Source organism: Pelecanus crispus, chromosome 2 (genome assembly GCF_030463565.1).
Source record: "Pelecanus crispus isolate bPelCri1 chromosome 2, bPelCri1.pri, whole genome shotgun sequence".
Classification (NCBI taxonomy): Eukaryota; Metazoa; Chordata; class Aves; order Pelecaniformes; family Pelecanidae; genus Pelecanus; species Pelecanus crispus.
This window is the reverse complement of record NC_134644.1, coordinates 82,543,823-82,832,180: the sequence shown is the minus strand read 5'-3', so window position 1 is coordinate 82,832,180 and position 288,358 is coordinate 82,543,823. Positions and strand designations below refer to the sequence as shown.

Here is a 288,358-nt window from a genome sequence, read left to right as displayed (position 1 = left end):
GCAGCAGTCCTGAAGCTCTTTGGTGCGCTACCCTCCCTAACGTTCGCCTGAAGCCATTAAAAGATCAACCAGCACCAGAGCAGGAAACGCAGCAAGAGAAACTAATTTCTAAACCTCACCACGCGGACTGCAGCTGCTGCCCTAGGGAGGTAAGCAGGGGAAAAAGGGTGAGCTTGTCACGGCCCGATCGGACCCAGAAATCCTCCGGAGGTATGGACGAGGTGGAGGGCACCAAGCTTGAAAACAGGTACGCTAAAGCACTCAGGCAGAAGACCGCCTCCACCCCAAAATTACGCACTTTTAGAACCAGAGCAGCTCTCCAAGCCGCTGAGCATACCTCCCCTTACGCAACTTCACCTGCAGCTGATGGGAGCAGAAGTCTGCTGAAGATGCCAGGACTTCGTAAGACTGGGACTTTAATTAAGAGCCCACTCCTGAACAGCAACATCTTGAAAGGTGTCTCCTTCTCAGCTTCTGACTTGGGAGAAAGCAGAAGGAGGCAAGAGAAAAGGCTGACACTTTCTCCTCTTAACTAAACCACCTATACATGTAGTTTTTCAAAATACGCCCAGTTAGGGCAAGTCATGTTTGGGTTAAGGAGACTGCAGACAGAAGTTCTTAATCCCAGAGGAAAGAAAGGCTAGGGAAAAATACTACAAAGAAAATAGTGGTTTTGTTAAAGCCTGAAGAAAAACAAAACTGGATGGAGAGCGTTTTGGTACAATCCTCGACGGAATATACTCCAGCAAAATACCTGTCCACGAGAAAACCTCATGCAGCACACAAACATCTGGGCCATATTTTCAAGATGGCACTCATTAGAAGCTAGCTATTCACAGCCTCCAGTTCACCAATATCCATTATGCCTAAAATTGTGATCATTATTTTCCTGCTGCCATAGCCTTCCCTTTTTCTTTGCAGATCACCTAACTATACTACTTCCACTTAGAGGAAAGCGTTTGACCACAGTGGCTATCAGGACTGCGCAAAGCGTGGCACAAAGACACTTTAGCCACGCAAGCCAGCCTACCAAAATTATTGAACAACTTTTGGAAAAGCCATCAAATAAAAAACGAACCGCTGTCTCACAAAGAGCCTACAAGCACACTTCACCGCATACTTGCTGCACCTTCGCCGCATACTGCAGGGTTCAAAAGCCAGACCCATGAGGCAAAGGGAGCTGTACCGGTGACGAGAGCCCAGCAACAGACCCGACCGGGGCAGAAGCAGCCCCGACGGGTGCAGGCACACGGGCAGCCCTCCACCCCTGCTCATGTCCGCACCTGATGTTCGGTGCAGACACTCCCCGGGGCCAGGAAGGTGTTCCTCCTAGCAGTGACAAGAGTAGTAATAAGAAAAATGAGAAGGCAGGGTATAAACTGAAGTGCAAGAAAGCTCCCATTGCATGGCAGGCCATCCATTTAGGAGCACTACTCACAGACTGAGCGGGGGGCTTTGTCAGCCAAAAAAGGATCTCCCCCAGGTTAGAGGAAAGATGGTGTCAATGCTAGACGGCTGGCACGCAGCGTGAAGGAAACGCAGACCCGTACTGCCAGTCACCGCAAGCCAAACGGCTCCAGCATCCTCACTCTTCTCCGCAGGGATGAAGGGCACACGGGGGAAATTACAGGTCCAGCACCTAGACACCCCTCACAAGGTTGGGCATCTCAACAGGTAAAGAGGTAAATCTGGAGCTGCTTGCGATAGACTCTTTTTTTTCCCTCTAGCTGCATTGGGACAGTATTTCAGACCTGATTTACTGTCTAGACACAGCATGCTACCACACAGTGCAGCTGAAGAAGACTGAGAGCACCGGAGTGTGTAAAACAGACTAGCCCAAGGTTTTTCTTTTTCTTTCTTTAAAAACAATACATTGTGCAGTCTACATCAACATCCTCACAAAAAATACTCATTCTGTCCTGCACCTCAAAAGCTAGCTGCTGAAAAAAATCCAGAATGCAATTAAAACATGGATACTGTTAAGTTTCACTTCCCTCTGCAATTTTATAATCGTCTCATCCATCAATTTTGAAAGAATATTAATACTGGCATCAGCTGGCTCTCCACCTCTTCTGCTGAGCCAGCTTTTTTGAAACCCTGTCCCTGCCTCTAAGCGCCCAACCACAGATGCTGCGAGGAAGAGGAGAGGGGGAGGCAGATCGGGGGTGGAGAGAGGCCAGCGGGGCACACCCAGCATGGGGGCCACCCCACCCCACAGAGGAGCCGCTTCTTTCCCAGGGGAGCTACAGCAACTTACGGTGCCTGAAGATCTGCCCAAATATGCTTACCTCAAAAGAAACACACACACACAAAAATTATAAAGAACAAGGTTGTGTCAGGGATTAACTGAAGTCTACTCGAACTCAGACCAAATCCCAGGCATGCAGGCCCACTGCCACCTTCCAGGCAGGAGATGGCTATGCCAGCGATGTGCAATCTTTTTTTGAGTCACAAAACCCTTTTTCCCCCCTCTGAAAGATGTGTAGATCTCTCCATTGATACAAGCCATTTTCCCCCAGTTACCTTACACAGACTCACTTCCTTGGCCCCCCAAGTATCTGTAGACCAGAGCTGAAAACCAGCCCCATGCTCCTTTTAGCAGTTCTCTCCTTTTCAAGTACGTGAAGTTCAGTGCTCAACTACCAGCTCTTGGACATACTCACACATAGTGGTGATGCAGGGAGAATTGGTTGGTGCAAGTCTTTAGCACCTGGCTTATTAATTATTTTGTAAAGTTGTACAAGCCGTTGAGTCATCCAGAACTTTTTAAGACACTCTGTTCTGTCATTATTTTATGAACCTAGTTTGACATGGTTTATAGCTATCGTGGCTGTGATTTGTATCACAAACTCCCAAGAACACAAGTCGGACTTCAAAATCATTCTCATCCCGACTGCTTCATTGCAGGTCAGCCTGGTCTGTTCCAAGACCAGATTTTGTTGGCAAATGTATTTTCTTTGCCGGTACCATCCACTTTTCCTCATCTAGTTTAATGAAACAAAAAAAGGCCAAAGTACGTAAAGAAAGCCAATTGTTACGCTCACTTCAGAATAATAATCAAATAATCAGAAATTTCTGCTTCCTCCTCTCTTACTGCAGCGTGAGGTTTACACTAACCACCTTCCCCTCCTCTGAACAAAGCTGTAGGAAGAAACTCACTGTAAATTGGTCAGAAGACTGACATGCAAGCCAGAAGCATCTAGTGGCTTGCCGGGACTACAGACATCACTTCTCCGGGAAGCGGCTGAGTTGTACCAACTTGCATTTCAGCTGGAAGCCGAGCCTCTAGAACCTGCACACTCTTGCTTGCACGATCATGTTTCTATTCATTCCCAGAAAAGAAAAAAGCATGAGCGGCCAGTCTTTCTCACTCTTCTACGAACCAATGTAATTTCAATCTCATATTCAACCCCATAAAAATGGCACGTCTACCTAGGCTTAATTGTAGAAGGTAGGTGGGATCAAGCGAGACAGCACACAGTGGAACACTGAGAAACAGGGCAGAACACAGCACATTCTTTAGGTGTAACCTATTTTCATAGAGTTGGCCTAAAGTAGCAGTTACCCATTGCCTGATCTCAGAGGATGCCCACAGTAATGACTCTAGACTAAAAGCAAGGAAGATAAATCCCCTAAAACGCTTCATTCAAAGGCACTGGGCCAGCCTTTATCTACAGTTTGACCATGCAAAAATTACAGATCTAAATTGGAGTCCAGATTGCACACAACCCTACCTGGGTATCTAGATCTGTGACCTCTGGAAAATTATAGGTGGCACCAGTAAGTAGTACCAAAAGACTGGCATGGGCCAGAGTGATGGTACCAGAAAGCAAGGGGAGAAGCAAGTGGCATTTGTTAGGGATGCACAGGAACAGAGGGGAAGGAGGAGGAACTGGGGAAGGTGAGCTTAAGGGGATGAGAAACTAGGCTGCCGCAGAGGGAAGAGCAGAACAGACAAAGGCAAATCAGAGGGGACTCGGGAAGCACCAGAGCTCTACCCACCCCATCCTTAAATGGGATCTGAGGGTATCCTGGCGCTGGGCTGTGAAATCCCCCAACACAGCAACAGATGACCTGCTGAGCATGTCACCCCACTCAGGCAACTACCACCATCCGTAGCCAAACAGCGCTCCTAAGCAGGCCGTTCTCTCATGGGTTAGAAATTAATGCTACAGCCCAAAGGTCTGCGCCCTCTGGATGACTCAGGGCACTGCAGATTCATGTGACAGAACTGATTTTTATTTATCTTCCCCTTTGTACAGTTATAAAATTATGTTTAAACCCAGCTATGTTAAATTTTTAATACAAAGACTGCAAACTTGAGCACTCCAAAATGAAGAGGTATCATAATGAAGACTGCCCATACAACCTCCATCCAGCTCCTGTATACGTTTGCACTGATTCTATCTCCAATTCAATGATCACAAATCATATGAGCCTTGGAAATCAACTGGTTTTGAAAAAATATAGGGTTGTGTGATAAAAGCGATGACTGTCTCTCAGACCCTGCCTCACTCAGTGGAGGTCAGGAAGATCAGTGAACGAGGCAATGCAGGAAGAAAAAAAGAGACAACCACCTGGCCTGAGGAAGTTGGACATACCCGCAGGCAGGAATTACCTCTTTCTTGGCTCCACAGCCTTCGTAAGATGCTCAGCAAGTCCCTGAAACCACTTTTTCTTCAGGTGACCCCTAACGGGGCAGTCCCCACCCTCTGCAAAGCCAAGACACCTAGGGCTAAACTGCGAGAGTGCCGAGACTTACAGCTGAGGTCAGTCGTTCTTGTACTTCCAGCAGATGAACTGCTACATCATGCCAGGTATTCTGGGGTGAGCAAAAAATAAAATCATCCCTAAGTATCCCTTTGAGGCAGCCAAAATTGAAGGCGTTTCAATCACTTGAGCTTTATTTGCTCTGTGCCTCCGTTCCTCAGCTATGCCAACAAAGGCAGAACCTGCACCTCAGATGTTGCAAGAGTAAGAACTTCCCTGCCTGCAAAGCCCCCAGTTCAAGGTTTGGGTGGGGTGTAAAATAAATAGATGTGGAGACACATGCAGAAAGTAAATGTGGGGAAGAGCAAATGAATTATGCAGTAATCCACTGACAGAGGGACTCTGTGAAAGGGAAAAAATGATGCAATTATAGAATTAAAGATTGTATCATAATACAGATGCAAAGGGGAGCTATGCAACATTAGTCCTGGCACTTCCTTGCTTTTGCCCACCTGATTTTGTAACCCCATTGTTCTCCTAATGTCATTATTTTGTAAGTAATTTAAACGCAACATAATTATGAGCTCATATGTTTATATCTTTTCATCATTAATAACGTGTGGAACAACTGGCAGACTCTGCTCCCAGCGTGATTGATGCCTCCAGCAGATGGCTATGAATGATTCTTTTTCTTCCACCTACATCCGAGGTAAAGAGCAGGGAGGAGAGAGGGAGACTTTATGCTTAAACTTCAATTCCATGCACAAACATTTGGGGATTTGGGGGTTGTTTCAGAGGAGGAAACCAAGACCAATATCATCAATTGCTCTGAAACGAATCATAACGGATCAGATTTAAAGAGCGGAGGCACTGAGCAGCTGATGTGCTTTGCCCAAGGTCAGAAGGAAAGCTCCCAAGGCCTGGATCCCAATTGACCCCACTGACAGCCTTCTGCCCAAGCCACTGAATCCCTCCTACCTCCCATATTAAAACTTGTTTAAGTATAATTATTGCTGTTAACTGCAGGTCAGGGAAGAAGCCGATCACCTCCAGGCTGTGTTTGCTGGTGAACGCAGCCAACGAGCAACTTCTGAGAGTGTGTCATAGAAAATACAACTGCAAGCAAACGCTATGGTTGTATGTGTTCATCCTGGATGATAATTGTTATATTGGGTTTTTTAAGTGAACTATCCTGCGCGCCTCGGACTTAGGCAAATTGCCAATGCGTTTCTCAGAGTCAGACGAGTCTGGCTCACCCTGCTTCATGAGGGAAAGCAGCTGCAATAGCAACAACCTAACTTGTTTTATTTGCGGATGATATTAGCTGGCAAGAGGCAGTGTGTCTGACAGCACGCTCACTATGTAGGCTTCATGCTTTTTAAAAAGTCTCATTTGTCTTTGTATGGCCCCATTTGTAAACACACACACCCTCTTTCTTTTAAGTAGTACTTTTACCTTGTCTAACTGGTGCTGGCAGCTACTGCCACAAGATTTACACACTTTTTTGTTCCTAGCAAAGCAAGCTTCACTTCCATCTTTCCCCATCCTCAGAGAGCAGAGCCTGCAAAACCCAGAGCTATCAATCCCGGAGGTGCAACCAGTCAGAGCCTGCAGCATCCCAGGCACTCGGGCCACACCGTCTCTCTCCAGTGCACAGCTTTTGGAAAAGCTCCACCGTGGAAAAGTCCGTCGTGGTGATGGAAGCATTGCAGTCCTTCCTTCTTGGCATGCAACCTGCTCAGTTTGGTTTAAAACCTAACAGAGAAAGCACTACACCATCACTAAATGCATATATAGTCGGCACGATACGGTTAACAAGAACAGGCAGAAAGGTTACAGCAGCAACGTTTTTACCCCCTAAGTGCCTGTTTCAGGATTTCTCACACCGAAGCTCAGGTGGCCGGCACCGTTAGAGGAGGGACCTGCATGGGATGTCTGGTCCCAGCCCAAGAGCCCATTCTTAGCTACCAGTCACCTACCATGCCAGGGGTGCCCAGCCCCGTCTCCAGCAGGCAGAGGTTGTGTCAGGGGAGAGGAACAGCATCCCCCTTTGCCCTGTAGGCATGGCTTGGTGCTCCACATCCTCCGTAACCCACGACGGGGAGCCAGCTACACAGTTCCTCCCTTCATCTCACCTTGACAGATGCATCTGATCTTACCTGCATCACAGGCTGTCTGAGAAGGAGTGGCATTTGGGTGTTTGAGATTCAGCTTGGCCTCTAGGGTGACAATATTTTGACATTGGAGAGTGACACTGGCAATCTCTGAAGAGCCACGCTCTAGGCCCCAGGACAACAGGCATATATTGTCTGAAGACCAGCAGCAACAGAGAGGGTAGCAAAACACACGCTGGCTGAGGAATTGCATGCGCATCCCACATATGCTCCTTGATACCCTGATGCTCCTATTTCTTATGCCGCTGCCTGAACAGATGCCTCTTCTTTTCCTTCAGTCCAGGTCTAGAAGAAACGTGCCCACCGCACCCAGCACAACTATACTGGAAAGCTGTCTAGCACAGGCACAGCCTGGGCGAGGGTAAGACTGCTCTTCCTAGTATAGTTTTGCCCAGATTTCTGAGGCAGACCACCCAAGACACCCATGCCAGACCAGCTGCGCCTACGCCGGGGCGCTTAGCAATACAGAAGCATGTCCCTGACAACTCACAGCACTGCATCAGCCCAAGCACACACCTGCCTAAAGTAACCATGGGGAGGAGGCTGCGTGGGAATCGGAGACTGCATTCGCTCACAAAAGCTATTTTGGGAGAAACGTACGGCGCCGAATGTCATCTTTTCATCACTGTCAAATTACCACTGAATTCAACAGGCTGATGCCAGTCAGCACCCAGATAATCACGCTGCCATTGCACACGTGCACTTTGAGCGCGCACACACACCTCTGCATAAGTCCTGTCTGGGCTGCACGTTCCCGTCTGCTCCGATGCTCACCTCCATTCAGCCCAAGGTGTCCTGGAGGTCAAGGAAAGCAGGCTCCAAGCTATGGCTGTCAGCCTGCCAGCCTTCCTAAATCTCAGGCGGCTTTAGCTTGACAAACAAAAGGGTAGCCACGCTGCGAGGAGGCGTAACAAACAGGCCCTGTCTGCTGGAGATAACGTGTCCTCTGCCCTCCTGCCCCTCCGTCGCAGCCACTGCAGCTCCTTCCAACACTACCCCCCCACCCACCCCTGCCCTGGAGACCACGCACGCCTCGCGAGGTGGCCAGGGCTACAGAGGCGCTGCGTGTTTGACCACCACACATGCAATGCCCGGCCGGGCAGCTGCTACCAGGCAGAATGGAGAATAGCTGAAAACAGTCTCCTTTTCTTCAGAAAGAGCACTGCTTCAAAGATTTCCCAGCCAGCCACTAATCTTAACAAAAACAAGTGGGAAATTAATGATCTTTGAGACTGCCAACCATTGGTGCAATCTGGTTGAAACTGGCCAAACGCAAAGGGCAGGACACAGACAGCACTCGTTTCCTGGGCAAAACTAAGTTAAAATGAAATAAAATAAAACCAGATTAAAACTACGGTGCGTTTGATTTAGTGGCGTTTCCACGTTCTGCTATGACCCAGGCAACGACGTCTTGCTCAATCAAGCGTGCGAGCTGCACAGCACACACTGCAGTTCAGCTCTGCAACTGCCCAGTTTTTATCGATCTGAAGCAGGAAGGGGCAAATTACAAACTCATTTACATCTGAAGGTTACTCTGAAGAGGTAATTTCTGCAGCAGGAAGACAGGGAGGGCAAAGTCATTTGCATCTGCAAAGGGTGGAATGCCTTGTCAGGGCTGAAGGACTATTACTCAGCTCCAAGTGTGGAAGCTGCTGGGGCTCCTCTCCTTCACAAGCCCCAGTCCTGGAGGTGATCTCATCCCAGAGATTTCAGCATCTCCCTCCTCGCCATCCCCAGCGTCCCACAGCCCACGCCGCTGGCGCTCGGCCACCGGCACCAAGTGGGTGCCTTTGAGGCAGGGGACGACTCTGCTGCGGTCGGACCAGCAACTGCTGAGCCCTTGCCAGCCCAGGATTTGGGGAGCTGCTGCACAATTAACTTGCGCTGATGAGGGCTGGAAGAGTTTCCTCTAATGCCGCACGGTTTGACAGACCGTGCGACAGAGCTCGGTTGGTTCCAAGGGCTCCTCTGCTCCCTTTGCAGAGCCCAGCACAGCAGCAGAAAACCTATCTGCGTAGAAAATAGCATCGGCGAAGCAAGCAGGCAACTCTGGACAGACTCAGAAACAGCTGTGGAATTTCTCTGGAAGAGCTGCTTACTGTAAAGGGGAGGAAAGACCAGCCTCCCATCTCACTTCCAGCCCACCCACCCACCCACCAGATAGAGGCAAAGGGCAAGAACAGGAGAGAATTTAAGGCATGCCAGGATCCCAGGCTCTGGGAATTAGTTTCCCACATTCTCCACAAAAAGACAGCCCTCACGCCCAAAATCTACCGCCTTGAACTCAGACTGCACACCATTTACTCGGCTGAATAACCACGCTCAAGCCAGTGGAATTACTTGCCTGAATAACTGCTACTGGATGCACGGAAAGGCTGCAGAACTGCCTGACAAATAAATACAGGTATACGGAAGGCACTGTAAGACCACCCTTTTAAAAGGCCGGCGCCCTAGGCCAGGTCCCAAAGACAACAGCCATGTGGCCAAAACCACAGATCACCCAGTCTTTGGTAGAGTCACGCCAACCGACCAGGTCGTCATCTAGGTAACACGCATCACTCTAGACCTGTATCCTCCAGGCACCATCAACTGATTGGGGTCACAGTCTGAAAAATACCTCACTGACTTAGAAAACTGAATTCTGCTCCAAAGGATGGCTTGAGCATTTAAGAGTATAAGCTTCATTAACTTCCAGCAAGACTTCAGGTCCCAAGTGCAAACTAATCCTCCATAAAACTCCAGCAGAGAAGCACCACTGCTCCTGCTCTGTAGATACTGGTTCTAAGTAAGGTCAGCTCTTCCATACTGAACCCAAACACGACACGGCATTTGTTCTCAGCGCCATGCAAGTAAAAAAGGTGTGCAGTTCACACCCTGGAAAGCTTAGAAGAGGCAGCCCTGAGCTTAAGCTTCTGTGTATCCATCTTTAATTTCAGTGGGACAACACGCATAGCTAAAGTTAAAACTGTGCAGAAGCCTCCGTCAGACTGCGGCTGATGGAGATCCTACTCCAGTTCTTCAAGGGGTCAAGGTGAGAAGCCTGAACTGGAACCAGGAACAGGCATGAAAAAAACATACCCAGAGATTTTGGCAAAGCTGGAGGCCCAAGCGAGTCACTTGGGGAAGGGTGACCAGCACCTGGAAGCATTTACCTGCCCATTCCCTGCGCGCTCCGCTAAGCCATAGAGTTATCTTTCGATAAGCGACTCATTCTGAGTTACTGCATTTGCATGTATAATTTAAACAGACAATATTAAGGTCAAAATAATATTTATCGTCCTGCTGGCGTTTCTCATCTGGATATTCCAGCGCTCCCAAAGAGACTTCATAACACACGCATAAAACTCCCACCAGGTGTGGCTCAACCAACTTTCCTCCCCCCAGACAAGCAGCAGAAAACAAACATCTTTTTCATTTGTCTTCACATACCTGGCAAGCTGTCCAAACCCTCTGACAGACCTTACAGGTTTGAACCAGAAGTCTAGGCTTTTTAACTCTACTGCCAGCAGAAGAGCGTGCGCAGCGGGAATTTTCCACAGAGCCCTGTCCCGAGAGCCACAGACACACCAGTGCCACCAGTGACAGCAGCAGCACAAGGCTGTCCCAGCTCTGTAGTCCTCGCCCAGGGCTACTTTCACGTTTCGCCTTTCATGCAATTAACAAGAAGCTGAAATCCAGTCACGCACCGTTACATAGCCAAGAACAGTGTTTCCAGCAGAAGGATTTTTTTTTCCTAAATTGCTAGTATCATCCTCCCCTGAGCTCTACGTTAGTTCAGACTCAGTGGGCGTTTCAAAAAGGTCTGTGACCCCAGCTGGATATAGAAAGGCTAAAAACAGGACCTTCATATACATCCGAAGTTGGAAGGTTACAACTATTTTCCCAACAGCCTCAGACCCAAAACCTAAGCAAATCTGTATCAAAAGAAAGTATTTCTGAAACTTACTATTAAAAAAAAAAAAAAACAACCAAAAACCAAGCAAACCATGGACCATATCGGCGAGAAGGAGGAAAAGAGTTTCAGCGAGGACACAAGAACAGAGAAATTACTATGTTTACAGTTCAATTAATGGGACCTTATCAAAAGCCTGTTTGCTTTCTTCTTTTTTTTTTTTTCTTTTTTTTAGACACCTATTACACAAGCACATACCCTTAATGCCTCCCCAGCTAGCAGCCTGCCGCACACATCTTAAGCGCATCCACAATTCCGAAGCGGCAGCGAGCTGCTTCCGAAGCAGCCCCTCCACCGGACGGCATGTCGGGACAAAGCGCTCGGGCGATGGATGTCGGCAGGGTTCGTAAATCACATTTTTTTGCAGCTCGACCTCAGCCGGGAGGCTGCATCGAACGCCGTAACAAACTCTGAATGCTGCCGCTCTACCTGGGCAGGGGGCTTCGCGCCTCTCCTCTTGTCTGGTTTTAAAAAAAAAAAAAAAAAAAAAAGAAGAAAAAAGCCGTTTTCTAAAAACCTAGCGAGGTGTCTAGCACTTAATGACAACGCCGAGTTACCGCAGATGATCTCCGCTAACTGCCAGTATAAGGGGGATAAGGGGGGGGGGGGGGGGGGGGGGGGGATAACCAAAAAAAATAAAAAAACCAAAACCCAAACCCCAACCCAAAACCCAGACCAGACCTCCACGAGAAACAAAGGACCCCCCACCAAAGCCCCGTCTGTAAGTTATCCGGATTTACTCGCTCACGGAGCCCAGGGAGAGCCCTCCTCCGCCCCGAGCCACGCCGATGCCGTGCGGTGCAGCCGCGACCCCGCCGGCTTTGAAAGCGCCCCCCGCGCCCCGCCACGCGGCCGGGAGCGCGGCAGCCCCGCGCGCGCCTCGGCCGACCCCCCGCGCCCCGCACCGCGGCGGCAGCGCCGGGAGGAGGCGGCGGCGGCGGCTCTGCCCGCAGCGAGCCCTGCGCGGCGGGGCCGGGCGGCCCCCGCGGCTCCCCCTCGCCCGGGCGGGGGGCAGGCGGGGCGCGGGCATCCGCGCCGGCCCCGCTCCCCGCCGCCGCGCCGCGAAGGGGCGGAGGGAAAGCCGCCGCCGCGCCTACCGCACAGGAGCATCGCCCGCCGCCCCCCGAGGGGCCCGGCCGGGAGGGGACCCCGGCGGCGGGGAGCGGGCGCCCACTGACCTTGCCGCCATCCGCCGCCGTGCCTGCCCGCGGGGGTGGCAGCCCCGCGCCCGCCGCCGCAGCCGGCGCCCTCGCCCCGGCAGCCGGCGCCGCCCCCCCCCCGCCCCGCCGGGGTGCGGGGCCGAGGCGGGGCCGAGGCGGCGGGGAGCGACGGAGCCGCCCCGGAGCCCGGTGCGCCCCGCCCCGCCACACCCCGCGCCGGACGCGGCTCCGTCGTGGCCGCGGCGGGCGAGTTGGGGAGCGCGGCTGCTCGCCGGGGCCCGGACCGGGACACCCCCCCACCCCCCGCCGCCGCCCCAGGGCGGGTGGAGGCGGCAGCTCGGGGCGCCCCGCTCGGCCCCACCGCAGCAGCCCCGGGCCCGGCCCCGCCGGCGGGGAGGGGGACGATGCGGCGCTGGGGGGGCCCCCTCAGCGCTCGGGAAGGGCGCTGCGGTTTTAAAAGGCAGCTCGTGCTGCCTCCCGGCACCGGGCGGGGGGAGGGGGGGGGTGCTGGGGGGGGTCGCGGCCGAGCGCGTCCCGCTTGGTGCGGCCGGCGGAGCGGCCCCCGCCCTGCGCGCCCACCGAAGCCGCCTCCGCCACGGCCGCGGGGCTGCTGAAGACCCCACGCAAGGGCAGGCTCTCAGGCCGGAGTAACCGGTGCCTTTCGCCTTGAAGAGCGTCAGCCCCAGCCGAAGGCTTGGAGCTGTGCTGCCGGGGCGCGCCGCAGCCGGCCGGAGGCCCGTGTGGCAGGTTGCCTCGCCGTGGCAGGTGACCCAGGGCTGGGCTAGGCAGCGAGGCCTGCCTTTCGTTCCCTGCACCGAGGCCTGTGGCTGCGACAGAGCGCCGGGCCACGGGCTCGTTTTCTGCGCTGCCTGCAGAGAAAACAATCCTATTTACATTAGCGGTAGAAGAAAAAACGCACACGTACCTCCTAGTGTCTCACATGGGATCGGTAATGGCAAGCAGCAAGAGCTACAAATGGCAAGGGCAGACAAAAAGTCTTTTCTGCTCCTCAGTCGCCTCCTCTTTCTGCACAGCCAGTGGTTCGGGGCAAGCAGTTGCAAGAGGTGTGAAAGCAGACCCGCAGGTTATCCCGGTGCTGGTTTCGGTTCAAGAGCCCTCTCCTCTCAAGCTCCTACAGCTCCACACTGAAGGCACTGACTCTGGAGGAGTAAAACCTCACCAATCGGCAAATGAAATCATTTTCGCAAAAGTCTGCTTGGTTTCCTCCCCTTCCTCCTACCCCCTCTCCTCTGCAACAGGGCTAATTGCAGAGCAGGGGCTCCAGCAAGCCAGGCTTACCACTGGGGAGAGTCTATAGTGCATTCACTGGTACAACTCCGGGTTCTGCCATAAATATTTAAAACTCAATTACCACTCTCAGAATGAACATTCAGAGCGGATTTTCACGTCCCAGGGTGTTTCTTGGTTCAAACCTTCCTAATCAAATAATGGAGATAAGTCAGGAGAAGTCAAATAGGCCAAATTCAGCCACCAGTTTCAGTCTGGTTCCCCCCTCATGCCTGCCTCCAGAGTATTAGACACTACCATCCTGACCTCTCTAGATGCATTTTACACCAAAAAGATCATTTCAGCACATGCAGCTGACTTTTGCTTCTCAGCTGAGAGGCTAGAAGGACCGGGTGACAGACTTTGCTGCTCTCCCCTTGCCCCCCACCGCCCGGCCGGCTCATCTGAAGAGCAAACGCCCAAGTTGCTTCTCCGCAGGCTTCCCTTAGCTGGGCAGGGGTTGGGGGCCGCCTGCCGTCCCCCGCTCCGCTCTCCGGCACAGGCCGTGACCCATGGCACCCGCCGTGACCCACGTCTTCCCACCTCGGCCACACAAGGTTCTCCAGGCTTTGTTCAGAAAAAGCCTTTGAGACGCCGGGGAGGGGGGGTGCACGGTTGTTTTTACAATTTAAGGAGATCCTCACGCCAAATTCACATCGAGTATTTGTGTAACATCCTGTTTTTGAAGGGACGCGCCAAGTTTGGGAGGCACAGCTCCTTACGTGCCTCTGTGCGCCAAGTCCCCACCATTCCCTGGATCAGTTCCCCCCTTTCCTCCTCAGAAAACAAGCGGCAGCTAATGCCCACAAGCAGTGCTACGGTACCCCATCTCCATGGACACAAGAGAGGAAAATTCATTGCAAAATGGAAACAACTGTTCCTCCGCCTAAGCGACAGCCAGCACTGCTGCAAATGATGTCCGCCAAAGAGGCCAGGGACTACACAGATGTGGAGAAAGATAAGCGGCTCGCTGAGATGGATCCCGCAAGGCGGTGTTGAAGAGCATTGGCACGATGGCTTTGTTAATTACATTGCTATTGTTGCTGCTGTGCTTTTGTCATTGCAGCAGGGTTTAGACAGCCCAGCTGAGCGTGAGACACCCCCAGACACCCCCATCCGGGTTAAGTGGGCAGCAAAGAATTAAGTGTTTCTGCTCCTGCGTGCAAATGCAAAGTCCTGGTCCTGGAGGGGCTAGTGCACACGCTTAGATTTTAGCATCTGACTCCCTCTACTGAATGGATTAAAGTTAACGTATGCGCACAGCTCCTGGCAGAAGCGCTGCCGGAGAGATGCTACAGAGAAGGGGAAGGGGACACGAAGCGTAATTACTCCCGGGAGGATTCGTGCGTTGCCGCCGCTGTCCCCCGGGCTGCACCTGTTATGAGTAGAAGAGTCTTTAAATCTCTAGGGAAGAAATCTTGAAAAGTTCCCAGCAATAGGCTCAAAATAAAGGAAAGGAAATAGATTTCAGCTGCAGATTGCTCCACACGGTTTATTTCAATAAAACTCTTTTCACCAGGACGCGGATTTGTAAAAGGCAGCAATTCTTTGGCACTGCCCTTTTCAGTGCCTACCTGATAAAAACGGCGTAAAAAGGCTCAGCCAGCGCCAGGGGCATGGAAGGGCAGACGGAAGGACAGCCCTGCGCTCTGCCCTGCAAAGGCAGCTGTGCTCTGCTGCCCTTCGCTATTTTCTCACCGGTTTGGTTGGATCAAGGGACCTTTCCTCCCCCCTCCCATCTGGATCTTTCTAACAATTTTTATAAGCACATCATACATAACAGTCAATTAGAGCAAATTGCTCTCAGACACGTTCACTCAAGCACAGCCAGTACTGGGGAGGTGGGCCCCCCATCATTCACAGGGATAATAGGAGTAATGTCTACAAGTGCTGGGATAGCACTGGGGTACCATAACAAAGGTAACTAACTCCTGGTTTCTCCATTATGATCACCTAAGGGACCTCTAATACGCAATATATTTATAAGACCTCAGTGTCAAACTTTCAGCTCCGGGAGCGAGTCGCCAAATAATCATAAAACCGAATCGGAGCTTGTGAGCGTTTTAAAAATAATCAGCACATGGGGGATCCATTCCTTCTTGGTTCCTGAGCCCACAGTGGAGACTTAAATCATATTCCCAAGGTTTATTCTGTTACTAAGAGGCCTAGGAACTTTTTTTAGCCTGGTTTCCTAGAGAAACAGAGTTTATATCATCATGCTGTCTGTGTATCTTCCTGTCTTCCTGTTTTCCTTCAGCTGCTTTTGAAACGATCGGCCAAGCTGTCAGAGGAGGAGAAATCAAGGACAGTAATGACCCTACTTTTTTTTTTTTTCTTTTTAAAATCACTAATGGGGCAGAGGAAAGAAATTTCTTTGACCCCCTCCAAGCAAGAGGCAGGGCGAGCTCAGCTCTTCTCCATTCAGTCCGGCAGCCAGCGAGCACACGTGCATGAGACAGCAGTACCTAACCAAACTTCATAATATCCCCTGCTCACGTAACATCCTTCAGTGGAAAAAAATGAAGACTTCTATGGTCTCAAATGTCTGGGACCAATGGGAAAAAGTCACATTCACCGTTAAAATTGCTACTGAGTCGGGGCCTGTCAAACTTCACGCCTTGCACAAAAGCTTCGCTGAAGGCTGTTGCCTAAAACTGTGAGGGAAAAGTAGAGCCCATAGAGATTAAAAAGGCATCTATCGGTGGAAACATGTTCAAGCCCCACTGATCACAGGTAATTGTCATTCCTCATATCGATACCCTGTGATAAAATTACCATGAACATTTTGGCTCATCGAAATCTGACAGGCTCGTACACATTCCCTTGTTCTCTTCCATAAAACACTGTTTTATTGCATGCTTTAAAATATTCAGCAGAGTGAGTATTTTTACAGATTTCTAACCTGAAAATGGGCACGTAAAAAGGCCGCATCTTTGCGGCAACTCACTTTAATAAATTGCTTCGAATCCCCAGTCTCTCTTTCTCTTGAAAAAAAAAAAAATCTGTAGTTAGGAGAAGAGCCTTCGCCCCTGTGCTAACATTAAAGGCTTCAGGCAGGAGAAGATGGTCAACGTGCTTACTGCAGAAGAGCAACAAATTCTGTATTCACCTGTATGCATTCAGCCCACCTTTTGTCCTTGGGTTGGGTACAGAAATTTGACCAATATTTTTCTCCTGCGATAGTTTGTAAATGCTCATCTATTAAGTATAACCTTAAAAACAAAGGTGCATTGGCATCTTTAGGTACAAAACGTAGGGAAGGCGCTCCTTCGGTGTCAGCCAGCTGCCTTTAAAACCCAAGGGGAGATGGCCCAGGAGGTGATTCAGAGCAGGAACAGGGCTCTGATCTCCGAGTCACCTTCTGCCTGGGCTAATCTCCCTCCACAGACAAGGTAGGGGAAAAAGCTTCCTGCCTTGAAGTTTAGGGCCCAAAGACAGGCAGCTCAAATAGCCCCCTGAGGCTCCCAACCCAGGAGACCGCTTGGGCGTGCCGATACATCCCCTTTGCCTCCTTTAAAGTGGTGGCCCAGCCTAAACCGGTCTCCGGGAGCCACCAACCCTGCGCCCCACCACCCGGGGTCCCACCTACGGCACCGCCGGTCTCTGGGCAGCCTGCGCGGAGGGGCCTGCGAGCTGGCACGGTGGGCGAGCTGCACCCCGGCCACCTCGGCCGGGCTGAGGTGGCGAGGGACCTCCGGAGATCCTCCTGTCCAACCCCCTGCTCAAAGCGGGGTCAGCAACAGCAGGATGCTCCGGGCCATCCCCTGCTGGGTTTGGAGCATTTACTGCCAGTGCAGAGCGCTGGATAAACGCACCAGGGTGCTACCGCAGCGGCTACGCTCTGCGCCGCCCTGGGTATTGTCTCTGCTGCTGCAGTTGTCAAGAAATGAGAGAGGGAAAAAAAGCGTTTACGAGCTCTGGCAATTATCTGCAGAGCTGCATGCTTGTCTCCCCTTACCCCATCGCAAGGCGATGTTTAGAAAAACACGCTGATATGAATCAAATCTTGATCCTGTGTTTTTTACCGTACATCAGGACAGAATACCTGTACCTTCTCAGTAATTAATAGTTCACTGTATATTAAACAAAAGAGCAAACATCTATGTGAAAAATATTCTCACATCAGTGAATTTCAATTACCAAAACTCGATTATTTAAAAAAAAAAAAAAAACAAACCACCCAACAAAACAACTCTTCTGTTATCCAAAGCAACATTGACTTTGTTGCTGGGCATTAACTATATTGAAAGTCCATTAGTTAGACAGCCCCCTCATTCATCCATGTTAATTCACTCTCCTCCTCTGAAGTAGCTGAGGTTTAACAGAATTACAGTCCCCATACACAAACACAACACAAATAAATGACATGCAGATATTTCATCATAATTTACTAAGTGCAACAACTACTTCATTCACTGTTCAGGACTTCCATACTAGAGCATCATGACGGCCCTTTGGCACCAGCTCACTACAGAATAACTACAGATAGGCCTATCGCTGACACAAAGCTCCATTAAAAAGAAAGTTGAGGTTGCAAATGCAAGCGTTCAAAATTAGAAAACGCCCAAATTAAGGCTGATTGTGCAAGTCCCTCCTGACATAATCGTACGTTTCAATTACATGAATGCACGCTGCTTTTCACAGCACCCTGGGCTCCCCTTCAGCTGCGTGGGATCTCGGCAGCACCACCCCATCATCCCGCTGCCAACCTCCCCTGTCACCTCCCCCTGTGCCACCACCCCAGCTCCGTGTCCCAGGCTCTCTCTGCCTTCACCCCTGGTCTTCAGCCTTGGTGGGCCACTTTCCACTCTCCAGCACAAGCTCCCCAGTTTTCCTTGCCAGGCTGTTGCCCACATTTCACCCCAGCAGTTTCCAGCCCCCGTTTCGCAGCCCAACTCCCAGACCAGGTTTCTTACAGCCGCGCCCAAGTATCTTCTACACCCCAAGTCCGCAGCCTCAATCTTTCTCTCTAGGCTGCTTTAGTCCACCTATTTATGTCACCTCCACAAATAAAGCCCAGGACCCTTCCTCCTCACCGTTTGGGGGCCAGGAGGTGAATGACGTGGAACACAAGTCTCCATGGCTGTGCCAGGAGGCACCAAGAAGAGCATTACCAGAAACCTCCCGCTCAGTCCCTGCAGCCATAGACCACAGCACGGTCTCCGCAGACAAACATCAAAGAGTTCAGCAACCAAACTTACAAGCCTCTGCCGGGTGTGTGCAAACTGCAATTTTTCCAAGGGCTTATAACTTGGCTGAATCTGGGTTTTTTTCACAGGAGACACAAAAGACGCATTGATGAACCTAGATTTTCCACATACCATTATCACTGCCTGATTGTGGTTTCCCTTTCCAAAGTGCAATGGTGCTACATCTTCCACAAGAAGCTGTTCGGGGAAAAAAATTCCTAGAAAGAGCTGAACAGCCAGAAACACCCCTCTAGAATCAGACTTAGTAGTCATCTGGCACAGAAAATGTTAGCCCAAAAGGTCAAGGTTTCAACAAGTTACAGAATATGCAAAAAAGAGGTGCAACTCAACTCGGACATTAATTCAAGCAAACTGAGTAGGAGAAAGGTTATTTTCTCTAGCCTAGCACAAGTACCACATCTATTACCCTTAGGGTAGTATGAGTCCACAGTTCACATTACAGGCCTTGAGAAGATGAAATCGCGCTGTGTAAACACTCTAAACATAGTTCATTAGGACTGAACCAGTCGGTTCAGGGTGTTTTACACCTCTTGATTGGTGTTATAAAATCTATGATTACCAGAGGCAGAACGCCCGGCCTGTGTCCAACAATGAAAGTCCACTAAGACAGGTCCCGCCATGTACTTCAGCAGAGAAAAATAAAGCGAGGTGTGGAAGTCTCTCTGTTTATGCAGACTTGTTTGCTTGACTTGTTTATACTACACATTTGCAAACCACAGGCTTATCTTGCCAGCTCTTACCTGCACGAGAAGTTACACTGAAGCATCCTCAGCTGAGTAACTTTACTCACACAGTTAAGTGTTCACAGGATTAGGACCGAGGGCTGGAATTTCAGCACCAAATCCGAAGCGCACATAGAAAAACAAGCACACGGGGATGTTTTTCTGCTCAGCGCTAGCATGGCAGTGAATGCGCCTCATCCTGACACTTCCTGAAAATGACATCATTTATAATTAACACTACAGCTGCACATTCGCCACCATTTAAAATTAATTAAGTAACGAAGCTTTTTAGGAAATCACATGCATTTCCTGGGATAGATGGTATGGCTAGTTAAGTACATGAATATGAAGTAAATGGGTTTTTACTGGGGCTTCTGAAAATACGAGCACCCTGTCTATGCCTCAGCAGAAGGGATGGCATTGCTGGTGGCTGGGAAGTACGTTAAAAACACCGCTGTCCCGGTGAGAGATGCCTGCGAGATGCCTGGTGGGACTGCCCTGGCTGAGGCAATCCTTGCACTGCAGTCTGTCATTCAGGGCCTCATCCTGCAGTCCTCGCACCTCTGGAAGAACTTTGGGGGATTTCAGCAGTCTCTAATTTAAAGACTATTCATGCAAGCAAATTTCTTCAGGACCAGACCCACCAAGGCAAGGGCATTCAAACCTATGTCAGCATGTAGAGAGTCCAGTGGACTGCAGTTGCTGCTATATCCTTACAGGCTTTCCCCCTCCTGCCTTGCTGAAAACAAGATGATGCCGAGAGCATTTTGGACCTCGCTGGCTAGAAAGCCATTGCAGCTGCAGTGGTGCAGACACCCTTGCTGGCAAGGGTCCTGCCGCTGGGGCCCCCACTAAGGCAGCAGAGCCGTATCTGCTCTACTGTGGTGGTGGGAGAGCTCTCTAAAACACTCTTTTCCCAGCCTTGCTCAGTTAGTATGTGTTTTTCCAAACAACTTGCTTATGGTCCAAGAGGGAATAAGCTTCTTATTAAGCTGATAGATCCATCTCATTAATACTCACTCTCCTAGAGCTCCAGTCAAGTGTGTTCATGTTTTCTAGCATAACGTCACTTCATTCAGTATCACGTTTGAGATTGCTGCCGGAAAATACGTATGGAGGTTCCTAGTTCAGACCTCTGGGCGCTGAGACTTGCTTGATCCATGTGTCTAATGTCAGTCCTGTGACATGTCAGCTCTTATACATGCCTCTGATTTAGAAAGAGTTGTTTAAAACCCCTTAAAGGAGCGCAGACCTTCTTAGAGATCTGGCTGAAGAGCAGGAAGATGTGGCTGAAGGGCAAAAAGTTGCCCAAGGCTCATTTCTGAAGTCAGATGGGACTTACACCCTTAAATCACTAGGAAGCTTTCAAAAAATTTACTGTGTCACTCTCTGGAGTGATGAAAATTACCTGTGAGAAAAGCTTTTCTTTTAAACACTTTTTTGGGCTTGGAAAAGGCCTCACCTTGCTCAGGGGAAGAAAGAAAAGGATTAAAGGCCTTATCTTACCTTTTTGCAACTTCCCAACTTCCCCACTGATTAAATTGCTCAGCAAATCAAATTCTCTGAAGAGGCCAAAGGGTACCGCTGGGTGTGAGTCTCACGGGTGTGAGCCTTGCAGGGCTACACCAGTTCCCATTAAAACGAGTGGAGGAGTTTCCACTGACTACAATAGGATTTGGATGGTCCCATAAAGAAGTTGCTAAATACCTCTTAGAGCTGACATCCCAGCCCATCCATCTGCAAGGAGCGTGCACGCACCGTGCGTGCCAATGGCAAGGAGAGACGTGGAGGAGGGAGTAGATTACGTCTCTCCTCTTTGCAAGGAAGGTTAGCCTGATTCTCATTTATTTCATCCCAATTTCAGCATTAATAATGGACCAACCTACAGAAGGAGCTCATGGGAGCCTACATGCATGTTGTAACAAAGCTGCCAGGTTTCCACCGGGGAGGCTGGGGGAAGCTGCCCAAGGCAGAAGGGGGCTTTGGAGAGCGCTTTGTTTAAAGTTGAAGTGCTCAAGACTGTTGTGCGTATTCATCATCCTCAAAGGGAAGTGCTTGGCTGCCCTCCATGGAGGGAGTGGAGTGCACAGCAATTGGACCCTCAGCAGCTGCCAAGGAAAAATAATCCAGAAGGAACATGAATAAATAAAATACATTTTGCTAGTCCTAATATTACACTGCTTTCTTCATGCTCTCCCTCTAACATTTTAATTCCCTTCCAACCATTTCCTGTTTCTCTGCCAGGCTCTGTCTATCATTTTCCATGTTCCTGTTATTATTTTTTCCTCTTCATATTTCTTTCCTCATTTTTTCTTTGAAGAGCAGCATCCTCTGCCCTCTCATTCTCTTCCCCATGGTGTCTTCACATGTTCTGTCCATATTCTGCATCACCTTGTCCATTTTTCAGTTTTTCTTATGGGTTGTTCTTTCCCTGTCTCTCTCCCTTTAAATCCTGTGCTGCTATTTGCACCTTATCTGCATGTCTTTCCCCTCCATTGCTTAATTTTCTACTAATTTCTCTTTCAGTTTTCTTTTAAAACCATTCTGACATAGCTCCACAATACTTTGCAGAGCTCTGAGCCTCTTTTATCTTATTCTTTTCTCTGCAAATGTTTTCTTTCATCTTCATCTTCCCAACTTTTAACAAAGAAAAACTTTTGACTCCAAACCATTGCTTACGCTCAAATGGCAGAGGTGCAGCTACCATCTTCTGCAAGTCCCTCCCCAGCTGCTTGCCGCTGACCCAAGGGCAGGAACCCAGCTAAGGAGCCATGGATCGACACAGGGAAAGGTCTTCTATGGGAGAAGTGACAGCAACATACCTCCATGCTTAGATCACATGTGCCCAAACCTTACAGCGAATAAGGATATTACTGGGTAGGTTATGACTATAGCAGTCAACACACGCTAGGAAATTTGTTGCTAAAGGACTACGAGTTTGGCTGAAAGCTGCAGACTCTGGCTCTTTCAAATTATGTGACACTGGTGCCTAAAGAAAAATGTGGCAAATGAACATGAAGAAAATATTTATAGGCAGAGCTTTCCAAAGCAGGATTCACCTATGTGCGGCAGAGCTCAGTTGCATCTTAAAGTCGGAAGGGTTTTTTGCTTTCTCTGAATGTGTTTTTACACTGATTTTTGTGTTGCTAGTGACAGGTGACAGAAGACAGATTTTCTACTCCATGTGATAGACTATAGCAGGAATGGAAAAATCCAGTGGTCTGCAGGGTCTGAACTCAGGATCAGCATCTTTTAGGCCAATGCCCAAACTTAATCACAAGAGTGAGACCAACTTCACCAAACCTTTCCTTCCCCTCCTTGGGATTTCACTTCTCCTACCCATCATAGCTGTCTTAAGCAAATTGGGCTGCTCTCAGGGTAGTCTCATTGGCCCAGGTAGTTTTGATCTTGTTCACTCTGGCTTTATCAAAGTCAGATCAAGCAGCATCATTCTCGATGCTAGGATTTTACTTTTTGCTTTTCACCTCACACCCCGTAATTCCTTCCCTGCTGCTATGAAGTATATTATTTGGCCTGAACTCTTGTAACCACCTTCCTCATCTTTGACGTGTTATAAATACAGCACCCTGCTCCAACCAGATCCATTCCCAGCTGGCTTGCTCTACCCTTTATTTTACGAGGAAGACTTCTCTGATGTGCGACAGTGGCTCCAGGAGACTGCCAGGCGGCTTCGGGGGAAACGCTCAAACAAACGAGGAGGACCAAGCTGTAAATCTAAGGTGAGAAGGGAACCTGCCTCTGGTCCCTTGCTCCTGCTGCTCTCAGCGCAGCCAGTCTTTGCCTCACATTGGATTATTTTCGAGCTGTGAAAACAGCTGCAGTTGCAAGTTGCTGCTTGCCAGAGCCTAATATTTCTCCTACCTGTCCAGACATCCCATATAACAAGAAAGTGCTGATGGCAGCATGACAAACCTCTCTCTGGAGCTGATGCTATGTAGTCACGTCTGCAGCTGAAGCACCATCGCAGCCTCACCAGCGGGTTGGTTCTTGTTGACGCTATGTTTTAAGGCATGGGGGGGTGGGGTGTGCAATGGTGTTGCCACAGCCTGAAAAATGAAAGTAAAAAGAGCGAGCATTTAAAGAGCGGGGTTATTCTGGCTGTCTGCAAGGTGTGGTCTTTTTCTGCTGAGTATATGTAGTGCACCATCTCATTTCATTCAGTCACCTGTAGCTTGTTAGGTAAGAAAAGTGTGCTATGGCATGTGGTTCTCCTTATGGACCCACCAGTATTTTCTACAGGTCTCTCACACACTGCTATCCACTTCTGGGATGTAGGGGTTTTTTTTGTTGAGTGGTCTCGGAGGGAGAGTCTCTGTTTATGGCCCTGGTGATAAGAGCCGTGGCTGCTATTTATCCACAGAGGTTTCTGTATACTTGTCAAGATCGATAAGCTGTGGCAGTCACTCCCCAGTGATGCACCCCTGCCTGCAGACATTGCTCAGGATGTGGAAGCTGACAAACCTCTGTTTATCTGCTGATGGCTTAACTACCCTTATCCTGAGTGTGCCTCTTTTGGGAAACATCCAGCAGTGTAGTCACACTGGCCAGAGATTTAATTGCTTGTAAACCTTCATCTTTAATGTTGCATCACTGTAGCGGCCGCGGATGATTTTACTTTAAAGCAAAACCAATTTCATTTGCTCTCATCACCGTTGTCTTCTGTAGGTAATGTCCCAGCAGTCTGGCCGGGTTTCTCTGTGACTACAAGGAGGACAAGTTTCATTCACGAACCAGTCCTCAGCATCTCTCTCCTAGCATCCCTCCCTCGGGGCAACCATGGGATAGCCTGGGATGTGGCTGGGGTGTTCCCTCTAGGAGCTGATAGCCATCGTGGTCTTTGTCTCCCTATCCTCACCCACCTCTGTGAGTCATTAGGATTCACCCCTGGTCCTTTGTCTCCTTATTTGGGTGTCATTTGACTGTAATCCTGTTCCTGGTCTTTCAGCTCTCAACTCCTAGGGGCCTAGGTCTTTGTTCCACCAGTTGTTCTAACTCATCCTGCGTTTGCCCAGTCCCCGAGGAGCTGTGTGCAGATGCGCTGTGATGGCGACGACCTGCTAGGCTGAGGATTTTCTCTGGCCTTAGACGCAAGTGGGGAGCAACGCAGCAAACGCTGCCATTTCCGTACGCTGCTTTACCCCATTTCTCACCTTCCCTCCCCTTAGGAGCTTCAGGACCACGGCAGCTGGTTGTGGGCCAGAATGGGTGATTTTCTCCAAAACTGAAGCCAACCCCACCTACCTTGGAGGGCAGCCGTCATAACAGAAACATCAGTAGTTAACACTCACATTTCTACCAAAATCCAAGAATATGAGTGGAAGAAAAAAAAAAGCCCCAAACAACAAAACAGTGTTGTATTCTGCACATAAACAAAGGGCATACTAAGCAATTGCCTCCCTCCAAAGCAGGTTTAAGTACCCACGTTTTTGAGGGAACAGTTTGGTACCAGCATTGGCTTGCACTAGTAGAACTGCAGGCCAGTGCACATTCATCACTCTAATTTTATACAGCTGCATTATATTCACAGTTTATGGTGGCACCATCTCATTTATGAAGTACACACAGCAGTTACACATATGGCTGTATTATTTTCAGCACTTCAAGTGCAATTAGTAATTTCACCGAGCTAACCCTGTCAAAACTACAGCAGCAGTACACAACCGTATTGCAGCTGTCCAAAATTCAGAGACCCCTATATATGTTTATGCAATAAGTACATAGCAGTTTTTGTGCTTGAGTTTGGGCCGCTGGTTCTAAAACGTAATCTAAAGATACACCAGGTGCAACTCCCTATCACCGGCTCCTTTTCAGTGACGGTGGCTCCAGCTCTTCACTTATACCTGGGATGATTATAGCATGATCATGTGTCAAAGCAGCCCTGCTTCTTCCCTGCCCAGAGCCATCATGAGACAAAACACCATTCTGAGCAAACAGGTCTCCTATTCATAGACCAGGGGATGAAACTGGCCTTTTGAGACATCTCTGTCCATAATGCTTCTTTTCAGTCATTTGCTGGTACTGTAAATGACTCTTCAAATTAAGGATCAGTTTCCTAGGGAAAGAGTAATGCTGCTAAGTGGGCAGGCTGGGCAGAAGGAGAAAAATTGTACAAATTTCATGCGTGATTGTGCTTACCAAAAAACGTGCCAGTTTGCATGTCACTGATTTATTCCTAGTCAGTAGTCATTAGGGAGGGTAAAACCACAGTGATAATGAGAGGCATTATCTAGCGCTGAGAGGACAGATTCAAAACTCTGCTGTAGTCATCTTCAGTGCTGACTTTCACCAGCATTTGTGTGCTAGCAAATTTAGCAAAGAAGCGGCTGCTGTTCAAAGTCACAAGAAAGAGCAGTTGCCCTTCGTTCCTCTCAAGCGCCCGAAGCGCTTCTGAAACCCTGACCTTTCACGCAGGTGTCGAGCAGTAGGAAACTGTGAAAATCAACTTTTCAGTGCTCCAGTTTCACAATATGCAAACCAGAGAGAACAAAAGCTACCTTCTGGTGCATTTGAAAACTTGTTTTTAGTCTTCAAACCTTTCAACCCCTGTGTGGAAGGTACCGCTGCAGCGTGAAGTGCAGTGAGGTTTCTCTCAGCTCCCATGGCTGGTTCTGGGACCATGAGAAGATGAAGTGGCCTCCAGGCCCCAACTCCAAATTAAGAGATGTTTCTAGCAGTCCTGTCTTCCTCCTTGCTCCACAAAAGAATGGATCTATCTTTATCGCCATCCCCCTACGCTTGGCCAAGCATAAATGTGGTAGAATACCAAGAGCAGGAAATGAAGGTCTGTTGGGGGGACTCTGCTGCCTTCAGGCTCGTTCCCCTTCACATCCTGACAGAGCCTGGCACGGAGTCAGCCTCTGACACATAGGGGAAAGTATACCTTTTTTGCTCTACTTTTTTGGCAGTTGTTGTTGTTTTGGCTCGCTTTCCCCTGCAATAATGTTGACAAACACATTGCTCATGGTACTCGGGCAGTAGCACTTCAGCCAGCCCATTTGGGCAATTTATGTTTCAATATTTACAGGCAGCAGGGCTGAGCAGGGATTTGTTTTCAAAACCTTCCAGGACACTCTATCCTATTTTTTATAACTTTAGGTGGAAAGTTCTAGTGCAGGGCTAAGCCCCTTCCCTGTGTTCCTCCAGCCACGTGGTCTCTGCGCAGGGTTGGCATTTCACTCTCTCAGTCCTGATTTCATCTTCCCTTCGCCTGCCTTCTCTGGCCTTTCCTAAGTGTTTTCAGGATAGTTTTCACCAGGCTTTCTTTCTGTGGTGTTTTAACATTTGTCTTACCTCACCAAGAGCAATTGCCTCATGCCAATTTGATTATTTTATAATTACTATGTTTTGACTTGAGACAGAGTAGGAACATTGCCCCTCACAGACATTGCACCTGAAAGTTCACGTCCCCAGTTTTACAGTAAAAAGAAAGGTATTAAACCCCTGCACTACACTATGGTATGTGGTTTTCTAGGCTTAAATTGGTATATTGGTCTGTTTCCTTCCTGTTCTGCTTATTGACTCATTTCCTTAAATCTAATTTGAGCTTGTTATTGAGTTTTAGCCTCAAACAATACATCAGTAGTGTCCGTAATACCCATCGATCCAGCAGGAAAAGAGGTGGCAGCAAAAGAGGAAAGATTTTCATTACTTTCACAAGAGAGAAGTACAAATTATTATTTTCTGACGGGAGACAAGTCGGAACAACAGTGGGTAGGACAGCCGTGGAGCAGACTGCGTATTTCTTCCAGAGGGAACCTTACCTGTTGGCTCCAGCCTCCGAGCACATCTCATATGAACCCCATAGAAAGAATGACCTGGATTCACAGAGTTTTCATCAATTCTCTCTTGTAGCTGAGCATGTTTAAAGATCCCTTATAAAAGAAGAACAGGAGCTGAGAGTGCTTTTTTCAGGAGTTGGGGAAATTAGAGAACAGCTACTCTTCTCCTCTAACTTAACAAACATTTGAGGAGGTTTCTGGTATTCATTCTGTCTGGATCCCACTAGACACGTTACTCAAATGGAGTGCCTTTACCCTTTTTCTTTTTTTTTTTTTTTTTTTTTTTATAAAGAGTGGATTAAACATTTCTGTTTCTAATCCACCAGAGCAGAGATTTCAAAGGCAAATGTGATCTTGCCTTTCCACACTCAGGCATTTATTTTCTCTGAGAAGCCTTTAAGTGTAAATACCAAGGATACTGCAAATGTTCTTGATTCAAAACCACTTTAAAGCCAGGAGCTTTCTGGCTCCCTTATATCTGGTCCACGATTAAAGACTTTTTTTGTTGAATGCTTGCCCCTGGCTCCCTTTTAGCAAGCTAAGAGACTTATGTCCAATGAAAAACATTGTTACAGGAGTGGCTGGCTATTGAGCATTAGCTGGGCTTTTTCCAAGCCTCCAATGACTTGAGCAGAGTTTTCTGTGCCTGCAAGTGCAAACATTCAGATACCTAACTCCATGATCTGCAAGAAGGTGCTGTGGCTCTAGTTTTATGCCCACACTTGAGCATAGATTCAATATTAAACTGCAGGCACTCTACTTGATACTCATATTTAATTGCACCTGAACTATCAAAACGCAGTCTTTGATCATGGGCAAGTTTCAAGCCCTTGCTTGCAATTAAGGAAGATGTTACAGGAAGCATCAGGCTGCATTTGGAGTGCGAGTAAAGGAAGTCAAAGAACACAGGTGCTCTAGCAGCAAAAAACATCTCAGCTCCACCCTTCCAACTTCAATAGACTGTGGATACACATTGCCATGAAATGATGCTGGTTCAGTGTAGCCTATAATCAGATGTCGCGCGTTATAGGGTACCACCTTACTCACTATCAGACCCAATCAAATGTCACTCCCCGAGATGCAATTTATTAGAAGCATTTCACAATTCAAATGTCAATTTAGCATAGAGCAAGCTTTTCCTCTCCCTAGCTCTCGCAGCCTTTCACTACAATCAAAAAAAACCCAGAAGCGGAGGTGGAGCCTGGCTGCGTGCTGCTGATGGGTCCCTTCAGAGCGATCCGGCTGGCTGGCTGGCTGGGCAGGGGGCTCCTTCCCCTCGCCCTGCCCGACCCAGTGCCACCCTCCCCAAAAGCAGAGAGAGGATAGCCTCAAAAGTCAAGCCCCCTCATCCTGCTGACAGAGGGTCTCCCATTCTCTTAGCTCCCTTGTGGGGATGGCCCTGGCCATTGTGCCTGGCATACCTGCACCTCAACCCATACAGCAGGCCATTACCAGACGATTACTAGAGCAGCCAGCCCAGGTCGCCCCAGCCTCACAGGGCTTCTCTGGGGCTTGTTTCCACACGCTGGCCCTGGTTCATCTGAGGACTTTGGGTTAGACGCAGGTGGCTCCCAGCCACTTTTGCATCGCCTGCCCCAAGGTGATGCCTGCTGCACCACAGAACCCAGGGAGTTGCCTCTGCCTGCAAATCACCCAGCTGACCCGAGCCAAAGCCCACTGGCTTCAGCAAAAGCAGTACTGGGACCTCTGTAGCAGATTTAAAAAAAGAAGTAGCAAGAAAATAAAATAAGCGTGGGGCTTCTGTGCCAGCAGAGGCCAGAAAGCTCTCCAGAGGAGCTGCCTCAAGGAGCTCTGCACAGACACATCAATCATGGTACTTGACACCTACAGCCAAATCTTCCTCCGGGTTTCCCTGGCCCAGCCTCAATTCACTTTAATAGCAGCTGGGCTGGTATAAATGAGAAGAGAATTTGGCCTTTGCCATCAATTGCATTTTTCATCTACAAGGTATTTTACGGACGTTAAGTAATGAGCTCACACTAAGGCCCGTGAGGTGTTATCATGCTATCTCTTTAGAGGAGCCAAAAAGGCTAAATGACTTGCCCAAAGCCAAAGGCTGTCGAGGCCTGAGTATTTACGAGTCCTGGGCTCCATAACATTTTGTCCCAATGGCAGGGTCTCAGCTCATTCTCCTAGTGTCTTTACCTACAACTTCTGCATGAAGAGACAGCATTTCTGCTGTTACTTGGCCCTGTTTTCTGTGCATGGTTCCTTCTGGAATGCTCTGAACGCAGGGCTCCAGCTCCGAATAACTGGTAGTAGAAAGCTTTAAAAAAAGCCAAAAACCTATTATTGTGTCTTTAAAAGCCAGAGCTTGCTGAAGAGATTGATAAAATGCCCAGCAATCATAAAACAATTTATTATTATTCTTGCCAGAACAGACAGCATTATCTCAGGGCCTTGGTAAGACGATTAGGAAAACATGCATAGCAGTTTTGTCTAGCCTAGACTGTACTACAAAAAGATACAAATTACTGTCCCTTTTGCCTGTTTAGCAAGAAAGGAATGTCCTCCTGCTTTGTTCTTTGGGCGGGGGTGGGAATCATTCTTGATACTTTTTATTATTACTGTTTGGCCCAGCTCATTTACACCTCAAGAAGTGAATGGAGACACCACTAAGGAATGTAAGCTTGCCACACACCCAACTGTGAATTTACTAGCGGGATAAAGGACTGTTTCTTCCCTCTCTCCCAACCCCACAGTCCCCATCTGCCTGGTCCTTGCCTCACGCTGCCAATAAACATGTTCCTAGACCCAATGGACACCACGGGGTTTATCAGCTCCCCCAAAACTGGCGTGATGCCCCGGATGACTGCCCTTTCCCCCAGGAGCCCCAAGGCACAAAACGCACGTACAAGCAAAGGCACGGTACATATCATACTAAAACATGTCCAGGCTCGGGCGTCTTCCCGAGTCACATGGATGCACGTGACTTTTGGGGTCCAGGGGCCCTGTCCTTGGCGCACACCTTCCAGGCCATGCAGCCACCGTTACGCAAGTCACGCAGCAAACACGGAGCAAAGTGGCGGCAGCAGCACCCAACAGCAGCATTGTTAGCTTATAAACCCTGATAAACAGAGATGAACAGCTTTTTATGGCAGGTAAACTATGTAATAGTAGCCATCTCGTGTTTTCTGGTGATAAATGTTATCTCCGATACCAACATTATGGCTTTCCAAGGGCAACCTGCGTCAATCAAGAATAAATGTGACTTTCTGCTGTGGCAGGGTCAGTCCTCCCAGGAAGGGAGCCCGCTCGGCCGTGCTCCCCAGTGCCCCCTCCCCTCCTGCCAGACCTTCGCACGATGGCAATCGGGACAATAGCAGTAATTCACCTCTAGCCCCAGATCCAGGAGCATAAAAGTCACGAGTAACATCGTCATCACCTAAGGTGCCTCGCTAACAGCAGTAGTGCCTCGGAGGAGGGGAGGGGAGCGGCGGTGGGGTCCCATCGAGAAGATCAGGGCGGGATGTCTGGAGAGAGGAGCAGTGGCAGGGTGGTGTCCGAGCCGGGCAGCGCTCAGCCACGCTCAGCGCAGCGTGCCAGCGGGCTGCCCCGGAGAACCAGCATCCCAACTACACTGCTTTCCAGGAAGCCGGCACACAGGAAAAAATCCCCCGGCTGGGGCAGCGGGACAAGGTTTCCTTTTTCTAGTGATCCTGAGACACTCTTCCCTTTGGGGGAGGCTGGGGCAAGGTGCTCTCAGGAGCCACTGTTTGCTAGCAAAGCGCCTTGGTGATGCGGGGTTTCCCATAGTGGATTTGGTTAAAGGCCCTTGCACTCTTCTGTTGCCCTAAGGGAGAAACATTACCTAAAAGTCTGGCGCTTTAACACATCAAAGGAAGTCAGGGGATTTTTCTTCTTAAATTGCTCTGAGTAAAATTAAGCTAGGCATTTTCATAAAAGAGTATCAATTTAAAATCCACTTCGGAGTTGTCGAGTGAAGAAGTTAGGATCCAAAGAGAGGCTTAAATAAAATCTCCACTAAAAAAAAAAAAAAAAAAAGAAGATATATACAGTACATTTGTTCCTCAGGGCATTTGTTTTCCCTTTTGAGATCCTTCATGAGCTACTCTGATGTCCAGCTTCCGACTCATGTGGTCGTTCTCAGGAAACTAAACACCATACCCCCAAATTTTTCTTTACACAAACAATGCATGCTTGTAAATCTGTCTTCACATTTCTTAGGGAGCATACTGCATCTCCTACAATTATCTAACTAAAGTGCGCATATCTGTAAGCTAAATTGGCTCTTACACCATTAATTCGGGTTTTATCTGCCTGTTGTTAGGGATGACCACGCATCACGGATGGAAAGCCAGGGGTTTTGAGATGTACAGCATGAGGGATTCATTAGTTTCTGAGCGTCTGATCGGACCCATCTTTAAACAAAAGGCCAGTTTTTCAAAGGGAGGATCCTCAGCTCTTCCTAAAATTGCTCAAGCCTCTTTTGCTGTGTCTTAGACTGAGCCCATCAACACAGAACTACCCATGGCCATGTGTAATCATAGCATACATGTCCAGCTGCAGGACTCTTTTTCAACTATGAGACCACACACACTTATATGACCACAAGAAGAATCCAGAAAAAAACAGGTTTGACTGAATAGGATCAAAGAGACACCAGAGGGACAAACTTGGTTGAAAATACAAATTCTATACAAACAACAAATGTCTACACAAATATACATAAAAGCAAAAATACCCCTAATGCTTGTGGTTCTTTTCTCAAACCCAAAAAACACTACAAAGGAAGATATTTTAAAATTTGCCTTTTTGTCCTAGGGCCTGAAAGTAAAACTATCTAGACAGTGGGTAGAAAATGAAGCCAAATTTCATTGAATAACCCCCAGATTAATTAAAAGCAAACATGCAAAAAGATCAGCAAATACATACACGTCACATTCAACTCTTTCACGTTTTCTTCATTCTCAATAAGCCATGCTGTTACTAAAAACACCGGAAAAAGATTTAAAAAAGAAAAAAAAAAAAGGTCTTTTCAGCCAGTGGTGCCTGCTCAAAAATAATGTGTATTGTGGTGTTTACATCGTGGCTGCACAAGGCCATTTCCCGAGAGAACAGCTCTGAGTTGCCTCCTGTCCCCAGCAGGACAGGATACAGACTGTTACTGTCAGGATGCACCAGGCTACATACGACTGGTTGAGACTGCTCCCCAATCTCTGGGTCAGCTCAGGCAGAAGAGAAAAGCTATTTTAAAGCAGCTTTAAACTAATTGCTCCCAGGTCCTACTCTGGTAGTCATCAGTCTGCTGGCTCCACCTTGATCCTATAAGCAAGAAGGTTGCCCACCTCCAATTTGTAACCACGGAGGGTCACATTGTTCCAATAGCCTGGGAGGGAAACCTGGAGAACAGAGCTTTGTAAGGTATATGGGTCTGCATACAGCAAAAGTGCCCATCAGGCTCTTTGAAAGGACATTTTGAGGTAGCAAATATTATGTATGCATGCATCATCCATGCTGAATTACTGCAAGTTTAATTTTTATCTAGATAAGGAAACTAACGTGGACTGAAGAGTGAACTGCAGAGGCATGCAATAAAGTGCATCTGCACCCATGCCATTTTTCACACTCGTTTCTGCACAGCCTTTACATTTATCTCTCTCTCCCAGAAAACCTCCTTCTAACACACCCAAAACTCCAGCAGTTTCAAGGAAGCAGGTTCAGCCCAGCAGAGAAACGTGAGGGTGAGACTCGAGATCTGAACCTGAAACTCCCTGAGCTCAGGCTGTAGCAGGGCTTTGATCCAGAAACACCTCTGGTAAATAACCGAGTAGTAATTTTTTCAATTCCCATATTGTTTGGGGGCCAAGGAAGGGACACTGCTTTCTGTCAGGAAACCAATCCATGGAGTCCTCTTTTGGCATGGGATTTCTTCTATCTCACATGGTGATAAATAGCCAGTCCTCTTGTACAGCTGCCCTACCTCTTTCTCCACCTAGGCTTTCTGAAACAGAAATTCTTGTTTTAGGGGGGGTGGTTCTATAAAAATGTCAAACCAAGGGACCAACTCCTTCCCCATGCAGGTGAGGCAAGTTTTCTGGTACTTGGATGTTACTTAATTCAGCTCACAGCTGGTGATGGGCATGTTCTTGAACACAATTCACTTCCTTCAAAGCATGGTTGAATACTGCAGCATGTATTCCTTGGGGGTCCCAGATACTTCTGGAAGTCCTCTGTAGCCTGGAATTGGCTTAAGAGAGACATTGGACTTAATTTGTAAAGCCAAATTTAGTCCAACATCCTAAATACAACTATCTTGCCCTAAGCTGTGGCTTTAGTTGACTTGAAAGGACAGCAGTGACAAACTAAACAGCCATTTTTTCCCCCTACAAAGCAGAAATCAACCTTAAGCTGAACCTTGCTAATCATGGCACACTATTAACACAGGCAATTATAGATAATCACAGCAATTACTAATAAAACATTATCAAGTGTAATGGAAGGGGTAATTGCTACCTTTCATTTAAGAAGGTCCAAGATAATGGCAAGACATGATCAAGATCACTGCAACGATTCCCAGCTCCCCTCCTTATGCGACAGTGCTCCTTAGGAGACCCCGCAACTACAGCTCAGGACGAGAAACAAGAGGTGCGTCAACCCTCTTCCCTGCAAGCAGCTTTCGGGGCGAGACTGGGAACACAGCTGCAGTAAAAAGTACCAGCAAATTTGCTGCTTCTTAAGCACTGTGAACCTGAGCGGGACCGAGGTGCCCAAGGACACCCTAAAAAAATTCCAGCTTGGTACTTCGCAAGAGAAGCCAATGCACGAAGAGGGTACTGCGTCCCCGTGCCACGGCAGACACCGAAGCTTTCTGGGGACCCGGAGCCTGCAGGGCAGAGCTGCAGCCCGGGGTTGTGACTGCGGGCTCTCAGCAAGCCTCTGGCTCAGGATGGGGACACAGCAGCTCTGCACCTGGCCTTGACCCTTAGCGCTCCCTAAGCAGGAGGCCACGCAGCCCCCAAAACTGCCAGGCTGTTTGGCCACAGGGGCTTAACGCAGAAGGCTGTGGGAATCGAGTGAATCCTCGCCTCCAACCTACGGCACGTTTGCAAAGGCGAAAGGTTAGTGCAGTGAAGTCGCCAGCCATTTGCCTTCCCAGCTGCGGGTCACCTCTTTACATGGCCACTGAGGAGCGTAGGAGAAGGGTGTTTTTCCAGTTGACCTGCTGCCTTCAGAGGTTTGCATTTTACCTCAGCCTCGACTGATTTCCCACATTCCACATTAAAATATATATAAGCAAGCGGTGGTTTGTGCACGGGGTGACATAGATCATCATCAGCAGTTTCCATGCCGAGGAACAGCTCATACGCACGCTTGCTTCTTCTGTCAGAGTGGCTATATTAAGATGGATGTTCCTCTCCTGTGCGAGGAAAACAACACTTTTGTAACCTGGCGTACAGCACTTAGTTAACTGACGTGCAGCTAAAGTGCTGGCTCCCATTGCCTTGGGTGTTACTCAGTGAGAAGCCCCTCTGAAGCCATTTACGCTAGCACAAGGGGTAGGCAAAGAGCATGCGGCATGGCCCCATTTTATGGGGACAGCATTTGCACAGGATGCAGCAGCAGAGGCTAGCATGAACAACAGAGAAACTCAGCTTGTTTGGCTCGTTTTAATAAATATATGTAAAGGGAAGGAGTCTTAGCAATGCACAGGAAAGAAGTTCAGTCTTGGTCCAAAAGTGAAGCAAATGGTAAAATTAATGCTCTTCTACATGTCTTCTAACAATTCTTACTGATCCTCAAATCTAGACTCTGGCTCAATTCCCAGCATATGCAGCTTTTTTCCCTGCCACACAGTCCCACCAAAATATTTGCGGTCACAGGTTAAAATACCTTTTATTGGTTTTACAGTCCCTTGTATATTGCTGTAGAAGAAACAGGATCCAAGTCAGTAGCAACTACGTGTTGCTGAGCACAGAGCAAATTCCCTGGGCTTTTTATTGGATTTCTCTACCTGGTACTAGGCAAATCACCCACGGGGATGAAAATTGCTGCAAAGTCCAAGAGGAACAAAAGTTTCACAATAAATAGCTGGCCCGGATCCAGCAGGCAGACTGGAGGGCTGCCAGGCTGTTGTTCCTCAAGTAAAGATGGCTGGAATCTGCAAGTCAGGTCCCAGCAGTGCGAGCAAGTTCAGGGCGATTAGCCGGCGGGTCGCTGCAGCACGCACTGGGGTGGGAAGGAACAGTCACACAGGTCTGCTGAGCGGGTGGCAGAAGGGCAGGGAGGAAGAGCACACCAAAAAGGGGTGAAGAGAGAATCTCCATCTGATCAATGCACAGAAAAAAACACCTTACTGTTACAGAAAGCGGCACAAAGGCATATGCAAGTACTCAACTACGCGGTCCTGTCTGCCACGCGTGTACGTAAGTGGTCACAATGGCATCTGGCTTAAAACAAGGGCTGGAAAACCATTAAAACAACAAGAACAAAAAAAACCCCAACTCAGATTTTTTTTCCTATGGTGGCAATTGGCTCTGTAGTTACAGAGGAAGCACAGAAAATGGATTTTGCTGGAAATTCTCAGTGGAAATTTTTTGCGACATTTCTTGTGACTTACACATTGCCCAATTGTCTTTTGAAGGATGCTTTGTGGGGAAAGTGGGGGCAACCACCCTACAGTGCCTCAGCAAGGATGAGAAAGACCATGAAACCTGAGCAGCATGCGTACTCTGAGACACACAGTCATACAGAGAGTTGAGAGCAGCCATAAATTCATTACCCTGAACAACTGAGGCATCCTGCCCCCACTGCAAAATATCACTGTTAGGAACTTCGCCGCTGTGAAGGCAACCCCATGCTGCCAGCAAGCACAGCCTACAGTGGCTGTGGTGGAAGCTGCTTCTCCAATATGCTCCTTTTTCATAATGCTGCTTTGGGGTTGACCCACAAATCCTCGCCTTCACCTGCAGGACACACTAGGAACTACTATGAAATACAAGTATATCAATTCTAGAAATATGGACGTCAAGCACGAGTATCTGGAATAAAGCAATTTGAGAGCGGACCCCTGTAATCTGTACTGTGAGATATAAACCGCTTCGATGGACAGTCCTTTTTGACAGGGCATTTCCTGAACAGGATGAAGAATCACAGTTAAATTCCGAGAGGTCGATGAGCAGTTCTGGGGAACGTGAAAGAAACATCCCAGGCCTGGGCAAGGAGGGAAGCACTATTTTTCTTCTGAGCTTTTTCTACAAACATTACTGAGCATTAGCAGCATGATAGGCGTAACTGAAAACATACTGGATGAGTAGACCAAACGTATGGAAGAGCTATTTACATTAGACTAATGGCAAGTTTATACTTTCAATCTGTATGACATTGCTGTGGATTTAAATCTCAGCAAACAGCCCTCTCCCTCTGGACAGCCTCCCAAGCTTGTCTTATCCACCTGTGGGGGAAGCACCCCCTCCCTTCACTGCAGCGGCTCTGTCTGCGGAAAGGAGCCTAATAAGACTTGGGAGATAATTTTGTGATCTCTAGAGGAAGCGTACAGTGTAACTCTGCGCTGGAAAATTGCCAGCAGATAAACACGGCTTTTCTATCCCACTCACTCCAAGCCTCAGGCCTGTGTATCAAGTTTGCATGTGCAATACAAAGGGTAGCAAAATCAGGCACACCAAGCTCAATTGCTTTTTTTTAATCCTTCAGCCCAAGGAGTGCGTGACCCAGGGTTTTATAGCTCGGGGGGTGGTGGCTGGGAAGAAGAGTACAGAGTCTGCTCTCACGCTCCACTTGGACCTGCTGGAAATCACCACTGCCTACACCAGGCAGAGCTTTAGCCTCATCTGTGGCTCACATTGCCCTCCCCAGGAGCCACCCAGAGAGATCTCCGCACAACCGGCATCACGCTGGAGACCAGCTGCCAGAAGGGACAACCGGGGCTGCGGCTCAGCAGCCTCCGCTGGGGCTCCCGCCCTCCTTCCTCACACCTCCTCTGCCTCGCTGCAGCCGGGGAAACAGAAAGCAGCAAAGGAGAGGAGGCACGACCTTCCACAAACACCGTCTGGAGGAAACTCCGTACCGGCTCTTTGGAGAGGAACAGTTTTAGCCGCCGCTGCGTGCGGAAGATGCTCAGCACAAGGAAATGGGAGCTTCTACCTACTGCCACTGCAATGTAAATTGTAATAATGAGCGGTAAATGTAAACGGTGGAGTTTCCTACCACCTACAGGAAACTTCTAGTATTAGAGAAGCGTGTGTGTGTTTCTGCGTGAGTATGTGCATGCATATGCACACACGCATATGTAGTCTAATGGTGTTCTTTAGGTATTCCTGTGTTCTTTAGGTATTCCTAGGGACATGTACAGAGACAGGCTCCATTGCCCCTGCATGACTTCTAACAAAGGAAAAAACTAATCCCTACTTAGACCTCATGCGAGAGATCGGCACTGAGTAACAAGGCAGCTCTGCCTAGCGGAGCTCCTGGAGCGAGTTCAGAAAATCCCAGCAAGTCAAAGCTTTGCTAATCAAACCAGAAGGTGGGAATTCCTTTGAAAGGTCTGAACTCTGTGCCTGCAGTGCCAAGCCGCCCACAGAGATGAGGAATTGCTTTCCATTGCTCAATTTTGTATAACCCATTCCCTGATAACAAGGGATACCAGTAGAGCACAAAAGGAACAGCGCTTTTGCTAATTTGTTAGCATCTTTGGAGAGGTTTGGGGAAGAGTGTGTTAATGATCTCATCTAAGCACAGTTCCAGCCAAGGAGACTGTGAGACTCGCAGCCTGCTGGCCTGAGGAAAACAAGGTCTAAACCTGACCTAGATGTTCATTAATTCAAGCCACATTGCCACCAGTGGTGCTGAAGTTCAAGTGTACCTTTTCCAAGTGCACTTGGATCAAGTTAGCATGACACTTTATCACGCTGTCATGTTTCCATAACATCTGCTAAGAAGCAGATGCAATGGGGTGACAGTAAGCTGTGGTCACGTGGGAGCAAAGTAAATTCTAACTCAGAGCCTTTAAAAGGCAAGAAGAGATAAAAGAGAAGCAAGACTTCCTTGAGGAAGGGATGATGTATGGATATTGCAGTGTCAGGCTACGTAAACACAGCTGCAAATCTCCATGCAGAGTCAAGCTGCTTTATGGGGTGTTTATTATACATCTAGATGGATATCTCTTTATATACTTACAGAAAACAAATATCCACATAAAACACCCTTCTGCAAGTGCTACACAGGCCTCTTCATCACAAAGAAACTGTTACAAGTGGGATAAGGGAAACGCCTAACATAATGTTATGAAGCATTCAGATCCGAGTGATGACTACAGGCCAGCCATCTCAGTGAAATCAATGGCACTTATGTTTGCATGCATGACAGTCTAACGTTAACGCAGCACCCCATGTTAGCAACATCAACGCATCTGCTACAGTCCTGCAAGCATTGCCACTGCTGGGTCTTTTATGCAGCAGCCTGAGGCCATCGATCATCTGCCAACATGTCAGTCAACGCACAGGAAAGACAATTACCAAAGCAGATAGTAGCACTACGGTTTCATTAGACATACAATAGAAATTGGCTGTAAAAGAAACGTGGAGGTAAAACTAAAGAAAATCAGATGGCTTGGCAAGGGATCCATCTGGTTTATCAAAACATTTATGGACTCAATACCTCAGCTTGCTTTTCTGCACACAGTCACCAGGGAAAGAAACATGGCCAGGGGATAGGTAACAACTGCTTTTCATGGCCAGATTGGGCATGGGGTTCTGCACCTTCTCAGCAAGCTCTGTACAGATTGCTCACAACTTGCAGCCAGCAACTTAGCAGACTGCTGGTTCTGACATTTATTTTCAGCCAGATCATCACCTGGTCTCCAGCTACATTATCTTTTGTGCCAAAACAAAGAACAGGGCAGAAATGAAGAGAGGCATATCTCCTTCACAGCGGCTTTTCACAAAACTATGGCATGAGCTTTTCAACCAAGCCTGCTGTTCACTTTCCTCCTGTACCTTGCATCACACCTATGAATTCCAGGATCAGTACCTTATTTTCTCCCTCCAACTTCCATTAGGTTTGGTTTCTTTCAGGAAAGCTAGGTACCAGCCAGCAGAAGCTAAGCTGGAACAAAAAAAAGCAACTGGGCTGTCAAGAGCTGCAGGTGGGGACCAGTCTGCTAATGAAGCTCCAGCTCAGAGAATGCTGACCACAGCCAAAAGAGCCACCAAGGGCTTCTCTGCTCTAGGACCAGCACATGCTAAGTAAAGGGGATGTTTTTAACGCATGTCTTGCTACCCCCTTGGCCCCACAGAATGGGAACAGTAGGACATGGAGGAGTGAAGATGCAATGGTGTCTGGCTCGCTGGTGGAAACCCGCAAGTAGGTGGCCAACTATTGGTGCTAACCCAGCAACACATAGCTGCTTCACTCCTGACCAGCTTCTTATTTTACTACACGCTGCAGACACCAATCTATCAAAGCACGTTTCTCTAGTATAGGCATAGCTGAAGAATTTGGAAAATAAAAGGGAAATTGGGGCAGGTAGCTGAAATAGAAAGCTGAGAAGAATATCCATAAACATCTGTTGGAGGAAACCTAAACATCAAAGTAGTTATGTAGGTATCTCGCGTCTTTTGCATAACTATCAGAGATGATGGCATCTGTGGGTAACCCTTACTCTTTCCGAATTTGCTTTCTGTATTAAAAAAAACAAACTTGCTAATCATGGGGCTCTTCCTCAGAGTTGACTTCTCACTGTGGTGACTAACCAGATGTGCCAGCCACCTTGACAGAGATTATCTTGAACTAAGTCCAGCCCACACTTAATGTTTTCAGCATAGCTGGAGCAAGCAGCTCCATTTTATGATTTAAAAACAGAAGTTGTGAGACACAGTAACATGATTTTGCAGTCATTATATAGTTTGTTCAGGGTACCTTTATAAACTGCCTCTATGTCAGGAGCACTTTACCAGCAGAGCGCTTCTGATGGAGATGCCTTGCCCTAGCAAAAGTATGCTACTCCTCCCCACCCCAACAAACATTATCAGATGGGATGGGAGTTCTCTTGCTTATTTACTTTTCCTCTAGGCAGGTTTAGTATCCAACAACCCAGAAACACCATCAAGGACAATACGAGGCAGTCTGCATCATGGAAGTCTCAGACACTCTCATGTCATCCTGCATCTCCACACACTGAAGGAAAAGTGGGGAAGGGCAACCAAATCCTCCCCCCGGAAAAATGAGTGGTGACAGGAGATGTAAACTGCTTCCTCCTGCTTTTCTCTCCCTCCATGCCTTCCCTGTACGCGTGGCTCTGGGGAGCATGGTAGAAGGTGTGAGTTGTTGTGGGAGGAGGAGAAGCAACATTTCTCGCAGCTGAATTTTTGCCAGCACAAGCTGAGGTTCATGAACTCACTCAGCCTTTGGCCCAAGGCTCAGTTCAACTGTGTCTGAGATCTGATGAAATGCTTTGCATTGCTCTAGTATGAATTTTTTTTTCAGCTGAGATTTTTTTCCAAGGCAGGAGACAATTCCTCTGCCTGACTGAAGAACAGGCTTTGAGCTGTATTTGCTAATGTATTAGAAGGGATTTGCTTTGTTAATTTCCACAAATACCAAGTCCATTCCGCAGGCATAATAAATGTACAGAAAAAAAGTGTGATCCATCTATGGAACACAGAGGTTCTCTTCTTTTCATTGTATCCAGCTGAAGTGAGCAAGATCCTGAACTTTAGGATGTTGTAATTAATAGCTAAAACTTTCACATTAAAAAGATATTTCTGATAGTAGATGACTATTCTAGCAGACAAAAGCGTAGCAACATCTAAGGGCTGGAAACTTAGCTTAGAAACAAGATACAATCTATTTCATTCATCACAAGCCACTGAGAGCAATTAGCTGCTAGACCAAACTACCAGTGAACAACAACAAAATCTTAATTTCTGGATTCGTTTTAATTAAAACTACACGCTCCTCTATAAGGTGCACCGTAGCTCAAACAGAAGTTACAGGACTGAAGCAGAAATTACTCAGCAAAATGTTATGACCCGAGTTATACAGGTCAGGCTGGATGATCTAACAGTCCCTCCTGGCCTTAAATCCTATGAATTATGAATCTAGGGTACTCTCCTCGGAGAGTTTCAAAATGCTTTACCAACACCAGGGCGTAATCCACTCTTGTACTGTGAGCCAGTCACAGCATCACCTCAGCATCCCAAAAGCCATGTTATCTGGGGTTTATGGCCATCTCTAAAGGGATGAGTTTTACCCATTAGGGAATGAAATATTTCAGAGGAGCAGCTACCAGACTTTATGTGTGGAAAATTTCCCTTTTACAAAGTGAGAGCGGGGCAGAGAGGCATTATGAGTGTCCCTGGTCCAAGGACCCAAAATCCCACAGGATCTCTGTCTTCCCTGCAGAATCACCATGCTACCTCGAGACAGATGTCTTGATGTGACCCTGGCAGAGGCAAGGTGATCTCAGCTAACAATACAGTGGTGAAACCACCTCCGATTTTTTTCCTCACTGAAAAAACAAATAACCCAACCATCGGCCCCACCATTCTGTATTACAGGCAGAAGACAGGGAGCGAGGGCCCAGACCTTCCCAGCTTAGGTACTGCTAAATGAGCAATGTGGCAAGGGAGCACATGCTCATGTGGACACACTGACATGAATATTAAAACGTGTATTGTCATAGTGGGGAATAAATTATCAAGAGACAACTTTCAGCTATGCAGGGATGGCTTATTGCAGACTAGTGCAGCCATAGGTTGAACTTGGCTCTATGAAAACTCAGCTCAAGCTTTGGGAGACTTACCTGCCCCAACACGGTAACACACCAAAGACTGGCTCCAAAGCACCTTGACTCCAGGAGGAGATTCCCTAACTTTTGTGTAGCAGGGAGCCTGAGCTAGCCAGCCAATCTGGCAGAGACAGGTGAGTTGTTCCCTCGGCACCCTCCCGTCGCCGGATGCCCCAGGTACCCAGGGCCAGCCCATGCCCAGCAGCTTGACAGGTCTGGCTGGACCCAGGGTCACACTTCAGCAGAGCCACTGGGGTGCCTGCACACCGCAGTCCCCGGCACGGCGGATCTCCAGGGCTGCAGTGTGGAGTACTGAGCCACAATCCAGAGCCCTGCCTAAAGCATCCAGCTCCCACCTGAACCATGCGATGCTACTGTGGGGCTCTGGAGCGGGGGGAAGGATTTGCCTCTGATGATCAGCCAGGCCCAGGAAGCCCAAAGACCCACAGTGAGATAGCGTTAACATGCCTGAACCCAAATGGTTTCCAGCACAGAGGCAAGAATTGCTTCAGAGGCCTTTTCTGTCTGGCATACCTTTCAGGTAAAGGAGGGCTGACTGCTCCTGTATAAACTTTAGCAGTGAAACGGGTGTGTCAACATCAGGGCTTGGAACAATTGTAACCATGCAAATTTCCAGGGGAATCTAATCACTGCAGTGTCAGAAGTGCTGAAGCAAGGTTTGAGAGCAAAGTAGGGAACAACCCCTGAGAGCATCACCCCAGGCCCCTGCTCTAACAGAGTGTGACCAGGCTGCTGCTCATGCCCAGGTGACTTGTGTAAAGCCCCTTGAGGCATCCCTCCATTGCAATCATCAAACCACAGATCTCTCATATATAAAGCAACCACAGAATGAGCCTGAACACTTTTCTGTAAAAGCCTGATCCAAACCTGCTGAAGGAGATATCACCATTAACTTCAATACTTTTCCAATCAAGCCTACAACAAGTGTTTTCTAATATGCTACTGCACTGTTCTTCATGCCCTTTCTCTCCATTAGCAGTCACATGGCTTTACTATTCAGTTTTATTTTGACCTAAGCATTTTCAGCAGACACACATCATGTGAGCAAACCAACAATTTAACAGGCCAGTGATTTGCTGCTGCTCTTGTTAAGTAGAGCAGAGAGAGCACCTTTGTTTTCATAAAGCACCTCTACAAAAACCACAGCCAACAAGAAAAAGTTAGGAAGCTTTTGGTCCGATCAAAGAATTTAGCCTTAGGTCTGCTATGAACCCTTCTGTAATCAAGTAAAAAACCAAAAAAAAGAAAAAAAAAAAAAAAGAAAAAGGTGCGATGAAGGTCTTTGCTTCCTTACTGAGCCTTTTTCTCTCCTTTTGCTGAGTCCTTGCTCCTGGAAAGGACAGGGTCCCATTTCGTATCCGAGGCAGACTGCGCTAAGGCTATGTCACAGGAGGTATGCAGGTATGAGCCAGGTGAGAGCTATGAGCACTAGAGCATCGGCTGCATCATCTGGGATAGGGTTTAATGTTTCAAAATCCTTATGCTGAGGTTTTCAAGACTTGGGTAAATAGATTAAACATGATAAAACATATACCAAAACAAATCTGCTTCTTTAAATGAGGAAGAAAACGCCTCCAAGTTCAACAAATGCATATGCTTTGTCTCAGTTCCCGTTGTGCAAAGAGGGGGGTTGTCACCAATGTTAGCTCAGAGTGATGTGCCGAATTACAGATTGTGAAAGGCACAGCTACCACAATAGTGGAAATCTATAAATATCTTAAATTAAAACACACGGACAGACCCATGTAGCTGAAGGACTTCATACTTCAGTGGGCATAACCACAAAATACTGAAATAATTAAATTCATCCCTCAGAAGTCTTGAAAACAATTGGGTCAAGTTTCCCTATTGCATCCCCTCCCATTTTATAAGATAATTATGACCAATCAATACACCCAGTTTTTGGGAGCAGAATTGTGCAACTCCTCTTTTCTTTCTGCATCCAAAAAGCGGGTGAGAGAAACAATAGCTAAGTCTGAGCACAGTTAGGTGTGCAATATGCCACTGGCTTTCCTCCATATAGCTTCCTTTAAGTCAAACCAGCTGATTAGCTCTGAGATGCCCATCTCTGTAGAATCTCTTTTCCCACAGCCAACAAAAAAGGAGAATTGCTTTTGTGGTTGCCTGAACCAGAACAGTGCTTCTGGGATTTTTTCATACGCTCTCCCTGTGTAGAAGACTCAACATAATAGCGCAACATGACAAGATGTTGAGCCACAGTGCCAAGACAACTTGCACACTTTGCATTTTTCCTATTAGAGATGCACCAGTGATTCTGGAAGGGAAGAGGGGGAGACAAGGAGGGACAAAATAGTGCAGAGCAGTCAAGTCCAGTCCCAAAAGCCTTTGTGTTTTCACATTTGTATCAAGATGGAGCTTTACAAGACACTGATGATTTGTAGCATTCAAGTGTTGTAATAAATTTGACCCTTTATTAAAACTGTTTTCCCAGAAAAAAAAAAAACAAACCAACATACCAGAAGATTACAAACTGCATAGCTTCCTCAGCTGCAGACCTCACGCTAAGATGAGCAATGGGTGAACAACTAAAAGCAAAACCTTCTTTCAGATCCCTCCTCCCAGCTTTTCTGGGAGATAGTCCCCCCAGATCACAGTACCAAAAACTCTGAGTTCCATTTCTTTTCTTAATACCAGGAATCAAGAAATGTTGAATTATGAAAGTTTTGAATGCATTTTCCAATTTCATTTTTATTCTGAACTTAGAGATGATTTTAGGCTGGTTTGTCCAGGCTTTCTGATTTTAAAAATATTTAAAAACTCAAATAGGTGGGTATCCACGGAGTTGATGTTTCTGAAAACACATGTAAGAACTACTATACTAAAACATGCTTCCCTGCCAGGTAGCCATTTGAGTTAGATTTTAAAAGACTGACCATCCATGAGGATGAAAAGGGCAACAATTTACTACTAACACTGTCATCCAGCAAGTGGATCAAGGAAGGAAACCCTTTGATCAAGAGAGAGGACAAGAAAATTCCCTCTCTGTACATCTTGCAGATGAACATTTTGACCTTCCACCAGGCTTTCAAGAGGGAATCATAGAATGCTTTGGGTTGGAAGGGACCTTGAGAGATCATCTAGCCCAACCCCCCTGCAGTGAGCAGGGAAAGGGGTTTTGTACTTTATCTCTGCACCCTTCCGAATCAGGGCTCTCTCCAGTGCCAACGCAGAGAGCGGCAGCACCCAGAAATGGGCCTCATTTGCTGCGGTCCCCCTCCCACGGCAGCCTGCCGGTTGGGTGCCCGCCATGGTGTCCCCGGTCGGGACTCCCAGCCCTGCTCTGGCTCCCCGTCTCCAACCCCAGGGTGCTGCGTAGCGGGGGGCCTTTGAGCTGACCCGAACATCTGGGGTGCCTCTTCTGGACCTGAGCCACCGAGTGGCAAAACCGTACTTGGGTTATCACCCACCTGCCCAGGCTGGCTCCCTCGCAGCAGAGCATCAGGGCCACCACTGCCCTCCGTCCCATTTGCACCCCGCAGGGGAGCAGGGACTCTAGAGGGGCTTTGCAGCCCATCCTGTGCTGTGACTCCAATCTCACAAGGACTCCAGTGCCTTCTCACAGCTCCTGAACCCTTTTAATCTGCCATGACCGAGAATTGGGTTGCCCATTGCTGAGGAAGCCCCTGCCCCGGCCGGGCCTGTCTCCATGCTCCAGCACGCACAGATCAGTTCAGTCATAAGGAGAAGAAAGTTCATTTTCAGCCTTTATCATCGTAAATGCATTGTGAGATTATGGGGAAGGAGGGTGGTATGATTTCTAATGGAAATCTTAATTGTAAATTAGAAACATTAAAATAGGATTACCCTCACAAAGGAAAGTTATTAGCATTTAACTGTTACAAAAACCACTGCTCTGCTGTTTTAACGCAGTCAACTTAAAACCTCAAGGCCAATAAAAGAGTTCGCTCTCAGTGCTCTTGTTTTCAAGGAGATAGTAACAACAAGATATTTGGATTGACTTCCCTCCCCACCCCCACCATGCTTCCAAAATGTCGCTAGTTGCATCATAGTCTTACTAACCCATGAGCTGTACTGTTGACATTTGTTCTTAAAGGTCCACAAAACCCAACCATTTGTTAGGTGACAACCGATGCCTGGGGCCCTGGCAGAGATTATTAGCTTTACCATTTAGTTGGCCTTCTGACAGAGACTTTGGATCCTGTGAATTATTTTTAGAAGGGTTACATCAAGCAAACACACACATTTTAGAGCTGCTTTATCATCTATGAATCAGGCCTTGGCTGCAAATTATGAACATCGTCCCTACTTGAGAAGGACAAACATATGTATGTATAAGGATATGACAAATGAGTCCTTCAGACCCATCTTGACAATTAATATTATGGATTTACATCCATTATAAAGATGCAGTAGAAAAATGACGGAAAGTCACAAGTTGCTTTCCAATGTAAAGAAAAAAAAAGTTGCTTTTCCTATTTTAGCCCCAGCACAGCTCTACTGTACAGAGCTGTTAGCCTGAAATTTGCCAGATGCGCTCAGCAAGTGACAGAGAGTTTTTTGCAGGAAAAAGAAAATTAATTGGAGGTTTGTTTTTTGGAATACAGCTCAGTGAAGAGTTACCCGCCGTTAAGACTCTGACTCCTGTCCTGAACCAATCTTTTCTGCACAAAAACTTTCCTGCAAAAATATTTTTTTTCTCCGATAAAAATTTAAATATAGAAACTCGGCAAAGGAGAGCTACTTTTTCAGACAGAAATAACTTTTCAGCAAAACATTTCCTCTTTAGCCTTGCCTTTCATTTAAAAGTGTTTTTCCAAACTATCCTTTTAAGGATCATAAAGTGAACTCTGAAAAGTTTGGGCTTTTGGGTAAGGGCAGGCTTTTTGTTAGAATTTTCTTTTTTATATATGTATATAAAAATATATGTATATGAAAGAACAAAGTCAATAAGATAATTTCTCAAAGACAAATTCTTTACAATTTTTACCAGCTTGACTGCCATCTCTTTCTAATTCAAAATAGATTAAAAAAATAGTCTCCACACCCTTCAAACTCCTTAAAAATATTTTTGAAAAACGAGATTCTTTAAATTAGCCCAAACTGCTACTTTTATTCAGCTGTCTGGGGCCCAGATCTGATCTCAGTAGTTTCAGTGGGATTTCTGAGACTCGTGGTTCTGCTGATGTTAAGGAGTATTTTTGTCACTTGGTTTCACTGGGAGCAGGACTGGGAATAAGAGAGATGTACTTTAGGCATTTCCCATCTAACACAAGAGGTTAACCGAAGCAACAAAGTTAGGAGCATTAACTCTCTGCAGCCTCAGTGGAGGGCAGCCAGCCATAGGGTCACATCCATAGGACCATTAGGCAAGTCCTGCGGACACCTTTGCGGATGAGCGAGACGGGGAGGTGGAGACCGTGTGTGCACACTCACACCCACCTGTATGCAAAGCCCAAGGACAAACAGGCTTGGCAAATACAGCAAGCTCCTTCCTCCTTGGCAGAGCCCGCTAGCCCATGCCCTCTCTTTCACAGCAGCAAAATGCCATCGTCTCGGCAGGGCACCACTGAGCCCTGAACACCGCAGGGCCGGAGAAGCCCCTCCTCAAGGCCCCCAGCCGGGTGCTGGAGGTCCCTCACTTCTGTGGGCTTGAATCTGCCAAAGATACTGATGTAGAAAAACTGCTGCAAAATCGCACCAACACGCTGCCAAAAGGGGCATAGCAATGGGTATGGGATTTGCCCTTCATCGGCTATGGGAATCCCAGCATCTCTTCTGTAGCTGGTTGAGGTGGAGCCCCAAAAATCTAATAAAATGGGAGCCAAGCATCACACCGTGTTGGGAACCACATCCTCAGATCACTCTTTGGTCATGTTTATGCATTTAGGCTGTATGCAAAGTTTGTGGCGAGCTATCAATTATAAATCATAAAAGGAGTTTGTACTGTTAACATTTCTCATAATATATCATTTATAGAGTCACACCACAGTGTTTTCCTAAGCAAAAGCATGCGGCCTGAAGCCAGGAATGAGGTAATTACTTGTACAATACAAATGTAAATTCAGTAACCTGAAAGTCGGGGGGCAAGACAGAAGTGATGCAAGTCCTTACAGAGCCAGGTCCCAGGGATAAGTCATAGGCATCAAGAGGCAACCAGCCAGGAAGAAAAGCAAGTTTTCCTATGAAGGAACATGGCACCCAGAATAGTTTCTCTGGCAGCCACCTTTAAAGTCAGAGGGAGAGGTAGCAGAAAACATTCCAGAATACACCAGCCCCAGGGGCAGCAGCAGCTAATGAACTACCCCAGAAAGCTAGCTGCATTGCAGAAATAGCCAAAAAAATACTTAAAGCTAAGTACAAGATTAATAATTCTTTTCTTTTATTCACTTTATTCTAGTACCACATGCACACAGTCCTAAGTAAACATCCTTTATCCTTCAATCTTGTCTAGTGAAAATGCTGACTGTCGAGTAATGTGAAACAACAAGGGTGTCCATTCCTACCGGGGTGGAATCAGAGGATTAGCATGCTTTTGCAGCAAACAACAGCTGAAAAAAAATATTCCTGGGGTATCACAAAAGCAGCAGCACAGACCTCTACTTAGCTTCTAGGGCAGAGAGGAGGAAACCTCCTTCAAGAGCAGCGGGGCACAGGAGCTCCTCTGATGTGCAGCAAGAGAGCGGGAAGAACCCTGAGCCCAAAGGGTATCCGGCACAGATACACTAGCAGCTTTGAAAGCCTTTCTGCCTCGAGATGAAAGCCACGTACCAAACCCCCCCATACAGCAAGAGCCCAGGACACGTACCTGAAGGAGCCCAGGGCAGGAAGAGAATAACCAGGAGGACCCCCAGCAATCCCACCTCTTGGGCTCAGCAGGCAAACCCTCATCCCCCAGCTGCTTCCCATTATCCTCCAACCCCTCTGTCTAAACAGGCCACCTGAAACCCATAGCCCGGGGGCACCCTATTTGGGTGGCTCATAACCCAGCAGGGGCACAACAGCTGTATTTTGGCTAGACTGGTTGAAAACCCCAGCCCTACATGCGGCAGAGCGCTGGCAGCGGGCACCGAGTGTTGCACGCGTGTTGGAGGGCTGCACTGGCAGAGCGCTGGGAGCAGGGCTGTGATCCCCGTGCCCACATGCGAGCTGCCCCAAAGCAGTGACTCCCCCTCCCAGTTAAAGCTCATCAGCCGGTGTAAATCAGCTCAGCGTGCCTGCCGTAGGTGCAGCTGTCGGAATTTACATCCAGCGAGGCTCTGGTCTGTAGAGCGAATCCTGGTTTCCTTTACAGCTCCAAAGACAAATCTTGATATTTGCTGAGGTTTGGGATGGGGGGTGGGGACATGACATCAACATCCTGAAATGTTTAAATAAATGGAGGCAGCGGCATTTTGAAGCACTGCCTGTTCCTCTAGAGGCTTTGCCAAAAAAAAAAAAAAAAGGAAATAAAAAAAAGTGTGACCTTGTGACTTTTTTATAAAACCCTGCTACATCAGAAAGTTTGAAATATAAACAGCTGCTTTCACTGACTACATCAGTGCAGCTGGGCTGGGCTGCCTAATCCTTGGGTAGCAGTGTTTCTAAATACTGTTCAGACAGGCAGGTTAGATCAGATTTTCTCATGAGCTCATCCAGGACGGTTAGCTTTCATGGGCGGGCACGCTGTTATCTCTTTCAACTGCCAGCTTTTGAAAGCCAGCCACGGTTTTCAAAGAGTCAGTCCTGGGGAGGAGGAGGAGGAGGAGGTGGCAAAGGAGAGTATCTTTCACCACAAACCTGACATGGGTGAACCTGCGACTGAACTGACGCCATGGGAGAATATATCACTCACTGCCAGGAGGAGCCGGGCCATTTCCGACAGGCAGCGACGGACCCGCTGCAGAGCCCTGGGCTCTCCCTGGCAGGCACAGGCCCCTTGGGACCCAACAGCCCCCGGGGGCACCCCGTTTTTGCCCTAGGGGAGGGAGCGTAGCAGCAAAGGATATGGAGCTGCCCTCCTCCCTCTGCACACCTGAGAGCATCCCAGCACCCTGGCAGCCAAGGGACGGGGTCTTCCCATTGCAACGCCTTACACCAGAAATGCCAGCGGGGGAGGACAGAGAGACGGGACGTACATATTTGAACACGGGTTGCTCACCTCACCATACAAGCTGGGGTTGTTAACACCAAAGGGCAGCAATGCTTCCAGCTGGACCTCCTGGCACTGCGGTTCCTGGCCCTTGGGGGTATTTATCCCAGCAGCACAGGCACCTCCATGGAGGGCTACGTACCCTCAGCTAGAGGAAAGCATCTTGCAAAGAAAGGATTTACCTGTGATAGAAACAATAAAACGAAGATGCAATATCAGTAGAGCTTAAATATAGGAGTATGACTAATTAGAGCATAGCTTTGGATGGCCTGTGCCTGGCAAGCAAGCATTTAACCCAAACCTTCTCTGACAGGACACACCGAGAATCTCTTTCAGTTTTGCTGCCTTTCAGTTCATGGTTACAGAGGTGTTCCACTGCGAAGAGATAACAGCACACACAGGGCTGCAGCCCCAGGGAGAAATTAATCCATCAGAAGCAAAGCAGGAGAAGTCCTGCCAGAAGAGCGGATTAAAGAGCGTTTTGAAGAAGATGGCGCAAGGCCCGATGCCTGACGCTGCCTCGGCGTTTGCCCCGGGCACCGTCCTCGCACCGGTCGTCATAACAGCCACGGTAGCCGCGGGCCACGAGCTGCCGCTCCTGTCAAGAGACATTTTGTGGCCATCTTGCTGTGGGCATTTGACTGATGTATCAGAAGAGCCCCGAGAAGCGGGAGCGGGGTGGCATTGCTGCTGCAGAAGAAAAGTGCAGATAATGAAAACTGCGGCTGTGTCAACAGCGCTGCTGAGGAAAGGCCTTTTCCTCCCTATGTTTCTATTCCTTTTAAAAAGAAAAGCAAACCCCAAAGCGCTGGCAAAAAAGTGTTTTTTATGGGAGCCCACTGAAACGTGCATTCAGTGGGAAGCCGTCTGAGCTCGCTGGCTCCGCTAGTGTTAAACCCAAGGCGTCCCTCAGCGAAGCACTTTGGGCAAAAGGGCCTTTTCCGGTGTTTTCTTGCGTGTCCTCCCTTAGGTGATCCCACTTCACAGGTGGTGCCAGCCCAACTGGAAAAAAAAGAAGCAGGAAAAAAAGCAATTACAGCTGCACGTGCATTCAGGAAGGGCGGATGCGTGGCAGCTCCCCGGCGAGGGGCCAAGCTCCGGCTGCCGGCCCAGCCCGGCGGGGGAACCTCTCGCACACGTCAAGCCCACAGGGGACAGACGCTCCCTTTCTTTCCCAAACTCCCTCAGTCCTGAAAAAATATCAAAGCTCAGGTCTTTGGGGCACCCTGCCAACTTCAAGGGAGTTGGTAGTGAGCAGTGGGATGGGCTTAGTTTTGGCCCATTTGGATCACGAGGCGCAGAGGGTTGCCTCCCCAGCGGCAGTATTTGCCCCGAAAAGGGTGATCTACCTAGATGATTTCTACCAGAGGGCACGAGTTGTCTTCAGTCTCCATCTGCCAAGGGCTGCGATAAGGGAGGGGAGGGGAAGGACGAGCAGAGAGAGGCCAGAGTTATTAGTCCATGTCCTCAGGAGAGGCCATCCCTCTCTGCCTCCCTCTCAAAGCCAATTTCAGCTGAATTCAAAGGAGTCTCAGAGGTGTAAGTCTCAAAAATAGCTGAATTTCTACAAGGCTGATCAGACATAGCAGCCTGGGAGAGTAAGAGATCCCAGGGAAAAGCACGTGGCCAGGACTGGGCACAACCGGCCGGTGGGTCCGCAAACGCCACTCGTCCGGCTGTCCCCTGCCTGGGCACCCGGGGGACGTGGCCAGGCAGCCAGGGGACAGGGGCACAGGCACAGCCTTGCCCAGGCTCCGCCGGCTCTTCTGCTCACAGGACGTAGCCTCAAACAATACAGGGTATTGCTGGGGAAGGGGGAACAATTTTTAAAGTTATTTTTCGTGACTGATTTCCTTGATGGGGGGTTTCTGTGCTACAGATGCAGACTCGGCATCAAATTCTGTGGCTGCAGTTTGAAGGTGCATAATCTAGGTTGAAAACAAGCTCCATATTTTCAGACGTGATGGGGATTTGTCGTGGATGCTACATGAACACAAAGTTTTCTGCTCAGGGTTGCACACATTTCTTCAGTGACTTCCAGTTAGAGCTGTAGGCTTGATGCAGTAATATCTGGTAGCTGACCACACTGGTCCTTTGAGCCTTAATAAAAAAATGAGAGTAAGCTAATCACTTTCTGTTATAATTGAATAGGTTTCACACTGTATCAGACAGAACAAATACTCATCAGTTCTCTTAGTCTACTGATGAGATTGCAAGCAAAAAGTGGGGAAGAGAAAAAAAATTCCTTCACCTTTGCTTGTGTATCAGAAAGCAAAAAAAGAAAATGAAACAAAGCAAACAAACAGACGCAAGCCCTTCTTTCGCAGCCCATTTTACAGATTTCTTCAAAAAAACCCCAACCCCACAAGGATCTCCATTAAAAGACAGATTCAGTTCCCGTCACTTCTGACAGGACTTAACAGAAGTAATGCAGGTTTGTTTTGCTTACAGTTCTCTGTGCATAGCTGGTGGTAATTCTTCTTACTGAGCACTGGGGCATTCTTCTTTGTGAAAAAAATCAGTGAATATTTAATTCATAAATGTAAGAGAGGTGATGAGCAAAATACACAACTAATAAAGATAAATGGCTTTTGTACTCATGAAGGCTTCTTATTAAAGAGTCAGTGGAAAAAGTGTCCCTGCTGGGCAACGAGAACAAAATAAATTGTGGACTTTATACTGCAAACACAGCATTTAAAAAAAAAAAAAAGAAAACAACATTAATGCATGATTAAGGTTGAGCGTTTAAATCTACAGAAGCCAGCACAAACATGAAGGAAGATTCCTGCGGCAACGTTAATTGGGACGTATTGCAGACTGCGTTATTGATGATTGCATACATTCAGTTGCATAAACAAATTGCCAAAGCTGTATACAACTGGAATGCAAATGAGGGATGTGCTGCCATGTGGCTGCTTCTGCACTGTGAGACCCACTGGGTAGCAAGTGCAGCAGGTATGGCCAACAGGTCACCTACAGATACAAACACATGCGCATATATATTACATGTATAAACATAAGGCAAAAAAACCCCCAACCTACCAAATCTTCAAGATACATCTTCTAGTTATTTGTGTTTATTTATTTGCAGGCAAGTTAACAAAGACTGTGGCTAACAATGCATTCCTTTAGTGCATGCATAATTTAGTTTACTTCATCTGTTGTATCTGCAAATGCTGAAACATGACAAGAATGTAACACTCCTGAAGTTGTAAAGTACTTCTATTTAGTCATTTCTATGGCCGGATGAAAACTTTGTGTTATTTCATGTCCCATATTGCTAATAAAAATGCAGCTGAGCTAACACGCCCCAATCCCTATGCCTGTTTTCCAAAGCACAATGTCCTGGGGCCATATTCTCTAAATTGCCTACAAAGGCTTTGGAACAACACAAAACCAGCCCACAAAAAGACCCCATCCATCCTGGCAAGCACATACTAGTGCTATGCTGGAAAGGCTAGTGTCTGTCTCGGCTCCAGCAAGTATCATTGGACCGTATTGGCACCGGGTGATCAAAACCTGGGAAATGGCATTTAGCCGATGCTGGGGTGGGGGGTGGGGGTATTAGCTGCATTACTACGGTTCGCAGAGACCCCAACTGAGATCAGATTCCCGCTGCACGCAGTACAAAGGTAGCAATATGAAATTGCCCCTCGTGTCCAGGTAGGCTATTAACCTTTCAGAGAAGGGGTAAGCGTGGGTCATCCTGTCAAATGATTCCCATTTCACGGAGGAAGTACTGATGTGGGCTGTACCTCCTACCAAATGCTGTGGATTGCAGTGAGAATTTCAGTGTCATGAAGTTTTGTTCAAAGTGAAATCAAGTGCAAACAGGTGCTCCCAGACACTTTATCAAGTTGCCCGAGGTCACACGCTGTGGCAGAGCCCAGAGACACCGATTTCCCCAATAGCGTTTCTCATAACTCTTCCCGCCTTTTTGTGCCTCTTATTTTATCACAAAAATAATGGAATTGCTCATGCAGTGTAGCATCTTCATTGCTACTTTTGCTTCCAGGTTCCCCAGCATCTGAGCATAGGGTGGAACAGATAGGGGGGACATTTGGCTTAGATGATTCAACTAATCTCATGCAAATGTACTCGGCAGTCTTGGTACCCATCGTGCTTTCACCTACATAATGGCCAAGACAGCTGAATATTGCTTTTCCCAAAGATAATAGCATTTTTATGCATTATTCCTTAAAGCTTTTTGTGCTCACACACTGAAAAACAGCTCCAGCTGAGGAATAACAGAAGTCAATATACTTAGACTCTGTCCAGGTAATTATGCATCCTCCTCCCATGTTAGCTGAAGAGAATATGATGATGATGGAACATCATTAACATGTCTGGTTTTTTCCTCCCTTTTCTTACCTTCAGCATATGAAATGGAAAACTGCAGTTAAACATTTATCATTACATCTTTTCTGGCTTGTATTAGAAATGCTGCCTGCCTGCATTATCTTGCATTGAGAAGCAGGAAGGATTTTGCAGGCAAGACAAAACATAGAACTGGTTTAAAACAGAAAACAATAAACTTGCCTCTCCTGATATGAATTTGTGTGATTTACTGATTTCTGAATTGTCTGAGTCCAGAGGAACAACCACCACCACCAAAAGACTATATATATATAGTTTCCTTCAGTAACAGAAGCGAACCCAAGCCATTCAGTAATGCTAATGGCAGAGTTGTGAGCTGCTCCTCCACATCCCTCACCCACTCTCAAGTTAAGTCGCTAGTCATAAAATCCACCCCAATGTACCTTCTCTCCAAGGAATTGGGATTGATTATGAAAAGGAATGCTAGCGATTTTTCCCTCTTCACAGCTGAACAGACATTGCTCCTGCCCATGCTCACATGAGTTGACCAATATACAAAGAGTTTTCAGTGAAGGTTGGGATTTCAAATTTGAGACCGCGGGAGCTGGAGGATTTGGCTGGAAGGAGTGGGGTGGGTTGCATACGAGAAGACAGTCAGCTCATCGCTTCAAGCAGAACCATTACTTGGAAAAGTTGCAGCAACACGGCACCTGTAATAGCATGTGCACATTGCTCACATGCACAAAGCCACAACCTCCATATAGGTCCAGTGTGTCAAACCTGGCTTTAAAAAAGGAATGATAATAGACTTACGAATTGGATTCAGCGCTTAAATTCTGTAACAACCAGCCTTTAAGTTACATTCTTGAGAGCGCATTTTGACTGTTGATCTATGATCGACCTTTCAATCCATTGGCTTCCATGGCCTTTGGGAAATTCCTGCTGATTTTGGCGGTTGTTGGCTTATATCCAAGGTCCATGCATTACTGGAACATAAAATCTATTTTGGTGCTTTAAACAGATATGAAGAAAGATCTAGGCCCTTCTCCCCTCCGACTACAAAAATATGACTACTTTCACAGTAGTTGTATGTCATGCTGTTTGATCATCACTCAGTGTCTTTCAAGCTGTTCCATTAGGAGGAGAAACTGCTGAGGAATTCAGGTATTTTTATGCAGTCCTGTTGATTTTGCAAAGAAGAAGGAGAAATACAAAAGCCTTGAAGATAGTCTAAATCAAATCACAGATAATTTCTTTATCATTTTCTAGCCTGCACTCAAACCTGTAAAGAGATTCTTCAGCCATTCTCTCTGGATCGTATTTCCAACTTTTTTCTGTCTCCAGGACTTTCGAGCTCCTTTTTTCTGTTTCCTGGCTACTCTGGAAAATACACACTCCAGTAACAGTATCCTATTGCTTAGATCTGAATTGGGGCACTAGGAAAAAATCCTTTCGCCATCCTTTTCTGTTTCTTGTTAATTACCTAGGGCCTATGTTTTGGGCACTGAATCCATTCATTTTTATTCCAAAAAGGGAGGTTATCATCTTCCTGCATGTCTCCTGAATGAAAGAAACCATCACACTGATGTACTTTAATTAAGTGTCACCCAACCACCATGGATTTCAGACATATTTTAAGAGAGATGATATCAGGAGAGGTAAAATGAAAAAAAAGAAAAATTAAAATTATGGAGTCAAAAAGCTTCCCAAGAAGCAAAAAACATGCAACAGTAGCGTGTACTGCTCTGTGCTGAAGTAAAAGCATACAGGGTTCATTGTGAAGGTTTCATGCTTGAGTGAATGCCTGATGAATACAGAGCAGCCATTGCTTTCAGGTATCTGCTGGAGATGGAAGTGGTAACCCGAGGAGCATATGCTTCTGACAGTGACATAAGCCCAAATATTCTCCTTTAGAAGGGTTACAAGGAGAAAGTAGTAGACTCCACTTGTAGTCCTACTTTGCTAAATTTCACTCAGCCACATGAAATCATTCCTGCAGAGTTTGAAGAAAGTTTGTTACAAGGAGTCCAAAACCAATTTCATCCGAATGACCCTGATTTGGACCTTCAACCTTTGCTTAACACATGTGGTTCAGAGCAGCTTTTTCCACCTTCAGCTTCAGGAACTTCCAAATACACTGCAAGAAAGGGGCTTGTGATGAAGCAAAGTTACTAACAGGATTCCTGGTGGGCAGCATGAGGCCAGTGCAGGATGAATGCTGGGGAAGCTTCTCAAGTTACTGGAAAACAAAACCACTGTTTGTTGGGAGGTTGAGGGTTTTAGCTTTTTTTGGCCTAATTCCATTTCCAATTAAGCCATTTAGTGAAAGCAATATTTGGCCAAAGCAGAATGAGATTTTCATGGAACAACAATAAAATATTTAATATGTTTATGTTCCCAAAAATTAAAACCAAAACAAACCAGAACAAAATGCACAGAACAAAACACTGTTCTGAAATGGGCAGACTAGATCAGCCTTTTGCTGGAATACCTTCATTTTTGTCCTAAGTCTGAGAAATGCAAGGCAACTGACAACTCCCACTTCATCAATAGCAGCTGGGGATGCTCCATCCATGATGAGCTCCAATCTGTTTACAGTACTACCTACTGCTGCCATCCTGATTTAAGTGTTATACGAGAAAGTTTTTCCCTTTTATAAGGTCTCTTAGCCAGACTCTGGTCCTCCAGGACACTTAAGCACATGTTTAATTGAAGCGCGTGAGCAATTCTTGAACTTAAGAGAGGACCTGACTCTGCCCCACCACAGTCAGCAGAGCCAGACTGTTTGAAGTTAAGCACATGCTTAAGTGCTCTGCTGGATTTTTGCCCAAACTGTCGATCTTTTACAGTTAATCATTTATCACCCTGCTTATGTGCTGGTAGTTATGCTTCAGTGTGCAAATATGGAAATTGCTTTCATAAAGCTCCGCGCACCGAGCACAAATAATGCTTTCTCAGCCTTCTACAGGAGTTCTCCAGTCCTGTGACGTCTCAGATAGATCAAATGGCACTTAGAACTGGCAACAAAGTTACTTCTCTGTTAATTAAACAGAATCATTACTGTGTTCCTCTTCTTAATAGTTAGGCGCATTCACAGACTTGCAAAACAAACAAATAAATAATGCCATTTAGCTCTAACCTGACAAGTATCACGCATTTTGCCTTTAGGAGCGTGTACATCGATCCATCTTACACACACCGCCACTCCTAGAGCGAGAATGGGAGCAAGCTGTCAAATGCATGATAAGCATATTTGCATAACTGTGGCACAGATTAAGTTAAATAACTGCCTACGATGAGGGTATTTGCAATGTATCACAAGGTAATTCTCCCAAACACAAGTGACCATTTTAATTTTTCTTTCCCTCCCTGAGGTTAACTGCTGTGAACTACAGGGGAATGGCACCTCCACTTACCTGAGCCCCATTGCTTCGTATTCAGAAAGCTCACAGATCCCATGATTTTTCACAAAGAATTAAAATTGCCAGGAGGAGAGAAAATATAGTTGCTGCCGTTCAGTTCCAATATATTGTATTGGAATGATAGGCGGCAACGGCACCTTGCTGAAATAGAGCCTTAAAATACAATTAGTTGCAGTTCCATAGATTGCAGAGCCAGTTATTCTGCGCTCCTGCCCATGGGGCCTTCCATGCATCCACTAATGAAAAGGCTGCTTTTCCCCAGATGTCAGGTACTTTTGCAAGGAATGAATACCGGGAAGGGAAAATGACAGAGTCTGTTCCCTTGCTCTGTAGAGCAATTTTTGTAAAAATTTATTCTCTGTCAAGCAAACTGCCTGAAAAAAAAAAAAATGCAGTCAGCCACTTTTTCTAAGAGGAATCTTGAGCACTTCTCAGATTGAGTCATATTAAAATGAATTAATGCCACCAGCTGGCCTCTTAATCATTAATTGGAAAAAAAAAAAAACCCAAACCCCAAGCTTTAAGTATCATTAAAAAAAAAATCTTAAACAAACAAACAAAAGCAACAAACCAAGAAAACAGGCTCCCCCATGATAGACCGGTTGCCATCAGGGCCTACTGAACAGGCCAAAACTCATCCCCTGAACTGTCCTGAGCTCCGGCGCTGACTCTGCAAACGCTCCCAAGCTTCTGCTGCAGATCCAGGCTGGCAGATCAGGTCCTGGGCCACCCAGGACACAGGTGGCAGAGCAAGGGTAGGAGGGACCCTCAAGGGGAATCGCAGACAGCCCCGCTCGGGGGGCGGTGGGGGAAAATCTTAGGCTGGGTTTACTGCATGACTGTTTTGGGATTAGCAGGGAAATAAAGCCCCAGGAAATGGAGGAACTTAGGACAACGCTTCAGAAGGCTTGCATGCGATTCCGGTCCCAGGCAAAGATTTGGCTGTCATCCCAAATACTAGGAGGTTTTCCTTCACTATGTAATTCTTTAAAAATGATATGCACATTTCATTTCTGCTTTTGGCTGTAAATACCAGTCAATTGCCAAGTTACATGAGAGCAAGTAAGTCAGTAGCATTTTAAAGGAAATACCATGTGTTAACGTAGGTTAGAAGAGACGCAGAAAGATAGCGCTTGTATGAAAAAATGCACGGTGGTGAAATGGGTATTTCCCTTTCACAGTAGGTCAGATATAACAAGCTTCCTCCTCAAAGGCCCTGATGGAAAATATCCACTCATTTCTGGAGATCTGGTGAGATAAAGACACAAACATTGAGCAGCTAAATATAGCTCTGGATAGCAGTGCTTTGTACAGTAAGTTCTAGCGTCTCTTAACTTAATATGGAAATTGATACAAAACCAAACTAACAGTATTTTCAGAGCCTGTCTCTGCTTGTGTGCTCACCGGGACTCACACCACCAAATTTCAGCCCCTGTTGAAATTACTCTGCAGTTTTTGTCTTGCACTGTCTCATATGCCAAGAAGATGGAAAAATGATGTCCAGCAGAGAATCATGTCTATTGAGATATATAAAGGTTACTCCACAGAAAGTCAATATGAGAACTGTGCTCAGAATGCCTTGTCCTTTAGCATTTCTGCAAGAGCGATAAGCTCCATTTAATTAGAGGAGTTAGGTCTTGGTCAGAGATTTCCCCAACCCTAAATGCCAGTGGTTCAATTTTGCAACGTTTGTTACTGGACACATGCCCTTTGGATCCGCTTGCGGTTGCTGAAGCTTGGGCTCAGGCTTGAGCCCGACTGCTGGAGCAACGCTGCAAACCCCCTGAGGAGGAAGAGGAGGCACAAGAACAGCGACAAGCCGTGCTAGTGACACATGGCTCTCTCGTACTTCTCCTCCCACCTTGCTTTGAGGCAAGAATGTTGGACCCAGGCGTGATTGCACTTGCAGCGATTTAAATTCTCCAGGCCTGACTCTGCACTACCCTGTCCCTTGCTCAGCCACTGGCCCAAGCGCAGGGCGTGCAGAACTTAGCAGCCTGTACGCTGGATCACAGGATAATTCAGGTCAGGAAGGACCTCCTTGCAGCAAAGGTGACACCCTGAGAAGCAGAGCTGCAGATGGCAAGAAATTCAGAGCAGAAGTGGGCTCCATCACAGGTCGTTTCCCATTGCAAGCACATTCAGCTGGGGATCCTGGTGCAACGCTTTCTCTCTCCCCCTCTCAGAGAATGCACTGGATGATATCCAGCCATTAACAGGTTTGTCAGTGGTACTGACGCGAGTAAAAGGCAAACCTGTATGTCAGCTTCACCTTTGTAGCATTAAAGGAAATAAAATTTAGAAAAAAAAAAAGCATTTGCTCTTACAACTCACATGGAAAATGAAATGCAAACAAAATAAGGTGTGTTTTGCTCTATTTCCACTTGATATTATCCACCTTCAAAATTAGAAGTTACGAAGCTTGCTGCCAAGCATAAGGCAATAAATAAACAAATAAAGAAAATATCAACAAGCTTGATTTCAAAGGTCACAGGAAGGGGGCGAGTGCCATGCTTTCAGCCTCCTGCTTCGCCTTTTCAGTCCTCCTGAAATGCTAAACTGCTGTGCCCTGCCCTGGGGTGAGGAGGAAGCCCTTGCAGGAAGCAGCTGAATTCAGAGTCTCTTTAAGCCAATTAACCAGACTCAACCCTGCACATCCTCATTAACGTAACCAGTCCAGGAGAGACTAGTAGATGAAAGAGGTGTAAATAATTTGGTGACCACCACTCACTGTGACAGTCAGTTCCAGCTCACCATGAGTGCTGTCTCGCTAATGACCAGGGCTGATCCAGGGCTGTCCCACACACGTGGCAGCAGTGCAAGACAGGTTCCCAAATCTTCCCCAGCCATGGCAGCTCACAAAGCAGCTGCCCAAAGACAACACACAGGAGAAGAAAGTCGATGTTTCTTGCCTTCAGGCTGGATGAAGCCATGTGATGATGGAGAAGGGGGCACCTGGAGCTGCCCCACCACTGTGACACAGAGCACACCCCAGAGCAGGTGCAAGATGGAAATGTTCTCCCTTCCCCACCACAACTGTAGCTCCCCAAAATATTCTCTCCAGCTGGCTCCTGCTCACAGCACCCCACATCTATCAGGGTGCAGCAGCAAGCCTGGCACCCTCCATGCTCTCATCCTCTGAGAGAAGTATCCTCACCAACCCAAAAGCACAGGAAAAGGGACTGCAAGATTCATGCAGACAATTTTGAAAAGCGATGAGCATCGCATCCTTACAGATTAGCTGGGGTGGCAGGAGCTGAAATGACATTTGTATCATGGCTTGGCCAAACCAGACACCACAGTTCAAGGGTGATGCTGAAGAGCAAGGTTTGGGTAAGACCAGGAATGTTCATTCATAGCTTTGTTCTCATTCTAGAATGCGAAGGCTGTAGCAGCCTTAAAACAGCCACAGCATGCATTGAAATTGCCAAAGCTTGTAAAATCTGATTTACTCTGTGAGGGGGAAGGGGAAGTCATTTAGTTTGAGTCATAAGAGGTCTTGATACAATCTAAGCTTCATCATCTCTGAAGAAACAGCTCATTCCCTGGACGGATATCAAAAGGCTGCCGTGTAGAGCCTTGATAACACAACAGCAGAGAACAATTCCTAGCACTGAAGATTACAAGATCTTTGTATCACCTGCTCTTCAGTACAGCTTCTCTCGCATTACACCACCTGATAGGCACTCCATGTTTATGGTTAGCTCTTCAGGAGTCCATGGCTCTGAAAGCAAGAGGGTAAGAGCTCTGCAGAGTTTTTTACACTATGAGTGTAGTTAAAAAAAAACCAAAAAAATTGTGCAGCCCCAGGCATAAATAACAATGTCGATCTACCTGCCTTTCCCTGCCTGAGGTTTTCACTGTCTGGAGCCTCACCTGCTCTAGGAGTCAGAGAGTCTGCAACTCTGCTACAGGTGAAAGAAGGCAGGCAGGAGGGCTCGGGGAAATTCTGCCTTCGTGCCCTTAGCAGAAAACACAGGGGCCAGGTGATACCTGCACTGGCCAGCAAGGCTCTGGCTGGCTCAGAGCCCCCCCTTTCTGTGGACCGAGTCCTGTCCAGGCCCCATGAAGAAGGATGATGCTTGAAGACCCACAAGTAGCGGAAAAGAAACCTTAAACTCAGCTGAGTATAAAATTTTATTCCCTACCTTAGCTCCTAAGGTTGGGGAGGACTTTTTATTGCTGATGACATTTGTTTCTGGAAAGGAGAGGAATATGCATCCGTGGGAGGGAAGAGTTGACTTTGTCACACACCCCATGGGGCTGTGTAAAATAGCTGAGTGGGAGAATTTTTGACACCTCCCTGTGCTGGCGTAAACCCAAAAGTGCAGGCCAAGACTCTGGCAAGAGCCTCCCCTGGGGAGACACAGGAATAGCACAGCCAATCCTACCTCTCCATGAGAGCTGCTCTCCAGCACTCCTGCGGCCTCGGCTAGAAATTAAATTCACAAATGGCACAGAGATGTAAGAGACCAGTGGGGGAAAGGGAAAGGGCAGCTAAGGTTGCTACCACTATGGCCCAACCAGAGCAAATGGCAAACAAGAACAGACCCCTGCAGAGCAGCACTGGGGAAAACCCAATGCGTGTGTTGCAAATGTTCCTCCATGCTCATCGTCCCCTTTCTGCTCTCACAAGAACGGATATAAAAATCAAAACCTACTTTGTGGAAAAAGACACTATGGAAGCCATAAGCAGAAACAGTAATTGATGTAGATGGTACTTTGGACAGCCATATCCACTTGCCTGCATACCAGAGTATATGGATTATTCCTACTACCATAGATGAGCAGCACCAGAAGCAGTGGGGTGAAATGCTGGTTTATTACCAGCCCCCCGTGGTAAGAAAAGACACCAGGCTTGAGCTCCTATGCAGTCTCCTGGGAAGCTTGCAGCACCAGACAGTATGTACCTCCAGTGCTTTCACTTGGTAGGTAGGACATCCACTTGGCCTTCTCATAGATAACAAGCAGTTTTGACATGCTTGCAGAAGATGTGCCTTCAGGGTGGCAGCCCTGTGGGTCCCACCTTTCTACTTCTTCAGTTGATACCTTCACATCATACCAACACCAGCTGTTCAGCTGCTCCCATCTGTGAATTTGCTCTACAAACAGTAGTTTTGCAAAGAAATCACTCCAGCAATGGAGGCTGGGATGCTCAATGGTACAGCTGACTATACCTGTGTGTACTGAAATGACAGTAATGTGCTGTAGACAGAGGACTCAAGACAACAGTTAGGTCACACAAAGCTGACGATACAGTACCCTGCAATGACACAGTGCACCTTGTAGACTGGCGCTGAGGTGGCTATAGCTCTCCATAGCAGAGACTCACTGGATCAAAGGAGAATAGATTGGCAGATTCCCATGCCTACATACAGAATCTTCTGTGGCAGCAACTTTCCACCTGATCATGGTTGCTCCTTGTCTTGGCTGTATGGCATGACTACCAGCAGTGGGCACATGCCCACCTTCTGGCAAGTCTGCAGGTATAGTCTGTAACAAATGCGAAATATCTTCTATGACTGAGGCCAATTGTGCTAGCAACATGCCCAGTAGGACCACCGGACCACTACCTAGTGGAAAAATTACTCCCTCTCCAGTGCTCAGACGCTCTCGAGAGGCACTCCAAAGCTGCACAGATGACTGAAGGCCCATGATACAATATTCTTCTAGTACTCAACAAGCAGATGGAGGTTTGTGACTCGTTTCTCCCAGCCAAACTTCCTGCAGAGGGATGACTAGTTTCCAGAGCGTTAAACAGACATGCGATCACAGCCAAATGCCAGATGGCTGGCAAGAGTATCGGAGCAGCCCTCATGACGAATGTCTAGCCTTGGCTGCCAGCATCACATACCATATGTATCAACTCCCAGATAGGAAGGCCTGGCTGCAAGTTGGGAGTGTGACACAGGGGTACATCAGCAGTGCTGGACAGGGGAAGAGATGGAGCTGTTGCGGAAGTTGGATAAGCAGCATGAGGGGAGTAAGAACATCAACAAGTTGATTGTGGAACATATTCCATCAAAAACAACTGAACAGATAAGTGATAAGAGGACTACATAAGAGTCCTGTGAAAAGAAGGGAAAAAGATCAAGAATGGACGGAACATCGAGAAAAATAGGGAGAACATCCTGTGGGCATTGGCTCATGTGTAGAAGTGGGGCTGAGGTCCCATTATCGAAGAGTGATTTCTGATTGGTTGACATCTGAAAAGCTGCCCATTCTTTGGGGAACTTTTGAAAAGGTGATCAAAGGGAAGGAAGATCCATCAATATTGATTGATGAGGGGGTTGAGGACTGCTATTCATGCCTGTTTATGAAGTCCACTGAGTTGAAAGCAAGCCAAGGTCAGAAGCACCAAATGGCCCACAAGGCTGCTCCTTCTAAATCACCAAAGGAGTGGATGAAGAAGCGGGCCAAGAAGCAGACACAATTCTTACGATTCCAGTGGCTGTTTTACGTGGATAGAGGGGAAACTTGCCATATCATCCTGGATGATGTGGAATCCCTGAGGTGCAGTATCCCACCAGACGAGGTACACAAGGTGTTCAAGTAGAGATGGGAATTGCCGGGAACATTCAAGGGCGTAGGTGCCCTCAGAACTATTGGCCAGGCGTACAACTCGGCGTTCTAAGCCACGATCACGACAAAAGAGATCTCTAAAAACATCAAAGAGATGAGTAAGAATGCGGTGCCAGGACCAGACGGGCTTAGTTTGAGAGATCTTATCAAGACAGATCCTCACTATACCAAATTAATGGGGCTTTTCCATCTATGGTTGGTATCTGGTATTGTACCGGGCATGGTAAGAGAATGTCAGACTGTGTTAATATCAAAATCTGCTTTACCAGAGCATGAGAATGACATCAATAATTGGAGGCCAATTACCATGGGACTGACCATTTTCAGGTCGTCCTCAAGGATTTTAACAGCAAGGTTGACTAGGGTGTATCCCATTAATCCATGATAAAGGGGGTTTATGAAGTCATCAGGATGTGCAGAAAATCTGAAATTATTATAGCTTTTAATTCATAATGCCAAGAAGGAACATTGACCCCTGGGGGTAGTTGTCTTTGATTTAGCGAAAGCCTTTTGACACTGTAAGCCATTCTCACATCATTTTGGCTCTTAAACAGAATGGTGTGGACAATCATATTATTGCCCTGATTGCAAACTTGTATCATAACATCAGTACTCATATTGACCTGAAGAATGAACAGTCGAAACCCATTGGGATTCAGATTGGTGTAAAACAGGGCAATCCAATGTCCCCCATTTTATTTAACTTACCTGTGGATCCCCTACTATGCTTGTTGGAGGAGGAAGGAATTGGATTCCAACACTGTTCAAAAAATATAACAACTATGGCTTTCGTGGATGACTTGGTACTGTTGAGTGGTTCTTGGGGAGGAATGCAGAAAAATATTGAAATTTTGGAGGTCTTTTGAGAACTAACTGGCCTCAAGACGCAAGTGGAAAAGTGCCACAGCTTCTACATCCAGCCGACAAAAGACTCTTACGCAATCAATGACTGTCCTTCATGGATGGTTAACAGCACCCCCCTCAATATCATTGAACCCAGCAGCTCTGAAAAGTACCTGGGCTTATGTATTGACCCATGGACTGGAATATCAAAACCAGAACCACTGGAGAAAGTGAAGGAATGGTTACAATAGATTGGGAAGGCTTCACTGAAGCCATTTCAGAAAGTTGAAATCTTGAAAGGATATACTATTCTGCGACTGATCTACTTGGCAGACCAAGCTAACATGAAAGCTACGTACCTAGAAACCCTTGATTTGGTAATTCGAGTGGCCATCAAGGCATGGTTACATCTTCCAGCAAGTACTTGTGATGCCATCCTCTATTCCAGCACTCAGGATGGAGGTTTAGGTATCACCAGACTCTCGGGATTGACCCCAGCACACAGGTTCAAAGACTACACAGAATTGCACAGTCTTCGGACGAGACAGTAAGAGCAGTGGTTCGGCAAGAAGGTCTTGAGAAAGAATTTGAAAGACTGTGGATTGCAGCAGGAGGAGATAAGGATAAAATTCCATCTATTTTGGACCAGAGAGTGGTTATGGTGATAGTGGAGGAATTAGGTGGAGAGGAACCAGCCTCAGAATGGAAGATACCTGCTCCAAAAGTCACCTTTCTGAGACCCTGTAACTGGCAAAAGTGGGAATTTGTGAATTGGACCAAGTTGGTATCCCAGGGCCGTAGAATTTCCGACTTCGAGAAGGATAAAATCAGTAACAACTGGCTGCAATTTTATAGACGCATTCCCCACAGAAAGCTTATCATGGTGTTACAGCTAAGAGCTAATGTCTACCCCACAAGAGAATTTTTAGCAAGGGGCAGACATGAGACTCAAATTAAATTGTGCTGACATTGTCAGGTGGAGACCTGTTCACATACTACAGGTTACTGTCCTGCAGTACAGGATGCTAGGATTAAGAGACATAAACAACTGTGAATTATTGGTGGATGAGGCCAAAAAAGAAGGAATGGGTAGTATTCCAGGAGCCGCTCCTGAAAGGTGAACAAGATGAATTATACAAGCCAGACCTGGTATTTGTTAAAGGAGACCAGGCCCTAATAGTAGACATCACAGTTATGTATGAGAGTGAATCAACATCGTTGGTGGATGCAGCAGCAGAAAGTCTGGAAAGATGAACGTCTTAAAGATCAAGTTCAAGAACTGATGAATACTAATATCATTAAATTTATAGGATTTCCTTTAGGAGCATGTGGAATGGTACCAAGGCGATTATGGGTTATTAGCAGAATTAGGACTCTCCAGTTCCTGACAGGAAAAGGCTGCTCGTCATTTATCAAATCAGGCATTATTTTCTTCAGTAGATATTGTACATATATTTGCTAGTCAAGCACAGACTGTTTTAAGATCTTAATGAATTGTAATTGTGTTACTTAATGATTTGTAAATAAACTGATTCTTTCTATCTATGTAGGGACGTTAACATGCTTGGAGTCATGGCGCATCATCTATCCTGCCAAAAGACATTAATTAGCAGTCTTTACCTAGGTGGATGGGCCACCTTTACTCAACCTGGACAAGGAACATGTATAACTTTGTATGTTTGATAAATAGCACAATTTTTAGTGATGCTATCATACAATAGCACAGAAAGAAGAAAATTTTTTTTCACTCACTCCCTCCACTATGCAATGGGATCTGCTTCAAAAGCCCTTTTATTGATGGTGTGAACGCAAAAAGCTGTTTCAAAGGCAGGACACCTAGCTCTGTGCAGGCCTCCTGCTAAGCAGGAGATACAATTTTTGCTTCAGGAGTCAAAATTTTTGTGTAATTCTCGTAATAGATGACTTCAGGGAGTGATGAAGCATTCAGGTGTAGGAGGGTACTGTAGTTTGTGCCATTTAATCAGCTGTGGGCTAATGGCAGGAACACTGATGCTTGCTGTTGAAAGGGCTATGAAATTACAAGTCTATCTTGAAGCCTCCTGCAATGTATTTACAGTTACTGGGTCCCCAGGAGCACCCACAACAGCAGAGCCTCTAAGCACCCTGGCTCTTTGCTCTCACTTGTAATCAGCGTACAACCAGGGGATTTGTGTCTGTGTTTGACTGATGGTGCAGCCATTACCTAGGCTGATGCTTGTAATCAGGAGCAGAACACAAGTGGAAAGGAAAACAAGGAAAGAAAGGAAAAAAGTTTCTGTGTGGCATCATTCTATGCAAACCACCCACTCTAGCTGCAGCTTCATGACCTCTTCATGCTGATCTAACTCTGGGCTGCCACTGATACAACCAGCCCTAACCTTCCTGCCTGCCCCACCACAGGCTGGACCAGGGAATCTGTCTGAATGCTATTTTACAATTCTTTTATCAGGTTCCTTTTCATTTGGATCAATTACCTGAGCTAGCATACTGCTCAGCTCACCCAAGCACAGGAGGCAGCAGGAGAGCATGGTCAGCGGCAGCAGTTCACACCAAGGTTAGCTAAAAGCTGCTGTCTTACAGCAACAGCCTCACAGCGCACCAGTCTTAACCTGCCTCAACGTATTCTCACATGCACATTGACACAGCTTGCAAAAAGCATAGCCAGTTTCAGAGATATTCAAATGCGTATGCCACACTGGCAACATACAAATCAGTGACCTGCCCAGACTGATTTCATTTATGCTTTAGTCTGTGAGATGCTTATGCGAGACATGACATCAAGCAGATGATGCAGACCCCTAACGAGAGTGAGCATGAAAGACAAACAGCTGGCAGACAAGTAATAACATCCAAAAAAAACCCTCAACAGATGATTGCTTATTTCTTTTAAAAACGACTTTGTTGCTGTTTTTATTTTCAAGAAATATGTACACTTGGAGAATAAAGCTGAGGCTTTTTTAGGCCCACTGATGTCTAAATGGTGATCTCCAAATGCAAATTTCAGTCACGGGACAGCATTTAACCCGTATTAGCAGAGTGCCCTGGTCCCTGGATGGGATTTTGGCACTCTAGTCCATTAACTTATATTTACATTCCAGAGGTGGAGGTTGGTTCAGAGGAAGCCTGAGGATGTGAACAAGGCAGGAAGATTTATCGCTTTATCACATGGAATGGTGCTTAGTCCTTCTGGGAAGTTCAAGTCTCTTTGTAGTTAGCAGCTGGGCCAGTCCATTCATCACCATCATAAATATAGTCAACGACATCACCAGCACATAGTGGCTAATGCTGCAAGGAGGAGACAGATAAAAGAAGTAAGAGAAAAATGCAAATTTGCAGAGTAAAAAAAATCCTGACATAAACAACCCTCTATTTTTTTTTTTTTTTTTCTTTTTAACAAGGCCTAATTATTAGCCTAGTATGTTATTTTATATATGCTGTTCCTGGAATACAACTATTATGGCAGCACTATCATGTAAAAAACAAAGTCTGTGACAAAATAAAACAGTGAGGACAACAGAAAACACAACTGAGCGTATACCAAGTGAATAAGAGGTACTGGGCGTATTTTTCATTCAGGTGGGTAATTCAACGTATGTGACTGAAAACATTGCAAAACTTCTGTTTGCTGTGAACAGATAACGAAGAATCTAGGGAGAACTTGCCATTAGGTAGACATTCCTTGGTAGTAAGACAACTCAGATATCTATTTATGTCAGCTGAAGCGCAATTTTCTAGAGAAAACACTATTCCAGTGACAAGCAGCTTTAAGAAAAAAAACACACTACTTTTTTACTCAACATTTCTAAAAATCGCAGAATTCTCTGTGTGGTAACACATGGTTTCAAAGAGATTAAACAAATGAGTTCAAGAGTGGCTAATAAACACAATATGAAGATGCAGCTTCTGGGTTAGGAAGTCCTTCAGTCACTAACGATTAAAAAGGTAACAAGCAGCGAGCTTGTTCTCCACTTGCTCAGTCTGGTACCTGATGTTCACTAGTGTTACAGATGGGCTATTTAGGGTCAGACTGAGATTTGACTGAGAATATTCAGCATCCTGTGTTCAATGTCTGAATCAAGCTGCTGTTAATGTAAACCACAAGCCATTAAGAAATTAGAATTTTTCCAAAGCCAGTGACATTTCAGGCTGGAGTTGCAGATGAAACACTGCTGCACCTGTGTCCATCATGCACCCAGTGCAGCTGTTTGGTTTTTTCCTGGGACTACTGAAGATACTGGCATTCTGACATGAGAGGTACCCATACCTCCTGATGCGCCCATCTCCACTATTTCAAAGCAGATGGCTCTTCAGGATGAGTAGGGTAACTTCAGACTCAATGAAGTCTGAGTTTAGTCACAAAAAAGGACTGCAAGGAACACTTGCCAGTTTAACGACCTGGAATTTCTGCCAGAGGACTCATTCAGTTTGAGAGTTTAGCCACGGAAGAGCAATAAAGCTCATAATGCCGATGCTATCAATCCTCACGACCCCAAGACTGTGACAACCCTGGCGCTAGCCTAGCGCAATTTAGCTCTGTGAAGTGGAGAAGCACCAGCTCTTAACAAAGCTGGGCTGCTAACCAGTGTGAGAGAATAAAAGTAATCCAAAAAGTTCACGAATGAGTGGGAGCTCTTCTACAGCCAGGAAACCAGCAACCAAAGGAGTTGGGGTCTGACCAAAGTGGATGAGGAACACTGAAAGGGACTTGACTGGTACTACAAGATTTTTCTGTTTCTGTTGAGCCTGACTAAACCTTCTTACAAATACCTTGCTCAAAATACATAGTTTTAAGAAATCAATTGCAAAAATCCCCCAGCACAAATGGGCTCAGACCTCAAAAAAACATAATCCACTCCAACAGCCTGCAGCTTGCATCTCTGTAAACTCCCACCTGTACACAGCACACCTGAAAATATTCACTAATGTGAACAGCTCCAGGTTTAAAATATCAGACAGGAGCCATCTTTCCTACATGCCCTTCCTCTAAGCATCTCCCCCCTCCAGCTTTAGCTAAACAAAACAGCACGCCTACGAGAACCATACTGCTGCTCCGTTTCTGTGGGGAATGTGTCAGATCACACAGCGAGAGCACGAAGTCGGCACAAAGCATACTTTCACCTGGTCAGTGCACTTCAGACTTCGTAGTTCACAGCACATTTACAATAACAAAGATAACACAACTCCCTCAAGAGCTGCCCTTGGAAGTTCACCTGGATGTGTTACAGGCTCAGTTTCAGTTCTCCATGGGGAAAGGACATGTTGCCAACTGAAAGTCAAACCCTCCTTGCATTTATCTTCATGGCACGACGTGCTCTTGAGGACTGTACAAGCACCACAGGTACAGAAGTTTGCGTGGCTCTTAAGGGAACCGTCACCCTGGTAAATAGCTGGATGGCTCAATGTCTCATGCATTACTAGTAACACCTCAAGTTTCCTTCTCACGTGGCAACAGAATTGTAGTTTTTCGTGTAAGTAGTAACACCATTTTCCTTCTAGCTTTCAAAGAAAGCTTGAATGAGAAATCTGAAAAATCAGAAGCCAAATGAAGACCCTGCCTTTATCCCTACAGACACGCTGAGACAGTCACCAGAGGATTGGAGACTTGCTGCCATCAGCATGGTCCTTATAAAGGCATCTGAGTTCCTGTCCGCCCCAAAAGGAGCTTTTCCAGATGCGGGTGCTAATCAATGATTTTGGTGGGCATAGAGAGGGGCTTTGTCAAAGGAAAAAATTCCCCACAAACTCTGCTTAGCTACCTGTCAGTCGAGGGACTTTTAGGTCCTCCATACATTTGTAAAAAAGAGAGTGCTGCACATGCTTCTCCCTTGCTATACTGTAGAAGGCTGAATGGTTATACTCCTTTATTAAAATATCAGATGTTCAGAGTAAAGAAATATATACATGTATTATGCCACAGAGCACAATTAAAAACAATTTCAGTCTACTTGTCACATAATTACAAACAGCCAGCATCTCTGGGGCTATCAGCAACTGGTACTGCAGTGCCTGCAGGCAGCTCTGCTTGGTAAATTAGTTCTGAGGCTGGGGTAATGCTGTAATTAAACAAAAAAAGCAAGACTCTTACAGGTATATGCCACAACAGCAGTGGCAAAGTCTTAATCCCTATTCAACCCAGAACTGCACCCTTGGCTGGATCTGTAGTTACAGTGAAGTGGGTAATTCTCAAAACAAGCTTCCTCCATCAGAAGTCAAACCTGAGCTAATAAGAGAAAGGAGCAAGATTCTAGGCTCCAGGCAAGTTAGATCCATGTGGAGGAAGAAGAGACATTAAACAGGTACAAGAGAATAGCATAGTGGGGCAATGCTTATAAAGGATGAGATGGGCAGGGACCGGTAATGGTAGAGAAAGGTAGCTGGTGTAGGGATCACGGATGATCTAAGGTAAGGCAGCACTGTTCAACAGAAAGGTGAGTACCCTTTGTATGGATCAAGGTCAAACCGCAAAGCTAGTGCTAGGAAAATTATGTATCAGGGAGGAAGACACCTATTTCAGTGGCAAGGAACCAAAAGGAGAACATATGAGGTACTACCATCTCCTGGCTTTGCGACAGTGTACATTGGTGAGAAGTACTAATCAAAGACTAGAAGAATCAAACATCAGTAAAAAAGAAGGGAGGGGGGGAGGGGGGGGGGCGCGGCGGGAGAGCAAGCACATCTTGCTCCACAATGTGGCTTTCTCCCAGGACAGGCTAACTCCTAAGATGGCATACCTGATTAGAAGCTGGGAAGACAGGAAGATGGAGTAAGTTACCATAGCAATTAAAAAACTAGAAATAAAACAAGTAAAACAAAAACAACTCGTGCAAGGACTTGGAAGAGCACTTTCCAGAAGAGTCTGAGGGCCTTATTTCTACACAACATGCTACTTTGAACTGTGGGATTGTTCCCAAGCACACACTGAGACCCCAGATTTAGATTTGGAATTTTAAGTCTACTGCATTTCCAGCCCGGATCCCACACCCTCTCTCCTCTGTTTCACACAAAACAAATCACTCGGCACATCACTCCTAGCTCCTGTTTTAGAAATTGTTGGTAAACACTGTTTTCCTCCTAGTTACAAGACCTTTGTTTTAATAGTCAGTCCTAGAAGCCCCAGCATCCCAAACCTGAAACTGATTCTGTTAGCCTAAAACCTAAAAAGCAGTTTCCTGTGCTTTATCTATGTCCCCTGACCTTTCAAACTGCAGAAAAGTTAAGATTGTATCTTTCTCTTCATCTTCCAGCAACTGCTATAAAAAGAGGGAGGGAGTAGTACAGTATGTGTCTCTATAAAATTATATAATACTGTCGTATAAAGAATCTTCAGGGTTTATCTTGACTATCTGAATATACAGCTATTTACAAATTGCACATACTGTATAGATATAGTAGGCTTTAAGGCTGTAGCTCTCTATCTGTAGAGATCTATAGATAAAGCTAGATAAACATAATTTCTCTATGTTTTAAAAGGTATTTTAGTGACAAAGAAGCCAAAAAGCTAGCTATTCCATTTGTCCATTATTCAAAAAATAAAAGAATCTGTTGGAACAAACTTCTCATGATCACGTACTACACACTGATACTAGGAAAACTGCATTATTATATTTATGAAATGTAATGGTATGTTCTTCTAGGGCATATGATGCAATTTAGGATGACCTCAAGATATATGCATAGAGCGTAAGGTTAGCAGACCTCAGAAGCTTGTGTAAGCCACTGCTATGAGTTCTGTATTCACTGCAAGATTATTATCCCATTATTTTATCAAAACAACAAAAAGCACACTCTGAAAAACAAGTTCACATTGATTTTGGCACAACCATTAAGCAAAGGGGCTTGAAAACTTTCTAAGATGCCATAAATATATATGGTAATTGATCATTTACTGAGTGGAGGGAATCAATGGTGCGTTGATAATTTCCTGAATGTGGTAATACAGGACTGTGTGTTGGATCTGTTGTTGCTCAGCATTTCATTTATGATCTGGAAGAGTGGGAAAAGTAGAAATGTCTTTACATTCAAAGACAATACTTAAGTGGCATGGTGAATTCAACCAGGATAATAAAGACATCACATTGTTAAGGCAGATATGAGGCACGGTAAAATGACATGTAATGTTGTTGAGGCATGGTAGAATGAGATGTAAAAGCCAGGAGTTAGGGGTGAAATTAAAAAAAAAAGAAAACATGTCAGTTCAGTAAACGAACCCTACTTCCAAACAATGAGAGAGATCCACTAGGAAACAAAACATCACCATAAAAAACAGTGGAAGTCATCTTTTTATCACAAGGGATTTAAAAACCAGCTTTTACACATGAAACTTCTGAGCACTGGTACTGAAAACCCCAAGTATTGCCTAATGAGGGTTTCCTACTGAACTTACACATTCTTAGTAAGGGAGAGGACATACAGAAGTTTTGAAGTGTGGTAATTAGAAAATCCATAGAAAGCTATCACCACAAAGAAGAATGACTACAGAAATACACATCAGAAGCTTTGTAAATGTAGCACATATGCCACTGGACTCTGACAAACTGTAGAGGAATGAATCTTCACTGGGCAATTAAATTGCTGTTTTTTCCACCTGTGATTTCAATGATGTGGTAACCAGTAATATAAAATTAACCCCGATAATTGCACACACACACACTTCCTATCAGTGCCACAAAAAAAAAAAGGGGGGGGGGGGGTGGTGGTGCAGGGAGTGAGAGCAGCTGTCCCTAAGCGTGCTCCTATTCTTTGTTCCATGAAATCCTACACAGGTTTTGTTAAGATACAAACAGCTGGAAAAAAAAGAATTATCATTTCCTTAATTGACTTAGCCTTCTCGGGAAAGTTTTGGCAACACCTAAAATGTCAGCTGAGATGGTATATTTTCAGACCTTGCTGCCAAAGCAACAACAGACAACACTTCAATGGAAATGCCACAGAACTGTCACTGCAGTTGTAACAGGAGGACAGGAAATAACCATGTCAGTATCTCTCTCCCACTGGTTTTGGGAATTGCCCAAAACCCCATGAAGCTCATCTTCCCTTTCAGGAATAAACAAAAAAACCCAACAAACAAACAAACAAAATCTTGTGCTGTTGCCTGCTAGTTTTGCCAAGCTTGAGGATCACACATGAGAAATCTGCTCAGAGGAGAAGGTTCAGGCGCCAAAATATTGCTCATGCTAGGTAAAAGAAGGACCACTTCAGCTCTAGGCCTATGGCTTCACCTCTTTTCTTATGCAACCTAGTAATTTTTATCTTATGTGCATATACACACATACATATAAAACAAATACAAAGAGACTACAATAAAATAACGTGGGTGGCAAAGTCAAGCACTCAAAAAGTGAAGTAATGACAAAATTAAGGCTACCTGAGCATCATGCATTACCACGTTAAAAATTAATCACAAATTACTCTTTTGAAAGGACTTGTACAGTGCTTTCTTCAGTGCTCAAAACACACACATTCAGAAGCAGAATTACGGTTGTACAGAATGAGCTCCCCTAAACTCTTCGGGATAAGGCAAACTTCCAGCTGAAATGGATCCAGCAATCTATTACTGTTGTAAATCTCTACACTATGAAGACCATATATCAGAGAGGAAGTTTTTGGGTACTTGTGACAATTTATATTTTTGCTTGCTAAGTCCCAATTAGAAAGCTTCTTGCCCAGCGGAACAGAGCTTTTCTGAGGTCTTTAATATCCTTATTAATCTGCATAGGAATTCAAACTACAGGATGAGGCCATCTGATTTACCAAAAACTGACCACAGCAAGGAAGTCTGATGTCAAAGCATTGTTTCCACTGTTTGATCTAACTGTATCTCCTCCCATTAGGAACCTTCAAAAGGTAGCTACAAGCAGGAATTTGAACCTCCAAAGAAAACAGGCAGAATACGTGTGCACGTGCATACACGCATGCATGCGCTGGAGGGAACACTGGGGTTCAGCAAAGCACAGAGTAAATGTAGACTAAACAGAATATTAACAATGGGTCACTATTCAACTTCTGTTTAAGTAACAGTGTCAAGTGACCAGATTGGCTGGATTATTAACAACACATTCCCTAGTAAGCTTATTACAGCATATTATCTATTTCCACAGCTCAGGGAAGGTAAATCTGAAATGCGTATTCCTTCTATTTGTTACTTCTGGACTATCCACAGATAAGACCGCACAGTTGAAAACCTACCCCATGATGTATGCGGTGGAGGCTAGTACGACTCATAATGCAAAACAAATTCTCTCATTTTAGCTGTGATTTCTATGTTTAAATGCTACAGATTTACTCTTTCCCAACTAGGGGGAAGATAAATGCATGGGTCTCGGTAGCCACCAACATATTTGCACGAGGTTCACTAATTCACAGGGAATTGTATATGGAGGCTTAACTAGATTGAAGACGATTAAGAATTTTGATAAATTGTTATTTTAACAGTGAATACAACTAATTAAAATGCAAAACAGTAAATAAAATATTTTTTGTGTAATTACTGTTCTTTAGAAATCAAACAAATGCTTCTAACTGTATTTCTTGCCATGCTAGATTCATTACTTACTCCATGTTGCTCTGGCACAGACTTTAAGACACAAGTTTTAGCTTAGGATATATATACATGTATACATGCCTGCACATGCATTTTAAGTACGGGGAATGTCACTGAAGCATTTGATTAAGGAGAGTAATTGGAAAAAATTACAAGAGTTCTGAGTAGATAAGCAACAGCATTAACCTATGAGCCTTTAAAAATGCAATGGAGGCAAAAAAACACTGTACCTTGTTCCAATATCCAGCCAGCTTCCATAATCTTTAACCAAAAAGAAAAAATGCTAGGAAATAAAACAACTTTGATTAGTACATCAACATTGCACAATTTGAAACACAAAATTAAAAAACATGTTTTCAGGCTGTTTACTGCAAGTTTCTAATTCTTCAAGTAGAACAAGGACAAGACCTTTCCAGGAATGCTCATTTGGACCAAAGTAAAGAATAGTCTGGGAGCCAGAAATAGATTTAACATGGTATCAAACACAAACAGCTAAAGATGGACTCAGTTCTGTCAAGCTGGGCTTGCAAGAAACAGAAGATTACCAGCAGAGAACTTTTTCAATAAGGAAAGCCAAGCCACCTTATTGCTTGAAATAATGGGATCCCAAATAACACCTAGTGCCAAAGAGAAGGCTGCATATTGTTTTCATGGAATTCCGCCACAGATTTCTTTGGGCAACTCTGGCAGTTCCTCACCTGTAAAATGCGAAGAGTGTTGGGAGAAGACAGCACTTGTCTGCTAGTGAATCCCCCAAATTCTAGCTGGTGGCCACATTGATTCAAGACCACAAACCAGTTCTCTCTCTTTTTTTTTTTTCCTGCCAACTTTCTCATTTCTTGATATATACACAGCTCCTGCATATCAAACCTCTTTGGCAATATTTTGTTTTGTACACCAAGTACGTATTTGCTAATTGTTTTAAAATAGTTAAATCAAAAAAGGAGAATATGTGAGATACGAGACCTGGATATACTGGGGCTTGCTACACACCACTACATGCCTGCACTCTTCTTTTGGTTTAGTTAGACTGGCTTTATTAGTGAAATGCTATGAGTGTAGTTTACTGGTATTTTAATCCTTTTCCTGTGGAAGTTATCAGAAATCAGATTAGTGACAATCTGTCACTAGTAGTTCCTTGAAACTACACAAAACTATACCTTCACCCTTTCTCACTCTACAGACAAATTAGTAATTATTTGGTTTTCTACTCACTGTTTTTCCTATCAGGTGAGATCCACAGATCACACTGTACATGGAAATCACGTCAGGAATGCTTACTCCAAAGGGACGAAACTAAAACAGCATGTACGAAGCCAGAACAACAGCTCTACCTACTGCTTTGAAAAGGTTTCTGCTTACCTTCTGATACCCAGTGGCACTGCTTGCTGGGTTGAAGACAGTTTGAGAGGGCAACAAAAAACGTACTTTTAATCTGTAAAAATTATGTTAGGGTATCCTTCAGCTTTGGGTTGTTTTAGTTAGCTTGGTTTGTGGACGCAAGCTTTCTGAAGATAGCATTTCCTAACAGCTTATTACAAAGGACACAAAGTGTCTTTTTGGATGTTGCTGATCTCCTGGATTCTGACAACTCTAACAGAGCTGGTGGGTAACACATTTCTCCTTTTCCTCTCTTTTTCAAGGGCAGGTGAGGTGAGTAAAAGGTTCAAAATTCCTGAAAAATTAACTAAACCCTGCACACCGCTAAAACTGATATTCTTATTTAAATTCTTCCTAAGAATTTGATTGGAAAGCACATGAAAAAACTCAGAATGATAACTTATTACTTCATTTTTGTCTCTTATTATTATGAGAATATTGTTTCTTCAGAAGCATCAATTACATGGAATTCAAAGAGCAGTGATTAGAGGAGTTTTATCTCTAAATTATGCTAGGATTTCAATCCAATTCACTGCCCTAGTTACAAAAACTTTGAAGTCTGAAACAAATTCAGATCTCTCTAGATGGAATTAGGAGAACTCTCTGCTTCTTGATCTTATTTGAGGAGAATGTGCAACAACTTACCAAAGCCATAATGTCTGAAATCACAAGAACAATGAGGAAAAGGCTGCGAAGAAGAAAAAAATAAAATAATAAAAAAAATGAACCAGACCATCAACTTTTATTTATGGCCACAGATATGACAAAGCTTATTAAAACTCCCATAAAGACATTAAAATAAGATGATTTCTTGGACTTGCCTTTCAATTACTCAGATACATTTCAATGTATTAGAGAACAGTTAAAATATATGACTAGGACATCTGGCATTTGTAATCCCACCCTGCTTGAAAAAGACATTTGACATTAATAGATTTTCAATTTTGCAACAGAAAAACCTAACACAAGTCATTTTTTGGAGAACAAGAGCATCTCACAAACAGCACCTGCCCGTTCCTGATGCAGGGAGCTCACGTGCCGGTTAGGCCAAATAAAGCTGATTTAGAAGCTTTAGCATGGACTCAAGAGTGAGCAAAGCTGTTTGGCACAGGCAGACAGATACCTAAGCCGATCGGTCCTGTCCTGACAACCACCCTGCTGGGTAGAAGGCTGCTAAAGGAGGTGCTTGCCCCCCCTTCCAGATCTCTGGGTGCCCGTAAGCAGCTCTGGGAATGCCCAGGATTTTGGTGGCATGCGCCCAAACCCATGGGCCTCTCTGTCAGGCGGCAGGTTACTTCTGGAAAGTAGGCTGCGGCCAGTAAAAGGAACCAGAAGGGAGCACACGGAGCTATTTTTTCCCCCATTAACCTAATCTTTTCATTAAACTATGTAAATCCTACATGACATGAAAGCAATTACTGTAACTGGTTAAAACTAGTTTCTAAGTTAATGACACTGAAGCAATGTTGCAAACAGCTGACCCATTAACAAAGTCTTTAACTAGAATACAGTTAATTTATCAGTACTACCATCATAAATCCACGAGGCTTTTTTTGGCAAAATGTCCTGCTGTAGCGTTGCACGATCACGTACTGGGGGGACACCCATACCGACACCTCCTGATGAGGACATTTCTAATATTGCCTCTGTCAGCTATGCTTCATGAGTAAATAAGGATGCAACAAACCAGCTGCATCTCAGACACACTGAAAGGCTTCTCTCCTCTTACCTATGGCTCAGATAGGATGTTGCAATCTTGTAGTGCCTAGGAGGCACTCAACTAGAGGGCTGTTTTCACAGGCAAGCTCCAAGAACATACTCTGACAGAACATTCCCCACAAACAAGGAAAAAAAAAAAAAATCTTTAATCTGCAAACGCGGAGTTTAGGAACAATTTGTCCAAATCACAAAAATCTACTTTTTGCCCTTCTGAACTGCAGGAACGCTTTCACAACAGAAGGACAACACTAATTTCAGGGCACGTTTATACACTACAAAGACAAGATTGTTCCCTATGATGGCTGAATTTATTGAGCAGGGGCAGCAATAGCAATAAGGAGCGCAGCACAGACTTCAGGATGCGCTGACTATCAGAGCACCACCTCTCCAGGGATCCTGGGCACATCTTGTGGTTTCTGCCTTGTTCCCAGGCTGACGCTGTGGCAGCATGACTGCTACTGTACCTGAGCACAGCTAAACGAAGCTGGCGCAAATACCAGCCAGAGTTACAACTGCAGCTTCATAAACTGTCACAGACGTACTCATGTGCCCTGGTTTAAGAAGTTGGTATTGTTTCCCCTCTCACACACTCAGATGCACATTCCATAAAAGCTTGCAATATCACTGGTGCTGCCAAGGCCAGCGTTCACAAGTTAGGAAATGCTGACCTTTACGATGCCTGAGCCCTAGAAATGTAAATCGCTAGCTTGTCTTCTGAGCAACCCTGATTCCTCAACCCAGACCTGCTTTTGTATAAGCCTTAGTAAGGAGGACAAATATCCTTCCTTAGGGGTCCAGAGACAGCCCAGTATGCTGCACGCACAGCTGAGGCAGAGAAGGCAAAAAGGATGGTGAGCCTTGGTGCTTCCTCTCCAAGAAGTAGTCAGATTTCCGGCTGCCATGTCCCTCGTCTGTACTGGGTGGCATTGTGTAAGGAGACAACAGGCAGGGCACAAGCAGGATGAAAACAAACAGAAAGGCAGAGGGCATCACATTGAGCAAGGGCAGCTTCCTCCTGCTCAGCTGAGAAAAATGCAGGACAGTGTCACTGTGGTCCCCCTGCCACTGCCCAGCAACAGCTTCAGTCAACCCCACACAACATCCCACGGTTGTGGGACTCAAACTCAAAACCACATGGATGACAGGGACCTCCTCCATCTCAGCACCATTTGTAATCCCACACAATGAGCAGAGGATTCAGTCACGTGCACTGGGTGTGCTGAAAGGGGTAGGGAGGGCTTACAGTTTTAAAAAAAAAAAAAATCTTGAGACAGTGAAAAGAGTGAGGGTAGTTCAAGTCCGGATACAGCACTCTGCAAGGCTGGGCACCTGTCCCACACTCTCTCTGAAAAGTCTTTAGAGATGGAGAAAAGACTAGCAGCCATCTAGTCCTACTGCAAAAATATGTAATACTGAACACACCTGGGAAGCATTCAACTGCAACGGCAGGGCATACAGCCTTTTTTTTTCTTTTTTCTTTTAAATGCTATTTGTGGCAAGGTCAGTGCTACAAAGCTGTAAATTGGTTACATTATAAATGGGTTATTTTAAAAATATTGTACTATAGGCAGAGATGCAATATAAAAAAAAATCTGACTTTAAATTCTCATTTTTCTACATTATGGGGAAAAAGTGCTCCTTCTGTGTATTGTCAACAAAGAATATTAAATATCTGATTGTTTCAGACAGGGCCAACACTTCCATTTATACTCATTTATCACTAAGAAAAGAACTCCTGAGCTTGCAAAACCACTGAACAAAACCCCAAACCATAATAACAAATAAAAGTAACAATGTGATCTACTGTTTTTTTTAATTTAGATTGAGATTTGACAATTCTGAATTCTTGCAAAACAGATTTGAAGCCCTTACTAATGCAGAAATACAGCACTTACTGTACCTCTTAGAAGACAGTTGTGTTGTGACTTGAACAGCTTCAAAAGCACATGACACCAGAACAAACGGGATTACAACCTGTTTAAAACACAAGCTACATTTTGGTTTATAGCCATATTTACAAAACAACCTGTCAGGTTGTGGAAACATTTTCCTGCTTTTGAAATTATGACAGAATGTGTATGTTACAAAAACAAAATATTGGCAAGAAAGGGTAGAAACTCATTTTGCAGGAAGCAGGTTTGGTAAATTAATAAAAAATGCCTTCGATGGTCATAGCTGAACTGCAGTGAAATAAGCCATGAGGCAATATGGAAAACTATAATTAAAACACATTAATGATCCTCACTTCATTTATCCATTTTAGCACTAGTGATAAATACTTCAATAAGGCTAGAAGACAAAACTATTCAGATCCAATCCCTCATGTGACAGGCTGCAGAGCTCCAAGTGTAATAGGACAGTCTCATCTCAACCACAAAAAAATCTGAATAGAGAATTTATTCAGTAAGGCAAGGATCATGCTGCCCCTCCAAAGCCAAGTCAAGCAAATGTTCAGTAAATTAAGAACAAAACAAAAAAGTTAGAAAAATGAATGTCGCCTTTTGCTCTTTCCAAAGTTGACTTGTAATCCTTATGTTAGTAGTGTAAATGCATTGCTAAAACCTGTTCTGTTGCATCGAGAAGGTTTGCATTATTGATTTATATCCTGCAGTATAACACACAGTATACCTGTAACTTAAGTCTACTTTCTCTGGGACAGAAGCAGCAGAAAGGCAGAGGCAGGAAATACTGCTTATTTTAGCAACAACCTATAAATTCCATGCCTCGCTTCCTCTTTGCCTCTTTACTCCTCTGGCAGATCCTTTACTCAAATATTAGAAAAGACCTCCCACACCTTGCCTGCAAACAAGTAGTGCAATCCAATCTTTGACAGACTATTAAAAAATATAAAAAAAATAGTATTTGTTGTAAAATGACAACCTAATTAGTAGAGCACATTCAAAGCCTGTACTTAATGTAATGTAGACAGAGCTAATAAAATATATATATCCTCAATGTTTCTGTAGATATTATACTATAGGGAAAGCTTACAGTTTTTTTAAACAGTTTAAGTCTTTTCAACATTTAAAATTTCCATTTTAATACAATAAACCAATCTAATGCAGTTAAATTATACTTCCATGCACTTTAGTTTCTCTCTTTTGGGAAACAGAAGGATCCACCTCTAGAAACACTACAAAGGCTGAAAGCTTCACACATGGTTAAGAAGGCTAATGAATCTCAAATACATATATATGTTTTTGGAAATTGCAAAGTAACAACTGTGTACATGATATGTTATTTATTAAACAGTTCTTTGAGAAAATTTCACTAAGGTGAGATTACTAACCTTTAGCACCAGCAAGCCTCCCATCATGAAGGGACTGAACACAGTCAAGAAACAATAGACAGAAGCAGGATCAAAACTAGAGAAACATGAAAAAGACATTACAACATATCCTTGAAATGGCATTTTCCATTAAAAAAACAGAACATTTAGCTACTCCTGTAACACACTGTGCGTATATACATTTTTAAACAAGGCTTCCAACTTTCTCTTCTCTTGCTCAAATATTAAATTAGCAAGGACAGCCTACCTCACTTTTCTTTCTCTGCAATTTTATTCTGCTCATGTCTTTCGAGGTGCCATGCTGTTGGGGAGCAGCTGAGCGCTCTCTGCTCACACTGCCAATAACTTCTAATGGAAATTGAGACGACCTCGTAACCAACAAGCTCAGGCTCTTAAAGAACATGTTAGAGAGCAGAAATGAAATAAATTGTTATCATTATTCCACTGACTACTGCTTTAATTCTGCTGCCCTGATTTTGCTAACCAAATTTATATTTAGTATGCCAACTGCAGGAAGAATTTTTTGTATCCTGTGTCTCAAACCAATGAATAAAATTTACCTGTTAACAGAAGCTATGTTTCCAGTGCCAAAAAAGGCTGTCACTATGAAGAAAACCTAGATGTATTTAAGGAAAATACCCCACAGAAATGGCTGCAGTAAATCAAAACCAGCATTTTTCCCCCTTCATTCCAATTTACTTTCAAAATCCTATCATGAAACTACAAGAAGCTGACCCACTATTACAGCTTTACACTGCATTAGGAAATCCAAAGTATTGTCTACCCAAGATTTCACACATGACTATGTCAATTTTAAAAGACAGGGACTGCCTGGATAAGATTTTAGAGTTTGTCTTGAGGCCCCTGCCAGAAAGCTGCAGCTTATTTTTTCTGGGCCCCTACCTAGTACAATAGGAACATCCCTGGACCACAATCCCAGCTGTGCATTCAAACACACATGGTTTTGCAGAAAGTAATGACATATGCATGTGTACTGCACACCAAAAGAGATGGCTTTATTGAGGAATTGACCATGGAAGAGGTAGTTGGCTATGAAACAAGACTAGAGGTTCCTATGCTACCCCTCCCATAGGTTTGTTGTCCAAAGGTTATGCTGAGTCTATCCATTACAACATGGGACTCCCCCTTTTTTTTTTCCTGACTCTGAGGAAGGAAGCACAACTCATGCAGTATCTGTATAGCTGGAAGGTTTTTTGTTTGGCTGCTTTTTTTTAATAAAACCTGCCCTTTTCACCTAAGTACAACACTTGCTGCTGTATGAGCCTATGAAAGATTTTCTTTTACCTCCTGAGCTCATTTGGGCCCATTATAGCTCACATCTCTTCAGCAGACAAATGTGTTTTAACTGCTTTTTTTGCATCAGGCAGAGGGTTAGTCAGTGACAATGGCTGCTGTTGCCAGAGCTCCCTCTGGTCCTTCCACTCCTGTTACAGCTCCCGCACTGGATCATTTAAGTCTCTGCATAAACAATTTACTACCAACTGTTCAGCAGAATCACTGGGATTCTGCATGCAATATTTTGGAAGGATTAGGTCAGCATAACTAAAGAAGTTATGCTTCCCAAGAGTATCACATCATTTCAAGCTTAGTAACACAGTAGTCTAACAGCATAGTGCAGTTCTGCCAGTTAAGATTTAAAAGAACAACGGCTCTGCAATAGAACAAAAAAATACCAGTAGCACATAGGTTTAATTAAAATGCTAAGTGTAAGCAATCTGAATCTTCTTCTGGAAGATCAGGCTATAAGGTCCCTCAGCACATGTTGACTTTTGGGCCTTATACGGGAACCTTGAGACAAGATATACAGCTCACAGGGTCACAGTTGCAATATGACTGCTCTAGCAGACAAGGTTTCTCTTCCAATACCACTATTTCTAAACATTAAACAGCATCTAAATTAAAAAAGCCACAACATCTTTTGAGCAGGCATGTATCATACCTGGTCTCTGCAAAGGAGACCTGCAAATTGTGTATTTTTTCAGAAGCTGAACAAAATACATTCGAACATTTTAGATTAAGATGAGATTAAAGTAGTTCTGCATTCAAGTGTTAAAGTACTGTTATGCTGGAGCTTTAAAAAGTACAATTGGAGTGTTTGATTTTTGTTTTGGCTAATTTTTAGCATCTGACAGACAGCAGCAGCTTTACTAAAAGCTTACTTTTTGTTAAAATAGAAAAATAGCAAATGAAATCAATAAATTTACTGCAACATGTCTCAGCTGCTTTTCAGGTATAGTCTAAAGCAAACACAAATGTTCAATGCCTAGCAAATTGTTTTGCCTCCTTCCTTAGTGCTGAACTGCCTTCTTAATGAGGTGTCTGAAGTATCTGTCACACTTCCTCTGCTGCAGGTTCCCATCATCCAACAGCGTTCTCTTGTCCCAAATTCCAACAGTATAGACACTGTGACTGTGACCCACCCTCTCAGATTTGGTTATTCTATGATCTACAAAGCCTGTTTTTGCAGGAACCAGTATTGAGACAACTCCCTCTCCAGCTCCAGCTATGATAACCCACCTGCACTAGAAACCCGTATGTTCTAGACTGGCTCATAATTTCTCTCCCACTTGCACACCCATCACCCTTGCTGCCAAATACCCCTCACTTAACTGCAGTCCCACAATGGGAGAGAAAAATGACAATGTTATCAAGTCTGTACAGTATTAAAAAAAAAAAAAAAATCAGCTGTAGTTTCAGTTACAGTAATGCAAAATAACTGCTATGTTAGTGAACAAACAGCTCTTCCCTCCCAAGCCCATATAATTTCTACCAGCAGAAACCACATGTGATATAAATAATTCTAGGCCAGATTCTGGGAACACATTTCACTAAGAGTCTGCAGGAACTTTCCTTCTCATCTCATCTGCCTGGCTATGGCCAATGCCTGCCCCCTAACATTTTCTTCCTAACACACTGCTATACTCTAAAAATGAGAAAATGAGAATAACTTTAAGAATAACTTTAAATAACTTTATTAATAACTTTAATAAATCACCTTTTCCAACTGATTTGTGATGGTTGAATGAGTTCCCTCCAGCCAAAATGTAATAAAACAAAACCAAATTGAAAACAGGACTCCTTAGAATAAAGTTTACCTCAACTGTAATGTTCATAACAGACCAAACTTTTCAAAGTGGCCAAGGAGCCAGATTCCAAAACAGTGCAGTTCATACTGAATTTTTTACTACTTTATCAAAAAACATAATGTACAAGACCATTGTCTTTTGAGCAACATGAGTCAAATCATGTTCACCAGCTTCTGTTTCCAGGGGCTACCAGGCTACAAATTTTGATTGTGGTGCCTTTTGAAACAAACCCATCTTTTCCCTGGAACGCAGCAACCAGCAAAAGGATACAAAGAAGAAAGACCTGCGGACGTCATCTAAGTGGAGCTGTCGAAACTGAGTTATATCAGTAGCATAGGCAAAGTTGAAAACAGCAAGCTGGAGAGACAGCAGAAGAAATCAATACCGAATATGAACTGATGTACTTTGATAGAACCACCATATTTTTACTGAAATGAATGAGAAATAAACCTACTTCTCTATCAGCTGTTATTAGAGTAGTATTATGATGAGGACTGCAAACCTTTCCCGTATTTTCATTATACTTTAATGAATCTGCCAGAAAGATTGTACAAGTGAGATGATCAAATGAACAGTGGAGCTTCCACTGTTATCTACACTAAAAATGAACTTCTATGCCTTAGACTTATCATCGTCTTTTTTCATCATAAATATTCCTCCTACACATATGCACTTCTACTGCTCACAAGCATGTGGATAAAGACCCACAGAAATAAGAGACTGCAATTATCCTCAACTGACTTATATTGTGAGTGAGAATACTAAAATATTCTTCATCTCCCTCACTCAGTTCTCAGCACAATATCACTTGACCTGAAGAGAAATTGTCTTCATGGAGTTTAAGAGGTCAATGAACTCATTTTCACTGGGGAAAAGAAAAAAAAAAAAATCAAGTAGTAGACATTCAACACTGACAACATTTTAATTAAAAATAATCTCACATCATCAGAGAACTGAGCTGGATTCTCTAATACAAGATTTACTTTCTGGCATATATTAACAGGCACTCTAGACATGATTTTTCTAACCTAAAAATGAGAAGCAGGGGTAAGCATTATTGTTCCTTTCCCTTGAAACCAAAAGTCAAGTGACATACAGGGAGTGACAACAGAAAACTTAATTACAGCTTACCTATGTTCTTTTCATTTGCATTTGATTAATAAAGTGTTCATCATTTTAATACTGCTTTAATAGAATTTTATTTTAAAACAAACAGAACATCAGACCACCATCAGACAAACAAGCATCACAGATGCCTTGTTACAAGATACAAAAGGTAGAGCGGGTTCTGAAGTGGAAGAGAAAGAACGTCCCATAGATGACTCTGCTGTGCTAGTAATATCCGGTTGCAATCATGGCCTCACACTAAGTGTACATTTTTACATTCAGATTCCTTCTCTATCACTTAAGATGTTACAAAACATGCTCACACAAGAGCTATAGCTATATGTAGCATAAATAAAAAGCAATTCCTGTTTTCATTTCTGATTTTCAGCCTTGAATTAGTAAAGCTTGTTCTCTCTCAAGTTTTAAAACTGTCTGCCTTGCAGGAGAACCACAAAACCACAGTATGTGTCAAGTCCGCTCTGGTGACTGCCTTGGCTCAGATTTCACCTCCCGGCACCTCCCCCTAATTATTATGAGCTGCAAAAGGAAGGACAGATGTGTACTGCCACTTCTCTTACAAGTGATTCTGGCCATTCCTATGCATCTGTACCCAGGTTCTCTGTGACCTGCACCAAGGACAGCACATTTGGGAGAAGCAGAGGAGAGCTGTGCTGCACACCTGCCTGGCTCCAAGCACTCAGACGACTCTGCAACTGGCACTTCGGATCTAACCGAATCAATGGCATAGCTAGTTTGTTAAACCCTTGACCTGACTAATCTAAAAGCTAAGTAGCAGTGCAAGCAGCATGGGCTTTGAAAATTGCTGACAATATACTAAACTTTAAGAGGAAAGAAGTTGCATTGATTACAAAACTCTCTCTCTAGGCAAATCCAAGAAGGTGCTAGTTCCAAGTTAGTCTTGGAAGTCCTTAGTCAGTTAGTCAGCTCCTTGTCTGTCTAATCAGAAAGAAAACTCCATCCTTGAAGAAAGAGTGGAAGGACAAAGTCAAACTAAGATTTCTGGTATTTCCTATGGATCATTTGAGAAATTGAATTTTTTCTTTTCAGCCTCTCACTCGTGACTCTGCTATCAGAATAAAAAAAGTACAGTGACATTGCCCTTACTCTAAAGAGTTACTGTACCTTATGCTGAATTAGCACTACACTTGACAAACAGAGCTTTGTAGCCTACAGAACATACCACTAAGTCAAACTGATTTCCTGCATTCCTAGAAATGGCTCTGATGTGGATTATCTTCAATAACATAAATTATAAATCTCTCTTACAAAGTCACATTCCTATTTCGTAAAACAGCTGATACCGGCTTCCCAAACTTAAAGAAATGCAAAGTGTTGCTCCATGAAAACCACTCAGAATATTTATTATATTGTCAAGGAAAAAAAAAAAGATAAAGCTGATAATTAGCCTGATATAGCTATCTGGAGCTGTTACCTTTGGTTTGAGTGAAAGACCATAGTGCTGCAGTGCCTCTTGCTCCATATTTATCCACACAAACATCACACCAGACAACACCAGTGGAAACAGAGCTTCATACCTGAAGAGTAATGTAATAATCATAGTAAGTGCAGTCACTAACAACTATTTAACATCAGGTACCGACATGTTTCTTTTCTTTTTTCTTCACGCTAACAATATACCCAAGACCTAGTGGCATTCTCCCCCTTCTCTCCCCATTTCTGAGGACTACCCACAGCTGGTTGTTGAAGTTTAAAGCCATACAGTAATTAAATGGTAAAAGTAGGAGAAACAGAGGCTGCTTCAGCTTTGTCATGTTGTGCACCCATTTTCTCATTTGATGGCTGCCACAACATTAGATGAGTGTCCTTTGTGTCATGATTAATTTTAACAAAACTGGAATAAAATTAAAAAGAAACAGGAAAAAAAGAATCACATTTGGCACCCATTTATAAAATTTTCCATTTTGCAGAAATAAGAGCTGTTTGGAACTGAGGGGTTACAGTCCAACCTAGAAAGCAACTAAAGATTGTGTCACTTTAGGACCTAATCACGCAAACTCATTCTGGTGATCTCAGTCTAGTTCAAAGGAGAAAGGCACCTGTATAATAAAAACAGCATTACATTTCACTGAAGCAAAACGTCCTTTTCTTTACTATATACCAATCCATTGCAATAGCACCATCAAGTCACGTTCTAATCAAGGCTGCTAAGCTGTTCTTGCTACACCCCCAATCTCAGAGGAGTACTTCTGGCTCCTACTCAAACATAGCAAACTATGAGTATACCTACGTGAGAGATTAAAACCTCCAGATAACCTAGGGGTGTAGATTGTAATAGATATTAGTTTCTCCTTGCCCTCTACATCTCAGCTGACTTCATGGTGCCTCTCAGGTTTTTTTTTTTTCCCTTCAGGATAAAATTATAATACTGACACTGACTGTGACACTAATACTGACAAGACTGTAAATTTTTTCCCTCTTTTTTTTTCCCCCCCCCTCCTTGGACACACACTTATTTGTCTAAAAATAAGAAAATCATTGCAGTTAAGCTTGGTATTGTTTCTGTTGTGCCTCCCCACTAGTGTAGCTACAAAGCAGCTTCAAACTGGAACAAAAAATTTTGGATAGACATTTCTGCTTTAATTATCAGAATGACAAGCAGTTAAACACGAACACAACAATGGTTGGGTTGTCAGTAACAAAAGTACCTACAATCCTCACAATGGTCTACACTTGCCTACAAATTTAATGTCTTCAGCTGAGTCAGTGACAACTGGTTCTATGCAACCATGCTCTTCAGTTGGCTTCAGTACTTCCACTTAACTGCACCTCCAGAGGTGCTGCGATTACTTGGGCCATGTACTGCGTTATCATTACATGGTATAACAGAGCACTGAGGAGAGAAACACTGGATACTTTTGGCACCAAGTGCCTTGTTTTTGCTATGATTGGTTGTTTGGGGGTTTGAGGGGTTTTTTTTTTTTGTTTGGTGTTTGGTTTTGGGGTTTGGTTTTTTGGGTTTGGTTTTGTTTTGTTTTTTAAAGAATTGTTCCAAAATTTGTTGGTCTATTTGAACACTGTAGGAAGACAGCAGAGAGTTGTCAGCATTTAAGCTGTCTGGTGCAGGGCCAAAATACAACAAGAGAGGTTACCAGCCTCAGAAATAACAGCTTTCATACTTTATCGAGTAGCCAGGACAGGCTAAGAAGGTTGAGTGCAAGAGTATGTGTGTGGACAGCAGTAAAATGAGGATCAAAATCTTAACAGGGAAGTGGGAGGAAGGGGAGGCAGGAGATTAAAAAGAGAGAGATGTTTCATCTAAAATGAGAGTATCCACAAGAGGCAGCTATTGCAAAATGTCTGCTGCAAGATATTTTATTCCACTTAATTTTCCAGTGTAATTAAATCCAGAGGATAAGTGGGAGAGGAGGTGGAAAGAATGGTTCCTATACTCCCCATTAATTATGCTCTTAAGAGCTACTGAGTCTGGAAAAAACAAGCGTTGGCTGACACAGTGTTTTCTTCATTTACAAGCTCTGCGGAGTTGTCTTTTATCCAAAAATAAGCAAGCCCTACTCTTTGTGGGGACTAGCATCCCTTTGAAAAAAATTACTTCCATGAAAATCTCTCTGAATAAAATTTTCCCCCATTTTAGGGCTACCTGTTTACTGTCGCACATCATTTAAGCCATAGCTAGACACCAGTGCTGAGCAACTGGGAGAGAAGTTATTTCCCTTTGTTTGTGAGCAGAAAAGCACATGCCAAAACAATAAAAGACAAACTAAACCAGACTTTCTTATTTTGGTGCAAGATTGTTTGAGTACATACCCTTCCAGACACCACTTGGTCTAGCTGAAAGGAATGTCAACAAAACAGTGTTTATAATACAAAGAGGAATATGGAAGTTCCCCTGAAATTTTATTTAGGAAACTAAACAAGGAGATAAATAGTGAGACTACAGCTGGAAGCACACATTACACCTTTAACAGAAATGTTCATGAGATTCAGCAGTTTCACATTTAGGCCTTGATTTTCATATGTAAGACCAATCTAAATAGAGTAAGAAAGAAGTACCCTGTGCTGAGGAGCAGGTAGGTGGACATCATGGAGAGCAATATGCTGAACAGTCGCTGAAAGAGAAACGTGGGGCTCAGTAACGGCAACACCGAGGAAGAAACTGCGATAAAAACAGATCAGTCAGTCGCTACATGCAAAACATTTCATCCTTGGTAACAAGATAACATTCTTCAAATCTTGACACTTTACGTACAGAAATTCAATACTGGACATATATACCCTTCTATTTTCAGAAGTTACTTTTGCTAAAGAAAACCTGATGTTTGGAATGCTTAATATTTATCAAAAGTAATTTTAGTTCCCTATCATTTCAATTCCCTGACTTTCTACCTCGCAGCCTTTTAATTTCTCATGAACTGATGTTTATAAGTCCTTAAGATGATGCGGAAGCACTAGTCCAAAAAAGAGTCAAACTTGACTGTTTAATACTACTATGAGAACCACTTACCATGGCCCTGAGGACCTCTGGCAGCTCAAAGACTGCACTTACAGAGCCACTGCTCCACTGGATTAGATTAGGAAGCCTGCCACATTTTGAGGTGCAACTGAAAATACTGGTAGTAAAGATACAGAAACTATCAACTTCTTGGCTTCTCTACCTGAAAGTTTTAAAACAGGAATATTTAAGGAACTATAGGGGACCTATCTGTCATGATTCATGCCTCTTGCCTTCAACTTGTAATGCATTTCCCTAATGCAGGTGTGGTATCTTAAGAGTCACATGCCGCTCGTTAGTGTGGTCCATTGCTCAACTGCCCAGTCAGCCCTGGTTAGCAGAGTCCATGCTGCCCCTAAAGAGGCTCCTCTAGCTGGGAAACCTCTGAAGGTGAGGACAGGGCCCAACAGCTTGCAGGAGGTGAGGAAAATTGGGAAGAGAGGAAATGGGCTACTGGAAGCATAAGTAAAGAGGGAAAAAGGCAGAGGAAAAGTGGCCAGTGCTTGAAGCAAGGAAAAGGAGAAGGAAAAGCATTGCTGTGATTTAATCTTTAAACCTGATTTTTTTTTAATATGAAAATTTTACGCGTTTATAAAAAAGTGTGCTGACAAATAACGTTGGTGTGATTCTTCATTGTGCTATAGTGCCCTCACATTACCGAATCATTCAACAACTGCACCAACAGTAAGTCATAATTAATAATCACTCTATTAAGGAACAGAAATAAAAGTATAATATATGGAAAGTGCTCACTTGTGCTTATTGTCATAGTATACGTTAATATTTATAGTAAATATATCAACAAAAGAGACATGAGGCTGTTTCTAAAACCTGTGGGTCAGTACATTTTATTTCCTGGCTTTCAGCCTTGGCCACTGCTACAGTTACAGAATAAGTGACTTCATTTCAAGGGTGCTCCAGCCTTTCAGCATCACTTGTAGCTTTCCATACTTAAAGAAGGCCAGACTCAAGGAGGAACTCCAGGGACCTCACCGCAAGTCAGAACGGCTGGAATGAAATTCAATGTGGCAACCGGCTGCTGTGAACGACACTCAACACATCAGATGTGTATCACACTCTGAGCGCAATCACAGATGAGAACAGATAAGTGGCTAGTAGGTGATAATTAGCCTTTCCCTTCCATCTCTGATGTGACACATCAGACATTAACCATCAAAAGACCTGCAGGTTTCTAGCTGACTTACACAACTGTCTATGTGTCCACCACACACAGTTGTGACACCAAATTCCTCAAAATTCAGCAAGTCGCTATGATAGACTTCCACTGACAAAAATTTTAAAACATAACATACATTCATTTAGAAATATCTGCTAACATAAAGATGGTTCTGAAGAACATGGGAAGCAGGTGGATTAACTTTATGCATCCTGGTTTTACATCTATGGTTGTGGTTAACATACACTGCACGAGCCATACAGTGTTAACAGCTAAAAGTCAGCTGGACACAGGGCTGCAGGAATCCACCCATCACTAATTACTTTGCCTGGTTTTCCAAAACCCAGTCTTTCTTCAAAAAAAATGATTTCAGGCCTAAATGAAAACTTTAAACAAGGTAGGCTTCATATTAATCAGAATGAATAGCTGGGGAGGGGGAAACAATTTGCTAGAAAACTTCAGCAGTCTCATCATATTGACATGATAATACTACTCATCAGTATTATTATGAATAAATACTGATAACTGTGTGTTTCTAGTTATATAAATACACAGAGAGGTGCAAAATGAGAGTTGAGTAAGTAACAGTGCCATTCTTCCACAACTAAGCAAAAAGATGAAGAGGAGTTTGACCACCTGTAATGCCACCAACCTTGGAAAAGCTACAGTAGACCTTGGTACCCTAATTCTTACAGTGCCACATTTGTGGTACACACTAGTGACAAGGCAGATGCTAGTTGTGGTTACGGTACTGACATGGCACTTCTCTCCAACAGGAGTACTGAGGATATGTTGTTGGATGCCTTAGCTTTCTACCTGCTTAGCTCTGTGTTTAATTATGTAGGGCAACTTCAGCAAGTACATAAAGTTCCTACCTTGTATATCATATTCATTTAAAATTATTACTTCCAGTCTGAAAGACTTTGCTAAAATACTGAATACTACAGTGGCAGCAAGTAGACTTTTGGGGTGTATACAGTTTACTTCAGTGTTAGCTTTATTTTTATGATAGAAACATCACCCACAGCAAAGAGAATTTCTAGACCTCTCTGACTGCCCAAGTCATCTCTTAGATGAAAAATCTTTTTCTCTCACCCTTACACAGAAGGGAAAGATAACCTTTACTCTCAACTCCTGCTCCAGTAGGCCAAGCAGGACATCACTGATTTTATGAATCGACTTTACAACTGCAAGGAATTCATCCACACAGAGATCCCCACTTAGCTTAGCAGGCTACGAAGAGTTAGGAAAGCATGATGGGAAGGAAAATGCTCCAAAGAAAACTACATTACAAAGAGAGCATTGCTCACACACACACTGATCACAATCAGTTGTATTAATCTTGAATCCATTTGCTCAGAAGCAGGATTGCTAAAACTGTCAAGATCTGCTTAAGTTAAAACAATGTCACCAGTACAGCAATGTACAAGACATCCAGCAACTAGATAACAACAGTCACAATTCTTCCATTAAGCTACGTTTAAATTCCTGATCTTGACTTTTAGCAAAGAGCTGCTATCAAACTTTGCATGGGATATGTTTAGCTCTAAAACAAATCCTGCATTCCAGATCACTCAGGGATAAACAGTGCTTAACATTTTCTAATGGAACCCTACAGAAATACAAAAAGGTATTGCTTTACTGTATTCCATAACTCCAGTGATAATTACATTTGCTCTGTTTAATCATCCTAAGATTTTAATTTTAGAGTGGTGAAAGATCCATAGACCTGTAAATTTTTTTTTTCCTTTAATAATTAGGCTCTATCATATCAAACATATATTAGCATCATTAGTTCACAGGTATTTTGCAAGGCAGCTCTGCAAAGCACTTCCATACCCCAATGGTCTCTGCCATCAGCTGCAACTTCAAATTTCTATTGAAATACAGCAACAACCTTTCCTCACTTCCCTATGCTTAACTGGATTGCTTGCAGAACATCTCAGGTCACCCTTACCTGGCTCCAAGTGAAACAAAAAGGGAATTTATACCATTATATCCCTAAAAGGGGTCTTCAAGATATTCAGAATATTCAAAACAAAAGATAAAGCTACTTGTAAATCACAGTTGCTCACATATTATTACAAACCTACAAAAGAATAATGTTTTAGAAGACTTTCTAACACATTCCTCAAAAAACCTCACTTAGGAAAGAATAGTGAACACATGGAAGAACTATCAGGAGTCAAATAAAGGAATACATGCAAAGTAAGATGTTAAAAAAATGTCACTGTCCCCCACCCAACCCCAAACCCCACAAACTATCAGCATACAAGTTTGGGATGGAAGATGTTCTTACCTAGAGTCATCCAGCTAATAATTTGATTCAATACAGGCAATCCCTGTTTGTTCTTAAGACTGTCATGGGTACTGCTCACAACATATGTTGAAAGTGCAATACTCAACATCTAGAAAGAAGAAATCAGACAATGAAACACATAATTAATGTATGGATGTCTGCCATCCCATACTAAATATGTAAATATGTTTTAGAGTTGCATAAACATCTCATCTGAATCAACATAAGAACAGGAAGTCTGATATGTAGTGTCAAGTACTTCTAGCTTTTTACAATTTATGCTTTTTAAAACTTCCTTCAGGGTTTTCTTTATTATTACTGTTATTATTTATTTGTGCTATTTTTAAACATTTTAAACAAGTGCCCTGGATCACTGATTTGACAAGATATGCTCTTTTTCAAGAGTAACTACTTAAACACTCATGTAAACCACAGAAAACATATGCCCCCAGTTTTTTGAGGAGTGCTTGTGCTCAAACAGCAACCATGAAGTACTAGCAGAATCTCTGGCTTTGCTGCAGGATCAAGTACAGGGTGAAGGGGAAGGGTAGTTAAGGCAAGAGCTTTGCATGGGCAGCACAGCTCCTGTAAGAAGAGACATCAGCAGCAGACCAGATTGGAGATAGAGTTTAAGAGATGGAAAGAAGCTGCAACCTTAGCAGACTGCTCAAATGAAATTGGCTGAACCACCTCAAGCAGAGGCCTCTGCCTTGGAGAAACTGTGAAGCTGAAGAGGTTTTTTTTTTTCCTTGACTAATTCAAGGGACACCATTCAGTCATCAAGTAGGTGCAAAAAACCTTAGGAAAATTACCACGAGTCAGTCATTTTTGAAAGATGACAATTATCCAAGAAAATGCTTGAGCCAAGTTTTCAATTACTGCTATTTATTCACAACTCTGCAGTTCCACTAAAAGGCAAATCAAGTATGTATGGTACTTTGCAAACGTGCTTTAAAATTGCATTACAAGATATAATTGCTGTTGTGGCTTTTTTAGTGCAAAGCAACTACACAGTGGTCACATCCATCACTTTTTACCATATGAATAGCTGCCATTCCCCTGCCAGACGCAGTGATACCTAGTGGTACCTCCCCAGAGGATACACTTAGCAGTCAGCATCCTTTTTTGGCCTGGTTGCTCAGTATCTGCTGCTTCTATTTAATTTCAGGCCACAAGCATATGTAACTTGTATTTCTGTGTGACATCAATAAGGTAGGTCAAAGCATTAAGCCTCAAAAAGCTCAGGGAATTGGCCCCTTTAGACCTCTGATGTTTATTTGGGATGCTTTTGCTATATTCAGGCCGGGCCTCTCCCCTTTGATATAACTTTTTTACTTCTTTTAGTGTCATGAGCTCTGCTAATCCCTCTGCTATCCCCTAGCCACTGGTGAAGTCACATTGCACTCACTTTGTGTCATCTCCCGTAATATATCTTGTGCCTTGGAAGACTTGTGATGACCTGGGCATGTTAGTAAACCCAATTTACTGCTGCTAGGTCTATGCCGGTGTCCAGGGAAGGGCTCAGCATTCTCTTTTGAGACTGTGTTCGCAGTTTAAGTAATGTTCAAACTGCTCTTGGCTTTCACCAACATCTCCAGGACTGTGGAACAGTGCAGAAGCAACTTGGAGATGCAAACTGAGGTCTCCAGCTAAGAATCTGTCTTCTTTCCCCCTTTACAACCTTCTTTGAAGTTTAGAGATTGTTCTTGAACAGGTAAAGAGCTGGCCTCTGAGAAACACTCATCTATAGGTCACAGCTAGAAAGAGGAAACCAAGGGTGACATCTGCAGTCCCAACACCTCTTCATCAGCAGCTCTGGTTGGGAGCTCTCCTAAGCATCTAACATGATAACAACCCATAGAGAGCATGGTAGGAGAACCAGCATCATCAGCTGGACACTATATGGTTGAAAACACTCCTCCTGTCCCCTAGTTCCACCAATATGACATGGATTCCTACTGTTTATTGCTCCTCCTAATTTAGAGGAGAAAACTAATAAACTGACAACCTTGGACCCACATGAAGTTCAAGCCTCCTAGGAATAACAACTTGGCCCAACATTATCAACCAATGGAAACAGCAGTGTTTTCATAGTGCAGCAAAAACTGGACTTCACCTGTGAAACTGCTGGCAAAGAGAAACTGGTGTTCTCTCCAGCAAAAAAATTAGATTGTACAGTAAGCACTGCAGCAGTCTAGCTGATGGATTATAAAGAACTCCTGCTTTCACCATTCCTGAAGCCTTAATGACTTCTCAAAGATCACAGAATAATTTAGGTTGGAAAAGACCTTTAAGATCATCAAGCCCAACTGTAAACCTAACACTGCCAAGTCCACCACTAAACCATGTCCCTAAGCACCACATCTACACATCTTTTAAATACCTCCAGGGATGGTGACTCAACCACTTCCCTGGGCAGCCTCTTTCACTCCTTGCTAACCCTTTCAGTGAAGAAATATTTCCTAATACCCAATCTAAATCTCCCTGATGCAACTTGAGGCCGTTTCCTCCTGTCCTGTCACTTGTTACTTGGGAAAAGAGACTGACACCCACCTTGCTAGAAGACAGAAGTAGCATTAACCAAAAAACAATTCTCTCCTTGCCATAGCAAACAAAATTCAGAAAAAAAAAATATTATTCCTGCTTTAATGATATCAAGAGAAAACCTGAGAAACTCTTGGCAATTTTCAGAAACTGTGAGGGTGTAAAAAGTATCTTGTGCCTCAAGCAAACAGTAACATGTATCAAAACTTCAAAATTAGGTCTAAACATAACTGAAGTTTTTGTAACAGAAATGTGAATGTAACCATATGAAGTTACTCAAGCTTGTATTTTTACTTTTTAAAATTTCTGTATTTATATGCTTTTGCTGAAGTCTTTTTGATCATGCTGTTTGGTTGTCTGGGACTTTTTTGTTTCTTTAAAGATAAAACCTGTGTTGGAAATCTACAGTGTGTAGGTACAAAAACCAGTGAATAAATGAGTAGCCTGTAAACGGCCTCTCAGATACACACAGGTATGTATTTCATACTCATTTGCTCTGGTGTACACTCTGTCCCATCCATGGAGAAACCAACACAAAAATACATAGTTCAGGACTGGATTGGAGGGAATTATCTTTTCTGTGGAGGACTGTACGCAAACTAAAAAAAAATCATTCTAATCACAACAAAAAGCCTAGCCTGTGCTGAATCCCTCTCTTTCTCAGACTGAAATAGGAAGAGAATGGAAAAGGGAAGTGTCTTTATTCAGATACAATTCCAAATAGCTTGTCAAGAACAACTCAAGCAAATAACAACTACTTGAGCCTTTGAGAAATATTACCTTATTTCTTGTATGAAAATGCATCTTATCCCAAATAAGCAGATGCAAAAATTTGAAGTGAAATGAAAGACTTAAAAGAGGGTTCTTACACACAGACACTACCAAAACAAAAAGGAAAAAGGATTGGGGGCTGGGGGTAGGGGGAGGAGTAGGGGATCCTGATCAGAGAAGTTTGGCCAGATCAGCAGACTTTTTGCTAAAAGGAGAAAAAACTAGAAACACCAGCTATTCCTTCTCCATTGTGTAATTCAAAGGCTTTTAGTCAGAGCATAACCTATAAAAGATGTTAGCAGAGTGGCTAAGGGAATCCCCAAGACAAACCATAAAGAGTATGAGGAAGGGACGCCATATTTTCCCTACCGCTTTAGTCAATGCTTGGAGGAAAGTGGCACACGAAGACCTGTAGCAAGTTAATCTATCTTCTCATTTCCCAAAATGAAGAAACATCAAATAACCAATCTTAGTTTCCTGTCTAGGAAGGAACAATGTTATCAGAGGAAAGCATAACCTTCAGTGACTGCCTCCAAACACCACATATGGGAGAGCTGTAAAAACTACTTTTAAGACACACCTTGTCAGATGCAAAGCAGGAACCTGATCGTGTGTGCTTATGTATATGAATGTCAGTGCCCTGATCACTGTCTGTCATTGCAAAATAGGTATGTTTCATCTGACTAGAGGATTCATCTCACCCTTAAAACTGCCTGGGAGTTATAAATCAAAACTCATGTTCAAAATGCTCCAAACCAGCATTTTTGAAGATTACCCCCTTCCCTGTCCCCACTGAAAACTCCAACTCAAAAGAAAAAGGAGAAGGGAATTCCATGCCTAGAAATACTAGTCTTCTGACAAATGTTTTCCTTTCATATTACTGTACATTTCAAAGCAACTAAATGCAACCTAACCTCAAAACAAGTTATCTACTTCGAAACAAGTAATGCTTCTGTAATGTCCTTTTCCCCTTCTAAGTCTGAATAATCTCCCCTCCCAATTCTTTCCTCACCCAAAGTGTGAATGGTCAATCCCATGCTTTCCATTCCCAAGTAAGCTTTTTAAATAAAAATCTAATAGAGACGAGTAATTAGATGTCACTATTGTAAAGTATCCTCTGATTAAGGACCAATTTGAGGAGTTTTATGATATTCTTAAAGGTTGGGAGAGAAACAAAGACATTACTCCCTGAACAAGTAGGCATAACATTTTCATCTAATTAAGTATCTCAGGGCTCTGTGAGTGAATTTCCTGATTCTCTAAAGTTGGCTCAAGAATAGTCTGGCATTACTTTTTGACTACAGTTCTGTTTCATCATCATCATCATCTGTAAGCTTCTCCACAAAGTCATGCTGCATGAGATGCTGCAGCAGTTGTGTGGTGAGTTGACATTTGCCATCTGCCAAATGCCTACCCAGCTGCTCTCTCAGTCCCCCATCCAGTAGAATTTGCTTTCAGGCATTCCAGTGAGAAATCCACTGCTGAGTATATACTGAAAATATCTGTCCTAAATGCTTAGGAAAGGAACTGATACCTCTTTTCCACAGTTAAGCTGGAAAAGTTAAGAGAAACCATCAGTACATTATACATGTGTGTGCACTCAGGTAAAGGCGTTTTAAGCATTCATTATTCTGTCCCCTCCTCCTTTTAACCAATTTGAGCTCCATACCTAAATCACTGATATAATGAATGCATTGCTTAGCTCATTAGCTCATTAAGAAACTCCAGCACTTAAGTCATAACCAATAAAGCTGGTCCTGAAATAAAACCATTATCTTTTAATAAAAGTTTAAAAAAAAAAAAAGAGGACAGCAGACATGCAAGGTATTATTAGAATCTTAAAGGCTCTCTAGAACTTAATTAGCACCTACTATGAAAAGATCTACCCATTTCATGAAGCTATAAAGAAAAAAAACATCATCTTTCATCTGAAAGAAGATTTAACCAGCAGAAAACCAGCTCAGTATCAGTCTCACCTTGTTATTCAACAGCCAGAAACTGGAAAGAACCCCCTGAACCAGCATGCCTGTCCTTAGTGTGCATGTGCAATTCCTGCAGAGGTCACCGGAAGTTACATACACAGACTGAAGGCAGGACAAACTCTCAAACTCTCCGAGCAGAGCATCAAAACGTGTATGCACATCTATGTATCAATACATATGCACCATATGAGCTTTTGGGAACACAGCATTATGATATTTAAAAATGCATGTTACCATGAGCACATGGTCCTCTTGAAATAGCCAAGAGGAAAGCTCCTAGGAACAATCATTTTCTTCTTGAAAATTGTGGCCTCGGTAGGAACACATTCTTAGAAAATATGTAACAATCTGCACATAAAAACCCTCTAACATTTAGAATTACTGAAAAGTAGCAACTGACCTGATAAAAATGTACTTTCAGATCTTCATTACTTCTGTACTTATTTTTCCTTTTACAAAGAGATGCCAATGAGAAGCAAGAGAACAAGACAGTCAGCCAGCCAGTTGCTATTCTGTAAAAACAAACAAAACAACAATAAAGTCCCAGGAAATATCCGAAAAAGGTTGAGGAAATTTTCATAGAAGTGTTCTTCACTAAGATGAAATAATTCATTACAGTATCAAGACTTAATACGTTAAGGAAACATCAACATCCAGCTTTAGAAAAATAAAATCCAATCCAGAATCGTGTGGTTTTGTTTGGTTTGGTGTTTTTGGTTTTGTGGGTTTTTTGGTTTTTTTTTTTTTGGTTTGGGTTTTTTTTTTTTGTAGTGGTTGGTTGTTTTGGTTTTGGGTTTTTTTTTTCTTTTTTTTTTTCGGGGGGTGTTTGTGGTTTTTGGGTTGGTGGCTTTTTTTTTGTTCGGTTTTGCTGGTTTGTTTTTTGTTTTTTTTTTTTTTAATACAAGGTTAATCCAGAAATACAGTTACGCTCTTTTCATGGCAGTGGCAAAAAAATCTCCATTTTAGCCACATGTCTGACCTGTCACCCATTATTTTTAGACACTTTCAATTACTTCCAAATAATATTTTGAACAAAACAGTAACAGTGATCGGTGATCTAAAGTTAGTGGTTTCAAGGTTTGTCAGGTTTGTCATCTAACAGGGTAATTACACCACCATTACCATCAAATGCACAGCTTTGTCTAAATGCAACAGCAAGACTAATAGGAAGATTGTCACCCATCATGTAAACACAGGGAAAAAGTACTATTTGGCATTATTGAGTGAATCTGCTAATTATGACACTGTTCCAAAGTAACAGACATGATTCACTAAAAGATCAATACTAGCATCACCTCCAATTGTCTCCCTTCAGCTGTCAAGCAAGCAGAGGAACTGTAAAGGCAGCCAAAGTTTTTGCATTATTTCTCTGTCATGCTACAACCCTGATATGGAAGTAGTCAAACCACACAATCCTCGCTTCCACTTGTCCCTTGGCATCTCCACTGAGAGACTACTGACAAAAATGTCCATTTGTCACCGCTCCACTCGTGTTTTCTCAGGCATAACACAAAAATGTACAAATACTTCATATTCAGTAAAATCAGGCTATGTAGGTGTATCTCAGTAGCAATTTTCAAGTAATGATCTAACCAATACAGAAACACAGTTGCAGGCTACTCACTCACAGAATGGAGGTTGGAAGGTAACTAACTCTGAAGACCAGTCTTCAACTCCCTACTCAAAGCAGTGCCAACTACAGCAGGCTGCTCAAGGCCATGTGTAGCTGGGTGTTGAAAACTTCCACTGATGGAGACTCCATAACTTCTCTGGGGAACCTATTCCAGTGCTTGACCTCCCTCAATGTAAAACAAACTTTTTTCTTACATTTAAATGGAGTTTCCTGTATCTGAATTTTTGCCCATTTCTTGTCTCTTCACTGAACACAGAGAAGAATCTCTCTGCTTTCTTTACTCTTCTCCCCCAGACAGGTATTTATATACATTGATAAGATCCTCCTGAGTCTTCTTGTCTCCAGAATAACCAGTTCCAGCTCTCTCAATCTATCCTCCAGGATAAGCGGTCCCAGCTCTTGCTCACTCTCCTGTGACAGATGCTCTGATCCCTTACTCATCTTAACGGTCATTCTGTGGACCTGGTCCTGTATGTCCATATCTCTCTTTCTGAACAGCCCAGAACTGGATACAGCACTTTCAGATGCATCTCATCAGGACTGAGCGGAGAGGAATAACCACCTTCCTCATCATCATCCTGGTGATGCCAAGGCTACCACTGGCCTTTCTGCAAGGGGCACAGTGCTGGCTCATGGTCAAACCAGTTGGTCCCAGCCTGTCCTGGTGCATGGAAATTATTTCTGCTCAGGTGCAGGACTTTGCACTTCCCTTTTTTGAACTTCATGGCTTCCTGTCTGCCCATTTCTCCACCTTGCTGAGGTCCCTTTGAAGGGCAGCATGTCCATCTGCTGCACCAACCACTTCTCCCAGTTTTGTATCACCTACAAATTTGTTGAGGGTGCATTCTGTCCTATCATCTAGGTCAGTAATGAATATGTTAAAACAGTATTGGCCCCAGTACCAACCCTGCTGTACACCACTAGTGACTGGCCTCCAGCTGGACTTTGTGCCACTCATTACAATCCTTTGAACTTGACAGTTAAACCTGTTTCCAGTCCACCTCACTGTCCACTGATCTAGCCTGTACATCATCAGTTTGTACCAAAATCCTTGCTGAAGTCAAAATAAACAATATTCACTGCTCTCCGCTGGCTCACTGAGGCAGCCTTCTCATCTTAGAAGGCTACCAGGTTGGTCAAGCATAATTTCTCCTTCATAAATTCATGCTGACTACTCCCAATTACCTTCTTGTCCTTCATATGTTTAGAAATGGTTTGCTTCCAGGACTGGTTGCTCAAGGACCTTTCCAGGGATTGAGGTGAGGCTGACTGGCCTGTAGTCCCCTGGATCCTCTGTCTTGCTCTTCCTGAAGACAGCAGTGACAACATCTGCTTTCTTCCAGTCCACAGGAACCTCTGCCACCAGCTGTTGCCACAACTCTTCACAGATTATCACAGTGACATTGGCCAGCTCCCTCAGCTCTCTTGGGTGTATCCCATCAGGGCCGAGACTTGTGCATGTTCAATTTGTTTAAGTGGTCCCTAACCTGACCCTCTTCCACTAAGGTTATGTCTTCCTTGCTCCAGACTTTCCCACAGGTCTCAGCAGTCTGAAGGCTCGGGTTCCTGATGGCCAGTCTTGCTAGTAAAGATGGAGACTAACGAAGGCCTTGGCCTTTTCCATGTCCTTTATCACCAGGTCTCCGTCCCAACCAGCAGCAGGGCCACATTTTCCCTAGTCTTCCTTTTGCTGCTGTATGCTGTCTTGTTGCACTTTACATCCCACACCAGACTCAACTCCAGGAGAGCTTTGGCTTTCCTAACCTATCCTGCATATTCAGACCGTGTCTGTATGTTCCTCCTGGGTCATCTGACCCTGCTTTCAACTCCTGTATGCTTCCTCCTGAGTTGAGTCAGGAGCTGCCTGTTTGTACCATACAAGTTTTATTAAGGTACTGAAGAAGCCCTGACCTGACATACAGTGGTCAAGAACAGATTTAACAAATGCACCTATTTCTCACTGGCACTCTAATTTCTCCCTCCTGTATCTTCTCTCCCAGCATCTCCTTATCTTCAATATCCTGAAGTGTTACATATATCATATATTTTTAATTGTTGCTTCAAGCCTTTTCAGATTCAAAACTCCCTTGACAAGATTCAGACAGGCGCAAAGTGTTTCAGAGACATGATGCTTCATTAGAAGAATAAATAGGAAGATGTACAGCCTGGGTAAGGTGAATGTAAAGAAGTGTCAGGGAGGAAGATCTGAAGGTAATTTAATTCCATTTTGATTTCTAAGCTGCGCTCAAATGTTTTAAAGAATAAAAAAAACCCTCAGTTTGGACTACCAGAAATACATGTGCATATACAGCTGCGAGGTTGCAATACAGACAAAGCAAATCTATCCTGAATATTTCTAATGTGCCCAAGCATCAAGACTAAGAACGGTTTTCAATAGATAGATTTAAATCACAGTGAAAAATATCAAGGCAGAATTTCAATAATTTTGGAAATATCTGGGCTCATAATTCTACCTGCAATCATATATTACTGCTCAAATCCCATATTTTACTGAGGATCAGGCACCCTCACTCTGATGGGGCACAGTATCTTCTGCCAGACAGCAGAAGGAGTGGTTGCAGTCTAGGTCAATTCAAGTCTTGCTCTTCAATAACTACCATGATACCACAAGCCTAATGCCTTCAGGCCAACCACCTGGATTGCATCCAGACATGAGAGAATGCTTGTATGATGAAAGAGTACCTCACAAGAGGAGAGGGACAGACAATAAAGATTTACTAGAAAAAAAAAATTCAAATCAACAACTGTAGAAAATCAGACAAGCAACACCAGAAAGGGAAATGCAGAACAGAGAAGCAGAAATGGAAAAAGAAGAGACAAAGGAGACACCAAGGAAGAAGAGAGCTCTGCCTATCCTATTTGTTCTATTTCCCTGAATATCTCATTAGGTATAGAGTGCTATTCAAAGACAGATTATTCAATATTAGATGGAGGAATTCAGAAAGATGCTGTCAAAGTGAATTGCTTTTGAATAAATGTTCTTATTAAATAAATGCTCTTATTAACATACGTCAGTGCTATTTACCATGTTTGCACCCCAGTGAAGCTCCTCCTTTAATGATTACCTTTATTTTCATGTAAAATTTACAAATTTCTGTATTGTGAGAAATGTTTCACTCAACAAGAAATTACAGAATAATGCAAAGAGCAAATGCTGTGGCAAAAGAATTAAAAGTCTATTCTCATTCACATTAGTGAATAACTGAGGTCTCTATAATCATGTAATTTAAATTCTGAATTTCAATACCTGTCTCAGCCAGCTTTCAGTAATACAATTCCTAATGTATATCAAAAGTCAGCCTAAATTTTGAATATCAAAGAGGGAAATAAAAAGTTTAAAGAACAACATGAGATTCTTACACCAGAGGAATGTTTGGTTCTCTTCCTACAACAGGCATTAAGGGAAATATTGCCAGGAGCACACACAGAAGAGTCCAGATCAATGCTGTTGTCTAAAAGAAGAAAAACAAATGGGATTTTTTTGAGGTCATGTGGACAGACAATTTTCTAATCAGAAAAAAATATATCAGTGAACTACTAACTGGTACTAGCCTCTCCCACAGGCAAAACACTCCTGCATCTATCAAGAGTAAAACTAACTGAAAAAAGGGCACAGGGTCATTGGTATTACAGCAATTCCATTTAATACAGAAAATAATCTCATTTACACAGATGTCAAAATCCTATCAAAAACAATGTGAGTTAAAGCTAAGCTTATACTTAAAAGCACTTTCTCAGAGTGTGGCCTTCACACACATTGCAGTTGCCAGAAAGCTGATGAGTAACCTTATGGAAGACAGGAATAAAACTAATCTCATCGGAAGTTTGCACCTATTCTCTAGCAATATGGTAACATTTTCCACTCTTTGAATCTGAATGCCACTTCATTTAACCACCATAATCGCTTAAGTAGTTCTCTAAACTCTTTGCCAGGATTAAAAAAAACCAAACCAAACAAACAAACAAAAAACAACAACAACAACAAAAACCCCAAACCCAAAACAAAACCCGAACTATCCCAGATATTTTACTCTAAATAAAGACATTAAGAGCTATATCACTTAAAGTTTTCAAGCTCAAGTCAGATTCAAGTTCCTGAAAGGAAATTTTCAGTGCTACAAAACATCTTCTGTGTATACCTAGCTTTAAGACAATTTACTTGTTTACTCAAATTCAATTAAAATAATTGTAAATAAACAAATACAAGCCTCCATCTTGACAGTTCTTGCAGAGCAAGACTTAGCAATTTGACTCCAATATTTTTGTTTTAATTAAAACATTCATGTTACCCCAAAACTCTAGGTTTTAGGTATCCTGTGAAGTAAGAGATGTCTGAATAAACTAACGGAAGAAACGTCTCTTATATTAAAGATTGTGACACTTTGCACCCATATCTACAGAAGTGAAGTTTCTTCCCAGGAAAAACAGTACAGAAAGCTGCCTCTGAGGAATGAAGGTTGCCAGCTGATTGCTGACAATAATGAATTGGCAAGCATTTTTCAGTTATCATCAAATTTTTTTTCAATAAACGATCGTATTACTTAAACAGTAGCACTTTCACCAATCATGCACATCAACACTTTTGTCACTGACAATTTGATAAATTATGTCCATTTCATATGATTTTAAGTCAAGTATTTTTTAGTTATCATCAGCAACGGAAAACTGATAGCTAACTCATAGCTACCCTGAAATTCTTAAGCAGTCTTACTACTTATCTGGTATAAGAGATCTATCCAGATCATATTAAACTGCCTTGCCTTTCTACATGCTGGTCATGACAGAGATCAGAATAAGAGCATAACTGAACAAGAATCTAAAGCAGCGTTCCAAAGAGACCAGTCTGAACATCCTAAGATGCAATCAGCTGTTAGCCATTTAAAATGCTCTTTTTAAGCAAAGCAATACAGTACCTTTGCCTGAACCCACAGCTGTGTGATCACTGGCCAGCCAGCAAAGACAAGAAGACCAACAGTAAGTGTAGAGCGGTAGAAAAAGCTGAAGACCTAATAAAAAAAAAAAAAATCCAACAGAAGACTGAAAAACAAGCACATCAGTAAAATGTACAATTCCTCAAAGAGGTAGAATGTTAACAATGAGATACCCTGCTGATACATACAGATAAAATACTTACTAGTATTTCAATTCCCAGTGTACAAACCAAGAGGAATCCTACAGACTGACCGATATGAAGTGACAAGAGATTTGCAGCAAGGTCTTGAATAACAGGAAGTCTGTTCAAAATGATGGAACAAGACAGTCATTATTTTTAAAAAACACAAATAATATAGGATTTTAACTTTGAAGGGTCAGGAGGGGGTCAGAGCACAAGAGATGTTTCAGGTATTGCTGATCCTGCCTGCTGTTTAGAAACAGAGTGGGTGGTGCCTTGAAGCTCCTTCTGCCCAGTTTTACTTGATACAGAATCTACAATAAAACCCACCAGCTTTTTTCCCCTCCCATTTCTGGCACACTAGTATTTGGACAAGCTTCAGATTATTTTTTATTCAAATTAGCCCTGAGTTTATGAATATTTTTGGTTATGCTGTGCTTAATGACCACCACAACTGATAAAACATTCATAGAATCATAGAATTGTTTAGGCTGGAAAAGACCTTTAAGATCATCGAGTCCAACCGTAAACTTAACACTGCCAAGTCCACCACTAAACCACGTCCCTAAGCACCACATCTACACATCTTTTAAATACCTCCAGGGGTGGTGACTCAACCACTCCCCTGGGCAGCCTGTTCCAATGCTTGACTACCCTTTCTGTGAAGAAATTTTTCCTCATATCCAATCTAAACTCCCCTGACACAGCTTGAGGCCATTTCTTCTCCTATCACTTGCTACTTAGGAGAAACAACAGACACCCACCTCACTACAACCTCCTTTCAGGTAGCTGTAGAGAGCGATAAGGTGTCCCCTCAGCCTCCTCTTCTCTAGGCTAAACAACCCCAGTTCCCTCAGCCGCCTCTCACAAGACCTGTGCTCCAGACCCTTCACCAGCCTTGTTGCCCTTCTTTGGACATGCTCCAGCAACTCAATGTCTTTCCTGTAGTGAGGGGCCCAAAACTGTACACAGTATTCCAGGTGTGGCCTCACCAGTGCCGAGTACAGGGGGACAATCACTTCCCTGCTCCTGCGGGCCACACTATTCCTGACACAAGCCAGGATGCTGTTGGCCGCCTTGGCCACCTGGGCACACTGCTGGCGCATGTTCAGCCGGCTGTCAACCAACACCCCCAGGTCCTTTTTGGCCCTGCAGCTTTCCAGTCACTCTTCCCCAAGCCTGTAGCGTTGCATGGGGTTCTTGTGACCGAAGTGCAGGACCCGGCACTTGGCCTTGTTAAACCTCATACAGTTGGCCTCGGCCCATCAGTCCAGCCTGTCCAGGTCCCTCTGCAGGGCCATCCTACCCTCCAGCAGATTGACGCTCCCACCCAACTTGGTGTCATCTGCAATCTTACTGAGGGTGCACTCAATCCCCTCATCCAGATCATCGATAAAGATATTAAACAGAACTGGCCCCAGTACTGAGCCCTGGGGAATACCACTTGTGACCAGCCACTTCAGAGAGAGACAAAAAAAAACCAGTTAGCTTTTCCAGCGTTTTATGACACAGCTCATTATCTAACTGCAGTTGGTCTCATTTTCTCCAAATAATACCAAGTGGGTATCTACAGAATTGCCAGTAGATTAGGTAAGTAACAGAAATCAGAAGGTAACAAGTATTTTTTGATTTGGAGTAAAAGGAGACCCAAACAAGACAAGTTTGTTTTAATATCAGAGCACAATCCTCAACGTGACTAGCACATGTTCTCCAAACGCAGCTGGAGTTCAGCATACTTGACAGTTTGTGGGATCAGACTGTTTTCAAAATGACTGAAGAAAAGGAACAACCTGTCCCATTTTACAAAAGAAGTCAGCTGCTACAGGTACTTGTCCAAGATTTTAGCACCGTTTTGCTACAGTTACAAGAGTACCAAAAACATTTTGTCTTGGGAAGACATCAATTTATTTTTACTAAAAGATATCTTCTAGAATTGGCAGCTGTATCAGTTTGGAAACTACTCTATATGTCAAGTGAAACATAAACAAGTCCTCTTGAATGTCTCAGGAAGCATTTCAGGAAGTTTAATAAAATTATATCTACCTTTCTCTCCCAAACTTACAGGAAAAAATTAATTGTCAATGGAAAGGAAGCACAGACCTGGCTTTATAAAACATTCTTCATAAAATGTATTCTTTACTTACTCTCTCACAACTGAATACCATACTGGTACTGGCAAGAGACAGTATATGTAGTATGTCCAAGGACATGTTTGAATCAACAGGAAAAAAGCTATTATCATTCCAACAAAGGCAAAACCGTAGAAGAGAACAGTAGATTCCTGAAAAACAAATGGTTGGACAAACATTCCTGAAACAGCAATAAAGTGTTTTAAACTACACACTGTTTTCCATTTGTTAGTTACACAGTAAAAGTAAATGTTATTTTAACACAGCCACTCAAGCTGCCTTGTGTCTATGAACACAACTCTGGATGCTGTTTCCAGCGAGATAAAAAAAAAAAAAAAAACCAACCCCAAACCAACATTAGGATTTGAAGATCTAATTCTAAATATGTCTCTGCATAAGGTCCTGCAGTAAAATCTGCACAGGCAAGGCATACTTGTACAATCTGGAAGCCCAATGTATGCAATGTTCTTTATGTTCAATGGATACTTGAAATCAGAAGTCAGAATGCTAATGGTCTGGGAAAAAAGAACTCTCTTAAATTTAGATTCTAAAACCAGACTTGGAGCATAACCTTTTGAGTTCAAGTTCATAGCATTATGGTCAAAATGTTTAATGAAAATTCCATTAGCACATTTCCTCCTCCTGCTTGAGACATTTGTGAGAGAACTAATTAAATTAAAATAGAAAGCATTAACTCCTACTGGAAAAAAACCCAACTCTTCAGGATCTAGGGACAACTACTGAAGGAGGCTTGCAATCAACCTTCCACAGGGAAGACAGCCTTATTCAAAAAGCCTACAATTTCAAAATACAAAAAAGGACTAGAGTTGCATGGCACTAAAACATTCCTAGTATAGCTAGAACTATTACACAATCTTAACCTACAATGCCAGCTTTGGGCTTTTCAAAAGGAAAAAAAAAAAGTTTATGAGATTAGAACATTCTCCCTACCATTTGCTCGAAAAAGCACATTCTCAGATTGAGAGAGCTGTGTGGAGGAATATCAAAGAGAGAAAGTAGAGAAATTTTTTAAATGGGTAATCTCAGACAGGTAGGACAGTCCTCAATGATTAGGTAGCAGCAATCTCCTGTTTGTCCAAAGAGAAGCATTTAAACAGTCACTCAGCATCTGCCTTTTACCTGGTCATTGAACTACTCTTCCTTATTTAGGGACATTCAGATATCAGGAGAATTACTGGTAAGGGAAGATTATGTACAAGTTTTAAATAAAAAAAAAATTCTCTTTATGTGTTGCAACTTGACATAGCAAAGGTAGCTTTAGTGACTGAGCAGTCTTCAGTCATTACCTACACAATACACTAAAGACACTGTTTTCTTCTACACTAGTGCCAGTTTCTTTGAATGAATTATGTAGACAGATACATGACTATGTTAAATATGCTGAGAAGAAAAGACATTCAATTAGCAGTTCACATAGACAAGTTAGCATTTTTTCTGGTCCCCCCCTGCCCTGTAACTGACATACAACTGCCTTGATCTGAACTGACAGCAAATGCAAGTTCTAAATTATTTTTAAGATAGAATTTCTGCTAAGATATGCCATTAAAGTAAGAAAAAATGTCATATAGAAAGCTGACCTAATGTAATTTTATTAGCTTTAAATTTCACATTTACTGACATATAGACAGAATGAATATGTATAGATATGACATGCACACAATTTATCACTGAATCAGTAAACACATACAATCAATATTTTATTCTATATAGATACATAAATATTAGAGTCATGCATTGAAAATGGAAACCAGATCTGCATTTTTTGTGGATGTTTAAGAATAGATTAAAAGGTTAGGCTTCTAGCTAAGCAAAAGAACACACTACTCTAAAAGAAAAGTTTTTTCAGTTACAGCATAAGAAGCCAAAAACTTTTAAAGATGATATAAACAGGATACGCAGTTTCATTATTCAGAGGCTCCTTTCAGATTTTATAAGGCTGTGCTTTGCAGAAGACTATTTGTCAATGGTAGATTAGTTTCTCAGCAAAATTCTTTAAGTAGTTCCAATATTAGCTATAAACCAAATAACTTCCATATATGAAGCATTAGCCTCATACTGTGATTCCCTAAGTATTTAGGAATACTAAAAAAGGGTTCTACAGAAAAGAGCCTCATACTAAAACTAGGGAGAGAACAATTCTATAGACAAAGAACCAAGAAATCTATTTTTTTTTCTACCAGTGTAACTAGCATAACATTTGTTCTCAACAAGTAAAATCAATATACCAAATATAAATCTGATGTAAACTAAAAATGTGAAGTTTTTGCTTAATGTAGTTATTAATATGCCCAATACTCAGTCTATTTATTGTAATTATTTTGTTCATATCTAACATAACATGAGTCTTGGATTATTTCTTCTCAGTCACTTGATGAAAGAAAACCTAAATCATGCAGTACAGCACTTACGAATATTTTCCATTTCAATTTTGTTTGATCATTTTCATTAAAGGCCAAGACTATCTCATTTCAGCCAGTAGTAAAAACCTCAAGACAGCATGATAAGAATTTTCTCAGAGTAATATACTGAAGGCAGTAAAGATGCTAAGTGAGTGCTCATTCTCATTTACATTACCAAATGAAACAATTCCTTTTATTCTGAAACAAATTCTTGAAGTTTGGGAGATTCCCCTCCCCCCCTCCTAGGCTTTCATTCTTCTCTAATGAAATGCTAGCCTTTTGTCTGTTCACATTTTTTTAGGTTTTTTTTTCCTGATGAATGACTGAAAGTAAATAATTTCTTAGAATTTTGTACTTTGTGAAAAATCAAACCATAATAATCTTGTCAAAAAGAGCTTCCTTCATCTTTGATGTCTTCTGCTGCACACTTACAAGTCACAAAGAGCAAGAGAGCAAGCTGATCTGTGAAACCACATTTCACCTCTCTACTAAAACAGGTTATACATTTTAAAAGCATCATGACTGGACTGCACAGCTTCTGAAAACTGATTTCACATTGCCAAAGAGGACAGGAATAAAATAATTTACATGCTATTATTTTTTTTTTTTTGACCTTACAGTAAAGAACAAAAATCAAAATGGAAGCCTGAAGTCTGTATTATTCCAGACAAGTATTATTACAAAGTGCTGACTTTATTACAATTAATGCTGAAAATTGACTTCTGGCTAAAGAGAGACCCTCTAACAATTTTAAATCACTATATTTGGTTACACTTGCATTAACATCTAGTAAAATGCACAGCTGTAGGAAAGAAGAAACTGAGAAAGCACAGTATTGCATACTCAGATTTACACGGCTTAGGAATGGACCAAACAGTAACACTATGCAGGAATACAGTAGCTAGAAAACTCCACAGCTTGCCAGTTTCCACATGTAGTCAAAAGAAGTGGAAGGTGTGCAATTTGGTGTCTCACACAGAGAGACAGAGCACACATATAATGCTGAAAACTGATAGAAAAAAGAAAAATCATTGCATGTTTCTGACCTACCTTATTATTAGTCTGGACAGTCTTGGTCAAATTGGTGTGGGTCTTGATAATCACCAAAATCACGTAAGTCGTCCAGCCCACAAAACTCATTGCAATACTTAGACCCAGGAATAATCTATCATAAGTATGGTAATAAGACAAGCCTTCCAAAGCAACGTTAATCAGGGTTTTGCACAGAGATACCTAGAGGCAGACAAAACAGATAAGCAACGGTTTAGAATAGTGTAAGCTCTATTCCCAAATTGACCTAACTGACAGCAACTGGAGCTCAAGCAGCTCCACCACTCTGGGCACGTGTGTCCTCTCTGTGCTTAGGTATAGTGTTCTGGCCAGCACCAACTGCTGGAGTACACACTGCTTTGGACTCCTGTTGGACATAAAATCAACCATCATTTGGGTCCTTTGCCATTCCTCCTGGCCATGACAGCGGTCAGATGGTGAAAGCTACACACAGAGCACACCTCAAACACCACCTACTACCAAGCATGCCACTTGTTTTTCCCATGAGCATTTGTCCATATATATATTCCACTCTAAGTGACCCCCAAGGAAAACCAGTCATGCGTTTCTGAAGGCACATTTACATAGGAGGAGGATTATGGATGTAGCTGAAACATGGTCACTCTCCACAGCCTGAAATACCCGCTCCCTGGGGTCTGATGTCCTCCGCTCCAGTAGTACCTGATACCCCCAGTGCTTTGCCTAAGCACCAGAGGCGAATTCAGAGACTGAACTGGAGCCCCGGTTTCATTCACAAAGCAGATGCTTGGGGCTCTCAGGATCCAAATCATTTGGACACAAGAAGGGTTATACCCAGCCTAATGAAAGGTCCCCTTACTCAGTACCTCCACTGGAGAGACACCATGATAAAGACAGTGGGTTTTCCCCACTGTGAGTGTCATTCCTTACACAGAGCTGTGCTGACCCCTGTGATTTACCCAAAGATAGGAAGCCCAGCTGTGTAATTTGTGGTCACAGAGCATTCTCTGGTGATTAAAAGATCTGTAATGAAGAGTATAATAACAAGTTGAGCATACATGACGATGCTTCCTTATACGTTCAGGTATCCAGTTGGGACTTAACGGCAACAATCAACAGAAAAAGGTATGTCAACTACTGAAGAGATCACAAGTCTGCCGGTGGGCAAACTCACCCCAAATCAAGTCATTCCTGAGGATACAATTAAGAACTCATATTTGCAACGCAGAGCTGCCGAGTTGAGGAGGCAAAGAATTAGCTATACCTCAGCAGTCAGTAATGCACTGACCTTTCTGCATTGCAATATAGGAAGCTGAGGATAACCAGAGCACAGGCACAGGCCCGATGTGTTAGTGATGAAGAGTGAACTTGAACACATGGGGCACTCAAATGAACACGGGGTAAAATTTATATATAACCAACAACACAAACTTGCAGGTTCTACTGCTGAAATGTATAAAATGTCTCCTACAAGTAAATGTGTGACAGCCAAGTAGTAGTATTAGGAAACCAACAAGAAAACCTGCTACCACAGCAAAATATATCTATTGATTTAAACTGAGCTATTTCCAATTTACAATGAGGTAAATAAAAAGGCACAAGGTATAAAATAGATTTAGCTGTCCTGTGCATAAAATAGCTATTTATTACCCTGAGAAACATATTGGGGAAAAAGAAGAGCTGAACCCTAACACACAGTGGAATTATTCTTCCATGCATCTGGCAGGTTAAATGTAATCTTACATATTCAACTTTTTCATGTACTTTTTAACACAAAAGTCAGTGACCAGACTAAACCTGTTAAAATGAAAGACTTCTTTGTATCATTTAGCTCTACAAATTATTTCTGTGAATGACAGAATACAAGCACTGTACCCACGAGTACCCTGTTGCACAGTGAGTGGTAGCTAACGCTTAGGAAAGTAATACCTGAATTGGGAAGCACAGAATGATTCCACATATGGCTCCCAGTCTTTGACAAACTGAAATGTGAAATTAAGAACAGCTGGTTCAGGTAAAAGAACAGAACAAAGCAGGATCTATGATGGGGCAAGACATCTTACTTTTTTCCATGCAACTAGCAGCGTAAGAAGTGTGAACATGAACTACATTCCTCAGTTTCTCTCTCAATTTACCCTTTTTTACAGTGGAAAATAAAAACACACCATGTGTTAGTATACTACAGAATGGTAACAAACAGTTTAAGAAGTATGAGATAAAAATACAGCAAGTCAGTATTACTCATTAGAACTGATGTCAAAATGCAAAATTTTGGAGATTTACAGTGGGATTTTATTTGTGTTAATAAGTGAGAGGTGCAACATAAAGAAGGAAAAAAGTTTTATTTCCCAGTTTCATTTCAAGTTAAACAAATCTAAATATTTACATAAAACAGAAGTTCCTTGTATTGGGTTTGCGTGGCAAGGTTTTGGTAGAGGGCGGGCTACAGGGGTGGCTTCTGTGAGAAGCTGCTAGAAGGTTCCCCTATGTCCAACAGAGCCAATGCCAGCCAGCTCCAAGATGGACCCACTGCTATCCAAGACCAAACCCATCAGTGACAGTGGTAGCGCCTCTGTGAAAACACATTTAAGAAGGAGGCAAAAAAAAACCAAAACCAAAAAACCACCAGGACACAACTGCAGCTGGACTGAGGAGTGAGAATATGTGAGAGGAATGGCTCTGCAGACACCAAGATCAGTGCAGAAGGAGGGGGAGGAGGTGCTCCCCCAACACCGGGGCAGAGATTCCCCTGCAGCCCGTGGTGAAGACCATGGTGAGGCAGGCTGTCCTCCTGCAGCCCATGGAGGTCCACAGTGGAGCAGATATCCACCTGCAGCCCAGGGAGGACCCCACGCTGGAGCAGGTGGATGCACCCAAAGGAGGCTGTGACCCCATGGGAAGCCCATGCTGGAGCAGGCTCCTGGCAGGGCTTGTGACCCCGTGGGGGACCCACGCTGGAGCAGTCTGCTCCTGAAGGACTGCACCCAATGGAAGGGACCCATGCTGGAGCAGTTCGTGAAGAGCTGTAGCCTGTGGGAAGGACCCATGTTGGAGAAGTTTGTGGAGGACTGTCACCCATGGGAGCGACCCCACGCTGGAGCAGCGGAAGAGTGTGAGGAGTCCTCCCCCCGTGGAGGAAGGAGCGGCAGAGACAACGTGTGATGAACTGACCACAACCCCCATTCCCCATCCCCCTGCGCTGCTCAGGGGGAGGAGGTAGAGAAAATCAGGAGTGAAGTTGAGCCCAGGAAGAAGGGAGGGTGGGGAGAAGGTATTTTAAGATTTAGTTTTTATTTCTCATTCCCTACTCAGTTTTGATTGGTAATAAATTAAACTGATTTTCCCCAAGTTGCATCTGCTCTGCCCATGACGGTAACTGCTGAGTGATCAGTGTCCTTGTCTCGACCCATGAGCTTTTTCATTATATTTTCTCTCCCCTGTCCAGTTGAGAAGGGGAGTGATAAAGCAGCTTTGGTGGGCACTTGGCATCGAGCCAGGGTCAACCCACCACATTCCTGTAAAAAGTTTCTAGAAGGCATATAGCAAAAACAGACTTACCGCTTCATCGTACTTCTGCTGCTGAATATATAGTCTTGTTTTCTTTAAAAAGTTGATCTGTTCAGAATCAGAAAGTGGTCTGTACAACAATATAAAGAGATATTAATGTTTCTTCTTTTCACAAGCAGAGGAAGAAGCAGAAAAAATTAACTTTGTAATAAAAAATTACTCTGGAATGAAACACAGCAAAATATTCTGAACTTCATTAGAGATAGTTAGGTAACTGGAACTAATCCATTCCTCTACATTCATCTTCACACTTGTGTCAACAATGCTGTTGTCTAACTTACCCCAAGATCTTTGCATGAAGAGACATTGCTTTTATGTAGGTGTTCCCATCTAATACTGCTGAAAATTATCTCCCTTGTGCATTATTATTGACCATTGCTCTGGACAAGCACTGCACATACAAGAATTAAGCAATTTAATTGATTTGATAGATGGTTGTAAGCAGTTCGTAAGCCTGTCAGTGTAGGAGGAATTCTTCAGGTTCCACACTAACAGTAGATGATGCCTAACAATCTTCTCTTTGAAAAAGAAGAGCTTGTCTCCTGTTACAGAGGGAGCTGTGAGCAGAGTCCCCAGAGCAGGGGATAATGCAGTTACCTGGCTACACAGAGATTAGTGATAAAAATCTCTTTGGTTTTAATGAATTTGATCATCAGCCGAAATAATTGCTACAATTCTTCCCTTGCAGAAAGTAGAAACATGGAGAAACAAGCCAGTCAACCAGCCTCCACCAAACAAAGAGGGAAGGAGCCATTTTTTCCTGCACCATTTTTTTTTTCCAAGATAAGGATGGCAGCAGGCAAGAGGATCCCAGGCTTATGCTGGGCAAGTTATAAGCCACAACACAGTCACTGTCACTCTAGGCACCACCATGGGTCACAACTTTCTGATAGCTGATGAACGCATACAGCAGTTTTCCTTCACGCCTTCCACAACACTGCTGTGGCACAGCATCATCTCCTCAGCATCCCCAGCATGATGGCCCAGTTGCATGCCTCCCCCTCCTCACACATGCTCCTTCACATGCCTCATACACAACCACCAACTTCATGTTTCAGGCTGTGCCAAATCAGGACCGGCCCGGGGGTCTCACTCCTACTATTTCAATCAACAGCAAATCACCTGTGTGGTCACTCAGCTGAGCCACAGGGGCAGGTCCTGATCTTATGCAACTACTGCATGAAAATGCTCATTCCTGCAGCTCCCATCGGCTACTTGGGAACCACTTCTGCCTGACACCCAGAAGCAGCTGATACATCATCATCAATATAGACATATCATATATTGAGTCCTAAAATATCTTAAAAGGATTCTGTGCCTGAACAATCTGAATTTTTATTACTAATAACATCCTGGTATATTTTGATACTGTTTCCTTGAGTTCAGAGCACTGCAGTATTGTGCAGAAGTCTTCTAAAACATATTGGATAATAGCAGCAGCAATGTTATCTTACTTTTGAGAAGAGTAAATGAAATAACTGTATTAAAAAATGCTTGACTCTCTTCAGTCTAGAAAAGAATCTAAGGATGGTATCTGTAGGAAGAGATGGCAAAGGATGGCAAAGGAAGAAAGAAGGAAAAGATGATGACAAGGTGATGGTAAGTGTTTGATCGCCTTAATTCTGGGGGGGAGAACTGAGGATTTTAGAAAACGAGAGTGAAAAAAAAGCAGAGTGACTGGTGGTTGCTCCTGCAACTTCATGACACGTCCCTATGAAAGCCAACCTCACAGCTCCACAGGGCAAGGGCTACCAGCATGCAGCCAGCAAGTGCGCACCAAGGCTGATGATGGCTCAAGTTAGAATCAGTTCTTCAAGTAGGCAAACCAGACCCAAGTCCTACTTCAAGGAAATCTGTAACCCTCAAGTTTTGCTAAATTTTTTGGCAGGGGAAAGGGAACAAAACACCAAACCAAGGTAGGAGTTTTCACCATGTGTGGCGATTAATAGGAGGAAAAAAGCTATCTTAGCTTTTAGGTAAGGATTTTTAAATATCTGGAATAAGTATTAAGCAGCTTTATTTAGGACTTAAATACATTCAAGATGTTCCTATGCTCACTGTCTCATTTTTATTGTTTTACACATACTATTTTCTGTGGATTTTATCCTTGTCATATTCAATGCAAATTCTTCATAAGCTAAAAAAAGCCTTATTTTTATCTTTCACTTTATATCTTTAGTCATTTAGCTATAAACCCCTTAATTATCTTTTTATTCTCAAGGAATCATTTTATTATTAATGAACAATAGTCTTTACCTATTCCTTCTCAGATGACAGCACCAGGAATCTCTGTACATGGATGGTGTAACAGAATAAATGGGGTTTTTAAACAGTAAAGCTTTAGTAAGTCAAATGCAGAAGGCAATTATTTTGTCAAATGGGGTTACCACTAGCAGGTACATTGTTAATTTTCAATAGCTAACATCATACCACACATTTTACCTTACTTCCATATGCACGCTTTTCAAAATGTTGAATTTACAATTGTCTACAGATTGTTTTTGTAAAGTTTATTAATTCCACCAGAAACTAAGGACTGTTCATATATAACTGTATCAAAATGCAAGTTTCACTCTGAATGCAAAGTTTGATTGTCAACTTAGATATATTTTGCCTCCATATTAAGCAAAAGCTCAAAGAAGTTATTAGAGAAATTTTGCATCTCACACCAGACTAGAAAGAAGAGTTACCAAATATGCTGACTATTTCTCAGTTAAGGAATGGATATAGCTCACCATAAGCAGTTTATTACCCACTGAGGACCCTGATTCACTTCCTAGAGCTGGCAAACTACATGTGAGATTTAAAAGAAGCCCCTTGCAAGATGTAGCAGAAAGTGCAGAGACAAAGCTTGAGCCACGAACAGAAGTGGAAAGTTGCGTATAGAAAGGCGGCAGGAACTTTAGAAATGGTGTTTCTATAAAACCTACAAGACTCAAACAACAAAACCACAAGGAAAATTTAAATCTGAGAAGTTAAAGTTTGAACTGTTCTTAGCACCACTTAATTTTAACTTAAACTATTTAAAAGGTTTTGAATATGAGACAGAGAGTGTTAGAAAAGAATAAACTGATCAGAGTTATTTCCCTGTGTTTTACTATGCAACATGCCAAAGGCACTACTAGTATGCCAATGTATTCTCAAGGTCACTTAATGCACGCATCCATGCAATTAATATTAACAGTAATGAAGTGAATTTACTGATCATTATTAGCAAGATTCTGAACTTTGCAAAGAAAACAAAGTTATGTATGTATATGCTCTTCCCAGCTATCCATCACCACAATCCAATTCTACCAAATTCAAGATGAATAGTCTTGACTAGTAAAATCAAAAGTCTTTTTCCATAACACAAAAACACCTGTCCTATTAATTAACAAGCACACACAAAGATAATTCAGTCAGTGGACTCAAACTCAACTCTGACCTCCTGTTCTTGTCTTGAAAGTACTGCAAAACACATGCACTGTAAAGTGTACTACTCTGAGGTTTAAGTTAAAAGAAAAACCAAGAACTCTATGGTCAAAATATTACAAACACACATGCATTCACAATATCTTCAGGATTCTAAAGACTTAAGATTACCTTCTTCACAGGAAACGATGGTGGTTCTAGAACACTGATTTTGTTTTTCACGATGGCTATCAAGAGATTAACTTTGTAGTTCCAGACAGAAGTCACAGCTTCATCCATGAATAAACATAATTAATTATGAAACAACAATAGGGCTAATTGTGCAAGTGCTTGTAAACTATCCCTTCTGAGATGTTAGCTACCCTTGTCATAAGTATACGTGACAGAATTAATCTTTCCAACACATCATTCACGCTTCATATAAGCTAAGTATTTGACAGCGCTAACAAGACTGTGATGAAGTATGTTCACCACAGCAATGTCAAGGGGACCTCTCTCTGGCCACTGAGTCTTGTTTATCATCACACTACAGAAATCACCATCCCCAACGGTACACATAGCATGCTGCAGTCAAATCATGAAATAAAAATCTTGGAAGAGGAGATGTCTTGCAAATACATCTGTATCCACCACTGCTAGTTTGTTAATTTTATTATGCCTGGTTATTTGGATAGTGATTTATAGTCATTTTATTGTACAGTAAATTTTCCAGAATTCCACTATAAAGAGTAACCCCTTAGGATCTGCAGTACTTTAACGCTTAAAACGCTGCAGATGTAATAATGAAAGGCAAGGAAGCATCACAGACCTGCAGATGCAACGTACCAAGAGAAAGGCTGAGATCTTTGCCTAGCTCACTGTCAGATGAAAACAAACTTATTTCAGCTGCTTCACTACAGACACACACACACACACTCTCAAATCCCTGTATGTAAAACTGAATAGACTACTCACACAAGCATGAGTACTTACTTTCTTCATGAGAACTTAATTTCTTGCAGGACTCAACAATCTCTTCAACATAAACTCCATGTACCTGACTACTGTCAGCTCATGCACATCTGCACCCTTGTATCACTGCCTTTTCACAGCCTCCACTAGAAAAAAAACCAAAACAAACAAAAAACCCCTGTGCATCCCACAACCCTCAGAGTGGCAAGATTTGCAGAAGACATAGTGATCACATTTCTATGACCCATATCCACCAGCAGCAGCAAATCAACAGCAGCTGCTCAGCAGACTTGAGTCTTCTAACTTTTCATATTGGCTGTTGGGGGATAGGGAGAAAAGGGCCAACTTCTCCTGTTCATTCAAAACTGAACAAGCTAGAGGATAAGGACATACATCCCTTGAACCTCATGGTAGCCCCAACAAGGCAGGGCAAGGCCATCTGAATAAAGCCTGCTAGGATTTTGTATGGGTCAGCTTCTCCTGAACACCACATAAGGTAGACCACCTCACTTCCTTTGCTATGATATTTCTAACTTCAAAATGGCTGGCATTGAAAGAGGCATCAGATTGCCACGGTCCAAACAATTCCAGCAACCTCTTCTGCCAAAAGGCTGAGCAGCCACAGGTTCTTGTTCTCTTCTCCAGAAAGAAGATCCCTGGCATCTTGGTAACTTCCAACTTGAAAGAAATCCCCCAGATTAACATTGATCCTCTTGCTATGAAGCTCTTCCACTGGCACCTTCCCACCAAGCAGCCCAGGACTCTGCCACCCACCCCTGTCCTCCTGACACTTGGGCACTGAGGGGGGCAGGTGCCAGTGCCTCTCTGCTCTCACCATGGGAGAAAACTGCCAGCAACAGAAGCAGCTGAATTATGTTCAAACTCCGTTTGCCACCCATCCCTCTGTGAGAGGGCCATACTAAGTAGGAAAGATTGCTTTCAGTCCAGGAATTCTGCAATCAGCTGAAATAGTACTTACAGGACCCACTATTACTGCTTTGATCCACATCACCACTGCTGGCAAAATGGCATCTTGAAAGTACAGATATAAGACTGGCCTGATGTTTTTACAGGGCTGCTATTCGGAAGTTATACAAGTAATCGAACAAGACTTTTTCAAAGCAGTAACAGGCTTCACAAAGTCAGTCTCCCATGAGAGCTGCCTTCAGACATTCCCATCATACAACAGAGACGACACCTCAGAAAGCATCAGGTGGGTAATGGGAAAGAAGACACACAGATCTGGCACTGAACACTATTAATTTAGCAGAAACATGACTGCGTGCTTATGCCTGCTCCACATCAAATTCACCCCAGTTAGCAACCCATGAGTGCAGAGACTTTATATTAATGATAGAGCAATCACAAACTAGCCTAACTTTAACGTTCTATTATTTCTTTTGAAGGCATGGTGCATAGCCTTGTAGAAGCAGAATGAAATGCACAATGCAAAACCTTCCTGCTTATCCATCAACGGCAGAGAATCATCGGAAACAAAGTGAATGGCAGGTGATGCAAAGTCATGAGTTCATTCAGCAAAGCATGGGAAAATCAACCAAATAAATATTTCAAAAATCAAAGTCTGGAACCACGATGTTTACTTTCTGTTGAACTTGCTGTGCAGTACAGAGTACATGATGCTACTAGGGGCAATGATGAGGAAAAAAATGTGTTATCGTTCTATGGATTTTACCAAATTACATATTTACATGAATTTTAATAGCCAGAAGCTGATTTTTCCCATTTTCAAAATGTGTTCAATTCCAGTTCTTTAGATATGCCTACTCAAAATAAAGAATTGTTTTACTGTATCTGCCAAAGAAAGACTGAAAGCACATACTATGAGACATAGAGACAGTCCTTTGCATATATTTCAGTTTTGATCAAAGAGTGAAGTTTCAAAGATTAAACAAGTTGCTGGGTAACTCAGTGATCCTTAATCTGTTCAGATGGCCTGAATTTTATTTTTTTACTAAAATATTTTCAGGTACGTTACTAAAACAGGCAAGTCCTATGAAACTTGATTTTCATAATTCAGAAGCAAGACGCATGTAGTTTACAGCCTAAAAAATTACAGCGATGTTTTTAGTGTGCTAAAGATGTGCTTTTTTAAAGAAAAGCTACTTCATATAAACCTAAAGGGTTTATTACAGCTTCCTAAAGCCCAGGGCCCTCAACATTCCCTCTCCTGACTTGATCTACTCTCTTTTCTCCTGCTGTTCCACAGCCAGGAGTTTCAGTCTTGGACTGTCTAAATTTCAAGTACGTTTTTGTGTTTCTGGATTTTCTGACTACTGTGTTAGATTGTAAATCAGCCAGGCTAGCTGTAGAGCTGTACTCAGTTATCTTTGCAACCTTTTTCTTTTAAGAAGCATTAAAAAGCACTGCTGCATGCATCAGGCACTCCAAAAGAAAGAAAAGGAGTAAGAAAGTCAGTAAGAGGCTCCTGGTTTTAAGTTCTGAGGTTTTTGTTCTTTAAAGCATAATGAAATGAAGGGAGGGGACACACACTTCCACAGGCCAAAGATAGCAAAAAGCACCTTTACTGACACATTGCAAAAACCTACCAAGTACAGGTATGCTTTTATATTCAGATTTACAAACACGCAAAGGAGAAAACAGCAGGACATCAGTGAAACCACAGGAAGTGGACTGACTGCTAATGGCCTAATCCTGGACTGTCAAATCCTAGGAATTAAAATAGCCTTTTAATTTCCACAAACCAGCATCCCTGATGCAGCATATTTGCATATTCAACAGCAAAGGGCCTTAGGATATTTATGTAAATCCTTTAGATAGCAGAGATGAGAGAAAAAGGAGCGGGCAAGCTAACTGCCAGCTGCCAATTCACTGAACAGAGAGAAACAATTAAGATAACTGGACTGCACACAGCAGATTTTGCATGCAAACTACTATGACAAGAGCTGCGGACAACCAGAAGCCAGGAGGGAGGAAGCCATGCTCTGAAGTGGTCCCTTCAGCCTGCTCAAAGCGGAACAGAGAAGCTGGATGCTGGGATCTATCAGGGGCAGGGATTTTGACCGAAGAGTCAGCAGGACATGATGCAGCACCCTTGAAAAGGGAAACAGCTTAATAAGGAGGATGAAGATCCTTGAAGGAAAGGAAACGCACCGTTTTTTAAAGCCTCCACTATTTTAGTACTGCAGGGGACACATGCTGACTCTAAATAACACCACCATACCTATGCAGCAAGTCAGTCCTCATCTCTGCAAAATGTATGGTGATTTATGTCATACATCAAGCTGGATCTAGATAGCTGCTGTGTTGTGGATGCGTAGTGTTGTGCCACAGGTTCTCTTCCACCCCATGATCCTACATGCAGCAACCCTCACCCTCATTGCACGAAGCCTCACAAGTTCCAAGAAAAGGGCAAAGGGATTTATACAAGGAAATAGAGAAATACACATAAATCTTGTGATATTTTATCTAATACATTAGCCTCTTAGCTCCTGCTGAAGACCTTACCTACTTCCTACTTGACAGTAAATCCAATTATGCCCAGTCCTCCTGCACAGAAGCCGCTGCCAGTAAGCTTTTCATGTACAAACTAAAAGCTCCTGAGTGTGCTGCTGAAACTTGAGACCAGCAGGATGGCTGCTTTCTAAGAGGATTGCATCGTCCCTGAGCAGCGTTTAACAGTGCTTCAGACACGGCCCATTCAGCGAAAGAGAAGTTGACAGTTTTGCCAAAGAACACGCATTTTATAGTGCAGGCATTGATTTCTCCCTAAAGAGATAATATATCTATTATTCAATCAGTTGCCTTTTTTTTTTTTTTTTAATAATACAAAGATATTATTTCCATTTGAGCGCTTTTGTCTCTACAGCACTACATTTCTATTTTTTGTTCCCATGTATATACACAGGTTCCAAAAGCCAAGGGTGGAGGGAAGAGGGCTGCCAGTCTGCCTCCCCGACACCAACAGGCTAAAGGTGCCCATACTGGCCTGCTGAAACAGGCTGATGCCTAGAATTCCCACCTGGTAACACAGTAGGGACAAACTGGAGAAAGCAAAAAGCTGGCTGCCTTTCCAGGGTTCACTAGAAGTTGACAGAAGCTGCTGTCCCTCGTTCTTGACCATAGGATAAAGGGGCTGAAATGTGTTCTCAGATAAATCAGTGCCTCTGCTAATTCAAGGTTCCTCTGGAGACACAAAGTATTCAGACAAATGGATAGGGAGAGTAATCACTGTGAGAAATACCCTTCCCCTGCTACAATAACTTCACCCTTTCCTCCTGACATCCAATCCTTAATGCATTGCAAGAGCAAACATTATCACATGTATCACAAATATCTCACGTACTACCATTTATTTAAACAAAACAAGAATAGTATGCTTCAAAGGATGTACTATGTTTACTGACACCTTACGGAACCCTGTCCCACTTACAGTGGAGGAGAAATCACTTCTTTCACCTTGCTCCAAATGTCAATTTTGTGGAAATATCTCTTATTTAAGTTTTGAAAGGCCATCAGACAGAGGAAACGATGTAGTGCTGTATCTCCAGTCATTAGAGAAAGGAAGAAGAGAGCGGTATTTGTGCATATGACATTTCTTTGAAGTTGCTGTACATCTTCAAAGACACTACGTTATGAAAGGGCTATTTTCTATCACCATGACAGATACATGATATGTAATTATGTGGAAAGACTCAGTGTATATGATTGATACTTCTTGCATCAAATCCATGCAAATGTTTAAGGAAGTTATATCTCAATTCATATTGGAGGGTAGAGGAAAGGGAAAGAGCTGCATTTTCATACGGAGACAGAGAGGCACATTTTTATTTAATAGCTGTACACTGCACAGTAAAAATGGAGCAACTTTCTATATAATTATGCAAGTTATAACTTGATTATACACACAAAAATAAGTATTCGGGATGATTAAAATGTAGTACTCAAGTTACTTAAAAAATGCAGCATCAAGATGGTATGGGATCTCTCATATATGAGAAGATACAAACTTGACTTTAAATAAGATACTTAACCTGTTTCCTGCTAAAAAAAAAAAAAAATCCTTATTAACATAAACTTCAAGACATTCAACAAAAAAAGCACAGGTAGTGGAAAGCAAGCACTGATTACAATTTAGCTGCTCATCTCTCATTTTTTTGTGTATGGTGGTTCTTAAACTACTGCTCCTGCCATCTTACTGTGAGGCACCAGGACCTGAACAGCTAGAAGCACAGTCTTTCCTGAAAGCACTGTATACACCAGGCATACACAAAAGGACTCCTGTTCTTTTGTGTAATTTAGTATCTGAAATCTCTTGTACCTGTTGGGATAATCAAATTGCATTAATTGGTTAAGAGGATTTTAGTGCAACATTCATATCCCATCTACTCACCTCACTACACTCTCCTCTTGCTACTCCTTGCAGGATTACTTTCACAGCCCAGAGATGCCAGCTTCGGGAATGCTTTTGCAACAGTAACATCTGGCCCCCTGGAACACTCCTCTTTGAACTGTGCCAGCTCGGCAGTTGCCTTAAGGTACATCAAATGGTCAGAAAGCTAGTTCTGAATAAGATAGTTCACTATCCTGGACACAGTTTTCCTCTGTCAGCAATCTTCAGATTTATCCTCACTCTTCCTTCAAAGCATCTGGCGTCTCATACCTGCTCTTCTTACACATAAAGGTCAAAGCATTGCGCCTATGTCTCAGAATCCTGACAAGAAAAGCCTCTGATTTTGCTAAGCAAATAATTTTTGAAAACATGTCTTTCATAGCTGGGAAAAAAAGGTAGGGAGTGGAAGGAAGTCAGAAGGAAACTCATTTCAGACAGTAAATCCCTTCAGGTATCCAACTGGAACTGCAGATAAGCATTCTAAACAAGTATTCACTATCAGCAAGGGACACTGTTCTGCTCTTGTGCATTCATTCCTCTGGGAGCAGGCTGTGCACCTTGCCTTGCAGAATATCAGCAGACACTTGGAGCTGAGCTCTTTCTGAAATGTATTTTCAACAGTTTCACAGGTAGCCTCAAGATATGCTTTTACACAGATTTGTTCTTTGATGAAGGCACTTTGACAAAATGAAAATGGCATTACTGGCAGCCAGACACATCCTTATTAATAGATACAGCTATTGAAATTCTAACCTGCCTCAAACCTGGTCAAGTAGACACTATTGAAGTTTCTATCACACAACACAACGATCAGCTCCATCCTCCTCACCATTATACACCTGACAGATGGATTTTGGAGACAGATGCAATTTAGATCCAAGTAGGAAAGGGCACATGTCTAATGGCCTCCTTCAGTCCCTGTCCATTGTGCCAGCCGCGCTTCTACTAGGGATGAGATTCCCTGTGGAAATCAGAAGCCTTACATCAATTCAAGGTACTTTCTCTGTTGCCAACATTGTGTAAACAAGGAGTAAAAATAGGCTTCTAATATATATATATATGAACTGGTTAATGCTTCGATGCAATATATTCAACATACAACTCAAACACTAGTTTTTAAGTCATTGTATCTGAAGGTCATGAACAGTTTTCTAGTCACTTGGTAATAAAACACTTGAAATTCAATCTCGGAAACAGGATTTTCCCCTCAGAATATTAAAACAAACTTTTTAATGCTATTGCTGGCTGAAAAATAAAGTTGATGTTTTTGTTAAGTTGTAGTTTCTACAGAACACATTATTTGTGAACATATTCTCCTCCCCCTTCCCCCCCAGCCCCTGATAAATGCATCTTCAATAGTAATTGTATCAATTTCTCTGAAACCAGAATGTCTCAATCTGAAATTTTACATCCAGAGTTCTTCTGGAACTCATATCTAGATTTCTGTTATACAGACTTTATTCAATTACATAATTTAATTTAAATAATTTAAGAAAGGCAGAGATATCTTTGTTCATTTTCAGGTTATCAAGATGCTGAAATATATATAAAATCCATAATATTTCAAAACAAAATATTTACATTTTCAATTTCTACATAACTTGATGGTCCCAAAGCACTTCAGACATGAATTACGCTTCATTAACCTCCAATAAACGAGGAAGGAATAAAACATTATGCTGGAGCACACACTTTCTGAGCTTCCAAGTTACAGATTTCAGGCACCAGAAGGATTCAAAAAGTACATAACTCCTTTGTTCAACAACTGAAGTCAATGAACAGTGCTGGAAGAAGCTATTCATGTCTGAATGAAAGGACAGCAGTGCCTAGCAGAAACACAGCACAGAACTGTGCTCCGTTGCAACAGTGGTCAAGGCCAACCATAGATTAACACAAATTAGTGAGTAAACCTGGGCTGATAAGTCCAGATAGTGTATAGCTGTGAAGAATGTAATCTTCATACCATTACCAATTACTCTGAAATGTAGCACGGCATACCAAGAGATCTCTTGCTCCAGACACAGGAGTAAGCTATCCCCAACTTTGTCTTTTTAACTTCTCCTGAAAAAGGTAGAGTAACTGTAACCTTCTATACCCTTTTATCTACCACCAAAAAACCAGTGTTGCAGTAAAGCCAGCAAAAGGGGATACATGCCTTTCCCTAAATATCTCACCGATTCAAGCAAAATTTGTTTGGAGAACTGATGAGGGTTGCCTTACACTAAAGTATCAGATCATGACTTACAGCTGAAGCTCAGGCTCGTGTTCGCTGCTCATGCACAGTCAGTCACCTCCACGTGAAGGAGAGAATAGACCTGTAGATAGGTCATGTCTAAAACTACCTCAGGTCTTCCTTCAGTTCCTGCAAGCTGGACCACTAGGAAGTTATTCATCTGCTTAAAAATAAGGTGGTGTTCCACCACTTCATCCCAGCTATTACTGACTGGTTGGACAAGGCCCCTTGGTAGCTTCCCAGACATGGGCCCCAAGTTTTGAAAGTCAAGGAGAGTGGTGAAGACTAATTAGAATCTGGCCAAACTCCACCCCCTCCCACAGCACACTGTGGTTGAGTATTTGCATTAATGTGTGACCATCTGTGGTATGAGTCTTCTTCTGTTTTCCTAGAGTGAAAATAAACAATATCATCTTGAGGAAACAGAGAAAGTCTTTACCCATACGACATGCAAGCATAGGCACCTTTTGTAAAGTAATTCATACATCCAAGGAATTATTTTGGTCTCATACAAAAACCTTTCCTGGAAGGACCATTAACCCAAATTCCGATTCAGGAAAGTTTTAAGAATACCTAAAGAAAGTAAAATAAATTTATTTTTGCAATGGACCATACCAGAGTAATAGCATGTTCATACCAAGTTTTAGTCATATTTTCAAAGTGATAAATGTCTTGAGCACTTCCATTTGAAACAATCCAACACATAAAAAAAAAAAAAAGACAGACACCAGTCCATAAGGCAATCAGTAACACTTAGTTCCTTTCAAGATAAATTTAGCATTGAGAAAAACACACCCTATTTTACAGAATCAGTCTTATTTCTTGGGGAAAGGCAAAATTTAAACAAGAGCTGTGAAATCAAACTAATAGTCTTCCTCACAGAATCAAATGTGACTGACCATCCTTTCCATATGGCATTTTTGTTCCACACAGATCAGTAAATTCTTTGATAATGCATCTGTCATTCTTAATCAGAATTTGATCTAAAACATTCATTATGCACCTAATATTGACTTGACTTGTGTCTCAGAGACTGTCTTGAACCTTTCCCTTTGAAGAAGCTAGTGGTATAAAAGAACACAGTAAATCTCTGTTCAGAAAGACAGCAATCTTATTTAGCATTTAAACGTACTTCACAGGAAGAGATTCAAGTACTTTTTACCGCTCCTATGATTTAAAGATCTTAATTAACATCAGTTTTATTTCCCAAAGCAAAACAGCTGCTCTTGGTGACAAAGCGTTGTCAGAGCACTCCACAAACTGAAAGCAGAACTGAACAGTATCACGTGCACCCAGAGCAAAGCTTTCAAAAACCTTTCAGAGGGGAAAGAAAAAGGAAAAAGCAGCTTTAATTGGATAAGACTGAAGAGTGAGCGGGTCAGTAACTGCTCCATACACTAGAACACAGAGCTTGCAGACACCCAAATCACTACAGACTCCTTCACAGCCCTGGAAACACTAACACTAGGCACAAATTCTAAAGATTTTGAGCTTCTTTTCTGGACGCAAGGCATTTTGTTTTTCATTAGAATTTAAATCATAGAAGAAACAATTCTTTAGTTCAACTTTTATATACATATAAACAAGAACAGATTGTATTTCCTGACCCTATAGGGACTTGTATCTCCCAGGGAATGATAAAAGAACATAGCAAAAAAAAAAAAAAAAAAAAAAAAAAAAAAAAAAGTCAGTGAAAATTACCATGCAGTCTATATATAGCGATACTGTCAAAAAGCTTGGGCAAATAACCCTTAACAGAAAACTAAATGTAAGGAATAGATTTTTTTTTTTTTAATCTACTTCTAGAGAGAATTTTTAAATAGAAGTTAATTGCACAGAGTTCCAGTGCAAAGTTTCATAGTCAGATAAACACTGTCATTTAAGAAAAGACTGAAGAGACTGAACTTCTGTTGTTGCATCTCACTGAAATATCAAAGTGATAAGACAAACAATCAGGTAAAATATATATAGTTTTTACAGACACTTACTTGAATGGTGTGAACAGAAATGACAGTGTAGTTTCCTTTTTCTGATTCATCTTAACCTGCATAAAAAAGCATTAAACCATTATATGGAAGTGGCAACAAGACTGAAAATTGTATCAGGAATTAAACTAAAAATCACAGAAGAGTTCTAAGACTTTGGAAAAGGAATGAAATCACACTGTTGATATATTGTCCAGGAAACCAGGTGTTATACTGCCATATGTGTAACTCAGAAGAGTTCCTGGAAACCCAGACCTACTCTAAGGTAGGTAAAATAAACCACTCCCTAGTCAGTGATTTTCACAGAAGGACTTCTACAGGTTGCAGAATAAAGGGAAGATACAGCTACTAGAGGGAAGAAGTGCTACCAGGCTTCAGAGACAACCTCCCTCGATGAAACCAGTATTATTTACGCCAGACAGCAACTAGTACACTGTAGCAACACTGCCAAAGCAATGCTGTTAGATTAACCTGCACATGGATAAAAATAGAAGGTTTTGATGCCATCAGAGCCACTTTGCCCAAAGCCCTTCAAAACATCCTTAAGGCCTCCTGCAGCAGCCTGACTGGAGCCTGACTGTTGGCATAAAGCGCAAACAGGAACTTTCTAAGCATACTGCTCCCAAAACCTGACAGCTTGAAGGAGCAACCCACACGTCTCATCCTACCCATCCAAGGCAACATCCATCCTCTCCAGGGAGTGGTCAGGTCAGTCCATCACAGGAAAAGTAAAACCACACTTGGCATGTCTAAGCTAGTGTGCTGCTTCTGCTTCAGCAGAGGAATGCAAAGGAAATTCACACACAGTCCTTCCAAAACAATGCTAGAAATAAGCCAGCTAACAAGAAAATAAATAATTTAGCACTACAAAATGACAGAATAAAATTAAACTTGAAGAAAAGAAAGACCAGAACTTTTTCTTTTTTTAAATAATCCCTGAGACACCAATTTAACTGAAAAAGATGTGAGTCACATCCTTAATTCTTAGATTAGAGGTCTTCCAACTGTAGAATTTATACCAGCATGCTTTAACTTCACAGCCAGCCAGCCACTTCCCCTGCTACATGCCAGCTTTCCACCACAGATTTAGAAGTGACTCTGCTGCTGACACTGCCAACCTGCTATCCACACAAACTACATTTGGGAACGTGGCATTCAAGGGACAGAAGGTGCTGATGGTGCTAATCTCTTGAAGGTACTCTCAGGCTAGGTTCCTTGTTCCGCTATTGTTGCACAGATTTCCCAACAGGGCAACAGTTTTCTCTCTCAGCTTCCTGTCTGTGGAAAAGATGTTTTTTCCTCAGAGCATTTGTATGTCTTGCCAAAACTGAGATTTTTGGATTTGGGGCTGTTTTATTCCACAGCTGAAAAGCATCTAGTGAAACATACCCTTTTTTTGTTTGGACCACATATGTGTTCTCATAATACGGTAATATCTGATATTAGATGAATCAAGACAGAGAAGCCAGAGATGAACACTTGCAGAGCAAAACAACAGATACGACAGCATTAGCTAAAAGTTAATTAGGACGCTAATTTAATTTCTTTAATGGACAGGTTCCTGTTACCTTTTTGATCTGTTTGCGTACTGATCCTGACTTAGAGCCTTGTCTCCCAGCCCCTGTTGTAAAGGCAGTATTTCCCTTTTCAGGTATCAGAACTCATATTCTACCTACATACTGCAAGTAGGTTTACATTAATATCAGTAAACATGAAAAGAATCAAGAAAAAAGGTTCCATTCTTCGTACAAAAAAGGTGTTTATTAAAGTCTTTCAAACTCCTTCAGATATGGCTCACAGCTAGTCAAATCAACATCACCCAGTACACATATTCAATTTTAGTCCTTTGAATTACAGCATGTTATATACAGCATACGTCCTAGTATAATTATTTTACACACAGCAACAACTATTATTCAAAGAAATATTTTTCTTTACCATATGTTTAGTTACCTTAAATTGCTCGAGAATCTGAATAGCATTGGTAAATATGCTCTCTGCTTTGAAATGAGCACTGTTGTTCAGATATTCAAGAGGCAGAGTTCCCTGGGGAAGAAAAATACTTATATACATAAAAAAAAATTAAATGAAGAAACAGGAGTTTCTCTAACTGAATGGCAGGCCAAATGAGCAGTAAGAATACTTCAAATTACTGCCAAAATAACTACTGTAACTCCTTTGAAAATACTCTTCTCACATAATTTCTAATGTTACAGGGACTGTTCATAATATCCCAGCTCCTACAGAAATGCAAAAAAGGTAAATAACAAGTTGCAATTAAAGCATATACTCTATAGTAATACAACCTCAACTTTTAATCAGAAGCCATTTTTGAAATACCTAGATGTCTTCCATCCAAAGACTCACACAGTACTCATGATGGGAAAGTGAGCAGTTCCCTATGTTGGGCAGCTTTCCTCGCATGACCAGCAGTGAGTGCAGGACAGGGGGACAGAATTTGGGGCAGAGTCTCCAGAAGAAATATTTCAAAAAATGTGCTGTAAATAGGTGTTTTAAAAATGAAACAAGCAGCATGAAAGCACACTAATGTAAGGCTGATTGTTAGTTAGATATTTATGAGACAATCTTTGGACTATGTAATAATATACAAAGGGAATTCAAAGAAGCCATCTCACAGTGAGGGCACTCACTGTTCACTCAACTAGAGGCACAAGACACCATCTGAAGAAATTACACTAATTTAAACAAGAAATAATTAAACATTAAATTGCAGGAACCAGCTTGTTTACAGGTTCAGCGTTCGTGATCAAAATCAAGTGTTACTCAAACCATATTGCATTTTTACCATCCCTAAAAAACAAAGTAACAAAAAACTTCTATGTAGCTCAAGAGTATAAAGTTGCAGATTACAAAAGGATCAGCTGCTTTTCCAATTGAAAGCACTACAAAACATACAAAAAGATTGAGTTTATACTTCAAGCTGAAGACATACATATAAAGCTAAAACTACAAGCAGTCAACCAAATTTATAACCTTTCCCCTCACATGCCTCAAGTTTTGTCCCCAACACCTCTTTGCAAGCAGATTTCTATAATATGGAAAAACATTTGTACTTCTTACCACAGAATTCAGCGGGAAAGGCACACCAATAAGGGAAGCCATCAGCGGTGCAATATCAGCCTGTGCAAACACAAGCATCCCCATTTTAAGATAGTTCCGGTTTCTAGAGCTAATAAATTCAGCTTAATTTTAACGTATCTGCATTTGCAAAAATAAATGGTGTAACACTGTGAAATTATGACACACAAAACTCCTTTATAATATTTTTTTAGTTTCCAGTAGTCATCATGGCATGATTAGATTCAAAATCTGAGGCTCTGCTACTGATAAAGCTTCAAAAAAGCATTTAGTTTAAAAAAACAAATATAAAACCCCACGGTATTTATTCACAGGAATTCAGTACCTCCCTTCACTGCACTCAAAGGCATACCACTTTTTATGACTATTTATACCGCAGAAAGAACTAATTTCATATTTACAGTTTTAAGCAGTACACTGAATATACTACTTTTCACAGCACTCCTTATACCTTGTTGCCATGGCGCCAATTACTCACCTTCTCCCCTTCAGAGAGGGATTCTGCACTTTTACTCATGTCCCAGTCAGCCCTCAGGAAGGCCCCGCAATCTACACCAAGGCTTCTCATAAAATGTTACCATTACCTTCTACTTGTGATGATAAAGACTGGCTCTCACCAGGTTTATATTTTCCTTTAATATAAAACTATGCACCAAAATTCTTTGTTTTTCCAGCATAAATCTGAAGAAACTATAGTGAAGCCACAGGCACTGCTCCATCCTCAAGATCTACTGTGCAGGAGACTCGAAACCATTATTTGTAGAGGACAATATATATGTAGTATAATAGTAAGCATAAGTCTAGTTTGCTATTTTTACCCATAGTCCCACACATACTACAGGACAAAAGCTCTGTCTTTGGGGACTCCGTTACCCAGAACAAAGCGACACTCAAGACTCCTCTATACGGTCTCAAAATAACATTCCCATAACTCCTGCCAACCTTGAGAGGAAAATTAATCTCTAATTTTGTACCAGGGCTTTGCTGAAAGCAGCTGATCCAGAACATTCCCAACTTCAACCTTCTAGCACAAATTTATTTCCCTTGTTTGAGCAGGTCCAGAGTCTGTTATTCACGTATTTCGTTTCATAGGATGATAGGAAGTAAGAAGCAAACAAGCTTCAGGTGCACACACGTATGTGTGTTATCATCATGATTTTAAAAGCTTGGCCGGTTTAGTATCAAGGGTTAAGTCATCCACCTTTTTTTCTTCCTATACAGTACAAATTGTCTAAATTGCTGAGTGGCTGGGCCATAATCACAGACCCTGTTGAAAAAAACCCCACAGTTTAACAGTATAGAAAGAACTGGGTTTGATTCAATAATGATAGTAACTTCCGGAAAAAGTGACAAAATACAGATATTGAAATACATAGCTCTGAAAAAACTACACTGAACATACACATGGATAACTTTAATGTAGCAAAAAGCACACAGCAGATGCTCACTAACTTGGGAAACATTGTCATCAGACCATGCTTTCTTTGTGTTTAGCTGGGCACCTTCAGAGAAGATACTGAGGAGGTGTAAGCTCAGCTCCAGAACAGTTTTGAAGTAGAAAGTAGAGGGAAAGCATCACGAAATACTTCTAAAGGTTTGCAAAAGCAAACCCCACTCTGAAAACATGTTAGATGCTATCCAAGTCACTTCCAGATAATGCACTGAGTTTTCAAGGAGTACCTGGCATATGGTATTGCACTCTTTCTACAATGGCATATGATCACGTAACTAAAAATGGTGTGATAATGCATGTTCAGGAAGAGAAGTTGTATGTAGCTGCCTTGTGTTAACAAGCAATTTAAACTTTTTCATATTATGTTCAGTATGGGTGCAGTTCTTGGAACTAACATTTAGGTAACACATTCCAGGGAAATGCTATGTCAATGTGATCATTCATTCAAATTCCATCAATCCATTTAAATCACACAAAACTCAATTTAAGGTGAAAATTTATGAGCTACTAGATTAGGTATGTTTGATACCTGATTGACATCCAGCCTCTTCAAGTTCTCCAGTTTCCATTCTGCAAGAAATAATAGAGCACATGAACAGCTAATCTACAGATTTGAAAGGGATAATTCAGTTGACATTTAATGTCTTGTTGCCGTTTTCTGTAATGTGTGGTTACTAAAAGAAAATTATAATTTGGCTGTAGGATGCTAGCTCAAAAGGAGTTACAGATGGAACTCAACAGGCAGAAACAATAAAATGCATTCATTTCAGTTCACATTTTCTTTTATCCATCAGGATAAAATGCTGCCTGCAATAGTGACCCAGATCAGTTGAAGAAAGTCCAAGGTTTTTATTTTTTTCAGTACACTCTATAGAAAGTGATGTATTACCTCCTGTGCCAACTAAAAGATTCAAACTCAGGTTCAGGAGAAGGGCTGTTAAAAATCTCTTCAATAGTTTTTAGAAAAGTTTAACCCAAGGTCCCCAATATACTGGTACAAAGTGGTACAAACATACTTCATGTCTGCCATAAGCAATACCGGCCAAGAGCAAGCTCAAGGGAAAAGTTCAACTATTTAGCAATCAGAACAACTACAATGAAGGCAGAAACAAAGCCAAATGTACAAGCCCCTAAAGCTGTGGTGCATCATACAAAAAGCTGGTTCAAAACTGTATTTTCCTGCTCTCCATTAGCCTCTAAGGAAATAAAGAGGAAATTGCCTGTTTTCTTTGGGGGTGGAGAGCTATTTAAAACCGGAGTTTAGCAGGGCTTGGGTGGGTTGTTTTTTTTTTCTTAATGTCTTTTCCTAATGTTTAAATTTGCTGCCCCACTACCCACAGCAATAATATGAGCAGGAAAAAAACAACAGCAAAAAACCCACCAAAACACAAAAAAAGACAACACACAGCCTTTTTTTTTTTTTCAAGGTTAAAAAAAAAAATCAGATACACAGGAAAACACGACAGGGGCTGAAATAGATTTGCTGATACAGTACTTAAAATACTGTCAATGACCTACCTAGAGCAGATCTCCAGTACAGCAGTAAAGACATTGGGGGCACCTACCCTCAACTTGGGAGCCAAACTTAGTATTAGCGCAAGGACACAGCCACCTTCCTCACTACACGCAGAAAGCTAAATGGGCCAGTCACCACCCTACTAATGCTGCTTGCCAAAAGGACACCACAGAAACAGCACAGACAGAAGCAGGACTCTGCGTAGCACCTCAGACCATTGACGGCGTAACCACATTAACCAAAATTATCCTTTTATGTTTACTGTGAAGTAGAAGTTTAAATGCACCAGAAACGGGCTTCATGAAAAACACTGGTAAACCATCGCTCAAAAGTCTGGCTCAACCCCATTTGCTTTGTCCAAACAGGCATTCAAATCCTAGACCATACCACCCTTTCTCCATCTTTTGATATACCCTGTCTGTGCCAGACCCAAACCTGTCTCAGCTGAAAACAGCCTGAGACAGGAAACATCCACATTTGCAGTATTGCATGTACCAAACTTCTTTTCAGCAATTAGTTCATACCACTGCTGGCTTTGGGGGTCTGAGTACAGGTCCACTGTAATTTGGTCTCAAGAGCACTCTGAAGAGCAGCCACGTACCTTAACAGCAGCGAGACATATAGTTACAGCGAGTTCCCATGGCAACACAGGGGAAATATTATCAGCATTAATCATGAATTGTGTTAAACTCACATCAAAATGAACAAGTTTGCTTTCTTTTGCTTCTCAGAAAAGGAAATGGGTTTATATTTCTAAAAGAGATATACACTCTCACCCATATTTCTATTATATAAATGCATTGTTTGTTTTCCTTTAAACAACATTTCCCAACAAAAAATGTTGGAAAACCGTCTATACACACACAGCGGGCTTGAGGTAGGAAGAAACTGTAGCTCTGCTAGAGAAACATCTAGCTTTGTCAGAAGCTCTTACATCTCTGCTTCCCCTACTCGGATATTCCCAAAAGGTGCAGAGCTGAAGACATCTGCCTTGGACCAGGAGCTGTAAGACAGTGAGCCCAGGAGCTCCCGAGGACTGGGACACACCTGCAGACTGGCCAGTCCGGGCTGTACTCCCGGGAGTGAGACGCCTTGGGCATACATGCTGCCCACGCTGGTTTACAATTCCAGCTCACTGTCTAGGTCTTCCGTACAGTGCTCAGCACAGTTTTCCACCCAGTTGATAGTTTTGGGGGGAGGTTTTTGGGGTTTTTTTTTTTGTTTGGGGGGGTTTTTTGGGGGTTTGCTTTTTTTTTTTTTTTTTTTTTGGTCTTTATCCTGCCCTGCTTTTACTGCAGCCCCTCAGGCAGTCAAATGCAAACAGTCCAGGGAAAACAGCAGGGAAGCACCAAGTCAAAAAGAGGCTGAGGCTACATGAACCAAAGAAATTCTGACGTAAAACCTCACAGAATCAAAACCAATTAAGAGGTACGCTGAGCTCCCCCAGCCGTGGCAAAGCACGCTGAGCCCCCTCCAAAACAGGGATACATATAGATGAAAACAACCACCCCACATCCTTCTGCTGCAGAAGGCTGTGCCTTCGCTTACAAGCTTCTCTGGACTTGCGCCCCAAGGCCACCTGGCAGGGCCTGCACTGAGGAGCCGGAGAGCAGCTCTGTATTCTCTTCCTTTCTGAAGAAGGGTCAAGCCAATGGCCAAATGGGTAGTACTATAGGTAGCCCACAAGATGCAGGGCTGCCATCACAAACCTTTCCAAGATGACTGCATGGCCAGGCCTGAGGTAAGGCAGAGCACAGGTGAAGGGACTGATGAGGAGAAGGCTGTCAGCCCCGAGCAGACACTGTGCCCTTCCGGCCATCCAAGGAGCACGTTAATCTTTCCATGACAAATTGGACAGACTAAGTCCTGGCTGTTGGCACTGCCTTTGGGGGTATTGACTCTTGATGGCAATGATGAGAAGAGAGATGATTCACTGAGCTGCCTAAAGCCTGTTTGCAATGAACAGAGCATAGTAGGTTTATCAGCATTAAAAATATTCTGCTGTTTCCATGAACTCTTAACTGAGAGAAATTAGGAAGGATTGGCAATAGACACAAGAACTCAAACATTAGTGCATGCAATTGCAAATACAAGTCAGACACCCACATATATCAGTGACACAGCAGTCCTGAAAAAGCTCTCCTCTCCTGCACGCAGTCTCAGCTGCATTTGTATGAAGCAGGAAAGGCAAATTCAAAGAACTTTTCAAGAGGCCTCTTTTAAGCATCTTTTCTTTCATATGTTAGCTTTGTGAAAGCATCTGGGATTGTAACTTAAGGGAGTAGCTGAACTGTATTGACCTGTGAAAGTGGTAAGCTCCATTTCAACAACAATTTTTTCTTTACTTTTAAGCTACATAGCTTACTAGAAGCTATAATGTACTACCACAGAGAGAATAGTCACTTTTTAAGATACTTCCTACTCAAATAGAGATTCAAACTCCCAAGATTCTCAGAGACAGTCAGATTTCCAACGGAGATTATCCCTGGCAATTAAGAACCTGTAAAGATAGTGTCTAAACAGACCAACATGCTCGACAGCTGGAAAGCTGCAGAGCAAGTCCAGAACAAAGGGAAGAGTTTCTGATGTTTGCTTTGGAGTGTTTGGGTTTTTGTCTGGTTGTTGGTTTGGGTTTTTTTAAACCATCAGAAGGAAAATATGAAGCAGGCACAGCAGGGTACAGACACATTTCCTCCTTTAAGAAAATACACATTTCCTAACAGATGACAGCCAAAAAGCTTTCCCTATTGTGTACCTGGAAGTCAGCTCAATACTCATCTTTTTTGAAATGCTCTCACACCATTTTCATCACTACTTGAAGTCAAACGCTGAGGTTTGTACTAAAGCTGATGAGAATCAAGGAAACTGACAGCTGTAAAAATCAACTATTACAGATCAACCCTCAGAGATATCAAGTGTCCTTAGAAGCCTAGTAGCAGATCAGCCATCACAGACACCAAAATAAGTTGGGTTTACTCTGTTTTCTATTTTTTATTCTACAACTCATTTTCAGTTTTATCAGACATATCATTATTCTATAGCAGCAGTTCATCACAAAGAGTGAAATGTTAGCATGGTCTATAGCTGAGAAGTCCTGTTTGTTTAACCTGTTACCAAATACCTCCTCAAGAGCAGGGCAGGGTTAAAACCTCAGGGCTGAAGTAATTTTTTTGCCTGTTTTCTCTAATGTAGTTTGACAAACAATCCAATAAAATAGAAAGTCATTACCTCATTGATCATGAGTAACAACCTGAGAGATTCAAGGCATCTTAAGAAACAGAGCAGGCTACAAGAATGGGGCACATGAAAGAGGAAGAGCTTGCACAGTTTCATCGCAAAGAGCTTGCACGGTTTCATCACACATGGTTCTAGAAATCCACTGATATTTCAGTAAGCCAGGATTTATTACATCATACATTTGAAATATTAAAAATGAATTCTTTAAAAAGTTTAATTCTCTTAAATAAATTACAAAGGGGAAAAATAACAGTAAAGAGTCACAGTTTTTCACTGAGAAAGCCTGTTTACATTTCCACAACAGCCACAAGGATGCAAATGAGACAAGACAGCCCCTAGAAAGTCCCCAGGGTTGTACTGTGAAGCTAGAAAAAAGTCTTAGGACACGTCAACTTATCGTGTTTCTGTACACATAGCTTTTAACCTCTGGGAGTCTTCCTAAGAATTAAGTCTTCTCTGGAACTAAGTTTTAGGAGCAAGAATAACCTCCTGTACCCAAAGAGAGAAAGTCTTCAATTCCATGATTAGAAAAGAAAACCAACACTGATATTATCTACCCAATTTTGCAATATCCTCCATAGGCATGCCCGGTCACCTTTTCTTTCCGCACCACACAAAGCAAGTCATATTTACTGTAATGGAACCGAAGTCAGTGAAGATCGACAGGTGTAATGGTTAGACACCTGCCTTTCCACCAAAATCTTGCACTTCAGTTTTATATTTTACCTACCTTTCAAAAAATTGTCTTCAAAGAACTGGGATGTGACTTCCTGTGGATAATTCACCCCAGCACCCCAAACAATCAGTGGTGTTAAAGTTTCTGAGGTATGACCAGCTCCATGGGATCCTAAGACACACCAAACCAAAAAAAGTGTAAACTTTAAGACACATGGTGTAAAAACAAACAAAACACACACATATATATACACACACATGCACACATGTACTAAGTTCTTGTTACAGTATACATACTAAAATCCTGTTACAGACAGAATCACAGGATGGTTGGGGTTGGAAGGGACCTCTGGATATCATCTAGTCCAACCCCCATGCTAAAGCAGGTTCACCTAGAGCAGGTTGCACAGGATCACATCCAGGTGGCTTTGAATATCTCCAGAGAAGGAGACTCTACAACCTCTCTGGGCAGCCTGTTCCCAGTGCTCTGTCATCCTCAAAGTAAAGAAGTTTTTCCTCATACTCAGATGGAACTTCCTGTGCTTCAGTTTGTGCCTGTTGCTCTTTATCCTGTCGCTGGGCACCACTGAAAAGAGTCTGGCCCCATCCTCCTGACACCCGCCCTTAAGATATTTGTACGCGCTGATAAGATCCCCTCTCACTCTCCTCTTCTCCAGGCTAAACAGACCCAGCTCACTCAGCCTTTCCTCATAAGAGAGATGTTTCAGTCCCCTATTCATCTTCATAGCCCTCCGCTGGACTCTCTCCAGTAGTTCCTTGTCTTTCTTGAACTGGGGAGCCCAGAGCTGGACACAGTACTCCAGATGTGGCCTCACCAGGGCAGAGTAGAGGGGGAGGATGACCTCCCTCGACCTGCTGGCCACACTCTTCCTAATGCACCCCAGGATACCATTGGCCTTCTTGGCCACAAGGGTACGTTGCTGGCTCATGGTTAACTTGTTGTCCACCAGGACTCCCAGGTTCTTCTCCCAGTTTTGTATCATCAGCAAACTTGCTGAGGGTACACTGTGTTCCTTCATCCAGGTCATTGATGAATAAGTTGAACAAGACTGGAACCAGTACCGGCCCCTGAGGAACACCACTAGCTACAGGCCTCCAACTAGACTCCGCGCTGCTGATCACAACCCTCTGAGCTCTGCCATTCAGCCAGTTCTCAATCCATCTCACTGTCCACTCATCTAACCCACACTTCCTGAGCTTACCTATAAGGATGCTATGGGAGACAGGGTCAAAAGCCTTGCTGAAGTCAAGGTAGACAACATCACCTGCTCTCCCCTTATCTACCCAGCCAGTCATGCCATCATAGAAGGCTATCAGATTGGTCAAGCATGATTTCCCCTTGGTGAATCCATGCTGACTACTCCTGATAACCTTCTTTTCCTCCACATGCTTAGAGATGACATCCACAATGAGCAGTTCCATCACCTTTCCAGGGATGGAGGTGAGGCTGACTGGCTGTAGTTTCCTGGTTCCTCTTTCTTGCCCTTTTTGAAGACTGGGATGACACTGGCTTTCCACCAGTCCTCAGGCACCTCTCCTGTTCTCCATGACCTTTCAAAGATGATGAAGAGTGGCTTAGCAATAACATCTGCCAGCTCCCTCAGCACTCATGGGTGCATCCCTCGGGGCCTGTGCATTTGTGGGCATCCAGTTTGCCTAAATGATCCCTAACCCAGTCCTCCTCAACCAAGAGAAAGTCTTCCTTTCTCCAGACTTTCTCTCCTACCTCCAGGGTCTAGGATTCCTGAGGGCTGGCCTTAGCAGTGAAGACTGAAGCAAAGGCGGCATTCAGTAACTCCACCTTTTCTGTGTCCTCCATCACCAGGGCACCCACCTCACTCAGCAGCAGGCCCACATTTTCCCTAGTCTTCCTTTTGCTGCTGATGTACTTGAAGAAGCCCTTCTTGTTGTCCTTGACATCCCTTGCCAGATTTCATTTCAAGTGGACCTTAGCCTTCCTCACCGCATCCCTTCATACTCATGCAATGTTCCCATATTTCTCCCAAGTGGCCTGTCCATTTTTCCACATTCTGTAAACTTCTTTCTTTCATTTGAGTTTTCCTGGAAGCTTCTTGCTCATCCATGCTGGTCTCCTGTCCCCTTTGCTTAATTTCTTACCCATAGGAATGCATTGATCTTGAGCCTGGAGGAAGTACTGATTGAATATTAACCAGCTCTCTTGGACCCCCCCTACTTTCTAGAGCCCAAACCCATGGGATTCCTCCAAGTAGGTCCTTGAAGAGGCCAAAGTTAGCTCTCTTGAATTCCAGGGTTGTAATCCTACTTATTGCCCTGCTTCCTCCACACAGGATCCTGAACTCCACCATTTCATGGCCACTGCAGCCAAGGCTGCCCCCAGCCTTCACATCCCCAATCGGTCCTTTCTTTGTTAGTACAAGGTCCAGCAGCACACCTCTCCTCGTTGGCTCCTCCACCATTTGTGTCAAAAAGTTGTCATCAGTTCTCCGCAGGAACCTCCTGGACTGTGTGTGCCTAGCTGTATTGTCTTTCCAGCAGACATCCTATTCCAACTTCATAGCTTATTTTTATGCCACTAACAATAAAGGCTAAATTCAAGTTGCAAGTTGGGAAATCAGCACCACTTTAGTCAAGTCTATAAAGATATAACTTTGTATATTAAAAACCCCAAAACTGTGAGCATACAGAAGCTAAAGCCAAAGTATTTGAAAGCCTCAAGGTGTAGAGGAGTTACCTGCTCAAAACACGTGCATGTGCCTATCCTGAGCATCCCATGGAAACCAGGGTTGGTTCATTTGAGTAAAATTAGGTACCTGGCCAAAAAATCATATAGAACCAATCTCTGGTCCCCAAATAAGGATTAGACTTCCAGTTCAAAACCAGGAGACAATATGCATTGCAACTGGCATCCTTTCCCCAGTGATACAAGTTCATTTTTAAGGTTTTAAAGCCTGGTAGCACACTCCTTAAAAATTGATAAAACATGACTTCCTTCCCCAGGGAAATTAATTCCCTCCAGATTAACGTATCAGCCGCCAAAAGGAGGAAGCTTTAAAACTATGATGTCCCAATAGCAGCTGCACTGAAGCAGAAGCCACACAAGCTTGAAAGAAACACTGGTCATTGAACTCAGTGGGTGAGGTACCACAGCAGTGAGATAACTCAGTCTCAAAGGGAACAGCACTGTTATATAAACTCTATGCCAGTCACTGCACAGTCTACAAGATTACACATTTTTCTTGTATTTGCATAGACACACACTATTCCTCCTCTGTGTGTGTGTGTGTATATATATATAGTAATAATTACGAAGGACAGAGACTAATACATTGTCTTAAGGACAGTTGTTGTTTTTTTTCTTTAAAAAAAAAACAAACCAGAACTGGGTATGAAATTGGGAATAGCACTGAGGCTGTACAACAATCACTATGGCAGAGCTGAAGAGCCAGCTTTGCTTTCTTTAAACAGCCCTAAGCTTAATAACAGCAAGTCTGGGAATAAGATTTCCAATGTTCAGAAATACCTTGGAAGGCACTCTCTGGGCTCAAAAGCAGCAACAACCGCTCTTCTTTGCAGAGCTTAAGAAAAGAGCAGATGGAGAGAGCGCTTCCTCCATCTTCCAGGCATCAGTTATTTCTTTCTATTGCAGAAGAAAAGTGAAATTTTTTGTGAGCTTTCATTTTAGCCGAGCCACTAGCTCCATCAGCATTTTACTGAGACTCTGCCTCCATCAATACGTTAAGGCAGATACAGCTAAGAGAGGCAGCTGTATCCACCCTCCCCCTGTTATAAGAACCAGGTTTCAGCCTGATCTGAATTATTGGGGGGGGGGGGGGGGGGGAATTGATTTTCAGCTGAGTCAGTTCCCTGTTCCATTCCTCAGCACCCTCCAAATACACCTTTTCAGGTGAAAGGAAGGGAAAGGGTGCTGTTTCGTCTTCTGTTCTCTGGTCCAGCATACCACACGGGTACTTGTGCCAGGATGGTGGCAGGAACAAGTGGCCAAGGTGAGGGTGGGTGTGGGACCACCTATGTTGGTGGTCAGCAGTTCCATCTGAAATCAGCTTAAAGCAAAATCATGGAGTCAGACTGAGAAAGCAATTGATTTTATTGGCCTTTGCTACAACCATAATTTCTTTGATCATGTCCTCTTCCCTAATAGCCCCCCCCCCCAGCCTTTTAATTTTTGTTTTAAAACTGGTGCACGTCCCATTCTGCAAATAACCACTGAAAGACTGCAGCAGTTGCTGATAGTACAAGCTCAAATAAAAAGCTACTGAACTAGCCTTCAGACTGCTGGTTATGGGCCTGAGCATCATCTCTGGGTTTGCTCTTGAACTCACTGAAGTCAACTTTAAAGTTGATCTTCTGACAGAAGATCAAGCTTTTTCTTCAAGACAGAAAGAGATGACAGAAAGCTATGACAGACCAGTGATTCTCAAAGCCTGAAGAGTTATTCCTATCACCTTTTATTCCCCCTTCAAAGGACCCAGTACATAATGAGAACAACCCAGCAGCACACACTGACAGCGAGGAAGGCCAACAGCACCCTGGGCTGTGTTAACAGAAGCGTGGTCCAGGGAAGGGATTATCGTCCTCTGCTCAGTACCTGTGAGACAACTCTAGACATTGGATCCAGTTTTGGGACCCTCCAGTAAAGACACCAACCATCTGGAATGAGCTCAGTGGGGGGCTCCCAAATTGGTCAGGCAAGCACTTGTCCTGTGAGGGGAGGTTGAGAGACTGGGACTTGTTTAGCCTGGAGAAGAAATGGCTTTGGGGAGGTCGTAACAGAGCATCCTGCTGTACCCCACTGCGGGGGGTGTGGGAGAGGATGGAGTCTGGGTCTCACTGCAGTGCATGGCGGGAGGATGAGAGAACAGGCGTAAGTTGAAACAAAGGAGGTTCAGATTGCAGATAAACAAAACCTTTTCCCCTCCCTGAGGGCAGGCAAGCAGCAGAGCAGGCTACCCAAAGGGGTTGCATAGGCTCCATCCTTTGAAGTTTTAAAGGCACTGCTGGATAAAGCCCAAGCAACCATGTCTGATCCAAAAGCTGATCCTGATTTGAGTAGGTGGTTGGACCCCCTGAGATCCCTATGATCATATATATATATATATATGTATACGCACCTTCCTTGTAAAAAAAATTATGAAATGATTACTTGAAACAGACAGAAAATACAGTGGCAGTCAGCTCAACAGTAAAAAACATTCAAAACAGACTATTTTGCAAATGAACAGATGGTAATTAGGCTGATTTTGAATAAATATATGAATATTTTTGTCATCTCTGATGACAGAAAAAGTCTGTATCCCTTCCATTTAAAAAGTTTAGGATGTCACACACAGAATAACATGCTGAATTTTGCCAAAACCATGCCTGAAGCATCCTTGGTTCAAAAGTATCACAGTTAGGAGTTACAAACACACACAGCATTGGAAGAGGACTTATCACTTTTATTGGCTGCACACAAGGACAGAGGTGTTCTTAAAATTCTTGAAAAAAGAAAAAAGGAAAAAAAAAACCATTTGCCTAAATTAATTCACCACCATAAATTCTTCTCATCTGCACTTAATCTAGTTATGCCAAAACTGCCTGAAGTCATTCGGCCACTGTGATCATGCCCTTCAGAAGTGCTCTCTCTGGGTACTGGCCTGGCCGGCCACCCGCCTTACTCTCCCTTCTGTCCTCTCAGCTGTTCCACCTAGTCTCCAGCACCAGCCTCCTGTAGAAAGATCACACAGCAGTCCCATCCCTTCTGCTGTGCCTAAAAGGCCAAAATAAGCAAAAAGATCTACCCCAAAGCTTTTCACCAGCTCCTGAACAGATCTGCCACCTTTTCCAGGTGGTTCAGAGCACCAAAGTGAAAACTGTATCTCCCACACAGGCTGGAACAAGACCAACTTTGCTGCTGGCAGCAAAGTAACACCATCTCCTCCTGCCTGGGCTAGCTTTCTGCATGGAGGCTCTGATAGAGGTGGTATGCAGGTCTTTTTATCCCTACTAGCAGCCATTAAGGGAGTTAAGCTTTACCTTATTTTCTTTTTTCTGTCCAGATATGCAACTCAACTGTGACAGGACTGATGAGGGCCCCCGCAGCCATTTAACCATTTCCTAACTTGCATGGGTTTTACATACAAGTAACACTTTGGATATCAAATCAAAGCAGGGGCTCCAAAGGTTCCAATGGGACAGAGCTCTAATCGCACTCTGGATACTCACCCATAAACTCAGCCGACTAAACATTTAAAAAGACTCACCCCAATCTGTCATTCCATGGTCAGAAGTTAAAATAAATGCAGTTTTTCCATCATTTCCATAGAAATTGTCAATCACTGAAACAATTTCTTTTATACCCTCATCAACTTTTCTAATATTCTCCTTGTATTCCCTAGAAAAATAAGAAAAAACATTGTTAGATTCACGGTGGCTCTCACAATTGGTATAAAGTAAGTTATCCACGGTCATAATGCCCAGTCCTTTGATTATAGACAGCTTTATCCTCTAAAGAGCCTCAAGCTAACAAAAGATGTCCCAGATGTAAAATCTCTCCTACTGTAAGTCTTATGTGAGGTACTAAATTGCTACAGCACAGTTTGAAGGTTCCTGAAACTACAGTATCAAATAGATGTTTATTTATATTTCAAATCTGATCTGTCCTTGATTGAAGACTATAATTTAATCACCCACAGCTATCAGGCAAGTTAAGGAGAATGTCACAACTAAGGAATTCTGGAAAACTCAAATGCCTTAAATTGTAAGTTTTGAAAATTACTTTAAGCCAGTAACTAAATAGCAAATAAAGATCTGACCATGCAGGGACTGTTTTGAGATGATTCACAGATCAGCACAGATCCCAGAGTATTGTGGAATAGAACATAAATGAAAGATTTGTATATTTTTAGAAAAAGTGACCATGATTAACTTTCAGCCAACTAATTTTCTATTTGTTGCTGTTGCTAAAGCCAGTTTTAAAACTCTATCTTCAAAAAATCAGAACAAAAAGAACATGAGACATACAGCAAGTATGAACTTTGGAATGATGTAGGAAATCAGAGCAAGGATTTCGCAAGTATGCGAGGATCAAGAGAAAGACATAATATCCTACATTCAAAGCATGTAAGAAAATGAAAAGTTCTCAAATAACGCACTTCAAGATGAACTGGTGATGAGTACTGTTAATCTAAACTCTTTGTTCAAATGTTCTAAGGAAAGCTAAAATATAATGCTGGAATTTGCAGCCATTATTGCTGAGCTTACTCTTGTCTATAAATTCAACCATACCATTTCAGCCATGGGAAATCAAAGAACTGCTGCCATTTTATATTTAAAACTACAATTTCCTACATATCCTCTAGATTATGTGTTGACTATAACTAAGACAATCTGCTAAAAATCAGACTTGAGTACAGGAGTATAAACAGGTACACTGTATATAGCAAAAACCTGTCACTTCTACAGAGCAGACCTTAAAACAAAAAAACCCAGAAAACTGAGAACATAAGTAATCATGATGACATGTATGACCTATTGTAGAAACCCTCAAGACTACAAGTCTTACTTCAGGCTTAATAAATAGCACTGGTAAAAAAGTTACTGTATGCATTTAAAACTAATGAGAAAGATATGCTTAATCTCTCAGTTACCTTGAGTTTGGTCGATGAGCGTGTCCATTTGTGTCTATGCCTAGCAAATGCAGGAACAGAACCACTTTCTCTTCATTCAGTGCAGAGAACAATGTTTGATTACTTCTGGAAGAATTAAAGAAGCTCTGTATGGAATAAGCCATTAAGATATTAATCCAACTACAATGGAAAAAGATGATAGGCAGTCTATTAAAACTAAAATGCAGCTGTTTTCATGTCAAAATACTAGTAGTTGTTAGAGTTATGAAAGAGAAAAACTAATTACTTCCCACTTCACTTCTTGGAGGATAACTACCATCAACATAGTCCAAATTATCAGCCTGACAGGCAACACTCCTCAAGTTGAGGGATCTTTTTGTTTGGTTTGGGTTGGTTTTTTTTTTAATGTTATTTGAGTTTCTATAGGCAGAAATACCAGGTAGCTGTGTATCATCCCTTCTTTGCCTCCTATGTAGTCACAACTATGCACCATTCCTGAGATCCACTTATGGCTTTTTATTTCCATTGATTTATCGATTTCAAGCTAAAAGCAAAGGTCTCAAATACTCTTGCTTTGGAAGCAGGTTCTGCAGGACTGAGACACCAAGCCACAACTCATTTGCAGAAACCAAATTAAAACAGAACAAAACAAGACATGCTTTGCAAATACATGAACTACAGAACATACATCTGCCTTGCACGTGTCCTACTTAAGCATCCCCGAGGCAGATGCCAGGGGGATTTTCCCCTCAGATTAAATGAGTCTTGACATGGCTATTCTGTGTTAGACCAGCCATATTACAGCAATGAAAAATACAGGCAGACAGCTATTCCAGCATGATCTCCTTAGTAACAGCACTGCCCAAGGAAACAAAGTTGGATAAGGTTTTAGTTCAAAGAGCATCCAGAGAACCTTTCAGCACACTAACGTAAAGGAAAGCGTCTTCGAATTTCACACAAGAGTCCAGAGAAAATGCTGGTAGAGCCAGTGAACCATTTCTGCCACCAAAGGACAGAGCAGTCCACCACACCTGTGACAGCAGTGGAGCTGTTAAAAACTAAAGCTCACACCCTGTGGAAATGAAAGTCACTGTACCAAGAGGAACACCAAACTGACAGCAAGAGTATGATAGTAAGCCCTTTCAGAAACCGTGGCAGTACACAATTCCACCTTTTTTTCCCCTGAATATACACAAGCTGCATGGACCAATATTTGCATGCTCTCAACCTCAGCTCTTGTCCAAACAAAATCACGACCAAAGTCTAGAGATATTTTAAATAAAGATACAAGAACAAAATCCGATCACATTCAATAACAATGTTGTTATTTTTATGGAGATTTCCATTTCCCACAGGGGTCCATCCACCTGCACATATTTGACCCCAGACTGAAGAAGCCTTCCAGCACACACCACTAATTTGCAGGATACAGTATAATTACGTTTTCTTATTTTTAATTAAATAAAAGAAAATAAGATATCAAAACAGATGAACAGGAAATCCCAAAATTAAATCCTAAAATGTAGATTCATATTAGAAGGCAGGTGTTTTTCTATCATGGACTGATTAAGCAAAAGAAACCATTGTGAGGAAGGCAAGGCCTGAGCTTCTCCTCTCCCACCATGACATACCCAAACCACCCCACTCCTCCAACCACCTCGTAACCCAGAGCAGCAGCAGCCAGAAAAGCTTGCCCAACCTCTGGCTAATTAAGAACAAGATGACAAAAGGAAGATGAATGTAACCTAAGATGTGGCATCTCTTCCCAGAGCAAATAGCAAACTTTATCCCATGGAACATTTTTTTAAATGGTTTACTGAAAAAAAAAAAAAACCAAATAGGAAGTTCACCACAAGCAGTTATCTTAGGCTGGTAAAGGTGGTGAGTTGGTAAGCAGGACACCAAACAGTAGGGGCAAAACCCACTTCACCTTGCTCTGGAGGTTGCCGAACTGTTTGCCCACCACTATCCTGGTATCTTCTTGTAGCCTGCTAAAGGTTTCTTCTCTTTGGTACTCAGTATTCACAAAACTTGAGACCTACTGGTACTCAACACTAGTTTCCAAGACACCGTTATATGTTAATTATATCTTTGCATCTTTCAACTTTTTTTGTTTCCCTTTTATTTGCTCTGTTCAGTAATATTACCTCCCTTCTATATTTAAGCCAAATGCCACCAAGAAGTTTCAGGGATGGGAGTAAACAACAAAGAGGCTGAGAGAACTCAGTTTCTCCAGGCTCAAGAAAAGGCACCTAAGGAGAGATCTCACTGCTGTCTACAACCATCTACTGGGAGGGTGAAAAGAAGACTGAGCCAGACTGCTCAGAGGGCCTTGGTGATGGGACAAGAGGAAACTCACCATTTGAAATGTGGGAAATTCCAGTAAGATAAAGAAACTTTTAAAAATTATTTTTTAAACCATCACTGTAGGCAGATATTGGAATAGGTGCTCAAGACGTTGTTGAATTTCTACCTTTGAAGATGCTCAAAACTTGACTGAGCAGCCTGCCCTACCTGGACCTCCTTCATGCATGGAGTTGGACTCCAATGACCACTACAGCTTTCTTCCAACCTTCTTTTTCTACAATTCTGGCAACTTTTCTATGATTTTCTGGTAACTAACAACAAATAATACCGTGGCCAACTGATATGCAATTTAGGAAGATCAGCAATAAGTTTCCCATTAAAACACTCACAGTAAACTGTAAAGATAATTATAATGTAACACTAATTAAAATACTACTAGAGAAGTTTGCTTACAACTATGTGAAATCTTTTAGTATCATCTCCCTCCTTGGATGGGTGAAAGCAAAGAAGGAGGACTACCTAGAAGGTCTAGCAAATACATGATTTACTGATGTCTGAACAAAATATGGACTCTATAGATGCTTAACATAAGTTGTTGGGGACTTCTTGTTCCCCCAAACAGAGCCCTCCATGGAAGCATGATCCTTTAATAGAGTTGATAAACTAACTGCATGGATGGTACCAAACAAACCTTCTCCTTTCACAAAGCTCCTTCATGCATAAATCCAGGACAACTTAATTAAATTGGTTGATTAAAGCTGTGCACACTGATTTGTGCTAATGTGAGAGTTTAAATAGTTATGCCACTTTTTAGATGTAAAACAAATGTACAAAGGCAGGGTAAACATATATATGCCAGGTTTGTATCAGTTGAGCATGCTCATGCACAATACTCCTACACATATTTAAAACAAATCATTCAGCCATTGTACTGCTAGTTAAAGCAGAGCTATCTATTGAAATCCACGGGCAGAAATCAACATCAGGTCATGGCACTGTCTGCAGAGCTTTGAAGTTTAACATCATTCAGTTGTGCACAGAAGGGACAGTCTGAAGGCTTGGTCTGGCCTTCTTCCTGCAGAAAGGGGCCAAAGGAAGAATGAAGTACTGTGTTCAAAATGAGAAGGGGGGGGGAAGAAATGTTTGCCTACGTGTCCATTTAAGTCAGAAGACATCAACTGAATACCTTGAGCATATCCCACCCTGTGGTCATAATAAATTGTGGTTAGACCATTACTGTGACTCATCGCCACGACTGTTTGAGTTCCTGGAATTTTAATCATTCTACCCTAAAAAAAAAAAGTTCAATCTTACAAAACTGTTTTTTCACAAAATACTTAAAAAAAAAGAAAAGCATTAAAAAGACCAATTTTTTTTCCTGTTAGTTAACCTAGACTCCCAGTATTTTGCTCCCTAATTTTTCTTCAGCACAGGCTCAAACTATGATCAATGTAAAGGTTATTTAACTGAGAATCATTGGGCCACATCACACTAAATTACACTCAGTCCCTTAATTATTTTGAAGGCTTCTTAAAAAAAAAAAAAAAAAAACAAAAACCAACACAAAACCACCAACAAAAAAACCCCAAAACCAGAAAAAAACCACAATCAATCAACTCCATACCCATCTGGATCTCCAAGCCACTCCCAAGCTATTACCACACATTAAAATTACTGAGTTTTAACCCAGCTGCAGATAAAAACCCCACTCAGTCTAACCTGTACTCAATTTTGTCCATCCCAAGAAAGGGCTAGGATCTCCTTGTACCACGAGCAGACATGACAGGAACTATCAAGTATCATACATTTTTTCCTTCACTCATGATTTAAGCAATCTGCTTCTGATCCGTACAAATAAAAACTAGTCAGAGTTTCACATCTCCTGACTAACTGAGTTATCATTAGTTAGTGCTTAAGAGAATAAGCAATTTCAGGGTGCCAGCACTAGTAGCCCAAACATTCTTAGCCATTCTCCATTTTATCCCCATCTTTTCTGGGGCAGAGAAAGCCACAAGTGGCCCTTGTGATGCCTGGGACCTGCTGACTACACAGTAGGGAGGGAGTACACATTAGTGTCTTTTACTTCCTAAAGAGGCAGAAATCCACAGACCACCTTGCCCAATGGAGTTAAATGGTATGTTGTTAAATATTTGAGATAAAACTCAAAGGAGAAAGAAAAAAATGTAGGCAAAGCAGAATTTAGATTTCAGCAAATTGTCGTTGTTACTTATATATAATCTCACCAGCATAGCTGAGAGTTGTTCAAGTTATCATAGCAGTGACCTCAGTTTCAGTCAGCCTCGAGTTTCACACTTCTGACACAATCACTGATGTGTAATTGAAGAGATGATTAATGGGATGAGTGTTTTACACCAGTCAATCAAGTCCTATCCATTCACAGTATGAAATTTAGATGGGCAAAATAAGTCTTTAAAATAATGGTGCTGGTTGCAAAGAAAGTCATCAGTAATGACATATATATTAAATGTATCATTATAGTTTGAAAGAAGAAATGCCATTAGGTGTGTTGAAGCAAAAGAAAGGTAGTACCGCCCTCACATACCTGTGCAGCTCCAAATGACAGCAGGGTACAACTTCAAGACAACAGCTGTTCAAGTGTAATTGACAGTCTAATTTGATTTGCATTATTCATACGCATTACAACACACAACTTGCCACAAGTGCACATTCAGGGAGAGGAATTAGAAAAAACACCTTTTCACCTGCAGACTCAGAAAATCACTTCCTTTGAAAATTAGCAAACTATAATGAACTTTTCCACCCTATGTCACTGTTTAAAGCAGACCTACCCTTGGCTTCCTAATATAGATACTGATTTGGTTTATTGATTTATTTGGTTTTATTTTTAGTTTGATTTGACTTATGCTGGTTAGCTAATGTTGATGCACACAGCCCAGAGAACTTGTGGAAAAAGTTTTATTAAGTATTAAACTCCATTAACACCATTATGAGATCCAGAAAGTAATTCACCTAATTGCTCCACTGATACAGATATTTATACACCAATACCCACTATCAACATTTCTTAATCCAGGACAAGTGAGGTAGCGTGGAATAACATGAATATAGGAATTAATGAATAATCAGAACCTACGTGCCTTGGACTATTAATATTTGCAGTGACAGCATCACAGAAAACAACAGGCATGAACCAGCACTGACCCAAGTCAGCTGAGCAGAGCACCACATGAACAAGTTACACTGCTTCAGGGCCTAGGCTGCCTCCATGACCCCTTCTCTCCCCCATCCCCAACCTAACCACGACTCCCCTGGCAGCCGCAGCACAGCACGAACCACAGTGGATAATCAGGAGCCAGCTACATGCATCAGAACAAGCCACACTGTATAATTACAGTGGGTACAAGCCTGGCAAAAATTAAGTCAATAGTATTGTCCATTTCTTTCTCATAATGAAGACTTAGCATTTCTGCCATCCCATAATACTTCTTATAAAATCCTTAACTAATCACATTCAAGATTTTAAAGGGTCTGTAGTACTCTAAGATAGGTTTCAGATTATATGCAAATTTAAGACAAAGAAAGCCAAGAATGTTTATAAAGAGAACTTTTCTTAGTGTTAGGCTTTTTATTAGCATTGAATGACAAATACTTCCTCCAAGCTTCCATTACACTAGTCATGATAATTGATTCAAGCAATTTTTTTACTTATGACCCCAAGTGATAGGTCTTTCAATAATTTCTTACTTTCTAGTTCTATGATAAAGTTAATATGTTCTATGATAAAGTTAACATCCAGCTTTTTATACACAGGTAGCATAAAAAGATTCTCTGCTCACCTTAACATGATCAAAAACCCACATGTCAAGCTTGGCTGCATCTTCTGCTCCAAAGTCTTCACTTTCTGCCGTGTAACAAAATGTATAAACGTGATCTCCAGTAGCACCTACAAAAAAACAATATAGATGGAATAGGAGACAGAGAAAAGTTTCCCTCCTTTTCTCACAGTCAAAAATACATGAATACTAATGCATAGGAGTAGAAACCTATCAAGAAGGACAATCCTGACAGAATTCGAAGAAGTTTTCTCCTTATTTTAAACTTTCCCATCATTTATGGTTTTTTTTGAAGCCTGGATACCATTTTAACTCATTAGCTTATCAGCACCTCAGAGGAATGAGAAGCAATATTATCCAGTATGCTCAGGTGAAGAAATAATGTATAGAAAGCAGGTAAGAGTAGAACAAATCCCAGTTAAAGCAAATTAAACATAATTTAGTTTTGAAACAAGGAATTTCACCGAGAAACTTCTAACAGAGGAAGCTACACATTAAGAGCTTTGTTTGAACCCATGTGTTTTGGGGCGGGGCGAGTTGTTTAAGAAAATGTACTTAACTTTTGGTTGTTAAACTGAATCATACAAGACAATGCCCTATCAATGAGGCCTTTTACACAGGAAAACATCATATATCACATACAAGAAAGGCAACAGGAGGGATGTAACTTAATTACTGTACATCAATTCTAGGAGGCAACACAGTATTGAAAGCCAAGTGGACAACTTCAGAAAGACAATATTCAAAGTCTGCATCTTTAAAACAAAAGAAAAAAGGGAGAACTAGTGGACTATATTCAGGCATAAAGTAAAACATGAGGGCTGCTGATGCAAAAACACAGCATCTGGACAAGGCAATTTCATTCTGTACTCACTGTCAAGAGAGCAAAGCAGAGAAAGGGGGGAAAAAACATGGAGACCTAGAAGAAAGTAAACGTCTCTAGGACTAGAAAGATCTGAAGTTAGGTGGGGTTTAATGAAATAATTCAGTCAACGGCTGAGTTGTTGCAGCTCAGGGATGGTATTTCTACTGTGACTACATAAACTCCCAAAGGGAAAATGTTCTTCTATCAGTTGATGGCCAGAGAGAATATAACCAATTTGCTGGATGTGACAATTATATAATGCAGTTTTGTAAGCTTCCAGGCTTGTGAATGTACTAACATCCCAGTATAAGGGAGCTGTTTAACCAAGATTATGTCCAAACCCACACAATGGATGCAGGTATTTCAGGCCAAGAAGATGAAAGCTGGCACAGATTTTCTGGTGCAGCTTCCCCCTGCCCCCCCAGGAGACACGACTACTACTTATAACCCAGAACACTCACTGCCGTTCTCACAGTCTGAAAGAAAAGGAAGAAAATACTCCCAGGCATTAAAAAGTGATTTAAGGAGTTCAAATTGGTGGATAAAGGAGTTCAAAAGAAGTAGTAATCCTTGGCCATCACTGTCAGGATGACTGATGGTCTAAGAGGGTAGAGTGCTGTACTGTTTTTCTGCAGTGTCACAGCAAACCTGTGAAGACCTGTCTTTGAGAGGTGCCACACCAAAGAGGCCAAACAAAAGCACGCAGTTTGCAGACCGTGCAAAGGAACACATCTGCTACTTACCCATTTCTAATTTCTACCGGGGGGGTGGGAGGGGGGAACCCCACCCAACCCCACATTGCTATAAAGAGAAACAGTGGCAAAATGAAGCCATACTAGGAAAGTTTTGGAGTGCCTTCATAGCTTATAAAGGAATTGTTTGGTTTTTTAAATAAGAAAACCTAGTCTGCAAAATGTTACAAAATATTATTTTATTTCTGTCATTTAAGGGGTGGCATGTATGCCCAATACTGTCTTTAAGTCTGGGGATGAAGAAGCAAAGATGGGATAGAGAAGTAGAAGGAAGCCAGGCATGAAAGCATCCTTTAGAAGCAAGCACAGAGCTCTACTGAGTTTGGTGCTGCCATTACACTAAGGGAAATAACTGGAGGTGCCAGAAGCTCCCACACCAGATACCACCTATTCCTATTGCAGACTTGTCTGGCACATCATCTCACCCTCAGCATCAATATTCAAGTATCAGGATGAGGGACCAAGTTATCACCTTCTAACAGTAAGATTTACATCCTGCAGAAAGCAAAGCGCTCACTCTGCTAGCGGGGCAGGTCCTGTATCTGACAAGTCTTTCACGGGTCAGAGCCCAAACCAGCAGGAGACTTTTGCTAGCAAATTTTCGTAGAATCGTTTAGGTTGGAAAAGACCTTTAAGATCATCCAGTCCAACCATTAACCTAACACTACCAAGTCTACCACTAAACCAATTAAGGGTAGAGTAATAATTAATTTCATGTTTCCTGGCTTAGTGGCTGGATTATTTTTTAATGAAAGTAAAACTAGGAATCATTAAGGTTGGAAAGGATCTCTAAGATCATCAGTCCAACCATCAACCCAACACCACCATGTCCTCTAAACCATGTCCCAAAGTGCCACATCTACCCGTTTTTTGAACACTTCCAGGGATGGGGACTCCACCACCTCTCTGGGCAGCCTGTTCCAATACTTGACTACCCTTGTCGTGAAGAAATTTTTCCTCATATCCAATCTAAACCTCCCCTGGCACAGTTTGAGCCCATTTCCTCTCGTCCTATTGCTAACTATGTGGGAGAAGAGACCAACACCCACCTCACTACAACCTCCTTTCAGGCAGTTGTAGAAAGCGATAAGGTCTCCCCTCAGCCTCCTCTTCTCCAGGCTAAACAACCCCAGTTCCCTCAGCCGCTCCTCATAAGGCCTGTGCTCCAGACCCTTCACCAGCTTCATTGCCCTTCTTTGGACATGCTCCAGCACCTCAATGTCCTTCTTGTACTGAGGGGCCCAAAACTGGACACAGTATTCAAGGTGCAGCCTCACCAGTGCCAAGTAAAATTTTGCAGGCACAAAAGAGGGGAAAAAAGAATGAAGGCACAAGGACAGTCAGACACTGAGCCAGAGAGTGGGCATCAGAGAACTGTCATCAAATACTGCCAGGTGAGGAATGTGATAAATTCTGCATTTTTCTTGGTGTGCTGTAGGAACAAGGAACTAGAAGAGGAGACCGAGAGGTCTGTCTGTCCAGAATAACCCTGACAAATAACCCTGACAAATAACACCTGTCCCGGGTGTCCCCATGGTCTTGATGATACCCTTTTTCATACTCAAGCTAAACAATGACGCTAGCCTTGCTGCTATTGCTGCTAGTTTCCAAGAGAGAGAAAAGGAATCTGTGGAACAAATGGCAATCTGGGTGCAAAGGACTAACATCTACTTCCCTTAACAGAAGTAACAGCCTCAGTTCCTTTTTCAGGGTGGCATTAATACTCTGGATAATACTCCAACCTAGACCCATGACAAAACAGTACAGGACTAGACTGTTCAAGTCAAACCTCAAATTCTGGCAAGTCTAAAAGAAAAACTCAAAATTTTAAAAAGCATTCTGGAAATAACATAGGCATTTTCAAAGTACATTATTTTCAGATAATTTCAAGGTCATAATCTAAAAATATCATAGAAAATAAGGCTAAAATTAGCACACTGAATTTGTGTAGCTTAAGTAAGTTTAACTATTAGAAACTAACACCTTTTAATCCTGCTTAAAATGTTAAGTAAATTGCACACCAGTGTCAAAAGTACTTCGGACATTTTCCTCAGACTAAAACACTAATCACACAGTCATTGAGACTTCGACAAATTTAGATTTCATGCAGATCTACTTTGATATTAAAAGAGGTGTGTGAGCATTTTATTTACCTTCTCTATAGAATCCTCAACCATTTCATTGAGATATTTATTTTATGACAGGAAAAGGACCTAAAGAACATAGACAATGACAGGAAACAAAGGATTTTTCTCCTCTTCCCAAAAAAAGCAGCTGGTGTTATATACTCTTTATGCATCATCCAATGAAAGTGGTGAAACAGTTAATAAAATGCTGAACATTCTGGCATGATAAAATACACAGAAGAAGAGTCCTGTGACCTCACTAATTTGCAACACGGAAAGAGGGAGAGAAATTAAGCTACGCTCCCCTATCTCATTTTTGGCTTTTTTTTGTAAAAGTAAAGTTAAAGAACAAACATTTAATTTAATTCCCTTCTGTATTATAAAACTTCTCCTCTTTGGAAACTGTGTATTATATAATCCCTTCTGTATTATAAAACTTCTCCTCTTTGGAAGAAAGGGAAATACCTTTTTCTACTAAACGTTAATCTACCTTTCTATAATGAGAAACTATGATTCATTTTCCCATACAGCATCTACTTGTCAGATACAGTGCTGCACTAAACCTTTCTCAATTTTGGGGGATTTCCCTCCCCCTGCAAAAGAAAGCTCCATTCAGAACAAGCCATATTGAGAGACACAGTAACAGTATGATATTACCCTTGCACATCCCTCCAGATAACATCAAAGCTGCTTCCAAGTCCTCTGCTTATCTTCTTACTCAAACAAAACTACTAGAAAGACAGGGCTCTGGGAAATTCTTGAATTCCCCAAATATTTTCCCAAGAACATATCTCAAAAAATGTAAATAATCTATGCAAGCGCAGTGTACCACCTTTCCCCTCTCCGCAGCCACCATCACAATATTCCCAAATACAAACTGTAATCTGAGGTCATGGGAAATTATCAGGAAATATTTTTACAGCTTACCATAAACTTATGAGGATCAACAAAGGAACAGAAAAAGAGGTGTGTGGAGCGGGAAATATCAGTAGGAGAGGGGGAAGAGACTTGAGTTCAGAAAAAGTTCAAGAATCATCATGAGAAATATGATGTACACTTTTTCTGAACCAGTATTAGATTCCACTCCTATCCCGCCTATCACATTTTTCTGATTTGTCAATGCTAATACTTAGAACAGAACAACAGCATATGCCCCTAGTTTGTCCCCTTTTCACTTCAGTCTGGTTTACTCTGAGATTACAGGAAAGGGTGTATATGTCTTCATTCTTCCAAGAACAAAACTAAATTAAACTAATTGCACTGGGCTGACAAGACTTTAACACACTGCACACCATGGGTAAAAGACCTCAGCTTCAGGAATAGTACCAGGCAGCTCCTACTTGCATATAGTTCTTCCCTTTACACATTATTGTTCTGGAACAGAAGCAGGATAACCCACACTAAGCTACTTCTCCAGCTCAGACACTCAAAAAGCATGGCTGCAGTTCTACCACCTAACTCACTGGGAGCTGCATGCAGAGGAAGAACCTCCCCTGCCTCCGCAGGCTTGCAAACAAGAGCTTTAAACCTCAAAGAAAAAAAAAAATATTAGGCCCTTTTAAACTAAGGGTGTGTTTCCTTTAGTATGCTGATAGAATTAGGGAAGGCCTTTTTAAATAGATGAGTAATAAACAGGGATATCCTCTTTAAAAGCTTGCTTCTTTTTCTCCACCCAGTCTTGAATTCACAAACAAGAAATCAGATATACACAAATATACAAACTGGAACTACTTCATTGACCTTCTTCTCTAACTCAAAAATTGTAGGTGTGTCTATTTTACTACCTGATAACTATGTGTTAAATATTCACAAAATTTAAACCTTACCTTTTGCAAACATTGGCAAAATATCTGGGCTTCCCCAGCTCCAAGTGTATTTACTTTCATTGAAAATAGAGTCAAATTCCACTGGATTCTCCTTCCATCCTGTTAAACAAACATACCTGGATTTAAATGGGGTTGCCAGAAGATCTCATTGACTGCTCAGATTGATAGACCATGCAAAACGTGGTTTGTTTTTTTTTTAAAGTTTCCCTTACATTATTTCACAATGAACTCCACGTTGTGAGTCTTGTTTTTACTTCCATTTCAACCTCTATTTGCAATTAGTCCCCCATTCAAAAAGAAGCGAGCTGAAAACCGAAGCCAATCTCATTATGCCAGGATTCAAACAGACAAAACACACAGCTGGTTTACCTTCTAAACAGCTAAAATTCTCCTGAATTCTAAATTCCCTGTTGTCTGAACTCAGCTTTTGGCATTTTAGGCAATAAATTACACACTCATGTATCACATTTCCAGCAGTCATGTTCCACCTCATCACAATAAAACCTTCAAGATCTTCTGTTTCCATGACAAGGCAGCTGACAAAAATACAGCAATTCCTGCCAATCCTGCATTTGTAGCAGATCTCAGAATGAGGAACCTTTTGATTAGCAACACGGACAAGACCAAGTAATTCATCTTACCTCCCCTGTCCAAAACCAACACACAACATTACAAGTGTTCAGGCCTGGAAGCCTGGGGGAAGGCAGAGAATGACACAAAAGACCAAGTCAGTGATGCAAAAGTTTGTTCCACATTATTAATCACCAAGCATGCAGTAACAACTAGCTCTGGACAAAACACATAGTTGGGGTTTTCACTTTATTTTGCTACTGATTCTCCAACTCAACCTAGCAGTGGTTCAGCTAAAACACTGCAGTCCACTTCTTGTTTGCAACATCTACTTAGCCATCTCCCATTACATCCCAAATGATAATTATAAACTCTGTTAGGTGAAGAGGTCACTCCATAAGATACTTCTGCTTTTAGATGCAGGGTACTAAATTTTACCATGTTACAAAATACTAACTTATGTAAGCTATCTTCATAGCTATCAATACTAAGAGTGGGAAATCCATCCAAAATTACTCTTTTCCATCTAATCTTGGTATACAAACCACTATGCAGGTATTTATCAATAATAATCTAGAAGCTCTTTTGGAGGACAGTGTTCAAAGCTTTAGGACCAGCATACCTTTAGCAACTGCACTGACATCTTCATAAAATCCAGCTATAAGCGCAACGTGCCCTGGTCTGGATTCTGTTGGGACGCGGGTGTGAGAGATTCCCCAGCTGCCATTATTCTCTAGAATACCCCTGAAAACAGGATACAAGACAGTTAATGTTTATGACTTCTTGAAAGTACAATGAATTGCAGATAAAAAGAGTGACAAGTAGATGTGAGGCAGGAAATGCAAAAAAACCCCAGACTAAACCAGATCTTCTCTACTGCCCGCTGTGCAGCAAAAGAAGCAGAACATTAACCTGCAAGTAGTTCTATATTATAACACCCCACAGAGAACATTACTATTGTGGCCCATCAGCACTGCAAACAGATGAGTGTTCTAATACACTTAGAATTAACATACTATTTTTTTCTGCTGCTTTCTGCTATAGCTTACTTTTTTTTTCCCCGTAACAGATTGTTTCTGCCTGGTGTTACTTTTCTTTGTTCTTTCCATTTAGCTTGAACGTGTCTAGCTCGGTCTTCTCTTAGTCGTTAAATATGCTCAATTATAATTAGGTCTTGTGACCATGTCTGCCTTTATCTGTGCTGAATATTGGAAGCCAGCAACAACAGAATTTAAAAACCACGTAAATCTAAGGTGCAAATCATTTCAGCAACATGGAGAAAATTCAGAGTAAACCTTGTATCTTTTACAATTACACCAAAGTGAAGGAGAATACCTTCTCACCACATAACAGAAATAGATAAATCGCCTAGGGATTTATGCACATACAATAGTTATATAAAAAGCAAAGAAAATAGAGGACAAAGCCCAAGTGTAAGAAACAGCCTCATAAACTACTCTTGTCTGCTGAAAATACAAACAGCTGGAGCCTGTCAGAGAGCAAGCAGTGAGCATTACCATATGCTGTTTTCTTGTCTCCATCTTCTGGAAGAAGAGAAAGATTCACTGCCCACTGTCAGAGCAAGGGGAGAAAGAAAGAAACCAAAACACACCAGGACATACCTTATGATAATGTTTATGAAAAAAGCAGCAAAATCTTCTGAAAAAATTCAAAGCAGTTTTTAAGATTCAAATCTACTGGGAAACTGTATTTTTTTTGTTCATAGTAAGATACAAAATTTGCTATATTTTTATTGGATGTGTTTTAGCCCAAGTACATTCTAAGTTCATGCTTTGTAACTTTATTTTTAACAGATAATTTATACAACTGTTAATTACAAGATCTGTACACTCAGCTCGAAATATATTTCTCACTAATGAAGTAAGAATCAAACCACAACCTAAAATTTCAGGCTCCACTCTGAGCTTGCAGGATTCACAGTTTGTTTGTTGGGGTTTTTGTTTGGGTTTTTGGTTTGTTTTTTTTTTTTTTAAACTTATCTTAGACCTCACATTCTCAGGCCTACTTGAAAGCTCACAGGACTATTTGGAATACCCCAAATAATACAGTGAAAAATGTAAAAGGTGATATAGAACTCTGACATTATTCCTAGCTCTCATCTCAGCTAGGTTTTAAAACAAGTTGTACTGAAAAAAGTACTAATTTGAAAAAAGGGTAAGTATTAAAGGGTTTCTATTTTATTCTCACTAGAGACTCTGATCAAAATGTATTGCACTAGCATTAGTGGAAGATTTAAGACAAAAATAAACCACATTTGGCCCTCCTCACACTTCATTATCACAACAGGTAAGAAATTGTTTTAATTAGAATTTGATTTCTACTGAGTTGGAAAGTAATCCTTTACCTTTCCTTTTGTAGGGCTGTTATCACAGGATCTGAAATCAACAATAACACATACCAGGCAGAAAAAAATGTAGCCAAATATTGTCATTTACCTGTTCAAAATTCATTTAGCTATTTTGACTTACTTCAAAGCCTTTTACTGAGAAGAACCATTTTAAAAAATTAATTTCCTTGACAGTATAAACATTAGCTACCATAATAACAATGATGAGTATGAATATGATATAGTAATAGGGCTGAAATATGACAGGCAAGGAAGAAAACATCTTCCCCAAAGTCACCACCACCACAGCAATTCAGACCATCTACTGTCCCTCACAGCTATCACAACACTGCTGAAAAACAGATTTTTCAAAGAATATTTGTAAGAGGCAAGACTTGGTATTTGCTAGAATAAAGACTGGCATATATCAGCCAGCAATCTATTCCAAGCCTAATTGATATTTATTATTCATTTTACGTACCTACTAAAACTTTGCTTCTATTTATAGCACATTGCTACAAGAACAGTTCTTGCTCATTTAAAGATAATCTTTCCTCATTAACAACGCAGTAGTTCCCAAAGTGCTCCACCTGGATGAGACAAGTAATCTGGCTGTTACATTGCCTGCTACTATAAAGCGGATAAGGGACTGAGCACTTGGCACTTAGGAATGAATGTGCAAAAAAGTGAACTTTATATTGAATTGCATATACTTTGGGTTAATATTATTGAAAAAGGAAAGCTCAGACAGCAATAACTTGGCTAAATAAAAAAGGAAACACTTCCAGCAACCAACATCTGATCTTGTTGACCTGTTTACAAGGTTAACTTATGGAAGTTGTGTAGCTGAAAGGTTCAGTGACAAAACTCTGAGCCTCTTGCTTCGAAGCTGTAGCAGTATATGCAACAGAGATGAAGATATGCCCTGGACTGCCTAGCCCTCCACCTTTCAGAAGGCACAACATGCCACATGTTTTTTCTTTTTATCATCTCTCACATATACATGCTCACACACATATGTATTTATATGTAGAATGAGAGACAGCGAGAAATACAGATGGCACTTCAAACCTCTGTTGGCATTTTATTCCACTCAGTGACCTACCAGCACCTTTGCTTATTACAAGGCAGTTCTTCCCCTCCATTCACCTATGTACTTTCAGCACAGGTGACAATGTTTTACTGCTACAGATTTTGAAATAGAAGTCTGTAACTCCACAAACAAGGTGAAGCAGAGACAGCAGAAGTGCAAACTTCCCAACACTGGACAAGCTAATACATGGCGTAACTTTCTATTTCTAGATAGGTGTGATGATGCTGAATGCCTGAAACTGAAAAGCTCAAACCACTTAATGGCAGAAATATCCATTATAACTCTTTCCCAGCCACTACCCACCACTGCTCCTAGTGATGGGGCCATTATGGCTTTCACACCTTGTTGATGGTGCAAAAGACCAACAATTTTACTGCTAAGAGAAGAAACTGCTCTGGAGAAGTGTAAAGTCCACTGCTAAAAGATGACATGGAAAACTCACACTGATGTGGCAGACACCACCTTACAAAAAACACTAACAACAGGAGAAGGAGGTACAAGTAATCCCACATAAGCTGGCAAGTGCTGTAGCAAGGGCTCCTCAGATTTCTGTAGCAGACTGCAAACACCCTAACAGCTTCAGATGATTGATTATTCAGGTTTGCTCTGATATTCCAGCCAGACCAGTGCTATTACACAAAGTAGTCTTATTTAATACTGTCTGCTTTTTTTTAGTCTAAGAAATTATTTGTCTTATGATCAAATAATTATTTTGATATAAGGAAACAGGGAAGGTTGGCGAAAATCAGTTTTAAGCACTGAAGGATATGATTTTTAACACTCTTTTTTTGGCAGGATTAGTTTTTCACAATCTTAAACCAAATCATTCCATTAAGCAATCAGACACACACTAGAAAACACAAGGGGAGGCAGCAGGGTCACATATGCAGGAAGGGTGGAACAAATAGGAAGTGGCAGCCTGCTGTTAGATCCATTCAGGCCATCTTTTTTAATCACTCCTTAAAAAGCTTCATCAGTAGCTTAGAATTAGAAGACAAGCATGTTAATGAACTACTACTCCTAAACTGAACATCCAGGAAGCAGTTTAAATTAATGACACTGTTAGGCTTCAGAATTGATACCGTGCTAATGTGAATGGAGAAAGCTCACACTCCTCTCAGTTACTGGCTAGCTGTGGTTTTCAGAGGACAATACTGACTCAATTTACTCTGCTCATAGTTTAGCAGCTTTACTGACAACAAGGGACACCAACTCAAATTCATGCATTTCTGTGGAGTGTAACTCTGCAAGGTTTGTTACTTCAAAGGCAGAGGGAAGGCAGTACTCAAGCCACCACAGTTGCCATCATTCCTCTTGTTCTCTTTTCAACATTACGTAGAGCTGCCTCCAGAAGCAAAATCTTCCACATCTGTAGCATTTTCAGATAGACTTACCGCAGATAAGGTGCTTGGGACGTATTGTTGCTGTTCAATTCATACAGCGAATCTGCCCGCAGACCATCAGCAACAAAGAGTACGAGACGTTTTGCTGGAGGTGGCAGTGGAGTCTGCTGAGGAGTCATACCGTGAACCAGCGGAGAGCTGAAGTAGATGTCAAAAATGGAGACTAAGAACACAAAATGCACAAGGAGGCCGGCAAGTATGAAGACTGGTATACCCATGGCAGCAGCAGGCTGGCAAGGCCAAGTCCAACACTGAGAGAGAGTGAGAAAAATCAAGTTAGGCAGATGAGACTTATCAGAATCAATATTTATTTCAGTTGTTATAGAATGGGAGTACCATAACCACAGTCATTACCCAGAATCCATAATCAATCTCTGCTTCCAACAAGCTTTTTCCCAGAAGTTTTGGTCAAAAGTCACTGCATGGTTAATCCAGGCTTTCAGATAGTCTTTATGTCTCAGCAACTCATCTCTGGTGTTTAGTGATGTATGAGATGGCTTCAAAAGACCATTGAATCAAGCCAGTTTGTCTGATACTCAGCAGGTTTTTTTGTTACCTACATCAGTGACGGAACACTCAGTGCAAGGTCTCCGTGAACATACTACCCTCTACCGGCTGATCGTATGACAGTGTTGAGGTCTGTTCAGGCAAACGCGAGCCAAAGACAGCTAGAAAAAGCCATCCTATAGTAAACATCCATCCAAAGTTGCTTTTTCTAAGTTTACTATCAATTCTGGACTCATTATATTCTGCCTAGAAACAGAAAACTTCTTTTAAAGGAAGAAAGATGCTCTGCTGAGTGCAGAACACTATTCCTCTTCTAGAACAGGTGACAAAAGCACAACAGCTGAAGGACTATGTTTCATGGATAATAATATTGCCTTTTCGAATGTTTTTTTTCTGCCCTGTCATCCTCTGAAGTCAGGTTAGGGATACAAATGTGCTTAATAACAGGTACACTGGAAATGTATGTGCCTTAAACTGATGAGACTAAACACCCTGCTAAACAGTTACTTCAATCAGATACTTGCTGTTGCATACTCCCAGTGCTACAATTCTACAGCTTAACATATTCTAAATTCTTCTAACTAAAGTATTAGTAATCTAATCTGTTTTCAGCACTAGCTATTTCTCTTTGCTTTACCTCTCCCCAGGCCTGAGCCCTTACTTGCAGCAAAAAGAGTGCAATCAACACAATTCAAATTTAATGCTGTCTTAAAGACTATAGTGATCTACAGAATTAATTAAAAAAAAAAAAAAGAGAGACTTTCTTTTGCAGCCACAGCTTGACTACTACTACCTAGACTATTCATCTAGGCACAACGTATCCAACTGCTCATCACCATCAGATGATTTCAAGACAGGCAGCTCCCGGAGCACCTGCTTCTGCCATGTCCCTCATAGCCGCTCCTTCTGCCTCTAGCTTAGCTTACATTGCTCCTTTAATGCATGACTTTGTGCATCATCACTGTGACATAACATTGTGAAAAGCATCCTGTCCTCAGGCTTTCCTTCTTTCCTACAGGTGTAAAGTGTTTGGAAAGCTCCTAACTGCATCTCAGCTGAATGCCAGAATGGAACCTGGTTCCCCTTCCTAACAGCAGTCTTGCTTTCAAACTACTAAGCCATTCGGCAAGGTGTTGCGAACAAGCACTTGTCTGTGGTTAGAGCAGGCTCCAACTCAAAGAGCAAAGTTTAAATACAGTCAACAGCAATTCTAGAGAGGCACCAGTGACCTTCTACACCTTTTCATTTTCATCAAGTTGCAACTAAACTTGGTCATTGCCAGCCCAAAGTGCCTAAAGTTCATTTAAGACAGCTGATTTGTGAAATACATCCTCTTCAAACATCCAAAGCATCATGGAAGAGCAAAACATTTTCAGTAATGCAAAAGAAAGTTCTTTATCACTGCCTGGGTTTCTCTGGAACTTCCAAACCAAAGTACCCATTCTACCCTATAGGACAAACACCCAAGACCCGGCGTTTTTGGACCCAACTTTCCACAGGTCCATCCCCATCCCAGGGTCAGCTCCTCTCAACACATGCTATGCCACTTGGAGCACACCCCCATCTCTTCTCAGCCCATAATACTGATACATAATTGTCTATTGAGAAGGGCAAAAGAAAAGCAAGCAGGCACATGGATGACATTTCTTGTAGAGATCCTCTTCTCTAACAGCTCAACGGGGCAGGCGGGAGAGATCTGACAGAGCAGAGCAATGAGACTGTATCAGAAAAGAGCAACTGTGCACATTAGTCATCTCAAAGGGAGATGATGCTCAGGGGAAGGGCAAGGCTTGGGTCCTTGAATGCACAGTTAAGTTTCTGTTTTCACCCATGATGCAGAAACATTAGTTTGCCTAAAAGGTATGGCAACATGAATGAAAACGGGCGAGTTAATTTCCAGAAAGCTTTTCCTAGAGACTGAAGAGAGCGAGAGGGATCCCCAGGCACGCTGCCTGTGACAGACACTGCAACCACCATAAGTATGGACCAGGTTCTGAGCCACCCTACTGCAGATGAAACAGTAACCAGGATAACACATTCAGTCATTCGTGTTAACTGAATTTCAAAATTACTTATCAGAGACCTGACAAATACTCATATCTGGAAACAAACAGATACAGATAGTAATGAATTAAAGTAAATGTCAAAGAAATGCCTTCATTAGGCCCCTCTGGACTTACAAGTACCACAGTCTAAGACAGACATGGGTAGAAGACAGTTGAACAGTAGGCTGAAATGACACCATCCTGTATAAAAAACAGTTTGCATTTTGAGAAATAGTTTGTCTAAGTGATCCATTCCTGTGCAGAAACAGGTCTTGGCTGATACTGGTTCATTTCTTGGCTGAATTGCTACCAACTGGTACTTCACACAGTTCTTTTAACTAAAAAAAGCCAGCAAGACAGGAAGTCAAAGAAATCAAAAAGAGCATCAGAGGTACTATTCAAAAGTCTTCTTCGGTTTGCACCTACACTGGTAAGAAAAATGAGGGTGCTTTATATCTTCTAGAAAGAGAGATAAAGCAGTCACCCCAGCTACAATCTAAGTTAAGGCCGACAGAGCTGACAAAGCCAGACCACCAGCATTTCACTATCAACATTTAATTGTAAACTTTTGGATTTCAAGTGTTAGAATATATGTCCTACACGTGGGAGGACAACCCTCTTCCCTAATTGGGAATACCAAAGTCACCTGAATTCACATTTGCAGGTAAAGCTTCTTAAATCTAGGATGGGCTACCACCTTTCATTCTGCTGTGGAACAAGACAATTTTGTCCATGCATTTCTAGCTACTTGATAAGAAGAGTCATTAGTTCAATGGATGCCAAAGCAACAGAGAAAAAACATCTCTTCTTGGAGCAGCCATTCATGCCCCCAGATCCTACTATTAAAAGTTGATTTACCATGGATCACTGAACCATGGAAGGTAAACCATCGAGGAAGAAAGTGAAGGTAAAAGACAGAGGGAACTCTGGGATTTGTGAATGGACCTCCATAGAAGAGGAGGATTAATGCTAAGCAATGTTTGTGCTGTGTAACTGCAGCTGCAAGTGTTTGTGGCATGAACAGAAGAAGATGAGTATCTCTCACTTCAAGTACAAATTGGATACCTGTGGTCATCTCTCCTCCATTGCACGAGGGGCCATCAATATAGAGAGGGAAACCTAAATATCTATCTTGAAAATATCCTTTTCCTTACAAGATCTGGACATGATTTTCATGAATCAGAAAAAGGAGATTTAGGAAAAATGAGATTTGTGGAAAAAACTCAGTATGGAACTCCTGGGACATCTGGGGGTTTTCTGCCTATGATATGCTCTAGCATTACACCTTTTTTCCCCCCCCATTTCCAAGAGGAATGGAGTCATCAGTTGATCAGTGTTCTGAAAGATGCAATGCAAGGTCTCAGACTGCAAGTCCAAGGAGGGATGTCACTTAGCAGCCAACACAGCCTCCACACAACCAGTGCAGGAACAGCTGGAACTAGTTGACAGCACCTCTAAATTTGAAAATGCACAAATCTTCACTCATATGAGTCCTCTGCCATGCAGAGATCTCTTCCACTCCTCTTTTCTTCTCCTTTTGTGCTTTCGCATCTCCATTTGACAGGGTGATTCAAAAGCCAGCCTGAACCTGCAGGTCCAGTGTGGGAAGCAGAGACTGAACAGGATCTCGTAGGTGTTCTGACAGGCCTGTCAGCATCAGGAGGAGCTGCAAACGGAAGCATCAGTATCAAACTCCTTGGTGCCCAGCAGCCTTCCGGCATGCTTTTCTGGCTGGGAAGAGGAGAGAGCAGCTAACTCAGTAAAATTTGAGTGCTCAGACATCCCTCAAACCTATAGTATCTACTCTCATGCCTTCTAGGAACAGGGAAAGCACAGCTTAGCACTGTGTATGCATCTCCCTTAGCAGGAAACATGCTTATCTACATACTATTTCTCTGTATCTCACATGAGATACAGAAATTAAATCCAGCTTCTATGAGATACCACATAAAGAACAGGGGGGGGAGGGAGGGGGAAGGGAAGAAAAAGAGTCCTTTAGTTTTCTCCTCCCCCCCCCATTACAGAGGTCATCATGAGCAAATTTCTCTGTAGAGCCTGGTGCTTGATGGTGCAAGGCAGAAACCTCACAACGCATGCTAAAAAGAAGAAATAACAAGGATAAAAGGAAAAAAGTGGATTAAGCACTAGCTTATAAGAAAAAGCAAAAGCCACAGCCTGTCAAGAGAAGAAAAATAGAAATGTATTAAACACACACACCCCTTTTCACTTTGGAGGACAAGGAGACAGATCTAAGTATTTATTACTAGTGCAAAAATGTCTCTGCCCTCAGGTGCCTGGCCATCCAAGAAGTGGATAAACAAACTGTCACTTGAAAATATATCTTACATCTTTCTGTCAAGAAAACTTAAGTCAAGGAAATCTCAGCATTATTGTGTCCTGATACTTTCCCAGGCAATCTCTTAGCAAGTGACTTAGTGCACTGCCTCCCACGTCCTTGTTTTCACACAGCAAAACACAAGCTTTGCCCAAATCCTGACTGCAATATTCTACTTAATTCTGTTAAACCATTGCCTATCACAGGAAGAGGAAAGAAGCTTCTAGTTGTGTAGATAATAGAGGAGCATGTTGCAACCTATTTGCCACATGCCATTTCTTACTGTCCATCCAAACATATCACTTGTTATAATATAGTTAAGACAGCCAATTCACCTCCTCTACAGACTCAGCCCAACTAGTAAACTATGTATCAGACTCAGAGTTATTCTTTTCTTTCTATATTTTTTCTCCTTCTGTTTCCACCCCTTAAACTCAATACAGAGCCAGCAATGATGCTGTCCAACCTCCAGTATGTCAGAATTTAAACTATCTCAATAAGGTATTTTTTGCTCAAACAATTTGGAGCCAAAAACACAAAGCTGGCATGGATTCTTAAATAAAGACCCTTTTCAGATCCCTACCAGAAAGGTACTAAAGATTCACCAAGCTACTCACTGCCTGTTAACTGTAAGTCGTTCATGAAACAGAGCAAGTAGAAAATTAGCACTGCCCTGGATATCCTGGGCGCTTCAGCAGACTTCAGAGCTTCTCACTTTACTGGATGTTGGACACAACCAGGGAAGAGAAGGAGCAGATGCAGGGGAGCAATCGTTCTGAGAGACAAGAAGGCAGAACCAGCAGACACCTTTCTTAAATCTAGGAGATTAAAGAAAGAAAAGCAGCAAGGACCTCCTGACTGCAATTAACTATTTTTCCAGAATAAAGTGATTCACATAGATTAGAGAAGGGCTTTTTGGTTGGTTTGGTTTTTTTTTTTTGTTTTGGGGATTTATTTTTCCCCCCACAATCCTCAGAGAGAAAGTTCAGCTCCTGGCTGGTGGGAGATGGGATGAAGAGACCACCTCTTTCTTTGTACTTTGTATCAAAACAATACAAAAAAATCCTGCTATTAGCTGCAAGTTCCTCACCAACAGTCATGTCAATGCGAAGACTAAAACACCCAGACCGTGACGGTGGCAGCGGAGCAAGACAGCTGCAATGAGCCACCTAAGCCCAACTACCAGAGACAAGAAGCCGGCAGTTCATTTCATATCAGCTTTTCCCTCTTTTCAAGTTGATCCATAACTTGCTGACAAGACTTCTCCCCCCGCTCCCCCCCTTTTTTTGACTCATGCCACAGAAACTACATCCACAGCCCCAAGCTGAATCAGGTCCCTCAGTGCTTAACAGGAAGGCTGACATAATCAAGTGCAGCCCTCATTTTCCCAAAGTAATCTACATCTAAGCTGCATTCCTCTGACGTTATAATCTCTCAGAATTATTTATAAGGCAAAGAAAACCATACTTGCACCGCAATACAATATAGTTCTTGGTGAGAAATGTAACATTTCCCTTTTATATTTTTCTTTCTTCAAATATGCAAGAAAACATACAGAAAATACTACATGGAATATGTCCCATTGGCAGGAATACTTTTTTAAGGATAATGAAGTGTCAAGACATGGAGCTCAAGATACATTAGTCATTTCTTTTAGAGGGACCATGCTTCACTAATACTGTCAAGTCTGTTGGTTAAGATGAAGAAAATCCATTGGAAATGCATTTTCAATAAGCATCAATGGCCTTGGTAAGTATCTTTTACAGAAAAAAGAATAGACAGGAATGTCTGCTATGCTTCTGGCTAATACATTTTTCAGCTAAACAAGGGTTGTGTATTTTGTAATTTAAACTGTCAAAGTGGTGACTGTACAATTTCTCCGTACATAAAAAATGATCCTTTTGCTTAGGGCAGGGGAGCAAAGTGGAAGTTGTGTGGTCTGACTGTATTTCGCATGGTATGGCAGTTATACATCATCTAAGATGGTACTAGCAGTCCCTACCCTATTCTTTTACTAATTTAGATTTTTTAAAGAGTTATACTAGTCAGGAAATGCAATCAAGTCATTCCTGCTGTCACAGCACATACACCAATTGACTGCACAAATTAATTTATACAAGAGACTTACCAGCCAGTCTCAGAGTAAAGATATGAGAGAGAGTTACACACTACTTAAACACAGAAAACCCCAAATCCTCATCTTGACTTCATCATATAATCATACTATGAATACAAGTAGGATAATAAAGTCCCTTTTCCTCCTTTCCAACATTTCACTTCTTTCTCTACTGAGGCAAGCTCTGCCAGACAATGAAACTGCAACTACAGTATTTCCACTAGCTCTTGCACTGAAGTGGCTTTTGTAATTCAAACCATCTGTTTAAAATTATTTTATGTTCAACATCTTCACTGAGCATTTTAGGGATTATAATAACAAATGACTTCTGTTTTAAATTTTAAATGTGGCTTAGTAAAGCACATCCAAACCTGAGGCAAAGAGCTCAAAGAATATTTAATTTTCTTTTTAACATCACTTGATAATCAAAATTACTCTGCCTGCCTAGAAAAGTCTCTTTTGCCAAAACTTTTCAAGGAGAAATTTGACTATGGCCTGCAAGGCACCAATAAAACATCACATGTCCTAATACTTGAACGTACTGCAAATCAGTTACCCCAACGTCAGCCTACACAATTTTCTCTGAATTACCCTGTAAACATGGGAAATCATATCCACAAGTATGTTTTTGTGCCTGGGAGACTTGAGAACAACACTGACAACAGGACACCATTGACAAAGAGAACAAGGGTACTTCTTTAAGAAATGATGACTGCTTTGAGGCATGAAACAGAAAACAAGAGCATCACCCTTTGGTAACACTTGTTAGCCAAGTGGAGAAAAAATGAAGAGTAGAAATTCAGCATTATATCTGCTCAGTATGCAGGCAGCTAGAAATGCAGAACTCAGAAAAAGCAAAACCCAACAATAAGCCCTGAGTGATTTTGCTGCAAATCAGCTATTTCACTTAGCAACAGCATTTGGAGGGCCTTTGCCTGTTTTCAGGAGGTATTTGCAAATTCTCTTGGGTATTTCTTGACTTCGAGTCACTCAGCAATACCCTTATCAGCAAGTCTTCTTCAAGCACCACTGTTCTACAGCTTGACATCATATTTTAATCTCAATATGGACTGTTTAGTTCTTTTGTGCTGCCAAGAGTGTCTTGCATTACCCAGATTTCTCTATTCTTGCAAAAAATAATGTTGGTGGTTTTTTTTCCCCTGTCGTCGTTTTTTCCTGCCCTGTTTGGAGATCGTGTATAGAGATTTTTCATATTACAAATTTCATGGCATACGTTTGGGGAAAGAAGGTCAGCCTGAGAGTGTCTAACAGAACCCAGCGCACCGACTTCCATGGCTGCTAGGGTCAAGGGACAAGTGGCACTTAAGAGAACACAAGCATGTGGAAGACAGCTTGCCACAGCAGTCTTGCTGTCTCATTGGAGCCCTCCCTGACAAACCAAGGCTGAAGGCCCCCTGAGATATTTTTAAAGAGATTTGCAATAAAGCACATGCACCTATACAAGCAGCACAGTTCTTCCCTTTAGCAATAAAAGGGACAAGGATCAAACTCTTTAAAGTCATACAACAAATATTAACATAGAGCACACAGGGAAAACGATGGAAAAAGAACGACTTTCAGCTACATTGAGCTTTGCAAAACCAGCTTGGAAATGTATTCTGTATACACACTGAGAAGAAAACACCTTTTGACAAAAAAAAAACACCACAAAAAAAACCCCAGTGCTTAAAGTATGTTCCATAGAAGCTAGAATGAATAAGGAAGGTTTAAAAAAAGCTGACAGAAGTTGTTTGTCTTTTATTAAGTCACATTTTCTTATCGATATCAACCATTACAAATAAACAAGAATCATGTCAAATAGTAACAAGCCACATGTGTTGAATCTTGCACATAAGCCTCTGAATGCTAATTTGCCAATAGCTTCAGTTTGAAGGGAAAAAAAGGACTACAAGACTACCTTCTAAGCATACAGTAATACTTTCAACAGAAGGAATACATAAGTCAAATAATCAATTTGTAGGTTCCTACCCTTTCAAAAGCGCTTTTTTTTTTAATAAAAAAAGGACTTTGGAGCATTTGAGTTCAAAAGTACTACTTAATTATGCTAGCCAGTTAAATATAATGTATAACTGAATAGCATTCAACTGGCTAGCATAATTGATATTTTATACATCTTTACTGACCACACTTCAGTTCACTGCAAAGTTGACACAGAAAGAGGTAAGTTAAGTTTCCCACCAAGAACAAAAACTCGTTTAAAGCCCGAGGTGAACGTACATAAGGAAAGCAATCGAAAACGGAGATGCTTTACAGGACCCAAGTCACCGATGCGCACAGTTCAGAAGCGCAGCGTGGGGGGAGCGCTGGGCAGTGCCCCCCGGCACCGGGACACGCAGCCCCCACCCGCGGCAGGCGGGCGCTCTCCAGGGTGCTGCACCGCTCCCGGGCCCCAAAAAAGCCCTTCCCACTCGCGGGTGCGACCCGGTACTCAGCACCATGGCAGGCTAAGTCCCTGGGAAATCCCACCCGGAAAACATGCTGGCTGGAAGTACTGCTTCGTCAAAAAGAAATAAGCACAGGCGGGGGTGGGTGGGGGGAAATCTCGAATTCCTTCAATCACCAAATGAAACAAACGACAAAAAAAAAAAAAAAATTGCAACAGCCAAGTTGTAAAGTGCAGAAAAACACTGCAAGGATGTTTATATCACCTTCAAGAGAGCATTCAAGTTCTCAAGTAGTAATGCAAGTATATACAGTAATTGTCCAAGGATACTTTGAGGTCTAGTAAGAAATGTTTATGCAAGAGTCACCTCCTCTTTAACTCTTCCACTAGCAGCCATAGTTGCAAGGTGTTCACATAGAAAGCACTTTCCTAAGCGTGCATAAGACATAAAACCCACTCAAGTTATCAAATTACTGCAGCCTGAAATACTTACATTCACTTTAGAACAAAGTTCTTTTTGCTCCTACAGCGATCTCTACTAACAAAGTAATTAACATTCATTATAATTTGTGATCTATCAACTTGTAAACACCCTCCTCCCAACAACAGTGCTAACTCAGCATGTTCAAAGCATGTCCTCAGACTCCTACTTTGTTCTCCAAAGCCTGCATCTCACACTAGTTGTATTCCTTTTATTAACACCATAGTTTATTCCATGACCTCCTCCACAGGCCATCTCAAATCTCTCTTATCATATTTCCCCCTTATATGTGAACATGACTGAAGAACAGCAGACTGTATAAGGAAAATATGAGGGCTTTCTTGCAAAACTGTGCAAATACTAAATTGCAGTAAGGTGAAGCAGGCAACCCTCAAAAGCACAGAGCAGCGGCATGGAGTCAGCATGGCAACATCTCTGCAAGCTGGCCCATGCTTTTGCAGTGCCAGGAATAAATAAGACCTTTTCAATGTCAAGCCTTAGTTGTCTTGACCTCCACAAAGCTTCAATAAAAGACACCTGAACAAATTCAGGCAAAAACAGCTTTTCATTTGAATTTAGCACGTTCAAACCTCAGAACTCAAGAATGACTTCACAATGATCGTTTTCATACTTCAGTGCGCTGTTTCCCTTCCCCACCTATACTGTCCTTCACCATGGCGAGGCATGGTAAGGCAATCCGTCTCAGAGTGGTCTGTTACCCTCTACAACAGCCCTCTCTGCAGCCTACGTTTCCAGACAACACACTCCATCTTCCAGACGAGGGTGAAGAAAGCCCAAGCGATTCAATTCTCTAGTGTTTGTGGTGTCGTAACAGGTCCCATCTTCTATTCCCAAATTATGTCTCCTCACTCAACTGTAACAGCACTTTTTCCTACCTATTCATTCTCACAAAGACCTAATACACGCATCATGAAGCTTGAACAAGTTTTCTAAAATACTCTTTAGGCTCTGAGTGTGTTTGCTCACTGTATTTTTGATGGTAGGCTTCTAAATAGCCACTGTTCACAGTAATGCTTCAAAAACAACAGTTTGAGAGGTAGAAAAACACAGCCAAACTTTGATTCAAAGGGATTTTGTGGGTTTGTATTGTTTAACTCGGGTCCTCATGTGACTTCATGAGGCATTATCACATTTTTGGTGAGGCTGAAAGTATTTCCAAGAGCACCTTCACACTGTTGTACTACTTTTACTTCAAATCCCAATTTAACAAACACTTCTAAAGTCAGTTTCTCTGGGTAAAGCTATGTCTGTACTTAACACCCAAGTAACTATTAGCTACTGATATAAGCTATTCTCATTAAAAAACATGCCCTTAAAACTGGGACAGATACAGTTTCAGAGAAAAGGCAGAGGTCCTTAAGCACAAACTACCAACATTATAAGTCTCAGCATTTGCATTATTCAGCTCCTGCAGAATATCAAAATATTTTTGAGGTTAGAGAGTTTACAAAGCACTGAAATTCAATTTTTTGAAGGTCTGAAAATAAACATAAAAATGGTAACTTCCGTAAAGTTTCTTTTGAAAGGGGGTAAAAGTTACTCTTAAATAAACATACATAGACAAAGATTGTTTCAGGTAGCTCAGTTTTAGAAGATGACTTAAGCAAGAGTTGGTGGAACTCACAGATCTGCATTATTTTAAAGCAGAAATCAGATTTGCTTCAGATTTTCCTCCATTATTTTGTTCCCTGTGCCTTGATTGGGACTCCAATCAGATGAAAAAAAGCTACTCCACTGTAGGACGCACTAGAACACATTAACTCATATATTTCAAGTATTCAGCACAGAAAAACCCAAAATGGACCTAACAATTTTTTTTTTAAAATGAAATTGACCTTGTCTGTAGAAGCTGAAACAGAAAACCCCTTATAGCTTGACTTATACTGTATGTTCACTCACTGTTGAGAGCAGCTGACACTCCACCAGAGTAGCACAGAAAGCAAGCGTACTTTACACCCACATGACCCCACCAAACAGCACAGCAGGAACCCAAAACTGGTCATACGTTTAAGTTCATTAAACTTCAAAGCATTACCTGAAGATTTAACAATCCTACCAAAATCAACACAGTAAAAGCAAAGACTGAATTTTTTCTATTTATATTCCATCTCAAGAACCATAAGTTTAAAAGTTCATGAAAAAAGCATGCATAGATTGAAAAAACTATTTACCGACCACCACCTCCAAAAAATTCTGAAGATCTTTTTCCTACAAGCCCCTTGTATTTTGGATATTTAGCTTGACAGACACATTTCTAGAAATCAAGCTTTCTGAGATGTATTTAGGTATGCTGTTCTTCAGATATAGAACTTGAATCCTTTAAAAGTTAGAAGGAAACACTAGCTCCAGTAGGAGACAAAGCAGCCTGATGAACAATCTGCCTCTCTCAGAATGACTACCGAATTAAGGAAAAAAATAATTTGCAGCTGTCTGCCTCAAGTAGACCTATATAATGCTTTATTTCCAGAACTCATGCATCTTTTCCTGCCTTGCACATACTCCAAGGTGCTACACTTTCCTTATCAGGTTTTCTTCTCAGGTCTCTCAAAACACCACTCCTTTGGTATACCGTAAGAAACTGTTTTAAGCATATTGTTAAAAGCACATTTTTCTCCCTACATTCTTCAGTTCTGGAATACACATTCCAGCTGTGTTAACTTTATCCCAGCCATCCATAAATTACTTTGGAGCAACTGAGTGACATCTGTAAATATTTCAGTTCATTTCATAAACCCAAACAAACCTCTTTCGAAGTACAGAAACAGAGGAATACTTTTACATTATTTTAGGTGAGGAAGAGTGAAAAAAGTTAGTCCTTACTGTAACAGCACACAGAAGTCGGCAGAAATTAGTCTCTTACAGGCAGAATTTAGTGTTTGAACTACCGTTAGACGTCAAGTCACATGTAAACACTGCCGATGGCCACTAGAGGCTGCTCCAGGACATCAGTAAGTTTTTCCCTCCATTTTAAAGGAAGAGGCAGAACACCAGCCTATCTTTTAAGAAGTTCATACTGAACAAGCTTTAACTGTCCAGAAAGGAGAAAGCACATGATTTCTTTAAGGGTTCCTAATTCCACAGGAGCAGCAACAGTAAAATATTTTTGTTTGTATTTTTATTGTGGTCTGAGTCGAATTTTAAAGCATTTTCAATATACCACCATTTCACTTTATGCTACAACCAGTTCACACTCCACTACTTACTCTCTTTTTGTATATCAACAACATAAAGCAGTAAGTTAGTAAAAAAATTTCAAAGTTTATTATAGGACAGAATGCAAAATTCATTACACTATTTACAAAAATGTACGCAAATTAAAAGCACCAGTCTTTTATAGCATACTATCATGGAATAGCTTGCGGTCACTGTACTGAATATTGCTTCTAGATCTCAGCATCACCGCAAAACGCTGCCACTATTTTATTCCCAAGATTTCAGCCCCAGTTTTGCTCTCAGTAAAGCAAGAACTCCTAATGAATCCGCTTTACACAAACAGAGCTCCTGCTAGTGGGAACGGGACGTTATTTTCGAAGAAACAGAACAGAAAGCGACGCTGACCCTGTTCTGCATCGTTTCCAGTGAGCTGAACTTTCTGCGGCAGCAAACACTACCTGTTGCTACGCTGCTACTTCGATTATCTTGCCAGGTAACAAACAAGGTAACAGCTTCTCATCATCTTTTTAAGAATGATACCGTCACACTTCCAGACACATAACCAGTGCTTGCACCCTGCCCGATTTCAGGCTTATCAGGCACACCTGATGCTGGACGGCAGCTCATGCATGTTGGGGCCGCGGCCCCCAGGCCCCCCAAGCACCCGCCCGCCCGGGGGGGGGCCCTCGCACCGAGCTGCCGTCCCCAGGCAGCTCCACCCCGGCCCAGCCAACACAACCCGGGCACGGGGTCGGATGACGGGTACCTGGGGGTCTGGGCCCCAGCCCGGGCGCTGAAGCCGAGCCCCGCACACCCCCCCTACCCCAGCAACGCCCTTGCGCCACCGGCCGGGCCGCCGCCACAAGGCCCCCAAAGCTCTCCGCAGACCGGAAGGCCCAGGCCCGACGCCCACCCCCGCAGCGGGAACCGGCCCGGCCCTTGGGCCCGGTTCTCTGGGGCCGGGCCGGCGGCAGCCCCCCCCCCCCTCCCCGGCCCCGGGAAGCACTCAGTGCGCACGCGTCAAGACTCACTCGTCTCCCCCTGCCGCGAGCCCCAACAGCTTCCGCTTCCGCCTGGCCGTTCCCGCTCCCGGCCACGCCCCCCGCCCCCCGGCAAGGCCCCTCCTGCTGCCTCAGGCCCCGCCCCCAGCTGCCGTCCGTCTGCCGCGCGGAGCGGGCGGGCGGGAGGCCTGCGGGGGGAGGGTCTGGGTGTGGGGGGGGTGCGCTGCTCGCGGTTGGCCGGGGGAGCTCTCGCGAGAGTTGGGATCCGGAAGCGGTAGCGGGGCCGGCGGGGGGTGGTTGAGGAGGAGGCGGCGGCAGGGAGTCCGTCTGTCAGTCAGCCTGCCTGGCTGTCTGTCAGTCGCTGTTGCCGCTGGCGGCAACGCCCGCAGCAGCGAAGGGGGCTGGCAGCGGCCCCGGCCCCGCCAGAAGCGGCTGCGGCCGTGGCGGTTCCGCGCAGGCTTTGCCGAGGTAGCGCCTCGGCAGTGGTCGCGCCGTGTCGGGCTGTAAGATGGCGGCGGCGGGCGGGGGCAGCAGCGTGAACCCCTTCCTCAGCGACTCCGAGGAGGACGAGCCCGAGGAGTCCAGGCCCGGCGGCGGCAGCAGCAGCAGCAACGAGCCGGGCGGGCCGGTGTACCCGCCGCAGCAGGCGGCGGCAGCCGCGGGGAGCCCCGAGGAGCTGCCGGGTTTGCGTGCGGCGGCGCCGGGCGATGCCGGCGGCGGTGCGGGGGCGGGCGGCGGGGCCGGCGCGGGCCCCGGCGCGGGGGAGCCGCCGCGGGTGTCGATGGACGCGATAGCGGCGCAGCTTCTGCGGGACCAGTTCTTGCTGACGGCGCTGGAGCTGCACACGGAGCTGCTGGAGAGCGGCCGGGAGCTGCCCCGGCTCCGCGATTTCTTCTCCAACCCGGGCAACTTCGAGCGGCAGAGCGGGACGCCGCCCGCCGGCGGGGCCCTGGGCGGCCTGGGCGGCAGCGTGCTCGGGGGAGCCGGCGGCAGGGAGCCCGGGTCCGGGCAGCTCAGTAAGTGACCCTGGCTCGGGGGCGGCGGGGGCCGGGCCGGGGGCGGTGCGGGAGGGGGCTCTGGGGAGCCGTGGCAGCCGCCGCTGGGCGCACGGGGGCTGGGCGGGGACGCCTCACGGTGCGGCCCTGGCCGGTGCGTGTCTCTAGGGAAGCTGGGCGGCCGGGGAAGGCGTTTGGTATCGCTTCTTGTTTTCTGTAAACCTGCCTGCGGGGCTGAGGGAGGCTGCAGGAGCGGGGCAGCCGGGGGCTGAGAAGATGGGGTGCCAGGACCGATGTTACCCTGGTCCCGCTCACGTACCTTATCGAGCCTCGGTCTTCCTGTGAAGGTCACGCGTGTGCCAAACGTGGAAGAAATGCGAGGGATGGAAATTTCAGCCTTGATTTTTAGCCATCTCGGGGCATCTTGCGCCTTCTTTAGAGTGCCTACTGTCGAGATAAGTCATATGCTGCTAGGAGGAAAAGTTGGGTGTTAAGCTATGGCTGCTACATTTAAAGTCTAAAAATTGTCAAAAATGGGGTGTCAGGAGCCAGCATGTTATTTCTGCTGATGCACTGGAATGGCTAAGTCATCCAAGGATAGGTCTGAGTTTCACAGGTCATGCACAAGTAATGCAATGTTACCAATACAATACATTAATAACTAATACAATATATTCTGTTTGTCTTGTTTATGAATACTTAGCATTTCATACTTGGCTTTGTCCAGCTGAGGGCTTTAGTGTGGTTGTTTTCATGATAAGATTGGTGAATGTTGGAAAAACTCACGCTTCAACGCTTAGAACTGATATAAATTTCTGTTTCGTTAAAAGCAGCTTCCTTGGGGATTCCAGTCAATTCATCTGATTGATTAAACATTCTCTTTTCTTTGTTAACATGATATATTGTTTCCAGGTATTGATAATATACATACTCCAGTAGAATTAGAAAAACAGCAGCCTGTCTAACTGTGGTGTTATGCATGTAAAAAAAGACCTCTTGCAATCCTAGACCAATGTACACTTATGTGAGAACATCTTAATGATTATTGTGCTGACCGGCTGAATGATAGATGCTGATGGGACATCACTTAAAAAAAGGGGAGAGGAGGCAGGGGAGAGGGAGGGAGAGGAGGGGGGACTAAAACTTGTTTTGGAGCAGTTTAGTAATATTGAGGTGTGCTAAAAATAAATACTACACTAGACCTTAGGTTAGAGGTTAAGTGTAAGTGTCTTGAAATCTGATATCTACAACAGGTTAGAGTGTGCTTTTCGAAGGATTTTTTTGCCTCAACAGCGATTCAAAAGGCATTTCACACATGGTGACAGATCCAGAACAATGAAAAAACATGTATTTTTGTATAGCTCTGGTAGATTTTTGAACTTACTGCCATCAGACTTTCTTGCTGTCTGGAGTCTAGCATTGAGCTAGCAATTGTGACCGTGCTGTTCAACCTGATTCTGATTAATGTCAACACGAGCTGATAGTCTCATGCCTCTGAATTTATGCCAGTTTCAAAATGTTAAAAAATAGATTGCGGAAGACTGATGGGCTGAAAATTATACGGTCTTTGCAAGAGTTCTTTTCACTTCCCTCTTAAGCATCTGGTATTATTGGATTTACATAGAGGACTAAGCCGCAGGTCAGATCCAACAGTAAGTCTGAATAGTTTCCTAAGTTAGTTCAAAAAGTTCAGTCTTGTTGAGAGGTCCAGTCTGTTGTGTGCATATTTGTGCATCCTCCCATGGAGACTTGCAGAGAATGTATGTGAGAGTAGTGCAGGTACCTTGTCTCGCTTTAACATGCCAAAAGAAATTTGAGAATAAACCAATAGTTTTCTTCATAGAAACTATTGATGTAGAAAGTAGTGAAGTTTGGTATGATTGCCATTTCAAGGTCACTTGAATTTTATGCCTCAGTGAAAAAAGATTCTTAATATGGACAGATTAAAAAAAAAAAGTTATTTCTGTTGATATCTAAAGTCAGAATTTCTTCTCAGCACTAGCTCTGCACCTGTTCCTCCCTGCCCCCAAGTTAGATGAATTTCTATGGTTTTACACTGAGGTGTTTGATAATTTGAGTGGATGCAGAAAAAGTGTGACTGGCAATTCTTATTGAATGTGAAGTATGTTTGGAATGCTGCCTGAGGATTTCCACGGAGCAATGGAAAGCTTTTGTACTGTGCGTTCCTATACAGAATGGGAGAATTTCAGTGCATGTGTTCATTGGCACTTCTCAGAATCCTTTTAGGCAAGCTAAACTATGAGTGCATGCTGGAATTTGTTTTGTTTTTTTCTTATCTTTATAGACTGCTATAAAGAGATTTTAATGAAGTATCATAGGATTTAAACAACCAGCATCATGTGGTCAGTTAGTGACTTAGAAGCTGTTTTGTCTTTGAACCATGCTTCAGAGCACTTGGTTACAAAAGCAAATGATAGTCAGATGACTAGGATTCCTTAGTTTTTTGCAAAAACACCCTTCCATTTTCCAGCAGCAGTAATGTCACGGCTGCAAACAGAGATTAAGATGTATTGTAATTAAAAATATGGAAATGTATATTGTGTCTACCAACTTTGCTCTTCTACTTTGAAACAAATTCACTTTGTGAAGGAATCAACTCTGTTTCTTTAGATGCATGGCACTTGTGTACAGTCATCCTTCATGTCCCGTACCTCTGCCCAATCTTCCCAAACTTCTATGACAGCTTCTTCCATTGGTTTCAATAGCAGTAGCTCCACATCAGCTAGACCATTTTGATACCACTTTTCTAAGGCTACTCATGTGAGTGGTATGGTTTGGAAGTCCCTCCTTCATATGGCATTCCAGATTTTTTACAAGGCTTTGGTTAGCACTTTGTAGAATCATAGAATGTGTCCCCTTCCCTATCATCTTTGCATAAAGAAGTACAGTACAAATTGAGACAGTTGAAATTTAGAAAGAAAACTGTGGCTCAAATGTCTCATCCCTGTTCCAAAACCTCAGATGTTTTCCTGTATATACATATGACCATAATTCAAGCTTGAGCATAGTGGGTGAAGAAACTTCTTTTTTTTTTAAATGTAATTGATATGGTGCCCTTTGATTGCTATGCTTGGCAAATGCCCTTTCCTGAAGGGATGCAGCTTACACTGTCAGAACTAGCTTTCGTCTTAAAATCTGCCATTTATTTTTTTCTTTATGGCTCCAAAAGCTCAGCATTCTCAAAATTTGAAATAGCTTTAATGAAAATCATAAAGAAGGGGTTTGAACATTTATGTTACATCTGTTTTTCAGGAGATTATTTGTTTCTAGTTATTTCCAAAATAAAGTTGTTTGTAACTTTCTGGGGACTTCATTCCAGTTATAGTAAGCTAATCTGTGAGTACAAAAATATAAAGTATTGATGCTTCTTCATATTGAGCTCCTGGCTTTGTTTACGAGTTGGGATTCTGTTTTTTTTTTGTTTCAGATATTGTGAAATATCTCTCTGGTTTTGCTTGTAGCCTTTGAAATTCAGATGGGTCCTACTGGAAAAAGCCACATGGGAAGAGCGTATTGATTATGCTTTTGTAAGAAAGGGGTGTCTTGGTAACAGCTCTCAATCCTGAGTTGCAGACATTGTGACTATGTGCAGGCCCTTGTCACGATCAGCGTTTCGCCAGATTTTTGTTTTGTATGAATATATAGCAGAACAGGGCTACCTCAAAACAGTTCATTATATCTCAGCTTAAATGGCAGTCTAAATAAGATAGGAAATTGGGAAGAAGACAAATAAGTTCTGTTGTTCTAATGACTAGTTCTTCGTTTGTTAGGTGTTTTATTGTTGGCTCAAGTCTTTCGTTTGTTACTTTATGAAAGTAAGCAAAAATACATAGTCTTGTTGGTTCCCCCTCCAGATGCTGTGAGGTGGAATGACAACTTATGGGTGAGACAGCGGTTCTACTACCTGATTTGGGAAAGGTGCTCCTCTTGGTACGGACAGGATGGAAAGGTGTGGATAAATGGGTAATCAAAGCTGCTGGTATCGGCAGATGGGAGATGCTGAATGTTGTCTCTTTAGAAGAAGTACAGAAAACAGCTGAAAGAGTTTCTGTGTTGGGGAAGGCAGAAGTCAACCTCTCTTTATAGGCACTGTAAGCTAGTTCAGTTATGCGTGAGTTCAACCATGCCTTGGTTGAACGCTTCAGCAAAGCGAGCAGGCTTTGTGCCGAAGCAGCACACGTTTCCTTCTGACAGTTTTGCTGTTAGGGAAAGGGGAGATTGTTTTGCAGGAGGAGAGAAGAAGGGAAACAGCAATAAGATTAGCTAGAACTTTGCATTTCAGAACCAACCATTGGAAGCTGCTTTAATCTCACCTGTACATAATTTCAATTCCATATATGTTATATCAAGTTTCCTGTAGCTTTTCTTCCTTTGAGAATTTATTTTTCTTGACTGAAGATGTGACTCATAAATTCTGTTCAGCTGAGAGAGCACTTGCTGGAAATTCTATACGAGCTTCATTACTTGATATAAGAAGATTTGTCTAGTATTTGCAAGCAAGTCATGATCAAGTAGGTATTGATGTCAGCTGTGTTGGAAGCTGATCTGTGTGCAGTCCATCAACTCTGTTAATTCAAAATTTGTAAATGCTTCTATGTTCAATGAACTCAGAATTAATGAAAATATGGAAAAAGAATCTTTTACAGGAAGTTCTCATACTTTCAAACTGAACTAAGATTTGTTACAAATTCTGAGTTAGGTAATTTATATATGGAACTATTTAAAATACAGCATCAGGACTCTCCTATCAGTATATAAAGATAAGTCATAAAACCTTATGCTGTTTTGTGTTCAAAGTTATAACTCTATCTTCAGTGTATTACTTGTATTTGGTTTTCTAGTGTGTTATAAAGATGCAGGTTTGAGAAACTGAGTTGAATTCTCCTCTAGCATAGGCTAAACATTGGAGTGATTCATTAAAGGTTGTAGGCCTTGTATTTTTATTTATGATGCATGTGCCTAAGACATGGCACAAAGTATATTGAGTTTGTTGGACAAAAAGTTTAAAAAAACTTGTAAAGAATTTTTGGTTTTTTTTTTTAAGACAGACCAAGCTGAAAAAGCTCTTGAGAAACACTGAACTCTTTCCCCCAGCGCACCATAGGGGAGAGGCAATTTACTTCCTCCCTTCCTGCAACATAATGCTGCATGGTAGTGGTGCAACTGATTACTTTGCTGTTGAATTGAAGGAAATACTGTTACGTAAAAACTCACAGAATAAGAATTTCTTATTTATATAACAAGTACTTTTTCATCTTGGTTTGATGTTGGAGGGGAGAGCGAGCTATCGGCTGTTTTGTCATTGGACAAAACTGTTGGACTATGAGAAATCATGGCAAAAATAATCACAGAATCACAGACTGGTTGAGGTGGGAAGGGACCTCTGGAGCTCATCTCAGCCAACATCCCCTGCTCAAGCAGGGCCACCTAAAGCCAGTTGTCCAGGACCATGTCCAGACAGCTTTTAAATCTCTCCAAGGATGGAGGCTCCACCACCCCTCTGGGCAACCCATGCCAGTGCTCTGTCATCCCCACAGTAAAAAAGTGTTTCCTGATCTTCAGAGGGAACCTCCCGTGTTTCAGTTTGTGCCCACTGCCTCTGGGCCTGTCACTGGGCACCACTGAGAAGAGCCTGGGTCTGTCCTCTTTGCACCCTCTCTTCAGGTATTTGTATACACTGATAAGATCCCCACTGAGCCTTCTCTTCTCCAGGCTGAACAGCCCCAGCTCTCACAGCCTCTCCTCATGCTTCAGTTGCTAGTTGCTAGTTTTTAATTTTTTTTTAATTTTCTATAGAATCCATGTGGACACATGGTTTTAAAACTTAACTGGAAAATTTACTACTATCCTGAGATAAATGTAGAAATCGGGGAAAGGGGAACATTACTAGAATTGAAATATGAAGAAAACTGAGAGAATACAATGCTTGAGAATTAAGATGGGTATTATCTATACACTTTAAGTAGTCCCTCAGCAAAGACAGTAATTTAAGGACTAGACTGATAGAATTTTGTTTGATGTCAGAGAGTATAACAGAAAGCTGGATTACTGCAGAGAATGGAAAAATCCTTGTAATGCAAGTTAATTGATACATGTTGTGAAATGCAGTGCTGCAACATCAAGCATATGGAGTGAAATTGATGCTGTTGATGCTTTCGGATTTCTGCTTGAAGCCAGCTGGGGTCTTGAGCTGGAAGAAGTACCTCCATGCCATGCTTCTCCCTTAGCTTTTTTTGTTTGGGAAGCTCTGGTAGCTCAACCACACTGCAGCATGTATGTAGGGAGCCAGGCTGGGTTCGGTGCTTTCCCCAAGGCCATGTGCCCCTGCACCTCACTGCAACAACATTCAAATGGCTTTGTGCAGGGCTGGCTTAATTCTTTCAAACTCAACTAATTTGGATGCTGCCTGAGACTGTCTATGCAGTAAGCCCCCCACAAAAGCAGTATGATATTGGTGTAACTCTCCTACCCCAGTTCAGTGAGTGCGAGTGTGTTATTTCTGTGCTAGGGTGCAAGATCTATCTATTTTCTACTTGTAATTTCATCTTTCTCATGAGCTTCTGCTGTGTGCCTGTCATGGGAGTAAGCGTTCTATCTTTCTACTGCAATGTATCTGCAAAGTATCTGGTTTACATATCTGGTGATTGGTTATTTTTTTTTTCTGCTGTTCTTCGCCAGCAAGCATAGGTTATGTTTCTCCAAGTGCCTTTAGGATTTTTACCCTCATATACTTTCTATGAATTTTCATAGCTTGTTAGTAATATGAAGCAGGTAAATGTATTGATCATCTGTTTTCAATCTGATTTGGATTGCCTGTCATGGACTAGTATTATCTGATCATCTTGAATGCCTCTTCCAGGTAATTTGTAAGTGGATTGCTCTGACCGCTTGAAAGTTAATTTTATTCTAGTAGCTTAACTTAGTTTCCTTTTCATTTGGATGATGATCTGAGGACTTCTTTTCAGGACTTACCAACTTTGAAAATTCAGCAGGTCTCGTTGAGTAAGAATATCTGGGAGAGAGCAAAAGAGGCACTTGCAGTTGCAAAACAAGGTTCATAGGTTAGGTGCTTACAATTTAGTGCCTGATGCAATGAATTACTTTAAGGCTCTTAGTTCCATCTCAGAGTTACCATAGTGATGTGGAATGTGTTGATCTGGTAAAATTTACTCTGCAAGTTCAAATTGGTTTAAAAAATTGATGCATAGGTATGTTTCTACCGTAAAGATTTTATGCTAGATCACATAGCTGCTGCCGTGGATCAAGTTTGCTTTGCTGGCTGATCCAGCATTAGTAAGCTTGGAACAAGTTGAAACATATCAGAATTTTTAAATGCAGCAGCTATTTAAGACTTGTCAAAGTAATATTGCTCCAGAGTTGTCTTGTGAAATTTGGTAAGGCTTAAAGAAATTTGCAGTATCATTTATGGGGAATTAAATAGTTTAATTCATTTATTCATATGTATTGCACAGCATACCTATTTCAGTTGCTACATAATGCAGCCACAAATACAAACTGTGAATTGATGATCACTTTTTAAAGTGTTAATGATGTCCGATTCTTTGATTGAATGTAGAAAGGACTCCATTAAAGCTCTTCAGATATTTTACACTGTTCCACATCTTCTGTGAATGCTATCCCTCTTGCCAGTTGGTTTATTCACATACGCATATGTGCAGTTCAGTGCTAATATGGGTCTTGAGCATGTGCAAGTAAATACAAGAGGAAGTTTATTCTTTCTCCCAGATAGTCTCTGTCCGCAGTTTCCTTGGCTTCTGCTGTTTTGTGCCTGTGATATTGTGCAGGACAGCTGAAAATGCAAGTTATCAAGGACATGTTTTTCCAGACCAGTATCTCTAGAAGAGAGCAGGCCATCTGTTGTGTGGCCATAAGGGCTGGTTTATTCTAGGTCTTGAATATTTAAGGTAGGTATAATACCTAGTTTGCTGACTTCTTTACCGCCAACAGAAACAGATCTAAAATAGATATTTATACACTTGCATTTCCTTAGAAGTGAACTTCAACAGTTCTTTTATTGTACCTGTAGCACAGAGAAAAAAAAGGAAAAAAAGTGGCAGACCTGAGTAGTTTCTAAGGAAACTTCTCAATTGGGATCTGTTATGAGAGTACTTGCTGGTTTGCCTGTATCTCTTTGAACTTAAAAATTAGATTGGAAGTCCCAAACGTAAAGATAAGCTGTACCCTATAAAATATAGTCTGTACTCTATAAAATATATTGTACTGTTGTCCTTTCCAGATGTATATGAAGTTTTTTTTCCAACCTTTGATTTGCAGACCCCTTAAAGTTTCAGCTTTGATCTCCTTATGACATAATCGTCTTTTGGATAGAAAATTTTCCATCAGAGGTTCTTCCATGCAAGAGGGGTTGTATGTGTATATTGGGAGGAGGGAGAGCTTAACTCATAACAGCACTACTCATGAGGAAAAACTTCTGTATTTATTTAAAGTTACATGGAACTAATTCCTTCATTATCTTAAAGCTTGTCTTAATAATAGTCCATGGGTTGTAGGTTGAAAAACATTGCAGTGGGGGGCTTTTTTAGCTTCTCGCTTTTCGTAGATCTGAAAGAGTATCTCAGAATTAGAAATTTTTGCTTGAATTATCTCACATACAGCTGTAATTACATGGTTTTCTAACATTTGTAATCTCTAACTACTTTCAACGTATGGTATTTCATAACATTTGGACTCTAATTTACTGCCATATATTAAGGTGTAGCATGTCTGTTGGTTGAATTATCATGGGTTTTTTTTAATTCATAAGAAAATTAAACCTTAGCAGTTCCCTATTTTAATAATTTTGTTCTGCAAAACAAATTTTTGATGATCAGTTCAAGAATGAAGTACAACTTATTTCTGCTGCTGCAGAGAATTGCATCCTGGAGTCTCCAGGTTTTTTTCTTTTCTAGAAATAGCCATCAAGATGGTGATGCTAAGGAATAATTTTCGATGGCCTCAGTCATTCACTTATGTAACTTTCAAGGTCTGTTTTTATTTAGGAGAAGCTAGAAGGCATTAACCTGAAACGGTTTGTAAGTAGAGTTGTACCTGAGACTGAATTGAGAGGCCTTGTTAAGGTTTCTCCCTGGTGAATTCCTATGTAGTAAAAATTTAATTTAGTGAAGAGAGTGTATTATTATCAACTAAAATTACTTCTGGTGGATCAAGTTGCTTGTGTGATACTTCTAACACCAACGTTAAAACATTTTAACTTTCTCTAAAGTAAAAGAGGAAAAAAGCCAGGGGGGAGCAGGAGAAGTCTGTGCTTCTAGAAGCAGAGCTTCTGGAGATCTGCTTGGATAAATATTCAGAATTCTCTATATAAATCTCTTGTATGCAGTAGCATGAACAGTGTTCCAGAACAGTTTTTTCCAAGCCTGTGGTATGTTGCATGTTCCTGTTTGGTAAGGCTACAGTAAATGACAAGTAGAACTATATTAAACAATCAGGTGTAGCGTCTTCAAAGAGTGGGTTTTGGTTTCTTTTTTTAGCGCAAAGTAGTGGGTTTTTTCTTTTTTCTCCAAAGAGTAATGTGTGAGGATGGATTCCTGAAGAGTCTAGATGATGGTTCTGTAATAGCATGATAGGCATAACTTATCCAGACTAATGGACTTTGGACTTTTACTATCACCAAAAAAGGTTGTCTCTTCCTATGACATGTGTGAGCTGTCTGCCTACAGCTGTTTCTTCCTACGTATAACCATGTAATTCATGCAAAGCCTGGCTTAAACTGGGAAAGATTTTTGTCCTAGTATATGGAATATCCAGTGGAAAGCTGCTCTGGTCTTGATTGGGGAAGATTCACTTTGCACTGTGTCTTGTTCCATATAGATACTAATCAAAACCAAATTTCCAGTAGCCAGTTATTTCTCTGATCAGTTTAAAATGTGGTTAGCCAACTATTTTACTTATTAGTTTGAAATACGGTAACAGTCTTGTTTCAGGGTTACAGATATTTTTCAGTACAGGTGAACACTGACAGAGATGCAAAGTGAATTTGTCTTGTACAATCACAGTATCATTATTACTTGTTGAATTTCAAAGAAAAAGATGGAGTTCTTGGTCTTCATATGCTCCGTTTGGTTAACTGTTAGTACATGATGATATGATTTCCTGTGATCTCAGAGAAAATATGACAACTTACTGGCTGCTTTACCACCTAGTAATTTTTTAAAATCAATTTAGATGTTTGCAAAGTAAATTCAAATAGCTTCTAAAAGTTTTGTTGTTTGGGTTTTTTTTTTCTGGAGCCTTTCTATCAAGAAGTAGTATTGCTTGGTTTGTTTTTAGCTGATTTACAACGTTATGCTCATGTAAAGATTATTAAATAATGTATTTTTGTACAAGACTGCACCTAATTTCTGCTTAATTCATGTACTGTGAAACTATGGCTAATATGATCCCTCTTGGTGTCCCTGTAGGTAAGCTGGTAAAAATAAACCATTTTTACCATCAGAGTGAATGAAACTTAACCTCTTTCATATTACATATATCAGTGGAAGGGGATGTATCACTTTGTTTTGAGATTTCTTTACATTTTCCTCCTCCTTTCAGTGAAAGAGCTGAATATGCCTAGGGAGCAGAAGCTGTCAGCAGAAATCTGCGTGTCATACAGGTTACAGTTTTGGGAATAAGGAGGAAATTAAAATTCCTTTCCTCTGGAATGAAGTAATATTTTAAAAGATTGTATAAATTAATAAAAACGTGGTGGTGAACCTGGTTTTTAACTTCACAAATGAAATTAAAAACATTACATTTTTCAACAAATGGGTTAAAAAACTTCTTAGCTTCGAGTATCAAATATGAATCTTAGCTTTTGGATTTTATTAATCCTTTTCCAGTGGTAGAGGTAAGAGACAAGAACTATACACAGGATCTCCTTTACTATCCCAATCTATCTATTTCCTGGCATTTCAGTAGTACGAGCTATGAAAAGCCTAAGCCTATTTCACTTGCTTTGTATGCACCTGTGGCACTCCGTTGTTCTATATTGCAGTGATATGCTTTCTGGAGTTGTTTATACCTGCTTGTCAAAACTGTCCTTGTTATGTTGCTTTACCATTTCTGAAACAGTAAACTGACAGCAATTATTTTTTCACTGTTCACTAAGAAAGCTTTTAGCAAAAAAGAGTTGCAGATTAAAAAGAAAAGTGTTTTAATTCAGAATACTAGAGAAGGAAATATGAAATCCATGCACAGAAGACTGTTGGTAAGAATGTGCATATCATGACAGTGAAATGGCTTCCCACTGCTGTGTCACGTTGGGTTTTTTCTAGAAAAGAAACAGAATTCAGCCAAAGTGTACTTCTCCTTTTCAGCGGTTTCCCCCTGCAAGATTCTGCTTTGATTATTCTTTGCCAAATAAGTAAAACCTAAGATTTTTATTTTCTATTAAAAAAATAAAGTGAATAAATATACGCTGTTTTCCTAAAAAAATCAGATTTTTTTTTTTTTCTTTTTTCTCTTCCCCTTTCAGTTCAGAAAGTAGTTCTCTTTTCTGAATGCTTTAGTTGAAATACTTCCACTCAGTGTACTGGAGTACAACTATTTGTACTTCAGAAAAATGGTGATGTTTCACATTCCTCAGGTGAGCTACATGGCCGATCCCTCTCCTTCAAACAGTCCTGCCCATTTTCCTGGTGAATGAGGCCATTGCGCTGCCAGCAGGGCGGTACTGTTTTCACCCTCTGGCCCTTTGCTGAGCGGGTACATCCTTTATGGAAGCGTAAAATTTGATGTTATGTTACTCTGCAGTTTTGTGGATGATGGCATTAGTCTTGGGAGATAAACCTCCACTGATGACTGCCTACGCAGCCAAAGGTGAGGAGTGAAGCAACAGGTACAGTTACCCCCACGGTGCCATTTTAGGTAGGTGAAGCGATGGGGCAGGCCTGCTGCCGTTCTGCTTTGGGCAATCTTCAGCATAGCCCTGGCCAGGCAGCGCGTGTGTGCCGTGACTCTCCTGTTGGTGATGTACCTGGCAGGCTTGCCAGCCTTCACCTTCCTGGGAGATATTCTCAGTTAACCGTCTCATTTAGCTTTCTCTTCTCGCCTTGTTATCCCATGGCTGATACCTTAGTAGGCTCTATCAGAAATCCCTTTTTGCTCTTTAAACCCGCTAAGTTTGTGTGCGGTGCTTGGCTCTGTTCCTCGAGAAGCTTCAATGTGTTGTGCAATAACGGCTCCAAAATTCATCTCGCCTAGTCTTAGCGGGGCAAGATCCAGGTCAGTAGTGCTGCCATGGCATTTGATGGAAGCAGCAGGTCCCTTTGCGGCCCGCTCTCCCCTCAGCCTTCGCTCCAGCGCGGCTGTGCCTCGGGGCAGAGACTGTGGTGTAGCCGAGGCAGGCGCTACAAGCTCCGCAGTATGCGTGCGAGGGGGTGGAGTTGCCATTTGGGCCTCACCCGGCCTGGCTGTGCTGGAAGCCCATTTTTCCGGGTGGGGAGCAGAAACAAGTAGCTGCACCAGCACTGAAGGCAGAGGGAGCAGCTCCCGCATCGCTTCCTTTCCTGCTGCCTGAAACACCTGTTTCAGCGGGAGCTGTGGCAGTGCAACACTGTCTGTGACTGGGCTTTCCCTGTAGCTGGGACTTGGCAGGATATAACCTTAGCCCTGATGATTTATTGATGCCTGTGGAGCCAGTTTGGCCAGGAGGTGGCTCAGCTGAAGTGCTTCAGCACTGGTGGCCTCTTACCTTAACAGCAGGAACCACTTCTGTAGCCACACCACATACTTTAAAGACAATAGCCTATAGCAAAGTAGTGGTAGAAGTCTTGTTACATTATTCAGGCTAACCATTTCGTTTGAGTTGCGTTATGGAAGCTATAATTTCCCAACTTGATTGAGTTCTGCAATATGTATCATCTAGTGGGACACTCGATTGAGAAAATACTGTTCAGCCTGTGTGTGTATGCAGTTGTCTCTGTTACTGTTTCATTTCCTGTAGCGTTTGTTTGGATAGCTGTACACAGTTCTCGGTGTAGATTCAGGTCCCACAAATGCGATATGTAAGGACAGTTTTCATTTTAAACCCTATCTTCAGATTGAACCGTGTGGACATAATGACTTCCAGCACCCAAATTGGCTTGTTTTAGTAATGACAGCATGCTTGGGGGTGATGATAACTGAGGCAAGTACTTTTGTTAATGGGAAGGAGGATCAGCATTACTGGGAGAGGGAAATAATGGTAGCAGGAAACAGGCCATGAGGCTAGTGTTCCTCAGCACATCTTTGTTTGGTTTAATCAATCTGAATTGAGTTTTTTGTGTCTCTTCATAATGCCAACCTGTATGTAAAGACTATGTCAGATGTTTGCCGTTATCATGAACACTGTAATGATAAGGAGAAATCTAAATTGTGAACGTACGAGTTTCAACACTACAAAATGCTGCTGTGCCTGCAGATGTGGTGCCTAAGGCAGTTTCTGGGTGTTAAAATCATAAAAAACCTTGCTTTTAGTTAGTTTCTATAAGGACTGTTAAGGTTGTAAAACTGATTGATATTCACTGGCTGGGAATTGTGAATTGTTGGATTTACAGCTGCTGGTATGATCTTAAATGACTTCCATTGTGTACCTTGTGATACAGACTTCGATTACCCCATGATTTTTTCTAGACAACTGGTTTTTTTCAAGACGTTTCTGGCTGCTTTGGCAAATAAGTTTGTGTTTTATGGCTGGATTTGTTTTAACATTTGTCGGGGGAGAGCATTTGCCTCTGAAGCGTACCACTAGTCATATGAAAAAAGGGCTTTTGCTTATGGCTTTGGATGCTTGAATAATTGTGATGTGGTTGACTTTACCTGAAAATTTGAGCATAGTTTTTCTGATTTTACCGGCTTCATAAGAGAAATAGAAAATTGATCTGTGAACGTGGCAAGACTGCAGGAGGGAACAGAGTTGTATTTCTGCTTTTGCCATAGCGATGCTATATGTGAGACTGGGTCACTTTTCTTAAACATCAGCTTTTCATTGAGATCTCTGTTTGAATGTTGTCTGTTACTCGAGTCTTGAATTTTATTTAAAAAAATGATCTTGCAGCTCCCAATGAAATAAATTGGAGCAGTACTTACTGAACAAGGTGGCAGGTGTTTTGAAAAGTCGCCTCTGGAGACTTCACGCTGTGCATTCAAAATTCATGTTTACTTTTGAACTTAACCACATTAAATGTGGTTCCCCATATATAAAATGCAGTTTGTTTTCACAACGGTCCATTTTGCAAAGATGCTGTAAAAAGAAGAGTTTGTACTATGCTGCTAAGTGCTATAGAACAGCCTAGAGAGACTTACTAAATCAGATTAATGTCTGGAAAAAAATGCGGTAGATAAGACCAGAACCTGCAAACGAACAGTGAGTTTTAAAACTAAATACTGAATAGAGACTCATTGAGGAGCAACAGTCTGTTTCATTGCCTGGATGACAAGGCATAGTCATGGGGAAAAAAAATTGTGGTTAAATATAAACTGTATGCTATCATATACTTTATGTCCATAAAACAGACAAGTTAGGGTTGCCAGGCACTTGAGTTTTGGTACTGTGTAACTTGGCTAGAGTTGACAAAACTAATGTTCTCTGTAGCTTTTCAGGTGAGTGTAGATGCTTTAATCAGTCTCAATCCAGGCGTTGTTCTTTCAGTCTGCTGCTGGCCTGTACGTAGAGAGGGTGTCACAAGACCTTAAGGGACAACTTAGGGTCAAATGTACCAAAAATAACCTCATTAATAGATTTTTTTTTTTAACGTAATGCAGAATTCGGGGGCAACTTAAATACTTTCTGTAATATTAGTAATGACAGAATTTGACTGGCGAATGATGAAATTGGTTCTGTTTCCACTGACAGTTATGAGGTTTTTTGACAGCCCCATGGAATTTGTTCTTTGTTAATGTGACAACAGCTCTGAAGTAATTAAAATTGTTTCTGAAATGCTACATAGAAATTAATTTCAAAAGGAGGGGGAGGATAATAAGTTACTTAATATAATTCCTGCATGTTCAATTGTGTTAGGAACGTGTTCTATTTATTTTGGGTTCTGTCACAGAGTAATTTCTTTGCGCATTTTTCTAATAAAAAGGTGAATGTGTGCTTCAGCAGACTGGAAATGATCAAAATGGCATTTTGTTTGATCCCCCCCTCCCCCCCCCCCCCCCCCCCCCCCCCCCTTGGTTTTGTGAAAAATGTCAAGGTCAGATCAAAAGCTTATGCTGGGTACTGAATTTCTTGATTTTTTTTTTTTTTTTTTTTTTTTGAGTAACAATTTAATTCTAGAGTGTGAATATTATACCTGCGGTAGTATGAACTGTACTTGTTTTGCTTTAATTTTGCTAGGTAATGCATTCCTTTGTAAATGTAGTATTAAGTGGGTATGTGCTGAATTTAATGGCTAGTCAGGAGATATGTAGAAAAGTATTTGGGTCACGTTAACATGCCTTAAAATACTAAAAAAGGGGAAAGGAAGTAGCATGTTTGGGGCAGTTACAGGTTTCTGCAAAATGGGAACAGAACTGCTTGAAAGTTGTTGCAGATTTCTTGTGCGTGCTCACCTGCATGTCCAAGCAAAGGTCCCTGGCCCTTGTGGAAAAGGGGAAGTGCTACACTGCACTGCTCCTCATCTGCTGAGGACAGGGTAGAAATATCACCTTTTGGGGGGGGGCAAGGGTGAATTTCTTACAGTGTCTGTTCACTGAACTTGCTGTAATGCTGTATTTTTTTTCCAAATTTACTGACATACTCTTTACTTAGAGACAGACTTTTAGAAAATGCAGTAAAATTTCAGTCTTGCAGAACACTTACTTAGCCTTTGATTTATAGTTTCTGAAAGAGAAGATGTTTTGCCTTTCTCTATCAAAGCCAGTCAACTCTTCAGGATTTTTTTCTGATATCTTTTTTTTTTTTTTTTCCCCCCCCCTTAAGATCGTGCCGGAAGCATCAGTACTCTTGATTCCTTAGATTTTGCAAGATACTCTGATGATGGCAATAGGGAAACAGACGAGAGAGTAGCAGGTAAGTTTTTTGTATGATTTAGGAATCATAGAATGCTAACTTTACCGCTTGACTTGTTGTTTCTAGCATAAGTGTATTTATATGAACATTCCTGAAGATGACAAGACTTCAGTGTGGTGGTTTAAGTAGTTACTTAATGATATGATCATGTTTCAGACACTTCTTCTATAATTACTGTAAATAGTCAGGCAGGTGTACTTCTGTATGATTCCAGGTGTTACCAGGGTAGAAGCAAGCAGTATACTTGAAAATTATGCCGTGTTTTTGACGATAGAACAGTATCTTGATATTGCCTATGGACTACTACTGTTCAGCTGAAATATATGCTAAAATATTCTATGTAGTAGTCTGTGACTACTACATGGGTGATAGCTTTCTAATGTAAAGACCTGTAGCAAGTCGTCTCTTAACTGTAGCTTATATGTAGATCAAACAAGCATTACCAAACCCAGACTAAATTTGGGATTTTCTCAGTTTCATAAATCTTCTTTAGTACAAATCTTAATTGTAGTGCTTTTCTTCTCTCCCATCAAAGTGACAGGGGTTTTTGCCTCTTGCAGTTGTTCTGAACTTAGGAGCCTGTGGCATTTTTAGTTTCAGGATTTATGATTATCTCGCCAAAGAGACTGCTTTTCTCTGAAATTATTACAATAATCTCTTTTGTGTGTGAGCTGTGTTTCTCTAATCTGGGCTTTTTTCTAAGTTCAGATATTAAGTTATTCACAGCTTCTATAGAGGAAACTCATAAAAGCTCTCTAGAAACTGCTGCAGAACTCTGTTTACTTCTTGTCAATTAATACTGTTTAATATTATGAGCACACAAAGGTTGTCCATGCTGTGATCTTTGTTCACATAATTTAGCTTTATGAAACCTGAAATGATGCAAGCTGCTATGTCTCTCTTCCACACTGTTCTCTCTGCTCTGAACCACCATGCTTCATCCTAGTAGAAACACTGTCATGTTCTTAGGCAAAGAAAAGGCTGGTGAAACATAGTTCTGTAAAGGATCTTGATTCTGAAATTTCCTCTCAGTCAGTCTGAAATGGCAAGCAATATTGACCCAGAGAGAAAAAACAAAAGTGTTGGGAAAACCTCGTTTTTCTTACCCAGCCCGTGTTTCTGAGGTAAAGGACTGGTTTAAGTTCATGAACATGAAGCAAACTCAGGTATTTTGGTGCTATGGCCTGGAACTATAGATACTTACTGTTCTTCAATTCATATGGAAACTTCCAGATTCCTGTTACTATCTAATTACTGGCTTTTTCAGTATACATAGTCAGTTTCAAGGAGGCAATAGTTGTAAATACACAGCTCATCTTCTAAACAAAGCGTATTTAAGGAACCCAAGTATTTCTGAATTGTGTCCTGGAATACAAGGAAGAAACAAGCAAATTCCAAATATTTAAATTTTTTCATCATTATGGTAGATTTTTCCTGTTTCTAGTCAATATTTCTTGGCAATGGTATTACTGAGAGAGCTAGTTTGATCTTTGCTTGGAGCTGTCTTTAGCAACTGAATTGGATTAGAGATGCTTATAGAAAGTAAAGACCAGTCAGAACTGGCATCCAGTGGAACCATTAATCTTCTGATGGAACATTAATGACAAAATATTGATTACTTCCAGTATGAAATGAATATATCCTAAAATTAAATACTAAATTTAATTAAGTACATCCTGAAATAGATAAAGATTTTTGAAGATTACAGTATGTTAATTGACCACTGTCATGTAATAGACAAGCAAACTATATGGCAGGATATTTACATTACATTTCTGTGTTCCTTTAGAGAGGTTTTTTGAAGAGTTGTTAAAACATGGTGTAAGAACTTGAACAAAGCAAGACTGGATATTATTTCTGGATGTTTGCAAAGACTTGAAGTTTTCCAAAATATCCTATACCTACTTAAAATTCTGGTTCAATTATAGTTGCTTAAAATCTTTTGGCTCAATTCTGTTTAAAACCGTGTACCTGAGCAATAAACTTCAGAAAACTGATAAATATTTAATTTGCACATAAAAAGATTATGTCAGTAGAGGTTTCAAAAACTTCTCATATCTAGTTCCTTCTGTGAACAAACTCTGACTTACAACTTCTGCTTTTGAGGTAGTTCTTAGCTGCAAATGTACTTTGAAACATAACTGGGAGTCCATTCTGCTCATTTCTTCTCATATTCTTTCTTCTCAGCAAAGAGCTTTGATGCTTAGGAGATAAATTGTAATCTGTTGTGAAAGCTTGAGGCTGTGGATCTGATAGTCATATTTTTCTTTTGATAGTCCTCAGAGTGAGGTTTGAATACTTTCTTTTTGTAAATGCCTTTCTTATGCTCTTATCTTTGGGTTTTACTGCTTGGACAGAACCCATGATTTCCATATCAATTCCCTAGTCAAATGTCAAATGAAGGATAGGAAATAAATGCACATCAGTCACTGAAAGAACCTGGTCCTGAGTCAGAAGGACTTTAAAACGGGAGTTATAACATATCCAGTTACGAATACTTTTATACCATGGCAATATTAGAAAGCACCAAATCAAGAAATGTGCCTTTATACCATCCAAAGCCATCATATTTCTGTTTTGCTGTTATGGATGGTTTAGACTTAGCTGCCTTTTTTTTTTTTTTTTTTTTTTAACCAATCTAAAAATTCCTGGAAATAACTAGAAAGACTCTTGTTTGAAATGGATTTCAGTATTTCAAATCTGTTAGCCCAGTTCATTCCATCTGGTGTTAGAATCAAAATTTGGCCTAGAAGCAAACATGTTTTGAGGAGTTAGTGTGAACTTGTCTCTTGGGAAATGTAATTAAAGGAAGCTAAGTGAGTCTCTTCTATAATCATATTATCAGCTTGACTGAAAAGATGCAAGTCACAAAAGCTGGTCAGGATGTGGATGAGCATGACAAAAACTAACTGCAATTTGAAAAACAGCAATTTTCTTCCTTATCTACCTGATCTTAACATAGAGAGCTGTATAATAAATTGGGTAATACATTTGTAAACCACAAAGAGTTAAAAAAAAAAAAAAGCATCCTTACAGCTTGCAATTTACTAGATGGAAACAACTTGTTTTATAAGACTTAATAAGTCTTAAATCTAAATTCATGTATTAAGTGCTGAAATAGTTGGCGCTAAGATAAGTCAGTACTGAAGGATTTATTAGGCTTAGTAAACATCCTCCAAATATTCATTTTCATACAATGGCCAGAGAATGGAAAACCTGTTCCATTCCTGTGGAATGGGTTCACCTAACTTGAAGTCAAATACCCATAGCATTTGGTGTAAAGAGGTCACCTGACATTCAGTCTAAGGAACTGAATCTTCTGCCACGTCTTAAATTGTCCATGTACACAAATATGTTTGTCATCTAAACCCCTTACTTTCCATAATTCAAAAATTTAGTATTGCTAATCTGCCTTTGACATCTACTGCTCTGACAGTCTCATAATTTTACACACACAGTGCTGTGTTTTCAATAATAATAAAATTGATTCTCATAATCAAACTCAGTTTCAGTCATTTGTGTTCTCAGATCTCCTTGCTTTAGCATTGATTTCTGGCTAGACTATGTATCTCTGATTAGCAGGATAAAATACTGTCCCTGTCAGGATTTGAAGGGAAGAAACAAGTTCAAAACCCACTTGATTATTTTTGAGGATTTCATTTGTCTAGACTTAGGTTCGCAGTTTCTGCTTTTTATAGAGCCTTTTTGTGTATGTTTTTTAAGACGTACTATTACTTGTGTGCAATCAAAATCAGAGGAGAATCTTAAAAAAAACCAACAAACAGACAAAAACAAAACATAAAAGGCATCTGTAATACAACAATCACTTGCTAAATTGTGTGTTCACTTTGTTCATCCTGGAAGTGGGTCTGGTTTTGTCTTCCCATTTCCCGTCTTAAGCCCTGTTAAGCAGTTGTAAGCCTCCTTAATTTCCTTCCAGGCCAATAGTCTCCAAGTGTTGAACCTGAAGACAAGTCTGCTGTAGTTCAGGTCTTCTCTGTAGCCGGTCCTGTCTCATTAACTTAAAAGCATCAATGAGGCTAATGAGTCAAGTGTTGGCTTCCCACTATGAGAATGGTAACAAGATCTCTGTTAGCTTGCCCATGAACTCTCATGATTATAATTTTTGTAGCTTGATAGTCATCTCTTGTGCTGTAATACAACTTTCTAGTTCAGGTCTGTTTGTGTTACATCCGGAAGCATTTCACACTGACTGTAAATATGGTCACTTCTTTCTTTCTTAGGACGTGTATCAGGCAAGTGGGAATTAGGAAACCTCAGGTCTTGAAGTACATAGTGATAGTGGCTTCATTGCTAATTATAGTCAGAGAATTTAAATTTAAATTTCTTCTGATTGATATATGCACAAATCCATCAAAGGTAATGGGATGTCATACAGGTTTTAGAGGGCATAATTTAGGACATCTAGAGTTCTACATTTACTTTACAAGGAGGGAGAACTCAAAGTAGCAGTTAAGAAACAAACAACAACAAAACTTGTAATGGCATGTCCAAATTTGAGGAAAGCTAGAGAAGCACAGGGGCGCATGGTACTTCAGAGGAGAACCACTTTTAAAAGAAAATGCCAGAATGCCATATAGTGGCTTCACAACATAAAACTACCTTTCTACTGCTGCCTGAAGTACTTCATACTGAAATATGCAAAAGTTTGACAAGATAATTCATATGTAGAATGTAAAATTCTGGTATAGTTGGAAAAAAATACTGCTTACACAAAAGCAAGTACTAAAAATTTTTAAAGTACTGTTTATTTCTTCAACTTTTCAGCCTTGGCCCAACAAGACTGCTGTTCATGTAGATCTCAACTTGTTCAGTACCCCAAATTGCAGGTTGTTCTTTATAGCTAACTTCTCAGCCTATGGTTCAATAACTTACCAAGTCGTTAACAAGTGTGGGTGAATAGAATAAGATCCTTGAGAGAGCTCCATTCTGGAAGCTGAGAAGACAAGCTACCCACTCCTGATATGCGCTTCTCTTCTAAGGTGTATTAGATTAGCTGCATGAAAACTGAAACATTTGAAAATCACTAATCTGAAAATCTTGGTCTAATGCTTAGTTGCTTGCTTGAAAGATTCAGCTCTTAAGTAATTTTTTTTTTCAGAATGATAGCTGTAGTGATTTGAGTCCTTTATAAAAAGGAAAAGCAAGAGAGCCACTTAAGTTTGGAACAGTTTTCTCCCCTAAGGCAGAACAGATTGTTCATAAATGCCCTTTCCTTGTAGGAAGATTAACCAACCTCAGAGCTTTAAATTTCTGTTCTCTGCTTTCCTGACATAGAGGAGGATCACTTTGGTTCTTTCCTTTCCTAGGGTGTCTGCAGCAAAACTCTTCTGTGCATCGTTCTTAAGGAGTGTCAGCTCCTTTCACCAAGTACTATAATGAGTTATACATGTTATCGGTTCAGTCAGGCATGAAGTTAAACTTTAGCTGGCTTTATCAATGCTTTTGAAGGCTTAACTTCTCTAAGGTACATAAGCTTTACAACAGAAGGTGAGGGGGGAGAGAGAGATCAGGCCATTTATTTTAAAAGTCAGTACTTAACAATGGTTACAAAGAAAGAGGTTAGAGGTTGGTTTTTTTATTTAAGAGAATGTCATATCATCAGTAAATGGGGATTTCCAGTGTTGATTTCACTAGTACACAAGTTAAGTTAAAAATCATTACATGTTTTGGCAGAAGATTGCATTTCAGTATAGCTTCTAAAATAAAGAGCTTTTAATCATAATTTAAATTTGATTGAAATTATGTTGTAGCTATTTACAAATGTTTATGCTTCTATAAAAAAACTACAAACTTCTTCAAATAAAAGCTAGATTTGTGACTGGCTTAGATGCATCAAGGTTTGTATGGTGGCATTAGTAAGACTAGGAGATGAGGTACAACTGTAACAATGCTGTGTTGTAGTAGAATTATGTGGCTGTTGTGACATGCTGTGAAGTGGCAACTTCTCAAACATACTATGTCCACAATCTTCCACTGTATACAGAGAAACATGCAGCAGAGTAGTCCACTTTTAAGGTTGAATGGGTAAAGTCCTAATGGCTTCTAAGAATTTTCAGCATCGTGACAGATCGCTAAAAGTTAATTCTTGCCGTCTGACATGGGTTTGTCTGACATGAGTTTTTTGGCTTTCTATGCCTTCAGACATGTCTTATTCCTGTTTTCCTTAATGGGATTCCTGAGTTTTTCTCGTTTGTGTTGTTTTTCTAACGTTTTTTTATTATTTATATCATTCTAGTGCAGGGCACTCCTGATCTGCAACTGTTCTGGTCTTTGAAAGTATTTTACAAGAATAAACTGTTAACACATAGTCATTTCCGTAAGAAGAATTACTTAATTTGAATTCTTTAAAATTTTAAAAAATGAACAAATTAGTAGCTTACAACTTAGAATTGTAACTGTGAATTAGTAACTCAAATGCAAGGAAGTGCTAAAATTATTAGACACTTTACTACAAGAGCATTTTCTAACTTTGTTGCACAGAAGTATTTGCAGATCAGCATTGCTGAATACTAGAGAGATTTTACATATCTTATTCATTGTATCCTCAGTTGCGCTTTTGTATCGCTGCAGTAAAATTCTGTGCATCAAACAAGTTACTTTCATGTAGCAAATGTGGTGTACTGTAGTTACTCCTTCAGTTTTTATGGATAAATGCAAACTGAGTGAATCTTTTTTTCCATGTATGCTAATTATCAAAAGATTCTTAGTAACAGATGTTCAAAAGAGGAAACCATTTTATTTGTAGTCTTCAGTAGCATTTCTTACAAGCCAGAGCCAGTGCGGTGTTTCTGCCAAGCATTGTACTCTGTGCAAATATTTCAAAATGCCATGTTAAATTCTTTCCAGGCAATGACCAAAAATCTCATTAATATTTTCCTATTAAAAGCAGCTACAACATTTTTAGTTTTGTATGGGAATAAAGTAAATGTTAGATAATCTATTCAGAATAGTTTAACATTTCAGTATGGTAGCTGTTCTGCGCTCATCTCTTCTGGTTAAGTACAAGAATCCTTCTTTCTGGTAACTGTATATTTAAGTGTGATTAGATTAATCTGAGAATTAATGAAATGCATGTAATTATCTGATAATTCCTTAAATAGGTTCCCTTAGATGTTCTAACTGTAAATGGCTATAAAAAGAACATTTACTGTATGTTTTGCAAAGGTACAGGGTTTTAAAATTTGGAGCCACAGTGTATACATATGACCTCAACATCAAAACACGTGAAATTCCAGTGCAAACAAAGCACTACTGGCCCTTTTTGGAGGAAACATTGGAACATGAGAAACACAGAACAGTGGCCACAGGGGTGGGGAGGTGGAGCAGGTGATAACGGCAGCTGAAATTCTTGTCTTTTTGAATCTCTAAAGCTGACTCTAGATCGTTGAAAGTGTTGTATAATCTAGAATCACTGGAAACTCTTAAGAATAATAGAGCCAACACATTTTTGTTTCAAGCTTTTCTGTGAGTACAGGAGAGCTCCATATTTTGCTTTTTTTTTGGTCTTGTGCATCTCTTAAATGTGTACAACTAAATTCAAAATCTTAACCAACTCCAGGGTATTCCTAGAACTCCACTATTTTTAAATAGAGATTTAAAACAAGTTTATTTGTTGTAGTAAAACAGAGTATGTTTCAAGTTCTGTCATTTAAACTACTAAAATTCCAGTGTATAATTTTATTTTAAAAAAAACAAAACTCTGTAGTCTCAATGGGATGGTACATTCACTTCATGGTTTAAGCTTTGCTGCATGGAGACAGCTTCCTCTGCTGCCAGCATGTGTTTGCTTCATTTAGAGATGTCCTGTGATTGCCCACATACTCTCCTTGCCCCAAGAAATCAAAACATTTGACAGTATCAGCTGATTGTAAGAGTGGGGAAGAAATAACAAGCGTTTCCCAGTAATATGCAAATGAAAAGCGGGGCCGGGGGGGGAGAAAAAAAGATCCCAAAACCCTACAGCGGGTCCTTGTCAGACAGCTTGAAATTTTGATTTAGCTAACTTCAGGCTAATGAAACTATGGAAAATGTTCACCAGTTTGCTTTCAGACCAACTCTGCTGCATGTGTTCATAAGTTCCATAAAGATTGCATGCTTTCTGTTTAATACAAACTGTATATTTTTTTTCACACCCATCCTTGCTTTTTATATTTTATTTTTGTTTCCCTTGCCTTGGTTGGATGCCTGTGTGTGTTTAATCCAAATCCCTGTCCAGTCCTGGAGTTTGAACTACGGAAAGCCAAGGAGACCATACAGGCCCTCCGAGCCAACCTGACTCAGGCTGCAGGTGGTGTACATAAACCTTTTCTTAAGTCTCTACTTTGAACAATGTAGAAGTAGCTGAGCTCATCCTGTGTGAAAGAGTAAAATTTAGTTACTTCTTTTTCCTCCCCAGAAAATGAAGTTCCTTTGCAGGAACGAAAAAATTATAAATCAAGTCCTGAAATTCAGGTAGGTGGCTGGTGATAACTGAGCTTTGCATGGACTTTAAGACAGATATGCTTCCATAGTTGGAAGGAGGATGAACCAAAGATGTAGTGTATTGTTCTCTTTTTTTCCAGGAGCCAATCAGACCTCTTGAAAAAAGAGCTCTAAACTTCCTAGTTAATGAATTTTTATTGAAGAATAGTTACAAGCTTACATCAATAACATTTTCAGATGAAAATCATGATCAGGTAAAGTTTTCTTGTGGTTTTTTTTTTTTTTTTTTACATGCCAGTTTTCCATATTCTGATCTTGTCATAAACTCAGGTGAACTTAAATGATATTTCCTGTGCATGTAGTTCACTTCATACGTATGAGTATTCTAGGAGTTAAATAAGTTAGTTAGCATTTTCAAGTATAAAACATGGTTTGAAAACGCAGCACTTTGAAGAGTATTTTCCCAAAATTTGCGGGAAGGAGACAGAATGCTTGCATTCTATAAAGGAAGCAAAACAAGAAGAAAAATATTGTGAGTTATAGGTACTTATACACTTCCCTGAATTCTGATGGACACCGTTGCAGTTAAACTCAAGGATCTGGATATGGTAAAATTTTGAACGTAATCTTTTCCTTAAATCATACTCAGTTAATTTGTGCACAATATACAATATACTCATTGTTTTTCATCTCCTGGGCATATATATGTGAGTATACTTAATCATGCTGTGGCGTCGAATGCAGTCTTGGAGAAGTTCTCGGTAATAAGGTGTTATCTTAGATATTTCCAAGCATAGCTGTGCTTTGATGCATTTTTCTTAAGATGATCAGTTTTATGTCTCTTACTGGCTTGCATTTCATGGGATAAAGTTCTTCAAATGTTTTGAAGGTTATAATTACATTCCGACTGTTACTGGGTGAACAAAACACCCAGTAACATCAACTCCCAGTATATATTCAGCACAAAACTGGAATATTGTCAGAAGAATTAAATACTGAATTCAATATAAATATTGAATTTCAGCCAGTTCTATCTGTAACTAGTCCTCCTATATTTTTCCTACAGTTCATATCCTAATCTGTAAAGAAATGGGTGGTTAAACAAAATTTCTGGATCATCCACTTCAGATTTGAGTTTAAGTGCTAGGTTTCATACAAATACTTATGAGGATACAGCCCCAAAAAAAGCAAAGATAAATAATTTATCCTTACTTTTTATGTGTTCTCAACTGAAAATGTTTTATGTTCTGAGTCAATTAGCAAAATAAAAAAAAAAAAGAGGCAAGTTCGTAATTCTAAAAAGGAAATACAAACATATTACAATTACCATAGAATGCACATTTTTTTTTCAAGATTATTCACATTGTTCTTTCAGAAAATAATCTTTCTTCAAATAGGTGTTATCTAACCGGACTCTGAAAAAATATAGTGAGAATTGTGAACAGTAGGAAAAAAGTTAAAAAAAGAAAATTTAGAAAATTGGAATTTAATGTCATTAAAGAGACCATCACAACTCCTATATAACAGTGCACGTGCTTGTTTCTATATACAGAGATGGATTAATCTTGTAATAATAGGATGGTAATATGTCAATGAGAAAAGGAAGGACATGTAGTGATGGTTTGAGACAGGAGGCCCTAGTATTGTTTACACCTCTACACAATTAATACAGTTATGTCCAGATTTCACTGAGAATATGCACCCCGTCTATCAGTCATCTACAGAGCTATTTGACTGACTGCTTCTGGCAAATTACACCTGTAGTTGTGAATGAGATGGGAACAAAACGATACCCCTGTCAGTAGAAAGCATTCTAGCAACTGCACTGGCTTCTGCTAGAATTTGATCAACTTTATATCTGATTCTAAAAGGTGTTCACATCCTAGAAAAAAAAAATTGTGATCTATGTGTATTTGGAAGGTCTTCTCTTTAGTACATTACCTAGAGCTTCCTTTAGGGTGAAGCTGCTTTGGGTTGTTAAATGGATCCTTTTTCTACTTTTGCTATCTGATTTAGCTTTCATCTCCTTCACTACAATGCAATCTTGATGTGATTATTTTGCTGTTGTATGACCTGCAGTCAAATGAGGAAGAGAAATGAAAATAAAAGGAAGTATATTGTATGCTCTAGTTTTTCTTATTCCTTTGAAGGATTTTGAACTTTGGGATGATGTAGGATTGAACATTCCAAAACCTCCTGACCTGTTACAACTCTATCGTGACTTTGGAAACCATCATGTTACTTCAAGAGATGTGGTGGATGTATCAGTTGGTGTAGAAGATGATGAGTTAGAGGCTGCTACTCCTATACTTGGGAGCGTCCCTGTATTTGAAACAACACCACAGTCAATAGAAGTAAGAGATTGTACAGAAGAAAGGTTTCAGCTGTTTGGGAGTCCTACTTAACTGTACTGTACTAAACTCTTTTGTTTCTATCTTGTATTTAGCAATGTTTAATAGTGCAAAAATTAGAAGATCAAGTTAGTGTGTTAAACAGTGAGAAATGGTCTTTGATGGAACAAATCCAAAGACTTGAGAGGTATGTACTTATCAATCTGCTCGACTGCCTATAAATGTTGGAATAACTCTCAATGTTTTTCTAGCACATATATGAAAACATACAACTTATGAAATTACTAGTAGTTCTTCAGAGTAGGGCAGTCTTTCCTTTTTAATACATGGTATTTGATTTAGAAAAAGGAAGAGACTTCAAGTTGACTTTTATTACCTACATAATTTAATTTTGTAATCAGTTTTGTTCTTTCAATGCAACTTCTTTATTTACTTGTTTGAAAACAGAGTCAGTTCCGGTGTGTTTTGTGTAGGTTTTCTCTTCAGTCAGCTTTATTTCACTTCTTAGCACTATAGTGTGTACAGCTTGCAAACACTGTTAGAAAGATGTTTGGTTTAATTGCTTATTTCAACACAGTTTTTCTTTCTACAGAGCAAGACTAGTAGAAGTAGCAGTGTATTTAACAAAAACAAAAAAAAAGAGACTTTAAAAGTATGGTCAAAACATATGATTCTGTAAGCTATAAGATATTCCTCTTAAGAGGTGCACCAATACAACATACGGGCAAGTGCATAATTTTTAAGTGGCTTTACTGACTTGCATAGTTACCATTTCAAAGCAAGGTGGGAGAGTATATATTAATTCACCACTACAGTGTTTTAAGTTTTGCATCCCAGATAAAGTTCTGTCTCATGACAATTTGTGTCTCAGTGCTCAGATTTCAAACAGAAGCAGGTAACACTATTGTTACTCATTTATTTCATTGATCACTCTGAGTGCAACATTTTTCCTACTGCTAATTATTGACTAAAGAACTCTTTTAAACCAGTGCTCATTTGAACAGCTGGTATGATATAAGTTATTGCTATTAAAGGAATTTTTGAACATACTGGAGTTGAAGAGGGAGCTCTTGAGTATGTTGTCCTTATTTCTGTGCTTCAGTCTTGTTCCCAGCAACCTTCTTGTGAAAGCTACGAAAGTATTTCATTCTTTGCTTTTCCTTTTTTAGTGAAATAGATTTTCTCAAGAATGAAAACTTTGCTGTGTCAACAGTGTATGGTGTAGCTCCCCATCCTCCTTTAAAACAAGTGCCTCTTACAGTCTCAGAGGACAATGGACGGTACTTGGATATCAAGAGCTCTGAGAATGACAATAAACATGAAAACACTGAGGAAACAAGCCTTTCTTTATCAGCTGAAGTGGATTCAAGGACTTCTAAAGATGATATGCTAAATTCTATGCCGTGTAAAGAAACAGAGAAACTGTCCTCTTGTGCTCCGTCAACTAAAGCTGCAGTCCACTTCGATAAACCTAATAGGTTAGTGATAAGTTTTAAACTGGAATGCTTTAATTGAAAATTCTTGTAAAGTGGGTAGATATTTTTCTAACAGTAAAATTCTGCAAAATTCATAGATCGTTTGTGTTTTGAATGCAAATAAAAGGCTTAACATACCTTTAGGGTACAGTGCTGATACTTTCATATTGTTCCTAATCTTTTTAGGAAGGGGTACATTTGACAAACCTACATTTTTAGTATTAAGTTTAAGGGTTTCTTTTCACCTCCTACTTGTTTCTAAAACCAGTCCTGTTCCTTGCAACAACAAAAAAAAGCTAAAATCAAAATGGTGAATGGGAGGACAGTATATTTCCATTCTCTTTCAAATTTTAATTTCATAATGAAATCTCTTCTGTTCTGCTTGAAGAGTGGTTGGGAAGTTTTTTACTTTTCCTATGTAGATCTGTATAACTCTCTTACAGTATCTGAGAGCTGTATGCTTGGGTTTTGTTTGGGTTTTTTTTAAAATAAACAGAAAGGGTATCCAATGACATTCCGCTTTTTGAGTTTTGAATTTGGGGCAAGTCTTCACTGGGTAACTATTATTCTTTTTAATTAAAATAGGGTATTCACATTGTGTTATTACATGGAGACTGAGTTTGTGTCTGAGTGTTCTTGAGAAAGCCTCTCCAATCTACACAGTCTTTTTAAGCATTATAGTGAAGAAGGGAAGTAACATATTTATTAAGTAATAGATAAACGACTGTGTAGCCATCAGGAATAACATGGACCACAAACTTAATGAGGGTATGTACAAATTCTAAAATTACCATTGTGGACAAGGATGCCCAAGTAGCTCACGTTGTTGTCTTACTGTTGCTATTCTTAGGGGAGCAGGTAGCTATTCTGCTTTGTATTTTGTTAGTTCCCTTAGCGTTCTTTTGCTGGTGTTGATACAGTAATATGCTTCTAGAATTATTTTCCATCTGAAAATACCAAGTAGAAATCTATGTGTGTATTCTGTGCAGATGGAAAATCAATACAAGCTGCAGGGAGGAAGAAGAAGAAGAAGGAAAAAGAGTTGCTACTCCTGCTAGTAACTAACTTTTCTTGCAAACCCTAAGTATTCTGTTTTCTCTGGATTTCCTGGACTTCTTGTGCTGAGTCCTAGGGGCAGTGGCACTTTTTCAGTGATATCTTAACTTTCGAATTTAACAGGAAGAAAGACTTCTGATTTCTGAATGCAGTACCTTAGAGTCTTACTACAAATTTCTTCTCTTCCAGTTGAATATACTAGTGTTTAACAGGAAAGTAAAACTTGGCTTAGACTTTTCTGGAAAATTTGCAGTGGTTCCATTTAAGCTTTCCAGATTTATTTATTTATTTTTAAATTTCTTTCATATCCTAGCTGAATATCTAGACTATGTAATAATCAAAACCTAGAGCTGTTGTACATTGATTGCTATAAACTCGTCTACCTACTTTCATATGTGGCTTGTTGCAGGTTTCTTTTTGCTCAGATTAATTGGGAGTGCTGGGAGGCATTAAGAGCATGAATATTAGATTGATGGTTTGGGGATAGTGATGATGGGTATCAAAATAGGATGAGATCACTGAGTGAGGAAGGAACTGTGAGTATCTCCAGTGGGATTTATAAGCCTATGACAGCAGTCTCTAGAAAAACAGAATCTGGTTTGCTGCTCACAGCTCTTAAATAAACTGCATGTGGATTTATTTGAAAAGTAGTTGAATAAAGCCTTGAATCCCCATTGAGTTAACTTCAGAAGTCCCCTCAAATGCAGTTCACTGCAGAAAAGTAATGCACGTGTAATATGTAGCTACTTCATTACTGAATTTTGGGCTTAACATGTCAGTGAACGGTCAGAGGAAACCATATTTGATACAGTGTTTTACAGATCTGTATCACTAAATTTTCTTCCTGAATAATGCACTTGGTTTGTAATAATACAGTAGATTTTTTTGTTAAGAATTATATTATTTGTTAAGTAATTTGAGATCTGTGGGAGAAGCAGCATGATAGAAGTGCTGGATATTTATTTATTTCAGTCCAGGGGTAGTTATTTGTAGAAGACAATTACTGCAATTTATTCAGAATAAACTAAGACTTTATCCTAAAAGGTGAGATTGTTACTACTGTAGCTAGGGAGTGGATTCTTGGCATAAATCTTGCCCAGATGGGAAGAGAGGATAGAAGAGCAAGTGAGCCTGCTTTGTATGACTGCACTCAGAGCAGCTGTGTGTGCAGGCATGCACACAAGGACACGGCCATCATTGGAAAAATGCCTTGTTGAACAGATTGCAGTAGAAGGCACTAGCAGCGGTTTAAATAGACTGTACCACATGTATTTATTCAACTCATTTTAGGTGTTTGGTAGTTTGCACCAAATACAAGGTGTTTTCTGTATACAGCAGTCACTCCTGACGTTTTCAGTAAATTGACTCTTTTGTCCCAGTGTTATATGGAATAGAATAGTAGTACTTGGGTTTTGTATTCATCATACTTCTTTATATTTGAACATCTTCACTGCTGGCATCTATTGGCCCTCGAAAAGACTTTCCACTGACTTGTGTGTAAGAGGCCTGGGTCTGTCATTGTTTCTGTCCAGCATAGCCATCAAGAATTTTACTAGACTTCATCAAGGAGAAGCTTTCTTGACTCTAAATATAGCCAACAATTGTAATGGGATCCATGCTGCCCAGAGCTTGCTGTTAATTAACCCACTGGGAAATTCAGTGACATACTGTCATACTTAGTTTCCAGTCTCTGCAAAATGGGGTTTGAACTTTGCCCTTATGTAGGATTTTAATTAAGGTTGCAAGTGGGAAAGGATCTGACATTCTGCAGAACAAACACGGAGGTGAAGGACAGCCTGGGCAAAGGGCTGGCCAAGGCCTTGCCACTCTCTTAATCATAGAATCGTTTAGGTTGGAAAAGACCTTTAGGATCATCCAGCCCAACCATTAATGTTAACCGTTAATGCTAAGCTGCTGCTTTGCAATGCTTGCTTCTGTTCTCCTAGCGTAAATAAACCTTAAAGCCTTGAGTAGAGCCTGTAAATCTGTCATTCAAGAATACTTTTACAGAATAAGGACTAACATTGTTAAACAGAGGTCCTTTACAACTTGCTACCATCCAAGTCGTTCAGTAACTTTTTTTAAAGTGAACACTTGCACAAAACCAAGCTGACGGGAATTAAAACAAACTTCATTAAAATTTAAAACGTGTTTTAAAAACCCATACTTGAAGAAAGAAGCTTGATTTTAAGTAATAAACATAAATTCTTACTTACCATATGTTGTAAACAGTCTGAAGAGGGAAACTACTCTGGTATATTTACCTATATCCTCCTGGATTAGTTTAAACAATTATAAGTAGGATCTTAGATTCTTAATGTGCTTTTTTTTTTGTTAGAAAAGGGTGAATGATGATGTATTTACAATAAATAGTGTGATGTTTCAATCTATTAGATAAAAAAATATACATATACACATAATTGCATGTGCATAAGATTTTGTGCGCTCACGTGCACAAAATAGCATTTTTAAGAGTGGAAAGGTGATACCACTTTCTACATAAGAAATAGGAACTACCTCCTCCCTTAAACTCATAATAGTGTCATTAGAGGATTCAAAGAGCAGATGATGATACAGGGTGAGATGCTTTCTGTGCATCTTTTGGAAGACAAATGTTCTTTTTCCTCTCTAAGCATGGTGGATGAGGCAGTCTTAGATTAGCATCCAAATACAGGCCTCAGATAAGGCATTGTCATTACTGGGAAAAATAAGATGATGATGATACTTGCCTGTTTTATGTAATGGTCAGTCCAGTAATTGTTTTCTGAGAACATTGCTGCCAAATTGTCCTCCTCGGACAAGGTTGTTTTGAGACTCTTATCAGGGTTTTATGTGTATACTTAAAGCTTTGAGTAGCTCGGCTGTGTTGGCTGGTGCTGTGCATGGTGCTGTGCATGGCCATGAGGCAGTACTTCTATGGACAGACATCTATATTAGGGATTAGGCAGCAATTTAACATTAGTTTTGTGGTTCTCACTGTACGTTTGTATCCAACATTTAGATCCCAAAGTGGCAGCTGAGCAATCTCTGTTTAATCCTGAAGCTTGTGACTGACTACTCAAATGTTTTTATGCAATGTGCAAAACCAGAGCATTAAGCAAAAATATTGTTTCTTGTGATTTCCGCCTCTCTCCCTGCCCCCCCCACACACCCGTTTGCATAATTGTATGCTTCCTCTTGTTTTGCTAAAGCTTCTTTTTCTTCATGCTCTAGTCCTATTTTTGTTTGTGCAGCAGTTTGAAAAATGTTACATTTTCCGGAACTAAAAGTAACCTCTTAATTAGGACACCCGCTTTTTTTCTTTCTACAAACTAAACACCCTAAAAGTCAAAGATAATTTTAAACAAAAGCTTCTGCAGTATGCTTCACGTAAAACATGCTTTCTGACTGTCACTTTACCTAGCTGGTTAAACCAGAATGAAAGGACTTGTTCAGTCACCTTTCTGATCTATGCTTTTTTTCCCCCCTCCCTTTTTGATGATATTTCAGGAAATTGTCACCAGCTTTCCATCAAGCACTACTGTCTTTCTGTCGGATGTCAGCAGACAGCCGTTTGGGATCAGAGGTATATTTCCCAGTTGACATAAACTAGAAGATGTTTTATTCTGCATGGCAGCAATAGTTAAACAAGCAATAATTGCTTTGAAACAAGACTTATTAACATATATGGAGAGATCAATTTATGCGCATGAAACTTAAGAAATAAGGATATGCTATCAGATTTTGGCTTAAATAAGAAACCTAGTGATAGATATGTAATTACTGGGAAAGTTTAGAGTCTCTACAAGTGGATTTGTGCTTTTGAAGTTACTGCCAGGTCAAAAGCTTAAGGCTTAATGTGTGTGAGTAAATTAAATATTTTCTGGTAAGTGATCAGCCTGCTGTAATTCTTATTATTCCTTTGAAAGGCTATTTTTCTGTTCCCGTGCTTCATTTAAAAGAAACAAACAACTTGGTTTTCTAGGTATCTCGGATTGCAGACAGTGAAAAAAGTGTCATGTTAATGTTGGGACGCTGCCTGCCTCATATTGTTCCTAATGTGCTGCTTGCAAAGCGAGAGGTGAGGAACCCTGAAATTTTACTTTTTATCAGGATGTTTTCTTGTTCATTTTGAAGATGATGTGTCTAATTTCATTAAAGTCTGTTACTTGCAATCATGTTCTTACTTTTGTGCATGCATCTCTGCTCCTAGAAAATGGTTTTACACCTCTGTCAGGTGAGTTCAGTAAACCTGCATGGTATCCTAATATTTCTTCCTTTGCTTAAGGCACCCATTAGCATTCAGCAAGACTAACTGTTACTGTAGGTCCATCTGTTTGTGGTAGCACAAATGTTTTTGGTAGAGAAGACCAGGGTTAATGTGTGTTATAAAGAGCAGAGGATATAAGTTCAAACATTAAATTTGGTTTATTTTATCTATCAGTTTTAATAAGTATTAATGTTCAGGTTCTTTTGCAGCACTATGAACTTCAACAAAAAAATTAGTTTACCATCTTTTTCTAGAAGCTCCATGTATCAGGCAAGATAAGGTTCATCAAAAACACCCCTTCATAAGAAAATTAGCAGTCTTGCTTATATGTTTTCCTTAAATTTAAAATGAAACTAAATAAAATTATGAAAATGTAATGTTTATTTTGAATGTAAATGAAGATCGTGTTTTGCATAATCATTTGCATTATATAGTATAGAAAAGGAAGACTGTGATTGAAGATGGAAAAAATTGACTGGTTTTGTATTGCTTTGTTATAAATATTGCACATTATCAAATGTGTAAAAAATAAAAATAAGAAAATATATCAAACAAAAATTCAGCGGCCTTATAGTTGACAATGAAATAAAGGGTTTGAAGTAGCATAGCTTGTTGAGCAAGTTTTAGTCCTTGTTGAGGGGACCTACAGTATGGTAGACTTAGTAGTGCGTTTTGCATAAATTCATTTTAAGGCTTTGAAAAATCCTCAAGAAATTTGTACTGATCCTATCATCTAAAATTTTATAACATTGAGTAATTATCAGCTGTTGACATGGTGAGTTTGAGATGCACCATATTTTGAAAGTCTCAAACTTTATAAAAGGGTTTTTTTCCTGAGGGCGTGAGGGTGTTAGCTGGGTACCCTGGCAATGGTTCTGTTAGTAGTCTTTCAGAATAATTCTGTGAATGTTCCTGGATCAGTGCTTAATTTCTGATTTCTTATTTATTCCTTTCCTTCCCTCTGCTTGGCAGGATGTGGTATTTTGGCTTCTTTTCACAGCTTGTAGCATAATCTGTGTAATGCATTTAGTATTTTTGTGACCTATTAGGCTATTTCCTACTTACTTTGTTTTACAGCTGAAGTTACATTTGATTACACGTATTTTTGCCTTAAACGAATCATCTGTTTCAATTTGATTGAAAAAGCCGCAAGTGAGAATTGTGTAACTGGATTGCATGGGATGCTTAATGTTCCGAGAATTGAAATTTGCTTTAAAAATAGCTTTTCTCAGTTACCACCCGTTGCTATAACTATTGTAATGTTCTTTCAGATGTAGTCGTGGAATTTGAAGGAAAACTTGGGTAGACCATCTGTTAGTATTTATTAATATCAGTATTAAGAGAAGCTAACCTAAGAACTAGGCTCTCTTCAACAAGGTACAACTTTGGGTCTTGTCCAAAACCAACCTTATCATGAGGTTGGTTTACACAGTTTTACAGAGAAGTTCTGTAAAAATAGGTCAAAAGATCACTAATTTGAGAAAGAGATGTAACAGGTTCAGGTTATAATGCAAAGTGATCGCCAGTCTGCTCTGAAAAGATACAGTGGTAGTATTTAAGATCTTACACTGTCAGTGTGTAAGGCATGAGGATTAAACATAATTTTGTGATGACTCCTTAAAGTACCTATCTTTGTTCTTTAAGCATCCATCATGTTGACATTAGTTGCAAAATCTTAAGCTGAAAATATTGTGCTATACGTTTTCAGTTTGGAGAAGCTGGGTTTGTGGAGGTTGACAGTCTTGCAGTAGGTATTGTCCTTTACCAGAGACTGAGAAGGCATTTCACCAATGCTTTTAACCCACTTAAGATCAGTAGTAGCCTGCCTGACTTGGTAACAAGCAGTCCAGTAAATATTACAGTTGACATCTGAGCGACCAGTTAGTGTCAGAATGTCTGATGCATTTCTCAAATTATTTGGGTTTTTTGTGTATTGGTGCAGCTTTAATTGTTCTCCAGTGTCTGTAGCTTAGGTTCTGATGGAAGGTAAGAAAGAAGGAAAAATACAGTATTGAGTTGGGTGGCTGAGGAGATAATTTAGTTCTTTCTAAAAGAGCAGTTCAACCGGGTAAAATTGGTAATGCATAATATAGGATAATTGCCTGAAAGCAATTCATAGTCATTAAAATTCCACATATCAAATATAAATTTAATTTTGTTTTTATCCCAAGTGTCTAGATTATCCTAACTGCTTGAAAACATGTGTGTCAGTGTTTAGATTTGTATGTGAATATACTCACAAACAAAGGAGGTATTGCAAGCCAAATAGTAATTGGACTGAACAGTAAAAAAAATGCTAGAAACCTATTCTTCAGGATTTAAAAAAAAAAAAAAAAAAAACCACCTTTGGCTCGGTATGCAGTCTGTGATAACGCTTCTTGCAGATGAGCAGCTTGAGTTCATAAAATTTCATCTGCATTGGAATCTGCTTCCTCAGTTGTGTTTTTACCGTGTAAAACTAAAACACGTTTGAGATTAAAAATAGTAAAATCAGCCACCTTCTATTTGTCAAGAGGTATACTATAAAAAGATTCCTTTGGCTAAACTAATTAGAGAAAAACAATCTTTTAAAATTTTTGCGATAACTACTCAGTGCAGTACTGATTTCTCACCCATTGCAAGATGTAAAAATCTGTCAGGTAACAGAAGTAACCTTGTTTGTATGTATAACTTCCATGCTCTGCAGTATGTAGTCCTTTAGCAGAGTTTGGGCCAGAATAAACTTTTTGGCTTAATATCAGGATCTTGTGACTCTTGTTCTTAATCAAGAAACACTTTTCCTTAATTATTTATACTTCTAATCTCACCTATTATTCCAGGGTTAGGTTATATAACTTTCATTTATGTTATGCAAACTTAGCAAAATCACAATAGCGATGGCTTAGTAAATGTGCACCACTAAATTTTTATACTGAGAAACTGTTATTTATATAGAGTTCAATATGTTAAGAATAGAGTTTTGCTTTTATTTCTCTGTAAAGTTGAAGCAAAGATAATGCTGAATCTGCAAATTCTGAATGGGTGCCATTCTTGACTCTGCTAGAAGGAAGTAATGCTGTAGATTTAAAGTTGTTCACGTTAACGTGTAGTAACTACACATAGACATCACCGAGACACTTTTATTCTCTGGCAATTTTTGTAGGTAGCTGTCTCTTAAAACACGGTAAAGCTGAATATCTTTTTACAGATTTTCATCTCATTCTTAACGCTTTAAAAGCCATAAAATTCTGGCTTTGTTAAAAAGTGTAAAAGAATGCTGTGTCGGAGCTTGGCAGTATATGTAAGTGGCTGTGTCAAGCAGATGCCATTCTGGTTGCATATGGATAAAGATATGTAAGTTTGAGTTCCTGGGCATGAAAATTTTCAGCCATCAGTGTCTTCTAAATGACTTTCTAATTTGCAGGATAAGGGAGACTAGAAAAATTTAAATGAATAATTAAAATACTTTGTGTTACTCGGTAAAACTTAGATTGCGGTAGGCTTCTATAGATCGTGTTTCTGAAAAATAGGGATAGCGTTGACCACACCCTGTTTGCTGGTTCTCTTCTGGTTTACTTGGGGTGTTGGTTTTAGTTTGGGGGCCTTTCTGCTGCCCCAGACACACATAAGAGAGTGACATAACCATTTTTTAATTTAAGTCCTTTAGTTCCATTCTCTGGCTATGCAGGACTAGTGCAGTTTTCTTAGAATGAAATAGCTCAATCTTGTAAGAGAATCCTTTTCATGTCTAGTCTGAAAGCTGATGTCTTTCAACACCATGTCTTTAAACATAATTCATGGATGCAAGGAGTTGAATTTAATGTTTATGAATTGAATTGCCAATTGTTACTAGTTTATGACAGTAGTCTTATGTGGATTTTCAAATAAACGCTAGCTATAATGAAAGAAGTATGAAGTTTTATTCACACACATTTCTGTGTTGAGTCTTATGTAAAAACATCCCTTTGGGATCTACAAGAGGCTTAATTTGGGTCCTGGAATAATAGTCTCATCCCATGAAATGTAATTAGACTTGTAATTTTAATATTAATAAGATGAGTAGCACAAAGTTCTGAGTCATGTGTTAATCCTATGATTAAATATTTTTTCATTTTAAAACTAAAAGGATGAATTCTGAACTTCAAAGACATTCTTGCACAAGAGACTCCGTATCAGTAATTTGTTAGTACCTGCAGCTATTTCAGTTGCTGCAGATAAGATTATTTTATTTTATTTACTGGTTGTCAGAGGCTAAGTTACAGAAGAATTTTAACATAGCATTGGTTCACAACGTAAACATTGACTATTAGAGAAGGTTAAAAGGGACATATTTACAGAATTGATCATAACATCATCCTGGTTTATAAATAATGTTGTTACCTGTTTGCCATATTATTAGATTAATATTTGAAATAATAAAAAAGATTACTATCCTAAGCTATGGAAGTAACTAGTCTTGACACTTAACACTAATTAAATTTGTTCTTTGAGATAATTATTTTGCTTAGGAGCACTCCAACAAAAAGGCACTAATTAGTGAGAGAAACTAAGACGTCGAAGACTTGTCAGAATGTTAAACAAAAAAAATTATTATGAAGGCACCAACACAGATAGAAAATTCCTTGCTATCTTGTAAGACAATTGTCAGCAAAATAGAGACATGCTTGCTATAGGATGTATTTAAAAAAACTCCAAACTTTAATGTTTTTTTTAATACTTTTAATATGTAGGAGGAACTGTTTTGCATATAGTTGAGGTGATAGCAGTTACCATTAAAAAGTCACCTTATTTTGACCATAATGAAGAGCTGCTCCATATGCCCATGTAAATGTTGCCTTTATTGAGAACTTGAATCAGCTGAAATAGTGAATCCTGTTCAAAGATAACAGAACATGTTGTTGTAAGTTAAGGACAAGTTGTCCAAAGGTACTATGGTGAAAAAAATGTGAGTTTTGCTTAGGAGAGACCTACATGGACAGTTACACAGAAGCAGAACAGAAAGAAGATGGGCCATTTCAGTTCTCCTGTGCAGTGCGTTAGATCAGCTTCATAGCGTTGTCTGTCATTCACCTGTATGTAGCTTATCTCACAGTAAAAACACAATAACTTTTTTCTCTCTGTTCTACATCTGGGTAGCTCAGATATCAACTGCCTCAGATACGAACTTGCCTTTTCAGTAGTGGAGGTGAGACCTCTGACACATGATGTTTTATTTCATCGAGTTGCAAGTGCTGACAATGTTATAATGGCAATCTGCTTGGCATCTCATGGGAAAACAGTATTGCAGTTCTGAAAGTCACTCCTCCTGCTATTGTTGACTAACACCAACATGAACTAGTCAGTTTTCCTAAGTCAGAGGCAAAAGGGAAAAGGGGGACTCGGGGATGAACAGGACATTTAGGAAGGATCCCAAATTAAATAGATGGAGGGTTGTTGTTGTTTTAAAAATTTATGTTCTTGCTTTATGACTGTCAGCACAAGTGGTATTCCTTCCCAAGTGTTTCAGATGGCACTGGAAGTCCTCTCCTTGATTATTAATAATTATATACAGTCCCCATAACAAAGTTATGAACTTTCCTCTTGAATTTAAACAGCCAAATGCTAATATTATTGTGTTTTATTGGAAAATTACCACTTTCTACAGCACTTCTCTGCTGGTTTTGAGAATGAAAAATCTGAGATTTATTGAACAAGTCTACATCTAAGGCATGTCTCTTAGCAACAGGAAGGAATGAGCTCAGACCTGCCTGTAGGCTGGTTTTTGTTCTTAATCATCCTAAATATCCCATGAAGACCCTGTCCCCTTTTAAGTCTTCAGAAGACTTCACTTAACCTGTTTTGTCCATCTGTGAGAGCAGTATTGTTCTTCTTGTCCCACAGAAAGTCCCTTTCGCCTCTAGTTTTACCTTCCTGTCCATTAAGTCTATAGGGAGCACATAAAACACTGTTCAAGACTTCTCACTGTTTCTCCACTCCCCTTAATAGAAGGAACTGTAGAAGCACTGATGCAGCGATGCAGAGAACACTCTCTTCTCCCATAGTATGCATGAAAGAATGTGACCAATGGACAAGAAAATACAGCTAATTCCATCAGCTATAATAACCAGCTTTCTGCAAGGTAAAGAACCAGCCTTGTATCTGCCCCATGTCAATGGTGTTAGGTTACTCATTAGCCTTTCACGCGCAAGGTAGTAGCATCTAGGTGAATATTCAGAGGTGTTTTCCTTTCATACAGACTCAGCTGGAAAAAGACAACTTTGTTCACTTCCTTAAATTTGAAAAAAGGCTTTAAAAAAAAAAAAAACCAACTCATGGCACTGTTCTGAAATCTAGCAGTAGTTCTGGGTGAGCAGTTGAGATTTTTGAGTAGGTACTCAAACATACTAGGAAAGTGAAGTCAGTGTAATTGTTTCAACAGGTAAAACAAAACCCCCAGATCATAAAAAAATATTCATGTCCCGTTTCATAAGGTATATTCTTTTTGAAAAAATTCTTTATAAGGAGTACTTAAGAATAATTTCAAGAGCAGTTGGATAATGTGAACTTAGGGTAGATTTCAGTAAGTTAGATCTCAGTAAAGTAACACAGGGTTTTTTTGATTTAAAGGTTTTTCCATGAGCTATATTCTTTATGGTGAAGTTAGTAACTATGTTGGGTATCTACAAATTGCAATCTGATTTCCTCTTTAAAAGATCTTAGCTTAATGTATAAGTAGTGATATTTAGAGTGCCAGGGTGTTTTTTTATTTTTACAATATTTTTTCAAGTCTTTTTGCACTAAACCAGTGTTTGCAGGAGAGAAAATGCTTCTGTGAAGTACAAAAAAAAAAAAAGTTAAATAGGTTAAGCCCCCTGCCTTCTCAGAACTTTAAATGGGGGAAAAATGAATGTTAAATATACAAAAAAAAAAAAAAAATCTAACATGCAAATTGTAGGAAAGGAGCTTTCAGCTGAAGAAAGTTATTTAGCCCTTTGTGCGATGTAATTTGTGAAGTTTCTTTAACATAGGTTTTCAATTCACATTATTTTGCGTTGTGCTACACTTATTTAAAAACAAGCCCAAAAACTGGCTCACTTTAAAATATTGAGAAATAGAAATGTCCAAATTAGTCACATTTATTTCTCATTTCTCCTTCTGTACTTTCAGATTTTTTCAGCAGTGGGTAGGATATTTCTGCATTCATTCCTCTGTCTCATCATAAATTCCCTAATCTGTACCATAATTGAGTTAAATATTGCTAAAATATCTTCCAGAATGTTAAAATACATTTTTAGGATGTGTCTTGGTCATCTTTTTGGGGGGGGGAGGTGGGTGGATAGCACGCTGAATAGAATTCTTGTAAAATGAAAACAGAAGCTTATCAGGAGTTGACTAGCTTAGGCAATGCTCTAAAATAGAGTATTGTTCTATGTTTATTTTAAACATAGCACTTGCTGTTTAGGAAAATATAAGTTGAGCAGTGAGGGTGTCTTTAATGTTGTTTCCACATGTCCACCTTGTTTAATAGGCTTTCTCTTAAGAACATCATGAATAGGTCACTTTGAATGTCTGCAAGAAGAAATTGGCACCTCCCTGCAAAGTTATTACAAATAACTATAGATTTTTCCAGGTTTTGTATAATCTTTCCTAGTAACTTCAGAAGTGTTTCCCACTGTCATCTGCTTGTTTGTCACAGCAAAGTGGCTCAAAAGTATGCGGCAGGGGGGAGAGGAACCCTCCAGATTACTTGCCCGTGTTTTCTCTGCAGATGCTTAGGTTTGTCTTGTTCTTTTCCCCTGACTTCCCAGTGTGATGTTTCTGTCCATAAGATATTAAATCACCTAGAAATTGTGCGGCTTCCAAATTCAGTTGGAGTAAAGGCTCATGTCAACAAGGTCAAGGAAAGGGACTTCCAGTCCGTGTTTTAGAAACATTTGTTTCTCCTGGGAATGAATACCATGAGCTTTGAAGGCATATTTAGAAAGGAGGTGGTCTTCACTGTTGTGAACAGCCTTATGTTTTCTTTCAGTTAATGTTTTACACAGTATTTTCTTGGTAGCTTGTTCCTTAAAGGAACTGAATTGCTCTGAAAAGCAAATTCAGCTTCAGATACTGCCTCTTTATTGAAAAAAAGCCCAACAAACCTTTAAAAAAATCATATAGTTCTCAGTCAACACAGAATAGAGGGTATCTGTCCGCAGTCACCTTTACCAATGTGTGTTTCTCAGTGCTTATTCAAACTTGTGCACAAAACTGTGCGCATGCTTAACTGGGAATTTTAATCTTTAACTCCATGGCATCAGAAATAGCATTTTCCATAGGAGCTTTGTTCCGTAGATGTCTGTGGAGCTTGCTTCAGTCCAGTAGGTAGTGAAGACAATTTAAACTGTGATTGTCCTCTAATTCTGGTTACAGGTGACCTGCATATGTTAATTGTAAACTTTGTAGAGCTTTTTATTTTATGTGCTGGTTCTCCGGACTGGAAAATAAGTCTAACTTTTGTAGACCTTTACTTTTTTCAGGTCACTTAATAAGAGATCAAGACTCTAAAACATCTTCTCTAACTGTTTTGATGTTATGTGGCTAGATATATCTTCTTAGTTTCTTTTGCTGTTAATGAATATATGCCCAAAGCATTTTTACTTTTTTTGGTTTTCCCCTACCCACAACTTTTTAGGAATTGATCCCACTCATACTGTGTACAGCCTGCCTGCATCCTGAACCCAAAGAGAGAGATCAGCTTCTACACATACTGTTCAATTTGATCAAACGACCAGATGATGAGCAAAGGTGTGTTTGTATTTGTGTGTTGCGGGACAAGAAGGAACTTTTTTTCTTTGTCAAAGAAGCAGAACTAATAGAAACTGGGTATTAATGGATTATTTTAACCAAGTTTCACTTAAGCTGATACTTTGCTGGTATAGTGTTGACAAATTTATGTGGACTTCGGGACTTTCCATTTCCATGACCTGTACTTTGCTAGTTACTGAAATGTAAGAATGTGCTTGGTAAGCTGCAGTGTAACATTTCAGTTCCTTTTTTGTTTAAAGATGAACTGAAATGCTTTGTTAAAATGAGCTTTAAGATCATAATTCTTAGCAGTGGTTGACATAGAAGTCAAAACAGCTTTTTTAAACCTCTGTCTTAGTGTATCTTAGTGATCTATATGTTTGTAAGTTAACTACCGTGTTTAGTTGGGGAAAATAGAGTGAGAAAATAGTACTCTCCCTACTTATGGTTCAGTACTGTGGTAGCAATAAAAAATTGAGAAGACTGAAGCAGTGATTTCATTCTGACAAGTGTTAAGAGCTTTGTTTTATTTTGGTTAAGACTTTGAAACAAAGTATACTTTTTATTTTGTTTTATAAATTTAGTTCTTCCTTAATACTCAGGAAATCTGGCTTTGTTTGTACAAATCTTGATAAGAATATCCTTAAGGTTGAAAGGTGGTACCCTAGCTGGTATGTTTCCTTCTCTAACTGTGGAAAGATTTTTCATATTTGGTCTGTAGCTTTTCAGTTATTTTCATTAGAGATGTTTTATAAAGCATCTGTATCTATTGTTGCTCTGTTCTGTCTTCAAACAAAATAGGCCTTATGAAATAGGTGGAAGGCATTTCTTTTGAAGATTCTCTGAAACTATAGTGTTCTGGTGTCTTTTTAAATTGTTCCTGTGGTAAAACTTAGAGATGAGCTACAACTGAAAGATAAGGCTTTGGAGACAAAAAAGGCATAAATAAATAAAAGCAATTTCTAGCACAGCGGCACATGCAGATTGAAATTACAAAAAGATGCAGTCCTGTTCTACTTCAGATCATCTACCATTATCTAAAATGTTTTGAATGTCCCATGCAGATTGAGAAGCTGAAATTATTTTGTGGTTGAGGGGGGAATGAAGTTACATGTTGCTTGTAGTCTTTTGTAGTTAATTTGTCACACCATTGGTGGCCTATCAAGCAGATTTTTCATATGCCTGTTTAGCTGCAGTTAGGTGTGTCTTTTCCAGCAGCTAAGAAAGAAGAAAATCCAGGCTTCTTTTTCCTTGAAGTTGTTCGTTCTTTGTTCTGAATTAGAGATTTGTATCTAAAAATAACTAATTTTCATCAGAAATTTGGGAAGAGTATTCTGCCATAACCTCCAGGACAAAATATATATATATACACATAATACATATTTACACACATAAAAATCATAATCTGTTTTAAAGGTGCTGTAACACCTGACTGAAGAATAAGTAAAATTCCATCAAATAAGAGATTCTGAATACAAATTAGATAGAAAATAGTTTTTCAGAATTTCAGCCAGTTTTTTATACTTACTTATGCATATGGAAGTGTATGCATGCTTGTTTTTATCTAAATAAGTTTAAGTAATATTTTTGCAATCTTGTGCAATATGAAATATGCAAAAACATTCAGGTTTAGTCACGAGAACAATGGTATTAGTTATTTCATATGTACTTTATTTACTTTCTGCTATACTGTGCAGGCCTACATTATACATTAAAGTATCATCAGCTGATAACAAGTTGACTTTAATTTGTTAAATGCAAGAGACTGGAATGTGACATTGCATTTCTAGTAATGAACCCATTAAAATAAGTACTTTACTTTGAATATTCACTCTTGTAAAATATGTTAACAATTATGCGGAAAGCCTGTATTATACTTCTTGTCCATGTGAGAGGCTTTTCTTGCCTGCAGATACAGCATATTGCCATGGTCTTGCACAGTAACATTATATTTAACAAGGCCACTTTTATCCTCAAGGCTCTGCTCATTACTCGCTTCTTTTTGGACAATTATGTTGGTTTTGGGAGCTAAGGAGCCATGAAGAAGTCAGATTAATGTTGGGGTCTTTTAGGACAAGTTTAAAACGTAGGTCAACTCTTGAAGATTTCCAAGTAATGTACCCAGAAGCAGCACTGTTCATGAAAAGAGGCTAAAATACATTAAGCTTAGTGTATCTAGTATGACTTTTCATCGGTCATATGATACCACCTCTTACAGAACACACATAACTTGCTGACATATTAAGGAAAACTATTAATTAAGTTTTTAATACAACCTTTAGGAGTGACAAAAGAACCTTGAACTGTGCAATATAAGACTGAACTGCTTACAGTGCATACAGTCACTTTCTAAAACCTCTAGAAAGAGTTTAGAAGTGTTAAATTATGTCTGTTCTAGTCTAATTTCTGCCTTGTTCCTCTAGTCTGATTCTTGATTTCACTTTGGTGTCTGTACTGATGAAGCAAACTACTGCTCTGCTGAATCATACTGATTTGCTTTATGTTCCTGCCTAAGTGATCAGAAGTGCATAACTTGGAGAGAGCTGTTTGAGGACAGCATTCACAGCATCTTGTTAACAAAAGAGATCATTATGAAAATAAGTAGAAAGAAGTTTTTCCCATATCCAGCCTAGACTGCAATTTTGCAACAGCTTAGTGTTAACATTTTTTGTTTCGATGACCTGTTGTTGAGGTCCTTAACAACCTTTCCTTCCCTGAAATAGTGACTGTTGTCATATACTTTTAAAATGGTTACAATAAAATATTTAAACCATTATTTTTTAATATTTTTGCAATATCTTAAATTCCCCTACTTTATAGGCAAAGCAAAAGGAAATCTGAGTTAATTTTGAGATTTCATGGAACTGTTTTGAGAAGGTTTGATTTAAAAAAAAAAAAAATTACGTGTTTTGGTTTTCCCCATTTCTAATGCAGAAGATTTCAAGTGATTACTGTATTCTGCTACTTTTAAAATATATTATAAAAGTATATTCTGTTGCTCAGTTAAGTGTGTAGAACCAAAGACAGGCATTCAAATAACTATTTTGTTTGTTGCAGAACTCAGAATTACCACAGGCTTTTGTCTCCATATTGCTGTCGCATATCAGCTGTTGATTTCTTGAGTCTTGTCTAATCATTTTTGTTTTCCCCCAACCTTTTTACCTTGATCAAAGGTCTAGTTCTCTGTATGTGGTAGAGGGGAGGGGGAAAAAAAAACAAAACAAAACAAACTCACCACACAACAAAACCACAGAGCTTGTTCTGATTGTTGGCCTAAAAAATGCTGGGGGAAAAAAATTCTTTTTAATAGACTATTTCTCCTTGAAAAGATTCCAAAAGTGAATGAGTCTTTTTCTGATGGAGTATATTGTATAACTAGTTAAGAAATAACCAGCAGAATCTCTGCCTTTCAACCTTAAGGGCATACTATTAGCTGCAGTAAATATTTAGGAGTTTAGACATGACACTGAAATGGTAACAAATTAATTTTGGCTTACTTTCCACAAAGTAATAATGAACAAATTCTCAGTGGTGTCTTAATCTTACTGTGGAGGTGATACAATGAGTCTCTCTTGTCCATGTGTTATCCTTTGAAACTGGTTAAGTGTTGTTGTAGGCAGTAAGAGTAAATAGAACTGGTGCATTGCATGCAAAGTTGGTATCATTCCAATCGTATTAACAGGAGAAATAGAAGTAAAAAATCTTAGCAAGGTAAACATTCATTAAGTAAAAGTTAAAATACCACAAATGACAGTTAAGTACAATGTTACTGAAATTTTAAATATATCTCTGTGCCTATGAAATTGATGGAACAACAGTGATTTCTTGCCAAGTTTGAGGAAAACTTAAAAATTATTGTAGATAGTAGATCCCTTTTATAATGGGCTTTATAAGATTTCTGACAAGAGTAAAGTCTAGTATTTTGGTAGAGATGACAGTAACTTGCATGTTAGAGTGTTGCAAAACCATGTCATAAAAGAATTAAGTTACTTGTTTTGAACAAAGTTCATTAAATCTCACAAATGCTTCTAAATAAAAGCAGTACGTGTACTTGACTAAAATACTGATAGTATGATAGGATTAAGTAATTTAGATCCTTTTACTGCATGATGAATGATAGTATTCAGTAATAAGAATTAAATGAGAAATTTAGTCAGAGATTCCCAGTCTTGGACATTAGGAAATCAGATTCCCAAATCAGAGATTCTCACGCTCTGGTTCATGGAGTTTGGGTTCTGCAAGTTTCTGGAAAAGGCATATTAAATATAATACAAGATAGAATCATAGAATAGTTTGGGTTGGAAGGGACCTTTAAAGGTCACGTAGTCCAACCCGACCCCTGCAATGAGCAGGGACAAGTGGCTTGCAATTTAAGATTTAGTCTTTAAGTCAGTGTGTATGGTGTGAAATTTTGACTGTGGACAATTACCTGTTGCCTGATAGCATCTGCTTTTCCTAACTTAAAGAATATATTCTGTATATTATAGAACTTTATAAAGAGGTTAAGGCTTTAAATTTATGTTTTCAGACAGATGATACTGACTGGGTGCGTGGCATTTGCCCGACACGTTGGACCAACACGTGTAGAAGCTGAGCTTTTACCACAGTGTTGGGAACAGGTAACTGATTATTTTGTGCTTTATGCTGGAATATTAGTTAAAAATTCGTAAATGTTGAGTTTTATTTGTTTGAGGGGGCGGTTGTTTTGGTTTTGTTTTTCAATGAATGGCAGTTCAGAGTATTTTTCGAAAGATACTTGCACGTTCTTTCTCTTCATTATATATACTCTTATATAACATTAAAAAGAACTTGAAAATAGAACATTTGTCAAAGACTATCTGGAGATTCTAGTTCCTTGCATATACCTGTATATGTTTGTTGTATTGAAATGTAGATAAGCACATGTTCATCGTCAGTGTTGCCTAACCTACTGCCAGGTAGGTGCCTTTATAATTTTTGCTGTAATTTCCAGACTGTTGGAAATCCATTTTCATTCAAAGATTTAATTCACTGATTTTTATATTGTCTTAAGTCCCTGGAGCAGTTTCCACACTTCAGCTAGTTTAAATTCTTAAACAGATAAATAAAGATCAAAGTAGTCAGAAGTAAGTCCCCTGTAGATTGGCACGATTTTACACCTGTAAGATCAGCCTGAAGTTTACATGTGAATTCTAGAATCACAGTGATCTTTCTCACAGATATTTTAAATTAATACAAATAACTGAACAACCAAACTGCAATGCTCTTACTGTTTCATCTGAGGCATAGAAACAGAACATGAGTTCAGGTGAAAATGCATGGTATTTTCCTACCATAATGTAGAAATCATCATTGCCTAAAAGACGGTGAATAACTAAGCCATGACAGAGCGGTAATGCTTGCTTTGATGGCACAGTCTTTGTGATTTGATAATTGTCTACTGTTTCTTGCATAATGCAGCCATCTGTGTTTCACAATAAAGTCCAAGCTTTAATGCTTTCTGACAGTAGAAGTATGTGTTATATGCAGCATTTGCACTTATATGTATGACTGGTATATGTATTGATTAAATGAAGGACTCATGGCAATAGTAGTTGAACACAAAATAAACCACATTTTGTTTTCCTAGTCCTTCTCGTGAAATTTAAAGTGTTTGCACAAAAAAAACCAGTCTCACCTCAGTAAGAGCACATCTTCATCATACCAGTTTCTTGCTAATTGCTGATGCAAAAGAGAAACCGGTCCAACTGTAACAGTACAGCATATCAGGCTGCCAAGCCGTATGTCATCATGCATTTATTTAATGCAGTTTGCCAGACTTTGCAGTACTGAAACCAGGTCATTATTTTCTCCGGCAAAATACCAGCGGAATCTCATTGTCACAAGACTGAGTTTGTAGAAGGAACTCAAAAATACACATAATTTTTTACCTTTTCTCAGTAGATGCTTTAATTGTGAAAGCATTTATGCAGTTGGTCTCTAACCAAAATCTATTTACAAATGCAAAGGACTGGGCCCTCGGAAGATTCAGCATTTTCGTCCACATGTTCTGGAGCTCAGTTATCAGGCTAGTCCTTGTGATCTTCCTACCTCCTCTTCACAGGTAGAATTTGGTAGCTGGCTCATCTGAGTTTAGATCAAGGCTCTGTGAATGCTAAAAGTTTCCTCAGAACTAGTGACCAGTTAATTGGCTTCCAAAATTGTACTACTGCTTATTAAAGACAAAAGGAAAAGAAATGGTAATAAACATTTTACAGTTATGTTTATGTTTCCAAGGGCTAATAATCTTCCCTGAACACAGACCTTGTGGAAATTTTGAGTCTTTTTTCCTCCAGTGTGTCAGTATGTCTTTGCAATATCAGGGGTGATTTTTTATATTGCCCTGCCAGTCCACCTAAACCAGTTGAAACTAGTCTTTGCTGTTTTCCTCAGGTAGGCAGAGCTCCAGACAGCAAAGTGTATCTCTGTTACCAGTAGGGAATTTGCTTTTGGAAAGATGGCACATAAGTCAAAGACACTATAGGTATTAAAGCAGCCTGTTGCATGCCCGTAATGTTTCTCATCTATGAAAACTTCATACTACCAAAAAATACTACAGGTGCCCTACTGATGAATGAATGCAAAATAATGATAGACACACTGGAAAGAACTTTCTCCCATGCTTGAGACTTCAGTTTAGTCCTGAGGCTTATGATTTATTCGAGACTCTTTCAAATGATCTTTGGCACACTTCATTCTGGAGAGAGTTCTTGGTGATTTCAGATCAGAACAGTGAGAAAGTTTGAAGACATTAATACTACATCAGTAGTCAGGTACCACTGTTCAGTGTGCTGTGGAAATAAAGTCAAGGTAAGAAGTTGTCCAAAGTTGATTTACTACAGTGTCTTCATCTGTAGTTTCTCCTAAGCCAGTAGAATTGAGAGAATCACAGAATGGCTGAGGCTGAAAGGGACCTTTGAACACCTTGTAGTCCAATCCCCCTGCTTAAAACCGTCAGCTAGAGCAGGTTGCCCAAGACCAAGTCCAGTCTGGTTTTGAATATGTCCAAGGATGGAGGCTCTGTAACACCGCTGGGCAACGTGTTCTGAGGTTTGGCCACTCTCCCAGTAAAACAGAATTTCCAGTACTTCATTTCCTCTTGTCTTTTCATTGGGCATCTCTGTGTTCTTTACCTCTCTGCAGTTAGGTACGGACATTTATACATACGGATAAGATCCCTCCTGAACGCTCTCTTCACAAGACCAAACAATCCCAGCTCTCTCAGCCTCCCCCAATATATCAGATATTCCTATGTCTTGATCATCTTCACGTCTCTCCGCTGGTCTTGCTCCAGTACGTCTTTGTCTTTGTAGCTGGGAAACCCAGAACTGTACACAGCACTCCAGATGTGGTCTCACCAGTGCTGAGTAAAGAGGGATAATTACTCTCCTTGCCTGCTGGTGATGCTTATCCCAGTGCTGCCCAGGATATCATTGGCCTTCCTTGCTGCAAGGAGTGCATTGCTGGCTCTGCTTGGTATCTGTCAGACCCTCCAGGTCCTTCTCTGCTAAGCTGCTTTCAAGCCAATTGGCCCCCAGTCTGTCCTGGTGCATGGGAATTATTTCTGCTCAGGTTCAGGACTTTGCACTTTCTTTGCACTTTCATAAGGGTCCTGTCTGTCCATTTCTCCAGCCTATTGAGGTGCCTCTGAATGGCAGTACACCCATCTGGATATATCAACCACTCCTTCCAGTTTTGTGTCATCTGCTTACCTGTTGAGGTGCCTTCTCTCTTGTCATCCAGGTCATTAATGAAGATGTTATACATCTTTGTTGTTGGCCCCAGAATCAACCCCACCTCACTGTCCTTACCTAGCCCAGACTTCATCAGTTTGAATGAGGATGTTATGGGAAAAAGTATCAAAAGTCTTGCTGAGGTCAAGAAAAACAATATTCACTGCTCTCCCCTTGTTCATTGAGCCAGTCATCTTGGAAAGCTATCAGGTTGGTCATGCATGGTTTTTCCTATATAAATACATGCTGACTATTCCCAAACACCTTCTTGTCCTTCGTATGTTTGCAAATGCTTTCCAGGATTAATTGCTCCAAAACCTTCCCAGGAACTGATGTGAGACTGACTGGCCTGTAGTCCCCTGGATCCTCTGTCTTGCCCTACCTGAAGGTAACAGTGACATTTGCTTTCTTCCAGTCCTCAAGAATCTCCCCCATTGCCACAACATTTTGTTGATTTGTCAAAAGTGGTCTTGCAGTGACATCAGCCAGCTCCCTCAGCACTCAGTGGGGTGCATCCTCATCAGGGCCCGCAGACTAGTGTATGTCCAATTTGTTTAAATGTTTCCTAACCTGATAATTCTCTACCAAAGGTAAGTCCTTCTTGCTCCAGACTTCCGCATGGTTTTTAGGTATCTCAGACTACTGAAGGCAAGTCTTCCCAGTAAAGACCAAGACAAAGAAGGCAGTGAGTACCTTGGTCTTTTCCACGGTAAGATGGTTGTCTTACCAAGGCTATACACTGCATAGCAAGAGAGAAAGAAACAGTCGCACCGCATGCGTATTCTAATTTATCTGACAGGATCAAACTGTTCACATTTCCCTCTCGCTATTTTACCCTAAAATTTTTTATTCACAAAGTATATTGGAACATATCATGTTTCATTGTACAACCATTACACTGGCCATTAAAGCTGACTCCACCAGGATGCAAACTTGGTTCCGAAGTGTCGATACTAAATTTGTAAGGCAGAATTTTCAAATAGCCTTTGAGTGGAAAGGCAAGGTAGCACAGGATCAAGAGGTTCTTGGGAATAGGAACTGTTTTCAGTCACATTTTAGAGGCGTAACATGTTTACGCTGGACTTGAGAGCAGAACTTCAATAGCATGCAAGTATTCTTTGGCTTAGTACGTGTGTCTTCTTTTGACCCCAATTGCTCAGCAGGACCTAGGCAGCTATGCTACACGGGTTGGCTTAGAGCGCTAGAGGGCACTTGTGTAGTTCTTAGAGGAACAGTGCTCCTGAAGGGCTACACAAGACAAAATATTTCATGACATGCCAGCTCAGAAGTTACTCATATTCTTTAAAGTACAGCAGCCCATATGCTGCTTTCCACCCTTCTTTTTACTGCATATACATACATGCTTCTCCAATTCTTCTCTTACTATAAGCTCTATTTTATAGGACAACTAGAGAAGGCTGTGTATCTGCCTTGCCTTTATGCCTCAGTGCAAGAATTTGAGGTTGCTTAGTACGCATATGCAACTTCTACAGGCACAGTCAATGTTTATCTAAGAGGTCCGGACGTATCCCTCCATTGCAGTTCATTCTAACCACATTTTGAATACTGGTTACTGCAAAGCAAATAGCCATTCTGTTTCTCTTTACCAGATCAACCACAAATACCCAGAGAGACGGCTACTGGTAGCAGAATCCTGTGGAGCTCTAGCACCTTACCTTCCAGTAAGTATTAATACTGAATCGAAATACTTTGCTAGTGAAAGCAAGGTGAAAATCTGTTGCATAACGTAAACATCCTTTATCACCTTACATATTCCCAAGTGTGTTATGCATAGACAGTCACATTGTCTTCTACTTTATATCACACATGTGAGATTCAATAAATCACATTAAGGAGGAGATAGCTTACTGTAAAAGGAATACAGGTCAATCTAGCTATAAAATGTCTTTAAACCCAGTATGTTCTGAAATAATCATCTTTGTTTCAGTAAGGATGAAGTAAAGATAGTTAGGACCAATTAAGGAAATAATCTCTGAAAAAATAATTGGCACCCAGTAATAGAGTTCTTCAGACACTGTGGAAGTTACATGAAGAGTGCTGCCAGTCAGAAGCAGCAGCAAAATTAAGTCAGTGGCAAACTAGAATTTGAAGCTTCGGAGAAAGAGGAAAATAACCGAAATTAAAAATGCAGTTCTCCAATTTATCAATATACTGATTAAAGACTCTGTTTTAAGTCTAGGCCTATAGTAGGGTTTTGCTGTTAGGTTTTTTTTTTCCATATGAATTAAAGGACCCGAGTTCTGTGCTTGGTAGGACAAAAGGCTCTCTGATGAGGCTACTGACATTTTATATTCATTCATCTTCTGTAGTGAAAACTGAATGTGTAATATTCATAAAGGGATCTATGGTTGGAGGCAGGGATTTTTTTTTTTTTGTGAGCAAATCATAAAAATTGATACAAACCCACATTTCTTGTTTCATTGGATTTAACAAGTATGTTTCTTGTTTACAAACAGAAAGAAATCCGTAGTTCATTAGTACTTTCCATGCTGCAGCAAATGCTAATGGAAGATAAGGCAGATCTGGTACGAGAAGCTGTGATCAAAAGCCTTGGCATCATTATGGGATATATTGATGATCCAGACAAATATCAACAGGTAAAATTTGGTTTGGGTTCTCTATGTATAAAATGTTTTCTATAGTTATTTCATGAATTGGGGGGATGCATAATTTCATGAATTTTTACCAAATCCTTCCAGATACTTTTAAATACTTTGATGGTTTATATGAATGTTGATTTTATTGTGTCAGCAAGATCAAAAAGAAAATGTGTACTCAAAAGTATCATTAGAACCTTGGGCATAAGCCTTATACAGAAGTTTCTCTAGTAACTCATAATTTGCATTCAAGAACATACCACTTCATTGCACACCTGATACTATTAGCCAATTTGATATCATCAGTTGCTAACAGAGATTTGTCTACTACAACAAAGCCTACTTGTAGTTCAGCTTAATACTGCCTAGTAATGTTTCAGATAAGTGAAAATTAAGAACTTCTAATTCTGTCTTTGAGTTTTTGAAGGCAGAGTGGTAAAATGTGTTTGTATTGATGCTGATAACTTGACTGTAGAGAAATACTAGCAGGATTATTGAACCACCTACTGTTTACCTTTGTATATGTGGTGGGAATATCTGTTGAAAGGCCTCCGTGTACTACCTTGTTTTATTTTTATTAGTGTAAAGTTTTAAAAATAGATTATAATCTTTTTCTAGTCTTCATGTTTTGTTTGGGAAACTTCAGCATAAATTTTAGGAAAATAATTACATTCTTTATTGTCTTTTGCCAGGGCTTTGAACTGCTGCTTTCAGCTTTAGGAGACCCTTCAGAACGTGTAGTTAGTGCAACACATCAGGTATTTTTACCTGCTTATGCTGCCTGGACAACAGAACTGGGAAATTTACAGTTCCATCTTATACCAACACTGCTTAGTAAAATTGAAAAATTGCTCAGGGTATGTGTTCAGCTGTTTTCCACATTGGAGAATTTTCTTTGTATCTTTATTACATATGCAGGCTTTTTTAAAAAATACAAAAATGTAAATAATTGCTACTTAATGTTCTGTGGTGGAAAATTTTTCTGGAGATCCTTGTTGTAACTCCATAACTTTCACTCGTCCTTTGGAAGAAGGATTAAAAATACCAACACCAAAACCCCAACAACCAAACATATTCTTTAACAATATTTTGCTTTATAGCCCAGTAATCAAAGTGCAGTTCAGAAAACATTTGCTAGGGACTGTGACCAGATGATATGTGTTATTCTGAGTGCATTTGCCCTGTATTTAAATTGTTTTAAGTGTCACATACTGTAGTTTTTAATAAAGTATAATATTTATTAAACAAAAAAAAAAGTAGAATTGAATGGTTTAGTTAGGTTGTTTGCAATTATGAGCCACTTTGTCTGCACGCTTGATTTGGTAGATATCTGGAAAGTTCTGGAAAATAGGGTATCTCATAATGCTCTAACACACTTAACCAACGTGCTTGTTTTCAGAGTACAGGCAACTAGTTTATTCAGTTTTTAGATGCATTGGTCTCTGAGACCAAGGATTCACATTTCCAAAATGTGCTCAGAAATGTTCTTTCAGAATATCAGTATGTTTATCGACATGAACTACTAAATGCTGAAGGCTGTATTGCTTGAATCTTTTGAGTAGAAGTGATTTAAGGGTAACAGGGGGATTTGGGTGGTAACACAAAGCTTGTTGTTAGGATAAATGGCTATATAATTAGTGTCTCTGTGTAGAAGCTCATCACAGATGTGTTGATCTCTTGCCAGAGAATACATGCCTAAGCAACAGATCATCCAAACCAAAAACTTTAAGTAAATGTCCTGTTTGTTTCAGGAAGGAGAACATGGCTTGGATGAACATAAGCTCCACATGTATCTGTCTGCTCTGCAGTCATTGATTCCTTCACTGTTTGCACTGGTGCTACAGAACGCACCTTTCACAAGCAAGGCTAAACTTCAGGGAGAAGTACCACAAATAGAAGGTAAATTATTAATTTCTGGTATGTGGAATTTTTGTAAACTTATGTATAATTCAGTGACAAATCTCAAATCACTATTAACAGCAAAGGAAGAATTTCAGGAAATAGTCCATAGTCCACATTTACTTGGGATTTGTGTGTATTTAAGGTTACTACATAAATGTAAGTTGCAGAATCTATGTGTAGACTTCAGATTTTTAGAGTACACTGATCATTTAAGTTTATGTCTACAAACCTTTTTTTCTAATCCACCTGTTCTTTATGTTGGATTTTCATATGTAACAAGTACAGTGAAAGAAATTTCAGAGAACCTCTGTCAAGTTGTGAATTTTCTTTTTTTAATGTTGCTGAGTTGACAGAATTAAAAAAAATTTCTTTTTTTTTTTTTTTTTAAAGGCAGATTCCAGCATAGGAAGATTTGTCTTGACTTGTCATGACTTTTTTCTGGTTTTGCCTTTTTGGGAAAACATATTTTGACTTCCTTTCCTCCCTCTGCTCCTACTTCATTCCTATGAAAAAAATCAGTCTGGCATGAACCCTTATCAGATATTTAGCTAATTACAGATATCAGCTTATTGATGCAAAAAAAATATGTAAGTTGTGAATATTTACCAAATGATTGCCAGTAGAATAAAGGAGAACTATAAGGTATCCTTTGGGATTTTTTTTCCTGTATGTATTTAGCAGTGTTACAGGAAAAATGGCTTTGTACCCGGTGACATAGCTTTATGTAATCCAATGAGAGTCTCGCAATGAAATACTTTGTTGTCCTAATACACAACATAAATTGGGGGGGGGGGGGGGAAGTACAGTTTAGCCTTCTGATTTGCCTCTTAAATGTTTTTTCATATTGGTCTCCCTGAGCAAATCCTTAAGTAATGCTTCCTTTTTCCACACTTGAGAGACCTGATTATCACAAAAGTTATTATTTCATCTCTCATTATTTCTTTCTACTTCTTAAAAGAAGCTTTTGAGAAAGAAAAGCAATCCTTGATTGGACTTCATAAAGGTTTCTGAAGAATTGATTTCCACTAATAGCCAATAGTAGCTCAAGAAGGCTGGCTTCAGTTTCAGTTAACTCTTACAAATAAGAGATGTTATGAATTGGGAAAAACACAGCCTAGTGCAGGAGCTTCACCATCTGTTATGTATCTATGTAATACCTTAGCAGACTGAATGGCCTCATAATGAAGTTATACTTTGATCAGCAATGCTAGCCTGTAGAATGCTTTCTTCTGTTACAAATACTTTTTAAAGGTATTATTGGTAATACCTGCCATATGCTGATAATAGTGCTCTGTGTGAAGATGCAGAGAAAGGGTAACAACTTTAAAGGAGAATTTGGAAAGCAGCTAGTGGTATGTTACTGTACAATAATAATGTGAAAATGTTAAACATGCCATGGTAAAACTAGTTCAGCTGACTTGAGTCATTTGAAGATGAGCACTTTTTCCCTGAGTGGCTGCTACTTAAATGAGGAATTAAAAAATTTCAGGCTTCAGCCTAGTCAGACAGTTTCTTCCTCCACAAAAGTGGAGGAAAAAAATCTCATGTACTTTTCACTAATCCAGTAGCATTGCAGGAACTGCAAGCTTGCTTTCTTGAATTTTGCAGTAGGAAAGATTATGTTCTTGTTGCTTAACTTAATTGCTGAATAATTTTAAGTATGCTTTACATGAATTGAGAGTAATAAAATCAATGTTGGTGTAGCAGGCTTTCAATCCCCAGATATTTTAATGGTCTAGAATTTTTTTGAGGTCTTGTTTTTTACGTGTAAACTATTCTCTTCTGATAAGTCAAATAATTAAGGAATTGGGGGAGGGAGTAGGGAGTGTCAAAAAAGACTTCATATATGAAGGATGGAGCAGTTAGGTGATTAAAGTGTAGTGGTGGAAGTCAGAAAACCTTGTGTGCAAGTCGCTCTACTGTAAATCTGCAGTGTGTTCTTTGGGATCATAGAGTAGTTTGGGTTGGAAGGGATGTTTAAAGGTCAGCTAGTCCCACCCTCCTGCAATGAGCAGGGACATCTTCAACTAGATCGGGTTGCTCAGAGCCCCATCCAATCTGACCTTGAATGTTTCCAGGGATAGGGCACCTACAACCTCTCTGGGCAGCCTATGCCACTGTTTCACCACCCTCATTGTAAAAAATTTCTTCCTTATATCTAGTCTAAATCTGCCCTCTTTTAGTTTAAAATCATTACCCCTTGTCCTATCACAACAGGTCCTGCTAAAAAGTCTGTCCCTGTCTTTCTGTAAGCCCCCATTAAGTACTGAAAGGCCGCAATAAGGTCTCCCCAGGGTTTCTCTTCTCCAGGCCGAACAACCCCAACTCTCTCAGCCTTTTCTCAACAGGAGAGGTGTTTCATCCCTCTAATCGTTTTTGTGGCCCTCCTCTGGTCCTGCTGCAACAGGTCCATGTCTTTCCTGTACTGAAGACTCCAGAGCTGGACGCAGTACTCCAGATGGGGTCTTGCCAGCACAGAGCAGAGGGGCAGAATCACATCCTTTGACCTGCTGGCCACGCTTCTTTTGATGCAGCTGTCCTGGTTTCGGCTGGGATGGAGTTAATTTTCTTCCTAGTAGCAGGCATAGTGCTGTGGTTTGGATTTAGTAGGACAAGAATGTTGATAACACGCTGATGTTTTTAGTTGTTGCTAAGTACTGCTTATGCTAGTCAAGGACTTCTCAGCTTCCCATGCTCTGCCAGGTACACAAGAAACTGGGAGGGGGCACAGCCAGAATAGTTGATCCAAACTCACCAAAGGGCTGTTCCATACCATATGACGTCAGGCTGAGTATATAAACTGGGGGAGGGGGTTGGCCGGGGAGCAGCGATCGCTGCTCAGGAACTGTCTGGGTATCGGTTGGTGGGTGGTGAGCAATTGCATTGTGCATCACTTGCTTTGTATATTATTATTGTTATTATCATTATTATTATTATTATCATTACTATTTTACTTTATTTCAATTATTAAATTGTTCTTGTCTCAACCCAGGAGTGTTTCTCACTCTTACTCCTCCGATTCTCTCCCCCATCCCATGGGGGTAGGGGGAGTGAGCAAGCAGCTGCGTGGTGCTTAGTTGCTGGCTGGGGCTAAACCACAACAGCAGCCAGGATATGATAGGCTTTCTGGGTTGCGAGTGCACATTGCTGGGTCATGTCCAGTTTTTACATCCACCAGTACCCCCAAGTCCTTCTCCGCAGGGCTGCTCTCAATCCCTTCATCCCCCAGCCTGTATTGATACCGGGGGTTGCCCCGACCCCGGTGCAGGACCTTGCACTTGACCTTCTTGAACCTCATGAGGTTCACATGGGCCAACTTCTTGAGCTTGTCCAGGTCCCTGTGAATGGAACCCCATCCCTCAGGCATGTCAACTGCACCCACTCAGGTTAGTGTCATCTGCAAACTTGCTGAGGGTGCACTCAATCCCACTGTCTATGTCATTGATGAAGGTATTAAACGGTACTGGTCCCAACACACCCCTGAGGGACGCCACCTGTTACTGATCTCCACCTGCATGTCAAGCAGTTGATCACTGCTCTCTGGATGCAACCATCCTTACCCACCGAAAAGTCAACCCATCAAATCCGTATTTCTCCAATTTAGAGAGAAGGATGTTGTGGGGGGACTGTGTCAAAGGCCTTACAGATGTCCAGATGGATGGCATCCATAGCTCTTCCCTTGTTCACTGATGTAGTCACTCCATCACAGAAGACCAGTAGGTTGGTCAGGCAAGATTTGCCCTTGGTGAAGCTATGCTGGCAATAATAATTCCATAATCTCCCTGTACCGGTGTTTCCTCTTTTTAAGTGCAGATTATGTAGTGTCTTCAGAGATGGATTTAACTCACTGATTTTTAAAAAGCAATTTGATAACCTTACACAGAAGGCACTAAAGAGTTTCAGACTTTCTTAGCTATCTTCACTGGTGTCACCTCCAAGGTATTTTCATCTTCTTTTGTTCGTAATCGCTTGTTCTCTGCTGTTACAGTCACTAGATTTCCCCGACCCGTATCGCCTCTTCAGGATGTGGCCATCATCATTGGAAGCCGTGAACAGTTAGCAGTGTTGTTGCAACTGTATGACTATCAGCTAGAACATGAGGGTACCACAGGCTGGGAGACTTTGCTATGGGTAGTCAATCAACTGTGAGTTAATTTGTGTCTTACGATTCCTAATTTTAAAATGTGTCAAAATGAATAGTTCTTAAGCATGATTATGTTTAACAGTTATTAAACATAAGAATTTTAAGTATGATTGTGTTTAAGAATTATTAAAGAGGAAAAGACTGAATTTTTGTAGGCATTTTAATTTTCATACTGAATTGACTTTGATTTTATTCAGAAAATATCAACTATCTAGCAGAACCTGTAGGTAACTACTTGTTCCAAAAAATTGTTTCTGTCATGTTTGCACTAGTATAGTTAATTCTCTGTTGAAGTGAAGATTGTTGTATTCTGAATATCTCATGAAATACGCTGTTCTGCAGTAACAGATGTTTGAAAATACAGGTCTCAGACTTTTCTGGCACTTAAACCATTGCTTTCTTCAAAGGTCAGGAATAAACAGAACACGTAGATAATTTTATTAGAACCAATAGTGCTGTGTGCATATATATATTTATTAACATAAACAGTCAATTTATACAAATACAACTGGAGAGAAACAGAAGATCAGAGCAGTGTTTAATACCCTTTTGTTTCCTGATTTTTAGGCTCCCACAGCTTATAGAAATAGTTGGCAAGATCAATGTAGCATCAACTGCCTGTGTCCATGAGTTCTCTAGATTTTTCTGGAGACTCTGTAGGACATTTGGGAAGATTTTTACAAACACTAAGGTAAGATACTACCTTAAATATTCTACAAAAAGAGTACCTTGATAATATATATTCTCCGTATTTACAGTGTGTCTGAATACCCGCACTTTATGTGACCATTTATATTTGCACGTCACACTGATGCTTTTCCATAAGTACATTTAAACATGCTATTTTTAAACCTCTGTTTGCATCCTTTTGATTTCTGTTTTTGACCATTTTGGAATGGTCTCATCTTGCCCAACAAGGAAGGATTGGGTTTTTTAAACTGTATTCTTCATATTTGCTTTGTGAATAGCATAGAGAGTGGGAGAGATCATCCTAATTCTAGCGATGTAACAATTTTCTTTCTTCAGAACAGCATACTGTTCAGTGTTTGTGGTGTGCATAAGTACTCCAGCCTGTACTTGATTGGAAATTTAAAATTAATGCTTTCCCTGCCCAAAACATTTTCTATAGATGATATCTAAAGATTTTTATCAAGGAAATACATAACTTTTTGTCTCAAAAAAATAAATTCTGGATATAATTTTAAAATATTTTAAAGGGAAATTATAAAACACGAGAGGATTACCTAACGATAAAATTACAAAAAAGGGTTAGCATTATGTGCTGCCTCCAGAGAGGAGATGAAAACCAGCCTCTGGTCTTTGAAAGCCCCTTATGTAAGTTATCTTTAGAACCCTTGCTTCTATAAAATAGTTCCAATACTGATCGTCACAGCTATATTTTGGAAGAGAGTACTTCATGGACAGCAAATATATAAAACAAAAAAAAAATTTTTTTTTTTTTTTTTTTTTTTTTTAACGTATAGCTTGGTAAAACTGTAAACCCTAAAGCCCAACTAAGCATATTGCCAAGAGACTTTAACTTCTAGTATCAGGAGCGCTAAATACTGCTACCTCAGTGTTGGGTACTCAGTAGAAATTTTTACACTTTTATGTCATACTTAAAATTTTCATAAAAGCTGGCTGTGCTTTTTAAAGGGTTTTTTCTTTCTGTACCTTCAGAATATCCTTTTTCTGTTGGGTGGAGGTTTTTTTTTAATTCTTACTTTTTTCCTAAGTTAATTGACACATCCCAGGTTTTCTTACATGGCATTCGTCATCCTTTGTATAGGTAAAACCACAGTTCCAGGAAATCTTAAGACTCTCTGAGGAAAACATAGGTAAGTAGCTTTTTACTCAAATTAATAAAAATTGATCTTAACCACACTGGAAGAAAACCTGCCAATCTCTTGTTCAAATAACGTTTTTCAGACTGCAGTTCTCAAATTTGTCATCTTTCTGAAATGCTGAAAATCTAATCTTATGGATTGCATGGAATGGAACACTGAAGTTGTAGATGGTGTGTGTAAAGTACAAATGAAATGTCAAATCCAAATACCACTTGAGTATTACTTTAGCATGTGTGTGCGTGTATGTATGTATATAAATTCTTAATGTATATATAAAAAGTGAATATATGTAATACTTAGAATACACACATAGAAGTCTAACATATATATAAAAAAATACATCGTATATATATTAAACACACATAGATATACATATGTATGTATATATAAAACCTAAATTCTTAACTGTGTTTCATTAGATTCCACAGCAGGTAACGGAGTGCTAACAAAAGCCACGGTTCCCATCTATGCAACAGGGGTCCTTACATGTTATATTCAGGTGGGTTTGTTTTTCTGTTTCTTTGTTAAATGTATAATAATATGTAAAATTTATTCTACAAAAAAAATCCTTACTGGTTTCTTTGAAGACTTACAGTGCTCTTGTGCTTTGAAGATAGGTAAATAAGTGGGCAGCTGCAAACACATTTAAAAGCAAAGTTTTCTCGTCAGGTTGTCTGCTAAATTTAGATGATTGTCATCAGCATTAAAACCTGAATTCAGTAAATCTTAAAATGACATCTGGCATCTTCACCACTGCTAACTTTCAGACAGACATTGACAGTTGCTGTGTGCCTCTATCAAAAATATTAATGTTATTCCATAAATGGTTTCTTGGCCATTTAATTGCAATCCCTGCAAACATAATTTTGCAAAATTTACTGAAACAGATAAGCAGGTAGATCACCATTTTGGGCATAGTTGGAGTCTTAAAATTTTAGTGTTACCTAGTACTAAAATAAACACTCCACAAATAATACTACCTAATCCTCCAGTAACCATCAGTTATGGACTGGCATACAGATAGCTTACAGGAAAAAAATAAATACTTCATCATCTCACAAATGTTTAGTGCACTGTGAGCAATCACAAACTGCCAGGAGCCATTAAAGTACTTAAGTACTCTTCTTAAAAGTTTCTTTAGTAAAACAATTTGGGTAATTTATGCACGAGTATGTGCTTAGTTGATGTAATGCAGAAATACAGTCTCTTGTGTTTGCTTTGAAAGGTTCTTGTTCTTAAACCACATTTTTGAAGTTCTAAAGCTAGTTCGTTCTCATTCATAGTTTGTCTCTTGCATAGCTGTAGGTCATCACAACCACAGCAATACTTGTACTAAATTCAATATTGTATGCTCTTCTTTCAGGAAGAAGACCGCAAGCTGTTAGTTGGATTCTTAGAAGATGTAATGACCATGCTTTCACTATCCCATGCTCCTCTTGATAGCCTGAAAGCTTCCTTTGTGGAACTGGGGTAAAGAATATACCTTGGAGTTGACTAGATCTAAGTACATTAAAAGTTTTTATGAAAAGCTGCTAATCTGGCTGTAATTTTAATAACTGTGATGCTTTGGGTGAATAAAGAGTATGCTTGCTTTTTTTCCTTGGTGTTTCACAAAATTTAAACTTTTAATCACTGGATTAAAAATGTAGTGGTAAAAAAAATCTGAAGTGTAAAAAAAAAACCACACCAAAAAACCCCCAAAAACCCCCACCAAACCAAACCAAAAACCACCACAAAAAAAAAAAACCCAAAACCAACAACACCAGAAAAACACCCACAAAAATCAGTCATTGAGGATAAAATAGAAATTCATTTTGTATTTTCCGTACTGTTATGATGTGTTCTAGGTATGTATTTGCATTCAGTTCAGTGTCATAATTTATTGAAAATTATATTCTTAAAGTTTAAAAAAATGCACTTCAAAATGCAACATATTTTCTAGACAGGAATGTGTTGCATGTCCTTCAAAATGACATAAATGTTATGTATCCTTCAGAAAGGATAAATTTTGGAGTTTTAGATTTGTTAAGCAACAGATTCTTGAGACTACATTTTGTAGGCAAAGAACATATTCAGGGTTCGGAAGGTTTTGGGGTTTTTTTGGTGGTTTGGTTTTTTGTTTGGGTTTTGTGTTTTTAGGGTTTGGTTTTTTTTTTTGTTTTTTTTTTTGATTGCCAAACTGTTTTCTTTTAGTGCAAACCCAGCTTATCATGAGCTGCTCTTAACTGTCTTATGGTATGGAGTTGTCCATACTTCCGCTCTTGTTCGATGTACAGCTGCTAGAATGTTTGAGGTAAGTGTTTATCCAAACTTTTTTACACCTTTTTAAAACTCGAGTTTATTTTTAAAAACAGTGATTCAGATAATGTTGCTACATTCTTAAAAATTACAAATGGCTTATTTAAGTTGTGTACTGTGTGATGGAGCAGGAAGTTGTGCAGTTGTTTCTGTATCTGTTCTCTGTTCAACAGCACATCTTTCATTAAGCAATTTGTCATTAGCCACTTGCAAGATGTTTCTGTAGTAACTGTGTATGTGTTCTTTTGATCTGCTGCTGACTTGATTGTTGCATTCTGATTATTGCATGCTGAAAAACGTTTTCCAATTACAAAAACTCATTTCATTGCTAAACTGTGTTCAAACCAGAATTCAATACATTGTCAAATGTGTTTGCTTTGGTCTGTAGATAAACATAAACAAGCATCTCTCTGATTTTTAACACTTGCTTTTGTTTTTCAACACATCATCAGTAGCCTAATTCACAAGTTATTGGTTTTCCATACTTTTTGTGTATACTCATACAATGCACTTGCATTGTAATTCAAACTAGTTTCCATTGGTGGCAAAAACATACACTTGACCAATTTTGTATTTTTTGTAAAACGTAAAATAATTTACGATTACTTTACTTGCCACATAGTGACAGCTTCATCTTTCCCTTAACATCTATAAATTTGCTCAGGATAAAGACTGTTATATTTAACTAATAAGTTTGCTTTTATTTCCACATCATGCCTTTGTTTCATCAAGTGTTAATTAAAAAAGGCATATCCAAAAACTCTGGGACATACTCCACTTGCTGAACAAAGCATGGGGGGTTTTTTTGCATGTTAGAAAGACATATTTCTAATCACACTTTTTTTTTTTTTTTTTTTTTTTTTGCATTTCTTCCACATTTGACTCATTTGGATAGCTTTCCAGGGGACCTCTAGCTGAACCTGCCACCTTGTATCCATTTGCAAAGACAAATCTCAAGTCTTTGCAAATGGAAATGGGGAAAAAAGAGCACTTAACATAACCGTTACTGTTCTTTACTGCAGCTCTGCAAGTCATTGCAGATAAAGCACTAAACAACCATCTTAAGACAGATCCTGAGACTTCAGTTGAAAACATCCAACCTTGTCTGGTTTTTTTTCCCCTCCTCTCCCTTTAAAATGGAGATGGCAATTTTTGGTCACCCTTAAAATATTTTTGAGTTGGTTGTTTGGGTTTTTTTTTCTTTTTTAATATAAGCAATGTTCTTGTTAGATTTTGTTTGTAATAATAAGTTGTTTGTTTGGTGTGGTTTGTTTTTTTTCTTAAACATGCATTAGCCAAACATGTGAAAGACCTCAGTTACAACAGGCTGTTGTCTTGGTTGCAGTTTCTTTTCAAATTCAACTGCATGTTGATTGTATTTTGGCAGTTCTGCATGCTATTTGATTGCTTATTTCCTAGTATACTTCAATTTTTATGAAGGCAACTTTGTTATAGGCACTTTTCTCACTTGAAAATAGTATTGTACTGCCACTTCCTTGATAGCCATAGCATATATATTTATACATGGCAATATGTAAATTTGGGAAGTCACCTGTGTAAAGAGGTCGTAATAGTCGGTTTCACTTTTAGAAGATTCCTTCATTCAAGGAATTTCTGACATCTCAGAGGCTGCTGAATGGCAAAGCCCAGCAATTAGATAATAAGAGTATGTCACCGGCAGGACAGCTATATGAGAACTGTAAAGATTCTGAGCAGCACAGTGGTCTGTACAGCAGCACAGAGACTGCCGTGATGTGGGCCTGCCAGACTGCGTTACCAAACCTTTGCGGTCTGTTAAGGATTGGAAGGACACAGAAGTAATTTGGAGCCATTCTACCACTTCTCTCCTTTGGGGGCAGGAAGCTTTGTGCTACCATTTTTAAGGTGTAATGTGCATAGATAATGATCACACATTGATCTAGAGGAATCAAAACAGGATAAAAATTTGCGTTGTCTGTCTCGCTGTGTAACCTTACATGCTGCTGTGTGGCTTTGCCCATCCAGCTGTTTCTGTTGCTTCTTTGTTAATGTTTTCAGTTAGTAGTTTCCCATTTGAATGTTGATGCAAACATGCTGCTGGTTTGAACATGAAGCACATAGTTGTGTTATAAGCTGTGTTGGTCTGTTTAGGTTCAAGGCTAGGAACACTTATCTTCAGAATGACACTTGAATTATAAAGCATGTTTTATTTTCTGTAAGACAGAACAATGCTGTTTACCATGCTTTACTGTAATTAGAAGCGTGGTAGCCCACATAGTCATGAAGCTGACATCATTCTCAATTGTTTGCTAATTATACAAATACCAAGCTTTTTTTTTTTTTTTTCCAAAGCACTACTTTACCTCTAGGCTTTTCTCAAAATTAAGATCAGTAAAGAAAACTCAAGTCCCTATTTGTTCAAAATTGAAAATAGTAAGCATTCTCTATTGTAATCAATGGGAAAACTGGTAAATCTGTATATGAGAGGAAGATCATCATAGTCAAACAGTGAGCTATGTCCTTAACAGCTGTTTGAAAGTATCCCATAAGCTCAACACATCGGTGCTTTAAGTTGTTGCCACTGTAAATAATCATGAAATGTGTTAATGTTAAAATGTCATAGTTGAACTAACAGAAAAAAGATCACCTGGGAACATCTAAATTCAAACAATTTCCACATATTTATGGGTAATAAATTTCACTGTGATCTGAGTTTTTAACATTTGAGATGTATTGCAACAACTATATCTCTTCCTTATTTTGCAAAAAGACTTGGTGCAATACATTTCATGGATAATCCAAGGATTCTCCATTTTCTACCTGCATGGACCAGCAAGGGAAAATGAGGAAGTTTTGCATACATGCTGCTTGGATGGCAGTTAAATCTAAAATAGTCCTGATTGACTTTGAGGAAAGCTTAGTGGCATCTGGGAAGGTGCTGTTTGTCACGTTGTAAAAGGTCTGAAAGGTATCACTCAGTGCAGAAAAACTACACGCGTTTGGCCTAGCTAAAGACATCTATTTCGCATGTGACAGCCACCTACTATAATAAATACCATTCCATTGAGTTAGGAATAGCATTTAGATTAAACTGTTAAACTCAAATTGGCATCACTTTAGTATTTAATTATACAACATTATATGTATAGCTATAATACATAATTATTTGCTAAACTTTTGAGAATTCAAGTTTTAAACCAGCTGAAAATAGAAAAAAACATCATCATATTGTTGAATTTGTCAGGTTTGTGCTGATTGCCAGACCACTTCGGCTTTCTTCATGCCTTTGCATATATGAAGCACTAGTGTAGCAGTATTTGCTTAGCTTCTAATTTTGGTTTGCTTTTTGTGTTTTTTCTTTCTCTCTCTTGGTTGTGCCGTTCTTCTTCCCATGATACTGTGCTCGCTCTTTCCGTGCATCACCTGTGATACCCCCCTGCTCCGACCATTCAGCTGTTGGTGAAGGGGGTACATGAAACTCTGGTAGCTCAGAGAGTTGTTCCTGCTCTCATTACTCTCTCCAGTGACCCTGAAATGTAAGTTTCCTGACTGTCTTATATACCTAGCATCCCCCTTAATGCTTAGGAAGAAATAACCATCAGTTCCATTTCTTATTCTAGCTGAACAAAAATTGAATTACTTTTAAACAAATGTAACTTTTAAATCACTCATTTGTAAATAAAAAGGTTTTACACCTACAACTAAACTGGATAAAACTGCTGAATAAAGTTTAAATAGAAAACTTAAACCAATGTAATTTAATGTTTATGGTTTTTTATATTTAATCATATTCTCAGTTTTGAAATTTGTTTACATCATTTCTAATAGAAAGCTGGATATTAATATGTTCTGTAATACTGTCAGTTTTACTACTGCAAAATTAAATATCATCTGCTTTACTGAAATGCAGAATAGTTTTGGCTGTATCTCATTTCTGATAGACAACCATAGCACTTAATTTCCTGGACATTCTGATGTGATATTTCTTTCAAGCTAAGGAGGGATGCTTTGCTAATCTCACTAGCAGGTTGTTGCTAATAAATGCTACAGCATGAATAGAGTCTTAATCGTTTTAATGTCTTGTGTGGGTGACTAAACCAAGAAAAACCCCAAGAGTCTGCCTGCCCATCCTCAGTCACAGCTAACCCAGTTCAAGTTTACCAAACCATTTTTTATTGCATGTTGACGGTTTACAGCTGACTCTTCGAGGCATGAGTGAAGCCTTAGTTGACAAGCGGGTTGCTCCAGCCCTTGTTACCTTGTCCAGTGATCCTGAATTGTGAGTTTCAGATTGAGACCTTGAGTTAATCCTGTCTGTCTTTTTCCTGGTCTGCTTTTTTTGGTTTGCTATTGCTAGAAACTAACGTAACTTAAAGTACTAATTTTTTTAGCTTTGCTTTATTTTTAATTAATTTTATTCTTGATGTTTAATACATCTTAAAGACTCTATTTTTCTGTTGTAGTTCAGTAAGGATTGCAACAATTCCTGCTTTTGGGACCATCATGGAAACTGTTACTCAGAGAGAGGTAAGACCTGTTGTCAGGCTGTTGTTTTTGTGGCGTAAGAAGTGGGTGATATTTTTTATAAATCCAGAAATCAAGTAATTTATTAATCGACTTGGAGAAAAAAAAATAAGGCAGCTTATAAATTATTTCTTCCTTTGTTACATTCTCTTTCAAACTACTTTACAGTTTTGCAGTGGTCTTTTGGTTTTTTGGGGTTGTTTTGGGGTTGGTTTTTTTTTTTCTTTTTTGGAAGCAAACCAAACCTCTTTTAACTAATAAAAACATTTCCTTCTAAATGCCAAACCAAACATAAACAAAGAAAAACAGATATGTAGAGGGAGAGGCCTGTGCTAGAAGATGGGAAATCCCATACTCAAAATGTTTTTTAAAACATTCTCCAATACAGTTGAGAAATCCAAGTCTCTTATTTCCAAATAAAATAGCTTTACTTTAAAATGCTAACCAGAAAGTCATGTTGGAGTTCATTTACCTCCACATAAGTATATTGTACCATTTTAGATGCTTTAGGATGTCCTGCTTGGCTTCCAAGTACTTTAGAAGGGTACAAGTCTCTTGTAGTTCCTGTCATACCTGCTGGTTTAGCCCATGGTGTCCAAGATGGCATTAAAAGACATCATGGTGACATAACTGAAATAATCCTTGAGGATAATATAGATATGCAACTTCTCCTTGTTTTTTAAATGATGGCACTTTGGTAATAGATCAGAATTCTGAAAAAGACACACAGGATTCTGCTGTAAGCAGTAGAAATACTGTATTTTGTTTTATATAATAACGATACAATCAAAGTTCTTCTGAAAGTCCTTGCAACTTTTTGCAGAGCTTGCATTCTTCCTGTAACTTAACAGATTCTAAAAGAATGTGTTTGAGGAAATGTGAGTAAGAAGTCAGTGATGACTCACAAGTACTTGGAAGATGGATAAGTTACAATTTTGTAGCTTGGAATGCATGCCTATAATCAGTTTGGGAAGAATACTGTTTCGTTACCACACAAAAATTACTGTATCCATTGCACTAATTATAATAAGCCTTAGAATACAGAGGTGATATCGCCTTCCAAAATGTGTCAGAAAATGTTATTTTTACAACTTTGAATGCAAATTAAATACTTTTATCATCTTAGATATATTTGTATTTTCAGTTTTTCTGCATTTAGTTGAAGAAATCTTTTTAATTCCGTTGATTTTATGATGCTTACTTTTGCATCTCTGTCCTCTGCAGAAAATTTTTCAGCATACTGATTGAGAGATATTACAAAAAAAAAGCCCAAACCTGGATTCCGTTCTAATTAAACAGGAAAACTCCAAAGATATTAATAGTAAGAGGGAAATTTTAATAGCAGGTAAAAAATGTATCAAAACCAAGGAAACCTCAGGAGGACAGGCCGGCTATGTGGAAGCACCTGTCTATAGTTAAAGATAGATCAGACTAAAACACTGTTAACAGTCTTTAAAACACAGAGCTGCATCGAAGAGTTTGGAACATCCTGTTAGAAAAACACTGTAAATTAACAGAAGGTCCAAGGTTTATAATCTGATATATGGAAGATTATAGACATACTCTGAACTGACCATAACAGTTTCTAGCATCTTCATTCTTTTGTGTACTTTTTATTTCTCTGGAAATACTTAAGCTTCTGGAAAGAGTAAAAATGCAGCTGGCATCTTTCCTGGAGGACCCTCAATATCAAGACCAACATTCTCTACATACAGAAATCATAAAAACATTTGGAAGAGTTGGACCTAATGCTGAGCCCAGATTTAGAGATGAATGTAAGTTGCATCAGTGGGAAGATGCAGTCTTCCTCTTTCAGTTCCAAAGCTAATAGCATGCTGGTTGTATTGATTTTTTTTTTTTTTTTTTTTTTTGTCTTTACAGAAAGTTTGATGAAAACTCTTGTTTTCAGAGTTTGATATGTCCTAGTATTTAAGACTTTGCTAATACGATTTTCACTTTACCTAACATCAGTGTGTATGCAGAACACCAGTACATGGTGATGAATGATTTCAGAGCCAGAGCGGACTGGTCACTTTGCTGCAGAGCAAATTTGAATTTGTCTTTTTTTTTTTTTAATTACTTGACATGTAAAATGCCTTCTTCTCCCCCCTCCCCCATTGCTTCACCCCCTGCTGACATAAAACTTTCAAGTATTCCATACATCTTAAATGTAAGCGCATCCCAGATTAAAAAACAGCTTTTTTTCATGGCCCTCAAATGTAAAGCACATAGAAGAGCAAAGTTGGTTGTTAGACAGTCTTAAAGATATTGTAAACAAAACATGAGGAGCTATCATCCCTCCCAACTTAAGGTATCTAGTTTAGCAGGCTAAACTCATTAGTCCTCCTCTATAGTCGGTGAAGATTTCCCATTATATGCAGATCTCTGTCACTAGCTTATCAGCTGTATTTATAAGATAGGCACATATTTTAGACAGCTTCAGCAGCAGGAGAGTAATAATGTTGCAAAATATTTTCTGTAAACTGTTACTATTTCAAAGGTACTCTGAGGTACCTTTTTATTTCAGAGGATGTTACCACAGTTTTGTTTCAAGTTTGAGTTGATCAGTTAAATCTGCATGGGCAGTCCCATCAAAAGCCATTATTTGCAGTTCTTACTCCACACTGATGTGTGATGCTTCAGGTGCCTGCGATTGCCACTTCGCAACTCTTTAATGCTAAGCAACTCTACAGAAAGCGATTTCAAATACTTACTCCAGTATTCACTTTCACAGTTGTTATTCCACACTTGCACAAGTTAGCCTTGGTCAACAACCAGCAGTCTGTGGATTCGAAGAGACTGGATATCGCTACCCACCTGTTTGAAGCCTACAGTGCTCTTTCCTGTTGTTGTATCCTTTTTTGGGGTGCAGTTTAGCTGTTAATTCTCTGGTGGGGTGAGAAGATGAATACTTGAGAAATAATTAAGTTTGATTTTGAATGTGTGATGTAAAACATGATCTGCTCAGTATAAAGACGAAGTTTTCACAGAAGGTGGATGTGGTGGGTTGATGTTGGCTGCACGCCAGGTGTCCACCAAGCCGCTCTGTCACTCCCCTCCTCAGCAGGACAGAGGGGGGAGAAAATAAGATGGAAAAAACCTCATGGGTCAAGATAAAAGCAGTTTAATACAGCAAAAGCAAAGGCCACACGTGGAAGGAAAGGAAAATAAAAGATTTATTCTCCACTTCCCATCAGCAGGCTATGTCCAGCCATTTCTTGGGGAGTAGGGCTTCAGCATGCATAGCGGTTGCTCCAGAAGACAAACGTTGTAATAATAAATGCTCCCCTCCCCTTGTTCTCTTAGCTTTTATTGCTGAGCAAACATCATATGGTACGGAATATCCCTTTGGTCAGTTTGGGTCAGCTGTCCTGGCTATGTCCCCTCCCAAGATCTTGCCCATCCCCAGCCTACTGGTGAGGTGGGGAGATGTTGGAGACACAGCCTTGATGCTGTGCAAGCACTGCTCAGCAGTAGCCAAAACACTGGTGTGTTATCAACACCTTATATATGAAATTAAATATGTTCAAGATCTTTTTTATTGGTCATGAAGTGCCAAATGCTGTTCTGTTTTCTTGGGTTTTGCTGCTGTAGCTTGTCCCTGCGTTCAGTAAATAACATTATCAGAAGACAGAAAAAAAATTTGTATAATTTCAGAAAGCAATCCTTATATAATACCTTAACAACCTGTTTTTTAGTTATTTCAGAGGATTTAATGGTCAATCACTTTTTACCAGGACTTAAGTGTTTACGAATTGACATGGAACATCTCTCACCAGAGCATGAGGTGAACAGCTATGTTTACTAACCAAGTATGAGATGCCGGTGGCAGCAAAAGTTGAAATGTAATAGTATTTAAAACCAAAAGTTTAGGAGAGTTACTCGTAAGTGGTACCAAAACATAGCATTAAGGGTTTTTTGGATAAGGAAAATAGGTCATATGATTTAAAAAAACAGTAAAATCTTTTAAAAGGTGTTTCTAAGCTGAGGATCTCTGCAGAGAAATACTCAACTGTCAGAAATGCATGTAGAAATATAGATCTTTGTAGACGGAAGAAAAAGGAAAAGTTTTTACCATCTATTTTTTCATCAAAACAAGGATACACTAAAATCAATGGCCACAATATATCCAAGGAAATGCAGATGAAAATTGGTGGAGTGCAGGAGAGAAATGATGGGCAAGGATGAGGAAAGTATAGTCCTAAAATACATGGGATGCACTTCGTATCTGGAGTACTGTGTCCAGTTCTGGGCTCCCCAGTACAGAAGCATGGACCTACTGGAGAGAGTCCAGCAAAGGGCCACAAAGATGATGAAGGGACTGGAGCATCTCTCCTATGAGGAGAGGCTGAGAGAGCTGGGGCTGTTTAGCCTGGAGAAGAGAAGGCTCAGTGGGGGTCTTATCAGTGTATACAAATACCTGAAGAGAGGGTGCAAAGAGGACAGACCCAGGCTCTTCTCAGTGGTGCCCAGTGACAGGCCCAGAGGCAGTGGGCACAAACTGAAACACGGGAGGTTCCCTCTGAAGATCAGGAAACACTTTTTTACTGTGGGGATGACAGAGCACTGGCACGGGTTGCCCGCAAAGGTGGTGGAGTCTTCATCCATGGAGATATTAAAAAGCTGTCTGGACATGGTCCTGGGCAGCTGGCTCCAGATGGCCCTGCTTGAGCAGGGGAGGTGGGTCAGATGATGTCCAGAGATCCTCACCAACCTCAACCGTTCTGTGATTCTGTGAATTGTAAAAAGCAGATTATAATAAGCAGACAGGACAACGTGGGAGCTAACAAGATCTTCTCTGGTAGAAGGAGCTTACAGAAAGTAGCAAGAGAAAAGACTTAGCAGGAGAAGCTGACTTGAGAACCTTGAAAATCTTGGCCGTATGTCTATGTACTTTTCTGTAAATACTTGAAGAGGATGAACACTAACAGAGATTGAAACACGGAGATATTAAGTCAGTAGCTGAAAACGAGAGACGTAGTTTAGTTGCATGTTGGGAAAATCTTGACAGTACGAATGTTTCAAGTGATAGAGGAAAAGATGTAATCAAAATGTACAAAGGAACATCTTTGTGGTTTTTGAAGGTTAATACTGCACTTTCATGGATTACTTTGTACTTGAGTAAAGTAATTACTTTTCCTTATGTTTACAAAAGTGACTTTTGTTTCCAGTTATATTTTCAGTCTAATAGCCTATAGTCTTATTCTTTTCTGTGTATTATTATATTATTTTATATAAATTACAGTATGTGGAACTGGAGGAACTTTCAGATGTTCCTTTTACTGTAGAAATGGAAATCTGGTGTTTAATCAGCTCCTTGCTACAACAGGATGTTTGTAGGCACCATGATAGAGACCTCTGAGGCCCAGTTAGTTCTGTCTTTCAAGCCTTCTGTCTTAAAATCATGTTTTCGGAAGTAAATGTGATTTACTGTTTCAAATAGTTAGACATTTGCATAAACAGAATTAACCCTTTTCTCATTATTTTGGTCACTGTGGTGTTATTCACGATTCAAATGGCATACCAGTTATAAAAACACATTTTCTCGTTCACAGAGCCTTAGCTCTTGTGGCTCTAGCATCAGTACAGAATTTATGCTCACCTTGGAAATGTAACATTTGTGGAATTGGCTTGTGATCCTGTCAGGCAGTGTTTACCACTTATCCCTTACATTTGCTTTCCTTTCATTTGTATAAACAAAAGTGCAAGTTGGGCATTTAAGCCAGACCCTCTCATTTTTCAAATAAACATTTTGCCTGGTGCAGACATTTCAGATACTTTGCCGGCATCTCTAATTCTGTGTCAAGTCCCTTCTTCCCCCTTCTCTACTTTCAGTTTTCTTTTGATAAAGAAAGAAAGAAAAACTTGCTTTTTCACTGGAATTCTGAATACATTTCTCTTGTACCTCTGTACTCTTGAGTACTTGCATAATATTTTATGCAAATGAAAGACAGCAAATTTAGCGGTAAGATTTGTAGTCCTGTTAGACTCATATGCAGGTTTGAATGCTGCTTTCTGAAACATTCAAGGGTATATTACACCTGCTACCCAAACTGTTTCAAATGTTGAAGTAATACTTTTGGAGAAATAGAGTGAACAGTGGCACAGATCTGCAGACCAGGCTGCATCTTACCAGTGTAATAAATGGTTTCAAAAGATATTTTGTGCTGCAGCTGTCTAATAGGGATTTGACAGAAACCAGCTTTTTAATGTATATAAACACATTTAAAAATAGTTATCACTTGGTTGTAACCATTAGTGACTGATCTGTATTTTAGAGATTGAAATGAGGGTTTTTTCCTTTATTGTATATATTCAGGTTTTGGTAAGACACTACTAATTTTAGTTGCTTGTAGCTTTGAGGTTTTAAGTTTAGTGTCTCAAAGAAAGTGCTTAGCTTTCTCCTGAGCCGTGAGCAGAGAAAGTTTCCATTTATGCAGTGGGTACATATATATCTATATATACACACACACATATATATATACATATATATATATGTTTATAGTTTCACACTCTGCATTGCAACTGTTTTGCCTAACTGTTTCAAATGCTTTTGTCTTAATGTGTTAAAACAGTACTGTTGTGGGCAGGGCAGGGAGTTACATACCTGTCCAGTGAATTGTATGATTTCTTTCAAAGGCTGCTATTGGTAAACATTCATTTATTTTTGGTATCCTGGAGAAATGTAAAATGTCAGAGTGGGGGTAGTTTTAGTCTTAATTATTCTGCAGAAACCTTTAACACTGCAATTGCTTAAGTAAAGAAAAAAAGCCTTGATTCACAGAAACCCTGGAAGACACCAGTGAAATGATACTAAGGTTGCTTTAGCACTTCCTTTCCATTAAGATGTTGTCTCAGGATGCCATCACACTTTTTTCTTTTCTTTCTTTGCTTTTTCTTTCATGCATCATGTTGGTAAAGATAGGAATTTTAAAAGGTACTTGAAAACTTTTTGAAGGAAAATAGAGGGACGATTAATGAATGTCAAAGTTAATTGCTAATAAATAAAAGTATTGTTTGAAAAAATGAAGATAGATGAGGAGGTATGTCACAGAAGCGAGTTTGCTTTAGCTCTATTTTAAAAAGCCAGGGGAAGCAGGAGGGAGTCTTGAATTCCCATAACTGTTTCAAAAACGTTTTCTTCCTTAAAGTATTTTGAATGATTTTGTTGCTTCTAGCCACGAGGCATTATCAGATAGCTGGACTTAAAATGCACTTGAAAAACAGCAGAGAAACTTTTTAAACAGTTCTGCTAGTGTCAGAATTAGTTGCGGAGCAGGTCTTGTACAAAATGTTAATGCAAAAGAAAAAAATGTCATGTATCTCTCTTCCTTATGTGTCTTAGGTTATTTTAAGCTCCATGATAAAAGAGTGTGAACAGAAAGTGGAAAACAAGACCGTCCAAGAACCGCAGGGGTAAGACTTCCACTTCTCTTTTTTCTGTGCCTCCAGATTAATGTTCTGCGGAGTGTATTCCATAATGGTGTCCAAGGCTTGTGACCAGAAATCCTGCACTGACATATTCTGTATTTGAAAGCAGATTGTAGGAACTTTAATTCAGTTTGTGGTTGTTTCTGTCTCCAGTGTAAAACACAGGACAGCACGTTTTTATTTGCATCATAGCAATGATGTTCTTGTTTTCCCATGTTACTTTCTTCTTAATTTCTTATCCATTTAAATCAGTAATTGAATTTCTGTCCTGAATCTGAGAAAGCAGGGAGTGCTTGGCCTAAGTGCTTAGAGCAACACGTGGCATGCGCTTTGCAACCCTCTTTCATGGGGATAGCCTGCAGGCTGAAGGAATTGTTCTGGTCATGGTAATGACCTGCTCCAGGCTGCTGTCTTTGCTTGCGTGTGACTACTGCACACGAGAACAGTTTCTCCAGTGTACAAACTGACCAACCTCTCTGAATATGCTGTTTAGTAAATATGTTCACTTTGGGAAAATGCCACCTGTGTTGCACTTCAGTAAAACACCAATTCTACCAACGCACAGTAAACCCAGCTCTCCGGTGAGGGATCAGACACGTGGTGTATATGCATCAGTTCACCTCATGTGGTAGAGGTGGTATCGTGTGTATGTCTCTCTCTCTCCTGATAACAAAAGAAGCTAACAGACCCACAAATTTGGAAAGCTAAGCACCATTGTGATGAAGTGTATGTGTTCTTTTGCCTGCTTGCTGCCTGGAATGGCATACCAGCAAGTAACTTCTCATGGATTATTACAAAACTTAACAAATCCTTAGCAGTGTTGCCAGGAAGAGTTTGAGAAGAAACATTAGGTATCTGAAAAAGAGAATCTGTCCTCAGTCCTGATACCTTGCCATGGGAATCAAGACAGTTACTGAAACTTGTTTATGCCATGCCTCCATATCTGTAACAAATTGATAGAATTTACTTCTTGAAAGAGTTCAGGCAAAATCCTAGAAGCAACTGGTAGTTTGAGAATGACTGAAATAGGAAAGGTGTAAAAGAATTGAACAGAAGAGACATGGTGTGGAAAAAGAGTCAGTCTCATGCAGCAAATAAAATATCTCAGCCTTTACTAGTGGTAATTAGCCTGTTTACTGGTGTAGCTGATAATGAATGGAATGTAGTGAGAACTGAATCCATTCGAGACATGAGCATCAGGTCAACTCTTAAAAGTGTACTAGAAATTAACTTTGGACTTTGGAAGTGAAATAATTTTAAGACTAAAAACGTCCCAAGTTCTACAACAAATCACAGTCTGTAGTGTTATCTGTTCTAATAAGGTAGTTGGTTCTGTCTAGTCATATGGAGGTCCTGTCTAAGGGAGAAGAAATACAAAACCTTTAACGTCTGAAGAATGCACTGTTGGTCACCTTCTTTCCTCATTCCTGTTCATGTGACAATATTATGAAGCAGGGACTGTACTGACTAAGTCTATTCCAGTTGAGTGGCTATTTTCATGATGAAATAGGTATTTCTTTGACATATTAGTTATTCACAGAATAAGAACAGGTTTATTTGACTTAATCACTCCACATGCCATATTCCTTGCTTGCAACATAAATAGCCAGTCAGTCAAGAACCAAAAAATGTATTCATTCCTGGTGTTGTTTTTACCCAGGGCTTCACTATGTTACTTCCTCAAGCTTTGTACTTTTGCCCTTACCCTTTCTGCCTTCTCTTAAATGGAGCTTTCTGGAATGCGTACCTGTTTGTGTCCCCCAATAGCCATACTCTGAATGCTCATCCCCTTCCTGTATCCTTCAGGTTCTTCAGCAGCTGTGCATTTGCTTTTTATTTTTAAAGAATGGTGAATGCTTAGCTTGCCTTCAGCTATATTAAAGGTTGGCACTTAAGCCAGCTTTTCCCTCAGAAAACAACCGACCAATAATGATTCTTGGCAAAGTAGAAACTTGCTAGTTGCCCCATTAGACCCATCCTACTTTTTCCAAGTACGCATTAGTTTTACCAAGATCTTCCCTGTACTATGTACCTTACGTAGTAGGTACCCAATAGGTAGCTGTGGTAAGGCAGAATTAATAGCCACGCTCTTTGCAGATTCAATGCTAAGCAACTGCTGTAGACTTTCACCAGCCAACCTGTGCAAGGACATCCCTCCACATAAGCAATGACTTAATATTTTGACTAACAAGTTGATTCATTAGAATCAGTTGCATAGATGGGCATCTATTACTTTGCAAATACTTCCCCGCCTTGGGTGTTATGGACTCTTTTTTAAATCTACAGCCTAACTGATACTCTTTTTTCATTTTCATTTTAATTCTTTGTGCAATAAAAAAGCCACCACCTCAGACTTTGACTGTGTGAAGAAAAGAATAAAAGCAGTGTATGTATCTAAATATGTAAGATAAGACTTTTATGTCTGGTAAACATGTTTTTTTGAAATAAATTAATTTATCACTTCTTGAGCAACTTCTTGACAGCCTTTTAGGAGAGTTCATTAGAAAATATGAAATCGATTCCTTCCCAGGCAAACCTATTCTGTAAGAAATTCTTTTCTCTCCCAGAATGCAGCAAATGTACGCGATACCAAACTCGTCTCTTTAAAGAACACCATTAACCTTAACCTGAAGGGTTTTTATTATGTTGCCTGTATTAACTGAACAAAATTCCTTGGCTGAGCTCTTCCTAATTCTCAAGTGGTGCTCTTCAGTTGGACAGGATTTTAATTTTTTTTTAAAATATGTGCTTTTGCCTCTCTCAAATGTTTTAACCTATTTAGTTCATCAAAGCTGTTCTCTGCATGGTTAGAATTTGTGTGATCAACTTTTATTTCATGAAGGGTTTAGGCTTACCTTGCTTTAGCTTATATCAGTGCAGACATGTTAACCTAAAGGTAAAGACCTCTGTATTACTTAAAATCCCTCTTATGAAAATATTTTGAAATCACAGTTAGTCCTATTAAGCCACTGCAGAAACAGATAAATGCAAATATGATACAACATCCAGTGTATTCTCTTTTAGAATGCAACTGCTGAAAACTGTAAGATTTGAAAAGGATAAGTCTTTGCAATGTGTTGCTTCAGTGTTTAATTAGCCTTCCCCTTTCTTATTCAAATCAGGCTATGGCTGCAATCTTTTACTGTACAAACTAACACGAAATATTTTACCGCTGAAGAAATGACCTTTTCATATACACGAATATCTCCTTTTTCTTGCTAAGCCCTTGCCAATTTCAGTTCCTAATTTCAGCGTTAGATATAGATTTGACGAAGGATTTAAATGCAACTAGGAGATAAATTACTGATTTTTGTTAACAACATGAGAATGCATGCACAAAAATAAAACTGGATGTAAAAGCAATCATAAGATGCTGTTGGTTATCTGGTCCTTGCCCCATACTGTTAGAAAAGGTTGGTCAAATAATATGGGGTCACAGAAATAGTTTAAAAAAAAAAAAAATTTGAACTTCTGTCTTTTTAAATATTGGATAGCCACTTTTGTTAAACATTTTCCTTAGCAATTAACAAGGTGTTTCAATCTTGGATAACAACTTACATTACAAACTGATTTTTGTAAAATGTCTAGCATGAATGTTTGTTTTGGCCTACAGCTTCCCCATAAAACAGGCAGAACTCCGTAGCACGTAATTCATCTAGACATTGGTCAAAAATTTGATGTTTGCACATTATTTTTATTTGTGGGTAGGTTTGGTGCGGTTTGTTTGGTTTTGTTTTTTTTTTTAAATAGTAAATGCAAGGACTTTTCTATAGGACTGCTGTTGCAAACAACGTATGTTATTGCCTTGTTGGTTTCTCTGATTACTTTTTTAAAGACATGAAACTCAAATTATTTGATGTCATTGCTTTTATTATTACGTTTAAATGTTCAATTTGTATAATAATAGAAGTACTTTTGGGGCATATTTAAACTTTTAAGTATGTCAAGTGTTATGGATTATCTTTCTATTTATAGTAACATAATATTAGAAAACATGAACTTCTAGAGACTTCAGCTCTTAATTTTTAACTTTTAACATCAGATGTTTGATATTCCCCCAAAACTGTTTTGAAAGTCAAGTGAACATTTCCTGGTTTTCCTCAAACTTATTCAGGATCATTAGAATAATGACAGCACCGTTTGCTTAAAACTACAGGTTTGTCACCAGTTGCTAGGCTTTCTTTTCTGAAGTGAGCAATTTTATTGTCTTAATGTTGCTAATGCCTGGAATGTACTGTATTTCCCAAATCCTTCTCTGTAGTTACACACAACTCTGGGATACATCATAGGCCAGAATAACTTCTTGTTGTTAACCAGCTGATAGCAAGTATAAACTGTTATTTACATAATTTATATGCCCTTGCTTTATCATGCAATCAAGGGAAATTGCACAGGAAATCCATCTTACAGTAGCAGTAACTTTCCTGCTAAGTTTTATTGACTGAAAATATGCAATTCCCTAGTTCACTGTAGATGTTTAATCAAGCCAAAGATGTCTGGCTATGTGACTGTGCCTGAAAGAAATATTTTGCATACTCTTACGTGTTGTGATACTCTTGGGTATGCTATGTGAGGCATGCCTAAAGCCCCTTCAAGGATCTAGATCCATTAGGCACTGTGGAAATGCAGGAAACAGCGAGTCACTTGAGCTTAAAAAGTAGAAAGCATGGGGGATACATTTGAAGGGATATAGTTATGATACAATTAAACTATCTGTAAATCCACAGTACAGCTTTAGTGAGAAGCTTCCCTTTTGTTTTTTCCAAGTACTCTGTTAAAAAGAACCAGAATTCGTTACAGCTAAGCACCTTTCTTTGTGGTGAAATGGGAAAAAATACTGAATGCATCCCTACCAGCTTTGAAGAATAATTCAAATTCCATTGAAGCAATTTGGAGTTAACTGTAATGTGACCTGCCTTGATGCAAAAGTGTCTAACAGAACTTTTTACAACCTTGCAGACTGAAAAGTCAGTTCATGGAAGCTGGCCTGTGCCAGTAAGACAGACATAAGAAGTTTTTTACAATGACGGTGGTGAAGCACTGGAACAGGTTGCCCAGAGAGGTGGTAGAGGCCCCATCCCTGGCAACATTCAAGGTCAGGTTGGACGGGGCTCTGAGCAACCTGATCTGGTTAAAGCTGTCCCTGCTCGCTGCAGGGGGGTTGGGCTAGATGACCTCTAAAGGTCCCTTCCAACCCAAAGCATTCTATGATTCTATGATCTTGTGATCTTAGGTATAATTTTGAAGTGCAGAGTCCATGCTGAGCTCACAAGGGAGAACTTCACTGGTAATGTTTTGTAAAATTGGGATAATTTCTTAACATATTGTTTGAAGTTGTAGCATCTTGTAGGTTCAGCATTGATTGGGTTGCTCCTTCTAGTCCAGTTTGTGGGACAATTGTGGACTCTCCATTGTCTTCTCTAGTACATATGAAGTAGGAACACTCAAGCAAAGGTAGTAGGAGTCACATTCACACTAACCAGGAGGAGAAAGCTCAGCAAGGGGTAGACCTAGTAGGACTCAGTGCCCCGGGTGGGGTTTACAAAAAATATACAAGGGGATCAGGGGAAAGCTGAGCAAGTAATATAAAATAAAGATTCATTGGGAGTTACTAGATTGACAGTCCACACCAATTTTAAACTCTGCTCAGGTGGAAATATTTGGAAAATAAGAGAGTTGGAAATTAAGGAGAGTACTCTTTCCTACGTGTCTGCTAATGATCACTGTCGGAGGCAGGATACTTGGGCTAGATAGATCCTTGGTCTGAACCAGTACAGGTGTTCTTATAGTAAATAAACAAGGATTGACATTTCCAGTGAGAAGGTAAAGCCGATCTTTCACAGAGGTATTTGTCACTAGAGCAATTGCCAAATTACTAACAAATGCTAATATGGTGACTTCTAAAGGTAGTAAAAACTAGCATGCACAAAAATAGTTTACAACTTTTCCCTAGGACTGTGAGGGCATGATAATTCATTTAACAGTGTGTATTTGGGCTTGGTGGTGATGGTTTTCCAGTTCTTCTTGATGGACTGGTCTTTTGTGATCTTGAAACCTCTAAAATGCAAAGATAATTCAGTTGCTTATTAAATAACAGCACAGTGTTCTTTTTTCTTTGTAGTCTTATGTCACTAAATTTTTTACTTTCCTAGCTCAATGTCGATTGCAGCGAGCCTTGTGAGTGAAGATACAAAGACCAAGTTTTTGAACAAAATGGGCCAGCTGACTACATCAGGTGCAATGCTGGCTAATGTGTTTCAGAGGAAAAAGTAAGATGGGAAAAGGAACTCCCAGCTAACACTAAGATGGACCTCACAGAGACTGGTTCCTGTACTTGAAGTACTTGCCTTTTAATTTCTTCTGTCTTATGTTCTTGTAGTATAATTTTATTCTAACCTCCAAAGATATTTGCACTGCTTTTGAATATCGCTGTGTATCTGTTAATTTTGGGTTAACTGTGGTTGATATAAAACTGAAATCATAGTCTGTACCAAGTCCCTGTTCTGTGTTCTTGTCTTTCCAGCATAATTTTTTTATATAGTGGAAGGTTTTGGTTTTTTTTTTTAATTTTCTGACAGGGTATCAGCAAATATCTGTATTGTACATGGAGCTATTATGATGGTACTTAAAATAATGTAAATTTGAAGTCATTGTCATGAAGTAATAAAAGTGGAGATTACTTATGTATTTAAATTATGAAAGAGTAATGCAGATTTTTTTATTATGTTTCTAAAAAGAAGAGGAAGAGCCACCAGCATTTGTCTGTGCTTCTAGGGTTGTTTTTGTAAGTATTGTGCATCTTGAATCCAGAAGAATTGCAGTATCTAATGTAGGAGACTGCTTGCACTGCATCAGTCTGCAGGGAATGCTCATGTTTCAGATGCTTTATGCTGACATTGTAAATGCTGTACAAAGTCCTTCAGATAAAATTCTCACATCTGTTGTGGTTTTGTGAGGGATGTTTTCTTTTGTTGGGGTTTTTGTTTTATTTTAAAGCACTTTAACAACCAGTCTACACATCCAGAGGCACATCCACTAAGTAAAAGAAAAACATGATAAATTAATAAATGTTAATAAATGTATAAGCTACTACACAAAGGTCCCAGTGCAGTTCTGCAGGCAGAGGAAACCTATGCAGGACAGAGAGTGCTTTCATCTTGTATTCAGTATGCAGTTCTGTGTACTGTGAAAGCCAAAATTAAGATACTTTGTTGTTTAGATTGAATGTCAGTTCAAATTTAATTTCAGAGTATTTGAAATTATGTTGAGTTTGACATGCAGTTTCTTTAAAATGTTAAGAAGACTGCATACATACTTTACAAAAATGACTTTACAAGGAGTATCTTCAACAACTACCAAATATTTTTGTTAGCAAGGAAGCATTAACATCTAAATATTTTTATTCTTATGCAGCACTTTTTTTTTTTTCTTCCCTCCCCCCTCTCCCCCCCCCCCCCCCCCCCCCCCCCCCTTGATGTCCATGCAAGCTTCTGAAAGTAAACGCAAGTGCATGCATGAACTGGTATGAGGTAGCAAAACATAAAAGCTCAGGCATTCTGACACAGTACCATTCAGTTGGAAGCATTAACATCTTTGAGGACAGGGGAAGCAAAAGGAATGAGAGAAGAAACTATTCGCTTCTGAAACAGAATACGGATGGAGTAGCATTTCCGGTATTGCCCTTAGACAGAAATAATGGAGATAATTTGAGGCTTCTAACTGCTTCGTGTCTGTGCCTGTTGGCTCTGCATATACAGTTGCCTGCCATGTTTGTGTTGTGACAGGGCCTGCCGCACACTTGCGCACTGTCGGTCCCTTTACACTGCACTGATGAAACATTTTTCCTGAGATTACAGACAGCTCCATGCCTTCGTATTGCTTGTTACCATGGAAAGTATACCTTTAGCAGACTGACTGTGAAATGGAGACATTCCTGAGGAATGGGAAATGGTGACGTTCCTCTCTATTGTTCGGTTGTCAATAAAAAGTTTTGTATACCTGCCTTGTCTTGTTACTTCTAGTCTTCTCCAAAAATGATTATTGCATCAGAACAGCTGTTGCAGGAGAGAGGGCTAATGTGCAGAAATTCTTTAGCCTTAACTTTTTTACGTAGCCGATGATAGACTGAACTTGCTAAATTTCCTATTTCTGTGTGCCTGTTTCACTCTGGCTTCTAGTCATGTGGCTTTATTGCCTTTTTCATGCAGGGTCTCCTCCTCTCCTGTGCCACACTTTTCCCCCCCCTGCCCCTCCCTTCTATGTCTGTGCCAGTAGTTGCAGTGCCAGAGATAGCTCTGTAGTCATGAGACCAAAATGACTTCTTTATGGTTAAACTTCTACTTTCCAAAGCAGACCAGCTGCCTGCAGGCTGCCTGTGAGAGTGGCTCCGAGCCCAGACTGAACTTAAGTGTTTGGAAACCTGCTCATCAGCACAAGCCAAAAAACTGTGACAGCAATTGAACTCTGGATGATTGTGGGATGAGACTCTTTAGTTTGTTAGTATAAATGTAGCATCTTTGCGTGGCTAGGTCCAGTCTCTCCAGCCCCTTGCAAACTTTAGCTTTTGCTAGTCAGCATTTTATTTCATACCAGCTGATCCAAGGAGGAATTTGAGTGAGCATCCTGGGAAGACCAGCACAGTACCTACTGAGGTGAAAAAAATTCTGTGTAGGCAACAAACCTTATGTGGGTTGTCTTCAGGAGTTTGACCTCCTAAATTTCAGGTCTCTATACTATATGATGGTTGCAGGAGTTTAAAATGTTTATTAGTCTACCATATATTGACGGATTTTTCAAGAAGATTGCAAGAAGTTGTTCTGTGTGGGCTTTGGGGATTTTTTTTTTTTTTTCTTTTTCCTCCTAGCTATGGCACTGTAGCATTCAGGATTGGCAAAGAAATGAGAGAACTCTTTAAAGAAAAGAATTACTAGAATATTTTAAATGAACTTTTTTCCCCCCTCCTATTATTATACAAAACAAGTTAAGTGAACTTTTTGGGTGAAAATGCTTCATTAAAAGTAGTCAGTTGGATATCCAGCATGGAAAGCAATTCATCCCCAAAGGGTTATCTTCAATTGCTTATGACTTCGCCTAAATAAGGATTCTGTAAAAAACAAACCAAGATGTTGGCTTTATTACCTCTGCCTGAGGTAACTTCTACAACTTGTTGGCTTTAAATGGGGAGTATGTTGCAGGTCTTGTGCTACCCCTAATGAAATTTCAGAATCTTAGCATCTTCACTTAAAGGATTGACTCTTGTGCTCTTAAGCAAAGATGATGGGTGGGCTGAAGGTATATGGCTGCTTGAATGAGTGTTCATGATCTATGTTTTCTGTAGATTAAACATAAGGCCAACTGATATTATGCATATATTTTGTTCTGAAAGAGATTGTTTTCTAAAACTATAAATGAGGCAAATTACTCTTTTCCTATCTTCTAATCAAGGTGAATAAAGGGAGCTCCTTAAGAAGAGCTGCACATTCTTCTGTCAGTCTCTTCCCACTCCCCTTTCGCACCACGAGGAGAAAAAACGCTGCTATTGCTGTACATAAAAGTATGTTCTGGTTAGGAGGACTAAAAGCGGCATTTGAATGGATCCAGGGCTAGAGAAACTGAGGAAACTGATGTTTGCAAATTAAAATGTTAAGACTGAAAGATAAAAATCATCCATGAAAAAATCTGTTGTGAAGAACACGGAGGAGTTTTTGTAATATATTGTGAGAATTCATTGCTACATGAGGATGATAAGATGATTCAAAATGGTGCAAAAAAAGCAGAAGTGTGGAATATTTCTGTTCTCTCTGTTGTGACAGTGTTAATGGCATTTTTCTGTTCCAGGAGTAAGTGGCTCTACATTTTAGTGCAGTTTTTAAAGGTGGGTGTCATGCATTCATGCATTTAAGTAATTTCCTATGTGAAACTGACTGATGTTGATATTTAGTAAACCACAAAGCACCAGCAAAGCTTCATGGAGCAGAAATTCATTAATATGCTGATATTGCAAACTGATTGGCATGGCATTGATCCTAGGTTGAGTCACAGAACTTCTTGCATCAGATGTAAATGCTGATGAATTACAGGATTGTGGTGTGGTGCCAGGCAACAAGACTTCAAGGAAACTGGTTCAGTGGTTTACTGAGTGCATTTGGCTAACATTTCCATCAAACACATTCGGATATGGAGCTAATTTGTTTTAGACTGTAAAACTGGTCAACAAAGGCATGGAGGAGTGCTGTTGTTGAGTAAGTAGGCTAATCAGGTCCTGGATGTTAGTACTGTATGCTAATATATCATGTGTTAACTAATCTCGATGAGTAACCATGAATGAGTAATCATTTTCCAGAGAAGCTGTTTCTAAAGTGTTCTGCCTTGAGGTTTAATGCTCGTCAGGTTTCATGCGTATAGGTAAGCTGTAAGAAAAGATCATTCTGTTGCCAAGTTTGTAATAAGCAAGCCAGTGGTAAACAGCCTGTATCTTCAGAGGCATCTGCGCTACATACTGAGCTTGAACTTCCATCGTACTTCCAACGTAGTGAAAGGCTTCCTTAGACTGAAGATTTCTAGTTCCTAGAAGCTTTGAGTAGAAGTCAGTGACTTGAAAAGGTGACTCCTGAGTTGGCGCAAAGGGCCAGCACCGTGCCAGTGTCTGTCCGGTTCCCTTCCCAGCACTGGTACTGCACATGCTCCTCACGGTGTCCCTCACTCACCGTATTTCAGGCTGGCCTGCACCCTAACCTCCAACTTTTCTGTCCCACAGAGGCAGATAGTTTTTATTCTGCCATTTAAATGCTGTGCACATACAAATAGGGCTGTTTGCAGTGTACTTGAATATTGCCATTCCCAAAATTGTGACTGTGGTTTTGTGCTGCGGCTCTTTGGCCTGCACTTTAATGGAGATTCTTCCCATTCCCCAAAACCTGAGAAGCCTCCTCAGCTTCAGATGCAGCGAGGTGGAGGCAGTATGATGGAGTCCTGCTGAAGTTACAGCAGCTATAGCGAAGCGTGGGCCTTGTAGGATCCTGCGTGTCATTCTGCCAGGCCTGTTACACCTTCCCTTTAGATACGCTGCAAGGGGGACAGGGAAGCGGGGACGGGGAAGAAGCAGCTGTAGTGTTTAATAGGCAGCAAGAGATTTGATCTTTTGCTGAGCGAGGAATGCACTCTATTGATCTAAGTATGAGTCATCTCAATATTCCGAGTTTTCAAAGAAGTTCAAGATCGATAAGTGTGCTGTTAGATAAAATGACAGGGTGGCTCTGTGGAATGGGTAATGGGGTGTTGCACAATGGTTCAAAAGAGTTACGGTCTCGGTCCTCCTGCTGGGGGGTTGGTGGGTGTTTGCCAGCCGTAAAGACTCATCTCCAGGCAGGACAGGGCTTGAGGTGTATCCTGGGCAGCGCGAGCCCCCCAGTGCATGCCAGTGTTGCTCTTGACCTAAGGATGAACATATGACTTAAGCCTTGGAGGTCATCAGCTTGCTATCTCTTGTAAGCACGAACAAATAGTCAAAGTTAAAAATTCACCATGACTTTGCACTTCCTTCCAGAAGTATGTAGGCATTGTAGGCCCCAGTGGTTGGTGATAACCTATCGGCTCAGTGTGTGCTTGCACGTACTTTAGATATTCGACACATCAGCGGTGGGTGGCTGTGAGCTTTTGAATGCTGGAAACCTCAGGTTTTTGACAGGCGTTCAGCACTGGTACGTTGTTATGCGATTATAAAAAGGTGTGTTGTACAAACTACACCGATGTGTCTAAGGAGCTTCATTATAGTTGCTCTGTCATGAAAAAGATTTGTGCATTTGAAAATCTCAAGGAGATTGGATAATAGTCTGCTATGGAAACTTGCATTTCACAGGAGGAAAACAGTTTCAAGTTGATGGCATGGTTTTGTGTATGATTTTTTTTTTTCTTGTAAATGATAGTTTGGGGTTTTTTAAGTGGATTTATTTTGATAGCTTGAGACCTCAAATGAAATTAGAGCCCCCTGTGCTAAAAATGGGCAGATACTTTTCTACCTTTTTTCTCTTTAGCCCAGTGTAGAAAGCTCCACGTATTGGACCATATAGTAGAGCCCTCTCCCTGTGGTGGGTGATGAGGCAGCCGGAGGCAGCCTTCCTCCCTGGCCCCATGACGGACTCTGTGCATGAGTTGCTGGTACTCCAGAAGCTGCACTGCGACCCACCCACCCCAGAAGGCATCCCCCTGATTTTAGGGGACTCTTTCCTAGAGCTCTAACTTTGCACACGTGCTGGGTTTCCCGCTCACCTGCTGAGAGGCGGGTTCTCATATTTACAAAGCCTGTATTTAGTTCAGAGTCCGAAACCCCCACCAACCTTTATGACATCTAGTGGAAGAATAACGTTGGTCTAGATCCAGCAAAACCCTTCATCTCATTCCCCCATCCCCTGACAGGATGTGAGAGGCAGGGGAATGGAAGCGCCTTTCACAGCCTTGCTGCGCAGTGTGAAAAGGCATCCTGGGGTACAACCGCGTGCCTTTCAGTTTTGCCTCTCTGCACAGGTTTCTTTGGCATCATTTCAAAGACCCAGGTTTTAACACGCAGCCTCCTAGTTCTCCTTCCTGGGGAAACGGGGCGTCACGAGGGGCTGGGGCCCTTCTGCAGGTAAGGAACAGGGGAGTTTAGCGGCATGGATAAAGTGAAGGAATAGCTGGGGACGTGAACGTGAGCCTGCAGGTGCCGCTCAGATGCCCAGCTGACTGGTGTATCCACCAAACCATTCCTTATATTTGCTTTTCAGGTTGAAAGTTTCCGAAAGATGAGAGTCAAATTCAGGGATTGCCTGGGAGTTACCAGTTTATCCAAGCTCCTGGAGAAGAAGCATTTTTACACTGACACTGAAGTGGTTTCATTTTCAGACAGGTAACAAGACTTGTGGCATTACATTGAATGCTGTAGTTCTTTTAAAATATTATTTAGCATGTAATTTCCACTTTTCTCTCTAGGAAGGAGGTAAGAAGAGATCTGTACTGACGGCAGACCTGCCAAGAGGTCAGCCGTGCTCACGGGTTTTTTTCTGTGGCAGGCTTCACCAAGGAAGGGATCCTGATGTTATCCAGGGGACTATTTTGGTTCTGTTGCACCCCTAAGGCTGCGCATGGTTTTCCATCTTTCTTCTTTAGAAAGAGCATCCCAAAGGCCAGTCCAGTTTAGGCTCATATGCCACAGTGGTGAACAGAAACAGGAGGCACCTGAAGTTTGAAACTTTCAGATTTCAAGAGTTTGGGTTTTATTCAAAATATGTGCTTGGCAAAGGTAGCTGCAAAACTGGTGTTCTCTTGTAGGAAAAAAAAAAATCTTTTCTAGAAAATAAAAGGCTGACAAACCAGTTCTGGTGTAAATTTTTAGTTTTTACTTGTGCTACATAGAACGATACATGCAATAAATGTGAGAGCATTGACAGCACTTTCTCCTATACATTCCCTAGTTCATATTTTCGAGCATTCACATTTCAGTTTCTAACGATCTACTGCAATACATAATTAAGACTATAAAGCACCCAGCAGTGGCTTCTGCGGGTTTTGGCTCAGAAACATAAAATTTAACTTGGAGGAAAATGTCTGAGCTTTCAAAAAGAGGCTGTTTTCACATAGTGGTAGAAAATGAAAGAAATTTCAGCCTGAACAAGAAATACTTCAGGCAGGATCAGGGGTGAGAATGCAAAAGTAATCGAGCTAACATGCAACACTAAACTATCTGGAGCTCCTGTGAGCTGAACAGGGCTTGCTTTTTACTCAACACCTTCAAAGCCTTTACTCAACACCTTCAAAGCCTTTACTCAACGCCTTCGGAGCCTTTACTCAACGCCTTCAGAGCGAGCCAATAACGTGTCCTAACTGCTCATGACAGTGTGAGTTTGCTCCTGTAAATCTGTGGTTAGAACCAGCAGCTGGTAAATAATCACAGCCTATAGCCTTGGTGTTGTGCTAAATGTGAAAAGGGGAAGAGACTTAACAGCCTGTTCTGTTTAAAAAGAAACATTTCCTTATACCTTAAATATGAACATTTTAAAGCACCCCGGCCGGCACAGGGCTGTGAATTTTCGGCAGTAGGTGGACATGGCTCTGGCAGAAGGATCTCTGCCTGGCGCTGCCCTGTCGTCTCGGCAGGCTCCCTCCAGGACCTACGGGGAACAGGAACAGCACCGCTGCCAGCAGCCGGGCACCTACGTTACCCATGCCTCACACCTTACCTTGCAAAGCCCCTGGTGAAGTCGGCTTTGCACGTGTTGCCTACCGGGCAAGCTGGGTGCCGCAGCCATCCCTCCCACACCTCACCCCCAACGCAGTTTCAGTTCCGTACTGGAGCTGCAGCCTTGTCCAGTCAGGTGTGGGGAGACCCTGACTCCTCTGGCAGGTCAGCGGGCCTCTGACGCTGCAATTGCAAGCTCTGCGGCTTGCGAAAACCCCTCAGCACGTCCCTTGCCTTAGAATAGAATCGTAGAATCAATCGTTTAGGTTGGAAAAGACCTTTAAGATCGTCCAGTCCAGCCATTAACCTACACTACCAAGTCTACTCTAAGCCAATCAAGGGTAGACTAGACTAAACCATGTCCCAAAGTGCCACATCTACCCGTTTTTTGAACGCTTCCAGGGATGGGGACTCCACCACCTCTCTGGGCAGCCTGTTCCAATTTAGCTCTTCCTGGGGTGAACGGGCAGCAGGACCAGCCGCTGGCCCTACGCCAGGCATGCCGTGCAGTATCGTTTCGCCCCGTATCTCGCTGTGGAACGTCAAACCCACGCAGGAGCTCCCAGTGCCCAACCAGCCGAGCCACGTTGGAGACCGGGCAGGGGAACGCGGGCGCCGAGACCTGCTTGAGCGCAGGTGGGGCAGGGCCCAACGCTTGCAGAGGACATTGAGGGTGTTAAGTGTTGAAAGGAGCTTTAGGAAGATTAAAAAAGTGTGGGTTTATGGCTCCTGGAAACAATACAGAGGTGAAGCGAAGGCCGTAGCTTTGTTTTGCCGTGCAGGCAGGCCTTCCGTGCTAGCTACAGGAGAGAAACTTGGCAGCTGTTTCCGTCCAGAGCGCTCCCTGGCTCTGAGGAGCGCTTCTCTCAGCCAGAAATCAGACCACGGTAGCACAGGTAAATGATTTCCTTTTTTTTTTTTAATAGCTGCTTCATCTATTTATTTGCAAACGTAGAGCAACTGCTAAACAACTTCTTTTTCCTGGTCAAGGGTTAAATCTAAATACACAAGTGAAAGAGCAACTTCCTTATTCGCTCAAGCCAGAAGCATGCTCCCGGCTTGCTTACGGCGGCGTGTGAGCGCGGGGAGGCAGGAAAGGTGCTGTAAGGACACGGTCGGCTCTGCCCAAACCTCAGACCCCGTAAATCGGCGCTGCCCTGTCCTGCCCCACCGCAGGGAAGTCCTGGGCCCTTCCCAAGCGAAGGGGCACTGCCAGCTCTGCCCGGGTTCGGAGGAGGTGCCGCCAGCTGCAGCCGCTCTTTTGCCCGGCAAGCCGGTTGCTGCTGGGTTGGCGGTGTCAGCAGTGCCTGTGTTTTTTTTGGGGGGGAGGCCTCTTTGCACTTACTGTCCCAAGTCAGGTGCCAGGGACTGACCCCGTGCACGGCGCAGGGTGTTTTAGGAAAGCTCCCGAAGCACGTCTTACGCTTTTCTTTCCCCTGGCAGCAATCCCACCTGCCAGGTCCCGCCGTCAGCCAAAGCAAAGTACTGGGGCGGGGGGGGGGCCTTGAGCTGCCCCAAAACGCCGAGGCTGGCACCCGCAGGGCTGTTTTGTGGGAGCAGAGATGGGATGGGACGGGACAGGAGGCTTTCTTCCCCAGTGCCGGGGGCAGGTGCCGGCAGGAGGGCGGCGGTGCCAGGGCGGCTCACGGAGGCAGGCGGGAGGCCATCCCAGGCACGGCCGAGGCCTAAAAGATGTCCTCTGGCAGCGCAAGGCAATACCCAGGGGCGGCGAGGAGGGGAAGGCGCTTGCGGGGCAGACGCGCAGCCAGGGAAGGTGCCAGGCAAGAGGAGGGCTTGGAAGGGAGGGCGCAGAGGGTGGGAAGCAGGTGGATGGATGGCCCTGCCGAAAAGGACCAGGGACTGGGAAAGCAGTCCCCATCGGCAGGAGGAGGGACGTGGGCATGGTGACTAAACTTCTTGTAAAAGGGGGTGGAGAAAGGAAAGGGAGGGACAAGAAGAGGGGGAAAAAAAAAAAAAAACTGCATGTCAAGTCTGAGGAAATGCTGTGGGAACTACAGCCAGGCGCCTTTTTTTTTTTTTTTTTTTTTCTCTTCTTCTTCTTCTTCTCTCTTCTCCCCTCGTGTAGCTGAGAGGAGGAAGGAAAGAAAGAAAGAGAAGTAGCTGGCTCAAATGTGCCTCGCTCTGCTGCCGGGGCGCGGGGGCTTGGCTGGAAGGATCTAGTTTCTCTTCGGTGGCAGGAAAAGGAGCCACGGGAGGAAGCAGAGAGGGACACCCAGACATGCCCGTCCTGCCAGGCTGCTGGCTCCTTCTCCTTTGCCTCGCTGCCGCTGGCAAACAGGTAAGGCTGCGCTGCCAGGGCCGAGCCGCAGCGGGGGGAAGGCGGCCGTCGCATCGCACCCGGGCAGGTTTGCCGCTTCGCCCGTCGCTCGGAGGAGGCGGCGAAGTCGGAGCCCGTGGCATCTTGCACCGCTGGCACCGGCAGAGCAGGGTGTAGCAGAACAGCTTCGCCTGCCTTTTTTTTCCGTCTGGTTGTTTGGGTTGTGTTTTTTGTTTTTCTGCTGCAACACGCCCTGCCTCACAAGCTTCTCTCATTTCTTTCAAATCAAAATAGCCCAAACCCAAAGCTCCAAAGGAAGCCAGAGGATCTGCAGGGAAAACAGTCTGCTCCTGCCCAGGGCAGGGTGTGAGAAACCAGAAAATATTTGCAGTGAGGTTGTTGAGGGATATAATTTGCATGCAGAGTAAAAATAAGGCAGACTCCACCCTACCGAACAGCTTTATTCAAGGGAGCGTGAGCATGCTCGTCCCTCAGACGCGCGACGAGCGTGCATGGTCTTCGCAGCCCGGCTACAGCATTTCAGCCTCCCCCGGAGGGGTGCAGTCCCCCTCGCGCTCTGACCCCCCTGCCATCCCGAATGCAGGCAACCCCCCAGCAGCCCCAGGAGCTGGGACGGCGTTGTCACCCCAGGTCCACGGGTGGAAGACTGAAGCCCGGACTGGCTACGTGACTCGCTTGGAGGCTCACGTGCCGCTCATGACAGAGCCGGGAACCAAACCCCCATCCCAGGTCAGCTGCCCCGAAAGGGCAGCCCTTTCCTCTCAAGGGGAAAGATCTGAGCGAGGTTGGGCTCTGCGGTTGTTTGCAAACAGAGCGTGCTCTTTCTGCAGCTTCGTGCAATGCCAGGTGGCTAATGGTCAGCGTCTTTTACGGTTGGGATCGTTGCTGGTCTTCCCCTGTATTCAGAAAGACCATTTTTCTACAGCCAGCTCTTGCTGAGCCTTGTGAATGGTGTACGTTGGGTTTTCTCCAGTGGTTTAAATTTGCAGAATCTTGCTTTGCTTTTTCTAATTACGCAGCTTAAAAATTACTCCTCTCCCTTCAGGTTATTTAGACCCTTGTAGACTGTCAGGCTGTTTGCAAATCCCACGCTACAGGCACTTTATTTTCTCCAATAATCGATGTTTGGCAGCCTCGCTACCATTTGTATTTCTTTCATTTGAACTTCTAGTATTTCTCTGTGTCTCATTATTCTTGATTAGTTGGGTCATTTGAAGTGCTTCCTTCAACATAGTGCTATAACTGGGCCATGGCTGGGTTCCCTGAGAGCAAGGTGCAGCTTCAAGGAAAAAAAAAAAAAGATTAAAAAAACAAAACAAAACAAAAAACCCTCTGCTGTCTACAGCTTACAATTTAATGTCTGACCGCATAGTCCTGCGAGCCTTTTCTCTGGATCTCTGGTCCTAAATATGTTGCTGAAAACCACACAGGCCTTTTTTCCCCTCTAAAACATGTGTTTCATTCTGTCCACCCTCGCTCCTTAGGCTTCTCTTAAATTGCTGCTTTCCAGGTGTCCTCCATATGTATATGAATGAGCCTGCATATTTCAAAAGTGATTTTTACGTCATAGCTTTCAGGTGGTTTGTCCTGTTCCTTAGTATCCTCTGTATCTCTTTTTTTTCTGCCCTGGTGTTCAGGACTGTGATCAATGCAGAATGATGAGCAGACCTCAATGTTCTTCGTACCTTTGCTCCAGGTCACTAACCATGACATATCTGCTTCCTTCGGGAGCCACTGGGGTTTGGGGAAGTTGTTCCCTTTGGAATCTTCTCACTGCTTGGAACCTATTCAACTCTTGACCAAACCTTGGAAATTCAGATTTCCACACTGCAGCTCCCAGCATGTTTCGGGTACCCTGATGTAAAAGCCAGGAGGAGCTCCTCATTATTTCTCAATTCATAGCCTTTCAAAGGATGCAAAACAGGGACCTTGTATTTATTTGGGGCTGATGTGTAAAGACTTTCCACTGAATTCAACACGTGCTTAATTCCGAGTCTGTAAGTGGTCGCACATGGTGCAGCTTTCCATAGCCAATGCTTTGGACAAGTAGCAGTACAAAATAGTAGGGGGATCCAGGAAAGTCGTAGTGTAAGTTTACATAGGATAAGCCCTACTTTGTCAAAGAGCCCGTTAATCTGATATCCTGTCTGCAACAGTGAGCAAAACCTGCAAGTCAAGAATGTGAAAGCAAGGCAAGCCAGCCTTTCAGGTTCTCCTTTGCTTGACTGATTTGAACAGTGGTTTCTTATCAGAGTGCTGTTTTCTGATGGAACAAATTGTGAGTATATGTCTCGTAGGGCTGAAGTTTGTCTGATGCACTTGTGTTAGTTTGGCATCAATAATGGTGGGGTAGCGGTAGGGCAGCGATATTTGCAATGTATTTCCTGCGACAAATGAGAAACACTTGGAACTCTAAGTTCGTGAGTACTCATAATTCTGCTGAGAATAGATACAATCATCGTCATCATTTTCACCAAAGAGGAAACGGGAACAGAGAATTCGTGACTTGCTCTAGGTCACACACCGAGCGTGGAGCAGAACTGCTGGGAACAGAGATCAGCCCTCCTTGTCTTGTGCTTCAGCCACAAGATGATCTTTCCAAGTGATTCGTCTTGGGCTCCTGTCAGAGGACACGGTATTTTGCTTCCTGAGACATGATCTGCTCAGCTTCTTTGTACAGAATAGTCATATCCCTTTCCTTGCTTAACACTGGGGAAGGGCATAAATGTTTCTATCAGATGGGAGTTAAAGTCTGTGAGAATGTGCATTTGCAAATACGCAATAAACCAGTTGCCTGGTTTAATGCCAAGGACTCTTCTTCCCTTGTGTGGCAATGAGATGGGTTCTTCCACAACTCCGTAATACTTAATTTATAGGGAAAGTTCGCTTGCTGCAAGCATCTGGAATACTTTGCAATACAGAAAAACTTTGGCCAAAATACAGATTATCTTTTAACTTCCTAAAATACACAGTCTGTATGATGAGAGGGGAAAAAAGAGCATAAAAATGTCCATGCTGTGTTATATCGTGGGTTCTCCTGGTCCAGTATTCCTGCTCTGATCAGGGCCAAAGGAATCACTCAGTAGGGCAAAACTACTACAATATCTAAACTCCTGGATTTATTCTGTTGTTAACAGTATACATTCCGAAGTTACTGTAATTCAGTTAGTTTGCTTGTCAAAATGCCCTTGCAGGAACGGTTCCTGCAAAGGAAACTGGAAAGCTTTTCATAGCTTTGCTGTTTCCCCCAGAACATGTGAAAAATCTTAGCGCACCTCATACAAAGGGAATATAATGCATATAAAACTGAACCAATCCACAATTTAAGAAGCCTCTGCCTCTTCTCTTTTCATGTTAAGCATCATCTTCTGATGTAATTTCTTCTTTCCCACAAACGGGACCAAAAGAAACCTTCACCACATTTCACAAGCCAGTAGATGTCAAAGCTTATCAGCCATCTCGAGGGTACTGACTGATGTAATTTATGGCACAGGGCTTTCTTCATACGGTGCCGGAAGAAAAAAAAAACGTGCAGGTCAAGCAGAGAGATTAACTGTGGCCGTAAGGATCTGTTTCTATTGCTTGTTACTTTCATCCCAAGCACCCTCAAGCTTAGAAAAGTGGGATGTAATTTGACCGCTCTGCAAGAACCGGTGCAGACAGTAAAAGGGATGTGTGCATAACTACAGCGTAGAAAATCATGAAAACCTCAAAGTGGTGCCCTCTGGCATTTATACCTTAATGCTATTTAGAGGAATCCTATTTGAGTCACTTTGCTATGCTTATCCATCTATCTGTCCCTTGGAGTCCAAGTAGTGGAAGACCCTACTGTAGTAGGTACACGTGTAGCCACAACAGAAAGGTGTAACCCCTGTCACAAGGCTGTCCTCCTGATGCTCCTCCCTGCCAACTTCCTCCCTGTATGACTGCGTCTCCAGGAGGTGTTTGCGGTGACCGGAGGGTCCCTGCCACCACGTTCTGTGACTGCAGAGTCCAGACCTCCTTCCATCCCACGCCCTGTGCTGCAAGGGGCTGCTCTGCAGTGCAAAGGCTGCTGGACGCTCAGAGGGGGTAGTTGTTGGTTTAGATTACTGGAGGCGGGCAGTGGGGAGAAGAGGGAAACGGAGATGGCTGGTTCATCACATCCTCAGCTGCAACCGTGCTTCTTGCACATCACCCTTCCTTTCAATGGAAACTCAACTTGCCAGGCAGTGCTGGCTTCTGCTGCAGCTGCTCATCCTCTGGCTTAAGCGCGCGTTGGTTGCTGTTGCCTGCATGGAGAAGCAGCTGCTCTGAGAATGGTTCATTATTACCAACGGAAAGTGCAAAGGCAAATATTTGTGTGTTATAAACGCAATACAAAAATTAAGTGCTGTTTAACCAGGTTGCACTATGGACTTGGGTAGGCCTCGGTCTGTACAACACAATAGCCTGCCTGCAACAACTTGCCCCTTTTTATGACTTACTCTTCTTTGAAAATGGTCCAAAGTTCATGTAGTAGAAGAAGGACTGTTGTTGGACCTCCATGAGCAGCAGTGGCTGAAAGTCGCAGGGTGCGCTGCAGGAGAGCCCTGCTCTGCAGGCTGTGCTGGCGCCCGGGGCGGTCTGCTGTTGTGTCTGCTCTGTGGCAGCAGGGTTTTGGTGTGACGCTTCAGCTCTGGGGAAATGCAAGTTTCCTGATTTTTCTTTATTTGCGTGTCACCACAGCGTGCAATCATATTTGTGACGTGGTGCCTCACCAAGGGCTCAGCGCTGCACCAGAGGATCAACACCGACTTATGCCCGGCGCTCCAGGACATCCTGGTTTTTGTCCCATACCTATGCAGCCACCTCGGCTGCTCTTCACAGTGCTTCCCTTGGTTACCTCTTTTGTTTGCTTTGTCAGGGTGTGAGTTCTCTGGGCTGAGGGCTTGGCTTTCTTCGGTGTTTGTACAGCGCTTAGGATGTCGTGGCTGCAAACAAAGCCAAAGAGTCATTAATCACTGCAGGATAGAGCCCCATCCATTTCCCACCCAAGTCACAGGGAGGTCTGCCCATGCGGGCCTGGGAAGGGAGCGGATACAGCCCCCCTGGACAGCTGCCGTCACGCAGGCTGCGGCATCCAACCCTCACACGTATTCTTTGGGTACTCTTCTGCCCATGGCCCCACCAGCGTCCCCATGGTGGAGGCACGTTCCCCACACCGCTTGGCCAAATGAGTTCGTGGTGGCTCCTGGCCTCTTCCCTGCAATTTCTTTAACGGAGAGGCTGGGGCAGGGGCTGCGGTGGAGGATGGCAGCGCAGTGGGCAGGCAGAGAGCTGAGACCCGGAGCCGCCTCTCAGCTCTGCAGAACCCGCTGGCGGCTCCTCTCTTAAAATGTAGATAAAAGAGACCAGGAAAGGCTGCGTTCAGTAAAAGAGCCAAGCTGGCCGGTTTAATCCACCCTGCAAGAGCCAATTAGCCAAGGAGGGGGGGAAAAAAAATGAGGTCATTCACCCTGGCCACTTTGTGGCTACTCCAAAAGAAAAAGAAGTATATAGGGTCTGTTCAAGAATGACAAAGAACAACATTTGTGACTGCAGATGGGTGCAGAATATATTTAGTCAGTGGTCAAAGTGGAGGGAAAAAGAAAAAAAATCTTGTATGGAAAAAAAAATACTGTGAAGTTTTGTTAGGCAACCCATTAATCTGGAATACAGATAGGGAAAAATGTGCTACTAGGTTCATATGGAGTCCTAAAAATTGTTTATGTAGCATGCAAGAGAATCTATTTTGAGCGTATTATTTTGCCACAGCGAATAGTTTTTGCCTTATGAGCATCATGTTCTTCAGTAACTTTTCATTGTTCAGTAGCAAGGATGATGAGATGATTCCTTGAATCTGCTCTCACAGGGAAAAAAAATTCTCCCCTGCAATACCATATGTAGTAAACAGGCTGCTTAAGGAAATGAGCGAAAGCCCCTTCAAATCAGGGAGGGATATTTCCACCGACTTGACTGGCCCACGGTCCCTGGCAGAGCTGGTTCCTTCTGGTGACACCTGAAGAGTAAATGAACCAATTCTCAGCCCAGCCCTGAGCCCTTTAATGAAGGCAGCAATTCCTTCATGATGGAGAAGGTGCAGATCCGATCATGCCATTCTTACTATAACTCACACCGAGGCAGAACGGTCTGTGGGTGTTACATGCATCCCCTCTATACAGCCATCGTTCAAAGTAAGGGCTACAGCCCTACCACTACCCTTCTCATTTCTGCCTGCAGAATATTCAGTATTTGTTCTATGTGCAAGGCTAAAATCCAGGAGAAGGAAGCCAAAGCAGAGTGTCGGGTGGTGAAAGCAGGCTTCCCCTCTTTTCTACAAGCTTTCTCATTCTCCCCAGCAGCTCAGCTAGGATTGCAGGGTCTCGCCTCACACCATAAAAGATTAATACGTTATGCTCCACTCTGGTGGCATGCTGGAAGGAAAGAGTACATAAACATACAGATTTTTAAGCATAGAAAGTCCCCACTGAACTCCTTAATCTGGCATCCAGAAATAGCCCAGCCCAAGAAATCTCTCCTGGTCATGTCTTCATTAAGACTCAACCGCAGCTGATCAAGCATAGAAGAATAATCTGCTGAACTAAAATGCAAGAGGAGCATGCTCCACATAAATGATTGTGTCTTCAGTGCCTTTTTAAATATTATTATTTTAATTAAGCATGAATGGGGGTAGAGTTACTCATGGTGAGTCATTGAGACTGTACCTGGAGCCGTGAGACTGCTAAGCTTTCCTATAGAGTGCTGCTGTTGCACTCGTCTAATCTAGAAGAGGTTTGCCTTCGCAGGCCTTTTCACAAGCACATCTAGGTAATGCCATTATTCTTCAGTTTTTACTTCTGTTTGTTACGGACCGTTGTCTTGCTGTCAAGCCTTTTTCTTCAATATTTTGGTCTGGTTGGCTTTTGGGTTTCTACTCTCTACTACTTCTACCTAGTAGCTATTACTCTTGGAATTACTGTGGCAGTGAGGACGCGTAGGTTAAAGCATGAGGTGTTGCATCAAAGTGCAGACCAAGCAGGCAACGTGCAGATGCTTCCGACCACCCAGTTGATGAAAATGTCAGATGTACCCTTCTGACTGTTGTATGAAGATGACTTTGTCTCTGAACGATGAATGCTGTGCACGTGATGGCGAGTTTTCAGTCCACAGAGGAAAGCTGGCTGATTCACACGTTTGGTCGGTAGCCGTTTCAGCCCTGACATCTATCACCTCTGTCATCTGCCATCTGATATACCTGAGGTTCCTGTCTGCCTTACCCCCGCTGCCCCGCTGCAAGAGTGGTCAGTGCGGCACTTCTCCTTCACGTAGTCTGCTGGCTAGAAATAACTCTGGTTGGTTTGAGATTGATGAATGGTCCTTCCCGTTGGTGGAACAGCACCAGTGGCTCAGGTGTTTGCTTTTTGCTGTGCGCTAAAACAGAGGGGCAAGGGGAATAGTCAGGATGGGACTTTTACCGCTATTTGCCCGCTTCCTGGCTGCAAGTTACAGTTTTCTCTTGACCTCTTTATTCGGGTTTTATCCCTCATGTTCTTTCTGGCCTCTTTAGGTATTAAGGCTCTAGCAGGGTTTCAAGGACCTATTTTTAAGAGTGAAATAATATTTAGTTTTTAGCTGTTGCCATTTCCCGGCTATAGTGTACCACGTGGTGGTAGTCCTGTGATGTGGTTTACTGGTCACTGGAAAATTGACATCACCAAAAGCATTTCATTCACAATCTAAGGTTTTAGTGATGATTACAGACCTGCAAGCGAATAACTGGAATTGCTGTGACTTGCATGCTGCTTTGATTGAATTTTTATCAACAGTGAAGATTGTCTATGAAGGAACTGTTGCATTCAGCATCCATGTGATTATGATTAAGTGTTCAACATAAGACTCCTCTTTCCCCTTATAAACTCAAAATTGTAAAAATTTCCAGAGTCCTTCACTGTGCGCATTACTATTACGTGCCTCAGTGGAGTGCCTCGGAGCACCAGCCATGGAGCTGTGTCCATCGAGAGCCAGATTCTGGTTTTATTCTTAAATAATTTTTTAGGCAAGCCTCTGAAACAGGCAATGAGCTGAAGAAATGTGGGTTTTTCTTAGCGATACTGCTGACCCAAATCAGGTAGGAAGCTGGAGGGCTGTGGGCACACAGTCGGTGTGAGAGGAGAGGGAGTGGCTCACATTTGAAGGAGAAAAAGCAGCAGACGGCTGCAGAGTCCTAGCTGGATACCAGAATGCTGTGCTTGCAGGGGCTACTTCAGGTCAGGAAATGTTGGTCAAAGCTCAGTCCTCTTGACGAAGGCAAATAAAGCCCCAAATCCACAGAAATATTATAGTTCTTCAGCAGGCAAGGCTAAGGGCCTCAAAAGCAAGTGGTTTGAATAAACTCAGGCTCCAAAGAACAAAGAACAAGAGGTGTGCAAGGCAAGACACACCATAGTTGGCTCTCCCATAGGTACTTTAGGTCTGCGGTACTAAATTGAGAGAAAAATGTGCTTTGCGCAGTGAAATGGTGACAGATGACTTGAATACTCTCCAGAAACAACTACACTGAGCAAGAAGGTGTCATCTTAAGATAGTTAGCCCTTGACATGTCCCTTTACGTTTCAGTTTTTGCAAAACTAAGATTATCGCTAATGAACAATCCCCATTGAGGCCTCAGGTTCTTGTTCAGAAGTGACATGGGAAAAAGACTGCGGAAACCCCCGAGCTTGTTCTTCCAGATTTTTTCTTTTAAAGGAAAGAGGCCCATGCAACTCTATCTTCTCTGAAAAGTCTGTCTGAATATACATCTGAGCAAGAAAGTAATTTTAGCATCCATGACACACAGCTTCTGCTGCCATCTGATTGCTCAACGGCACCAAGAATAAATATTTCCTTAAGCCTAAGGACAGGAATCTGAATGCTGCTGGTTCCTCCTTCAGAAGCACCTGTGTGTGTGTTTTTTCAAGGTCTGACTAACACAGTGGTGCTTTGTAGCTCTGAGTCACTGAAGCTCTCCGACCCTACAAGCACACTCTTGCTTAGCGTCCTTTTCAACAAATGGAGGGAAAAAAAAAAGCTGAAAAGGCTGCCTGCAGCTTGACACCAAAACACAGTCCTCCTGCAAACCTTGACATGAGCGTGCCTGTTTTCCCAAAGAACTCAATGGTGCTACTCATGTGCTTAAAGGTAAGCAGGTGTTGGCGTGCTTTACTGAACCAGATCCACCAAGCCCAGAGGTTTGTCTTTTTTCTCCTAGATTCTTCACCTGACAGGTATACTTTTTCTGAGGCAATTTTAATCAAGTGGGAAAGCTGACTGGTTTTTTTTAGGAACTGGTGCAAACTTGTGTGCTTCACACACTTTTTAAGTGACAAATTAAATTTACACAGGATACCTAGAGCTCTTTGAAGCACTCATTTGCACGTGTTGGTGGTATTTAATGAACAGCTTCACCAATAGCGAGACCATTAAAGGAATGACCAGGCTGGTTTTTGTCTTATTTAATTACCTTAAACTTAAAAAAAGTTGACACCGTTGCATTCATGGAGGCCCATTCTGTCTCTAGGTAAGAGCTCAGTGATACCAGGATCACTGTGACCCACAGGCCAGCACCGATGAGAGGAAGGATGTTCCAGGGGTTATGGGGTGAACTTGAGACTTGGGAGACTTGGTCTGGTTTCCTGTCACCTCCATAAAGCCAGCCGGCCTCCGGGTGCAAGTTCCTCATCTGCGAAATGAATTGCACTTCCCCGTCTCAGAAGGACACTGTGGTGGGAATGCGCTGGTGACGGCGATGTGTCAGGTCGCTGTGCTGCCAGCAGCACGAGTGCTTCTCAGCCCCCAAGGGAAGCTGACGTACAGTTTGACGATGAGACGCACACGGTCCCCTGGCAGAAGGTTAAGCAAGGGGTAACCTGACTTCAGTGGGGCTGTGTTAGCAGAAGGGCCCAAGTTCACTGGATCGGCTCCCACCCTAAGAAAACCCCAGGTTGCTTTTGTTTCCCTTCCTGTCCTCTCTCCCCCCAGCTTTCGTGCTCGGCAGGTCCAGCCAGTCCATGCCAGGCCAAAATCCCTCGCCTTTGTGAGGAGGCTGGGCTCACGTCGGGGTTAGCACATGGACGCCAAGAGCCTTGTCTTTGTCACTGAGCGTAAATCAAAGGAGGGAGTATTGCAGCTCTGTGAATGCATTGGCTTGTGTGAAAAGGGGAAGGACACGGTCGCAGAATAGCCTGCTTATTGACATAGAGCGTAGATTTATGCAGCTGCAGCTGTGAGTATGCTGTAACAATAGCCCTTTATACGGTAAAGTAGGGAGGTATGAAACAATTTCCAAAAGGTAGGTGAGCAATTAGCCTGCTCCCCTAGCCTCTGCACCAGGGGATTGCAGCTTCTTAGGCTGAGTTGTGATTCTCGGAAATTATTCCAGATCCTTTAGCTGAATGCTCTTTAGCAGATTTGCATATCCTTCCTTAAAAAGGATGACTTTGCCCTTGTTTGACACTTCAGTAATTTTTTAGTCTTTTCTTCTAAAGAGGAACTATCAAACTGGGGCAAACGAGGAAGAAGAGAACATTCTGTTACAAAAAGCGAGTGACTGGACCTGTCATTGGTCTCATCACTTTTGTTGCCTTTCAGATGGCTGGGAATGGGGAATCAGCTGCTCAAGACCACCTCTCTGCTGCTCGGTCATGCAGTGTTGCCTTACTCCTGGTGCTGGCCAGCTTAGTATTTTAGCAGACGCCGCCTCAAGTGCATTAGAGAAAATGAGCTCCTTCAGTTACAGGAGTGTTTTCAGCGTTTCCCCTGGGACACTGAGCAGTGTCACTGTTCAGCTGCCAGGCTGGCCTGGCTTTCCCTTTCCTAGATCGCCTCTCGCCTTGCCAGCACTGATCGTTATCCTGTGCCCCTCCTGGGAGGTGCTGCACAAAGGCAAAACACGTCTGTGTTCCAAAAAACATATAATCTAATCACGAGAAAGGTGCTGGTAATAAATGCAAAGAAAAACACAAGGAAACAATGAGACAACAGAGGATTTCTTGCAAGACTGAACTCTTAATTTGACCTGGGATTGCTGTCATGATAAAAAAAATGTCTATAAGGTGTTTATAACGTGGAAAAAGTACCTGACTTGAAGTACTTACTCTGTTCTGGACACAGCTAGCGCAGTTTTGATAAACACAAGTTCTGCACCAACCCATGGCTCAAACCCCAAGCCAAAAAGTGATTTAAAGAAAAATTTCAACATTTTTGGTTGTCTTTAAGTTACAAGACCCTTCCCAGCATTAGAAGAGGACAAGGTCCTTAGGGAAAAATACTTTCTATTTAAAGAGATTGCTATCACTGAAACTAGAAAAGGGCAAAAGAGGAGAGGTAAAGACTTGGAGGAAACAAGGGGAGAATGCTAAGTAGAGGAATGGAAACCAGTATCAGTAGGCTGTCAAATGCTATTAGATGACAAAAGCTCCCTCTAACCAGAAGCTTTATTGCAACTTTCTTCAAGTAAATGAGATTTTAACAGCTGTGTCCAGTAATGAAGGATTCCTTGCTACGAGACGGATTTTGAATCATCTTATCTATTGCAAGATCAACAACTGGTCGTAAGGTGTTGAGTTTGCCTGGAGGACTGCTGCCAGGAGACTCCCGGGCAGCCAGAGCAGGGTGAGCGAGGGGCTGGGCGCAGTGCTTGGCTGGCCAGAATGCCCAGCACAAGCCGTGCCCCGAAGGCTGGCCGAGGGAGCCGCGTGTGCTGGGCTGCGGGTAGGACGACTGCGTGTGCCGGCAGCCGAGAGCAGGGAGGGGATGCGAAGGCCCGTAGGAGCTCGAGGCAACGCTGCTACCTGCTTTGCAGGTGGCCTCTCATGTAACCGTTTCAGGTATTTTTGGGGGGGTGGTTTGTGTTGGTTTTGGTTTGGTTTTTGAGAAGCTAAAAGCTGTTGGCTTAATTGTATCACCTCTCTGGATGGCTGCCTCAGTTCCATGAGACCATCTTTGCAGGACACAGCGGGAGCCATAAAAAGCTGCAAAATTAAAGTCCAATATTTTCTGGGGCTAGCCAGGAGTATTGTGTATCCCAGTGGGAAGCTGGGAACTTCTTCTTTTTCAGAAATATAAATCATTCACCTTACTTGTTTGCTTAATGCTATACATTAAAACTGTCAGTTGCCCAGGTCTTGGTCTGAGGTCATAGCTGTGGAAGAGACTACAGAAGTATCTCTATGCCAATTTTTTTTGCTTTACAATTGTTTTAAAGTCATAGATTTCAAATAATAGAGTACTGTAAGAAAAGGTTATATAGGAGGCCAAAAGTTCAGGACAAACTGCAAGATTGTGTTGTTTATCACCTGGCTGTATTACAAGTCCCTGTGTGTACAGCATCAAGTACATATTCTTAGCGTGTCTACAAAGCACCTTTGAAGTCATAAACGTTGGGTAAGTTTTACTGCTTAGCTATCCAAAATGCTATACAGAAGAAAAGTTTTCCTCTTATCTGCCAGCACTGTGGCTAGGTAGGTGTGAAGCTCTGCAGGCATATTGGTTCTCATGTCCTCTCCCTACTTCTCTGCTCCAGTTGTCACTACAAATCACTCCACCGTGTGGAAGCGAACAACACTATGAATACTCTGGACGGTGCTGCACAAAGTGTGAGCCAGGTACGTGAGCACTGGGCTGTACCAGCTTCATAACCGAAAAGCTCATTAGAAACAGCTCTGTGGGTCAGTAAGGCAGCTTGCTCTTGCGACTCTGCTAATCTGTTGGCACACCCCGTCGCAGGTGTATGATTTCAGGTTTACGAGTGCCTTCTAGCACAGGAGTGGTCCTGCTGACCTCAGCAAAAGCCATAGCAGCTATTTTGTTGGGATAGCACTTAGCGACTGCGGGAGACAGAAAGCAGCTTGATTCTCATGTGTGTAGATAGGACTGCTCCCAGGCCATGAGCTTTACGGGTGTTTCAGTGCCACACTAAATGGGGGCCAGACTGAGGAACTGAAAAGGTGACAGGAAGAATGATTGTCCACAGCAGTACAGCAGTGTTAGCCCAAGCTGGTTTTTTCCCTAAGCTCCTTAGCCAGCTAGTGTGCAACTTGCAAATGACCTCCTTGTCCTTCTCTCATTCACAGGAAAGTATATGTCTGCTAGATGCACTGGTACTTCTGATAGCGTGTGCCAGCCGTGTGGCCCAAACGAGTATATGGATGTCTGGAATGAAGAAGATAAATGCTTACTACATAAAATATGTGATCAAGGTGAGCTGTTCATACTGAAGACCCTTCAAATCCGAATTAGTGAAGCACAAATGTGGGAAAGTGGATCTAGGGAAGTTGCTTTGTTCAGGTACTTGACACTGGAGGCTGGGCTTGCAGAAGAGCCTGGCAGAGAGGGAGGTCCCCAGACAGCAGAGATTCTGTGCTGTGCTGAGCACCGCGACCATAGCCTCCGTGCTGCTCATAATGATTATCTTCACTGGGGCCATTCACTCCTGTGAGTTGGATCTTAAAGGTTGTCCTTTTGCCCAGCGTATTGTGCATTCACTTCCCCTAACACGTTTGTTTCACCCTTGCAAAAGCTCTGTTTATTTTCTACAGCAGCTACAAGGAAAAGTATTGCTCAGGAGCGCAATCAGTGAGGAGCCCTGTGCTGATCAAGGGTCTCCTTGACCTTGAAAGATAACATTTCCTCTAACATGAATGGTTTTGCATCTAGCATTCAAGCAAAACAAATAGGTAGAACAGTTCATAAACTTGAGGCTTATTATCAGAGAGATTTTTACTCCTATCTGCTTTCTCTTTTAGGGAAAGCTTTGAGAGAAGTGAACCCAGGGAACAGCACGTTCCAGCGGCAGTGTGCTTGTACGGTGGGCTACCACTGGAATGAAGACTGCGACTGCTGTCAGCGAAATACCATATGTGCTCCAGGATTCGGAGTCAAGGATCCTGGTAAGATACAGAAAAGGGATCTACGAAGTGAAACGTCCAGCTCGGGCCTACCAGATGAGGCCAACATCGTGTGGGTTGTGACATTAGAGAGGATACTTTAGACTCTCAGATCACTGTCAACAGAAGATGCATGTCTGAGTTATCATTACTACTGCATATAACCCTCCTGGACTATTTGCATTTTGAAGGCTTCTGCGTCTGTAGCATAAATAGTATCTTGGATCAAGTGACTTTTACAAGATATCATGTAGACGTGGCAATAGTTGCAAGGTGTTCAGTTCATTTCTAATATTTGCTGAGGTGTCTGAATGCGTCACTGGAGCATGCATTGCTCCAGTATTCAGAGAAGTGGTCCACTGGGGGTTGTTGCTGAGGTCGGATTTGAAATCAGTTTTTGTCCAATGACTTTGCTTTCCATTTTATAATGTTATAAGCAAGTTAAAAGTGATTAACACCTTTCAGGTAGTGCAAGTACTCTTTGGTTTAGGTGACTTGTAGTGCAAAGCTTTATTACACTAAACCGTTTATTAAGACTAAACATTTAGTTTAGTCCTAAGTCTGATCGAAAACAAAATGCAGGTGTTTTGTGGGTGGAAAATAGAGACAGTCAAGTTGAAAGTTGTAGTGAACACTGGGAACAGCTGCGCCAAGCATGAGGAACCCCAAAAAAGCAGCACATAATAGAGAATGGAGGATGAAATGCTGCATGGGCCTGGAGCGCAGTGGTGCTGTTTTTTCTCCAGTCTAGCAAATCCTGATACAGCATTTTGTTTACTGTGGCTTCATAGAAGTGACAATACCAGTTAGCGTTGCTGTCTGTGGCATAGCATCGATACGAAGAAGTTAATGGAAGGGGAAGGGTGTAATAGCTGTGTTATTTTACAATAACCGCAAATGGCTCCTGGTCATATCTCATTCTGATCATGTAGATAAGTGCTCAGGTGAGCCTAGCGTACTTTTTTCTGCTTACATGTGACTGTCATTGTTGCTCTAACGTAATCTAAGATCCTTCTTTCTTCAGGGAACCTTTCGGGGGTGGGGAGGGGAGTGGAGCGGGAGTATGGGGAGCGTAGTCACCTTCCCCTTACCTGAAAGGAACTCAGGGAAACTCAGCTATGAAGTTTTTCTTCCTTTACTACACACAGTGCAACAGGACAAGGACACAACATGTACACCATGTGCCAGAGGCTACTTCTCAAAGGTTGCTTCATCCACTGACAAGTGTAAATCCTGGACCAAGTAAGTCCCTGTATCTTGCAAGAAGACTATACTAGCCACAAGGCAGGGAGAAGCTTGGGCAAACGCATTTTTCAGTGGGGTGTTTCAGGCTGTCTGCAGAGTGCACAGAGCATCTCTGTTGGCTGTGCAGCGATAAAGGCATTCTCATGATGGAGCCTGAATTCTCTTTGGCGGGGACCAAGAGAGAGTGGTAACAACAGAACCGCTGAGTTAACACAGCTGAAAATAAAGAAGGTATCTGAGCTTCTTAAGGGTGGAGAAATGCAGGATAAATGTACATTACAACAGAAAGTACTACTCTGCATAAGTGTAGGAGCCATGACAAGCTCCCTCTTTGAGAACCTGGCCTCTTTGTCTTTCTTTTTCAGCTGTACAGCTCTAGGAATGGCTGAAATGGTGCCTGGGACTGACAAGTCAGATGCAGTTTGCGCAGAACGGAAGATGCCTGAGCCATCGGAAGACGGTATGTGTCCTCGTACAGATTATCTGTTAGAAAGTACCAGGGAGGAGGAGGGATGTGTTTACTAGGGTTTTTGGCTGGCTTGACTCCATTCCCATTGTGGGTGACTCTAGGGGGAGCAGCTGTAGACCAAGACGGCGCTCTTGGAAAACCCCACCTTTAAAGATTACCTTAAGCCTGGCAGCTCTAGGGCCCGTGTCCGCTACTAAGCAGAGCTTTACATCTCCCACTGAGACTGCATGGCAAGCAGCGTTGCTGTTATACCCATGATCTCCATCACATTTACAGCTCTTTCATTTTGTCAGCCTGCTGATTTCCATACACGCATTATCTGTATAAAGGCTAGCAGCTTCTCTCCATGCTTCTTTTATAGCAATGGATACAATCTCAGCTGAATGTAGCTCTCCCTTCTTGCCCACTGCCCATTTCCCTCTCCAGTGTGGATATGGTACCAGGGAGGCTGCTTGCCTGGCACGCAGTGATCCTTCATAACCTGAGATAAAGGACAAATTTTGCCAGCTGAAGTCTATAGCCTCCATGAGAGGTATGTCCGCCATCCCCTGAGGCAGAGCAAGCACAGCCCATGGGCTGCTGGCAGCTTGCAAGGGGACCTTCAGAGGACCATGGCTGGATTGCACCTCTCTGAGACACCAAGACTCCATTTTCTACAGAGATGGCTCAGTACCTGGTACCTTCAGTAAGGCTGCCTGACACAGAACTGCATGAGTGCTAGAGATGTTGTCCTTATTACAGAAACTGAAAATCAAATAGGAAGTTAAAAAAACCCCTCTCCTGTGGAAAAGGAGGTAAATTGAGCAAGGATTGTCATACTGCTGAGTACAAGCTGCATGTTGATTGCACTATCTTTTTTACATCCTGCAGGAGCAAACAGGTTCTTATACATGTTGATTGTCATCTTGTTTTTTGTGGCACTAATTGGCATTGTCATCTTCATCATATACTACAAGAATAAGGGAAAAAAGCTGACAGGTACGTGATAGTTAATGATATTCATGAATGTGACAACTGCATGGTGCTCTGTGCACTCTGATTTCATGGGTACCTGCCCATGAGGTTAAGAAACTCAGGAGTGGAGGTTCTGCACTATCCCTGTATCTGTCCATATGGATATGCTTTAACTAGCGCAAAGCCAGGCTTCGAATTCCTTTCCTCTAGGCAGGGAGCGTATTACGCTGTCCTGGTTTCGGCTGAGATTTTCTTCCTAGTAATTTTCTTCCTAGTAGCTGGCATAGGCCTGTGTTTTGGATTTAGTATGAGAATAATACTGATAACACACTGATGTTTTAGTTGTTGCTAAGTACTGCTTATGCTAGTCAAGGACTTCTCAGCTTCCCATGCTCTGCCAGGTGCACAAGAAGCTGGGAGGGGGCACAGCCAGAATAGTTGATCCAAACTGACCAAAGGGCTGTTCCATACCATATGACGTCATGTTCAGTATATAAACTGGGGGGGGGGTTGGCCGGGGAGCAGCAATCGCTGCTCGGGAATTGTCTGGGTATCGGTCAGTGGGTGGTGAGCAATCGCATTGTGCATCACTTGCTTTGTATATTATTATTGTTATTATCATTATTATTATTATTATCATTACTATTTAACTTTATTTCAATTGTTAAACTGTTCTTATCTCAACCCAGGAGTGTTTCTCACTCTTACTCCTCCGATTCTCTCCCCCATCCCATGGGGGTAGGGGGAGCGAGGGAGCGGCTGCGTGGTGCTTAGTTGCTGGCTGGGGCTAAACCACAACATACGCTTATGCATAATGCATATCGCTTGGTATCCTCCTGCAGCCCTGACCGTGGGGTGACCATCCTCGGGGCAGACGCAGACGCTGCGTGGATGGAGGAGGGCTGGTGCTGGGGGCTGTTATAGCAGCACGGCTGCTCTGCGCCACGTGGCACAGCAGACCCCTTGGCCGAAGGGAAGCAGGGGAAGACTTACGGGGCTTTCACCGCCTCCTGTCTCCTTCCCCTCACTCTCCCTCCTCCCCTGAAACCTGCATCTGGACCAGTTAAAGTACGGATTTCAAGACAAAGGCCTGATGTGTATTTGAAAACGTGAGGGAGGCAATGTTTTTAGCTGAAGGCCAAAGTTCTGATGAAGAAATACTAGAAAGAAATAGAATAAACAGTAAAAGTAGAAAAATAGAAAAATTCTAGCAGAGGCGTAGTGGATAACAGCGGGGCACTGAATATATTATGAATACAA

General features: G+C 41.5%; 3 protein-coding genes across 6 annotated transcripts in view; 2 read left to right on the top strand and 1 right to left on the bottom strand.

The window, feature by feature from the left end:
- Nucleotides 1–68,012: 68,012 nt before the first annotated feature.
- On the bottom strand, nucleotides 68,013–178,209 carry PIGN (phosphatidylinositol glycan anchor biosynthesis class N). 4 transcript variants are annotated; one of them, XM_075728168.1, is made up of 29 exons: nucleotides 178,176–178,209; nucleotides 164,074–164,333; nucleotides 159,862–159,983; nucleotides 158,670–158,768; nucleotides 153,104–153,210; nucleotides 147,000–147,124; nucleotides 145,614–145,744; nucleotides 139,406–139,522; nucleotides 134,452–134,492; nucleotides 132,452–132,511; nucleotides 131,324–131,416; nucleotides 129,374–129,429; nucleotides 115,408–115,486; nucleotides 111,871–112,053; nucleotides 108,416–108,552; nucleotides 106,293–106,392; nucleotides 106,072–106,164; nucleotides 104,519–104,610; nucleotides 99,905–100,016; nucleotides 94,208–94,316; nucleotides 90,293–90,395; nucleotides 87,693–87,795; nucleotides 85,403–85,489; nucleotides 82,586–82,641; nucleotides 82,026–82,101; nucleotides 80,637–80,710; nucleotides 77,663–77,705; nucleotides 75,868–75,920; nucleotides 68,013–68,382 (listed from the first exon to the last, which is right to left on the bottom strand). In XM_075728168.1, exons 2-29 carry the CDS (start codon nucleotides 164,298–164,300, stop codon nucleotides 68,259–68,261), a joined length of 2,802 nt encoding a protein of 933 aa, XP_075584283.1. In that variant the 5' UTR covers nucleotides 164,301–164,333; nucleotides 178,176–178,209; the 3' UTR covers nucleotides 68,013–68,258. The 4 variants fall into 4 exon arrangements, with proteins under 4 accessions (XP_075584283.1, XP_075584279.1, XP_075584280.1 ...); XM_075728164.1 differs by lacking the exons at nucleotides 158,670–158,768; nucleotides 178,176–178,209 and having other exon boundaries at nucleotides 164,074–164,327; XM_075728165.1 differs by lacking the exons at nucleotides 68,013–68,382; nucleotides 75,868–75,920; nucleotides 77,663–77,705; ... (2 more) ...; nucleotides 85,403–85,489; nucleotides 178,176–178,209 and having other exon boundaries at nucleotides 82,064–82,101; nucleotides 164,074–164,327.
- Nucleotides 178,210–178,653: 444 nt separating this feature from the next.
- RELCH (RAB11 binding and LisH domain, coiled-coil and HEAT repeat containing) lies at nucleotides 178,654–260,887 on the top strand. Its single transcript, XM_075704549.1, has 29 exons — nucleotides 178,654–179,161; nucleotides 195,090–195,179; nucleotides 203,419–203,490; nucleotides 203,599–203,654; nucleotides 203,765–203,878; nucleotides 205,775–205,978; nucleotides 206,071–206,162; nucleotides 207,145–207,453; nucleotides 211,996–212,071; nucleotides 212,471–212,566; nucleotides 221,391–221,503; nucleotides 226,032–226,122; nucleotides 230,865–230,936; nucleotides 231,732–231,872; nucleotides 232,565–232,729; nucleotides 233,624–233,771; nucleotides 237,763–237,919; nucleotides 238,486–238,609; nucleotides 239,708–239,756; nucleotides 240,185–240,264; nucleotides 241,129–241,235; nucleotides 241,959–242,058; nucleotides 245,496–245,578; nucleotides 246,506–246,569; nucleotides 248,203–248,341; nucleotides 249,301–249,417; nucleotides 250,265–250,353; nucleotides 253,912–253,982; nucleotides 260,150–260,887. The coding sequence occupies exons 1-29, from the start codon at nucleotides 178,654–178,656 to the stop codon at nucleotides 260,268–260,270; spliced, it is 3,648 nt and encodes a 1,215-aa protein (XP_075560664.1). The 3' UTR covers nucleotides 260,271–260,887.
- Nucleotides 260,888–279,556: 18,669 nt separating this feature from the next.
- Nucleotides 279,557–288,358, top strand: part of TNFRSF11A (TNF receptor superfamily member 11a) — a 17,210-nt gene continuing 8,408 nt past the window's right edge. Inside the window, exons 1-7 of the mRNA XM_075705030.1 lie at nucleotides 279,557–279,685; nucleotides 283,068–283,149; nucleotides 283,618–283,743; nucleotides 284,290–284,433; nucleotides 285,579–285,672; nucleotides 286,041–286,135; nucleotides 287,015–287,122. Of these exons, the coding sequence (XP_075561145.1) occupies nucleotides 279,557–279,685; nucleotides 283,068–283,149; nucleotides 283,618–283,743; nucleotides 284,290–284,433; nucleotides 285,579–285,672; nucleotides 286,041–286,135; nucleotides 287,015–287,122 (778 nt within the window). The remainder of the gene's footprint in view (nucleotides 279,686–283,067; nucleotides 283,150–283,617; nucleotides 283,744–284,289; nucleotides 284,434–285,578; nucleotides 285,673–286,040; nucleotides 286,136–287,014; nucleotides 287,123–288,358) is intronic.

Bases quoted from the DNA above. Each gene is read 5' to 3' on its own strand.
- PIGN (XM_075728168.1), bottom strand. From the start codon at position 164,300: ATGGGTATACCAGTCTTCATACTTGCCGGCCTCCTTGTGCATTTTGTG. The intron at 106,393-108,415 runs GTAAGTAAAGAA...CATTTTGAACAG, and splicing joins TGGTATTCAGTTGTGAGAGA to ACTTCCTGTTATTCAAGACC. The intron at 77,706-80,636 runs GTACAGTAAGTG...TCTTCTTCGCAG, and splicing joins ACACAACTGTCTTCTAAGAG to CCTTTTCCTCATTGTTCTTG.
- RELCH (XM_075704549.1), top strand. From the start codon at position 178,654: ATGGCGGCGGCGGGCGGGGGCAGCAGCGTGAACCCCTTCCTCAGCGAC. The intron at 203,655-203,764 runs GTAGGTGGCTGG...CTTTTTTTCCAG, and splicing joins AATCAAGTCCTGAAATTCAG to GAGCCAATCAGACCTCTTGA. The intron at 238,610-239,707 runs GTAAGATACTAC...TCCTTTGTATAG, and splicing joins AGATTTTTACAAACACTAAG to GTAAAACCACAGTTCCAGGA.